This window comes from Bidens hawaiensis, unplaced genomic scaffold (genome assembly GCF_021521415.1).
Source record: "Bidens hawaiensis isolate Kalapana, Puna unplaced genomic scaffold, B.hawaiensis_p1.1 tig00017162_1, whole genome shotgun sequence".
Taxonomy (NCBI): Eukaryota; Viridiplantae; Streptophyta; class Magnoliopsida; order Asterales; family Asteraceae; genus Bidens; species Bidens hawaiensis.
Window position 1 is genome coordinate 93,769 of NW_027492597.1, and position 288,358 is coordinate 382,126.

A 288,358-nucleotide genomic window follows, 5' to 3' on the forward strand; every position below is an offset into this window, starting at 1 on the left:
TTCCATAACTCAAGATTGTATTGATTCAAGCCATTTCAAATGAGTTAATTTGGGTTGTGTTAAAAATTATATCTGTTGGTCTGGGTCAAAGATTTTAACTAAATGGGTCAAAATTGGTCATTGAAATTCCACATTGTTATTTTCGGGTCAAAATAGGTCGACAAGTTCAAAGAAATGGATTGATGTGGGTTAGTGTCATAAGGAAATGTGGCAGTTTCGGAGTGGCATTGATTTCCGCACGAGACAAGTTTATGCACGAAATGAGTTTTAGATTGGAACGGGTTCGGTTCAGGTTTCGAGCCAACACGAGTTTTCGCATGGGACAGTTCGGTCACTTTCTTGGTTTATTTATTTATTTTATGGAACAAGGTTACGGAGACATTTTAGTTTTTTTTGTTTTTTGATTTATGTTTTGAGTTGTGATTTTCTTTTATTGATTTTTTTGTTTATGATCTTCTTAATAGAAAACCCGTAAAAAAATCAAAAGAAATATGATAAAAAAAATCATAACTCAAAATATAAATAAAAAACTAAAATGTTTCCTCTGTTGTTCTCGTTAAAAAAAATCCGAAACCAGTTACGACCCAGACCAAAACAACCTCTTTTTTATTTGACCCGTTTTGTCCCTAACCCGTTCTGACCCAAACCCATTTGCCACCCCCTACTCTCCACGTTCGGGTATTGCGTGTTTTAATTTCATGGTCCTCGAAACGCCAACCAATTGTTTCTTGTTCAAGTGCCAAAGCACAATACCGAGGTGTTGCACATGCAGTGGCGGTAATCACTTGGTTACGTAACCTTTTGTTTGAGCTTCATTATCAGTTCGTAAGGCCACAATTGTCTATTGTGACAATGTCTTTAAGTGTACTTGTCTGAAAATCTGTTTCAACATCAGCGCACAAAGCACATTGAAATTGATATATAAACTTTGTCAGAGAAAATTTTTGTCTCAGCCACTTAAGGGTTATTCATGTTCTGTCATTGTTTCAATATGCAAATATATTTACAAAGGGCTTACCACGACGTCTCTATCAGAGATTTTATAACATTTCCGTCAAGGTTAGGTGTGACAGATTTCGAACCCAACCAGCTTAAGTGTGCGTTCTACTATTGCTCAAACAATCAAAAAAATATTAGCAATTATATATTTCACATTTGTATTATGATTATCTTGTATATCTTATCTATAACTAGTTTATATTTGTAATCATTTATAATTTCCCTTTATATATGGCTATGTGTGCAGTTTGCGTCATTTGGTGTCCAGTTGGTAAATAGTGGTTTTTTTTTTTTTTTAGAGGTGTAATGGTGTTGTAGCTCAATACACACACAAATACACACACATATTTTTGTAATAATAATAAACCAACAAACAAATCCGACAACAAAGACTTGCCCCCCCCCCTCACAAATCACCCCAATATCGCCTGGGTGGTGGGGGGGGGGATGTTCTCTTTTTTTGTCGCCCCTCAAATATCGCCCACTACTGATAGCCTAAAGGGTTGAGATATCTCTACTATATATAATACATGAGTTAGGGACCTCTTAAATTTTAAGAGATACCTAACTCATTGCAACAAGTACAAGTGTTGAAGCATTCATTTTTAAATTTTAAGGGCTAAATGTGTCTTTTCATCAACACAATCCTACGTAACAATTGATTTGGTATAATATAATTACACTATTTCCCCTTTACTTTTGCATTTTTTTTGTAAATTTAACCAGTATTTACATTTCAACCCCGTCATCTTTCTCCACATATTCCTCAAATCTATTTCTTTTACTCTTTCTTGTATATCCTTGAATATATTGTATTTTTTAAAAATATTCAAACATATGGTTGCAAAGTTCTTATTTTTATTTACAGTTTTATATAAATTTTATTTAAAATCGAGGTGCGGATTATAAAGTACAAGTTATAGTTGCATCAGTTTACAAGTATTTAAAGCAGAAAAGTTTTAACTTAAATTTATTTAATTTTGGCAGTTCTAATTTTAATATAATTACAGTATGTCCCCTTAACTTTAGGAAATATATGAATTATTTTCAACTTTGGTCATTTATCCATCCATATAATTGGCAAGTTTATTTTTTTTTTCATTCTATATGTTTAAATGTATTATATTAAAAAAACAAACTTATCATTGCGGCATGTTTATTTTTATTGACGTTTCGTTATAAATTTTTATTGGCGTTTCGTTTCGCGGATGATATTGTATATACATACCGGGTTGCTCACATTTAGGTATTGTGTGATGCGCAAACTGACACCTGTTACACGCTATTGTCACGTTAAACGCATACCAACGTCGGGTTACGCACATACCGAGGTTACGAGTGTACTAACATTGGTCGGGTACACCGCTGCATCGCGCGGGGACCTGGCTAGTTAATAATAATTGTCAAGACCTTTATGACATCATAACTTGCGTTGCATCCTTGACTAATTACATCCACACAGAAACAACGTGGCTCACAAGTTGATCTAACACGCGTGACAATATACAAAGAATCATAGAATCAATCATAGAGTTAAACAATTAGTATACAAAGAATCATAGATTTAATCACTATTAAACTTTTACAATTAAAATAGTTAACATACAAAGAATCATCATATGTATATATATTTATACCATGAAAAACAAAAAGAACTTTATAAATACATAAAACAACTTCCATTCATTCCCTCAGAGGCCAACTCAACCAGCAATGTATCCTTGTTCCGTGAATTTCCCAATATCTTCTTGCAATTCATTTTCTGACTCGTTCACTTCATTGTACACGAAGTATTTAGCAACCACGACGAAAAACAACAAGTTAACAAGGCTCAAGAGCGCGTAAAACAAATAATAATAATCCAACCGCGACTCATTTAAGTTGTCTAGAACCCAACCTTTGTGCCCATTCCTCTTTGTAACATCTGCCACAGTCGATAATATAAAACCACTCAAAAAATACCCGACACCGATTCCAGTCGTCCAATAAGCCGTCCCTAGACTCTTCATTCCTTCGGGCGCCTGATCATAGAAAAACTCGAGTTTTGCAACTTCTAAGAAGCTATCCGCAATCCCCATCAACGCGAATTGTGGGAGGAGAACGAAAATACTCAAAGGGACGGTTTGGTCATTTTCGAAAATACCATGATCTTTAGCGACACGAAGTCGTTTTCTTTCAACCATGCTAGCAATGACCATGATAATGACATGAAGAGCGAGCCCGATCGCCATTCGTTGTAGTAACATGATGCCTCTCGGGTTTTTGGTGTATTTTCGAATAGTAGGGACGAAGAAGCGGTCATAGAGTACAATGCTTATTAGTAGAAAGATTGTTACAAACACCGAAAGGCACGCGGGTGGGATGTCGAAATGTGGGCCCACGGAACGGACTAGTGTCACGCCTTGTTTGATGAAGAGTGTGTGGGTTTGAGCCAGAAGGGTGCTTGGTATGACCGTGGCTATTAAGATTGGAACCATTTTCACCATTTGCTTTGTTTGTTCGACTTGAGTCACTGGACACACTTTCCATTCGGAAACTGGTTCTTCGGTCCTCAGCGCGGCCCGGTCAAGAAGCCTGTTGTTGTATTCACATCATGAGTTATAAACTTATAATTTAATTTTGTGTTAAAAAATGCATGTGACCAACCCGACCCGACCTGAACATAATACTTTCAACACAAGTGAAAAAAAATTCCAGGTCTGTCACTGTAATTAAAAATTACAAATATGAAATATATTTACCTTAACGAAGATGAGTGGCCGATTATGTACTTCCCGGGCCCTGAATACTCGTGAACACTTAACTCATAAAGCTTTTTGGGATCATCTGGTACAACTTGATTCCAATTTCATGTTGCGGCAACTAGTACCTTAGCCATCTTAGAAATGGGCTCCCAGATGCTGCCTTATGGCGGTACATTGGTGTCCCAATAATAAAAACCACCATGGCCGCCACTAAGCCAGCAGTTGGGAGCCTGTATCCAATACCCCACCCAACGTTATCTTGTATGTATACCAAAAAAGTGCTTGAGAAAAGGGTACCAAGATAGATGCTAAACATCCACCAGTTAAAGAATGTGAGTTTTTGGGCTCGTTCTTTTGGGTCAAAGTCATCGAACTGGTCCGCACCCATTGTCGAGATGTTGGGTTTGGTCCCACCGGTTCCGACCGCGATAATGTACAATGCACAATAAAAGATAGCGGTCTGGAATGATGACGGTTGTTTATCGCAATCTAGGTAACTTACGGTTTTACCACACGATGGTGGTTTTAACCTGGGTACGGTAACTACAAGCGTCAATAAGCACATTCCCTATTTCCATAAACAAGAAAATAAAAGTTTAACTATAGATCATGATTATAGTAAGGGAAAATCAAGAAATATTTATTATGATAGCGGATATTAACAAAATAAGCTTGACTTTTTAAAATCACGAAAACAATCATTTATCGTTCACAAATGTTTGACTGATCAGATCCTTGACTAAAATCTTATGTTTCGGTGTGAAAACAAACATTTAATTTTAAATAAAAATTTATTTTATTTTTATCCGTGAGACCATTGGCGCGGAAAATTTAATATGTTGTGTCACGCATGAATCTATTACGCTAGGATAAATCTGATGCTCCGTAATGGTCTAATATGTTGCGTCATATTGAAATCCATTGCGTCAAAAACCACTCGTGACACCCTGGTTGATTGGCAGTTTTAAAAAGTCAAAGCTATTTTGTTAATTTTTTTAGTTAAGATAGACACTTTCGTGATTTTTTACTTATAATAATGATGCATATGTATCCAACTATTCATTTTGTCACCTTTATGATCAATAAATAGGTTATCTTACCACAAAGTAAATAATAGAAGCAATCATGAAAGTCCAATATCGCCCAAGATAGGTATCCGCAACATAAGCACCTAAAATAGGAGTGATCCACACGGTTCCTACCCAATTCGTAACACTATTCGACGATTTAACAGTTCCTTCCTTCATTTCTCGTGTCAAATACAACACGAGGTTTGTTGCTATACCATAGTACGCCATCCTTTCGCACACTTCATATCCTGAAAAACTTAGCACACGTGTTACATTTTAAAAATATTATGTCTTTTCATAGATAACAAGTATAATAACACTATATATATATATATATATATATATATATATATATATATATATATATATATATATTTATAAAAGCTACTCGCCTAACATAAAGTAACAAGCTTTCCATCTCCCGGTTTCCAGTCTCAACAGGGGTTTCCCTTTAAGATCAGTAGTCCGGTCTTGTGTAAAATTGTCTTGTACTCCAACTTCATGGTCTCCTTTTGAAGCCATGGCAACAAGATCAAGATTAGATGATATGAATATTGATGTAAATTGAGTGTTTATAAGCTCATACGATCATTGACTGCTATAGGAGTTTGAATTAAGATCCAATCTTTTGTTCAATCTTATGATATAATTGTGCAGCTAGTTGTCATTTTCAGACAATATTATGCTATATTTCGCCATTTTCATTGATCCCATTTAACGGCAATCGAGTATTTAATTATTTATACATTTGTCTTTATTATATTTGTATACAAAAATAGTCATGATTAACTAATTAAACATGCTACTACTTACTAGCTAGATAGGTAATTAAATTGTTCAAGGTAAAATCCATGATAACATTCAGGTGGAGTCCATGAGTACACCCACAAATGAATCACAATCAAACTTTTTTTCCTTTTCTTTTTAGTTTTTTATATTATTTAACTTTTAGTCACTCCATAACACGTTAGTTAGTTAATGTTTTCTGCTGCGTAACGCTTTAACTGGCACTCAAAGATTTGACCTAAAATGCATTTTGTTTTTCTTAAAAGGAAATTTTGTTTTTTTACCTTATGACAAAATCTAAATTGATTACTATATTCTAATGATCAGCAAATGGTACTGGGTACTGGTACTAAACCAGGTATTTTCGTTACCAATTCGGTACCCACTTTTTGAGGTTTTGGCATCGGTACAGTAAAATTTGATACGGACCAATATTTCACCAATTTTTTGTCTTTGGTACTTAGTATCTTATCGAACGTTTTCCATACCAATACACAATTTTGACACTTTTCGGTATCGATGATTTCGGTAACGATAACGAACTCATCCTTACTCTGTTCTAAACAATGAACGGTTAGAATCTTATCTAAATAACATTTAAGGGGTGTTTGGGATTGCTTATTTTCACTAACTTATAACTTATAAACTTTTTGAGAATTAATAAGGTGTTTGGGATTGCTTATGTTGTGAGAGGAAAAGTTCCATAAGTTACACTTTTGTAACTTATTAACTTAATGAAAAATTATAAGGAATCCCAAACACCCCTTAATGAAAAATAAGGAATCCCAAACACCCCTTATATACTTTTTTCATTCACTTGGCAATTAGCTAAGTCGTGCTTTTGTTTTGTCTTTTTGTACAGAACATGTTTAATTGTTTAAAGGCTTGGCGTAGAAGTTTAGAATACTTATATTTTGAATAAACGCATAGAACAATCATATTTAATTTAAGCATGTATTATCTATTTAAAGATCTTTGTTGAACCATTTAAACACAATTCATGATTTGTTTCAAATTAAACTCTACACATTAGCTTATGCGGGTCCATCTCCACCCTACGCTCTCTTATATAGAAAACTTGTAAGTTGTAACTAAATCAATTTTGTTGGTATCTATTTGTATTTACGCGTTTTGTTTGTTACACGCTTGGGATCTTGTTCAGTACCTAAGTAGGAATGGCAACGGGTCAGGTTCATACCAGATATTGGTGATCCTATGCTTATACTCAGGGCCGTCCCCGAGAATCCATAAGAATTTATGGGCTCGGGGCGAGTAAAAAAATGGGCACTTAAAAATATAAACTCAATAACATGTACCACAATAATTGCGATATCAATAAAAAAACAAAGTTATTGTACCAAAGAATACTTAAATGAATGGGAGTCTTTCCTAATATTTTTGATTAACAAAATGTATGACTCATAAAATGGACCTATCATGTTTGGCATTTCTAGGAAAAAAATTAAAGTGACATGTGTTAAGTTATAACTCAAACTCTAGTTGGCTTGCAACCAATTAGTAAAAATAGGGGTGGGAGGATAGATTCAGACATGTACATGCTGCTTGGAAGATGAAAACGCAACCAATTACACTAACTTCCTTTTGGTAGTTTATGCATGTTTGTTATTAATATATTAAGTGTGGAAATGTTTTATGGGCCTCAAAATATAATGGGCCTTGGGATGCAGCCCTCTCCGCCTCACCCTATGGGTCGGGCGTGCAATCACATGATTGTGTTGCCAAACTTATCAATTATTATATATAATAATATGAGAGAGAGAGAGAGACCCACATAGTTGAACAAACAAAGGTTTGCAAAAAGAGACTCCATGGGCGGGTGAAGAAGTGTAATTTGCTACACATTGGTGAGGTTAATTTGTTTGGGGCACGCAGGGTCGTCCCCGAGAATTCATAAGAATTTGTGGGTTTGAGGCGAGTAAAAAAGTGGGCCTTTAAAAATATAAACTCAATAGCATGTACAACAATAATTGAATATCAATAAAAAACAAAATTAGTGTACCAAAGAATACTTAAACGAATGGGAGTTTTTCCTAACATTTTTGATTAATAAAATGTAAGACTCATAAAATGGACCTATCATGTTTGGCACTTCTAGAAAAAAAATTAAAGTAACATGTGTTAAGTTATAACTCAAACTCTAGTTTTAGTGGGGCTGGGCTTACAACCAATTAGTAAAAATAGGGGTGGGAGGAGAGATTCAAACATGCACATGCTGCTTGGAAGATGAAAACGCAACCAGTTACACTAACTTCCTTGTGGTAGTTTATGCATGTTTGTTATTAATATATTAAGTGTGGAAATGTTTTATGGGCCTCAAAATATGATGAGCCTTGGGCTGCAGCCCTATCCGCCCCACCCCATGGGCCGGGCCTGCCCATACTCGTTTGTAAAACCGTGTCCCATACCCGACCCATTACCCGTCAAGTATTTGTTGGGTAATTACCCTCGGGTTAATGGGCATACCCGCATCGGGTTTACCCGTTAGGATTTTCAAGTACGTTTTTTTAACATTATAATTCTTTTATAACTTTTATTTATACAGTAATTATACAAATTAAAATATAATACACTCCATATATATAAGTGTTACAATAAATAAATAATATCATTACAATTTTTATATAACTTTTTATACTTATACTTCACAACCTACAAAATATAAAGAATTTTTCGGGTTTATGGTTCGGGTTAACGGGTATGGGTTGTCGGGTAATTAGACCAGGTAACATCCAATCCCAAACCTGGACCATACTTGCGAAAACTTTTAAATCTTAATTCCATACTCGGCCCATACATTGGGTTTTGGTATACCCGTCCCATTTGTTTCGGGTTTCAGGTATGCTCGTCAGGCTCGGGCTTTTTGCCATCCCCATTGGCGAAGTATAGTTGGGGCCCGGGGTGGGCCCGCCCCCCTGTTTTTTTGCGTAGTAGTGTAAATTTACCCGTTTTCGACCTAAATTTTATATACGTAGTGTAAGTTTAGCCTTTTCGACCGAAAATTTGAGCTCGACCCCCCCTCGTTTGTGAAATTTCGTATACATTTTGAGCCCCCCCATCCCTATACCCAATACCCAAGGGCGAACCCACATGAAAAGAAGGGGGCCCGTTGTGATTCATAGTTTATTCCCGATTTATTTAAACCCAAAAATCATGATAACGTATGAAAAGAAATCCTGAATTCACCAACGTTGCCATATCGGTATCATAAAAGTGTTAGTTATCAATCCAGTTGCTAATTTATTTAACAAGTAAAATATTGGAGATCATTTTCAAATGAGAACTTTGAAGATAAACTAAAAAAAAAAATGAAAGATCATTGCTCGCAATTAATTCTAGGAACAAAAAAAAAAGTATGGGATTTAAAAGTTGGATGATGAATTAATTATGTGGGTTTTAAGTGAGTTTTTTTTCCCGAAAAGAGTGTTTTGGGAAAAAATATTTACTAGAATGGTGTTCATTTAAAAGTATTTATCAATTTAGTGTTTTTAGCTTTTCTCATTTTTGATATACTTGGATAACCTCTAACTTTAATAAAGAAACTAGTTTTAATATTTTGTAAACAATTTTTTTATACACCTGCAATTTTGTTTTATTTAAAAGAAAACAAATTTTATTTTTAATTTGCACGTCTCACAATATTGAAAGAGTTTGTTCATTGTAATATTAAAGCATGTTTTTTTTTAATTTGCAAGTCTCGTAATTTGGAAGAATTTTCGTTATTAAAACGGTTTGTAAAAAAATAATACATATGTGTGGTTTTTTTCCTTCATATCATCTGGTAACTTTTATTATTTTTATAATTTCACTTTTTATATAACATTCATTTTGATTATAGTAAATATTAAATTCTACTTTGTTATAATTTCACTTTTTAGCAAACCCTTTTCTTATATACGTAAGTGCATTACTTTATATAATAAGATAAAAAGATATAACATTTTTAGACAATGGTAATATTTAAGTTTTAGCTTGATGAGGCTACACATGAAATTGTTGTTTGAATCACCATATTTGAATTCAACGGATAAAGAAAAATAAATTTGCCAATGGCAAACTTGATCGGATAAGAATTGTTCACGAGCTGGACAAGGGCTCAGGCTCAAGCTTAAAAACGAACCGACTTAACTCGACTCATTTATTTTAACATGTTGAAAAGTCAAGTTCAAACTCGACTTGTTGAAAGCGCAAGCTAGCTCGTGGCTCGTCAAGATGGGTCGTTAATTTTCTATTTACAATAATTATATCTAAAAGACAAAAAAAATGTACACGTAATATAAAATTTATAAACATAAGAATTTATATAAGGATAATATTTGTTCATTTTCTATTTTATAAAAATCAGATAAAAAATTTATGTGTTACATATGTTATTATACATATATTATGTTATTATTATATTAAAAACATGTTTATTTAATAGAAGAAAAAATAAGAACATAATTATTTAATTTAAAATAAAATCTTACTTTTAAAAATATTCAAATAGTTTGTTTTTACTAGACGAGTGCCCGCGCGATGCAGCGGGTCTTTGAACGCGGACTCTATTAATCACGTAACAATTATGAGTGTTCATGGTTCGGTTTAGAACCTTGAAACCGTTTAAACTGGTCATCGATTTGGTTTCCCGACTAGGTTGTTTACTTTCAATCTTTTTTTTTACTTCCTTTATCATTTCAAGTATCATATTTTGACTTAGTTGGAATTGATGATACGGTTATATTAATAATCATTTTAAGCAAATTTTATTATCTAAGCTTAAACTCTTAAACCAAACCAGAACCAGATCGTTAATAACAGCTTGGTTTCAATTTTTAATGGTTTAGTTTTCGTTTAAAAACAATCAAAACCGGCATTGAACACCCCTACATAACATATTAACTTTTTCAATTGAAAAAATTATAATAATATTATATACAAATTAAAGAGAATAAAATACTCGTTTCTATGGTACAATATTCTTATAAAAATATTAACGTATGAAAAACTTATTGTTGTTTAAAAATCCTGGATGAGAAGTTGGTTTAAAGTTGAAATTAAAAACATGACATGGTTAAAGATGAGGGGACAAAATTGTAAGTTGAGTGAATTGTGTTTAAAAGACAAGTCTACCCTTAATTATACATATACTTCATGATTTAAATGTTGTAAATTACTTAAAAGTGGGTGTCTTAATTTACCCTTATTTGATGTATTATATATAGTATAGATAGGCTATCCGATGACATTATGAGAGATAAATTCAAAAACACTAAATTAGTAAATATTTTTATATGAACACCATTCTAGTAAATACTTTTTCTCACAACGCTTTTTTAGAAAAAAACTCGGTTTTAAGTTTTAACTTCTAAAAGCTATTGGGCTTGGAACTGGGCTGTGCTGAATAAGAAAGAGGCAAAGAGCCACTCGGCAGTTACTTTTTTATGGCTGGGAGATTCGACAATTTTGAGTAGAGGTGCAAATTCCGGTTGAAGTTTAACTTATTAACACTAACCTATTGAAATTAACTGGTTTAGTTCCAAACATGTTCCTTTGTGAAAATCCTTAACCGGACCCTAACTTGTTCCTACTATACCGGTTAATAACCGGTTTCAGTTCAGTAAATGGGTTGCGATTTGCACCTATAGTTTAGAGGGGTGGAGTTTTCGCTACTTCGCTAGTGGTTGTGAAAAAAGTAAATTTAGGAAAAATTAAATTGTCAAGTATTAATAATGAGATTCATCTTGGTCCTTGGAAGTGTTGGTTTCTTTTATATGCATGGTTAATTAGTTCTTTTGACTTTGATGCTAATATGATTATTCGTCAGTTAAATATATATCCAAGTATTTAATTTTGTGTCATTGTTTTATTTGATGAATATGTTAATGCATGTAATTTCAGTTATGTTAATCAAACTACAGATAGCTTAATTAGGGAAAATGCAAATTGTAATAATTTATGTAATTTATTTGCAACATTTGTGATTTGTTAACCAATCAATATATGTTATTTATATCTATATCTATACTATATATAAAGGAGGAGTGAATGACCTCTTAAATTTTAAGAGGTCCAAATTAGTATGCAACTTGTACAACTTTGAATGCATATAATTTTAATTTTTTAAGGGCACTTTGGTATTTACACAATATTCACCAACCCGTTGTTTCATTTTCATTCTATACTTACAATAATTACCCTTCTATAGTTACAATAATTGTCCTTGAACTTTAGATAATTTTTGTAATATTTAAGAATAGTTACACATTCAACCACTTATCTTTATTCAAAAAATTGACAAATTGATTTATTTGTTTGTTTTTGTCTATATCTTTAAATATAATGTGTCTTTTTAAAAACCGAACCTACCATTACGACATGCTTATTTTTGTCGACGTTTTGATATAAAAATTTTTCAAAACGAATGTTTGGATTATAATGTACAAGTCAATAAAGCATTAAAGTACAACTTATTTATGCAAATATATAAAAACATTTTCATTCTCATTCTATATTTACAATAATTACCCTTAAACTTTAGATAACTTTTGTAATATTAAATAATTGTTACTCATTTAACCACTCATCTTTACAAAAATATGACAAATTTATTATTTTTTTGCTTCCCTTTATATCTTTAAATACATTATGTTTTTAAGAAACCGAACCTACCATTACGACATGCTTATTTTTTTCGACGTTTGGATATAAAAAAATTTCAAACCCGATGTGTAGATTATAATGTATAAGTCAATAATAAAACATTTTTGTACAACCCTATATACATGTATCAACCAAACCAATTAAACAATTAACGTAATAAACTTTTGTAAAATATTACACAATTAAAAAAACTAACATACGTATAAGTATTGTACAATATACCACCAGATGATTGATAAACTCATAAACAAGTATCACATTGAAAATTGTCGTCGTCGCAGCATTGCGCGGGTTTCATACTAGTGTATATCCATAATACATTCTCCTCATAAGACGCCCGAACATTAATTACCCAAACCTCATCCTCTTTCTAACTCTGCCGACCACTTCCAACTCCGATGGCCACTTCAATCAATCCGGCGACCACTTCAATTCTATCTTTCAGTGCCTCTCCATACGTTACAGCCTCATCAATTTCTCATTCAACAACCAATCAATTCTTCAATATATGATCGGTATCAATTGAATGCTTTCAATTATAATTCTCCCGGTAAACTCGTCTCTTCTCTACATGCAGGGTTGTTTCTACGGCTATAAGCCCCTCGAATGCAAATGTGTTGTTGATTATCATGCTTCTTTCCCAGTATCAGAGCTTATTCATTTGTTAGTTTTAGACTAATACCGCCTAATACTAAGTAAAAGACTGATAGTGTAGAAATGCACATTAGGTGTTTGATGTAAGGCATATGACAGTTCTTTTTTGCATTATGTTTTTCGTTTTTTTTTTCTAAATAGGAAAATGCTTTGTGACATTTTCATATGATTGTTTGTTTTTATTGTTTCTGCTTTGAGTTTTTGATTAATGTTTATTTTGACCTTGATTTTCATAGTGTATGAGAAGGTGGAAAGCAAGGGAAGAAGTATTTATAACGAGGTTAGTGCGTTTCTTGTTTCTGTTAGATGTTTTTTTGGCTCACTTTCTACAAGTTAGAGATTTAACATGCAAATTGGTTGAAATTAAATTAGTTGGAAAAGACATCTAATGTGTTGTTGAACCTATTGGCCTTGATTATTGTTCGTAAACGCTTATATTCATCCTTGAATTTTGCAACTGGGTCAAAACGCATGTGTCCTACCTTTTGTAAGGATCTGCATATGTGCATATTTTGATGATATTTAAGGATCTTGTAATATTTTTTTCTCTTTTATATTATCTAAGTGAATGGCTTCCACTCTACTCGATATGTACTGGTGCATTCATTTCACAGTTTTGTTAATTAGTTTCTGTTTTAGGTTGAGTTTTGTGTGTGTATTTTGTGATAGCTAATGGTTGATTGCAATTTTTATCTATCAAAGGTTGTGCAATGTCTGCGCTTTAAGTTTGTATTGTATGTGCGTGTTCAATGTGCTCCCTTTGTTAGTTTTGCGTTATACAAATTATTCGCAAAGTATATTTCAAGAGGAACATGCACGTGGACTAAGAGGGCAACGTATAGAATAATTTTTTGTGCTTGATACAAAAAAAATTGTATTACAAACACCACGTAAGGAAGGCACACCAATTATTACACAAAATGAATCCCCCTAATACCTACAAGCGTAATATTGCAGAAAGTATATAAGCAAAGCAAATTCATACATACATTACATACTTTGTCTTTGTAGTTTCAGGAACTGGAAGTGTACAGCTTTAAGATTTACATGCACATTACATCATCACATGGTTAAAGATGGGGCTATTAATACTATTATGATTTAAGATTATTTTTACATGTAATTATGTTAAAAAAAATTATTGAAAGCTAAATGAATATTTTTTTACAGATCAAAACGGGTTGGGTAAGGTTAGGTCGGTACGTCAAAACCTTTTGTCCAATCTTTTTTATGTATATATTTTGTAATTTTAATGTATTATAACATGTAGGAACAAGACACATATGGTGCTGGAAAGTTGCACACACATAATCTTGTCAATCCTGTTTTCTATGCTTTGAAAAATGAATTAAATTGCAAAAAACAAAAGCTCGAGACTAATCTTGAGTCTACCTTACATCAATTGCATGGATCGCGTGTAAAGTCGCAAAGAGTGATTGTTTGAGATATGTTTGCTTATGGCATTTTCTTAATATTTTATAGCTTGTGACATTTTCTTAAGCTTTAGCTAACAACTGTGAATTTAGAATGTGCTCAAAGCAAAGTTGTAAATTTGGTTTAACCTGTTTCAATAAACCCAAATTGTCACTACTTCATGTGAGGACTCATTAAGAATTCGTTTTAAAATTACATACCCTCTGCAAATCAGATTCTGGAAGAGTTTCGATCTTGAATTTAAGACAGGTTATTTAAGGTAAATAGTTTATTTATTTAGCAAAATGTTTTGATTAGTTCTAATCAAAACGTTCAGTGTATTAGCTTTTATGTTAGAGAGTCTTATACAGGTATCATTTATCGTCTTTTTATGTATTGTTTTATGATAAAACTGTTAAGTTTTTGAACAGGTAATCAGAATACCAACACTCGATGAAGGAGCACTGGATGCCCTCATCTCCATTGTCACTGGGCCACCCCGGTTCGGTTGACGCCTAACGTTAAACTTTCTTTGTTAATCCTAGCATCCGAAATAATTAAATGCCCACTTTTACGTACAAGTTTTAATGCACGGTGCACATGTGCAGATACATCTGCACCTTAATAGGGTGAATGTGTGTGAATACCACTTTTCTCATTAATATTTGTATCATCTTTGTTGTAGTGATATGCAGAAGATAACCAATAATACGTGGAACTTGGTGTTTGTTGGTCTCCTACCACAGTTTGACTCGCCAAGGCATGGCGAGTTGAAACAGTTAGACGACTTGGTCTGAATGTGATGATTGCTAGTCAAAAAGGCTGATGGCTTTGCAGGTGTTTTTTTTCCCTGGTAATTACATAAATTTAATTTTATTGATACTTTAATGATTTTGAACTGAAATTATAAATAGGGGTTAACGAAATCAGAGCACATGTATGAAATTGTGAGGAAGCTATGGGAGAGAACATACAGCTCAATATAGTTAAAAAGGAAACGGGTTGAGAGCATTTTTTAACGCATATAATTTTGTATCACTTTATTTAAAAAGTTAGGATATTTATTTAAAATTTGTATTTGTTTCATCATATTTACATAAGACACCTAAATGGATTAAAATTTTAGTGCAAAATGTTTTTTTTTTTTCGATCCTTTGATTTTGCCAAAGAAGTTTTTTACCTAACCCGTTTGACCTATGACCTGAGGTACTATTTTTTCCACCATTTTTGACTTATGAGGATGTTGTGGTTGCAGATGGAACAACTGAAGAAGATTAAGACATTCAACAGTCATGAAAGTTATCTATTAGACAACACTGAAAAATAGTATACAAAAGGTGTGTCTTTTGATATATATGCATCGTCTCTTTTTTTATTAATGTTAATAATCGTACATTCAAATCGTACACATATCTTCGTTTGTAACTTTATTAAATAAACATTTAAGACCTGCTCATTGTACGCATGCCGAGTTGACAGATTGCTTTCACTCTATTTTATTTATTTTATGCTAAGGAGACACATATCCTAAACTACTTATTTTATTGATTTAAAGCGTGATAAAACATTATTAAATTTAAGCACTTCATAAACATTGCAGCGACTCAAAAGATTGTTGATGGTTCATCAATGACAGGCTGGAGATGTGGAAGGGCTTCTTCTTTAAATATCATTCCCAACAGTACCATAGCTCTTAAGGTAAATAAAACCAAGTAAAAAGTGCCGATTATGGACCCTGTTGTATATTTTTGGACTCAATTTTGCAAGCATACTTTGATTTAATGTTTTAATTTGTTTATTTAGGTTGTTGGTAAAGTTTTGCCATTTTTTAAATGGAACGGCCTTCCATGTACCGACTGTGGATGTTTCATTTGGGTACACATGTAACAGAGATTGATGCAACATGTTATAGAGGCTGCTATAAAGCACCATACATCCAATTTTACCACCTTGGCAATGTGCGTAACTACTTTATTAAAGTTTCCTTCACGCTTTCCTTCATTTTGACAGTAAGCTTACTTCGGATTCATTATAACACTGGTTTCTGTTACTCGCTATCTGAGCAAAGACAGTACTATAATGACCCAGACCAATGCCACCAAACTCCCGCTACGAGCGATGCACATTTAAAGACACAAGGTTTTTGGGTGCAACGGATGTTGGTCTTCTTTACATATTAGTTGTGCTAGCTGTATGGTAATTAGTTTTGTATATGAAGAAGACATGGAAAGTAATGCTCGTGCTTTTAAGTTTGTATTCAAAAAAATATCCGATCATGTAATGCATTTTACGTACTCCGTAGCAACATGTGGAGGGTGATACTTTCAATTAGTTTTACTATAAATAAAGTTTATGGTATTATCTAGGTCAACAATATTTACTTGTATACTAAATGATAAATAAACATTTGTCACTTATCCAATTCTTTAATATGGTTTGACTGATCCACATGGTCCTATGGATATACCATATAACAAATATGTCATCGCTAACATCCTCAACAATGGATGGAATTAACGTATTAGGCATACACTCATACATATCATACAAACTACAATGGCTATTTTTGAATGGATAGTGTGAAATGTTTAAAACCAGGAATGTGTTGACTGGTAAAACACAACAAATATGAATCTAACATCAGATGGTATTTAGACAAAATGGTTAGCTTTTATTTAATCGATACAAAACGTAGACAATTAGTTAACTGTTATAGTAATAACCGCTTCTTATGAATCTAAATCGAATCCTCGTTGCATCACCGCAAACCAAACTCATACCGACCGAATACCGATTGCGTCACCGCCGCAACGCGCGGGCACACCTACTTACTAGTATAGTACAAACAGTAAGTAATCTAAAAACTGAAAATTATAAATTTGAGAAAATCTCTTTATATACAACATTTGTTGTTTTATCATAAGTATCTCATCCTCATCCAATATTAACATTAAAATTTTAGACAACATCTGCTAGCTATCATGTATATTGCAACATATAGTGTCCATAGGAAAAAAACTGGATATCGAAGAACAAACCAACCCTATAAAAAGATTATTCTTGGCTATTTTCTACTTTTTAATTTTCATATTTCTACTTGTTTGATCTTTAATCAAAATTTAGCTTTTACTTCCTGACTATTTTATAACTCAATATAACCCATGAATAAATAAGATGAATAAGATGTGATATTAGAATATTATAAGGAAAAATGACAATATTATAACCCATTTTTTAACGGCAAATTTTATAACTCATATGCTAAAGGTAAATTAGAAATAAATAATCTCACATTTTATGTATTAGCCGATAATAATCTCACCTTTAAAAATCACTACAATGGTCCAACCTTTCAACTATTTTTGTCTCAATGGTCCTCCGTTAAAAAACACTTAACGTTGTTAAGTTTTTGTTCGAAGTTTCAAGCCAATGTTTTAGAGCTTTTAATCGGAAGAAAGATACGAGTCGATTGATGTAAACTTTATCTCAAAACGATGATTCAAATGACTTGATTTTGTTAATTAGAAATTCAAACACCCTAATTGAAACATTGTTTCATCGTTTAGATCACCGTTTTGAGATATGTTTTACATCAATCGACTCGTATCCTTATTTCAATCAAAAGCCCTAAAACGTCGGTTTGAAACTCATAAAAAACTTAACGGTGTTAAGTATTTTTAAACAGACGACCATTGAAACAAAAATAGTTGTAAGGTTCGACCGTAGGTGATGATTTTTAAAGGTGAGATTATTATCGGTCAATACACCAAATGTGAGATTATTTATTTTCGATTTGCCTTTGCCAAAATGGTTTTGACTAATGACCATGGATAGTTATGATTAATAAGATGAGAGAATAAAAGATTAGGAGGGAAAATTATGCTACAATTGAATGTGAGATATGAGAGTATGATAATATAATATAGGGATTATTCTATAAAATAGTAACCAGGTGTTGAAATTGCTCCAATCAGGTAATTCATAAAATGTTTTGTTTCAATGAGGTCATTAAAGTTTCATTTATGCTCTAATTCTATATATTTTATCTGGATAGCAGGTTATATATGTCTTTGTTTAATTTTTAAATAGTTTTATACTGGAAAATATCTTTTTAAAATTGAAAAAATTAGTAAAAATTGAGAAAAAAAAAATAAAATTGCTAAAAATTGCAATATATATATTTGAAAATTTGCAAAAAAAAAATATTTTTTTTGCAAATTTCCACACACGCACCCACACACATATATATTTGAAAATTTTTCGCGATATAAATATTATTTTTCTCAACTTTTACTGATTTTTTCAATTTTTTTAAAAATATTTTGCAATGTCAAACTGTTTAGAAATAAAAAAAAAACATACATAACATGCTATCTAGGTAAAATATATATGATTAGAACACACATAAAACTATAGTGACATGATTGGAACATAATATTTTATAATTGACCTAATTTGAACAATTCCAAAACTTGATTACTATTTTATAGCATAATCCCGATAATATAAGATTTAGGTTTAGTACTTGCAAGAAACCATCTTAGAGCGAGAAATAGGATAAGTAATTCCAACCAATCAGATTTTTTATTTTCCTTTTTTGATTTAATTAAATGTAGGGGTATAAGTGTAAAGATCCAAAATTATTTTTATATAATAACTATTAATTTTTTTAAGTTTCAAATTTACAAAACTATTAATTTAACTCTTTGTTAATTTAAAATAAAATAAAATAATTAATCTTCATGACATGAATTCGATAATATATTATTATTATTATTATTATTATTGATTAATCTTCAAAACTCATTAATATCATTTTCTGTCCAGCATTCATAAATACATTCAAACAAATATGAAGGTTGGGGTTCAATATTCAACTAAATCGATTACCATATATGTTGATTCATACCTAAATTGATTACCAAATAATCACACTTAATTCGGTTATGCCCATATTTCTGCCTTGCCTAACTTGCCATGATTAATACCTAATTCGACAACATAATAATGCGATTATTAGGTTAAGTTTTCGATATCAGTTTCAATTTGGTATCGCCATTAGTTTCATTATTATATACAATTATTTATAAGATGAATCGGATTATTATCAACAGTTTTTGACTTTTAATAATTAAGGGATTCTTTTTTCTTAGTAATTCGTTATTTGTAGCTTGATTTACTTTCAATTTACATTTTTTGTTTAGTATCATTAGTATCAATTAGGTTGATTTTCTTTGATCCTCATAGAAAAAACTTTGGGGCGGGCAGGTGTTGCTCAATGAAGAAAGACCGTGGATCGTTGTGATATTTGATTCGATCCTGAAGGCGTTCGGGTTTTACCATTAGCGGGCCTTCGGACGGGTGGGTTTTCCTCATATTTGGAGATTACTTAGAGGCACTTAAGGACTCTGTACAGCTGGGTTAGGCCCGCTAACGGTGGCTTTTGACATTGGGTCGCCTTGTACGGAGTCCCTAGACAATTTTCTATTTATTGGTTGTTTAAAAAAAACTGCGTTAGAATTTGAAAGGTGCTTGACACTCTAAAATAAATCGGGTCCAAAATGAGGAGTGGGAATTCAAAAAAGGTAGTCTAATAAAATGCGTGTGGCAAAAACTAAAATGGTTTTAGGATTATTGTTATTTTAATTTTAATTGTTGTTACATTTATTTTATTTGTATTGTTATGTAATGGTTGGTCGTGTCTTCGGTTGGCGTATTGCTAGTGGTTTTGTTTGTTTTAATGAAATTCTCCTTTCTAAAAAGGTTATCACACATAAAACTTTCAATATAGTTAATGATAACAATTAAAGAGTTCTATAACAATGTGAATCATCATGCACCTTTAACATTAAATTTTCGAACGACATTAACAATACATTTTACATCAGTATTAACTTTTAAACAATAATGTGTGGCATTTAACCTTTCAATCAACCTAGTGAAAATTTTCACTTTTCACGGCGGGTTCAAAAACGTAAACACGAAACAAATCGTATTTTCCACTTTTCACGGCGGGTTCAAAACGTAAACACGGAACAAATAATTTTCGCACCTTTTACATCTGTATTAACCTATATGATAGTAAAAATAAACATGTATTGGTTGGTTGGTCGAATCAGAACAAAGTTTATATGTAAACATAGATAAAAATAAGTTAAAAACTAATTATAGAAACTAAAATAATTTTAAAAACTATGTAATAAAAATAATAATGTATTTAAAAACCATCTATTTAGTAAATATGTTTAAAAGATAATGAAAAAAAACTTAAAAAGGAAAATCAAAGAGGAGAAAGGAAAAAAAATATAATAATGAAAAAATCATTAAAACACCTAAGGGAAGGCTTTCTCCCATGAATGTATTTTTGATTTTTTAATGAATCCTAAATATTACCATCCTCCATTCCATAATGGAGAAGTATGTGTATAAGAAACAGTATATTGATAAAAAAATTTCGAAATCAAAAGAGCGATTGAGTTGAAAAAAGTAAAGGATTTCTAATCATCTTGTTATCCTATAATGAAAACAAAGGAAAAAAAAGATAGGATAGAGAATCTATTGAGAAGTTTATATGTATCCGAGGTATCTATTCGGTTTGTACTATAATACCTTGTTTTGACTGTATCGCACTATGTATCATTTATAACCCCCAAAATCCTCTACCCTTAATAAAAAAAATTTAATGGATAAATTCCAAAGCTATTTAGGGCTAGATAGATCTCATTACTTCTTATATCCACTTATCTTTCAGGAGTATATTGATGTTGGAAAATGCAGGTTATGCCAATAAATCGATTTTGTTGGAAAATGCAGGTTATGCCAATAAATCCAGTTTACTAATTGTGAAACGTTTAATCATTCGAATGTAACAGAATCATTTTATGCTTTGTGCTAATGATTCTAAACAGACTCCATTTTTGAGGCACAACAAGAGTTTTTATTCGCAAGTAATGTAAGAGGTTTCTTCAACTATTATGGAAATTCCGTTGTCTCTGCGATTAATATCTTCCCTAGAAAGGAAAGGGATAGTGAAATCCGATAATTTACGCGTGGGGGCACATAATTCTAACACCCATTATTTTGAGATGATGTATCATTAAAAATCTGAACGCATTGTTGTATTAGATAATGTACCACAAAACGATCTTAACTAAAAAAACGACCATGCGTCTGACTTCGACGATTACCTATGCCCAAGAGGCCATTTACTTTTGCGGCCACTAATTAATTGCACAACTAATATATCATTGCAACTAATTTGGAACTGTAATTTTTGTCGTAAAACTTGAGGCCGAATTTATGATTAAAGATTTTCTGCTACTGATTTTATTTTTGATATATATTTTTTTGATACTAAATTTTCAACTGAACAAATTAGTGTTCTTGCATCGGAAACTATTAGCAAAGACTGAAACCAAAAAAGCTCTTTAAGAGAAAATAAAGAACAAACTGAAACCGATAGTTAATTAATCAAATTCGATCATGAAAACAATAAATTGTTCTTCACTATTTCATTAATTAATCAAATTCGTTCATGAAAACAATAAATTGCTCTTCACTAAATGCGAATCGATCAAATGTGTAGTATATTTAGTTAATGAAAAAGACATCTTTTAATGGTTCGTTGAGGTAAATTTAAAATACAAAGGATAACAAAAATGAGAAAGGTGAGAAGTAATTAAGTACATTGATCTTAGATTTGAATAACTGGGATTAATTTAATAAATAAAAATTGATGAAAAGGGCATAAAGGTAATAACTCATTTTTGTTGACTTTCTCTCTCCACATGCAAGGCACATGTCAATTCCTTCATCATTTTAGAATGTCCATAACTTTTTCATACGACATTATTTTTTTTAAAAAAAATCACCATAATAATAAGCATTTTTTATCATTAATATGAGTATCATATTGTTATATAAAAATAAAAAAAATTAATGGGTTTTTTTATTGTGTTTTTTTTGCTGTTCATTGTGTCATTGTGTAATATGTTGTTTCCATTGTATTTTACGTTTCAAGTCATTGTATTATACGTATTCACCATTGCGTCTTACGTTTTAGGTCATTGTGTTATACGTATTTACCATTGCGTCTTACGTTATTGTGTTATACGTATTCACCATTGTGTTTTGTGTTTCAAGTTATTGTGTAACATGTATTAAGCATTGTGTTTTATGTATTAAATAAAAAGACACAATGGTGTGCGAAAAGACACAATGACGAAAAAAGACACAATGATAAGCGAAAAGACACAATGGTGTGCGAAAAGACACAGTGACGAAAAAAGACACAATGATAAGCGAAAAGACACAATGGTGTGCGAAACGACACAATGACGAAAAAAGACACAATGATAAGTGAGAAGACACAATGACGAAAAAAGACACAATGGTGTGCGAAAAGACACAATGACGAAAAAAGACACAATGATAAGCGAAAAGACACAGTGGTGTGCGAAAAGACACAATGGCGAAAAAAGACACAATGATAAGCGAAAAGACACAATGGTGTGAGAAAAGACACATTGATGTGCGAAAAGACACAATGACGAAAAAAGACACAATGATAAGCGAAAAGACACAATGGTGTGCGAAAAGACACAATGGCGAAAAAAGACACAATGATAAGCGAAAAGACACAATGGTGTGAGAAAAGACACATTGATGTGCGAAAAGACACAATGACGAAAAAAGACACAATGATAAGCGAAAAGACACAATGGTGTGCGAAAAGACACAATGACGAAAAAAGACACAATGATAAGCGAAAAGACACAATGGTGTACGAAAAGACACAATGACGAAAAAAGACAAAATGATAAGCGAAAAGACACAATGACGAAAAAAGACACAATGGTGCGAAAAGACACAATGACGTGATTTTTGTTTAAAATTTTATATAACAAAAATCATACTCATATTAAAGATAAAAAAACGCTTGTAATTATGATGATTTTTTTTTAAAAAAAATATCATACGAAAAAGTTATAAACGTTCTAAAATGATGGGGGTATTAACATGTGTCTTGCATGTGGAGAGAGAAAATGTGTACAATTACCTCTATACCCTTTTCCTTTTGGTCACCACTTGACACATATCAATTATTTATGGCTTCTCACACTTCTCATTTTTATTATCCTTTGTAGAATAACTTGACCCTAACTTTCTTTATACGAGGATAGAATATTAATGAAAATGAATTATATCCATTGTTAAATTTGTACATTTTTTAAAACATAGATCAAGCTTGAAATGGTAAAAAAAGAAAAACTTGATGATAATTTTTTTGATTAATATATTTTCCATTTCAGTTATTCCATCCTAAATATCAGTTACGCTCCTTGAGTTTTTTCCTCTTAATAATCGTAGAAACCAAAATGAGATCCATATTAATATTATCATTTCACCTATAACAATTATCACTTTTTATGTATATCCTCATATATTAAACCGCAGCAATTATTTGTGCCTCAAAAACTCACCCATATCACCGTCTTTCGGATCGTATACGACACCCTCATAATCTCAAATTTAATTTCTCGAGTAAGTTCTTCAAATCCTCGTGTGTTTCACGTTGATATTATAATCGTGCGTACGTACGTGCTATGTAACCGGTTAGATTAATTATTTATTTGTTTTTTAAGGATAGTACAGATTTACACATGTTTGTATAGATTTTCATCGTACGATTCACGTGTTATAGATCAACCTTTGCATGTTTAGGGTTTCGATTTTGATTCGGGTTTTGAGAAAATTATCAAAGGAATATTAATTACGTGTTCTTTTATTTTTTGAATTGTAAATTACACCCTTTTAATATGTCTAATTGTTTTTTTTAAGAAGAATTTAGTTTATAGGTGTTTCTGGTATTATAAATCTTTTCCAAAACTTGTAAGGTTCATACTTCATTGTCATGAGCTAACTCGATGAGTCGCGAAAAGATTTCAAGATTTGATGCCATGTGAGGACGATTGAAAATTCGAATATTTATTCTCTTTTTAGTTTATGCGAGCTGAGAAATTAAGAGGACTTGCTTGTTTTAAGCTCTATATACTCAACTTGAGATGTACTCATGAATGCTTCTTTAAGCTCTAGCTTGACTCGCTTTATTATTATTTGATTACTTAAAGAATTATAATGTCCATTTAATATAATGTATTATTTATTCTTTATTATAATAATTATATGTGATGATATTTATTTTCTAATTATATCATACGAGTAATATTATGTTTATATGTTAATATATTATTTGTATAAAAAATAACTATTTTAATATAAATAATTGACTCGTTTAAACTCATGAGTCTAATCAAGTTCGACCTATGAAACTTGGCCGTTCTTGTTTAGTTAATAACGAGTTGGTTGAAGCTTTTAACAAACCGATTTATAGTGACTTGCTAGTAGCTTTGCTCATTTACGCATCTATGTCTAATTAACGTATATGATAATAGAAATGCTTTCGTAAACGGATCAGATCAACTGGAATTTTTGTTTAAAACAGCATTTAATGATCAATTTATTCATTTGAACTCCATATATTTTCTACTTAAGGCTCTATATTTTGTCTGCATTCATACAGAAAAAATGTGTTTATATTTATGCGTTTAGTTTTTAAATAATGACTTTGTTTTTGTGTAAAAACAAGAGCTTGGTAGAATGAATCAACAAAACATATCGAAGACACCCGATCTCCTAGTGAAGCGTAAGCGCGGTCGTCCACGCAAAGACGAGAGCGCGCCAAGAAACGTAAAACAACACACTCAACCACCACTAGCCATGGCTGCACCACCACCGCCACCAGCAGCCACTATCTTTCCTGCTAACAACAACCTTACTAAGGTGGACCCCAACATGGTGGGGCAGGTGGTCACATGTGTAATAGATGGAGTCTTTGACAATGGCTACCTCCTCTCGGCCCTAGTGGGCCCCACCAACTCAATCCTCCGTGGCATTGTGTTTCAACACGGGCATGTTGTTCCTGTTACTCAAGTGAATGACGTGGCACCACATGTTGAGATGCGCACCCGAGGTGAATTTACCATTCCGCCCTCAAACCCGGTACAGATTTCTACTCCTGAGTTGGTTTGTGCAAAGCAGCCCGAGCAGCCCGTGACAATGGAAAATTACCAAAATACCCCTGCAATGGTGACAGGTGGAAGTAGCATGTCTCTACCTCAAGAAAGTTTAAGGTTGATTGATCAAGATGATGTTATGCAAGTTTTTGAGGTTTCTAAAGTGGTTGACGAACCGCAAGAGGCTAAAAACGAGCATGTGGGATCCGATCCAGCGGCTGCGAATAATCTACTTGAAAGAGAGAACATTATACGTAAGGATGTTGACCTTGAACCGGTGGTCAACGAGCAGCCTGCAAAAGAGCCCGAGGTTATACCTCCCGTAGACACCATTGTGGAAAGTCAACCATCAATGCAAGAAAGTCAAGAACAAACAGGTATGTAACATATGAATATTAAAAGTGATTGTTATTATTATTGTTATTGTTGTTGCAAAGCAGTTATAAATTTAATTTTGCAGGTGAAATGGGAGGCATTGGTGCTAATCAAGACCAGAATCGAGAAATAGGTGCCGATCTTTCCCTGAGCAATTTCCCTGAAATTTGAACGAACGGGCCGCATCAAGAACTGTCATTTTTTATATTTGTTTTGATAAGATTTTGTTAAGTACTTTTGATGTTCTTACATTGGGTTTATGAGTATGGATATTGCTAGTTTTGGTGTTTAAAAGAGTTTCTTGTATGTGCTCTGGTTTTTTGCCAGATTTTCTTGACAATGAACTGCTGTTTACTTTGTTTCGCTTGGTACAAAATATGCGAGTTAGTTAGATTAAAAGTTGGTAGACCGATTTTTTTTAATTTGCCATCCGTAAATTTAAGTGTTGTGGTTAACTATGTTTTTAATTTGCTTTATTAATTACTTTGATTTTATTATAGTATTTATTAACAAGATAGGTTTTTTTTTATTTGAACAGCTACTAGTAAATCACCTATTCCTGTCCCTCAACTACTAATCTACTAACAAATCACCTAATACCTGACCCTCGACCTCTTAGATAGAGGTGAGTCACAACATAGTTATTATAGTTAACTTTAAGAATTTAAACAATAAAACAAAATCATATCTAGTCTTTCAAACATTTCAATGAATTCAACCACAAAACCTCCAGAATAGCTTTATGTAAAAAAAAAATTGATCATCTTTATAATCAATCATATTGTCTTGTAGTCATGTATAAAGCATTAACTATCTACATAAAGTAAAAAATATAGTTAAAGAAGCCTTTGAAAGTCAGCCCAAGTGATCCGAACTTACGACGCTCTTGAACTGAAACTCTGTAACACCATCGTCGCAATAGGCAATGCATCAAATCTGCAAATGTACGAGTTCGCCTTTCCTCGCCCCAAGCAGTTCACAAACAACATAACCGAAATTTCAGAAGCTTCTATTGGGCCCACCAAGGAGGCCCAGCCTCATAGAAATGGTCACCATCATCCCATGAAATCTGACAAGCTTGCAGAGCAATAGCCAACCTTGGTTCTTTCCCATGTTGTGCAGCCCATTCTTCAGTGGCCCGTTCTCTATCTGCCTCACTTTCAAACTGCTTACTGTACTTCCCAAACGGGTTCAGCCCTGGACGAGCTAACTCCGCCATTACAGCTGGCATATACATCGAATCACCTACTAATGGCGCACCACACGCTGCCAGTTGAGCCCGAATCTGTGACCGTCCAAAGTTTGTAGTAAAAATAAATAAAAAAGAAAGGCCGAATGACGCAGCATATTTCATAAGGAAACTAGAGGTGTAAACGAGCTCGAGCTCATTTTGGGCTCTATGTCTAAAGTTCGAGGTCAGCTTGATAAAAGATTTTCGATCTATAGCTCGGCCCATTTATTATAAATTACATATTTAATTATTTTAATTATAAACACATATTTTTTCATATGTAACAAATAATATATTATTTGTGCTTGAGTTAAGTGTCATTTTAGTACCTGTGGTTTGTCTAACTACGCAACTTTAGTACACATTTTTTATTTTGTGCAAATGGCTACCTTAGTTTCAAAAAACTTGCACTTTTAGTACTTTTTTTAACCCCGTCAATTTTCATCCGTTAAGTCCAGGGTATTTGTGTGATTTCATTATTTAAATAAGGGGTATTTGAGTAATTTCATTATTATACTTTTGTTTTTGTTTTTCTTTTTCTTTTCTCCTTTTCTCTAACCCCTTTCCCCAAATTCATTCTCTTTAAAACCCTAATAACCCTAATTCCTACAAGTAAAAGAGACCGTAAATTCAAAAACTAATATAAAAGGAGAGAAAATTAATCAAACCAGTGATTCACCTGAATACCTTCGCCGTCTTCGTAAATTTTCATCCGTTTTCTTTTCCGGTGACTGGACATTCATCAGATTCCTTTTGCGGTGGATCGTCTCCGTCGTCGCTAGCGGCTACATATCTCCGATTGCACATTTTTTAGTGTGATTCTTTAGTGGAGAACATGGGTTGGGTTGTGAACTGGTGATTCACCTGTATACCATTTCCATGGGTTGGGTCCTCAAACTAATCAAGCGTCCATGAAAACGCGCCGGCGAGTGCGACGGCGTTGGCTCTCCGCAACGGCTCGTACTACGCCTCGAGATTTAATTGTTACATCATAAATGCATACATGAACGTTGACGGAATCTCGTTAAAGTATGGAGTTACTATTGTCGACGGAATGCATACAATAACGGAATCTCGTCGACGGAATCCAGTTAGGTTTTGTCGACGGAATCTCGCCGGAGGATACAATAGTAAAGTAACTTGCTTCATAGAATGTCGAAGCTCGTCCATCAATTTCTCGGCGTACGATACAATCTCGTATTTTATCGAACTCATCGGAATCTCGTTAACTATCGCGAGTAATTGATGAAGAGCACGTGCGATGCACGTGTCACCTTGGTAATCTACCATCTCCGGCGTTACCGTAACAACCAGAACTGAAATAAGAATCGGAATCGAAAGCAGAAGAGATGAGGCTGAGGAAGAACATGAAGGTTGTGATGATGTAATGCACGTCTTGATTATTATTTTGGTTCAATAATATAAAAAGGGAGAGAAAAATAAAAGAATAAATCAATTAATAAAAAAATTATGCAAATACCCCAGACTTAACGGATGAAAATTAACGGAGTTAAAAAAAAGTACTAAAAATGCAAGTTTTTTGAAACTAAGGTAGCCATTTGCACAAAATTCAAAATTGGTACTAAAGTTGCGTAGTTGAGCAAACCACAGGTACTAAAATGGCACTTAACTCTTTGTGCTTTTATCATAACTTTATGTATAATACTATTTATTATGTAATTTTATATAATCATATAAATATAACTCATCATATTCATATAAATAATATCTCGTTTAGGCTTGCAACCCTAGTCAAGCTCAGTATGTGACGCTCGAGCTCACGCCCGTTATTAATATAATATTCATTCTATGTAAGTATATATGTCATATAAAATAATATTTATCTTATTAATATATATAATATCTCGTTTAGGCTCGCAAGCCTAGTCAAGCTTGGAATGTGAAGTTTGGGCTCAAGCTCGTTTATTAAATGAGCACTATAACAGGCTCGGGCTCAAGCTCCTATATCAAACGAGCTCTAATTTAAGCCTGGACACTCGTTCAAGCTCGGCTAGTTTCGAGCTTTTAGCGATACGTTCTCAGTGGCCCAAGAGCAGCTCAGCTCGTTTATATCCCTATAGAAAACTTTCTATGACTAAATAATAAAAAGTATTAGCATAAAACAAGGCCAAAAGAAGGCCCTAAAATGTATCATTACCTGGTGCGTACGACCAGTCAACAGGTTGACTTTACACTCGTACGCAAACTCCTTATGAGGCCAATTAATATCCTCAATTCCATATTTCTCTTCAAGTAAAGCATTTGCATTCTAGAACCTCAAGTTGACACAAATTCCATCCCTTAATGAACTCTGCACAAGTCAACACAGGTCAGTATTCAAACATCTTCTTTTAAACAAATACTATTAACTTTTTTTTATAAAAGTACCTTCAGATGTTACTTTAGGTGACTTTCTAAATGGCCGCATATAATGTGTCATGACTCCACATGGCACGTGACCAGCAGCAAGTGCAAGATAAAGCTTCTTCACTTGTTTACCCTAATAATAAACAGTCACTTAAACGCATTTATAAAAAGTAGAAGCAAAAGTATAAACGCACAGCTACTAATAAACCCGTACCCTGATTTTTCTATGAAAAACTGAACAGTAATCTTTAGTTCTTGCTAACACAACACTACAAAACAAATGTCATAAAGTTTAGTCGTTAATAAATTATTAGTAGTAAACACTAACAAATAGACTGATTAAATTTTTACCAGCCTTCTGTGCAATTATCAATCTGATGAGTTGTCCTTAACGGAGTGGTTAATTCCAAAGCACGTGTGGCAAAAGTTACACATGTTTCTTCAATGTTGTCGGTAGTTCCACCTACCTAAGAAAAAGAGAAGTGACACAATAAAGAAACAGAAACCAGCTTTGACCCGAAACCCGTAACTGGACACACCCGTTTTGTTAGGCTTATCATAAGTCTATTAAGTCATAAGATAAGTATGTGCATGGGTCGGTTTGGGTTGGTTTTGGACTCAAACCGAACCTGAAACCCACTTTGACCCAACCTGTTTTGACCCGTAACCCAAGCCGCCCATTTTGTTAGGCTTATCATAAAATAAGCCTGTGCATGGGTCGGTTGGAAGCTTAAAACGAACTAAAAACCAAAAATTTGGTGTTTTGGCTTTTGAAAACCCTTTGGTTCCAGTACTTCCATTTGGGCTTGAAAATTTTGGGTAAAAAAAATGGCCCAGAATTTGACCTTGAAACTGTGTCTGATTTTTTTGTTGATGAATTGATTAGTAAACACTTGAGCCTAAAAGTTTTTGGCTACACCATTTTTAATCTTTTATAATTTACTTAACATTTAAAGTTACAAATTATAATCCATGAATTCAATAACAAGGGTCGTTTTTTTGGATTTTTCGGTTCGGTTTGGGTTTTTTGGTTCTCGATACATGCAAAACCGAAACCGAACCGTGAATTCGCATTCTGAAATAAACATAAAAACCAAAACTGTCGTTTTGAGTTGGGTTCAGGTATTTTAGTTACAAGTCAGTTATTTAGGTTTCATGCATACTCCTGAATAACATCAAAGGGGGAAAATGATTCACATACCGATGTGCCGGCTGGCTTGTTGAGAACCACGTAGGACTCCGTCACAGCAATTATTCTTGATTTACAGTCAATTACATAGCATCTGGTGAACAATTAATACATTAATTAAACTTAAAAACAATCAGTAAACACATGCATTACTTGTTTGTACCTTGGAAATCGTTTTGGACGAACATGTACCCTCACATGCGCCCCTGCTTCAACCAACTGATCGGGTTCAGTAACCCTGAATGTGTTCTGTGCCTCTCTTACAGTTTTCCCTTTGATTGAAGCTCGCTTTCGTAGAACTGATGGTTTAGTAAATTCTTTGTACAGTTTGATCTCGTCTGACGTGGCGGTTACAGGTGGCTTCGGGCATACGAGGGCATAGTGCACTGCTCCAAATTGAATAAGATCTGTAACATACCTTCAAATTTCAACCATGTTAATCGTATAAACGAACGGTTCATGAACATAAATGCACACAAACGAACGAACATACTTGAACATAGATGAACAAACGTAACCAAGTAAACACCAAATAAATTAAACATGAACATTAATCTGTCGGGCCTAAAAAAATTCAACTAAATATATAAACAGACTTAAACACGGGTAAACCAACGAACACAGATGAAGTCAAACGATCGAACACCAACAAGCTTAAATGAAAGAATAAGACATGTGTTCATATTTATTCGTTTAACTAAATGAACAAAACAAGTTTATTAAATAAACGAACATAACTTCCTGCCGAACAATTCACAAACTGTTCACTAACCACTTGATTCATTTAGAGGCCTAATCTTATGATAATTGGTTTCAACATAAACATTAGAACATTCATTGAGTGAGTAAAATCTACATAATTCTTTGTCTGCCAAATATGTATACACTATAATAAATAATGACAATGTTAATAAAACAGGTAAAGGAGCATATAAACTCACAAAGGTGGAAGATCCAAAGCTTTAGCAATGAAGTCAAGAATGGTGCCTTCTTCTTTAACAACTAAGTGTTCAATGTTCCTTGGTAGAGTATTTTCGGATGGGCACGGAAGCAAGCGACCATATTCCTCATGGCTAAAAAAACATGTATCAGTTACCAAAATTTCTTGTTAGGGTGTGTACGAACTACGAAACCGAAATAACCAAAATGTAACCAAATAAAAAAAAACAATTTTTCGATTCAATTTCGGTTTTGTTGTCTAAAAAAAAATAAAATAAACCGAACCGAAAAACCAATATTAAGTAATTTACAAGAAAATAATAATCTGTGTAGCACAACAATTATAGTTTCGAATGGATGATAATCAATTACTCATTGACTAATAAATGAATTAAAGAAAAGTAGTCCCACCATAAAATTTGAGGCTCAAATTCATATAATTGTTTTGAGTTTGAGACATCCAAAAACCAAGTATATATATATGGATTGGTTATATTAATATTATCTTATTGAAGGGGATAAGGGAGTACCGTACGGAAATGGGTGTGGAAATAATAAGTTGAGAAGCGGCTATGGTACTGTAGCGGTGGCGGTTGGTGGTGGTGGTGGTGGCGCCTTCAAAAGTTCGTCGTATTGCGACCAACTTCCGAAAACTGGGAAGCCTTAACAGTGATGATGAAGCAGCCATCTTCACGACGGAGGGAGTAGAGTACTGTATATACAGGATGTCAGGATTATTATTCGGGTGTATATATGTATATCTCCTTATTTGTCACCCGGGACTGATAATAATGCTCGGTTTTTACAAACGTTTGGGTTTTACCGAAACTTTTTTTTTAGCGGAATTCGCGTTGACTCATTGCCACATCACCCAAGACCGAGTGGAGTGTGTTGGGATTATTCCGGATGAATATTATATGAGGTCCGAGACTAGACCAAAAATTTTGTTACAACTTTGGATAACATGACAAAATAAATGTTTTAAAGCCTACAGAAATCGAGCCGTCAATATCACAACCGATTACATACACAGACCCATACTAATGTGATAGTGGCTCATAGTCAACGCACAAGGACACATATTGCAAGCCGGTGTAAAAAGGGGTTGAAGTGGGTAGGATTTTGTATATAGGGGTTAAAGTACGAAACTGTCCCTTCAATTGACGAATTTTTAAACGGAAAGATGCCGAAGAGACGCAATGTGATACCGCATGACAACCACAACGACGCAAACAGTTCATTTCTAAAAACACCTTGGCACAAGTGGTTCCCACCTCAAAACTACAAGAATGCAAACTACAATTTTATCTAGATTCTACTTTGGATGCCAAACACAAAAAGTTAGGAAACCATCATTACGAGGTTGTAGTAGATGAAAGGCCAAATCAAATAAAGAAAACCGCACGTTCATCTTGAAAAATGTCATATCCCTCCTTATTTAATAATATACAAAAAAGATATATGTAAATAATAAATAGAGTTAAGTGCCATTTTCATACCTATGTTTTATTTAATTACGCTATTTTAGTATCGTTTTCGAATTTCTTGCAAATGGCTGCTTCAGCTTTTTAAAACTTACGATTTTAGTACTTTTTTCCAACCCCGTTTATTTTTCCCGTTAAGTCAAGGGCATTTTAGTATTTTATTTATTCTTTTCCTTGTTTTAAACACCTTAACCTCCTTGTATCCATAAAACAAAGTCACCATCTCTCCTCTTTCTATCATCCCCAATAATAATTCTCCATATACAATAATAACATTAAACCATGAGCGTCCACCAATCCAATCTAACTCACTCCTTCATTATCCATGAATATCAAAGACAACTTATTCTTCATTTACGCACTCTTAATCTTCAACGTTTCCTATATTTCCACCACCGATTCTGGATGATACCTCAGATCCAACACAACTTTTAAACCAACTGAATCGAACACATCTCTCAATTAGGTAACTCGATGAGTTAGTCATGAACCTAACCGAATTGGTAAGCTCGATTATTATTATTATTGGGTTTTTGAGTGAAGTTTGGTAATTTTGCCTTTTCCGGTTATGAGGGTGACGGAGCGGCGATGGAGGTGGGTGAAGATGGTGGATGTAAGCGGTTGGTGCGGAGAGCAAGATTTGGGTGCGGCAGTGGCTAGGTGCTTATTCCGGCGAACAGAAGATAGGTGCGGCGGTGGTTAGGTGCATTTTTCCGGTGAGCATAAGGTTGCGTCTGTGATGGTTGGGTGCGTTTTTCCCGGCGAGCATGAGGTGGCGAGGATCAACAGAGGAGAAAGGCTTGATTGGGGATTTAGGGTTTGGATTGTTGATGTTCTCACTTGGGGTTTAAAAATAAATAAAAGAATAAAGAAAATAATAAAATTACCAAAATACCCTTGACTTAACGGAGAAAAATAGACGGTGTTAGAAAAAATACTAAAATCGCAAGTTTTAGAAGGTTGAAGTAGCCATTGCAATAAATTCAAAAACGGTATTAAAGTTGCGTAATTGAACAAACCACATGTATGAAAATGACACTTAACTCTATTAAATATTATGAGAACATCTCGAACAAAATAAATTTAGGCACCAAGACTCATTAAACCGTATAAAAAAATAGACCTTAAAACTTTGAAACGTGCATATGCATTATGTCTTGCTAACTCGCATGTTGCAGTACGTTAAAACGTGATATAACAAAATTTAAAACGAAACATAATACACTGTCATAGAAAACAATAATCAAATTGTAATGGTGAAGAACCCACTCACCCACCTAAACTTTAACAGTTAACATACTTAAAAACTATAACTTTCTTAATAATAGAATTTATCATGTAATATTGAACTAAAACATTGTGGGTTCTAAATTAATGAGTAAAATATGAGAGAAAAAAAAGATATTAGGCGCCAAAAAAAAGTTAATACCGAACTCTTTTTAGATATTAGCTATTTTAATTTAAATTTTTATAAAAATTCTAAAGGCATGTTGTTATTTTTTTAATCCAACTGGCCATTTGATATTCATATTCTATACAAAATGATCCAATTACAATAGAATTGTGAGTAAGTGACCAATAAGCTGCACTGTTATCCCATTTTGAATGACAAAATCGATCCTACTGAAAACAAACTTATAGTTCTTTGGCATAAAAACCGAACCTGTTGTTATTGATTTCTTTTGAAGGGAGGTAATGTATCAAGCCGTTCGTAAGCACCAACTTGATCTTCTTCATCAGAGACTCCTAATAAGGGGACTCTAGCGCGTTTGTTTCATAAAATTTATGGGAATTCAAAGGAACTGGAATTAAAATCCCATGATATGGCGTGTTCGTTTCGTTGGAATTTGAATCTTAATTCCATTTTGATGTGTTCTGTTCAAAGAATTGGAATTCAATTCATTCAAATTCTTTAAATAAAGGGATTCCAAATCCTTCCAAAATGTACGGAATTCAACTAAATTCATTGAAATTTTTTCTTGAATATTTTTTGATGGGTGTTTTATCTTAATATAAAACCCAAAAAAATTCAAAAATAAATAATAATAAATTTATAACGCAAAATATATATAAAAACAAAAAATTTAAATAAATTAAAATGTTTCCGTTGTTATCCTAGCTAAAAAAGCGATTTCAATTCATTTGTGGTGATAGATTACAATTTATTTGTGAAACGAATACATCAAGAAAGAAATTGAATTTCAATTCCTTCGAATTCCAGTTCCTTCCTAATCCTATTGGAATGTTCATATTCCATATTCAATTCTTTCCGATTTCAAATCCTCTGCAAATTCCAATTCAATTTCATTATGTGAAACAAATGTGTCCTAGAAGAATTCCTATGAATCAGAAAATAACTATTTTGTTTTATTGTTATAAACCACGTTTAGTGTATGTTTTTTCTTGATTTCCGTATATCTTTAAGTTTTGTTATCTGTTAAATATCACAAGATAAGAAACTTTCTAAAAATAGGTATAAACTTTTTTTTAGTTAAATCAGTATAAAAGAATTAAAAATATGTAAAGAGGATCAGCCTACTAGATATTTTATTTTTAAGGGGATTGTGAAATACTAATATGTAGCAGGACCTGACTACTTGATTAGTTTTTTGATGAAATAACATCTTTTCAAGTCTAGTTTGCATATATATTTTGAGGGTGGGCATTAACTTCCACCTTAATTTTCAAATTCAGGTATATCGGTCCTTGGTGTGATTGTGACAATATATAACACTTTTAGTAACTAACATTCAACAAACCTCTATTCGTGTCACATGCTCCTTCATTTAAATTATTATGATCTTTTCCTCAAACCTTTATTATATAAGTACCAACATTATTGTCACAAGAAATTAATTTAATCCATCGATCTATGATCTCTATATACCTGTCTTCAATGGCAGCTCAAATTACTTTGTCAGCAATTACTTCATTTACTCACAAAACTATTCCACAGCTCTTAAAACCTGGCCATTTTCATACAACTTTAGCACATGATCATACACATACGTGGACCGTTACTCCCTCAGATCGACTCAAATGGTGTTCTAAGCCTAATGAATCCCTACGCAAGTGCATGAGCATACTACCTCTGCAGGTACGTACTTATAATGTCGTTTTTGTTGATTTCACGAAAATCTGTAATGATTTGCATACCAAAGAATGCATCTCCTTGGCATTTTTTGACTGGAAAATTCCCAAAATGTCCTGTTAATGAGGAGAGATTCCATTTTTGTCTCCATAAATAAAAGTTTTCAGAAATATCCCTTATAAACACGTCTTTGACGACATGTTTGGTCTCAACGCTTCTTTCACGACCTGTTTGGCCGTCAAACGAGTCTTTCACGGCCTGTTAGCCTTCAACGTGTCTTTCACGACCTGATTGGCCTCTTAATTGTTTTTTTGTTTTTTATATTACATGATTATAATTAATTTTACTCGTATTTGTTTTATATGCACCAGCTTTTCCATTCATATTTTTTCAGTTTTCTGTTTTTATGTTTTAAAAATAAAACTCTTTGCAAATCTTCATTGCAGTGCATGCCCGAAGACACTGTTGTGAAGCACACAAAATTGGTAGAAAGTGTTCGGGAATTGATCAGCAATGATACTAATGATGTCAAATTCGATGATCTATTAACGGTCGATGTTCTTGAACGGCTAGGACTTGATTATCTCTACGAAGATGAGATCAATCAAATTCTTGAAAGGTGTTACCTTCAACTGATCAACAAAGATTTCCTTCAACATGGAAATCTCTATGAGGTCTCCCTATGTTTTCGAATCTTAAGGCAGAAAGGTTTTCGTGTGTCCGCAGGTTTCTAAGAACTCTTACTCCCAACATTTTTGTTTTTACCATCTTCCATTTATGAGTCACGTACTAATATAAGTTTTTCATTGTCACAGATATTTTTGAGCAAGGGAAAGAATGATAAGTTTGTGGATAATCTTAAATATGACATTAGAGGTTTGATGGAACTATATGAAGCTTCACATTTATGTATAGAGGAAGAAGACATACTCGACGAAGCTGCAACATTTAGCAGCCACATGCTGCAAAAAGCACTCAATTTTCTCGATGACAAAGAAGCCAAAATGGTTAGATATACACTTGAAAATCCAAACCGAAGAAACTTCACGAGCTTCAGTTTACATAACCCCCCCCCCCCCCCCAAAGAATCTGACGCCAAAATCTTGAAAGAATTAGCAGTGGTGGAAAGTAGGATGGTTAAGTCCATTCGCAGGACAGAAATAAATGAAATCTTAAGGTGCAATTCACAAGAAACTGGTAAAAAAAGTATCACTGAAGACAAATTACTGAGTGATCTCTGACGAAAGCAATTACATAAATATTTTTAGATTAAAGCAGGTCGTCAGTGATCACTCAGTAAATTCCATGATTAGCGTATTGCAAATGAGATTACTCGTAATAAAACTGCGAAGGGAAAACTACAAAAATGTCTCATTTTTAGAGAGAGATTCCAAATATGTTTCTCCAAAATTCAAATTCTCACTCTCTCCCTTTACTAACTCATCTTCGGCTCTACGTTAGAAAATTGAGACGACATGTTTTCTTAACTAGCCGTCTCCCCTCCATATTAGCTCATAACCCGTAGCCTCCCTGCCATGTTAGCTCAAAACACATCGTCTCCCCTCCATGTTAGCTCAAAACTCGTCGCCTCCCCACTCTGTTAGCTAAATAAAAATTCTACCTTATCTTTACTAAAAACATGGATCCAAAACTTAATTAAAAAATATTTAAATATTTTAAATTTTATTGGTTTTTAAGTTCTTGTATATTGGATTTTGGATACTAATATGATTTAGAAAACTCATGCATACCTTCAAATTATATTATGTGTGTCTTGCTTAGATATATTTTTTTAAATAACAAGATTTATTAGATTTAATTTTTTAGTTAACACAGTGGGGAGGCGACGAGTTTTGACCTAACATGGAGGGGAGACAATGGGTTTTGAGCTAGCATGGTGGGGAGGCGACGTGTTATGAGCTAATATGGAGGCGAGACGGCGAGTTAAGAAACATGTCGTCTCGATTTTCTAACATAGATCCGAAGACGAGTTAGTAAAAAGACAACGGACGAATTTGAATTTTAGAGGAACATATTTAAAATCTCTCTTTAAGAATAAAAATGAGACATTTTTGGAATTTTAGTAACTACTTTTATGGACAGATATTGGCTGATGGTGATGCTCCTTTCGATATTCTTTTAGCATGGCTTTGAAATAATAATAAAATATTCCCCTTGTGACAAGTGACAAGTCATCTTGGTCACCGTCGATGTTCTACTCATAGATTGATATTTGTTGGCGGGCTATCTTTAGTAGATCCAGGCACCCCAGCCACTCGAATAAGCTAGAAACACCTTCACACCATTAATACAGGCGGGGCCTGTTCACAGCTTTTGGGGTGCAAACGTTTTGACAAAACATGGCATGCGGGCGGAAGATCATGTTTTATTTGCTTATTTTTATTGCATGGACCAATCAAACACCAAAATCTCATATTTATTTTATAAAAATTAACTAAAAAATAAAACATAAAGTTATGTAGGTAAACATGTATATTTATGTCTGTATGTGTGTATGTATATGTGCATGGTACACAACTGCACACGTATATTTACATACTCTTGTTTTTCTATTGTAGGTGGTGGGAGGACCTAGGGTTGGGGCAAGAGTTAAATCTTGCAAGGAACCAACCTCTAAAGTGGTATATTGTGCCTATGGTTTCCTTATCAAATCCGACCTTGTCGCAGCAGAGAATCGATCTTACAAAAACCGTCTCTCTCATTTATATCATAGATGATATTTTTGATATCTATGGAAGCCTTAATGAACTTACTCTACTTACAGAAGCGGTCAACATGTACACAACAAACCATAACATCATTTCTAATTTTTTTATGTTTTACTTTTTAATATTTTCGATCATTAATACACACAAATATATATATAGAAACATGATCAAATACATTTTATTCTTAACATGAAAACAGTGAGAACCAATTTGTTGTTATGATTAGGTTTATTTTTATAGGTGTTTGCTGCTATTTTTTTGTTAGTATTTGCTAATTTTCGATTATGAGACGTTATAAGTATTTGCTTATTTATATTTTTTTGTTATTATTAGATGTTTTCTTTTGCTGTTATAAGTATTTGCTGGTATATGCTGTTATTATTTAGGTCTTGATTTTGATTCTTTTGTTGTAGTTTTTAGGTTCTTTTTTTGTTATTATAAGTCATTGTTTATGTAGATTGGCATTGTAGTTGGTATTGTTTCTTACGTTCACATTTTTAAATAAATTGGCATTATTTCCTACATACTCATGTTAAGATCAAAATGTACGTGAACCTTCCCCTATATATATATATATATATTTGCAGGTGGGATATTGGCCCTGTAAAGCAGCTTCCATACTATGATAAGTCATGCTTCAAAGCTTTATATGACACTACAAATGAGATTGCGCGCAGAGTTTATGACAAACATGGATTTAACCCCATAAAATCCTTACGAAAGTCGGTATGATATATACTGTTCATTGTGATATTAGATTTTAAGTAAATAATAAACAAGCACAAAGATAAACTCATTACGGATTTTAACCCACACCGGCCACTTTTGTGGGACGAACACCATACCACTTGCAAGTAATATTTTTATTATCCAATATATTATTACCTCTACACTTTCCAAAACAATTTTGCAGTGGGTGACATTGTTTGATGCCTTTTTGGTGGAAGCAAAATGGTTTGCATCTGGGCATATTCCAAAGCCGGAAGAATACTTGAAGAATGGGATGATCAGTTCGGGTGTACAAGTTTTCCTAGTTCACATGTTTTACCTCCTTGGTGATGGCGCCACCAAAGAAAAAGGGAACCTTATTGACAATGATCATGGCATTGTATCATCGGTTTCAAAAATTCTCCGTCTTACAGATGATTTGAAATCTGAACAGGTTAAAATGTTTACTCAAATTTTATGTTGACAATGTATTAGATCCTTTACGAATTGCGCTAAACATACCTTGTCCCTCCATTTTGATATGTTGCACTTCCCTTTCAACTTTTTACATCACTAATATTTACCCATATCCATACTAAAAGGGGCAAAACTTTTTGATTTTGTGTTTTCAAGAAGGGGTATGTTGAAAATCTAAATGGGTACGTTTAGCTAACCCCTTTACTAATTTGTGATATGTAACTGACTCGATATATGATCTTTCTAACAGGAAGAGAATCAAGACGACCATGATGGATCATATGTCAAGTGTCTCCTCATGGAACATGAGTATAGTACTATTAAAATTGCCCGGGAGCACGTCAGGAAGATGATTTCAGACACATGGAAGCGTTAAAACAAACAATGCCTCTCCCCTAACCCTTTTTCGGGAAATTTCTTGAAAGGCTCTATAAACTTTGCACGGCTGATTCCATCAATGTATGGTTACAAACACAACAATTCATTTGATCTGATAGAAGGCTATATCAAGTCTATCATGTGAGAGTCTGAGACAGTTTTATATACTAACTATTTTAGTTAATACAATGAAGTGGACATGTTATATATCTTGTACAATACAAAGCTTGTGTATGGGTAGAACTAAAAAGACTTAATTTTAAGATTTTTCACATTCTCCTAGTTTTCTTATGAACAAACTTGAGAGAATAAGAACAAAAAAAAAGGTAGAGTAAATATTGAAGATTCCGTTTTAAAAAGAAGCATGGTCGCCAAAACTTCAGATCGCGTTGCATCTTCGTTATAATATACTTGCCGAATCTACTAGTAATCAAACAACCATGTTAAGAACGATCAAGGCCATTATACACCCTTTATGATATAAAAAAGAAAAAAAAAAGTCATGCTTAAAAATCAAAAGTCAAAACGATTCCATCAACCAAAACCTCAAAAACCGAATCATTCACAAGCCCTATAACTTTCTAGGACTAATCCTTATTCGGAGCGTTCACCGTATTCAAAATACATAAAAGACAACAGTTATTGATCAAACCTATGAACTCTGACAAGGATGGATTTAATTTGTGGCCACAAAAACATCTTTTGCTGCAACTATAAGGAAGAGCCTCATTAACACCAAGATCGGGCTTCGGGTCATTTCATGGTGAACATAATCTGCCAGTATCTCTTCAATACCGTTATTTATATGCCAAAATAAAGCAAGATTTGGTAGGAAAGTTGAAAATACTGTCGAGCCCAGGCCTAGTTTTGCCGCCTGCAAACACCAAAAGAAAAGTAAATAAAATATATGGATTAATACAAATTTCTTTAGACGTTCTAGAGAAAATCATTTAGGAGGCCTTATGCATTAAGAATACACTTTGGAGATTTTCAACCTACCATATGACCCGTTTCTAAGCGTGTAAACGAGCCAAACGAACATGAACGGAGCATGTTAGTGTTCTTTCGTTTAACTTTAACCGGACATATGATCACACAAACAATCAAACAAAGGGGGTGTTCTTGTTTGTGTTTGTTCGTTAAGAAATGAATGAGTTCGTGTATGTTCACAAACGTAACTGAAAACAGATGAACATATCTGAGCTAAAACCAACAGAAAGTAAATGTTTTGGGCCTAAAATCTTATTAAAACTAGAATAAACTGTAATAAGCCTAAAGTTTAAATGAGTATATTAACGAAAGTAAATGAACAAACTTAAACAAACTTGAACTAAACAAACATAAATGAACAAACAAGACGTGTTCATGTTCGTTCATTTAGCTAACTAAACAACAGATTTTGTTCCTGTTCGTTCGTTTATTATATAACCAAACATGAACAAACTTCACGATGAACGATTCAATGAATGTTCGGTACGTTTACAAGCCTACACATTTCTTTCAAATAAATGGACTAGTTTCTGTCTTACCCCCTTTTGACCGGTTAGAGACAAAACATAAACATAATCAACACATTAATAAATAATCCGGTTGTATTTTCCATAGTAATCAAAAGCACCCGCTTTGGCTGCCTAAGCGCTAATTTCAGGCGAAGCGCAATTCCACCGACTTGCAACACTTTAGGCGCAATTATAGGAGGATCCTACGGATTTGATATTTTCTGAATAATATATTTAAACCATTTACAAAAAAATCATCGGATTAACAAAATTAACGATTAACGCCAATCTATCAAATATAGTGAACTAGTGATTGATCGATAATTAACTCTGCATAACAGAGGCTACCAGATGAGTCGAGGTTATTAGCAACAGTAACGGCAATCTATCAAATATAATTTTTTTAATTTAGATGCGCTTTTTTAGATCCACGCCTTTTTTACGCCTAGGCCCTCAGAGAGGCCTTTGCGCCTAACGCATTTGATAGCTATGGTATATTCACCCCTAATCAATGATTGATGCCAATGACTTGGTCCCACATGATTCTATTACATTGTCGTTAATAAAAGGTACTTCAGAAACATGACAAATTTTTAACGTGTTACCTAAATCTATATAGTTAGCCAAATCTTATCATGTTTTTACAATTTTAAATTGACAAGAGTATATTACAATTAAAAAAATTGTAGAAAATTAAGTTTCGTAGTTAAAAACAAAAGATTTAAACACGCACCTGTGGAGCCTTTACAATGGGAGTACTTAACACACTTCCAGCAACAGCACCCGAGGCAGTAAAATAAGCAGGGGCAGTGTGTGTCCTTTTGACCAAGGTGTTGACTGTCTTCTCTAATTTAGCAGGTTCTGTTTCAAGATAATCACATTATGGATGCCAGAACTTACAAAAAATTGATTGTATGTAATATTAAGCAAAAAGAATTTCATCATATGAACATAAAATAAAAAAAAAACGGTATTCAACATATATTGAATACTAAAAAACTTGCATGGTTTATAAATTATAATAAGTAGATTTAAGACGCTTGAAAAAGCATACCACGGTATGTAAAGAAAGATCTACTCCATGTTTGGGTTGGAAAATCTGTTTTAGGCGATGATACAACGTCCCTGTGACAAGAAAATTGTTGTAAATGAAACGTTGGGTTCAAATATTAGGTCAATAAGGGTGTGTTTGGATGGTGTTTCATCTTTTTTATTACAGCAGTATGATAATTATAAGCTAACTACAATAATATTTTTCATAAACTAGCAGTTAATAAAGTTTTCATCAACATTTATCTTTTCCATAAGATTAACAATGAGAACCATATGAAAAAGTATACAATAAAGGAGTGACGAAGAAGAACATAATTCTCTACCTCAAGGATTTTGAGTAAGCAGGAGGACCTGCAATTATTCAAGTCGTACATCATCTAGTGATTTATGTTAACAAATTCATGAATTTCAGTTTGGATAATGGATATTCTTGTTCAATATTAAACATACCTTGATGAAATCCGGCACCAGTTTTGACTTTCTTCCAATTTCCTAGCAGAATCACACATGATAGCAACAATTAATGTCACAATTCAACAAAAGTGAGAGCTAACAAGTGAACATGGTCAAACTTATTTGGAGAACACATTTAATCAAGTAATATGTTACTTTCTAATTTCTATTACCGTATGAAATGTCAAAACTTCACAGAACTTTATTATAATATGGCATACGTTAATCAAAAAAGAAATAACCGAACTACCTCAAGCATTGGGATACCAGCAACATATCCACGTGATGCAGATCCTGCTAATGCAGGTTGGGTCCTCTCTATTGATTGCGCAATGCCCTAATCAACAACTTCAACTTATTATAGTTTATCACGAATATATCAATTATGCACATAAGAATGGCAGTATACATGCATAAACATCTCTGTAGTCAATCTCGGCGATATCTCGTTTATCTGTCCTCATGTGAAATATTGGTCAGAATATCGGTACAGATCATATTGGCGATATTCCTGATATAGGTGTTTTAAGTCTTGATCAGTTCCTACTTGTTACAATTGTTAGTGTTTTGCAAGTTGCAAAAGGATAACTTGTTGATAGTAGGAGAGTATACGGAATTGTTAAGTGCTAAAGTGACATATATATAAAAGTTGTCATATTAGGTATAAATGTGCATCCAAACAAACACCTCTATAAAAACGAAAAATGAATGATGCAGAAGCAAGCATACATACATTATTGAGCAGAGACAAAGCTTTACGTCTGATGGTTGCACTCATCATTATATCCTTCAAATGAAATCCTGACTAATTAAACATGAAGCATCAACAACAACGAGGTCGAAAAAACAAACAGAATAAATCTAAAAAGAAGAGATGTCAGTTGATCTTATTTTGAATTCAGCATGTAGTAAAATTTAATTTAGGGCTTGTTTGTAACAACAACATTCAAAATTAAAATAAAAAGAGATAATGGTACCGATCTAACTAACAGATGAATCAATCAATCAATCAATCGGAGTTGAATAATAATAATGGTGAAAATATCGCCACGTCTCCTATTCATTTTTGTAATTTAATTTCTTTGTTTTGTGTCGCACTCATGTGACGTGATGTGATGTATTTTAAATTCGGAGGAAAATAAAAAAGGATGTTGACAAAACTACGCCATTCTAAATTAGTACCTTCGACATTGTGTAGTCATCACTCTTCATATCCAGACATTATGTGTCATGTGACGTTCAGTTAGAGTTATGGTTTTTTACAAAAACAGGTTGTAGTCATAACTCTTCACCCCCCGGCATTATTCACTTTTACACTTTTTGTTTTTTTTTTAATTTTTAATAAGAATAATCAAACAATAATAATATTTTATTAAATAAATATTACATGAAAATAAAATAAAAAACTATTCGTCGTTGTTGACGTTGTCGTCGTCTTTGCCCTCGTCTTCGCCCTCTTCGTCGTCGTCGTCTTTGTCGTCGTCGTCTTCATCGTCTTCGCCATCGTCGTCGTTATCTTCATCATCGTCTTCATTGTTGCCCTCGTTTTGATCATCGTTTTCACCAGGCAGAGGCCGATACATCCAAAGATGTTGGACCAAATCCTCCTTTAGTACGTTATGTATCTCTCTTGACCGCACGGAATCCGAGTTTTCCAGTCGTTGCTCCATACTTGCTGGAGTCCGTGGTGGATCCGGGTCCGGTATGAAAGTTGGACATATTGATCTTCCCTCATCCTCGATGATCATGTTATGCATTATGATACACGCATACATAGCACATCTCATTCTTTCTAAAGACCACAGACGACAATGATTTTTAACATAATGTCATCGTTGTTGAAGAACACCAAAACACCTCTCGATATCCTTTATCGCAGACTCTTGCACTTTCTTAAAATATTGTCTTTTTTCAACCATCGGGTCTCTGAATGTTTTAACGATTATCGCGAACTCTGGATATATTCCATCACCCAGATAGTACCCATGATGGTAGAAGGTATCGTTAGCCCAAAACGAAGCGACGTGAACGGTCCCAGATATGTAACTCTCCATCACAGGAGACTGCTCTAAGACGGTTATGTCATTGTTGGAACCGGGAACACCAAAGAATGCCGACCAAATCCAAAGGTCGTATGAAGCGATCGCATGAAGGCTCACCGTTGGTCCCTTTTGGTCACCTCGTGTGAATTGACCTCGCCATGCAGTTGGACAATTAGCCCATTCCCAATGTATGCAATCTACACTCCCTATCATGCCGGGGAAACCATACACCCTTGTATATGCCTCGTAAAGACGTTGTAGATCGTTAAAGTTGGGCTCTCTCAGATAGCGTGGTCCATATAGTTTCAATATTCCTATATTTTACAAAACTTTTATAAAATAAATGATCACAGTAAACAAGTGATAAAACTATTTAAAAAAAAAAACAAAACGTACTGTAACAAAGATACTCCAAGGTGTCCCGAGTTATTTTTTCGGCCATCTTTAAATACTCGTCGTTGATGTCGATCATGTTTCCGTAGGCTAGCACGCGTACGGCTGACGTAACCTTATGAATAGCCGTGAATCCTAGCGTCCCTCGAGCGTCAGGCTTTTGCTAAAAGTAATCAAACTCACGCTCCAAATCTTTGGTGATGGCATAAATAAATTTTTAGACATCCGAAAACGACGCCTAAAGGTCTTCGGGTTCTTGTATCTCGGCGAGTCGCAGAAGTCGGTTGTTGGCTTCGGTACGATCTCGTTCGATATTTGCTCTTTTTGAAACGGGGGGTGGAGAGCTAATTGTACTCGTAACGGAAGTCATGTACTTTGTCGCGAGCATAATCGCACTCGTAACCGCCTGATCCTCCTCCACGTCCTCGGCTTGTTGGTCGGGCCCGAAAAACTGTTTATATATAGATGGAGGATCCATATATAGTGAATTTTGTGTAAGGAATTATAGAGTTGTAGAGTTGAAAGAGAATTTTTATAAATTTGATGAGTTTTGATTAGGAATTATAGTTGGTTTAATATATAAAGAAATAATTTTATTTTTTTTATTCTCCAACGGTAACATGCAACGGTCATTTTTTGATATCTGTGCCCTTTTCTCGCGTTTTAGATACAACGCTATAAAAAAAACTCAAAACGCAGGGGGGGCGGGGTGGGGGCGGTGTACCCCCCCCCCCCCCCCCCGCGTTATCGTCCAAAAATGCTCCCCAAAACGCACACTACGGGTGGTCTTAGGTGTGGGAAAGCCTCACGGAACACACGGTTTGACAAGTAATCGATCGGTTCAATAGATTTAACTTTGAACCGTACTTGTTTCATACTTCTTTTCGTATAATTAGTTTTACAAGTAGAGTAATTATAATTGTTGTGTGATTAGAGTAATTATTATTGCTCTTACTAATGTTATGTTTTGATTGTGGCTTGTGACATTTATTATGTATTTATGTTTTATGATCCTACGTTTCTAACGTCTTTTTCATGTCCGTGTATTTTTTTTCCTGGAGCTGGGGTCTCCCTAAAACCAACATTTTTATAATTGGGAAAGATGTATGGTTCATCTAAATCATATTTTTTCCAAACCATACTACTACTTGTTTTCTAAGTGGGATTCTACTGGGTCTAGTAGTGTAATTACTATAGTTTAGAGGTAGCGTAATTGTATTATAGTAACTACTTTGTATAACTACAAGTGTAATTACTTTCGTTATAAGTAGTGTAAGGCAATGTGTATTGTGTAGTGGGGCGATACTGGGCTACAAACCACTACATCCTAAAATGAAAATCGTCATTTGCTGACGTGACGTCACGTGTTAAAAATCGTCCATCAATGTAGTCCTTCCACTACACATAGCCTAACTGCTTGTACAAGTAGAATAATTATCGCGGTAGTGTAACTACTCTAGTTATATGTAGCATAATTAACCACGCTTTGTTATTTACACCTCCGTAACCCTATTTTTTTTCCTTTGATTTGAACGATAGTTTTACTTATATATATTTAATCAAAACCCTCTAGCCAAAATATTGATACGAAGTTAAGGATACTTAGATAAACAATATGTTCATAATATAAAACTAATATAGGCAAAACTTATTTTATGTTTACTTTCACACAAATTCTATCAAAGTGGTGAGGGCACAAATCGGGTTACGGACTTAAACAAGTTTGATTTTGGTAAAAAATGATGAACCGTTTTATGTTCAAGCCAGACCGAGTTTCAAGTATAAAAATGTAACGGTTCAACTTGACAACCGAGCTTCTCAAACCAACATTCAGTTTTAAACCGGGACATGTTCATAATCGATATGAGTTTGAATTAAACCCGGTCCAGTTAACAAACTTTTACATGTTCACAACTACCAACCTTTAACACACTTTGATTATATGGCATCTGGGCCCTTGTAGTACAATGCCAGTCATGGTTAGGTAAGTAGGAAAAAAATATTCAATTTCCGAGCAACAACCATAAAGTGAAATTCGACAATTTATAGGTTGTTCAATTCAATTTTTATTCCGACAACAAATCATCCTCAAAACATGTCGATCGCTAAAAGAGGGCTTCAGCAGTACTTGCTACAGCTTCAACAGCATCCACTAAGAACAAAGGTGCAATCTTTTCTCGATCTACTTCATTTATGTTGATTTCAAGAACTGGGTTTTGCTTATTTTGGTGAATTAGAAACTGGGTTTGTTTCATTTGACGAATTCGAACTGTTTTTTCATGTTGATTTTGTGGTTTTTAGTTAAATCAAGAAATGGGTTTTGCTTATTTTGATGAAATAGAAACTGAGTTTGTTTCATTTGATGAAATCCAACGGTTTTCTCTATTGATTTTGTGGTTTTAGTTAAATCAAGAAATGGGTTTGCTTATTTTGGTGAATTAGAAACTGGGTTTGTTTCATTTGTTGAAATTGAACTGTTGTTCTTACTAATTTTGTGGTTTTAGTTAAATCAAGAAACGGGTTTTGTTTTTCTTGATTTATTATGAATTGGGTTATAATTTGTGCATATTTTAGGCTATAACTGCTGGAGTATTGTCCGCGATCAGTGATATTGTTTCTCAGAAGCTCACTGGCATCCAGAAACTGCAAATCCGTCGTCTTATTCTCAAAGTGGTATGATCTCATTATCTTTCATATTTGTTGACTTTTTGAAGTCAATCCGTTGACTATTAGTCATCAAGAATCTTGTATTAGAGTGATCTTAGTTTAAAGTGTATGGTTGTTTATGGATGAATGATTAATATTAAGAAAATATGCAGCTTTTTGGGTTTGCATATCTGGGACCATTTGGGCATTATTACCATATAATGTTGGATAAGTTGTTCAAGGGCAAAAAGGACTCGAAAACGGTTGCCAAGAAGGTATTATAGATTTATATCAATCTTTGAATATGGGTATCGATGGAAATTTAGAATCTTACAACCAAGTTATGTGATTGGGATTCATGGCTGGCGGTTTCATCTTGCAGGTGGTGGTTGAGCAGTTGACATCCGGTCCGTGGAACAACTTGATCTTTATGCTCTACTATGGGTTTGTTATTGAGGGTAAGGTCTTACAGCTTAGAGTAGTAATGGTTTGAATCTTTTGTTATTACGTGACACATGTCATGTTGTTTTGTCTACAAGAGAGATACTAAGCCATAAGTAATGTCCTACCTTAAATACCATCAATGCGAGTTGGGCGCACGAGCCTAATCAAGCTCCGTGTATGAAGCTCAGGCCCGTTTATTAAACTTGCCCTAGATCAAGCTTTAAGCGAATCTAGAGTAACTGACGAGTGGCTCAGTTCATGCACCCCTACTTGGGAAGTCTACGCTCTGGGAACCAATAATAAAGGCGAGAGCTCCTTGGGGACAATATTGTCTGTTAACTTGTTATTAATTGGTTAAAATCAAAGTGAATAAATTTAGACTCAAAATGTTAAGCGGGTGTTTGGACATGCGTTTTGAAACTGATTATCGGACTTAGAGAATAACTTGGGCGTTTGGTTATGTCAAATTATACGCAGGAAGGCCGTGGATCCAGGTGAAATCCAAAATCAAGAAGGAATACCCTACAGTACAGTATACAGGGTGGACGGTACTTCTCTACTTCCATATTTATTGTTACTTTTAAAATTTTGTAACAAGAGAGTGAAATTTATCAACCAATGTTCAGTTCTGGCCGGTAATCGGGTGGATAAACCACCGACACGTGCCACTGCAATTCCGTGTCATCCTCCAAAGCTTTGTCGCAATGTGCTGGTACGTGTTTTCAGTTTATACAATAGATTGTCGGGTCTATTTGGTTATGTTGTTTTATACCATTCTATGATGGTAGACTAGTGAGCTTAGGGGTGTAGCCGAGCCAAGCCTAAGCTCATTTAACTTAAGAGAGCTCGAGCTCTGCTCGTTCAGAGCTCTATTTCTAAAGCTCAACCCCGTGTCTTGAGCAGTTTCAAGCTCGAGATCGGATCGGACTTTGCTCGTTTATTATTTAATTATTTTATTTATCTTTATTTATAATTAATTTGATATATAAATCAAATATAAATTTTTACATATAACATAATATATATTATTTAATTATTTTATCATAATAAATTTTTTACATATAACATAATATATATTATTTAATTATTTTATCATAAATTTGTATATAGCATTTATAATATTGTGTTAATATATATTAACTAAAAATTATATGAATAATAGGCTTGTTTAGTCAAGCTTAAGCTCATTTATTAAAAGAGCTACAATATAAGTTTGGGCTCGGGCTCGTTTTAGCTCGGGTTGATTCAAGCTTTTAGCGAGCCAGGCTTGAGTAGTTCACGAGTGGCTTGGCTCGTTACACCCCTAGATGAGCCAAACTAGTTATATTTATTTTTTAATTTAATTTGTAGGGGTATATTCTTGAATTTAAGAGCAAGATCAATGACAATAACCAAAGGTTAAGCAAATTTAAAGGAATGTCTCTAATAACGTCTTCTGCTGCTGCCTCTGCTATTATGTTTAAATTGGCTTTGTTTTAGCTCATAAGTTATTAAAAATTTGTTTACCAATATTTTCTATCTTATTTTTATCTATTGGAATGCGCGAACAGCAAAACGGGGTTCCGTCCCATTATCTTGTATCTTGATTATTAAGCTGGTGTCGAATTAAAGCTATGTAATGTAACAGGGATTGTTCTGAATCAATGATATGGTTAGAATTATGCTAAATAGATTACTTGTGCATCTATATATGGCTCGGTCTGAGTGCAACACGTTCGATCATTTGCTTATGTTAGTGTATATGCGAGTAGGTCAAAACGTATGGTTAGTTTGTTTCCATTTTATTTAGGATTAGGTATACATCCGGTAAATTTGAAATGTGTCGTCATTAATGCTTGTATCCTAACATCATTTTGAACTGTTCCGTTAATGCTTGTATCCTAACATCGAGTCGTTTCTTGTCTTTTTTGCCGTATGCATGCTGGTCCAAAGCATCTTATGACCTTGAACATCATGGCGTCTTTGTATAATGTTGCATTTAATGTTGGTATTCAGCCTATAAACAAACTGAATTAACATGAATTAAGCATGTTTGTGTTCGTTCGTTGCTTGTTAAGAAAGTGAATGTGTGTGTGCCCGCTTATGTTCGTTTGTTAATGTTCTAAACGAACTGTTGGGCCATATCTTGAGGCTGAAGCGATCAAAAGTTGTTTTTGTAGTTGATCCGGATGTGTATTGTGTATCCGAGTCAACTTAACTCAGATATACAAGCTCACCCAAATATACATGTTTACATGTATACACCACTAAAGTTAACCCGGATGTGAAGTTCTCACGGATGAAGAATGTTTGAGCTTTAACTTCTTTATGGTGCTGTTATTAGACCACGACTATAAATAGATCAGTGTTAGGCAATTTGTAAATTGTAAGACGCCATTTTGAAATTGAGAACTAATAAAATAGTTCAATCAACAAAGTGACAAACACACAACCCTAATTCATGATGAATTCTTCATGTGGAAGCATCATTTGAAAGCAACAACTGATAATATAGTATCCAATGATGTGGAACTCATTTTGCTTTGGACCATACATTATGATGACGTTATTGATTGACAGTGGTGAAGTATTGGTACTTAAGAATCCTTCCAAATACTATGATTCTGATCACAATCATAAGAGGATGGAAGTTAATAAAAATGACATCATGCTCTTCAAAATTAAGTTTAGGAATAGTTATTTCACTATTCTACAGAAAAGAAATTGTGGAACAACTGGTTTGATTAACTAGAGGGCACTCTGTTGTGCTAGCTAGTCAACTAGAGGTCCAAACGTTCTTGTTCAACAATTCGACATCTAGGTAGTGTTTGATATGAAGTAATGATACACGGAATGGAATGGAATGGATCATTTTAAAGAAATGAAATAAAACATGTTTGGTTGTCATTAATAAATTGAATGAATCATTCATAAGAAATGCAATTCCTTCCAAATGTAACATTTTTCATTATTTAGTATGAGGTGCTTTTTTTTTCATTCCTTCAAGGAATGAAATGAAAAATGTTCAAAAGTTTCATTGTCATCGTTTTATTATAGTATAACTATTATTAAGTTATAATTATTATTATATTTTTATTATTATATCGTATTCAGTTATTACCGTTCCATTAATTGACAAAAATATTATGTGTGTTGTTTACTATTTAATAAACAAATAAATAAAGTTGTGATTTATTTCATTTATACGTAATAACCAAACAACACAAAGAAATAGTAATGATTCATTTCATTTTTTTTTTGTATTTCATTCCCCATATTTATTTCATTTCTTCGTATTAGAAGTAGATTTTAAGGTAGTTTGCATACAGCCACCATTAGAAAAAAAAAACTTATGATTATATGGACAAATCATAATCACACAACAAATTAGAATTAATTGAGAAATTTTAAAATATCGATTTTTATATATGCTAAAGACAAAATTATAGAAATTGTTCTTTATCTTTGCATCAAATTTCAGTGGTTGTCCTTTATCATTAAAATTAACATAATTTGTACTTTATGTTTCAAAATGTTACACCGTTTGTCCTTTAACGCTAACTCGGTTAGTTTTTCTCGTTAATTTTGATCATGTACAAAGCACATGAGCGTAATTAGTCATTTTACCTATTGGTTTAAAAAACTTTAACATATATATAATATGTAAATACACACACTCTCTCTATCTCTCTCTCTCTCTCTCTCTCCCCCTCTACCCACCACCGCTAAATCGGGTCAGTTCGAACACTATCAAGCCTAGCGCATCTCCAAAACAGTCTGATAATACACACCAAAATCACCGATGCAAACTCTAAAATCATCAAGTCACTCAAACACCTAAATTTCAGTGCCGCTAATGGTACCAAACGCAATTGTCACCCCAATTGACGCTAATCAAACCCTAGCCGACGACTGGATTCGTTCTAATGTCGTTCGATTTCATCCCAAAACCATGATCCGAATATACACACTCAATCCCAGACCCCAAGATCTGTCGATGCGTGCAAATGATATAAGCCTACTGATCCGTTCAAATGAGATTTGGGTATTAACTGGATGAGTTTATTTGTAGAAGAAGAAATCGTGCCTCTCTCCCGCTCTCTTTCTCTCATGTTTTTCTCTGTAACAACAAGCATCAAAATAACCCTATGAAATTAGGAACCTTAAATTGCAGGTGCCGAAGTCAGTGATGCTAGGTGTTAGACGGTGTGGATTGCTGAAGGTGATGGTGATTGTTACCGGAGATCCGGGTTGTGTCTGATGGTGTGAATAGAGGAAGAAGGGAGAGAGAGGGGTTTTTAGATTTAGGGAAAGATGAAGGAGTGGTGGTGGAAGAGAGGGTGATGGTGGCTGGTGGGAGGAAAGAGAGATAAGAGTGTGTGTACATATATATATATATATATATATATTATGTTTTTTATTGTGTTAGTTTAATAGGTAAAATGACCAATTTGTTCTCATGTGCATAACACATGACTAAAGTTAACGAGGAAAACTGAGTTAGGTTTAAAGGACAAACGATGAAACATCTTAAAACGTAAAGTATAAATTATGTTAATTTTAAAGATAAAGGACATCCACTGAAATTTGATGTAAAGATAAAATTTTGTCTATGCCAAAAATAATCAATTTGAATTTTTCCTTAACAATTTTTTATTAGAAATTAGAATCGATTCAAAATTTCAAAATAAAGACTTTTTGCATATGGTCACACAAATTATCAATATGAAAAAACAGAAAAGAAAAAAAAAAGAATAAACACATAAAAATCCATGTCATCAATCCACACTCTCAAACAACTTCAAATCAATCAACGGTTCAAAATCACCATCACAACTTCACACGGATCATTCATCCCCCCAAAATTCAAATCCTCCCTCCAAAAACCTCAACTATAAAACCACCTTAAAATCCCTCATCTCCACCTCACTCAAAACAAATTCAAATCTTATACACCCCAATCTCATTTCAAACATGTCTGGTCGTGGAAAGGGCGGAAAAGGCCTCGGCAAGGGCGGAGCAAAGCGACACCGCAAGGTCCTCCGCGACAACATTCAAGGAATCACAAAACCCGCAATCCGAAGGCTGGCGAGAAGAGGCGGGGTTAAGAGAATCAGCGGGCTGATTTACGAGGAAACCCGTGGCGTGTTGAAGATATTTTTGGAGAATGTGATTCGTGACGCGGTGACTTATACCGAGCACGCTCGTAGGAAAACGGTGACTGCTATGGATGTTGTGTACGCTCTCAAGAGACAAGGACGAACTCTTTATGGATTTGGAGGCTGATTATTTCATGGTGTTATTAGTTTGTTAATTAAGAATTGGATTGTTGAATTTGGATGTTTAATTGGATTCTACTATGTTTGTTGAAATGTTGGATTCGGTGGTTGTTGATTATGGCAAATTGTTTGTTATTATTGTCTTTGGGACAGATGTTTCGGTAATGCAGGCAAAAATTTGGTAAAGATTAGTGCCAACCAGTACTAGTACCGATCATGCTTTTCTTGAATACTTAGTGTTGGTATTAAAATGCTTGTTTTGGTTATGGTTCGATACTGGTATCATATATCATTTGCTCATTTGTAATGGCATAATATCTCCCTGTGTTATTTATTAGAGCTAATAGTAGTGTAATTGGCTGATACTCATTTGTAAACCATCAAATATTAGGTTTTAGACATACTGGTAAACTTGTAAAAGAAAAAAAATTAAAACAATAACGACTCTTACATAACTCTCAGTCTCTCACATAGTTATAAAATAAAAAACATGTAGTTTTTAAATAAAAAACACATATTTTGCTCCATGCTAGTTGTACAATCTACAAATAACATGAATGTTTTGAAGTATCAACCTTTAGAAGACGCCTTTAAAACTAGCATTTAAGAGTTATAAACTTATCTTTATTGTATATAATTTATGAGTGAGAGATTTTTTAATTTTTAAGAGGTACCAAACATATTGCTTTTAATACAAACTAGGGAATATCTCATAGAATAGCAACCAACTTTCAAAAGTGTTCTAATTAGGTCATTCATGCATATTTTTTTCAAATAAGGTCACTAAATCTTCAAATCGAGTCTCACCGATTTTTTTGTTTGTTAAGAAATAAATGGAGGATAAGATGTAGGGGTCGGAATTCGCAATATATGTAGTTATATTTTTAAAAAATTGAAAACGTTAATTATATTAAATTCAAAAATAAAAAATAAAATCCATGTCGCTATTCAACGTCAACATCAAAAAATAGATAAAATGATTTCCTATGTGAAACAAAAAATAAAAACGTTAAAAAACATGTTAAAACCTTTAATTTAATAAAATATGAAAGTTGGGTGACATAATTGGAACTCTTTTTAAAGTTGAGTGACCTAATTGGAACACTTTTAAAACTTGGTTACTTTTATATGAAATTTCCCATGCAAGCTATAATACATAAAATTAAGCATTTTAGGGGCAATTTAGTCTTTGATAATTTTGTCTTTTACCAAAATATGTTACGGTAATTACAAGTTTAATTCCTTAACTTTAATCACATTTTGTTAATATATATATTAGTTACATATATACCCCTTATTTTAAATCAATTACCCCGACGACGTTTAAACGTGTATAACCTTTTCATTCGCTAATATTTTTTTAAAAATAGTATACAATAAAAACGAGTATTATATTCTCTTTAATTTGAGTATGGTATTGCTATACCTTTTCATTTAAAATTACCATTAAAGACCGGCAAACGAATCGGGCGGGTTCGGGCGTTCGGGTCATGGGTCTAAAAGGGTAACGTTGGAATGATTCGATACAAAAAAGGTTAGTTTGGTTTAGGTCAGGACGGGTTTAGGTTGAAAGGGGTCAATGCATAACGAAAAAATTGAAATGAGACATTCATTGTTTAGCTAAAAGCAGTCCTCTGCCTTAAATAGCATCATAAAGCACAATAATACAAAAGGCCTCTTTAACTCACTATTGCAATAACATACCATGTGCTAGGGTTCCACAGAATATAAACTTAACCTACATAAAGTCTGATTTAACCAAACGCAACAGATAAATCATTATCTCCGGTTACTTTTAATATTATTTGCTGTAGAAACTTCACGAAAAACAATTGCTTCACACCAATGTTGCAAAAGTGGCTAGGCACTCGGTCGCTTGCGAAATTGTAAGCCTAGGCAGGGAGACCTCGGGGAGTATTGAGACATGACAATTATTAAAAAAAAAAACGAACTAATTTTCAAGTAATTTTATATATGCCAAATACCATAAGTATACTAATATTTATACCAAAATACGCTAATATCAATACAAATCAAAAGAATACATTTCAAAAGTTGATACTTATATTCTTTAGTAATAACTTAGACATAGAAATCGTTTAATTCTCGGGTGGGATCCGATACAAATAAAATTAACCTACTAAACATACAAATAACTATTATAATTACAGTTTTGAACTAGAGTAATTATGTTATTAAAAAAGTAAAATAATGTTATAATAATTGCTCTAGTTCAAAAATTATGTACTAATAATAAATACTAGTTTGTTAACTTTTCACGATAAAATCATTTGTATTTGATCCAAACATGTTGGTATCTCCGTGAAAATATATCGAAAATATGTGAAACTCTGACTTGAAGCAAGTTAACTGAGTTGAGCCGACTAGCTCCGAGTTGGACCAACTCCGAGTAATGTTGGCCGAGTTGAAGAAAATCGAAAACATGGCACAATCAGCAATCGGAATATCGAATTACAGATCAAAACTAATGAATACCCGATCACAATGCAACATAATATTAATTTTCATTCTCCAGTTACGAATATTATTATTATTTAATTAATTAATTTTCCTGCATTGAATGATCGCGGCGGCCGTAAGGAGAGAATCAGAGTATCCAGCAATCGAGGTATATATATACAGTTATGGTGTATGTATAGGTAGAGAGAGAAAGAGAGGGTTTCTTTCTCTCTCACTAGAACTTGTTCTCTCTGTAATTGTAAGTAATGAGTCTGTCTGTCTGTCTGTCTATCTTTGGTGGGCCTTTTTGCAGGGAGTTGTTACAGTAGGTGGGGGTGATCAACTGCTTCGCGGACCACTGATATATAGTGTGGTAAACTGGTAACACACGTGTCAGAGACTGCTCGGTTATTTGTTTAAAGTCACCGCCAATCGGGTTTGGAATGATGATATTTTTTCCAAACCATACTACTACTTGTTTTCTAAGTGGGATTCTACTGGGTCTAGTAGTGTAATTACTATAGTTTAGAGGTAGCGTAATTGTATTATAGTAACTACTTTGTATAACTACAAGTGTAATTACTTTCGTTATAAGTAGTGTAAGGCAATGTGTATTGTGTAGTGGGGCGATACTGGGCTACAAACCACTACATCCTAAAATGAAAATCGTCCTTTGCTGACGTGACGCCACGTGTTAAAAATCGTCCATCAATGTAGTCCTTGCACTACACATAGCCTAACTGCTTGTACAAGTAGAATAATTATCCCGGTAGTGTAACTACTCTAGTTATATGTAGCATAATTAACCACACTTTGTTATTTACACCTCCGTAACCCTATTTTTTTTCCTTTGATTTGAACGATAGTTTTACTTATATATATTTAATCAAAACCCTCTAGCCAAAATATTGATACGAAATTAAGGACACTTAGATAAACAATATGTTCATAATATAAAACTAATATAGGCAAAACTTATTTTATGTTTACTTTCACACAAATTCTATCAAAGTGGTGAGGGCACAAATCGGGTTACGGACTTGAAACAAGTTTGATTTTGGTAAAAAATGATGAACCGTTTTATGTTCAAGCCAGACCGGGTTTCAAGTATAAAAATGTAACGGTTCAACTTGACAACCGAGCTTCTCAAACCAACATTCAGTTTTAAACCGGGACATGTTCATAATCGATATGAGTTTGAATTAAACCCGGTCCAGTTAACAAACTTTTACATGTTCACAACTACCAACCTTTAACACACTTTGATTATATGGCATCTGGGCCCTTGTAGTACAATGCCAGTCATGGTTAGGTAAGTAGGAAAAAAATATTCAATTTCCGAGCAACAACCATAAAGTGAAATTCGACAATTTATAGGTTGTTCAATTCAATTTTTATTCCGACAACAAATCATCCTCAAAACATGTCGATCGCTAAAAGAGGGCTTCAGCAGTACTTGCTACAGCTTCAACAGCATCCACTAAGAACAAAGGTGCAATCTTTTCTCGATCTACTTCATTTATGTTGATTTCAAGAACTGGGTTTTGCTTATTTTGGTGAATTAGAAACTGGGTTTGTTTCATTTGACGAATTCGAACTGTTTTTTCATGTTGATTTTGTGGTTTTTAGTTAAATCAAGAAATGGGTTTTGCTTATTTTGATGAAATAGAAACTGAGTTTGTTTCATTTGATGAAATCCAACGGTTTTCTCTATTGATTTTGTGGTTTTAGTTAAATCAAGAAATGGGTTTGCTTATTTTGGTGAATTAGAAACTGGGTTTGTTTCATTTGTTGAAATTGAACTGTTGTTCTTACTAATTTTGTGGTTTTAGTTAAATCAAGAAACGGGTTTTGTTTTTCTTGATTTATTATGAATTGGGTTATAATTTGTGCATATTTTAGGCTATAACTGCTGGAGTATTGTCCGCGATCAGTGATATTGTTTCTCAGAAGCTCACTGGCATCCAGAAACTGCAAATCCGTCGTCTTATTCTCAAAGTGGTATGATCTCATTATCTTTCATATTTGTTTACTTTTTGAAGTCAATCCGTTGACTATTAGTCATCAAGAATCTTGTATTAGAGTGATCTTAGTTTAAAGTGTATGGTTGTTTATGGATGAATGATTAATATTAAGAAAATATGCAGCTTTTTGGGTTTGCATATCTGGGACCATTTGGGCATTATTACCATATAATGTTGGATAAGTTGTTCAAGGGCAAAAAGGACTCGAAAACGGTTGCCAAGAAGGTATTATAGATTTATATCAATCTTTGAATATGGGTATCGATGGAAATTTAGAATCTTACAACCAAGTTATGTGATTGGGATTCATGGCTGGCGGTTTCATCTTGCAGGTGGTGGTTGAGCAGTTGACATCCGGTCCGTGGAACAACTTGATCTTTATGCTCTACTATGGGTTTGTTATTGAGGGTAAGGTCTTACAGCTTAGAGTAGTAATGGTTTGAATCTTTTGTTATTACGTGACACATGTCATGTTGTTTTGTCTACAAGAGAGATACTAAGCCATAAGTAATGTCCTACCTTAAATACCATCAATGCGAGTTGGGCGCACGAGCCTAATCAAGCTCCGTGTATGAAGCTCAGGCCCGTTTATTAAACTTGCCCTAGATCAAGCTTTAAGCGAATCTAGAGTAAGTGAGTAACTGACGAGTGGCTCAGTTCATGCACCCCTACTTGGGAAGTCTACGCTCTGGGAACCAATAATAAAGGCGAGAGCTCCTTGGGGACAATATTGTCTGTTAACTTGTTATTAATTGGTTAAAATCAAAGTGAATAAATTTAGACTCAAAATGTTAAGCGGGTGTTTGGACATGCGTTTTGAAACTGATTATCGGACTTAGAGAATAACTTGGGCGTTTGGTTATGTCAAATTATACGCAGGAAGGCCGTGGATCCAGGTGAAATCCAAAATCAAGAAGGAATACCCTACAGTACAGTATACAGGGTGGACGGTACTTCTCTACTTCCATATTTATTGTTACTTTTAAAATTTTGTAACAAGAGAGTGAAATTTATCAACCAATGTTCAGTTCTGGCCGGTAATCGGGTGGATAAACCACCGACACGTGCCACTGCAATTCCGTGTCATCCTCCAAAGCTTTGTCGCAATGTGCTGGTACGTGTTTTCAGTTTATACAATAGATTGTCGGGTCTATTTGGTTATGTTGTTTTATACCATTCTATGATGGTAGACTAGTGAGCTTAGGGGTGTAGCCGAGCCAAGCCTAAGCTCATTTAACTTAAGAGAGCTCGAGCTCTGCTCGTTCAGAGCTCTATTTCTAAAGCTCAACCCCGTGTCTTGAGCAGTTTCAAGCTCGAGATCGGATCGGACTTTGCTCGTTTATTATTTAATTATTTTATTTATCTTTATTTATAATTAATTTGATATATAAATCAAATATAAATTTTTACATATAACATAATATATATTATTTAATTATTTTATCATAAATTTGTATATAGCATTTATAATATTGTGTTAATATATATTAACTAAAAATTATATGAATAATAGGCTTGTTTAGTCAAGCTTAAGCTCATTTATTAAAAGAGCTACAATATAAGTTTGGGCTCGGGCTCGTTTTAGCTCGGGTTGATTCAAGCTTTTAGCGAGCCAGGCTTGAGTAGTTCACGAGTGGCTTGGCTCGTTACACCCCTAGATGAGCCAAACTAGTTATATTTATTTTTTAATTTAATTTGTAGGGGTATATTCTTGAATTTAAGAGCAAGATCAATGACAATAACCAAAGGTTAAGCAAATTTAAAGGAATGTCTCTAATAACGTCTTCTGCTGCTGCCTCTGCTATTATGTTTAAATTGGCTTTGTTTTAGCTCATAAGTTATTAAAAATTTGTTTACCAATATTTTCTATCTTATTTTTATCTATTGGAATGCGCGAACAGCAAAACGGGGTTCCGTCCCATTATCTTGTATCTTGATTATTAAGCTGGTGTCGAATTAAAGCTATGTAATGTAACAGGGATTGTTCTGAATCAATGATATGGTTAGAATTATGCTAAATAGATTACTTGTGCATCTATATATGGCTCGGTCTGAGTGCAACACGTTCGATCATTTGCTTATGTTAGTGTATATGCGAGTAGGTCAAAACGTATGGTTAGTTTGTTTCCATTTTATTTAGGATTAGGTATACATCCGGTAAATTTGAAATGTGTCGTCATTAATGCTTGTATCCTAACATCATTTTGAACTGTTCCGTTAATGCTTGTATCCTAACATCGAGTCGTTTCTTGTCTTTTTTGCCGTATGCATGCTGGTCCAAAGCATCTTATGACCTTGAACATCATGGCGTCTTTGTATAATGTTGCATTTAATGTTGGTATTCAGCCTATAAACAAACTGAATTAACATGAATTAAGCATGTTTGTGTTCGTTCGTTGCTTGTTAAGAAAGTGAATGTGTGTGTGCCCGCTTATGTTCGTTTGTTAATGTTCTAAACGAACTGTTGGGCCATATCTTGAGGCTGAAGCGATCAAAAGTTGTTTTTGTAGTTGATCCGGATGTGTATTGTGTATCCGAGTCAACTTAACTCAGATATACAAGCTCACCCAAATATACATGTTTACATGTATACACCACTAAAGTTAACCCGGATGTGAAGTTCTCACGGATGAAGAATGTTTGAGCTTTAACTTCTTTATGGTGCTGTTATTAGACCACGACTATAAATAGATCAGTGTTAGGCAATTTGTAAATTGTAAGACGCCATTTTGAAATTGAGAACTAATAAAATAGTTCAATCAACAAAGTGACAAACACACAACCCTAATTCATGATGAATTCTTCATGTGGAAGCATCATTTGAAAGCAACAACTGATAATATAGTATCCAATGATGTGGAACTCATTTTGCTTTGGACCATACATTATGATGACGTTATTGATTGACAGTGGTGAAGTATTGGTACTTAAGAATCCTTCCAAATACTATGATTCTGATCACAATCATAAGAGGATGGAAGTTAATAAAAATGACATCATGCTCTTCAAAATTAAGTTTAGGAATAGTTATTTCACTATTCTACAGAAAAGAAATTGTGGAACAACTGGTTTGATTAACTAGAGGGCACTCTGTTGTGCTAGCTAGTCAACTAGAGGTCCAAACGTTCTTGTTCAACAATTCGACATCTAGGTAGTGTTTGATATGAAGTAATGATACACGGAATGGAATGGAATGGATCATTTTAAAGAAATGAAATAAAACATGTTTGGTTGTCATTAATAAATTGAATGAATCATTCATAAGAAATGCAATTCCTTCCAAATGTAACATTTTTCATTATTTAGTATGAGGTGCTTTTTTTTTCATTCCTTCAAGGAATGAAATGAAAAATGTTCAAAAGTTTCATTGTCATCGTTTTATTATAGTATAACTATTATTAAGTTATAATTATTATTATATTTTTATTATTATATCGTATTCAGTTATTACCGTTCCATTAATTGACAAAAATATTATGTGTGTTGTTTACTATTTAATAAACAAATAAATAAAGTTGTGATTTATTTCATTTATACGTAATAACCAAACAACACAAAGAAATAGTAATGATTCATTTCATTTTTTTTTTGTATTTCATTCCCCATATTTATTTCATTTCTTCGTATTAGAAGTAGATTTTAAGGTAGTTTGCATACAGCCACCATTAGAAAAAAAAAACTTATGATTATATGGACAAATCATAATCACACAACAAATTAGAATTAATTGAGAAATTTTAAAATATCGATTTTTATATATGCTAAAGACAAAATTATAGAAATTGTTCTTTATCTTTGCATCAAATTTCAGTGGTTGTCCTTTATCATTAAAATTAACATAATTTGTACTTTATGTTTCAAAATGTTACACCGTTTGTCCTTTAACGCTAACTCGGTTAGTTTTTCTCGTTAATTTTGATCATGTACAAAGCACATGAGCGTAATTAGTCATTTTACCTATTGGTTTAAAAAACTTTAACATATATATAATATGTAAATACACACACTCTCTCTATCTCTCTCTCTCTCTCTCTCTCTCCCCCTCTACCCACCACCAGCCACCACCGCTAAATCGGGTCAGTTCGAACACTATCAAGCCTAGCGCATCTCCAAAACAGTCTGATAATACACACCAAAATCACCGATGCAAACTCTAAAATCATCAAGTCACTCAAACACCTAAATTTCAGTGCCGCTAATGGTACCAAACGCAATTGTCACCCCAATTGACGCTAATCAAACCCTAGCCGACGACTGGATTCGTTCTAATGTCGTTCGATTTCATCCCAAAACCATGATCCGAATATACACACTCAATCCCAGACCCCAAGATCTGTCGATGCGTGCAAATGATATAAGCCTACTGATCCGTTCAAATGAGATTTGGGTATTAACTGGATGAGTTTATTTGTAGAAGAAGAAATCGTGCCTCTCTCCCGCTCTCTTTCTCTCATGTTTTTCTCTGTAACAACAAGCATCAAAATAACCCTATGAAATTAGGAACCTTAAATTGCAGGTGCCGAAGTCAGTGATGCTAGGTGTTAGACGGTGTGGATTGCTGAAGGTGATGGTGATTGTTACCGGAGATCCGGGTTGTGTCTGATGGTGTGAATAGAGGAAGAAGGGAGAGAGAGGGGTTTTTAGATTTAGGGAAAGATGAAGGAGTGGTGGTGGAAGAGAGGGTGATGGTGGCTGGTGGGAGGAAAGAGAGATAAGAGTGTGTGTACATATATATATATATATATATTATGTTTTTTATTGTGTTAGTTTAATAGGTAAAATGACCAATTTGTTCTCATGTGCATAACACATGACTAAAGTTAACGAGGAAAACTGAGTTAGGTTTAAAGGACAAACGATGAAACATCTTAAAACGTAAAGTATAAATTATGTTAATTTTAAAGATAAAGGACATCCACTGAAATTTGATGTAAAGATAAAATTTTGTCTATGCCAAAAATAATCAATTTGAATTTTTCCTTAACAATTTTTTATTAGAAATTAGAATCGATTCAAAATTTCAAAATAAAGACTTTTTGCATATGGTCACACAAATTATCAATATGAAAAAACAGAAAAGAAAAAAAAAAGAATAAACACATAAAAATCCATGTCATCAATCCACACTCTCAAACAACTTCAAATCAATCAACGGTTCAAAATCACCATCACAACTTCACACGGATCATTCATCCCCCCAAAATTCAAATCCTCCCTCCAAAAACCTCAACTATAAAACCACCTTAAAATCCCTCATCTCCACCTCACTCAAAACAAATTCAAATCTTATACACCCCAATCTCATTTCAAACATGTCTGGTCGTGGAAAGGGCGGAAAAGGCCTCGGCAAGGGCGGAGCAAAGCGACACCGCAAGGTCCTCCGCGACAACATTCAAGGAATCACAAAACCCGCAATCCGAAGGCTGGCGAGAAGAGGCGGGGTTAAGAGAATCAGCGGGCTGATTTACGAGGAAACCCGTGGCGTGTTGAAGATATTTTTGGAGAATGTGATTCGTGACGCGGTGACTTATACCGAGCACGCTCGTAGGAAAACGGTGACTGCTATGGATGTTGTGTACGCTCTCAAGAGACAAGGACGAACTCTTTATGGATTTGGAGGCTGATTATTTCATGGTGTTATTAGTTTGTTAATTAAGAATTGGATTGTTGAATTTGGATGTTTAATTGGATTCTACTATGTTTGTTGAAATGTTGGATTCGGTGGTTGTTGATTATGGCAAATTGTTTGTTATTATTGTCTTTGGGACAGATGTTTCGGTAATGCAGGCAAAAATTTGGTAAAGATTAGTGCCAACCAGTACTAGTACCGATCATGCTTTTCTTGAATACTTAGTGTTGGTATTAAAATGCTTGTTTTGGTTATGGTTCGATACTGGTATCATATATCATTTGCTCATTTGTAATGGCATAATATCTCCCTGTGTTATTTATTAGAGCTAATAGTAGTGTAATTGGCTGATACTCATTTGTAAACCATCAAATATTAGGTTTTAGACATACTGGTAAACTTGTAAAAGAAAAAAAATTAAAACAATAACGACTCTTACATAACTCTCAGTCTCTCACATAGTTATAAAATAAAAAACATGTAGTTTTTAAATAAAAAACACATATTTTGCTCCATGCTAGTTGTACAATCTACAAATAACATGAATGTTTTGAAGTATCAACCTTTAGAAGACGCCTTTAAAACTAGCATTTAAGAGTTATAAACTTATCTTTATTGTATATAATTTATGAGTGAGAGATTTTTTAATTTTTAAGAGGTACCAAACCTATTGCTTTTAATACAAACTAGGGAATATCTCATAGAATAGCAACCAACTTTCAAAAGTGTTCTAATTAGGTCATTCATGCATATTTTTTTCAAATAGGGTCACTAAATCTTCAAATCGAGTCTCACCGATTTTTTTGTTTGTTAAGAAATAAATGGAGGATAAGATGTAGGGGTCGGAATTCGCAATATATGTAGTTATATTTTTAAAAAATTGAAAACGTTAATTATATTAAATTCAAAAATAAAAAATAAAATCCATGTCGCTATTCAACGTCAACATCAAAAAATAGATAAAATGATTTCCTATGTGAAACAAAAAATAAAAACGTTAAAAAACATGTTAAAACCTTTAATTTAATAAAATATGAAAGTTGGGTGACATAATTGGAACTCTTTTTAAAGTTGAGTGACCTAATTGGAACACTTTTAAAACTTGGTTACTTTTATATGAAATTTCCCATGCAAGCTATAATACATAAAATTAAGCATTTTAGGGGCAATTTAGTCTTTGATAATTTTGTCTTTTACCAAAATATGTTACGGTAATTTCAAGTTTTATTCCTTAACTTTAATCACATTTTGTTAATATATATATTAGTTACATATATACCCCTTATTTTAAATCAATTACCCCGACGACGTTTAAACGTGTATAACCTTTTCATTCGCTAATATTTTTTTAAAAATAGTATACAATAAAAACGAGTATTATATTCTCTTTAATTTGAGTATGGTATTGCTATACCTTTTCATTTAAAATTACCATTAAAGACCGGCAAACGAATCGGGCGGGTTCGGGCGTTCGGGTCATGGGTCTAAAAGGGTAACGTTGGAATGATTCGATACAAAAAAGGTTAGTTTGGTTTAGGTCAGGACGGGTTTAGGTTGAAAGGGGTCAATGCATAACGAAAAAATTGAAATGAGACATTCATTGTTTAGCTAAAAGCAGTCCTCTGCCTTAAATAGCATCATAAAGCACAATAATACAAAAGGCCTCTTTAACTCACTATTGCAATAACATACCATGTGCTAGGGTTCCACAGAATATAAACTTAACCTACATAAAGTCTGATTTAACCAAACGCAACAGATAAATCATTATCTCCGGTTACTTTTAATATTATTTGCTGTAGAAACTTCACGAAAAACAATTGCTTCACACCAATGTTGCAAAAGTGGCTAGGCACTCGGTCGCTTGCGAAATTGTAAGCCTAGGCAGGGAGACCTCGGGGAGTATTGAGACATGACAATTATTAAAAAAAAAAACGAACTAATTTTCAAGTAATTTTATATATGCCAAATACCATAAGTATACTAATATTTATACCAAAATACGCTAATATCAATACAAATCAAAAGAATACATTTCAAAAGTTGATACTTATATTCTTTAGTAATAACTTAGACATAGAAATCGTTTAATTCTCGGGTGGGATCCGATACAAATAAAATTAACCTACTAAACATACAAATAACTATTATAATTACAGTTTTGAACTAGAGTAATTATGTTATTAAAAAAGTAAAATAATGTTATAATAATTGCTCTAGTTCAAAAATTATGTACTAATAATAAATACTAGTTTGTTAACTTTTCACGATAAAATCATTTGTATTTGATCCAAACATGTTGGTACCTCCGTGAAAATATATCGAAAATATGTGAAACTCTGACTTGAAGCAAGTTAACTGAGTTGAGCCGACTAGCTCCGAGTTGGACCAACTCCGAGTAATGTTGGCCGAGTTGAAGAAAATCGAAAACATGGCACAATCAGCAATCGGAATATCGAATTACAGATCAAAACTAATGAATACCCGATCACAATGCAACATAATATTAATTTTCATTCTCCAGTTACGAATATTATTATTATTTAATTAATTAATTTTCCTGCATTGAATGATCGCGGCGGCCGTAAGGAGAGAATCAGAGTATCCAGCAATCGAGGTATATATATACAGTTATGGTGTATGTATAGGTAGAGAGAGAAAGAGAGGGTTTCTTTCTCTCTCACTAGAACTTGTTCTCTCTGTAATTGTAAGTAATGAGTCTGTCTGTCTGTCTGTCTGTCTATCTTTGGTGGGCCTTTTTGCAGGGAGTTGTTACAGTAGGTGGGGGTGATCAACTGCTTCGCGGACCACTGATATATAGTGTGGTAAACTGGTAACACACGTGTCAGAGACTGCTCGGTTATTTGTTTAAAGTCACCGCCAATCGGGTTTGGAATGATGATATTTTTTCCAAACCATACTACTACTTGTTTTCTAAGTGGGATTCTACTGGGTCTAGTAGTGTAATTACTATAGTTTAGAGGTAGCGTAATTGTATTATAGTAACTACTTTGTATAACTACAAGTGTAATTACTTTCGTTATAAGTAGTGTAAGGCAATGTGTATTGTGTAGTGGGGCGATACTGGGCTACAAACCACTACATCCTAAAATGAAAATCGTCCTTTGCTGACGTGACGCCACGTGTTAAAAATCGTCCATCAATGTAGTCCTTCCACTACACATAGCCTAACTGCTTGTACAAGTAGAATAATTATCCCGGTAGTGTAACTACTCTAGTTATATGTAGCATAATTAACCACACTTTGTTATTTACACCTCCGTAACCCTATTTTTTTTCCTTTGATTTGAACGATAGTTTTACTTATATATATTTAATCAAAACCCTCTAGCCAAAATATTGATACGAAATTAAGGACACTTAGATAAACAATATGTTCATAATATAAAACTAATATAGGCAAAACTTATTTTATGTTTACTTTCACACAAATTCTATCAAAGTGGTGAGGGCACAAATCGGGTTACGGACTTGAAACAAGTTTGATTTTGGTAAAAAATGATGAACCGTTTTATGTTCAAGCCAGACCGGGTTTCAAGTATAAAAATGTAACGGTTCAACTTGACAACCGAGCTTCTCAAACCAACATTCAGTTTTAAACCGGGACATGTTCATAATCGATATGAGTTTGAATTAAACCCGGTCCAGTTAACAAACTTTTACATGTTCACAACTACCAACCTTTAACACACTTTGATTATATGGCATCTGGGCCCTTGTAGTACAATGCCAGTCATGGTTAGGTAAGTAGGAAAAAAATATTCAATTTCCGAGCAACAACCATAAAGTGAAATTCGACAATTTATAGGTTGTTCAATTCAATTTTTATTCCGACAACAAATCATCCTCAAAACATGTCGATCGCTAAAAGAGGGCTTCAGCAGTACTTGCTACAGCTTCAACAGCATCCACTAAGAACAAAGGTGCAATCTTTTCTCGATCTACTTCATTTATGTTGATTTCAAGAACTGGGTTTTGCTTATTTTGGTGAATTAGAAACTGGGTTTGTTTCATTTGACGAATTCGAACTGTTTTTTCATGTTGATTTTGTGGTTTTTAGTTAAATCAAGAAATGGGTTTTGCTTATTTTGATGAAATAGAAACTGAGTTTGTTTCATTTGATGAAATCCAACGGTTTTCTCTATTGATTTTGTGGTTTTAGTTAAATCAAGAAATGGGTTTGCTTATTTTGGTGAATTAGAAACTGGGTTTGTTTCATTTGTTGAAATTGAACTGTTGTTCTTACTAATTTTGTGGTTTTAGTTAAATCAAGAAACGGGTTTTGTTTTTCTTGATTTATTATGAATTGGGTTATAATTTGTGCATATTTTAGGCTATAACTGCTGGAGTATTGTCCGCGATCAGTGATATTGTTTCTCAGAAGCTCACTGGCATCCAGAAACTGCAAATCCGTCGTCTTATTCTCAAAGTGGTATGATCTCATTATCTTTCATATTTGTTGACTTTTTGAAGTCAATCCGTTGACTATTAGTCATCAAGAATCTTGTATTAGAGTGATCTTAGTTTAAAGTGTATGGTTGTTTATGGATGAATGATTAATATTAAGAAAATATGCAGCTTTTTGGGTTTGCATATCTGGGACCATTTGGGCATTATTACCATATAATGTTGGATAAGTTGTTCAAGGGCAAAAAGGACTCGAAAACGGTTGCCAAGAAGGTATTATAGATTTATATCAATCTTTGAATATGGGTATCGATGGAAATTTAGAATCTTACAACCAAGTTATGTGATTGGGATTCATGGCTGGCGGTTTCATCTTGCAGGTGGTGGTTGAGCAGTTGACATCCGGTCCGTGGAACAACTTGATCTTTATGCTCTACTATGGGTTTGTTATTGAGGGTAAGGTCTTACAGCTTAGAGTAGTAATGGTTTGAATCTTTTGTTATTACGTGACACATGTCATGTTGTTTTGTCTACAAGAGAGATACTAAGCCATAAGTAATGTCCTACCTTAAATACCATCAATGCGAGTTGGGCGCACGAGCCTAATCAAGCTCCGTGTATGAAGCTCAGGCCCGTTTATTAAACTTGCCCTAGATCAAGCTTTAAGCGAATCTAGAGTAACTGACGAGTGGCTCAGTTCATGCACCCCTACTTGGGAAGTCTACGCTCTGGGAACCAATAATAAAGGCGAGAGCTCCTTGGGGACAATATTGTCTGTTAACTTGTTATTAATTGGTTAAAATCAAAGTGAATAAATTTAGACTCAAAATGTTAAGCGGGTGTTTGGACATGCGTTTTGAAACTGATTATCGGACTTAGAGAATAACTTGGGCGTTTGGTTATGTCAAATTATACGCAGGAAGGCCGTGGATCCAGGTGAAATCCAAAATCAAGAAGGAATACCCTACAGTACAGTATACAGGGTGGACGGTACTTCTCTACTTCCATATTTATTGTTACTTTTAAAATTTTGTAACAAGAGAGTGAAATTTATCAACCAATGTTCAGTTCTGGCCGGTAATCGGGTGGATAAACCACCGACACGTGCCACTGCAATTCCGTGTCATCCTCCAAAGCTTTGTCGCAATGTGCTGGTACGTGTTTTCAGTTTATACAATAGATTGTCGGGTCTATTTGGTTATGTTGTTTTATACCATTCTATGATGGTAGACTAGTGAGCTTAGGGGTGTAGCCGAGCCAAGCCTAAGCTCATTTAACTTAAGAGAGCTCGAGCTCTGCTCGTTCAGAGCTCTATTTCTAAAGCTCAACCCCGTGTCTTGAGCAGTTTCAAGCTCGAGATCGGATCGGACTTTGCTCGTTTATTATTTAATTATTTTATTTATCTTTATTTATAATTAATTTGATATATAAATCAAATATAAATTTTTACATATAACATAATATATATTATTTAATTATTTTATCATAAATTTGTATATAGCATTTATAATATTGTGTTAATATATATTAACTAAAAATTATATGAATAATAGGCTTGTTTAGTCAAGCTTAAGCTCATTTATTAAAAGAGCTACAATATAAGTTTGGGCTCGGGCTCGTTTTAGCTCGGGTTGATTCAAGCTTTTAGCGAGCCAGGCTTGAGTAGTTCACGAGTGGCTTGGCTCGTTACACCCCTAGATGAGCCAAACTAGTTATATTTATTTTTTAATTTAATTTGTAGGGGTATATTCTTGAATTTAAGAGCAAGATCAATGACAATAACCAAAGGTTAAGCAAATTTAAAGGAATGTCTCTAATAACGTCTTCTGCTGCTGCCTCTGCTATTATGTTTAAATTGGCTTTGTTTTAGCTCATAAGTTATTAAAAATTTGTTTACCAATATTTTCTATCTTATTTTTATCTATTGGAATGCGCGAACAGCAAAACGGGGTTCCGTCCCATTATCTTGTATCTTGATTATTAAGCTGGTGTCGAATTAAAGCTATGTAATGTAACAGGGATTGTTCTGAATCAATGATATGGTTAGAATTATGCTAAATAGATTACTTGTGCATCTATATATGGCTCGGTCTGAGTGCAACACGTTCGATCATTTGCTTATGTTAGTGTATATGCGAGTAGGTCAAAACGTATGGTTAGTTTGTTTCCATTTTATTTAGGATTAGGTATACATCCGGTAAATTTGAAATGTGTCGTCATTAATGCTTGTATCCTAACATCATTTTGAACTGTTCCGTTAATGCTTGTATCCTAACATCGAGTCGTTTCTTGTCTTTTTTGCCGTATGCATGCTGGTCCAAAGCATCTTATGACCTTGAACATCATGGCGTCTTTGTATAATGTTGCATTTAATGTTGGTATTCAGCCTATAAACAAACTGAATTAACATGAATTAAGCATGTTTGTGTTCGTTCGTTGCTTGTTAAGAAAGTGAATGTGTGTGTGCCCGCTTATGTTCGTTTGTTAATGTTCTAAACGAACTGTTGGGCCATATCTTGAGGCTGAAGCGATCAAAAGTTGTTTTTGTAGTTGATCCGGATGTGTATTGTGTATCCGAGTCAACTTAACTCAGATATACAAGCTCACCCAAATATACATGTTTACATGTATACACCACTAAAGTTAACCCGGATGTGAAGTTCTCACGGATGAAGAATGTTTGAGCTTTAACTTCTTTATGGTGCTGTTATTAGACCACGACTATAAATAGATCAGTGTTAGGCAATTTGTAAATTGTAAGACGCCATTTTGAAATTGAGAACTAATAAAATAGTTCAATCAACAAAGTGACAAACACACAACCCTAATTCATGATGAATTCTTCATGTGGAAGCATCATTTGAAAGCAACAACTGATAATATAGTATCCAATGATGTGGAACTCATTTTGCTTTGGACCATACATTATGATGACGTTATTGATTGACAGTGGTGAAGTATTGGTACTTAAGAATCCTTCCAAATACTATGATTCTGATCACAATCATAAGAGGATGGAAGTTAATAAAAATGACATCATGCTCTTCAAAATTAAGTTTAGGAATAGTTATTTCACTATTCTACAGAAAAGAAATTGTGGAACAACTGGTTTGATTAACTAGAGGGCACTCTGTTGTGCTAGCTAGTCAACTAGAGGTCCAAACGTTCTTGTTCAACAATTCGACATCTAGGTAGTGTTTGATATGAAGTAATGATACACGGAATGGAATGGAATGGATCATTTTAAAGAAATGAAATAAAACATGTTTGGTTGTCATTAATAAATTGAATGAATCATTCATAAGAAATGCAATTCCTTCCAAATGTAACATTTTTCATTATTTAGTATGAGGTGCTTTTTTTTTCATTCCTTCAAGGAATGAAATGAAAAATGTTCAAAAGTTTCATTGTCATCGTTTTATTATAGTATAACTATTATTAAGTTATAATTATTATTATATTTTTATTATTATATCGTATTCAGTTATTACCGTTCCATTAATTGACAAAAATATTATGTGTGTTGTTTACTATTTAATAAACAAATAAATAAAGTTGTGATTTATTTCATTTATACGTAATAACCAAACAACACAAAGAAATAGTAATGATTCATTTCATTTTTTTTTTGTATTTCATTCCCCATATTTATTTCATTTCTTCGTATTAGAAGTAGATTTTAAGGTAGTTTGCATACAGCCACCATTAGAAAAAAAAAACTTATGATTATATGGACAAATCATAATCACACAACAAATTAGAATTAATTGAGAAATTTTAAAATATCGATTTTTATATATGCTAAAGACAAAATTATAGAAATTGTTCTTTATCTTTGCATCAAATTTCAGTGGTTGTCCTTTATCATTAAAATTAACATAATTTGTACTTTATGTTTCAAAATGTTACACCGTTTGTCCTTTAACGCTAACTCGGTTAGTTTTTCTCGTTAATTTTGATCATGTACAAAGCACATGAGCGTAATTAGTCATTTTACCTATTGGTTTAAAAAACTTTAACATATATATAATATGTAAATACACACACTCTCTCTATCTCTCTCTCTCTCTCTCTCTCTCCCCCTCTACCCACCACCAGCCACCACCGCTAAATCGGGTCAGTTCGAACACTATCAAGCCTAGCGCATCTCCAAAACAGTCTGATAATACACACCAAAATCACCGATGCAAACTCTAAAATCATCAAGTCACTCAAACACCTAAATTTCAGTGCCGCTAATGGTACCAAACGCAATTGTCACCCCAATTGACGCTAATCAAACCCTAGCCGACGACTGGATTCGTTCTAATGTCGTTCGATTTCATCCCAAAACCATGATCCGAATATACACACTCAATCCCAGACCCCAAGATCTGTCGATGCGTGCAAATGATATAAGCCTACTGATCCGTTCAAATGAGATTTGGGTATTAACTGGATGAGTTTATTTGTAGAAGAAGAAATCGTGCCTCTCTCCCGCTCTCTTTCTCTCATGTTTTTCTCTGTAACAACAAGCATCAAAATAACCCTATGAAATTAGGAACCTTAAATTGCAGGTGCCGAAGTCAGTGATGCTAGGTGTTAGACGGTGTGGATTGCTGAAGGTGATGGTGATTGTTACCGGAGATCCGGGTTGTGTCTGATGGTGTGAATAGAGGAAGAAGGGAGAGAGAGGGGTTTTTAGATTTAGGGAAAGATGAAGGAGTGGTGGTGGAAGAGAGGGTGATGGTGGCTGGTGGGAGGAAAGAGAGATAAGAGTGTGTGTACATATATATATATATATATATATATGTTTTTTATTGTGTTAGTTTAATAGGTAAAATGACCAATTTGTTCTCATGTGCATAACACATGACTAAAGTTAACGAGGAAAACTGAGTTAGGTTTAAAGGACAAACGATGAAACATCTTAAAACGTAAAGTATAAATTATGTTAATTTTAAAGATAAAGGACATCCACTGAAATTTGATGTAAAGATAAAATTTTGTCTATGCCAAAAATAATCAATTTGAATTTTTCCTTAACAATTTTTTATTAGAAATTAGAATCGATTCAAAATTTCAAAATAAAGACTTTTTGCATATGGTCACACAAATTATCAATATGAAAAAACAGAAAAGAAAAAAAAAAGAATAAACACATAAAAATCCATGTCATCAATCCACACTCTCAAACAACTTCAAATCAATCAACGGTTCAAAATCACCATCACAACTTCACACGGATCATTCATCCCCCCAAAATTCAAATCCTCCCTCCAAAAACCTCAACTATAAAACCACCTTAAAATCCCTCATCTCCACCTCACTCAAAACAAATTCAAATCTTATACACCCCAATCTCATTTCAAACATGTCTGGTCGTGGAAAGGGCGGAAAAGGCCTCGGCAAGGGCGGAGCAAAGCGACACCGCAAGGTCCTCCGCGACAACATTCAAGGAATCACAAAACCCGCAATCCGAAGGCTGGCGAGAAGAGGCGGGGTTAAGAGAATCAGCGGGCTGATTTACGAGGAAACCCGTGGCGTGTTGAAGATATTTTTGGAGAATGTGATTCGTGACGCGGTGACTTATACCGAGCACGCTCGTAGGAAAACGGTGACTGCTATGGATGTTGTGTACGCTCTCAAGAGACAAGGACGAACTCTTTATGGATTTGGAGGCTGATTATTTCATGGTGTTATTAGTTTGTTAATTAAGAATTGGATTGTTGAATTTGGATGTTTAATTGGATTCTACTATGTTTGTTGAAATGTTGGATTCGGTGGTTGTTGATTATGGCAAATTGTTTGTTATTATTGTCTTTGGGACAGATGTTTCGGTAATGCAGGCAAAAATTTGGTAAAGATTAGTGCCAACCAGTACTAGTACCGATCATGCTTTTCTTGAATACTTAGTGTTGGTATTAAAATGCTTGTTTTGGTTATGGTTCGATACTGGTATCATATATCATTTGCTCATTTGTAATGGCATAATATCTCCCTGTGTTATTTATTAGAGCTAATAGTAGTGTAATTGGCTGATACTCATTTGTAAACCATCAAATATTAGGTTTTAGACATACTGGTAAACTTGTAAAAGAAAAAAAATTAAAACAATAACGACTCTTACATAACTCTCAGTCTCTCACATAGTTATAAAATAAAAAACATGTAGTTTTTAAATAAAAAACACATATTTTGCTCCATGCTAGTTGTACAATCTACAAATAACATGAATGTTTTGAAGTATCAACCTTTAGAAGACGCCTTTAAAACTAGCATTTAAGAGTTATAAACTTATCTTTATTGTATATAATTTATGAGTGAGAGATTTTTTAATTTTTAAGAGGTACCAAACCTATTGCTTTTAATACAAACTAGGGAATATCTCATAGAATAGCAACCAACTTTCAAAAGTGTTCTAATTAGGTCATTCATGCATATTTTTTTCAAATAGGGTCACTAAATCTTCAAATCGAGTCTCACCGATTTTTTTGTTTGTTAAGAAATAAATGGAGGATAAGATGTAGGGGTCGGAATTCGCAATATATGTAGTTATATTTTTAAAAAATTGAAAACGTTAATTATATTAAATTCAAAAATAAAAAATAAAATCCATGTCGCTATTCAACGTCAACATCAAAAAATAGATAAAATGATTTCCTATGTGAAACAAAAAATAAAAACGTTAAAAAACATGTTAAAACCTTTAATTTAATAAAATATGAAAGTTGGGTGACATAATTGGAACTCTTTTTAAAGTTGAGTGACCTAATTGGAACACTTTTAAAACTTGGTTACTTTTATATGAAATTTCCCATGCAAGCTATAATACATAAAATTAAGCATTTTAGGGGCAATTTAGTCTTTGATAATTTTGTCTTTTACCAAAATATGTTACGGTAATTACAAGTTTAATTCCTTAACTTTAATCACATTTTGTTAATATATATATTAGTTACATATATACCCCTTATTTTAAATCAATTACCCCGACGACGTTTAAACGTGTATAACCTTTTCATTCGCTAATATTTTTTTAAAAATAGTATACAATAAAAACGAGTATTATATTCTCTTTAATTTGAGTATGGTATTGCTATACCTTTTCATTTAAAATTACCATTAAAGACCGGCAAACGAATCGGGCGGGTTCGGGCGTTCGGGTCATGGGTCTAAAAGGGTAACGTTGGAATGATTCGATACAAAAAAGGTTAGTTTGGTTTAGGTCAGGACGGGTTTAGGTTGAAAGGGGTCAATGCATAACGAAAAAATTGAAATGAGACATTCATTGTTTAGCTAAAAGCAGTCCTCTGCCTTAAATAGCATCATAAAGCACAATAATACAAAAGGCCTCTTTAACTCACTATTGCAATAACATACCATGTGCTAGGGTTCCACAGAATATAAACTTAACCTACATAAAGTCTGATTTAACCAAACGCAACAGATAAATCATTATCTCCGGTTACTTTTAATATTATTTGCTGTAGAAACTTCACGAAAAACAATTGCTTCACACCAATGTTGCAAAAGTGGCTAGGCACTCGGTCGCTTGCGAAATTGTAAGCCTAGGCAGGGAGACCTCGGGGAGTATTGAGACATGACAATTATTAAAAAAAAAAACGAACTAATTTTCAAGTAATTTTATATATGCCAAATACCATAAGTATACTAATATTTATACCAAAATACGCTAATATCAATACAAATCAAAAGAATACATTTCAAAAGTTGATACTTATATTCTTTAGTAATAACTTAGACATAGAAATCGTTTAATTCTCGGGTGGGATCCGATACAAATAAAATTAACCTACTAAACATACAAATAACTATTATAATTACAGTTTTGAACTAGAGTAATTATGTTATTAAAAAAGTAAAATAATGTTATAATAATTGCTCTAGTTCAAAAATTATGTACTAATAATAAATACTAGTTTGTTAACTTTTCACGATAAAATCATTTGTATTTGATCCAAACATGTTGGTACCTCCGTGAAAATATATCGAAAATATGTGAAACTCTGACTTGAAGCAAGTTAACTGAGTTGAGCCGACTAGCTCCGAGTTGGACCAACTCCGAGTAATGTTGGCCGAGTTGAAGAAAATCGAAAACATGGCACAATCAGCAATCGGAATATCGAATTACAGATCAAAACTAATGAATACCCGATCACAATGCAACATAATATTAATTTTCATTCTCCAGTTACGAATATTATTATTATTTAATTAATTAATTTTCCTGCATTGAATGATCGCGGCGGCCGTAAGGAGAGAATCAGAGTATCCAGCAATCGAGGTATATATATACAGTTATGGTGTATGTATAGGTAGAGAGAGAAAGAGAGGGTTTCTTTCTCTCTCACTAGAACTTGTTCTCTCTGTAATTGTAAGTAATGAGTCTGTCTGTCTGTCTGTCTGTCTATCTTTGGTGGGCCTTTTTGCAGGGAGTTGTTACAGTAGGTGGGGGTGATCAACTGCTTCGCGGACCATTGATATATAGTGTGGTAAACTGGTAACACACGTGTCAGAGACTGCTCGGTTATTTGTTTAAAGTCACCGCCAATCGGGTTTGGAATGATGATATTTTTTCCAAACCATACTACTACTTGTTTTCTAAGTGGGATTCTACTGGGTCTAGTAGTGTAATTACTATAGTTTAGAGGTAGCGTAATTGTATTATAGTAACTACTTTGTATAACTACAAGTGTAATTACTTTCGTTATAAGTAGTGTAAGGCAATGTGTATTGTGTAGTGGGGCGATACTGGGCTACAAACCACTACATCCTAAAATGAAAATCGTCCTTTGCTGACGTGACGCCACGTGTTAAAAATCGTCCATCAATGTAGTCCTTCCACTACACATAGCCTAACTGCTTGTACAAGTAGAATAATTATCCCGGTAGTGTAACTACTCTAGTTATATGTAGCATAATTAACCACACTTTGTTATTTACACCTCCGTAACCCTATTTTTTTTCCTTTGATTTGAACGATAGTTTTACTTATATATATTTAATCAAAACCCTCTAGCCAAAATATTGATACGAAATTAAGGACACTTAGATAAACAATATGTTCATAATATAAAACTAATATAGGCAAAACTTATTTTATGTTTACTTTCACACAAATTCTATCAAAGTGGTGAGGGCACAAATCGGGTTACGGACTTGAAACAAGTTTGATTTTGGTAAAAAATGATGAACCGTTTTATGTTCAAGCCAGACCGGGTTTCAAGTATAAAAATGTAACGGTTCAACTTGACAACCGAGCTTCTCAAACCAACATTCAGTTTTAAACCGGGACATGTTCATAATCGATATGAGTTTGAATTAAACCCGGTCCAGTTAACAAACTTTTACATGTTCACAACTACCAACCTTTAACACACTTTGATTATATGGCATCTGGGCCCTTGTAGTACAATGCCAGTCATGGTTAGGTAAGTAGGAAAAAAATATTCAATTTCCGAGCAACAACCATAAAGTGAAATTCGACAATTTATAGGTTGTTCAATTCAATTTTTATTCCGACAACAAATCATCCTCAAAACATGTCGATCGCTAAAAGAGGGCTTCAGCAGTACTTGCTACAGCTTCAACAGCATCCACTAAGAACAAAGGTGCAATCTTTTCTCGATCTACTTCATTTATGTTGATTTCAAGAACTGGGTTTTGCTTATTTTGGTGAATTAGAAACTGGGTTTGTTTCATTTGACGAATTCGAACTGTTTTTTCATGTTGATTTTGTGGTTTTTAGTTAAATCAAGAAATGGGTTTTGCTTATTTTGATGAAATAGAAACTGAGTTTGTTTCATTTGATGAAATCCAACGGTTTTCTCTATTGATTTTGTGGTTTTAGTTAAATCAAGAAATGGGTTTGCTTATTTTGGTGAATTAGAAACTGGGTTTGTTTCATTTGTTGAAATTGAACTGTTGTTCTTACTAATTTTGTGGTTTTAGTTAAATCAAGAAACGGGTTTTGTTTTTCTTGATTTATTATGAATTGGGTTATAATTTGTGCATATTTTAGGCTATAACTGCTGGAGTATTGTCCGCGATCAGTGATATTGTTTCTCAGAAGCTCACTGGCATCCAGAAACTGCAAATCCGTCGTCTTATTCTCAAAGTGGTATGATCTCATTATCTTTCATATTTGTTGACTTTTTGAAGTCAATCCGTTGACTATTAGTCATCAAGAATCTTGTATTAGAGTGATCTTAGTTTAAAGTGTATGGTTGTTTATGGATGAATGATTAATATTAAGAAAATATGCAGCTTTTTGGGTTTGCATATCTGGGACCATTTGGGCATTATTACCATATAATGTTGGATAAGTTGTTCAAGGGCAAAAAGGACTCGAAAACGGTTGCCAAGAAGGTATTATAGATTTATATCAATCTTTGAATATGGGTATCGATGGAAATTTAGAATCTTACAACCAAGTTATGTGATTGGGATTCATGGCTGGCGGTTTCATCTTGCAGGTGGTGGTTGAGCAGTTGACATCCGGTCCGTGGAACAACTTGATCTTTATGCTCTACTATGGGTTTGTTATTGAGGGTAAGGTCTTACAGCTTAGAGTAGTAATGGTTTGAATCTTTTGTTATTACGTGACACATGTCATGTTGTTTTGTCTACAAGAGAGATACTAAGCCATAAGTAATGTCCTACCTTAAATACCATCAATGCGAGTTGGGCGCACGAGCCTAATCAAGCTCCGTGTATGAAGCTCAGGCCCGTTTATTAAACTTGCCCTAGATCAAGCTTTAAGCGAATCTAGAGTAAGTGAGTAACTGACGAGTGGCTCAGTTCATGCACCCCTACTTGGGAAGTCTACGCTCTGGGAACCAATAATAAAGGCGAGAGCTCCTTGGGGACAATATTGTCTGTTAACTTGTTATTAATTGGTTAAAATCAAAGTGAATAAATTTAGACTCAAAATGTTAAGCGGGTGTTTGGACATGCGTTTTGAAACTGATTATCGGACTTAGAGAATAACTTGGGCGTTTGGTTATGTCAAATTATACGCAGGAAGGCCGTGGATCCAGGTGAAATCCAAAATCAAGAAGGAATACCCTACAGTACAGTATACAGGGTGGACGGTACTTCTCTACTTCCATATTTATTGTTACTTTTAAAATTTTGTAACAAGAGAGTGAAATTTATCAACCAATGTTCAGTTCTGGCCGGTAATCGGGTGGATAAACCACCGACACGTGCCACTGCAATTCCGTGTCATCCTCCAAAGCTTTGTCGCAATGTGCTGGTACGTGTTTTCAGTTTATACAATAGATTGTCGGGTCTATTTGGTTATGTTGTTTTATACCATTCTATGATGGTAGACTAGTGAGCTTAGGGGTGTAGCCGAGCCAAGCCTAAGCTCATTTAACTTAAGAGAGCTCGAGCTCTGCTCGTTCAGAGCTCTATTTCTAAAGCTCAACCCCGTGTCTTGAGCAGTTTCAAGCTCGAGATCGGATCGGACTTTGCTCGTTTATTATTTAATTATTTTATTTATCTTTATTTATAATTAATTTGATATATAAATCAAATATAAATTTTTACATATAACATAATATATATTATTTAATTATTTTATCATAAATTTGTATATAGCATTTATAATATTGTGTTAATATATATTAACTAAAAATTATATGAATAATAGGCTTGTTTAGTCAAGCTTAAGCTCATTTATTAAAAGAGCTACAATATAAGTTTGGGCTCGGGCTCGTTTTAGCTCGGGTTGATTCAAGCTTTTAGCGAGCCAGGCTTGAGTAGTTCACGAGTGGCTTGGCTCGTTACACCCCTAGATGAGCCAAACTAGTTATATTTATTTTTTAATTTAATTTGTAGGGGTATATTCTTGAATTTAAGAGCAAGATCAATGACAATAACCAAAGGTTAAGCAAATTTAAAGGAATGTCTCTAATAACGTCTTCTGCTGCTGCCTCTGCTATTATGTTTAAATTGGCTTTGTTTTAGCTCATAAGTTATTAAAAATTTGTTTACCAATATTTTCTATCTTATTTTTATCTATTGGAATGCGCGAACAGCAAAACGGGGTTCCGTCCCATTATCTTGTATCTTGATTATTAAGCTGGTGTCGAATTAAAGCTATGTAATGTAACAGGGATTGTTCTGAATCAATGATATGGTTAGAATTATGCTAAATAGATTACTTGTGCATCTATATATGGCTCGGTCTGAGTGCAACACGTTCGATCATTTGCTTATGTTAGTGTATATGCGAGTAGGTCAAAACGTATGGTTAGTTTGTTTCCATTTTATTTAGGATTAGGTATACATCCGGTAAATTTGAAATGTGTCGTCATTAATGCTTGTATCCTAACATCATTTTGAACTGTTCCGTTAATGCTTGTATCCTAACATCGAGTCGTTTCTTGTCTTTTTTGCCGTATGCATGCTGGTCCAAAGCATCTTATGACCTTGAACATCATGGCGTCTTTGTATAATGTTGCATTTAATGTTGGTATTCAGCCTATAAACAAACTGAATTAACATGAATTAAGCATGTTTGTGTTCGTTCGTTGCTTGTTAAGAAAGTGAATGTGTGTGTGCCCGCTTATGTTCGTTTGTTAATGTTCTAAACGAACTGTTGGGCCATATCTTGAGGCTGAAGCGATCAAAAGTTGTTTTTGTAGTTGATCCGGATGTGTATTGTGTATCCGAGTCAACTTAACTCAGATATACAAGCTCACCCAAATATACATGTTTACATGTATACACCACTAAAGTTAACCCGGATGTGAAGTTCTCACGGATGAAGAATGTTTGAGCTTTAACTTCTTTATGGTGCTGTTATTAGACCACGACTATAAATAGATCAGTGTTAGGCAATTTGTAAATTGTAAGACGCCATTTTGAAATTGAGAACTAATAAAATAGTTCAATCAACAAAGTGACAAACACACAACCCTAATTCATGATGAATTCTTCATGTGGAAGCATCATTTGAAAGCAACAACTGATAATATAGTATCCAATGATGTGGAACTCATTTTGCTTTGGACCATACATTATGATGACGTTATTGATTGACAGTGGTGAAGTATTGGTACTTAAGAATCCTTCCAAATACTATGATTCTGATCACAATCATAAGAGGATGGAAGTTAATAAAAATGACATCATGCTCTTCAAAATTAAGTTTAGGAATAGTTATTTCACTATTCTACAGAAAAGAAATTGTGGAACAACTGGTTTGATTAACTAGAGGGCACTCTGTTGTGCTAGCTAGTCAACTAGAGGTCCAAACGTTCTTGTTCAACAATTCGACATCTAGGTAGTGTTTGATATGAAGTAATGATACACGGAATGGAATGGAATGGATCATTTTAAAGAAATGAAATAAAACATGTTTGGTTGTCATTAATAAATTGAATGAATCATTCATAAGAAATGCAATTCCTTCCAAATGTAACATTTTTCATTATTTAGTATGAGGTGCTTTTTTTTTCATTCCTTCAAGGAATGAAATGAAAAATGTTCAAAAGTTTCATTGTCATCGTTTTATTATAGTATAACTATTATTAAGTTATAATTATTATTATATTTTTATTATTATATCGTATTCAGTTATTACCGTTCCATTAATTGACAAAAATATTATGTGTGTTGTTTACTATTTAATAAACAAATAAATAAAGTTGTGATTTATTTCATTTATACGTAATAACCAAACAACACAAAGAAATAGTAATGATTCATTTCATTTTTTTTTTGTATTTCATTCCCCATATTTATTTCATTTCTTCGTATTAGAAGTAGATTTTAAGGTAGTTTGCATACAGCCACCATTAGAAAAAAAAAACTTATGATTATATGGACAAATCATAATCACACAACAAATTAGAATTAATTGAGAAATTTTAAAATATCGATTTTTATATATGCTAAAGACAAAATTATAGAAATTGTTCTTTATCTTTGCATCAAATTTCAGTGGTTGTCCTTTATCATTAAAATTAACATAATTTGTACTTTATGTTTCAAAATGTTACACCGTTTGTCCTTTAACGCTAACTCGGTTAGTTTTTCTCGTTAATTTTGATCATGTACAAAGCACATGAGCGTAATTAGTCATTTTACCTATTGGTTTAAAAAACTTTAACATATATATAATATGTAAATACACACACTCTCTCTATCTCTCTCTCTCTCTCTCTCTCTCCCCTCTACCCACCACCAGCCACCACCGCTAAATCGGGTCAGTTCGAACACTATCAAGCCTAGCGCATCTCCAAAACAGTCTGATAATACACACCAAAATCACCGATGCAAACTCTAAAATCATCAAGTCACTCAAACACCTAAATTTCAGTGCCGCTAATGGTACCAAACGCAATTGTCACCCCAATTGACGCTAATCAAACCCTAGCCGACGACTGGATTCGTTCTAATGTCGTTCGATTTCATCCCAAAACCATGATCCGAATATACACACTCAATCCCAGACCCCAAGATCTGTCGATGCGTGCAAATGATATAAGCCTACTGATCCGTTCAAATGAGATTTGGGTATTAACTGGATGAGTTTATTTGTAGAAGAAGAAATCGTGCCTCTCTCCCGCTCTCTTTCTCTCATGTTTTTCTCTGTAACAACAAGCATCAAAATAACCCTATGAAATTAGGAACCTTAAATTGCAGGTGCCGAAGTCAGTGATGCTAGGTGTTAGACGGTGTGGATTGCTGAAGGTGATGGTGATTGTTACCGGAGATCCGGGTTGTGTCTGATGGTGTGAATAGAGGAGAGAGAGGGGTTTTTAGATTTAGGGAAAGATGAAGGAGTGGTGGTGGAAGAGAGGGTGATGGTGGCTGGTGGGAGGAAAGAGAGATAAGAGTGTGTGTACATATATATATATATATATATATATATGTTTTTTATTGTGTTAGTTTAATAGGTAAAATGACCAATTTGTTCTCATGTGCATAACACATGACTAAAGTTAACGAGGAAAACTGAGTTAGGTTTAAAGGACAAACGATGAAACATCTTAAAACGTAAAGTATAAATTATGTTAATTTTAAAGATAAAGGACATCCACTGAAATTTGATGTAAAGATAAAATTTTGTCTATGCCAAAAATAATCAATTTGAATTTTTCCTTAACAATTTTTTATTAGAAATTAGAATCGATTCAAAATTTCAAAATAAAGACTTTTTGCATATGGTCACACAAATTATCAATATGAAAAAACAGAAAAGAAAAAAAAAAGAATAAACACATAAAAATCCATGTCATCAATCCACACTCTCAAACAACTTCAAATCAATCAACGGTTCAAAATCACCATCACAACTTCACACGGATCATTCATCCCCCCAAAATTCAAATCCTCCCTCCAAAAACCTCAACTATAAAACCACCTTAAAATCCCTCATCTCCACCTCACTCAAAACAAATTCAAATCTTATACACCCCAATCTCATTTCAAACATGTCTGGTCGTGGAAAGGGCGGAAAAGGCCTCGGCAAGGGCGGAGCAAAGCGACACCGCAAGGTCCTCCGCGACAACATTCAAGGAATCACAAAACCCGCAATCCGAAGGCTGGCGAGAAGAGGCGGGGTTAAGAGAATCAGCGGGCTGATTTACGAGGAAACCCGTGGCGTGTTGAAGATATTTTTGGAGAATGTGATTCGTGACGCGGTGACTTATACCGAGCACGCTCGTAGGAAAACGGTGACTGCTATGGATGTTGTGTACGCTCTCAAGAGACAAGGACGAACTCTTTATGGATTTGGAGGCTGATTATTTCATGGTGTTATTAGTTTGTTAATTAAGAATTGGATTGTTGAATTTGGATGTTTAATTGGATTCTACTATGTTTGTTGAAATGTTGGATTCGGTGGTTGTTGATTATGGCAAATTGTTTGTTATTATTGTCTTTGGGACAGATGTTTCGGTAATGCAGGCAAAAATTTGGTAAAGATTAGTGCCAACCAGTACTAGTACCGATCATGCTTTTCTTGAATACTTAGTGTTGGTATTAAAATGCTTGTTTTGGTTATGGTTCGATACTGGTATCATATATCATTTGCTCATTTGTAATGGCATAATATCTCCCTGTGTTATTTATTAGAGCTAATAGTAGTGTAATTGGCTGATACTCATTTGTAAACCATCAAATATTAGGTTTTAGACATACTGGTAAACTTGTAAAAGAAAAAAAATTAAAACAATAACGACTCTTACATAACTCTCAGTCTCTCACATAGTTATAAAATAAAAAACATGTAGTTTTTAAATAAAAAACACATATTTTGCTCCATGCTAGTTGTACAATCTACAAATAACATGAATGTTTTGAAGTATCAACCTTTAGAAGACGCCTTTAAAACTAGCATTTAAGAGTTATAAACTTATCTTTATTGTATATAATTTATGAGTGAGAGATTTTTTAATTTTTAAGAGGTACCAAACCTATTGCTTTTAATACAAACTAGGGAATATCTCATAGAATAGCAACCAACTTTCAAAAGTGTTCTAATTAGGTCATTCATGCATATTTTTTTCAAATAGGGTCACTAAATCTTCAAATCGAGTCTCACCGATTTTTTTTGTTTGTTAAGAAATAAATGGAGGATAAGATGTAGGGGTCGGAATTCGCAATATATGTAGTTATATTTTTAAAAAATTGAAAACGTTAATTATATTAAATTCAAAAATAAAAAATAAAATCCATGTCGCTATTCAACGTCAACATCAAAAAATAGATAAAATGATTTCCTATGTGAAACAAAAAATAAAAACGTTAAAAAACATGTTAAAACCTTTAATTTAATAAAATATGAAAGTTGGGTGACATAATTGGAACTCTTTTTAAAGTTGAGTGACCTAATTGGAACACTTTTAAAACTTGGTTACTTTTATATGAAATTTCCCATGCAAGCTATAATACATAAAATTAAGCATTTTAGGGGCAATTTAGTCTTTGATAATTTTGTCTTTTACCAAAATATGTTACGGTAATTACAAGTTTAATTCCTTAACTTTAATCACATTTTGTTAATATATATATTAGTTACATATATACCCCTTATTTTAAATCAATTACCCCGACGACGTTTAAACGTGTATAACCTTTTCATTCGCTAATATTTTTTTAAAAATAGTATACAATAAAAACGAGTATTATATTCTCTTTAATTTGAGTATGGTATTGCTATACCTTTTCATTTAAAATTACCATTAAAGACCGGCAAACGAATCGGGCGGGTTCGGGCGTTCGGGTCATGGGTCTAAAAGGGTAACGTTGGAATGATTCGATACAAAAAAGGTTAGTTTGGTTTAGGTCAGGACGGGTTTAGGTTGAAAGGGGTCAATGCATAACGAAAAAATTGAAATGAGACATTCATTGTTTAGCTAAAAGCAGTCCTCTGCCTTAAATAGCATCATAAAGCACAATAATACAAAAGGCCTCTTTAACTCACTATTGCAATAACATACCATGTGCTAGGGTTCCACAGAATATAAACTTAACCTACATAAAGTCTGATTTAACCAAACGCAACAGATAAATCATTATCTCCGGTTACTTTTAATATTATTTGCTGTAGAAACTTCACGAAAAACAATTGCTTCACACCAATGTTGCAAAAGTGGCTAGGCACTCGGTCGCTTGCGAAATTGTAAGCCTAGGCAGGGAGACCTCGGGGAGTATTGAGACATGACAATTATTAAAAAAAAAAACGAACTAATTTTCAAGTAATTTTATATATGCCAAATACCATAAGTATACTAATATTTATACCAAAATACGCTAATATCAATACAAATCAAAAGAATACATTTCAAAAGTTGATACTTATATTCTTTAGTAATAACTTAGACATAGAAATCGTTTAATTCTCGGGTGGGATCCGATACAAATAAAATTAACCTACTAAACATACAAATAACTATTATAATTACAGTTTTGAACTAGAGTAATTATGTTATTAAAAAAGTAAAATAATGTTATAATAATTGCTCTAGTTCAAAAATTATGTACTAATAATAAATACTAGTTTGTTAACTTTTCACGATAAAATCATTTGTATTTGATCCAAACATGTTGGTATCTCCGTGAAAATATATCGAAAATATGTGAAACTCTGACTTGAAGCAAGTTAACTGAGTTGAGCCGACTAGCTCCGAGTTGGACCAACTCCGAGTAATGTTGGCCGAGTTGAAGAAAATCGAAAACATGGCACAATCAGCAATCGGAATATCGAATTACAGATCAAAACTAATGAATACCCGATCACAATGCAACATAATATTAATTTTCATTCTCCAGTTACGAATATTATTATTATTTAATTAATTAATTTTCCTGCATTGAATGATCGCGGCGGCCGTAAGGAGAGAATCAGAGTATCCAGCAATCGAGGTATATATATACAGTTATGGTGTATGTATAGGTAGAGAGAGAAAGAGAGGGTTTCTTTCTCTCTCACTAGAACTTGTTCTCTCTGTAATTGTAAGTAATGAGTCTGTCTGTCTGTCTGTCTATCTTTGGTGGGCCTTTTTGCAGGGAGTTGTTACAGTAGGTGGGGGTGATCAACTGCTTCGCGGACCACTGATATATAGTGTGGTAAACTGGTAACACACGTGTCAGAGACTGCTCGGTTATTTGTTTAAAGTCACCGCCAATCGGTTTTGGAATGATGATATTTTTTCCAAACCATACTACTACTTGTTTTCTAAGTGGGATTCTACTGGGTCTAGTAGTGTAATTACTATAGTTTAGAGGTAGCGTAATTGTATTATAGTAACTACTTTGTATAACTACAAGTGTAATTACTTTCGTTATAAGTAGTGTAAGGCAATGTGTATTGTGTAGTGGGGCGATACTGGGCTACAAACCACTACATCCTAAAATGAAAATCGTCCTTTGCTGACGTGACGCCACGTGTTAAAAATCGTCCATCAATGTAGTCCTTGCACTACACATAGCCTAACTGCTTGTACAAGTAGAATAATTATCCCGGTAGTGTAACTACTCTAGTTATATGTAGCATAATTAACCACACTTTGTTATTTACACCTCCGTAACCCTATTTTTTTTCCTTTGATTTGAACGATAGTTTTACTTATATATATTTAATCAAAACCCTCTAGCCAAAATATTGATACGAAATTAAGGACACTTAGATAAACAATATGTTCATAATATAAAACTAATATAGGCAAAACTTATTTTATGTTTACTTTCACACAAATTCTATCAAAGTGGTGAGGGCACAAATCGGGTTACGGACTTGAAATAAGTTTGATTTTGGTAAAAAATGATGAACCGTTTTATGTTCAAGCCAGACCGGGTTTCAAGTATAAAAATGTAACGGTTCAACTTGACAACCGAGCTTCTCAAACCAACATTCAGTTTTAAACCGGGACATGTTCATAATCGATATGAGTTTGAATTAAACCCGGTCCAGTTAACAAACTTTTACATGTTCACAACTACCAACCTTTAACACACTTTGATTATATGGCATCTGGGCCCTTGTAGTACAATGCCAGTCATGGTTAGGTAAGTAGGAAAAAAATATTCAATTTCCGAGCAACAACCATAAAGTGAAATTCGACAATTTATAGGTTGTTCAATTCAATTTTTATTCCGACAACAAATCATCCTCAAAACATGTCGATCGCTAAAAGAGGGCTTCAGCAGTACTTGCTACAGCTTCAACAGCATCCACTAAGAACAAAGGTGCAATCTTTTCTCGATCTACTTCATTTATGTTGATTTCAAGAACTGGGTTTTGCTTATTTTGGTGAATTAGAAACTGGGTTTGTTTCATTTGACGAATTCGAACTGTTTTTTCATGTTGATTTTGTGGTTTTTAGTTAAATCAAGAAATGGGTTTTGCTTATTTTGATGAAATAGAAACTGAGTTTGTTTCATTTGATGAAATCCAACGGTTTTCTCTATTGATTTTGTGGTTTTAGTTAAATCAAGAAATGGGTTTGCTTATTTTGGTGAATTAGAAACTGGGTTTGTTTCATTTGTTGAAATTGAACTGTTGTTCTTACTAATTTTGTGGTTTTAGTTAAATCAAGAAACGGGTTTTGTTTTTCTTGATTTATTATGAATTGGGTTATAATTTGTGCATATTTTAGGCTATAACTGCTGGAGTATTGTCCGCGATCAGTGATATTGTTTCTCAGAAGCTCACTGGCATCCAGAAACTGTTAGGAACAAAGCGGCGCGCGGAAGCGAAACAGCACACACATGCACAACGATAAACACACATAAACGAAAATATAAACGACACAAGAATTTAACGTGGTTCGGTCCCCGCGAGGGGACCTACGTCCACGGGCTGCAACTAGGTTTTCTTATTAGCTCAGAACCAAGATTACAATTACATGATGGGATATATATAATAAACAAGATTAGGGTTAAACATAATTAGGAGCCAAAACCGGGCCTTCTAATAAAACCGGCCCAAAGGCCTTCATAACCCAACAATCTCCCACTTGAAGGCCTTGCGATAAATTCCAGCCTGCCATCCAAGTAAATATAACAATCTCATTCATCCAGTAACTCTAGTAATCTTCAGTAATAGAAATCAACCAAGCCTCCAGTTCCAAGAACAAGCTAAAACTTCAACAAAAGAAGTTCTCCAAGCCTCCAGTTCTCTAGGAACAAACTAAGATTTCTACCAATCCACACCAGTTGCAGCGCCCCTTCCCATCAGTTACCTGAAAGGCCCATTGAAGCTCCCGAGAGCTCCAATCCGGTCATCACAGACCCAGCCATGACAAAACCCGCCAATGGCTCATCCTCAATCTTAACCGGCCCTCACTTACTCACACTACCGGCTCCAAAGACTTCCAGAGGATAATCACTCTCCAAAAATCAGCAGACTATACCAGGAGAGATTTTCACATTCGGATTTCCCAGTCTTCCGAACTCAACGTCCCTTTGGAAACAAACCTAGAACACACCGCGTGCTCCCACTGTTACCAAAACCCCGAACATGTTCAGACCTCCGAATACGCTCAAGCTAACATCACTGTGGCTCCAGGCTTCATGTCTGCAAACTGAAACCCCTTAGCTCTACCCGATTCAGCGAGCCAAGACCTTATAACTCGGAAGTTGGTTCACTTCTTCCGACGATACAGAGACCGTATCTTCCAAAAGTCTTTAACTAAAAGATTCAACAAATGCTTCATTGAAGTGAGTAACAAGAAATAAAGCAAACTAGAATCTTGAACCCAAGAGTCTTCACCGCCTTCACTGAGTCTCAATGCATCAACCCCAGATACATTCTCAAAAGCAGAATTCCAAACCTTTCGACATCGACCCTTAAAATGTCTCACCTTTACGCAACCTACCAAGTCGACTATGCCCAGCTCCCACTGTTTCTGTTATCCCAACCCATGCCACACCAACACTCCATGAGATGAACCCCACTCGTACTATCCCGGCAAATAACTTTACCCAACACGAGATTATGAACCTCTCAAATGGTGTACCACTGATCACCACCAAACAAGATATAACTTCACAATTCCAAACGAACAAGAAGTAATAATCACAGTTTCGAACCAGCTAACAGGCAAACAGTTATAACAACAGTAGAACTTTCATGAAATCAAGCGGTACCAAGGGTTCTATGACCGTACACACGATCAGTTAACTCAAACCCTAACCGAAAGATCATCCAAACGAGCAATAGTTAACATGACTTGCCACTAACCTCATTTTTTTTTTTTTCACTTATGCCGTCACCAGCACACCCGCTGGTTCCATTTTCTCCAAGTTTATCCATCACCAGTACTCAGACTAATCTCTTGCAAACAAATCTGAACCCGAACCTAAATGGTCTTCACAAAACCCGGTTCCCTGAAGCCGAGCAACCTCCAAAGAAAAACCCTAAAACCCGAAACACCCGACCCGGTGCTTCACCTGCAACGCCCGAGTGAAACCTGCAACTCCAAGAAGTCCAAAACAGGAATTCTAATTGCAAAATCACCCGGAAAACCGTCCCAAACAGCCCTGAAAAACAGCCCCGAACAGCCCTGTTAACCAGAAAAACGAAGATCTCTGACAATACTGTTCACCGCCGGAATCACTGTTCACGGCCGGAAACACTGTTCATGCGGATACTGTTCACCGCGGCACTGTAGCGGCGGCACTGTAGCAGCCCTTCTCAAACCAGCCTCTTCTACCTTTTTTTTTTTTTTTTCGATCGATACCCGTGCAAAACCGTGTGTAAACAACGAGCCAAAGCTCTGATGCCACTTGTTAGGAACAAAGCGGCGCGCGGAAGCGAAACAGCACACACATGCACAACGATAAACACACATAAACGAAAATATAAACGACACAAGAATTTAACGTGGTTCGGTCCCCGCGAGGGGACCTACGTCCACGGGCTGCAACTAGGTTTTCTTATTAGCTCAGAACCAAGATTACAATTACATGATGGGATATATATAATAAACAAGATTAGGGTTAAACATAATTAGGAGCCAAAACCGGGCCTTCTAATAAAACCGGCCCAAAGGCCTTCATAACCCAACAGAAACTGCAAATCCGTCGTCTTATTCTCAAAGTGGTATGATCTCATTATCTTTCATATTTGTTGACTTTTTGAAGTCAATCCGTTGACTATTAGTCATCAAGAATCTTGTATTAGAGTGATCTTAGTTTAAAGTGTATGGTTGTTTATGGATGAATGATTAATATTAAGAAAATATGCAGCTTTTTGGGTTTGCATATCTGGGACCATTTGGGCATTATTACCATATAATGTTGGATAAGTTGTTCAAGGGCAAAAAGGACTCGAAAACGGTTGCCAAGAAGGTATTATAGATTTATATCAATCTTTGAATATGGGTATCGATGGAAATTTAGAATCTTACAACCAAGTTATGTGATTGGGATTCATGGCTGGCGGTTTCATCTTGCAGGTGGTGGTTGAGCAGTTGACATCCGGTCCGTGGAACAACTTGATCTTTATGCTCTACTATGGGTTTGTTATTGAGGGTAAGGTCTTACAGCTTAGAGTAGTAATGGTTTGAATCTTTTGTTATTACGTGACACATGTCATGTTGTTTTGTCTACAAGAGAGATACTAAGCCATAAGTAATGTCCTACCTTAAATACCATCAATGCGAGTTGGGCGCACGAGCCTAATCAAGCTCCGTGTATGAAGCTCAGGCCCGTTTATTAAACTTGCCCTAGATCAAGCTTTAAGCGAATCTAGAGTGAGTAACTGACGAGTGGCTCAGTTCATGCACCCCTACTTGGGAAGTCTACGCTCTGGGAACCAATAATAAAGGCGAGAGCTCCTTGGGGACAATATTGTCTGTTAACTTGTTATTAATTGGTTAAAATCAAAGTGAATAAATTTAGACTCAAAATGTTAAGCGGGTGTTTGGACATGCGTTTTGAAACTGATTATCGGACTTAGAGAATAACTTGGGCGTTTGGTTATGTCAAATTATACGCAGGAAGGCCGTGGATCCAGGTGAAATCCAAAATCAAGAAGGAATACCCTACAGTACAGTATACAGGGTGGACGGTACTTCTCTACTTCCATATTTATTGTTACTTTTAAAATTTTGTAACAAGAGAGTGAAATTTATCAACCAATGTTCAGTTCTGGCCGGTAATCGGGTGGATAAACCACCGACACGTGCCACTGCAATTCCGTGTCATCCTCCAAAGCTTTGTCGCAATGTGCTGGTACGTGTTTTCAGTTTATACAATAGATTGTCGGGTCTATTTGGTTATGTTGTTTTATACCATTCTATGATGGTAGACTAGTGAGCTTAGGGGTGTAGCCGAGCCAAGCCTAAGCTCATTTAACTTAAGAGAGCTCGAGCTCTGCTCGTTCAGAGCTCTATTTCTAAAGCTCAACCCCGTGTCTTGAGCAGTTTCAAGCTCGAGATCGGATCGGACTTTGCTCGTTTATTATTTAATTATTTTATTTATCTTTATTTATAATTAATTTGATATATAAATCAAATATAAATTTTTACATATAACATAATATATATTATTTAATTATTTTATCATAAATTTGTATATAGCATTTATAATATTGTGTTAATATATATTAACTAAAAATTATATGAATAATAGGCTTGTTTAGTCAAGCTTAAGCTCATTTATTAAAAGAGCTACAATATAAGTTTGGGCTCGGGCTCGTTTTAGCTCGGGTTGATTCAAGCTTTTAGCGAGCCAGGCTTGAGTAGTTCACGAGTGGCTTGGCTCGTTACACCCCTAGATGAGCCAAACTAGTTATATTTATTTTTTAATTTAATTTGTAGGGGTATATTCTTGAATTTAAGAGCAAGATCAATGACAATAACCAAAGGTTAAGCAAATTTAAAGGAATGTCTCTAATAACGTCTTCTGCTGCTGCCTCTGCTATTATGTTTAAATTGGCTTTGTTTTAGCTCATAAGTTATTAAAAATTTGTTTACCAATATTTTCTATCTTATTTTTATCTATTGGAATGCGCGAACAGCAAAACGGGGTTCCGTCCCATTATCTTGTATCTTGATTATTAAGCTGGTGTCGAATTAAAGCTATGTAATGTAACAGGGATTGTTCTGAATCAATGATATGGTTAGAATTATGCTAAATAGATTACTTGTGCATCTATATATGGCTCGGTCTGAGTGCAACACGTTCGATCATTTGCTTATGTTAGTGTATATGCGAGTAGGTCAAAACGTATGGTTAGTTTGTTTCCATTTTATTTAGGATTAGGTATACATCCGGTAAATTTGAAATGTGTCGTCATTAATGCTTGTATCCTAACATCATTTTGAACTGTTCCGTTAATGCTTGTATCCTAACATCGAGTCGTTTCTTGTCTTTTTTGCCGTATGCATGCTGGTCCAAAGCATCTTATGACCTTGAACATCATGGCGTCTTTGTATAATGTTGCATTTAATGTTGGTATTCAGCCTATAAACAAACTGAATTAACATGAATTAAGCATGTTTGTGTTCGTTCGTTGCTTGTTAAGAAAGTGAATGTGTGTGTGCCCGCTTATGTTCGTTTGTTAATGTTCTAAACGAACTGTTGGGCCATATCTTGAGGCTGAAGCGATCAAAAGTTGTTTTTGTAGTTGATCCGGATGTGTATTGTGTATCCGAGTCAACTTAACTCAGATATACAAGCTCACCCAAATATACATGTTTACATGTATACACCACTAAAGTTAACCCGGATGTGAAGTTCTCACGGATGAAGAATGTTTGAGCTTTAACTTCTTTATGGTGCTGTTATTAGACCACGACTATAAATAGATCAGTGTTAGGCAATTTGTAAATTGTAAGACGCCATTTTGAAATTGAGAACTAATAAAATAGTTCAATCAACAAAGTGACAAACACACAACCCTAATTCATGATGAATTCTTCATGTGGAAGCATCATTTGAAAGCAACAACTGATAATATAGTATCCAATGATGTGGAACTCATTTTGCTTTGGACCATACATTATGATGACGTTATTGATTGACAGTGGTGAAGTATTGGTACTTAAGAATCCTTCCAAATACTATGATTCTGATCACAATCATAAGAGGATGGAAGTTAATAAAAATGACATCATGCTCTTCAAAATTAAGTTTAGGAATAGTTATTTCACTATTCTACAGAAAAGAAATTGTGGAACAACTGGTTTGATTAACTAGAGGGCACTCTGTTGTGCTAGCTAGTCAACTAGAGGTCCAAACGTTCTTGTTCAACAATTCGACATCTAGGTAGTGTTTGATATGAAGTAATGATACACGGAATGGAATGGAATGGATCATTTTAAAGAAATGAAATAAAACATGTTTGGTTGTCATTAATAAATTGAATGAATCATTCATAAGAAATGCAATTCCTTCCAAATGTAACATTTTTCATTATTTAGTATGAGGTGCTTTTTTTTTCATTCCTTCAAGGAATGAAATGAAAAATGTTCAAAAGTTTCATTGTCATCGTTTTATTATAGTATAACTATTATTAAGTTATAATTATTATTATATTTTTATTATTATATCGTATTCAGTTATTACCGTTCCATTAATTGACAAAAATATTATGTGTGTTGTTTACTATTTAATAAACAAATAAATAAAGTTGTGATTTATTTCATTTATACGTAATAACCAAACAACACAAAGAAATAGTAATGATTCATTTCATTTTTTTTTTGTATTTCATTCCCCATATTTATTTCATTTCTTCGTATTAGAAGTAGATTTTAAGGTAGTTTGCATACAGCCACCATTAGAAAAAAAAAACTTATGATTATATGGACAAATCATAATCACACAACAAATTAGAATTAATTGAGAAATTTTAAAATATCGATTTTTATATATGCTAAAGACAAAATTATAGAAATTGTTCTTTATCTTTGCATCAAATTTCAGTGGTTGTCCTTTATCATTAAAATTAACATAATTTGTACTTTATGTTTCAAAATGTTACACCGTTTGTCCTTTAACGCTAACTCGGTTAGTTTTTCTCGTTAATTTTGATCATGTACAAAGCACATGAGCGTAATTAGTCATTTTACCTATTGGTTTAAAAAACTTTAACATATATATAATATGTAAATACACACACTCTCTCTATCTCTCTCTCTCTCTCTCTCTCCCCCTCTACCCACCACCGCTAAATCGGGTCAGTTCGAACACTATCAAGCCTAGCGCATCTCCAAAACAGTCTGATAATACACACCAAAATCACCGATGCAAACTCTAAAATCATCAAGTCACTCAAACACCTAAATTTCAGTGCCGCTAATGGTACCAAACGCAATTGTCACCCCAATTGACGCTAATCAAACCCTAGCCGACGACTGGATTCGTTCTAATGTCGTTCGATTTCATCCCAAAACCATGATCCGAATATACACACTCAATCCCAGACCCCAAGATCTGTCGATGCGTGCAAATGATATAAGCCTACTGATCCGTTCAAATGAGATTTGGGTATTAACTGGATGAGTTTATTTGTAGAAGAAGAAATCGTGCCTCTCTCCCGCTCTCTTTCTCTCATGTTTTTCTCTGTAACAACAAGCATCAAAATAACCCTATGAAATTAGGAACCTTAAATTGCAGGTGCCGAAGTCAGTGATGCTAGGTGTTAGACGGTGTGGATTGCTGAAGGTGATGGTGATTGTTACCGGAGATCCGGGTTGTGTCTGATGGTGTGAATAGAGGAAGAAGGGAGAGAGAGGGGTTTTTAGATTTAGGGAAAGATGAAGGAGTGGTGGTGGAAGAGAGGGTGATGGTGGCTGGTGGGAGGAAAGAGAGATAAGAGTGTGTGTACATATATATATATATATATATATATGTTTTTTATTGTGTTAGTTTAATAGGTAAAATGACCAATTTGTTCTCATGTGCATAACACATGACTAAAGTTAACGAGGAAAACTGAGTTAGGTTTAAAGGACAAACGATGAAACATCTTAAAACGTAAAGTATAAATTATGTTAATTTTAAAGATAAAGGACATCCACTGAAATTTGATGTAAAGATAAAATTTTGTCTATGCCAAAAATAATCAATTTGAATTTTTCCTTAACAATTTTTTATTAGAAATTAGAATCGATTCAAAATTTCAAAATAAAGACTTTTTGCATATGGTCACACAAATTATCAATATGAAAAAACAGAAAAGAAAAAAAAAAGAATAAACACATAAAAATCCATGTCATCAATCCACACTCTCAAACAACTTCAAATCAATCAACGGTTCAAAATCACCATCACAACTTCACACGGATCATTCATCCCCCCAAAATTCAAATCCTCCCTCCAAAAACCTCAACTATAAAACCACCTTAAAATCCCTCATCTCCACCTCACTCAAAACAAATTCAAATCTTATACACCCCAATCTCATTTCAAACATGTCTGGTCGTGGAAAGGGCGGAAAAGGCCTCGGCAAGGGCGGAGCAAAGCGACACCGCAAGGTCCTCCGCGACAACATTCAAGGAATCACAAAACCCGCAATCCGAAGGCTGGCGAGAAGAGGCGGGGTTAAGAGAATCAGCGGGCTGATTTACGAGGAAACCCGTGGCGTGTTGAAGATATTTTTGGAGAATGTGATTCGTGACGCGGTGACTTATACCGAGCACGCTCGTAGGAAAACGGTGACTGCTATGGATGTTGTGTACGCTCTCAAGAGACAAGGACGAACTCTTTATGGATTTGGAGGCTGATTATTTCATGGTGTTATTAGTTTGTTAATTAAGAATTGGATTGTTGAATTTGGATGTTTAATTGGATTCTACTATGTTTGTTGAAATGTTGGATTCGGTGGTTGTTGATTATGGCAAATTGTTTGTTATTATTGTCTTTGGGACAGATGTTTCGGTAATGCAGGCAAAAATTTGGTAAAGATTAGTGCCAACCAGTACTAGTACCGATCATGCTTTTCTTGAATACTTAGTGTTGGTATTAAAATGCTTGTTTTGGTTATGGTTCGATACTGGTATCATATATCATTTGCTCATTTGTAATGGCATAATATCTCCCTGTGTTATTTATTAGAGCTAATAGTAGTGTAATTGGCTGATACTCATTTGTAAACCATCAAATATTAGGTTTTAGACATACTGGTAAACTTGTAAAAGAAAAAAAATTAAAACAATAACGACTCTTACATAACTCTCAGTCTCTCACATAGTTATAAAATAAAAAACATGTAGTTTTTAAATAAAAAACACATATTTTGCTCCATGCTAGTTGTACAATCTACAAATAACATGAATGTTTTGAAGTATCAACCTTTAGAAGACGCCTTTAAAACTAGCATTTAAGAGTTATAAACTTATCTTTATTGTATATAATTTATGAGTGAGAGATTTTTTAATTTTTAAGAGGTACCAAACCTATTGCTTTTAATACAAACTAGGGAATATCTCATAGAATAGCAACCAACTTTCAAAAGTGTTCTAATTAGGTCATTCATGCATATTTTTTTCAAATAGGGTCACTAAATCTTCAAATCGAGTCTCACCGATTTTTTTGTTTGTTAAGAAATAAATGGAGGGTAAGATGTAGGGGTCGGAATTCGCAATATATGTAGTTATATTTTTAAAAAATTGAAAACGTTAATTATATTAAATTCAAAAATAAAAAATAAAATCCATGTCGCTATTCAACGTCAACATCAAAAAATAGATAAAATGATTTCCTATGTGAAACAAAAAATAAAAACGTTAAAAAACATGTTAAAACCTTTAATTTAATAAAATATGAAAGTTGGGTGACATAATTGGAACTCTTTTTAAAGTTGAGTGACCTAATTGGAACACTTTTAAAACTTGGTTACTTTTATATGAAATTTCCCATGCAAGCTATAATACATAAAATTAAGCATTTTAGGGGCAATTTAGTCTTTGATAATTTTGTCTTTTACCAAAATATGTTACGGTAATTACAAGTTTAATTCCTTAACTTTAATCACATTTTGTTAATATATATATTAGTTACATATATACCCCTTATTTTAAATCAATTACCCCGACGACGTTTAAACGTGTATAACCTTTTCATTCGCTAATATTTTTTTAAAAATAGTATACAATAAAAACGAGTATTATATTCTCTTTAATTTGAGTATGGTATTGCTATACCTTTTCATTTAAAATTACCATTAAAGACCGGCAAACGAATCGGGCGGGTTCGGGCGTTCGGGTCATGGGTCTAAAAGGGTAACGTTGGAATGATTCGATACAAAAAAGGTTAGTTTGGTTTAGGTCAGGACGGGTTTAGGTTGAAAGGGGTCAATGCATAACGAAAAAATTGAAATGAGACATTCATTGTTTAGCTAAAAGCAGTCCTCTGCCTTAAATAGCATCATAAAGCACAATAATACAAAAGGCCTCTTTAACTCACTATTGCAATAACATACCATGTGCTAGGGTTCCACAGAATATAAACTTAACCTACATAAAGTCTGATTTAACCAAACGCAACAGATAAATCATTATCTCCGGTTACTTTTAATATTATTTGCTGTAGAAACTTCACGAAAAACAATTGCTTCACACCAATGTTGCAAAAGTGGCTAGGCACTCGGTCGCTTGCGAAATTGTAAGCCTAGGCAGGGAGACCTCGGGGAGTATTGAGACATGACAATTATTAAAAAAAAAAACGAACTAATTTTCAAGTAATTTTATATATGCCAGATACCATAAGTATACTAATATTTATACCAAAATACGCTAATATCAATACAAATCAAAAGAATACATTTCAAAAGTTGATACTTATATTCTTTAGTAATAACTTAGACATAGAAATCGTTTAATTCTCGGGTGGGATCCGATACAAATAAAATTAACCTACTAAACATACAAATAACTATTATAATTACAGTTTTGAACTAGAGTAATTATGTTATTAAAAAAGTAAAATAATGTTATAATAATTGCTCTAGTTCAAAAATTATGTACTAATAATAAATACTAGTTTGTTAACTTTTCACGATAAAATCATTTGTATTTGATCCAAACATGTTGGTATCTCCGTGAAAATATATCGAAAATATGTGAAACTCTGACTTGAAGCAAGTTAACTGAGTTGAGCCGACTAGCTCCGAGTTGGACCAACTCCGAGTAATGTTGGCCGAGTTGAAGAAAATCGAAAACATGGCACAATCAGCAATCGGAATATCGAATTACAGATCAAAACTAATGAATACCCGATCACAATGCAACATAATATTAATTTTCATTCTCCAGTTACGAATATTATTATTATTTAATTAATTAATTTTCCTGCATTGAATGATCGCGGCGGCCGTAAGGAGAGAATCAGAGTATCCAGCAATCGAGGTATATATATACAGTTATGGTGTATGTATAGGTAGAGAGAGAAAGAGAGGGTTTCTTTCTCTCTCACTAGAACTTGTTCTCTCTGTAATTGTAAGTAATGAGTCTGTCTGTCTGTCTGTCTATCTTTGGTGGGCCTTTTTGCAGGGAGTTGTTACAGTAGGTGGGGGTGATCAACTGCTTCGCGGACCACTGATATATAGTGTGGTAAACTGGTAACACACGTGTCAGAGACTGCTCGGTTATTTGTTTAAAGTCACCGCCAATCGGGTTTGGAATGATGATATTTTTTCCAAACCATACTACTACTTGTTTTCTAAGTGGGATTCTACTGGGTCTAGTAGTGTAATTACTATAGTTTAGAGGTAGCGTAATTGTATTATAGTAACTACTTTGTATAACTACAAGTGTAATTACTTTCGTTATAAGTAGTGTAAGGCAATGTGTATTGTGTAGTGGGGCGATACTGGGCTACAAACCACTACATCCTAAAATGAAAATCGTCCTTTGCTGACGTGACGCCACGTGTTAAAAATCGTCCATCAATGTAGTCCTTCCACTACACATAGCCTAACTGCTTGTACAAGTAGAATAATTATCCCGGTAGTGTAACTACTCTAGTTATATGTAGCATAATTAACCACACTTTGTTATTTACACCTCCGTAACCCTATTTTTTTTCCTTTGATTTGAACGATAGTTTTACTTATATATATTTAATCAAAACCCTCTAGCCAAAATATTGATACGAAATTAAGGACACTTAGATAAACAATATGTTCATAATATAAAACTAATATAGGCAAAACTTATTTTATGTTTACTTTCACACAAATTCTATCAAAGTGGTGAGGGCACAAATCGGGTTACGGACTTGAAACAAGTTTGATTTTGGTAAAAAATGATGAACCGTTTTATGTTCAAGCCAGACCGGGTTTCAAGTATAAAAATGTAACGGTTCAACTTGACAACCGAGCTTCTCAAACCAACATTCAGTTTTAAACCGGGACATGTTCATAATCGATATTGGCTGATGGTGATGCTCCTTTCGATATTCTTTTAGCATGGCTTTGAAATAATAATAAAATATTCCCCTTGTGACAAGTGACAAGTCATCTTGGTCACCGTCGATGTTCTACTCATAGATTGATATTTGTTGGCGGGCTATCTTTAGTAGATCCAGGCACCCCAGCCACTCGAATAAGCTAGAAACACCTTCACACCATTAATACTGGCGGGGCCTGTTCACAGCTTTTGGGGTGCAAACGTTTTGACAAAACATGGCATGCGGGCGGAAGATCATGTTTTATTTGCTTATTTTTATTGCATGGACCAATCAAACACCAAAATCTCATATTTATTTTATAAAAATTAACTAAAAAATAAAACATAAAGTTATGTAGGTAAACATGTATATTTATGTCTGTATGTGTGTATGTATATGTGCATGGTACACAACTGCACACGTATATTTACATACTCTTGTTTTTCTATTGTAGGTGGTGGGAGGACCTAGGGTTGGGGCAAGAGTTAAATCTTGCAAGGAACCAACCTCTAAAGTGGTATATTGTGCCTATGGTTTCCTTATCAAATCCGACCTTGTCGCAGCAGAGAATCGATCTTACAAAAACCGTCTCTCTCATTTATATCATAGATGATATTTTTGATATCTATGGAAGCCTTAATGAACTTACTCTACTTACAGAAGCGGTCAACATGTACACAACAAACCATAACATCATTTCTAATTTTTTTATGTTTTACTTTTTAATATTTTCGATCATTAATACACACAAATATATATATAGAAACATGATCAAATACATTTTATTCTTAACATGAAAACAGTGAGAACCAATTTGTTGTTATGATTAGGTTTATTTTTATAGGTGTTTGCTGCTATTTTTTTGTTAGTATTTGCTAATTTTCGATTATGAGACGTTATAAGTATTTGCTTATTTATATTTTTTTGTTATTATTAGATGTTTTCTTTTGCTGTTATAAGTATTTGCTGGTATATGCTGTTATTATTTAGGTCTTGATTTTGATTCTTTTGTTGTAGTTTTTAGGTTCTTTTTTTGTTATTATAAGTCATTGTTTATGTAGATTGGCATTGTAGTTGGTATTGTTTCTTACGTTCACATTTTTAAATAAATTGGCATTATTTCCTACATACTCATGTTAAGATCAAAATGTACGTGAACCTTCCCCTATATATATATATATATATTTGCAGGTGGGATATTGGCCCTGTAAAGCAGCTTCCATACTATGATAAGTCATGCTTCAAAGCTTTATATGACACTACAAATGAGATTGCGCGCAGAGTTTATGACAAACATGGATTTAACCCCATAAAATCCTTACGAAAGTCGGTATGATATATACTGTTCATTGTGATATTAGATTTTAAGTAAATAATAAACAAGCACAAAGATAAACTCATTACGGATTTTAACCCACACCGGCCACTTTTGTGGGACGAACACCATACCACTTGCAAGTAATATTTTTATTATCCAATATATTATTACCTCTACACTTTCCAAAACAATTTTGCAGTGGGTGACATTGTTTGATGCCTTTTTGGTGGAAGCAAAATGGTTTGCATCTGGGCATATTCCAAAGCCGGAAGAATACTTGAAGAATGGGATGATCAGTTCGGGTGTACAAGTTTTCCTAGTTCACATGTTTTACCTCCTTGGTGATGGCGCCACCAAAGAAAAAGGGAACCTTATTGACAATGATCATGGCATTGTATCATCGGTTTCAAAAATTCTCCGTCTTACAGATGATTTGAAATCTGAACAGGTTAAAATGTTTACTCAAATTTTATGTTGACAATGTATTAGATCCTTTACGAATTGCGCTAAACATACCTTGTCCCTCCATTTTGATATGTTGCACTTCCCTTTCAACTTTTTACATCACTAATATTTACCCATATCCATACTAAAAGGGGCAAAACTTTTTGATTTTGTGTTTTCAAGAAGGGGTATGTTGAAAATCTAAATGGGTACGTTTAGCTAACCCCTTTACTAATTTGTGATATGTAACTGACTCGATATATGATCTTTCTAACAGGAAGAGAATCAAGACGACCATGATGGATCATATGTCAAGTGTCTCCTCATGGAACATGAGTATAGTACTATTAAAATTGCCCGGGAGCACGTCAGGAAGATGATTTCAGACACATGGAAGCGTTAAAACAAACAATGCCTCTCCCCTAACCCTTTTTCGGGAAATTTCTTGAAAGGCTCTATAAACTTTGCACGGCTGATTCCATCAATGTATGGTTACAAACACAACAATTCATTTGATCTGATAGAAGGCTATATCAAGTCTATCATGTGAGAGTCTGAGACAGTTTTATATACTAACTATTTTAGTTAATACAATGAAGTGGACATGTTATATATCTTGTACAATACAAAGCTTGTGTATGGGTAGAACTAAAAAGACTTAATTTTAAGATTTTTCACATTCTCCTAGTTTTCTTATGAACAAACTTGAGAGAATAAGAACAAAAAAAAAGGTAGAGTAAATATTGAAGATTCCGTTTTAAAAAGAAGCATGGTCGCCAAAACTTCAGATCGCGTTGCATCTTCGTTATAATATACTTGCCGAATCTACTAGTAATCAAACAACCATGTTAAGAACGATCAAGGCCATTATACACCCTTTATGATATAAAAAAGAAAAAAAAAAGTCATGCTTAAAAATCAAAAGTCAAAACGATTCCATCAACCAAAACCTCAAAAACCGAATCATTCACAAGCCCTATAACTTTCTAGGACTAATCCTTATTCGGAGCGTTCACCGTATTCAAAATACATAAAAGACAACAGTTATTGATCAAACCTATGAACTCTGACAAGGATGGATTTAATTTGTGGCCACAAAAACATCTTTTGCTGCAACTATAAGGAAGAGCCTCATTAACACCAAGATCAGGCTTCGGGTCATTTCATGGTGAACATAATCTGCCAGTATCTCTTCAATACCGTTATTTATATGCCAAAATAAAGCAAGATTTGGTAGGAAAGTTGAAAATACTGTCGAGCCCAGGCCTAGTTTTGCCGCCTGCAAACACCAAAAGAAAAGTAAATAAAATATATGGATTAATACAAATTTCTTTAGACGTTCTAGAGAAAATCATTTAGGAGGCCTTATGCATTAAGAATACACTTTGGAGATTTTCAACCTACCATATGACCCGTTTCTAAGCGTGTAAACGAGCCAAACGAACATGAACGGAGCATGTTAGTGTTCTTTCGTTTAACTTTAACCGGACATATGATCACACAAACAATCAAACAAAGGGGGTGTTCTTGTTTGTGTTTGTTCGTTAAGAAATGAATGAGTTCGTGTATGTTCACAAACGTAACTGAAAACAGATGAACATATCTGAGCTAAAACCAACAGAAAGTAAATGTTTTGGGCCTAAAATCTTATTAAAACTAGAATAAACTGTAATAAGCCTAAAGTTTAAATGAGTATATTAACGAAAGTAAATGAACAAACTTAAACAAACTTGAACTAAACAAACATAAATGAACAAACAAGACGTGTTCATGTTCGTTCATTTAGCTAACTAAACAACAGATTTTGTTCCTGTTCGTTCGTTTATTATATAACCAAACATGAACAAACTTCACGATGAACGATTCAATGAATGTTCGGTACGTTTACAAGCCTACACATTTCTTTCAAATAAATGGACTAGTTTCTGTCTTACCCCCTTTTGACCGGTTAGAGACAAAACATAAACATAATCAACACATTAATAAATAATCCGGTTGTATTTTCCATAGTAATCAAAAGCACCCGCTTTGGCTGCCTAAGCGCTAATTTCAGGCGAAGCGCAATTCCACCGACTTGCAACACTTTAGGCGCAATTATAGGAGGATCCTACGGATTTGATATTTTCTGAATAATATATTTAAACCATTTACAAAAAAATCATCGGATTAACAAAATTAACGATTAACGCCAATCTATCAAATATAGTGAACTAGTGATTGATCGATAATTAACTCTGCATAACAGAGGCTACCAGATGAGTCGAGGTTATTAGCAACAGTAACGGCAATCTATCAAATATAATTTTTTTAATTTAGATGCGCTTTTTTAGATCCACGCCTTTTTTACGCCTAGGCCCTCAGAGAGGCCTTTGCGCCTAACGCATTTGATAGCTATGGTATATTCACCCCTAATCAATGATTGATGCCAATGACTTGGTCCCACATGATTCTATTACATTGTCGTTAATAAAAGGTACTTCAGAAACATGACAAATTTTTAACGTGTTACCTAAATCTATATAGTTAGCCAAATCTTATCATGTTTTTACAATTTTAAATTGACAAGAGTATATTACAATTAAAAAAATTGTAGAAAATTAAGTTTCGTAGTTAAAAACAAAAGATTTAAACACGCACCTGTGGAGCCTTTACAATGGGAGTACTTAACACACTTCCAGCAACAGCACCCGAGGCAGTAAAATAAGCAGGGGCAGTGTGTGTCCTTTTGACCAAGGTGTTGACTGTCTTCTCTAATTTAGCAGGTTCTGTTTCAAGATAATCACATTATGGATGCCAGAACTTACAAAAAATTGATTGTATGTAATATTAAGCAAAAAGAATTTCATCATATGAACATAAAATAAAAAAAAAACGGTATTCAACATATATTGAATACTAAAAAACTTGCATGGTTTATAAATTATAATAAGTAGATTTAAGACGCTTGAAAAAGCATACCACGGTATGTAAAGAAAGATCTACTCCATGTTTGGGTTGGAAAATCTGTTTTAGGCGATGATACAACGTCCCTGTGACAAGAAAATTGTTGTAAATGAAACGTTGGGTTCAAATATTAGGTCAATAAGGGTGTGTTTGGATGGTGTTTCATCTTTTTTATTACAGCAGTATGATAATTATAAGCTAACTACAATAATATTTTTCATAAACTAGCAGTTAATAAAGTTTTCATCAACATTTATCTTTTCCATAAGATTAACAATGAGAACCATATGAAAAAGTATACAATAAAGGAGTGACGAAGAAGAACATAATTCTCTACCTCAAGGATTTTGAGTAAGCAGGAGGACCTGCAATTATTCAAGTCGTACATCATCTAGTGATTTATGTTAACAAATTCATGAATTTCAGTTTGGATAATGGATATTCTTGTTCAATATTAAACATACCTTGATGAAATCCGGCACCAGTTTTGACTTTCTTCCAATTTCCTAGCAGAATCACACATGATAGCAACAATTAATGTCACAATTCAACAAAAGTGAGAGCTAACAAGTGAACATGGTCAAACTTATTTGGAGAACACATTTAATCAAGTAATATGTTACTTTCTAATTTCTATTACCGTATGAAATGTCAAAACTTCACAGAACTTTATTATAATATGGCATACGTTAATCAAAAAAGAAATAACCGAACTACCTCAAGCATTGGGATACCAGCAACATATCCACGTGATGCAGATCCTGCTAATGCAGGTTGGGTCCTCTCTATTGATTGCGCAATGCCCTAATCAACAACTTCAACTTATTATAGTTTATCACGAATATATCAATTATGCACATAAGAATGGCAGTATACATGCATAAACATCTCTGTAGTCAATCTCGGCGATATCTCGTTTATCTGTCCTCATGTGAAATATTGGTCAGAATATCGGTACAGATCATATTGGCGATATTCCTGATATAGGTGTTTTAAGTCTTGATCAGTTCCTACTTGTTACAATTGTTAGTGTTTTGCAAGTTGCAAAAGGATAACTTGTTGATAGTAGGAGAGTATACGGAATTGTTAAGTGCTAAAGTGACATATATATAAAAGTTGTCATATTAGGTATAAATGTGCATCCAAACAAACACCTCTATAAAAACGAAAAATGAATGATGCAGAAGCAAGCATACATACATTATTGAGCAGAGACAAAGCTTTACGTCTGATGGTTGCACTCATCATTATATCCTTCAAATGAAATCCTGACTAATTAAACATGAAGCATCAACAACAACGAGGTCGAAAAAACAAACAGAATAAATCTAAAAAGAAGAGATGTCAGTTGATCTTATTTTGAATTCAGCATGTAGTAAAATTTAATTTAGGGCTTGTTTGTAACAACAACATTCAAAATTAAAATAAAAAGAGATAATGGTACCGATCTAACTAACAGATGAATCAATCAATCAATCAATCGGAGTTGAATAATAATAATGGTGAAAATATCGCCACGTCTCCTATTCATTTTTGTAATTTAATTTCTTTGTTTTGTGTCGCACTCATGTGACGTGATGTGATGTATTTTAAATTCGGAGGAAAATAAAAAAGGATGTTGACAAAACTACGCCATTCTAAATTAGTACCTTCGACATTGTGTAGTCATCACTCTTCATATCCAGACATTATGTGTCATGTGACGTTCAGTTAGAGTTATGGTTTTTTACAAAAACAGGTTGTAGTCATAACTCTTCACCCCCCGGCATTATTCACTTTTACACTTTTTGTTTTTTTTTTAATTTTTAATAAGAATAATCAAACAATAATAATATTTTATTAAATAAATATTACATGAAAATAAAATAAAAAACTATTCGTCGTTGTTGACGTTGTCGTCGTCTTTGCCCTCGTCTTCGCCCTCTTCGTCGTCGTCGTCTTTGTCGTCGTCGTCTTCATCGTCTTCGCCATCGTCGTCGTTATCTTCATCATCGTCTTCATTGTTGCCCTCGTTTTGATCATCGTTTTCACCAGGCAGAGGCCGATACATCCAAAGATGTTGGACCAAATCCTCCTTTAGTACGTTATGTATCTCTCTTGACCGCACGGAATCCGAGTTTTCCAGTCGTTGCTCCATACTTGCTGGAGTCCGTGGTGGATCCGGGTCCGGTATGAAAGTTGGACATATTGATCTTCCCTCATCCTCGATGATCATGTTATGCATTATGATACACGCATACATAGCACATCTCATTCTTTCTAAAGACCACAGACGACAATGATTTTTAACATAATGTCATCGTTGTTGAAGAACACCAAAACACCTCTCGATATCCTTTATCGCAGACTCTTGCACTTTCTTAAAATATTGTCTTTTTTCAACCATCGGGTCTCTGAATGTTTTAACGATTATCGCGAACTCTGGATATATTCCATCACCCAGATAGTACCCATGATGGTAGAAGGTATCGTTAGCCCAAAACGAAGCGACGTGAACGGTCCCAGATATGTAACTCTCCATCACAGGAGACTGCTCTAAGACGGTTATGTCATTGTTGGAACCGGGAACACCAAAGAATGCCGACCAAATCCAAAGGTCGTATGAAGCGATCGCATGAAGGCTCACCGTTGGTCCCTTTTGGTCACCTCGTGTGAATTGACCTCGCCATGCAGTTGGACAATTAGCCCATTCCCAATGTATGCAATCTACACTCCCTATCATGCCGGGGAAACCATACACCCTTGTATATGCCTCGTAAAGACGTTGTAGATCGTTAAAGTTGGGCTCTCTCAGATAACGTGGTCCATATAGTTTCAATATTCCTATATTTTACAAAACTTTTATAAAATAAATGATCACAGTAAACAAGTGATAAAACTATTTAAAAAAAAAAACAAAACGTACTGTAACAAAGATACTCCAAGGTGTCCCGAGTTATTTTTTCGGCCATCTTTAAATACTCGTCGTTGATGTCGATCATGTTTCCGTAGGCTAGCACGCGTACGGCTGACGTAACCTTATGAATAGCCGTGAATCCTAGCGTCCCTCGAGCGTCAGGCTTTTGCTAAAAGTAATCAAACTCACGCTCCAAATCTTTGGTGATGGCATAAATAAATTTTTAGACATCCGAAAACGACGCCTAAAGGTCTTCGGGTTCTTGTATCTCGGCGAGTCGCAGAAGTCGGTTGTTGGCTTCGGTACGATCTCGTTCGATATTTGCTCTTTTTGAAACGGGGGGTGGAGAGCTAATTGTACTCGTAACGGAAGTCATGTACTTTGTCGCGAGCATAATCGCACTCGTAACCGCCTGATCCTCCTCCACGTCCTCGGCTTGTTGGTCGGGCCCGAAAAACTGTTTATATATAGATGGAGGATCCATATATAGTGAATTTTGTGTAAGGAATTATAGAGTTGTAGAGTTGAAAGAGAATTTTTATAAATTTGATGAGTTTTGATTAGGAATTATAGTTGGTTTAATATATAAAGAAATAATTTTATTTTTTTTATTCTCCAACGGTAACATGCAACGGTCATTTTTTGATATCTGTGCCCTTTTCTCGCGTTTTAGATACAACGCTATAAAAAAAACTCAAAACGCAGGGGGGGCGGGGTGGGGGCGGTGTACCCCCCCCCCCCCCCCCCCCGCGTTATCCTCCAAAAATGCTCCCCAAAACGCACACTACGGGTGGTCTTAGGTGTGGGAAAGCCTCACGGAACACACGGTTTGACAAGTAATCGATCGGTTCAATAGATTTAACTTTGAACCGTACTTGTTTCATACTTCTTTTCGTATAATTAGTTTTACAAGTAGAGTAATTATAATTGTTGTGTGATTAGAGTAATTATTATTGCTCTTACTAATGTTATGTTTTGATTGTGGCTTGTGACATTTATTATGTATTTATGTTTTATGATCCTACGTTTCTAACGTCTTTTTCATGTCCGTGTATTTTTTTTCCTGGAGCTGGGGTCTCCCTAAAACCAACATTTTTATAATTGGGAAAGATGTATGGTTCATCTAAATCATATTTTTTCCAAACCATACTACTACTTGTTTTCTAAGTGGGATTCTACTGGGTCTAGTAGTGTAATTACTATAGTTTAGAGGTAGCGTAATTGTATTATAGTAACTACTTTGTATAACTACAAGTGTAATTACTTTCGTTATAAGTAGTGTAAGGCAATGTGTATTGTGTAGTGGGGCGATACTGGGCTACAAACCACTACATCCTAAAATGAAAATCGTCATTTGCTGACGTGACGTCACGTGTTAAAAATCGTCCATCAATGTAGTCCTTCCACTACACATAGCCTAACTGCTTGTACAAGTAGAATAATTATCGCGGTAGTGTAACTACTCTAGTTATATGTAGCATAATTAACCACGCTTTGTTATTTACACCTCCGTAACCCTATTTTTTTTCCTTTGATTTGAACGATAGTTTTACTTATATATATTTAATCAAAACCCTCTAGCCAAAATATTGATACGAAGTTAAGGATACTTAGATAAACAATATGTTCATAATATAAAACTAATATAGGCAAAACTTATTTTATGTTTACTTTCACACAAATTCTATCAAAGTGGTGAGGGCACAAATCGGGTTACGGACTTAAACAAGTTTGATTTTGGTAAAAAATGATGAACCGTTTTATGTTCAAGCCAGACCGGGTTTCAAGTATAAAAATGTAACGGTTCAACTTGACAACCGAGCTTCTCAAACCAACATTCAGTTTTAAACCGGGACATGTTCATAATCGATATGAGTTTGAATTAAACCCGGTCCAGTTAACAAACTTTTACATGTTCACAACTACCAACCTTTAACACACTTTGATTATATGGCATCTGGGCCCTTGTAGTACAATGCCAGTCATGGTTAGGTAAGTAGGAAAAAAATATTCAATTTCCGAGCAACAACCATAAAGTGAAATTCGACAATTTATAGGTTGTTCAATTCAATTTTTATTCCGACAACAAATCATCCTCAAAACATGTCGATCGCTAAAAGAGGGCTTCAGCAGTACTTGCTACAGCTTCAACAGCATCCACTAAGAACAAAGGTGCAATCTTTTCTCGATCTACTTCATTTATGTTGATTTCAAGAACTGGGTTTTGCTTATTTTGGTGAATTAGAAACTGGGTTTGTTTCATTTGACGAATTCGAACTGTTTTTTCATGTTGATTTTGTGGTTTTTAGTTAAATCAAGAAATGGGTTTTGCTTATTTTGATGAAATAGAAACTGAGTTTGTTTCATTTGATGAAATCCAACGGTTTTCTCTATTGATTTTGTGGTTTTAGTTAAATCAAGAAATGGGTTTGCTTATTTTGGTGAATTAGAAACTGGGTTTGTTTCATTTGTTGAAATTGAACTGTTGTTCTTACTAATTTTGTGGTTTTAGTTAAATCAAGAAACGGGTTTTGTTTTTCTTGATTTATTATGAATTGGGTTATAATTTGTGCATATTTTAGGCTATAACTGCTGGAGTATTGTCCGCGATCAGTGATATTGTTTCTCAGAAGCTCACTGGCATCCAGAAACTGCAAATCCGTCGTCTTATTCTCAAAGTGGTATGATCTCATTATCTTTCATATTTGTTGACTTTTTGAAGTCAATCCGTTGACTATTAGTCATCAAGAATCTTGTATTAGAGTGATCTTAGTTTAAAGTGTATGGTTGTTTATGGATGAATGATTAATATTAAGAAAATATGCAGCTTTTTGGGTTTGCATATCTGGGACCATTTGGGCATTATTACCATATAATGTTGGATAAGTTGTTCAAGGGCAAAAAGGACTCGAAAACGGTTGCCAAGAAGGTATTATAGATTTATATCAATCTTTGAATATGGGTATCGATGGAAATTTAGAATCTTACAACCAAGCTATGTGATTGGGATTCATGGCTGGCGGTTTCATCTTGCAGGTGGTGGTTGAGCAGTTGACATCCGGTCCGTGGAACAACTTGATCTTTATGCTCTACTATGGGTTTGTTATTGAGGGTAAGGTCTTACAGCTTAGAGTAGTAATGGTTTGAATCTTTTGTTATTACGTGACACATGTCATGTTGTTTTGTCTACAAGAGAGATACTAAGCCATAAGTAATGTCCTACCTTAAATACCATCAATGCGAGTTGGGCGCACGAGCCTAATCAAGCTCCGTGTATGAAGCTCAGGCCCGTTTATTAAACTTGCCCTAGATCAAGCTTTAAGCGAATCTAGAGTGAGTAACTGACGAGTGGCTCAGTTCATGCACCCCTACTTGGGAAGTCTACGCTCTGGGAACCAATAATAAAGGCGAGAGCTCCTTGGGGACAATATTGTCTGTTAACTTGTTATTAATTGGTTAAAATCAAAGTGAATAAATTTAGACTCAAAATGTTAAGCGGGTGTTTGGACATGCGTTTTGAAACTGATTATCGGACTTAGAGAATAACTTGGGCGTTTGGTTATGTCAAATTATACGCAGGAAGGCCGTGGATCCAGGTGAAATCCAAAATCAAGAAGGAATACCCTACAGTACAGTATACAGGGTGGACGGTACTTCTCTACTTCCATATTTATTGTTACTTTTAAAATTTTGTAACAAGAGAGTGAAATTTATCAACCAATGTTCAGTTCTGGCCGGTAATCGGGTGGATAAACCACCGACACGTGCCACTGCAATTCCGTGTCATCCTCCAAAGCTTTGTCGCAATGTGCTGGTACGTGTTTTCAGTTTATACAATAGATTGTCGGGTCTATTTGGTTATGTTGTTTTATACCATTCTATGATGGTAGACTAGTGAGCTTAGGGGTGTAGCCGAGCCAAGCCTAAGCTCATTTAACTTAAGAGAGCTCGAGCTCTGCTCGTTCAGAGCTCTATTTCTAAAGCTCAACCCCGTGTCTTGAGCAGTTTCAAGCTCGAGATCGGATCGGACTTTGCTCGTTTATTATTTAATTATTTTATTTATCTTTATTTATAATTAATTTGATATATAAATCAAATATAAATTTTTACATATAACATAATATATATTATTTAATTATTTTATCATAATAAATTTTTTACATATAACATAATATATATTATTTAATTATTTTATCATAAATTTGTATATAGCATTTATAATATTGTGTTAATATATATTAACTAAAAATTATATGAATAATAGGCTTGTTTAGTCAAGCTTAAGCTCATTTATTAAAAGAGCTACAATATAAGTTTGGGCTCGGGCTCGTTTTAGCTCGGGTTGATTCAAGCTTTTAGCGAGCCAGGCTTGAGTAGTTCACGAGTGGCTTGGCTCGTTACACCCCTAGATGAGCCAAACTAGTTATATTTATTTTTTAATTTAATTTGTAGGGGTATATTCTTGAATTTAAGAGCAAGATCAATGACAATAACCAAAGGTTAAGCAAATTTAAAGGAATGTCTCTAATAACGTCTTCTGCTGCTGCCTCTGCTATTATGTTTAAATTGGCTTTGTTTTAGCTCATAAGTTATTAAAAATTTGTTTACCAATATTTTCTATCTTATTTTTATCTATTGGAATGCGCGAACAGCAAAACGGGGTTCCGTCCCATTATCTTGTATCTTGATTATTAAGCTGGTGTCGAATTAAAGCTATGTAATGTAACAGGGATTGTTCTGAATCAATGATATGGTTAGAATTATGCTAAATAGATTACTTGTGCATCTATATATGGCTCGGTCTGAGTGCAACACGTTCGATCATTTGCTTATGTTAGTGTATATGCGAGTAGGTCAAAACGTATGGTTAGTTTGTTTCCATTTTATTTAGGATTAGGTATACATCCGGTAAATTTGAAATGTGTCGTCATTAATGCTTGTATCCTAACATCATTTTGAACTGTTCCGTTAATGCTTGTATCCTAACATCGAGTCGTTTCTTGTCTTTTTTGCCGTATGCATGCTGGTCCAAAGCATCTTATGACCTTGAACATCATGGCGTCTTTGTATAATGTTGCATTTAATGTTGGTATTCAGCCTATAAACAAACTGAATTAACATGAATTAAGCATGTTTGTGTTCGTTCGTTGCTTGTTAAGAAAGTGAATGTGTGTGTGCCCGCTTATGTTCGTTTGTTAATGTTCTAAACGAACTGTTGGGCCATATCTTGAGGCTGAAGCGATCAAAAGTTGTTTTTGTAGTTGATCCGGATGTGTATTGTGTATCCGAGTCAACTTAACTCAGATATACAAGCTCACCCAAATATACATGTTTACATGTATACACCACTAAAGTTAACCCGGATGTGAAGTTCTCACGGATGAAGAATGTTTGAGCTTTAACTTCTTTATGGTGCTGTTATTAGACCACGACTATAAATAGATCAGTGTTAGGCAATTTGTAAATTGTAAGACGCCATTTTGAAATTGAGAACTAATAAAATAGTTCAATCAACAAAGTGACAAACACACAACCCTAATTCATGATGAATTCTTCATGTGGAAGCATCATTTGAAAGCAACAACTGATAATATAGTATCCAATGATGTGGAACTCATTTTGCTTTGGACCATACATTATGATGACGTTATTGATTGACAGTGGTGAAGTATTGGTACTTAAGAATCCTTCCAAATACTATGATTCTGATCACAATCATAAGAGGATGGAAGTTAATAAAAATGACATCATGCTCTTCAAAATTAAGTTTAGGAATAGTTATTTCACTATTCTACAGAAAAGAAATTGTGGAACAACTGGTTTGATTAACTAGAGGGCACTCTGTTGTGCTAGCTAGTCAACTAGAGGTCCAAACGTTCTTGTTCAACAATTCGACATCTAGGTAGTGTTTGATATGAAGTAATGATACACGGAATGGAATGGAATGGATCATTTTAAAGAAATGAAATAAAACATGTTTGGTTGTCATTAATAAATTGAATGAATCATTCATAAGAAATGCAATTCCTTCCAAATGTAACATTTTTCATTATTTAGTATGAGGTGCTTTTTTTTTCATTCCTTCAAGGAATGAAATGAAAAATGTTCAAAAGTTTCATTGTCATCGTTTTATTATAGTATAACTATTATTAAGTTATAATTATTATTATATTTTTATTATTATATCGTATTCAGTTATTACCGTTCCATTAATTGACAAAAATATTATGTGTGTTGTTTACTATTTAATAAACAAATAAATAAAGTTGTGATTTATTTCATTTATACGTAATAACCAAACAACACAAAGAAATAGTAATGATTCATTTCATTTTTTTTTTGTATTTCATTCCCCATATTTATTTCATTTCTTCGTATTAGAAGTAGATTTTAAGGTAGTTTGCATACAGCCACCATTAGAAAAAAAAACTTATGATTATATGGACAAATCATAATCACACAACAAATTAGAATTAATTGAGAAATTTTAAAATATCGATTTTTATATATGCTAAAGACAAAATTATAGAAATTGTTCTTTATCTTTGCATCAAATTTCAGTGGTTGTCCTTTATCATTAAAATTAACATAATTTGTACTTTATGTTTCAAAATGTTACACCGTTTGTCCTTTAACGCTAACTCGGTTAGTTTTTCTCGTTAATTTTGATCATGTACAAAGCACATGAGCGTAATTAGTCATTTTACCTATTGGTTTAAAAAACTTTAACATATATATAATATGTAAATACACACACTCTCTCTATCTCTCTCTCTCTCTCTCTCTCTCCCCCTCTACCCACCACCAGCCACCACCGCTAAATCGGGTCAGTTCGAACACTATCAAGCCTAGCGCATCTCCAAAACAGTCTGATAATACACACCAAAATCACCGATGCAAACTCTAAAATCATCAAGTCACTCAAACACCTAAATTTCAGTGCCGCTAATGGTACCAAACGCAATTGTCACCCCAATTGACGCTAATCAAACCCTAGCCGACGACTGGATTCGTTCTAATGTCGTTCGATTTCATCCCAAAACCATGATCCGAATATACACACTCAATCCCAGACCCCAAGATCTGTCGATGCGTGCAAATGATATAAGCCTACTGATCCGTTCAAATGAGATTTGGGTATTAACTGGATGAGTTTATTTGTAGAAGAAGAAATCGTGCCTCTCTCCCGCTCTCTTTCTCTCATGTTTTTCTCTGTAACAACAAGCATCAAAATAACCCTATGAAATTAGGAACCTTAAATTGCAGGTGCCGAAGTCAGTGATGCTAGGTGTTAGACGGTGTGGATTGCTGAAGGTGATGGTGATTGTTACCGGAGATCCGGGTTGTGTCTGATGGTGTGAATAGAGGAAGAAGGGAGAGAGAGGGGTTTTTAGATTTAGGGAAAGATGAAGGAGTGGTGGTGGAAGAGAGGGTGATGGTGGCTGGTGGGAGGAAAGAGAGATAAGAGTGTGTGTACATATATATATATATATATATATATTATGTTTTTTATTGTGTTAGTTTAATAGGTAAAATGACCAATTTGTTCTCATGTGCATAACACATGACTAAAGTTAACGAGGAAAACTGAGTTAGGTTTAAAGGACAAACGATGAAACATCTTAAAACGTAAAGTATAAATTATGTTAATTTTAAAGATAAAGGACATCCACTGAAATTTGATGTAAAGATAAAATTTTGTCTATGCCAAAAATAATCAATTTGAATTTTTCCTTAACAATTTTTTATTAGAAATTAGAATCGATTCAAAATTTCAAAATAAAGACTTTTTGCATATGGTCACACAAATTATCAATATGAAAAAACAGAAAAGAAAAAAAAAAGAATAAACACATAAAAATCCATGTCATCAATCCACACTCTCAAACAACTTCAAATCAATCAACGGTTCAAAATCACCATCACAACTTCACACGGATCATTCATCCCCCCAAAATTCAAATCCTCCCTCCAAAAACCTCAACTATAAAACCACCTTAAAATCCCTCATCTCCACCTCACTCAAAACAAATTCAAATCTTATACACCCCAATCTCATTTCAAACATGTCTGGTCGTGGAAAGGGCGGAAAAGGCCTCGGCAAGGGCGGAGCAAAGCGACACCGCAAGGTCCTCCGCGACAACATTCAAGGAATCACAAAACCCGCAATCCGAAGGCTGGCGAGAAGAGGCGGGGTTAAGAGAATCAGCGGGCTGATTTACGAGGAAACCCGTGGCGTGTTGAAGATATTTTTGGAGAATGTGATTCGTGACGCGGTGACTTATACCGAGCACGCTCGTAGGAAAACGGTGACTGCTATGGATGTTGTGTACGCTCTCAAGAGACAAGGACGAACTCTTTATGGATTTGGAGGCTGATTATTTCATGGTGTTATTAGTTTGTTAATTAAGAATTGGATTGTTGAATTTGGATGTTTAATTGGATTCTACTATGTTTGTTGAAATGTTGGATTCGGTGGTTGTTGATTATGGCAAATTGTTTGTTATTATTGTCTTTGGGACAGATGTTTCGGTAATGCAGGCAAAAATTTGGTAAAGATTAGTGCCAACCAGTACTAGTACCGATCATGCTTTTCTTGAATACTTAGTGTTGGTATTAAAATGCTTGTTTTGGTTATGGTTCGATACTGGTATCATATATCATTTGCTCATTTGTAATGGCATAATATCTCCCTGTGTTATTTATTAGAGCTAATAGTAGTGTAATTGGCTGATACTCATTTGTAAACCATCAAATATTAGGTTTTAGACATACTGGTAAACTTGTAAAAGAAAAAAAATTAAAACAATAACGACTCTTACATAACTCTCAGTCTCTCACATAGTTATAAAATAAAAAACATGTAGTTTTTAAATAAAAAACACATATTTTGCTCCATGCTAGTTGTACAATCTACAAATAACATGAATGTTTTGAAGTATCAACCTTTAGAAGACGCCTTTAAAACTAGCATTTAAGAGTTATAAACTTATCTTTATTGTATATAATTTATGAGTGAGAGATTTTTTAATTTTTAAGAGGTACCAAACCTATTGCTTTTAATACAAACTAGGGAATATCTCATAGAATAGCAACCAACTTTCAAAAGTGTTCTAATTAGGTCATTCATGCATATTTTTTTCAAATAGGGTCACTAAATCTTCAAATCGAGTCTCACCGATTTTTTTGTTTGTTAAGAAATAAATGGAGGATAAGATGTAGGGGTCGGAATTCGCAATATATGTAGTTATATTTTTAAAAAATTGAAAACGTTAATTATATTAAATTCAAAAATAAAAAATAAAATCCATGTCGCTATTCAACGTCAACATCAAAAAATAGATAAAATGATTTCCTATGTGAAACAAAAAATAAAAACGTTAAAAAACATGTTAAAACCTTTAATTTAATAAAATATGAAAGTTGGGTGACATAATTGGAACTCTTTTTAAAGTTGAGTGACCTAATTGGAACACTTTTAAAACTTGGTTACTTTTATATGAAATTTCCCATGCAAGCTATAATACATAAAATTAAGCATTTTAGGGGCAATTTAGTCTTTGATAATTTTGTCTTTTACCAAAATATGTTACGGTAATTACAAGTTTAATTCCTTAACTTTAATCACATTTTGTTAATATATATATTAGTTACATATATACCCCTTATTTTAAATCAATTACCCCGACGACGTTTAAACGTGTATAACCTTTTCATTCGCTAATATTTTTTTAAAAATAGTATACAATAAAAACGAGTATTATATTCTCTTTAATTTGAGTATGGTATTGCTATACCTTTTCATTTAAAATTACCATTAAAGACCGGCAAACGAATCGGGCGGGTTCGGGCGTTCGGGTCATGGGTCTAAAAGGGTAACGTTGGAATGATTCGATACAAAAAAGGTTAGTTTGGTTTAGGTCAGGACGGGTTTAGGTTGAAAGGGGTCAATGCATAACGAAAAAATTGAAATGAGACATTCATTGTTTAGCTAAAAGCAGTCCTCTGCCTTAAATAGCATCATAAAGCACAATAATACAAAAGGCCTCTTTAACTCACTATTGCAATAACATACCATGTGCTAGGGTTCCACAGAATATAAACTTAACCTACATAAAGTCTGATTTAACCAAACGCAACAGATAAATCATTATCTCCGGTTACTTTTAATATTATTTGCTGTAGAAACTTCACGAAAAACAATTGCTTCACACCAATGTTGCAAAAGTGGCTAGGCACTCGGTCGCTTGCGAAATTGTAAGCCTAGGCAGGGAGACCTCGGGGAGTATTGAGACATGACAATTATTAAAAAAAAAAACGAACTAATTTTCAAGTAATTTTATATATGCCAAATACCATAAGTATACTAATATTTATACCAAAATACGCTAATATCAATACAAATCAAAAGAATACATTTCAAAAGTTGATACTTATATTCTTTAGTAATAACTTAGACATAGAAATCGTTTAATTCTCGGGTGGGATCCGATACAAATAAAATTAACCTACTAAACATACAAATAACTATTATAATTACAGTTTTGAACTAGAGTAATTATGTTATTAAAAAAGTAAAATAATGTTATAATAATTGCTCTAGTTCAAAAATTATGTACTAATAATAAATACTAGTTTGTTAACTTTTCACGATAAAATCATTTGTATTTGATCCAAACATGTTGGTATCTCCGTGAAAATATATCGAAAATATGTGAAACTCTGACTTGAAGCAAGTTAACTGAGTTGAGCCGACTAGCTCCGAGTTGGACCAACTCCGAGTAATGTTGGCCGAGTTGAAGAAAATCGAAAACATGGCACAATCAGCAATCGGAATATCGAATTACAGATCAAAACTAATGAATACCCGATCACAATGCAACATAATATTAATTTTCATTCTCCAGTTACGAATATTATTATTATTTAATTAATTAATTTTCCTGCATTGAATGATCGCGGCGGCCGTAAGGAGAGAATCAGAGTATCCAGCAATCGAGGTATATATATACAGTTATGGTGTATGTATAGGTAGAGAGAGAAAGAGAGGGTTTCTTTCTCTCTCACTAGAACTTGTTCTCTCTGTAATTGTAAGTAATGAGTCTGTCTGTCTGTCTGTCTATCTTTGGTGGGCCTTTTTGCAGGGAGTTGTTACAGTAGGTGGGGGTGATCAACTGCTTCGCGGACCACTGATATATAGTGTGGTAAACTGGTAACACACGTGTCAGAGACTGCTCGGTTATTTGTTTAAAGTCACCGCCAATCGGGTTTGGAATGATGATATTTTTTCCAAACCATACTACTACTTGTTTTCTAAGTGGGATTCTACTGGGTCTAGTAGTGTAATTACTATAGTTTAGAGGTAGCGTAATTGTATTATAGTAACTACTTTGTATAACTACAAGTGTAATTACTTTCGTTATAAGTAGTGTAAGGCAATGTGTATTGTGTAGTGGGGCGATACTGGGCTACAAACCACTACATCCTAAAATGAAAATCGTCCTTTGCTGACGTGACGCCACGTGTTAAAAATCGTCCATCAATGTAGTCCTTGCACTACACATAGCCTAACTGCTTGTACAAGTAGAATAATTATCCCGGTAGTGTAACTACTCTAGTTATATGTAGCATAATTAACCACACTTTGTTATTTACACCTCCGTAACCCTATTTTTTTTCCTTTGATTTGAACGATAGTTTTACTTATATATATTTAATCAAAACCCTCTAGCCAAAATATTGATACGAAATTAAGGACACTTAGATAAACAATATGTTCATAATATAAAACTAATATAGGCAAAACTTATTTTATGTTTACTTTCACACAAATTCTATCAAAGTGGTGAGGGCACAAATCGGGTTACGGACTTGAAACAAGTTTGATTTTGGTAAAAAATGATGAACCGTTTTATGTTCAAGCCAGACCGGGTTTCAAGTATAAAAATGTAACGGTTCAACTTGACAACCGAGCTTCTCAAACCAACATTCAGTTTTAAACCGGGACATGTTCATAATCGATATGAGTTTGAATTAAACCCGGTCCAGTTAACAAACTTTTACATGTTCACAACTACCAACCTTTAACACACTTTGATTATATGGCATCTGGGCCCTTGTAGTACAATGCCAGTCATGGTTAGGTAAGTAGGAAAAAAATATTCAATTTCCGAGCAACAACCATAAAGTGAAATTCGACAATTTATAGGTTGTTCAATTCAATTTTTATTCCGACAACAAATCATCCTCAAAACATGTCGATCGCTAAAAGAGGGCTTCAGCAGTACTTGCTACAGCTTCAACAGCATCCACTAAGAACAAAGGTGCAATCTTTTCTCGATCTACTTCATTTATGTTGATTTCAAGAACTGGGTTTTGCTTATTTTGGTGAATTAGAAACTGGGTTTGTTTCATTTGACGAATTCGAACTGTTTTTTCATGTTGATTTTGTGGTTTTTAGTTAAATCAAGAAATGGGTTTTGCTTATTTTGATGAAATAGAAACTGAGTTTGTTTCATTTGATGAAATCCAACGGTTTTCTCTATTGATTTTGTGGTTTTAGTTAAATCAAGAAATGGGTTTGCTTATTTTGGTGAATTAGAAACTGGGTTTGTTTCATTTGTTGAAATTGAACTGTTGTTCTTACTAATTTTGTGGTTTTAGTTAAATCAAGAAACGGGTTTTGTTTTTCTTGATTTATTATGAATTGGGTTATAATTTGTGCATATTTTAGGCTATAACTGCTGGAGTATTGTCCGCGATCAGTGATATTGTTTCTCAGAAGCTCACTGGCATCCAGAAACTGCAAATCCGTCGTCTTATTCTCAAAGTGGTATGATCTCATTATCTTTCATATTTGTTGACTTTTTGAAGTCAATCCGTTGACTATTAGTCATCAAGAATCTTGTATTAGAGTGATCTTAGTTTAAAGTGTATGGTTGTTTATGGATGAATGATTAATATTAAGAAAATATGCAGCTTTTTGGGTTTGCATATCTGGGACCATTTGGGCATTATTACCATATAATGTTGGATAAGTTGTTCAAGGGCAAAAAGGACTCGAAAACGGTTGCCAAGAAGGTATTATAGATTTATATCAATCTTTGAATATGGGTATCGATGGAAATTTAGAATCTTACAACCAAGTTATGTGATTGGGATTCATGGCTGGCGGTTTCATCTTGCAGGTGGTGGTTGAGCAGTTGACATCCGGTCCGTGGAACAACTTGATCTTTATGCTCTACTATGGGTTTGTTATTGAGGGTAAGGTCTTACAGCTTAGAGTAGTAATGGTTTGAATCTTTTGTTATTACGTGACACATGTCATGTTGTTTTGTCTACAAGAGAGATACTAAGCCATAAGTAATGTCCTACCTTAAATACCATCAATGCGAGTTGGGCGCACGAGCCTAATCAAGCTCCGTGTATGAAGCTCAGGCCCGTTTATTAAACTTGCCCTAGATCAAGCTTTAAGCGAATCTAGAGTGAGTAACTGACGAGTGGCTCAGTTCATGCACCCCTACTTGGGAAGTCTACGCTCTGGGAACCAATAATAAAGGCGAGAGCTCCTTGGGGACAATATTGTCTGTTAACTTGTTATTAATTGGTTAAAATCAAAGTGAATAAATTTAGACTCAAAATGTTAAGCGGGTGTTTGGACATGCGTTTTGAAACTGATTATCGGACTTAGAGAATAACTTGGGCGTTTGGTTATGTCAAATTATACGCAGGAAGGCCGTGGATCCAGGTGAAATCCAAAATCAAGAAGGAATACCCTACAGTACAGTATACAGGGTGGACGGTACTTCTCTACTTCCATATTTATTGTTACTTTTAAAATTTTGTAACAAGAGAGTGAAATTTATCAACCAATGTTCAGTTCTGGCCGGTAATCGGGTGGATAAACCACCGACACGTGCCACTGCAATTCCGTGTCATCCTCCAAAGCTTTGTCGCAATGTGCTGGTACGTGTTTTCAGTTTATACAATAGATTGTCGGGTCTATTTGGTTATGTTGTTTTATACCATTCTATGATGGTAGACTAGTGAGCTTAGGGGTGTAGCCGAGCCAAGCCTAAGCTCATTTAACTTAAGAGAGCTCGAGCTCTGCTCGTTCAGAGCTCTATTTCTAAAGCTCAACCCCGTGTCTTGAGCAGTTTCAAGCTCGAGATCGGATCGGACTTTGCTCGTTTATTATTTAATTATTTTATTTATCTTTATTTATAATTAATTTGATATATAAATCAAATATAAATTTTTACATATAACATAATATATATTATTTAATTATTTTATCATAAATTTGTATATAGCATTTATAATATTGTGTTAATATATATTAACTAAAAATTATATGAATAATAGGCTTGTTTAGTCAAGCTTAAGCTCATTTATTAAAAGAGCTACAATATAAGTTTGGGCTCGGGCTCGTTTTAGCTCGGGTTGATTCAAGCTTTTAGCGAGCCAGGCTTGAGTAGTTCACGAGTGGCTTGGCTCGTTACACCCCTAGATGAGCCAAACTAGTTATATTTATTTTTTAATTTAATTTGTAGGGGTATATTCTTGAATTTAAGAGCAAGATCAATGACAATAACCAAAGGTTAAGCAAATTTAAAGGAATGTCTCTAATAACGTCTTCTGCTGCTGCCTCTGCTATTATGTTTAAATTGGCTTTGTTTTAGCTCATAAGTTATTAAAAATTTGTTTACCAATATTTTCTATCTTATTTTTATCTATTGGAATGCGCGAACAGCAAAACGGGGTTCCGTCCCATTATCTTGTATCTTGATTATTAAGCTGGTGTCGAATTAAAGCTATGTAATGTAACAGGGATTGTTCTGAATCAATGATATGGTTAGAATTATGCTAAATAGATTACTTGTGCATCTATATATGGCTCGGTCTGAGTGCAACACGTTCGATCATTTGCTTATGTTAGTGTATATGCGAGTAGGTCAAAACGTATGGTTAGTTTGTTTCCATTTTATTTAGGATTAGGTATACATCCGGTAAATTTGAAATGTGTCGTCATTAATGCTTGTATCCTAACATCATTTTGAACTGTTCCGTTAATGCTTGTATCCTAACATCGAGTCGTTTCTTGTCTTTTTTGCCGTATGCATGCTGGTCCAAAGCATCTTATGACCTTGAACATCATGGCGTCTTTGTATAATGTTGCATTTAATGTTGGTATTCAGCCTATAAACAAACTGAATTAACATGAATTAAGCATGTTTGTGTTCGTTCGTTGCTTGTTAAGAAAGTGAATGTGTGTGTGCCCGCTTATGTTCGTTTGTTAATGTTCTAAACGAACTGTTGGGCCATATCTTGAGGCTGAAGCGATCAAAAGTTGTTTTTGTAGTTGATCCGGATGTGTATTGTGTATCCGAGTCAACTTAACTCAGATATACAAGCTCACCCAAATATACATGTTTACATGTATACACCACTAAAGTTAACCCGGATGTGAAGTTCTCACGGATGAAGAATGATTGAGCTTTAACTTCTTTATGGTGCTGTTATTAGACCACGACTATAAATAGATCAGTGTTAGGCAATTTGTAAATTGTAAGACGCCATTTTGAAATTGAGAACTAATAAAATAGTTCAATCAACAAAGTGACAAACACACAACCCTAATTCATGATGAATTCTTCATGTGGAAGCATCATTTGAAAGCAACAACTGATAATATAGTATCCAATGATGTGGAACTCATTTTGCTTTGGACCATACATTATGATGACGTTATTGATTGACAGTGGTGAAGTATTGGTACTTAAGAATCCTTCCAAATACTATGATTCTGATCACAATCATAAGAGGATGGAAGTTAATAAAAATGACATCATGCTCTTCAAAATTAAGTTTAGGAATAGTTATTTCACTATTCTACAGAAAAGAAATTGTGGAACAACTGGTTTGATTAACTAGAGGGCACTCTGTTGTGCTAGCTAGTCAACTAGAGGTCCAAACGTTCTTGTTCAACAATTCGACATCTAGGTAGTGTTTGATATGAAGTAATGATACACGGAATGGAATGGAATGGATCATTTTAAAGAAATGAAATAAAACATGTTTGGTTGTCATTAATAAATTGAATGAATCATTCATAAGAAATGCAATTCCTTCCAAATGTAACATTTTTCATTATTTAGTATGAGGTGCTTTTTTTTTCATTCCTTCAAGGAATGAAATGAAAAATGTTCAAAAGTTTCATTGTCATCGTTTTATTATAGTATAACTATTATTAAGTTATAATTATTATTATATTTTTATTATTATATCGTATTCAGTTATTACCGTTCCATTAATTGACAAAAATATTATGTGTGTTGTTTACTATTTAATAAACAAATAAATAAAGTTGTGATTTATTTCATTTATACGTAATAACCAAACAACACAAAGAAATAGTAATGATTCATTTCATTTTTTTTTTGTATTTCATTCCCCATATTTATTTCATTTCTTCGTATTAGAAGTAGATTTTAAGGTAGTTTGCATACAGCCACCATTAGAAAAAAAAAACTTATGATTATATGGACAAATCATAATCACACAACAAATTAGAATTAATTGAGAAATTTTAAAATATCGATTTTTATATATGCTAAAGACAAAATTATAGAAATTGTTCTTTATCTTTGCATCAAATTTCAGTGGTTGTCCTTTATCATTAAAATTAACATAATTTGTACTTTATGTTTCAAAATGTTACACCGTTTGTCCTTTAACGCTAACTCGGTTAGTTTTTCTCGTTAATTTTGATCATGTACAAAGCACATGAGCGTAATTAGTCATTTTACCTATTGGTTTAAAAAACTTTAACATATATATAATATGTAAATACACACACTCTCTCTATCTCTCTCTCTCTCTCTCTCTCCCCCTCTACCCACCACCGCTAAATCGGGTCAGTTCGAACACTATCAAGCCTAGCGCATCTCCAAAACAGTCTGATAATACACACCAAAATCACCGATGCAAACTCTAAAATCATCAAGTCACTCAAACACCTAAATTTCAGTGCCGCTAATGGTACCAAACGCAATTGTCACCCCAATTGACGCTAATCAAACCCTAGCCGACGACTGGATTCGTTCTAATGTCGTTCGATTTCATCCCAAAACCATGATCCGAATATACACACTCAATCCCAGACCCCAAGATCTGTCGATGCGTGCAAATGATATAAGCCTACTGATCCGTTCAAATGAGATTTGGGTATTAACTGGATGAGTTTATTTGTAGAAGAAGAAATCGTGCCTCTCTCCCGCTCTCTTTCTCTCATGTTTTTCTCTGTAACAACAAGCATCAAAATAACCCTATGAAATTAGGAACCTTAAATTGCAGGTGCCGAAGTCAGTGATGCTAGGTGTTAGACGGTGTGGATTGCTGAAGGTGATGGTGATTGTTACCGGAGATCCGGGTTGTGTCTGATGGTGTGAATAGAGGAGAGAGAGGGGTTTTTAGATTTAGGGAAAGATGAAGGAGTGGTGGTGGAAGAGAGGGTGATGGTGGCTGGTGGGAGGAAAGAGAGATAAGAGTGTGTGTACATATATATATATATATATATATTATGTTTTTTATTGTGTTAGTTTAATAGGTAAAATGACCAATTTGTTCTCATGTGCATAACACATGACTAAAGTTAACGAGGAAAACTGAGTTAGGTTTAAAGGACAAACGATGAAACATCTTAAAACGTAAAGTATAAATTATGTTAATTTTAAAGATAAAGGACATCCACTGAAATTTGATGTAAAGATAAAATTTTGTCTATGCCAAAAATAATCAATTTGAATTTTTCCTTAACAATTTTTTATTAGAAATTAGAATCGATTCAAAATTTCAAAATAAAGACTTTTTGCATATGGTCACACAAATTATCAATATGAAAAAACAGAAAAGAAAAAAAAAAGAATAAACACATAAAAATCCATGTCATCAATCCACACTCTCAAACAACTTCAAATCAATCAACGGTTCAAAATCACCATCACAACTTCACACGGATCATTCATCCCCCCAAAATTCAAATCCTCCCTCCAAAAACCTCAACTATAAAACCACCTTAAAATCCCTCATCTCCACCTCACTCAAAACAAATTCAAATCTTATACACCCCAATCTCATTTCAAACATGTCTGGTCGTGGAAAGGGCGGAAAAGGCCTCGGCAAGGGCGGAGCAAAGCGACACCGCAAGGTCCTCCGCGACAACATTCAAGGAATCACAAAACCCGCAATCCGAAGGCTGGCGAGAAGAGGCGGGGTTAAGAGAATCAGCGGGCTGATTTACGAGGAAACCCGTGGCGTGTTGAAGATATTTTTGGAGAATGTGATTCGTGACGCGGTGACTTATACCGAGCACGCTCGTAGGAAAACGGTGACTGCTATGGATGTTGTGTACGCTCTCAAGAGACAAGGACGAACTCTTTATGGATTTGGAGGCTGATTATTTCATGGTGTTATTAGTTTGTTAATTAAGAATTGGATTGTTGAATTTGGATGTTTAATTGGATTCTACTATGTTTGTTGAAATGTTGGATTCGGTGGTTGTTGATTATGGCAAATTGTTTGTTATTATTGTCTTTGGGACAGATGTTTCGGTAATGCAGGCAAAAATTTGGTAAAGATTAGTGCCAACCAGTACTAGTACCGATCATGCTTTTCTTGAATACTTAGTGTTGGTATTAAAATGCTTGTTTTGGTTATGGTTCGATACTGGTATCATATATCATTTGCTCATTTGTAATGGCATAATATCTCCCTGTGTTATTTATTAGAGCTAATAGTAGTGTAATTGGCTGATACTCATTTGTAAACCATCAAATATTAGGTTTTAGACATACTGGTAAACTTGTAAAAGAAAAAAAATTAAAACAATAACGACTCTTACATAACTCTCAGTCTCTCACATAGTTATAAAATAAAAAACATGTAGTTTTTAAATAAAAAACACATATTTTGCTCCATGCTAGTTGTACAATCTACAAATAACATGAATGTTTTGAAGTATCAACCTTTAGAAGACGCCTTTAAAACTAGCATTTAAGAGTTATAAACTTATCTTTATTGTATATAATTTATGAGTGAGAGATTTTTTAATTTTTAAGAGGTACCAAACCTATTGCTTTTAATACAAACTAGGGAATATCTCATAGAATAGCAACCAACTTTCAAAAGTGTTCTAATTAGGTCATTCATGCATATTTTTTTCAAATAGGGTCACTAAATCTTCAAATCGAGTCTCACCGATTTTTTTGTTTGTTAAGAAATAAATGGAGGATAAGATGTAGGGGTCGGAATTCGCAATATATGTAGTTATATTTTTAAAAAATTGAAAACGTTAATTATATTAAATTCAAAAATAAAAAATAAAATCCATGTCGCTATTCAACGTCAACATCAAAAAATAGATAAAATGATTTCCTATGTGAAACAAAAAATAAAAACGTTAAAAAACATGTTAAAACCTTTAATTTAATAAAATATGAAAGTTGGGTGACATAATTGGAACTCTTTTTAAAGTTGAGTGACCTAATTGGAACACTTTTAAAACTTGGTTACTTTTATATGAAATTTCCCATGCAAGCTATAATACATAAAATTAAGCATTTTAGGGGCAATTTAGTCTTTGATAATTTTGTCTTTTACCAAAATATGTTACGGTAATTACAAGTTTAATTCCTTAACTTTAATCACATTTTGTTAATATATATATTAGTTACATATATACCCCTTATTTTAAATCAATTACCCCGACGACGTTTAAACGTGTATAACCTTTTCATTCGCTAATATTTTTTTAAAAATAGTATACAATAAAAACGAGTATTATATTCTCTTTAATTTGAGTATGGTATTGCTATACCTTTTCATTTAAAATTACCATTAAAGACCGGCAAACGAATCGGGCGGGTTCGGGCGTTCGGGTCATGGGTCTAAAAGGGTAACGTTGGAATGATTCGATACAAAAAAGGTTAGTTTGGTTTAGGTCAGGACGGGTTTAGGTTGAAAGGGGTCAATGCATAACGAAAAAATTGAAATGAGACATTCATTGTTTAGCTAAAAGCAGTCCTCTGCCTTAAATAGCATCATAAAGCACAATAATACAAAAGGCCTCTTTAACTCACTATTGCAATAACAAACCATGTGCTAGGGTTCCACAGAATATAAACTTAACCTACATAAAGTCTGATTTAACCAAACGCAACAGATAAATCATTATCTCCGGTTACTTTTAATATTATTTGCTGTAGAAACTTCACGAAAAACAATTGCTTCACACCAATGTTGCAAAAGTGGCTAGGCACTCGGTCGCTTGCGAAATTGTAAGCCTAGGCAGGGAGACCTCGGGGAGTATTGAGACATGACAATTATTAAAAAAAAAAACGAACTAATTTTCAAGTAATTTCATATATGCCAAATACCATAAGTATACTAATATTTATACCAAAATACGCTAATATCAATACAAATCAAAAGAATACATTTCAAAAGTTGATACTTATATTCTTTAGTAATAACTTAGACATAGAAATCGTTTAATTCTCGGGTGGGATCCGATACAAATAAAATTAACCTACTAAACATACAAATAACTATTATAATTACAGTTTTGAACTAGAGTAATTATGTTATTAAAAAAGTAAAATAATGTTATAATAATTGCTCTAGTTCAAAAATTATGTACTAATAATAAATACTAGTTTGTTAACTTTTCACGATAAAATCATTTGTATTTGATCCAAACATGTTGGTACCTCCGTGAAAATATATCGAAAATATGTGAAACTCTGACTTGAAGCAAGTTAACTGAGTTGAGCCGACTAGCTCCGAGTTGGACCAACTCCGAGTAATGTTGGCCGAGTTGAAGAAAATCGAAAACATGGCACAATCAGCAATCGGAATATCGAATTACAGATCAAAACTAATGAATACCCGATCACAATGCAACATAATATTAATTTTCATTCTCCAGTTACGAATATTATTATTATTTAATTAATTAATTTTCCTGCATTGAATGATCGCGGCGGCCGTAAGGAGAGAATCAGAGTATCCAGCAATCGAGGTATATATATACAGTTATGGTGTATGTATAGGTAGAGAGAGAAAGAGAGGGTTTCTTTCTCTCTCACTAGAACTTGTTCTCTCTGTAATTGTAAGTAATGAGTCTGTCTGTCTGTCTGTCTGTCTATCTTTGGTGGGCCTTTTTGCAGGGAGTTGTTACAGTAGGTGGGGGTGATCAACTGCTTCGCGGACCACTGATATATAGTGTGGTAAACTGGTAACACACGTGTCAGAGACTGCTCGGTTATTTGTTTAAAGTCACCGCCAATCGGGTTTGGAATGATGATATTTTTTCCAAACCATACTACTACTTGTTTTCTAAGTGGGATTCTACTGGGTCTAGTAGTGTAATTACTATAGTTTAGAGGTAGCGTAATTGTATCATAGTAACTACTTTGTATAACTACAAGTGTAATTACTTTCGTTATAAGTAGTGTAAGGCAATGTGTATTGTGTAGTGGGGCGATACTGGGCTACAAACCACTACATCCTAAAATGAAAATCGTCCTTTGCTGACGTGACGCCACGTGTTAAAAATCGTCCATCAATGTAGTCCTTCCACTACACATAGCCTAACTGCTTGTACAAGTAGAATAATTATCCCGGTAGTGTAACTACTCTAGTTATATGTAGCATAATTAACCACACTTTGTTATTTACACCTCCGTAACCCTATTTTTTTTCCTTTGATTTGAACGATAGTTTTACTTATATATATTTAATCAAAACCCTCTAGCCAAAATATTGATACGAAATTAAGGACACTTAGATAAACAATATGTTCATAATATAAAACTAATATAGGCAAAACTTATTTTATGTTTACTTTCACACAAATTCTATCAAAGTGGTGAGGGCACAAATCGGGTTACGGACTTGAAACAAGTTTGATTTTGGTAAAAAATGATGAACCGTTTTATGTTCAAGCCAGACCGGGTTTCAAGTATAAAAATGTAACGGTTCAACTTGACAATCGAGCTTCTCAAACCAACATTCAGTTTTAAACCGGGACATGTTCATAATCGATATGAGTTTGAATTAAACCCGGTCCAGTTAACAAACTTTTACATGTTCACAACTACCAACCTTTAACACACTTTGATTATATGGCATCTGGGCCCTTGTAGTACAATGCCAGTCATGGTTAGGTAAGTAGGAAAAAAATATTCAATTTCCGAGCAACAACCATAAAGTGAAATTCGACAATTTATAGGTTGTTCAATTCAATTTTTATTCCGACAACAAATCATCCTCAAAACATGTCGATCGCTAAAAGAGGGCTTCAGCAGTACTTGCTACAGCTTCAACAGCATCCACTAAGAACAAAGGTGCAATCTTTTCTCGATCTACTTCATTTATGTTGATTTCAAGAACTGGGTTTTGCTTATTTTGGTGAATTAGAAACTGGGTTTGTTTCATTTGACGAATTCGAACTGTTTTTTCATGTTGATTTTGTGGTTTTTAGTTAAATCAAGAAATGGGTTTTGCTTATTTTGATGAAATAGAAACTGAGTTTGTTTCATTTGATGAAATCCAACGGTTTTCTCTATTGATTTTGTGGTTTTAGTTAAATCAAGAAATGGGTTTGCTTATTTTGGTGAATTAGAAACTGGGTTTGTTTCATTTGTTGAAATTGAACTGTTGTTCTTACTAATTTTGTGGTTTTAGTTAAATCAAGAAACGGGTTTTGTTTTTCTTGATTTATTATGAATTGGGTTATAATTTGTGCATATTTTAGGCTATAACTGCTGGAGTATTGTCCGCGATCAGTGATATTGTTTCTCAGAAGCTCACTGGCATCCAGAAACTGCAAATCCGTCGTCTTATTCTCAAAGTGGTATGATCTCATTATCTTTCATATTTGTTGACTTTTTGAAGTCAATCCGTTGACTATTAGTCATCAAGAATCTTGTATTAGAGTGATCTTAGTTTAAAGTGTATGGTTGTTTATGGATGAATGATTAATATTAAGAAAATATGCAGCTTTTTGGGTTTGCATATCTGGGACCATTTGGGCATTATTACCATATAATGTTGGATAAGTTGTTCAAGGGCAAAAAGGACTCGAAAACGGTTGCCAAGAAGGTATTATAGATTTATATCAATCTTTGAATATGGGTATCGATGGAAATTTAGAATCTTACAACCAAGTTATGTGATTGGGATTCATGGCTGGCGGTTTCATCTTGCAGGTGGTGGTTGAGCAGTTGACATCCGGTCCGTGGAACAACTTGATCTTTATGCTCTACTATGGGTTTGTTATTGAGGGTAAGGTCTTACAGCTTAGAGTAGTAATGGTTTGAATCTTTTGTTATTACGTGACACATGTCATGTTGTTTTGTCTACAAGAGAGATACTAAGCCATAAGTAATGTCCTACCTTAAATACCATCAATGCGAGTTGGGCGCACGAGCCTAATCAAGCTCCGTGTATGAAGCTCAGGCCCGTTTATTAAACTTGCCCTAGATCAAGCTTTAAGCGAATCTAGAGTAAGTGAGTAACTGACGAGTGGCTCAGTTCATGCACCCCTACTTGGGAAGTCTACGCTCTGGGAACCAATAATAAAGGCGAGAGCTCCTTGGGGACAATATTGTCTGTTAACTTGTTATTAATTGGTTAAAATCAAAGTGAATAAATTTAGACTCAAAATGTTAAGCGGGTGTTTGGACATGCGTTTTGAAACTGATTATCGGACTTAGAGAATAACTTGGGCGTTTGGTTATGTCAAATTATACGCAGGAAGGCCGTGGATCCAGGTGAAATCCAAAATCAAGAAGGAATACCCTACAGTACAGTATACAGGGTGGACGGTACTTCTCTACTTCCATATTTATTGTTACTTTTAAAATTTTGTAACAAGAGAGTGAAATTTATCAACCAATGTTCAGTTCTGGCCGGTAATCGGGTGGATAAACCACCGACACGTGCCACTGCAATTCCGTGTCATCCTCCAAAGCTTTGTCGCAATGTGCTGGTACGTGTTTTCAGTTTATACAATAGATTGTCGGGTCTATTTGGTTATGTTGTTTTATACCATTCTATGATGGTAGACTAGTGAGCTTAGGGGTGTAGCTGAGCCAAGCCTAAGCTCATTTAACTTAAGAGAGCTCGAGCTCTGCTCGTTCAGAGCTCTATTTCTAAAGCTCAACCCCGTGTCTTGAGCAGTTTCAAGCTCGAGATCGGATCGGACTTTGCTCGTTTATTATTTAATTATTTTATTTATCTTTATTTATAATTAATTTGATATATAAATCAAATATAAATTTTTACATATAACATAATATATATTATTTAATTATTTTATCATAAATTTGTATATAGCATTTATAATATTGTGTTAATATATATTAACTAAAAATTATATGAATAATAGGCTTGTTTAGTCAAGCTTAAGCTCATTTATTAAAAGAGCTACAATATAAGTTTGGGCTCGGGCTCGTTTTAGCTCGGGTTGATTCAAGCTTTTAGCGAGCCAGGCTTGAGTAGTTCACGAGTGGCTTGGCTCGTTACACCCCTAGATGAGCCAAACTAGTTATATTTATTTTTTAATTTAATTTGTAGGGGTATATTCTTGAATTTAAGAGCAAGATCAATGACAATAACCAAAGGTTAAGCAAATTTAAAGGAATGTCTCTAATAACGTCTTCTGCTGCTGCCTCTGCTATTATGTTTAAATTGGCTTTGTTTTAGCTCATAAGTTATTAAAAATTTGTTTACCAATATTTTCTATCTTATTTTTATCTATTGGAATGCGCGAACAGCAAAACGGGGTTCCGTCCCATTATCTTGTATCTTGATTATTAAGCTGGTGTCGAATTAAAGCTATGTAATGTAACAGGGATTGTTCTGAATCAATGATATGGTTAGAATTATGCTAAATAGATTACTTGTGCATCTATATATGGCTCGGTCTGAGTGCAACACGTTCGATCATTTGCTTATGTTAGTGTATATGCGAGTAGGTCAAAACGTATGGTTAGTTTGTTTCCATTTTATTTAGGATTAGGTATACATCCGGTAAATTTGAAATGTGTCGTCATTAATGCTTGTATCCTAACATCATTTTGAACTGTTCCGTTAATGCTTGTATCCTAACATCGAGTCGTTTCTTGTCTTTTTTGCCGTATGCATGCTGGTCCAAAGCATCTTATGACCTTGAACATCATGGCGTCTTTGTATAATGTTGCATTTAATGTTGGTATTCAGCCTATAAACAAACTGAATTAACATGAATTAAGCATGTTTGTGTTCGTTCGTTGCTTGTTAAGAAAGTGAATGTGTGTGTGCCCGCTTATGTTCGTTTGTTAATGTTCTAAACGAACTGTTGGGCCATATCTTGAGGCTGAAGCGATCAAAAGTTGTTTTTGTAGTTGATCCGGATGTGTATTGTGTATCCGAGTCAACTTAACTCAGATATACAAGCTCACCCAAATATACATGTTTACATGTATACACCACTAAAGTTAACCCGGATGTGAAGTTCTCACGGATGAAGAATGTTTGAGCTTTAACTTCTTTATGGTGCTGTTATTAGACCACGACTATAAATAGATCAGTGTTAGGCAATTTGTAAATTGTAAGACGCCATTTTGAAATTGAGAACTAATAAAATAGTTCAATCAACAAAGTGACAAACACACAACCCTAATTCATGATGAATTCTTCATGTGGAAGCATCATTTGAAAGCAACAACTGATAATATAGTATCCAATGATGTGGAACTCATTTTGCTTTGGACCATACATTATGATGACGTTATTGATTGACAGTGGTGAAGTATTGGTACTTAAGAATCCTTCCAAATACTATGATTCTGATCACAATCATAAGAGGATGGAAGTTAATAAAAATGACATCATGCTCTTCAAAATTAAGTTTAGGAATAGTTATTTCACTATTCTACAGAAAAGAAATTGTGGAACAACTGGTTTGATTAACTAGAGGGCACTCTGTTGTGCTAGCTAGTCAACTAGAGGTCCAAACGTTCTTGTTCAACAATTCGACATCTAGGTAGTGTTTGATATGAAGTAATGATACACGGAATGGAATGGAATGGATCATTTTAAAGAAATGAAATAAAACATGTTTGGTTGTCATTAATAAATTGAATGAATCATTCATAAGAAATGCAATTCCTTCCAAATGTAACATTTTTCATTATTTAGTATGAGGTGCTTTTTTTTTCATTCCTTCAAGGAATGAAATGAAAAATGTTCAAAAGTTTCATTGTCATCGTTTTATTATAGTATAACTATTATTAAGTTATAATTATTATTATATTTTTATTATTATATCGTATTCAGTTATTACCGTTCCATTAATTGACAAAAATATTATGTGTGTTGTTTACTATTTAATAAACAAATAAATAAAGTTGTGATTTATTTCATTTATACGTAATAACCAAACAACACAAAGAAATAGTAATGATTCATTTCATTTTTTTTTTGTATTTCATTCCCCATATTTATTTCATTTCTTCGTATTAGAAGTAGATTTTAAGGTAGTTTGCATACAGCCACCATTAGAAAAAAAAACTTATGATTATATGGACAAATCATAATCACACAACAAATTAGAATTAATTGAGAAATTTTAAAATATCGATTTTTATATATGCTAAAGACAAAATTATAGAAATTGTTCTTTATCTTTGCATCAAATTTCAGTGGTTGTCCTTTATCATTAAAATTAACATAATTTGTACTTTATGTTTCAAAATGTTACACCGTTTGTCCTTTAACGCTAACTCGGTTAGTTTTTCTCGTTAATTTTGATCATGTACAAAGCACATGAGCGTAATTAGTCATTTTACCTATTGGTTTAAAAAACTTTAACATATATATAATATGTAAATACACACACTCTCTCTATCTCTCTCTCTCTCTCTCTCTCCCCCTCTACCCACCACCGCTAAATCGGGTCAGTTCGAACACTATCAAGCCTAGCGCATCTCCAAAACAGTCTGATAATACACACCAAAATCACCGATGCAAACTCTAAAATCATCAAGTCACTCAAACACCTAAATTTCAGTGCCGCTAATGGTACCAAACGCAATTGTCACCCCAATTGACGCTAATCAAACCCTAGCCGACGACTGGATTCGTTCTAATGTCGTTCGATTTCATCCCAAAACCATGATCCGAATATACACACTCAATCCCAGACCCCAAGATCTGTCGATGCGTGCAAATGATATAAGCCTACTGATCCGTTCAAATGAGATTTGGGTATTAACTGGATGAGTTTATTTGTAGAAGAAGAAATCGTGCCTCTCTCCCGCTCTCTTTCTCTCATGTTTTTCTCTGTAACAACAAGCATCAAAATAACCCTATGAAATTAGGAACCTTAAATTGCAGGTGCCGAAGTCAGTGATGCTAGGTGTTAGACGGTGTGGATTGCTGAAGGTGATGGTGATTGTTACCGGAGATCCGGGTTGTGTCTGATGGTGTGAATAGAGGAGAGAGAGGGGTTTTTAGATTTAGGGAAAGATGAAGGAGTGGTGGTGGAAGAGAGGGTGATGGTGGCTGGTGGGAGGAAAGAGAGATAAGAGTGTGTGTACATATATATATATATATATATTATGTTTTTTATTGTGTTAGTTTAATAGGTAAAATGACCAATTTGTTCTCATGTGCATAACACATGACTAAAGTTAACGAGGAAAACTGAGTTAGGTTTAAAGGACAAACGATGAAACATCTTAAAACGTAAAGTATAAATTATGTTAATTTTAAAGATAAAGGACATCCACTGAAATTTGATGTAAAGATAAAATTTTGTCTATGCCAAAAATAATCAATTTGAATTTTTCCTTAACAATTTTTTATTAGAAATTAGAATCGATTCAAAATTTCAAAATAAAGACTTTTTGCATATGGTCACACAAATTATCAATATGAAAAAACAGAAAAGAAAAAAAAAAGAATAAACACATAAAAATCCATGTCATCAATCCACACTCTCAAACAACTTCAAATCAATCAACGGTTCAAAATCACCATCACAACTTCACACGGATCATTCATCCCCCCAAAATTCAAATCCTCCCTCCAAAAACCTCAACTATAAAACCACCTTAAAATCCCTCATCTCCACCTCACCTCACTCAAAACAAATTCAAATCTTATACACCCCAATCTCATTTCAAACATGTCTGGTCGTGGAAAGGGCGGAAAAGGCCTCGGCAAGGGCGGAGCAAAGCGACACCGCAAGGTCCTCCGCGACAACATTCAAGGAATCACAAAACCCGCAATCCGAAGGCTGGCGAGAAGAGGCGGGGTTAAGAGAATCAGCGGGCTGATTTACGAGGAAACCCGTGGCGTGTTGAAGATATTTTTGGAGAATGTGATTCGTGACGCGGTGACTTATACCGAGCACGCTCGTAGGAAAACGGTGACTGCTATGGATGTTGTGTACGCTCTCAAGAGACAAGGACGAACTCTTTATGGATTTGGAGGCTGATTATTTCATGGTGTTATTAGTTTGTTAATTAAGAATTGGATTGTTGAATTTGGATGTTTAATTGGATTCTACTATGTTTGTTGAAATGTTGGATTCGGTGGTTGTTGATTATGGCAAATTGTTTGTTATTATTGTCTTTGGGACAGATGTTTCGGTAATGCAGGCAAAAATTTGGTAAAGATTAGTGCCAACCAGTACTAGTACCGATCATGCTTTTCTTGAATACTTAGTGTTGGTATTAAAATGCTTGTTTTGGTTATGGTTCGATACTGGTATCATATATCATTTGCTCATTTGTAATGGCATAATATCTCCCTGTGTTATTTATTAGAGCTAATAGTAGTGTAATTGGCTGATACTCATTTGTAAACCATCAAATATTAGGTTTTAGACATACTGGTAAACTTGTAAAAGAAAAAAAATTAAAACAATAACGACTCTTACATAACTCTCAGTCTCTCACATAGTTATAAAATAAAAAACATGTAGTTTTTAAATAAAAAACACATATTTTGCTCCATGCTAGTTGTACAATCTACAAATAACATGAATGTTTTGAAGTATCAACCTTTAGAAGACGCCTTTAAAACTAGCATTTAAGAGTTATAAACTTATCTTTATTGTATATAATTTATGAGTGAGAGATTTTTTAATTTTTAAGAGGTACCAAACCTATTGCTTTTAATACAAACTAGGGAATATCTCATAGAATAGCAACCAACTTTCAAAAGTGTTCTAATTAGGTCATTCATGCATATTTTTTTCAAATAGGGTCACTAAATCTTCAAATCGAGTCTCACCGATTTTTTTGTTTGTTAAGAAATAAATGGAGGATAAGATGTAGGGGTCGGAATTCGCAATATATGTAGTTATATTTTTAAAAAATTGAAAACGTTAATTATATTAAATTCAAAAATAAAAAATAAAATCCATGTCGCTATTCAACGTCAACATCAAAAAATAGATAAAATGATTTCCTATGTGAAACAAAAAATAAAAACGTTAAAAAACATGTTAAAACCTTTAATTTAATAAAATATGAAAGTTGGGTGACATAATTGGAACTCTTTTTAAAGTTGAGTGACCTAATTGGAACACTTTTAAAACTTGGTTACTTTTATATGAAATTTCCCATGCAAGCTATAATACATAAAATTAAGCATTTTAGGGGCAATTTAGTCTTTGATAATTTTGTCTTTTACCAAAATATGTTACGGTAATTACAAGTTTAATTCCTTAACTTTAATCACATTTTGTTAATATATATATTAGTTACATATATACCCCTTATTTTAAATCAATTACCCCGACGACGTTTAAACGTGTATAACCTTTTCATTCGCTAATATTTTTTTAAAAATAGTATACAATAAAAACGAGTATTATATTCTCTTTAATTTGAGTATGGTATTGCTATACCTTTTCATTTAAAATTACCATTAAAGACCGGCAAACGAATCGGGCGGGTTCGGGCGTTCGGGTCATGGGTCTAAAAGGGTAACGTTGGAATGATTCGATACAAAAAAGGTTAGTTTGGTTTAGGTCAGGACGGGTTTAGGTTGAAAGGGGTCAATGCATAACGAAAAAATTGAAATGAGACATTCATTGTTTAGCTAAAAGCAGTCCTCTGCCTTAAATAGCATCATAAAGCACAATAATACAAAAGGCCTCTTTAACTCACTATTGCAATAACATACCATGTGCTAGGGTTCCACAGAATATAAACTTAACCTACATAAAGTCTGATTTAACCAAACGCAACAGATAAATCATTATCTCCGGTTACTTTTAATATTATTTGCTGTAGAAACTTCACGAAAAACAATTGCTTCACACCAATGTTGCAAAAGTGGCTAGGCACTCGGTCGCTTGCGAAATTGTAAGCCTAGGCAGGGAGACCTCGGGGAGTATTGAGACATGACAATTATTAAAAAAAAAAACGAACTAATTTTCAAGTAATTTTATATATGCCAAATACCATAAGTATACTAATATTTATACCAAAATACGCTAATATCAATACAAATCAAAAGAATACATTTCAAAAGTTGATACTTATATTCTTTAGTAATAACTTAGACATAGAAATCGTTTAATTCTCGGGTGGGATCCGATACAAATAAAATTAACCTACTAAACATACAAATAACTATTATAATTACAGTTTTGAACTAGAGTAATTATGTTATTAAAAAAGTAAAATAATGTTATAATAATTGCTCTAGTTCAAAAATTATGTACTAATAATAAATACTAGTTTGTTAACTTTTCACGATAAAATCATTTGTATTTGATCCAAACATGTTGGTATCTCCGTGAAAATATATCGAAAATATGTGAAACTCTGACTTGAAGCAAGTTAACTGAGTTGAGCCGACTAGCTCCGAGTTGGACCAACTCCGAGTAATGTTGGCCGAGTTGAAGAAAATCGAAAACATGGCACAATCAGCAATCGGAATATCGAATTACAGATCAAAACTAATGAATACCCGATCACAATGCAACATAATATTAATTTTCATTCTCCAGTTACGAATATTATTATTATTTAATTAATTAATTTTCCTGCATTGAATGATCGCGGCGGCCGTAAGGAGAGAATCAGAGTATCCAGCAATCGAGGTATATATATACAGTTATGGTGTATGTATAGGTAGAGAGAGAAAGAGAGGGTTTCTTTCTCTCTCACTAGAACTTGTTCTCTCTGTAATTGTAAGTAATGAGTCTGTCTGTCTGTCTGTCTATCTTTGGTGGGCCTTTTTGCAGGGAGTTGTTACAGTAGGTGGGGGTGATCAACTGCTTCGCGGACCACTGATATATAGTGTGGTAAACTGGTAACACACGTGTCAGAGACTGCTCGGTTATTTGTTTAAAGTCACCGCCAATCGGGTTTGGAATGATGATATTTTTTCCAAACCATACTACTACTTGTTTTCTAAGTGGGATTCTACTGGGTCTAGTAGTGTAATTACTATAGTTTAGAGGTAGCGTAATTGTATTATAGTAACTACTTTGTATAACTACAAGTGTAATTACTTTCGTTATAAGTAGTGTAAGGCAATGTGTATTGTGTAGTGGGGCGATACTGGGCTACAAACCACTACATCCTAAAATGAAAATCGTCCTTTGCTGACGTGACGCCACGTGTTAAAAATCGTCCATCAATGTAGTCCTTGCACTACACATAGCCTAACTGCTTGTACAAGTAGAATAATTATCCCGGTAGTGTAACTACTCTAGTTATATGTAGCATAATTAACCACACTTTGTTATTTACACCTCCGTAACCCTATTTTTTTTCCTTTGATTTGAACGATAGTTTTACTTATATATATTTAATCAAAACCCTCTAGCCAAAATATTGATACGAAATTAAGGACACTTAGATAAACAATATGTTCATAATATAAAACTAATATAGGCAAAACTTATTTTATGTTTACTTTCACACAAATTCTATCAAAGTGGTGAGGGCACAAATCGGGTTACGGACTTGAAACAAGTTTGATTTTGGTAAAAAATGATGAACCGTTTTATGTTCAAGCCAGACCGGGTTTCAAGTATAAAAATGTAACGGTTCAACTTGACAACCGAGCTTCTCAAACCAACATTCAGTTTTAAACCGGGACATGTTCATAATCGATATGAGTTTGAATTAAACCCGGTCCAGTTAACAAACTTTTACATGTTCACAACTACCAACCTTTAACACACTTTGATTATATGGCATCTGGGCCCTTGTAGTACAATGCCAGTCATGGTTAGGTAAGTAGGAAAAAAATATTCAATTTCCGAGCAACAACCATAAAGTGAAATTCGACAATTTATAGGTTGTTCAATTCAATTTTTATTCCGACAACAAATCATCCTCAAAACATGTCGATCGCTAAAAGAGGGCTTCAGCAGTACTTGCTACAGCTTCAACAGCATCCACTAAGAACAAAGGTGCAATCTTTTCTCGATCTACTTCATTTATGTTGATTTCAAGAACTGGGTTTTGCTTATTTTGGTGAATTAGAAACTGGGTTTGTTTCATTTGACGAATTCGAACTGTTTTTTCATGTTGATTTTGTGGTTTTTAGTTAAATCAAGAAATGGGTTTTGCTTATTTTGATGAAATAGAAACTGAGTTTGTTTCATTTGATGAAATCCAACGGTTTTCTCTATTGATTTTGTGGTTTTAGTTAAATCAAGAAATGGGTTTGCTTATTTTGGTGAATTAGAAACTGGGTTTGTTTCATTTGTTGAAATTGAACTGTTGTTCTTACTAATTTTGTGGTTTTAGTTAAATCAAGAAACGGGTTTTGTTTTTCTTGATTTATTATGAATTGGGTTATAATTTGTGCATATTTTAGGCTATAACTGCTGGAGTATTGTCCGCGATCAGTGATATTGTTTCTCAGAAGCTCACTGGCATCCAGAAACTGCAAATCCGTCGTCTTATTCTCAAAGTGGTATGATCTCATTATCTTTCATATTTGTTGACTTTTTGAAGTCAATCCGTTGACTATTAGTCATCAAGAATCTTGTATTAGAGTGATCTTAGTTTAAAGTGTATGGTTGTTTATGGATGAATGATTAATATTAAGAAAATATGCAGCTTTTTGGGTTTGCATATCTGGGACCATTTGGGCATTATTACCATATAATGTTGGATAAGTTGTTCAAGGGCAAAAAGGACTCGAAAACGGTTGCCAAGAAGGTATTATAGATTTATATCAATCTTTGAATATGGGTATCGATGGAAATTTAGAATCTTACAACCAAGTTATGTGATTGGGATTCATGGCTGGCGGTTTCATCTTGCAGGTGGTGGTTGAGCAGTTGACATCCGGTCCGTGGAACAACTTGATCTTTATGCTCTACTATGGGTTTGTTATTGAGGGTAAGGTCTTACAGCTTAGAGTAGTAATGGTTTGAATCTTTTGTTATTACGTGACACATGTCATGTTGTTTTGTCTACAAGAGAGATACTAAGCCATAAGTAATGTCCTACCTTAAATACCATCAATGCGAGTTGGGCGCACGAGCCTAATCAAGCTCCGTGTATGAAGCTCAGGCCCGTTTATTAAACTTGCCCTAGATCAAGCTTTAAGCGAATCTAGAGTGAGTAACTGACGAGTGGCTCAGTTCATGCACCCCTACTTGGGAAGTCTACGCTCTGGGAACCAATAATAAAGGCGAGAGCTCCTTGGGGACAATATTGTCTGTTAACTTGTTATTAATTGGTTAAAATCAAAGTGAATAAATTTAGACTCAAAATGTTAAGCGGGTGTTTGGACATGCGTTTTGAAACTGATTATCGGACTTAGAGAATAACTTGGGCGTTTGGTTATGTCAAATTATACGCAGGAAGGCCGTGGATCCAGGTGAAATCCAAAATCAAGAAGGAATACCCTACAGTACAGTATACAGGGTGGACGGTACTTCTCTACTTCCATATTTATTGTTACTTTTAAAATTTTGTAACAAGAGAGTGAAATTTATCAACCAATGTTCAGTTCTGGCCGGTAATCGGGTGGATAAACCACCGACACGTGCCACTGCAATTCCGTGTCATCCTCCAAAGCTTTGTCGCAATGTGCTGGTACGTGTTTTCAGTTTATACAATAGATTGTCGGGTCTATTTGGTTATGTTGTTTTATACCATTCTATGATGGTAGACTAGTGAGCTTAGGGGTGTAGCCGAGCCAAGCCTAAGCTCATTTAACTTAAGAGAGCTCGAGCTCTGCTCGTTCAGAGCTCTATTTCTAAAGCTCAACCCCGTGTCTTGAGCAGTTTCAAGCTCGAGATCGGATCGGACTTTGCTCGTTTATTATTTAATTATTTTATTTATCTTTATTTATAATTAATTTGATATATAAATCAAATATAAATTTTTACATATAACATAATATATATTATTTAATTATTTTATCATAAATTTGTATATAGCATTTATAATATTGTGTTAATATATATTAACTAAAAATTATATGAATAATAGGCTTGTTTAGTCAAGCTTAAGCTCATTTATTAAAAGAGCTACAATATAAGTTTGGGCTCGGGCTCGTTTTAGCTCGGGTTGATTCAAGCTTTTAGCGAGCCAGGCTTGAGTAGTTCACGAGTGGCTTGGCTCGTTACACCCCTAGATGAGCCAAACTAGTTATATTTATTTTTTAATTTAATTTGTAGGGGTATATTCTTGAATTTAAGAGCAAGATCAATGACAATAACCAAAGGTTAAGCAAATTTAAAGGAATGTCTCTAATAACGTCTTCTGCTGCTGCCTCTGCTATTATGTTTAAATTGGCTTTGTTTTAGCTCATAAGTTATTAAAAATTTGTTTACCAATATTTTCTATCTTATTTTTATCTATTGGAATGCGCGAACAGCAAAACGGGGTTCCGTCCCATTATCTTGTATCTTGATTATTAAGCTGGTGTCGAATTAAAGCTATGTAATGTAACAGGGATTGTTCTGAATCAATGATATGGTTAGAATTATGCTAAATAGATTACTTGTGCATCTATATATGGCTCGGTCTGAGTGCAACACGTTCGATCATTTGCTTATGTTAGTGTATATGCGAGTAGGTCAAAACGTATGGTTAGTTTGTTTCCATTTTATTTAGGATTAGGTATACATCCGGTAAATTTGAAATGTGTCGTCATTAATGCTTGTATCCTAACATCATTTTGAACTGTTCCGTTAATGCTTGTATCCTAACATCGAGTCGTTTCTTGTCTTTTTTGCCGTATGCATGCTGGTCCAAAGCATCTTATGACCTTGAACATCATGGCGTCTTTGTATAATGTTGCATTTAATGTTGGTATTCAGCCTATAAACAAACTGAATTAACATGAATTAAGCATGTTTGTGTTCGTTCGTTGCTTGTTAAGAAAGTGAATGTGTGTGTGCCCGCTTATGTTCGTTTGTTAATGTTCTAAACGAACTGTTGGGCCATATCTTGAGGCTGAAGCGATCAAAAGTTGTTTTTGTAGTTGATCCGGATGTGTATTGTGTATCCGAGTCAACTTAACTCAGATATACAAGCTCACCCAAATATACATGTTTACATGTATACACCACTAAAGTTAACCCGGATGTGAAGTTCTCACGGATGAAGAATGTTTGAGCTTTAACTTCTTTATGGTGCTGTTATTAGACCACGACTATAAATAGATCAGTGTTAGGCAATTTGTAAATTGTAAGACGCCATTTTGAAATTGAGAACTAATAAAATAGTTCAATCAACAAAGTGACAAACACACAACCCTAATTCATGATGAATTCTTCATGTGGAAGCATCATTTGAAAGCAACAACTGATAATATAGTATCCAATGATGTGGAACTCATTTTGCTTTGGACCATACATTATGATGACGTTATTGATTGACAGTGGTGAAGTATTGGTACTTAAGAATCCTTCCAAATACTATGATTCTGATCACAATCATAAGAGGATGGAAGTTAATAAAAATGACATCATGCTCTTCAAAATTAAGTTTAGGAATAGTTATTTCACTATTCTACAGAAAAGAAATTGTGGAACAACTGGTTTGATTAACTAGAGGGCACTCTGTTGTGCTAGCTAGTCAACTAGAGGTCCAAACGTTCTTGTTCAACAATTCGACATCTAGGTAGTGTTTGATATGAAGTAATGATACACGGAATGGAATGGAATGGATCATTTTAAAGAAATGAAATAAAACATGTTTGGTTGTCATTAATAAATTGAATGAATCATTCATAAGAAATGCAATTCCTTCCAAATGTAACATTTTTCATTATTTAGTATGAGGTGCTTTTTTTTTCATTCCTTCAAGGAATGAAATGAAAAATGTTCAAAAGTTTCATTGTCATCGTTTTATTATAGTATAACTATTATTAAGTTATAATTATTATTATATTTTTATTATTATATCGTATTCAGTTATTACCGTTCCATTAATTGACAAAAATATTATGTGTGTTGTTTACTATTTAATAAACAAATAAATAAAGTTGTGATTTATTTCATTTATACGTAATAACCAAACAACACAAAGAAATAGTAATGATTCATTTCATTTTTTTTTTGTATTTCATTCCCCATATTTATTTCATTTCTTCGTATTAGAAGTAGATTTTAAGGTAGTTTGCATACAGCCACCATTAGAAAAAAAAAACTTATGATTATATGGACAAATCATAATCACACAACAAATTAGAATTAATTGAGAAATTTTAAAATATCGATTTTTATATATGCTAAAGACAAAATTATAGAAATTGTTCTTTATCTTTGCATCAAATTTCAGTGGTTGTCCTTTATCATTAAAATTAACATAATTTGTACTTTATGTTTCAAAATGTTACACCGTTTGTCCTTTAACGCTAACTCGGTTAGTTTTTCTCGTTAATTTTGATCATGTACAAAGCACATGAGCGTAATTAGTCATTTTACCTATTGGTTTAAAAAACTTTAACATATATATAATATGTAAATACACACACTCTCTCTATCTCTCTCTCTCTCTCTCTCTCCCCCTCTACCCACCACCGCTAAATCGGGTCAGTTCGAACACTATCAAGCCTAGCGCATCTCCAAAACAGTCTGATAATACACACCAAAATCACCGATGCAAACTCTAAAATCATCAAGTCACTCAAACACCTAAATTTCAGTGCCGCTAATGGTACCAAACGCAATTGTCACCCCAATTGACGCTAATCAAACCCTAGCCGACGACTGGATTCGTTCTAATGTCGTTCGATTTCATCCCAAAACCATGATCCGAATATACACACTCAATCCCAGACCCCAAGATCTGTCGATGCGTGCAAATGATATAAGCCTACTGATCCGTTCAAATGAGATTTGGGTATTAACTGGATGAGTTTATTTGTAGAAGAAGAAATCGTGCCTCTCTCCCGCTCTCTTTCTCTCATGTTTTTCTCTGTAACAACAAGCATCAAAATAACCCTATGAAATTAGGAACCTTAAATTGCAGGTGCCGAAGTCAGTGATGCTAGGTGTTAGACGGTGTGGATTGCTGAAGGTGATGGTGATTGTTACCGGAGATCCGGGTTGTGTCTGATGGTGTGAATAGAGGAAGAAGGGAGAGAGAGGGGTTTTTAGATTTAGGGAAAGATGAAGGAGTGGTGGTGGAAGAGAGGGTGATGGTGGCTGGTGGGAGGAAAGAGAGATAAGAGTGTGTGTACATATATATATATATATATATATATGTTTTTTATTGTGTTAGTTTAATAGGTAAAATGACCAATTTGTTCTCATGTGCATAACACATGACTAAAGTTAACGAGGAAAACTGAGTTAGGTTTAAAGGACAAACGATGAAACATCTTAAAACGTAAAGTATAAATTATGTTAATTTTAAAGATAAAGGACATCCACTGAAATTTGATGTAAAGATAAAATTTTGTCTATGCCAAAAATAATCAATTTGAATTTTTCCTTAACAATTTTTTATTAGAAATTAGAATCGATTCAAAATTTCAAAATAAAGACTTTTTGCATATGGTCACACAAATTATCAATATGAAAAAACAGAAAAGAAAAAAAAAAGAATAAACACATAAAAATCCATGTCATCAATCCACACTCTCAAACAACTTCAAATCAATCAACGGTTCAAAATCACCATCACAACTTCACACGGATCATTCATCCCCCCAAAATTCAAATCCTCCCTCCAAAAACCTCAACTATAAAACCACCTTAAAATCCCTCATCTCCACCTCACTCAAAACAAATTCAAATCTTATACACCCCAATCTCATTTCAAACATGTCTGGTCGTGGAAAGGGCGGAAAAGGCCTCGGCAAGGGCGGAGCAAAGCGACACCGCAAGGTCCTCCGCGACAACATTCAAGGAATCACAAAACCCGCAATCCGAAGGCTGGCGAGAAGAGGCGGGGTTAAGAGAATCAGCGGGCTGATTTACGAGGAAACCCGTGGCGTGTTGAAGATATTTTTGGAGAATGTGATTCGTGACGCGGTGACTTATACCGAGCACGCTCGTAGGAAAACGGTGACTGCTATGGATGTTGTGTACGCTCTCAAGAGACAAGGACGAACTCTTTATGGATTTGGAGGCTGATTATTTCATGGTGTTATTAGTTTGTTAATTAAGAATTGGATTGTTGAATTTGGATGTTTAATTGGATTCTACTATGTTTGTTGAAATGTTGGATTCGGTGGTTGTTGATTATGGCAAATTGTTTGTTATTATTGTCTTTGGGACAGATGTTTCGGTAATGCAGGCAAAAATTTGGTAAAGATTAGTGCCAACCAGTACTAGTACCGATCATGCTTTTCTTGAATACTTAGTGTTGGTATTAAAATGCTTGTTTTGGTTATGGTTCGATACTGGTATCATATATCATTTGCTCATTTGTAATGGCATAATATCTCCCTGTGTTATTTATTAGAGCTAATAGTAGTGTAATTGGCTGATACTCATTTGTAAACCATCAAATATTAGGTTTTAGACATACTGGTAAACTTGTAAAAGAAAAAAAATTAAAACAATAACGACTCTTACATAACTCTCAGTCTCTCACATAGTTATAAAATAAAAAACATGTAGTTTTTAAATAAAAAACACATATTTTGCTCCATGCTAGTTGTACAATCTACAAATAACATGAATGTTTTGAAGTATCAACCTTTAGAAGACGCCTTTAAAACTAGCATTTAAGAGTTATAAACTTATCTTTATTGTATATAATTTATGAGTGAGAGATTTTTTAATTTTTAAGAGGTACCAAACCTATTGCTTTTAATACAAACTAGGGAATATCTCATAGAATAGCAACCAACTTTCAAAAGTGTTCTAATTAGGTCATTCATGCATATTTTTTTCAAATAGGGTCACTAAATCTTCAAATCGAGTCTCACCGATTTTTTTGTTTGTTAAGAAATAAATGGAGGATAAGATGTAGGGGTCGGAATTCGCAATATATGTAGTTATATTTTTAAAAAATTGAAAACGTTAATTATATTAAATTCAAAAATAAAAAATAAAATCCATGTCGCTATTCAACGTCAACATCAAAAAATAGATAAAATGATTTCCTATGTGAAACAAAAAATAAAAACGTTAAAAAACATGTTAAAACCTTTAATTTAATAAAATATGAAAGTTGGGTGACATAATTGGAACTCTTTTTAAAGTTGAGTGACCTAATTGGAACACTTTTAAAACTTGGTTACTTTTATATGAAATTTCCCATGCAAGCTATAATACATAAAATTAAGCATTTTAGGGGCAATTTAGTCTTTGATAATTTTGTCTTTTACCAAAATATGTTACGGTAATTACAAGTTTAATTCCTTAACTTTAATCACATTTTGTTAATATATATATTAGTTACATATATACCCCTTATTTTAAATCAATTACCCCGACGACGTTTAAACGTGTATAACCTTTTCATTCGCTAATATTTTTTTAAAAATAGTATACAATAAAAACGAGTATTATATTCTCTTTAATTTGAGTATGGTATTGCTATACCTTTTCATTTAAAATTACCATTAAAGACCGGCAAACGAATCGGGCGGGTTCGGGCGTTCGGGTCATGGGTCTAAAAGGGTAACGTTGGAATGATTCGATACAAAAAAGGTTAGTTTGGTTTAGGTCAGGACGGGTTTAGGTTGAAAGGGGTCAATGCATAACGAAAAAATTGAAATGAGACATTCATTGTTTAGCTAAAAGCAGTCCTCTGCCTTAAATAGCATCATAAAGCACAATAATACAAAAGGCCTCTTTAACTCACTATTGCAATAACATACCATGTGCTAGGGTTCCACAGAATATAAACTTAACCTACATAAAGTCTGATTTAACCAAACGCAACAGATAAATCATTATCTCCGGTTACTTTTAATATTATTTGCTGTAGAAACTTCACGAAAAACAATTGCTTCACACCAATGTTGCAAAAGTGGCTAGGCACTCGGTCGCTTGCGAAATTGTAAGCCTAGGCAGGGAGACCTCGGGGAGTATTGAGACATGACAATTATTAAAAAAAAAAACGAACTAATTTTCAAGTAATTTTATATATGCCAAATACCATAAGTATACTAATATTTATACCAAAATACGCTAATATCAATACAAATCAAAAGAATACATTTCAAAAGTTGATACTTATATTCTTTAGTAATAACTTAGACATAGAAATCGTTTAATTCTCGGGTGGGATCCGATACAAATAAAATTAACCTACTAAACATACAAATAACTATTATAATTACAGTTTTGAACTAGAGTAATTATGTTATTAAAAAAGTAAAATAATGTTATAATAATTGCTCTAGTTCAAAAATTATGTACTAATAATAAATACTAGTTTGTTAACTTTTCACGATAAAATCATTTGTATTTGATCCAAACATGTTGGTATCTCCGTGAAAATATATCGAAAATATGTGAAACTCTGACTTGAAGCAAGTTAACTGAGTTGAGCCGACTAGCTCCGAGTTGGACCAACTCCGAGTAATGTTGGCCGAGTTGAAGAAAATCGAAAACATGGCACAATCAGCAATCGGAATATCGAATTACAGATCAAAACTAATGAATACCCGATCACAATGCAACATAATATTAATTTTCATTCTCCAGTTACGAATATTATTATTATTTAATTAATTAATTTTCCTGCATTGAATGATCGCGGCGGCCGTAAGGAGAGAATCAGAGTATCCAGCAATCGAGGTATATATATACAGTTATGGTGTATGTATAGGTAGAGAGAGAAAGAGAGGGTTTCTTTCTCTCTCACTAGAACTTGTTCTCTCTGTAATTGTAAGTAATGAGTCTGTCTGTCTGTCTGTCTATCTTTGGTGGGCCTTTTTGCAGGGAGTTGTTACAGTAGGTGGGGGTGATCAACTGCTTCGCGGACCACTGATATATAGTGTGGTAAACTGGTAACACACGTGTCAGAGACTGCTCGGTTATTTGTTTAAAGTCACCGCCAATCGGGTTTGGAATGATGATATTTTTTCCAAACCATACTACTACTTGTTTTCTAAGTGGGATTCTACTGGGTCTAGTAGTGTAATTACTATAGTTTAGAGGTAGCGTAATTGTATTATAGTAACTACTTTGTATAACTACAAGTGTAATTACTTTCGTTATAAGTAGTGTAAGGCAATGTGTATTGTGTAGTGGGGCGATACTGGGCTACAAACCACTACATCCTAAAATGAAAATCGTCCTTTGCTGACGTGACGCCACGTGTTAAAAATCGTCCATCAATGTAGTCCTTCCACTACACATAGCCTAACTGCTTGTACAAGTAGAATAATTATCCCGGTAGTGTAACTACTCTAGTTATATGTAGCATAATTAACCACACTTTGTTATTTACACCTCCGTAACCCTATTTTTTTTCCTTTGATTTGAACGATAGTTTTACTTATATATATTTAATCAAAACCCTCTAGCCAAAATATTGATACGAAATTAAGGACACTTAGATAAACAATATGTTCATAATATAAAACTAATATAGGCAAAACTTATTTTATGTTTACTTTCACACAAATTCTATCAAAGTGGTGAGGGCACAAATCGGGTTACGGACTTGAAACAAGTTTGATTTTGGTAAAAAATGATGAACCGTTTTATGTTCAAGCCAGACCGGGTTTCAAGTATAAAAATGTAACGGTTCAACTTGACAACCGAGCTTCTCAAACCAACATTCAGTTTTAAACCGGGACATGTTCATAATCGATATTGGCTGATGGTGATGCTCCTTTCGATATTCTTTTAGCATGGCTTTGAAATAATAATAAAATATTCCCCTTGTGACAAGTGACAAGTCATCTTGGTCACCGTCGATGTTCTACTCATAGATTGATATTTGTTGGCGGGCTATCTTTAGTAGATCCAGGCACCCCAGCCACTCGAATAAGCTAGAAACACCTTCACACCATTAATACTGGCGGGGCCTGTTCACAGCTTTTGGGGTGCAAACGTTTTGACAAAACATGGCATGCGGGCGGAAGATCATGTTTTATTTGCTTATTTTTATTGCATGGACCAATCAAACACCAAAATCTCATATTTATTTTATAAAAATTAACTAAAAAATAAAACATAAAGTTATGTAGGTAAACATGTATATTTATGTCTGTATGTGTGTATGTATATGTGCATGGTACACAACTGCACACGTATATTTACATACTCTTGTTTTTCTATTGTAGGTGGTGGGAGGACCTAGGGTTGGGGCAAGAGTTAAATCTTGCAAGGAACCAACCTCTAAAGTGGTATATTGTGCCTATGGTTTCCTTATCAAATCCGACCTTGTCGCAGCAGAGAATCGATCTTACAAAAACCGTCTCTCTCATTTATATCATAGATGATATTTTTGATATCTATGGAAGCCTTAATGAACTTACTCTACTTACAGAAGCGGTCAACATGTACACAACAAACCATAACATCATTTCTAATTTTTTTATGTTTTACTTTTTAATATTTTCGATCATTAATACACACAAATATATATATAGAAACATGATCAAATACATTTTATTCTTAACATGAAAACAGTGAGAACCAATTTGTTGTTATGATTAGGTTTATTTTTATAGGTGTTTGCTGCTATTTTTTTGTTAGTATTTGCTAATTTTCGATTATGAGACGTTATAAGTATTTGCTTATTTATATTTTTTTGTTATTATTAGATGTTTTCTTTTGCTGTTATAAGTATTTGCTGGTATATGCTGTTATTATTTAGGTCTTGATTTTGATTCTTTTGTTGTAGTTTTTAGGTTCTTTTTTTGTTATTATAAGTCATTGTTTATGTAGATTGGCATTGTAGTTGGTATTGTTTCTTACGTTCACATTTTTAAATAAATTGGCATTATTTCCTACATACTCATGTTAAGATCAAAATGTACGTGAACCTTCCCCTATATATATATATATATATTTGCAGGTGGGATATTGGCCCTGTAAAGCAGCTTCCATACTATGATAAGTCATGCTTCAAAGCTTTATATGACACTACAAATGAGATTGCGCGCAGAGTTTATGACAAACATGGATTTAACCCCATAAAATCCTTACGAAAGTCGGTATGATATATACTGTTCATTGTGATATTAGATTTTAAGTAAATAATAAACAAGCACAAAGATAAACTCATTACGGATTTTAACCCACACCGGCCACTTTTGTGGGACGAACACCATACCACTTGCAAGTAATATTTTTATTATCCAATATATTATTACCTCTACACTTTCCAAAACAATTTTGCAGTGGGTGACATTGTTTGATGCCTTTTTGGTGGAAGCAAAATGGTTTGCATCTGGGCATATTCCAAAGCCGGAAGAATACTTGAAGAATGGGATGATCAGTTCGGGTGTACAAGTTTTCCTAGTTCACATGTTTTACCTCCTTGGTGATGGCGCCACCAAAGAAAAAGGGAACCTTATTGACAATGATCATGGCATTGTATCATCGGTTTCAAAAATTCTCCGTCTTACAGATGATTTGAAATCTGAACAGGTTAAAATGTTTACTCAAATTTTATGTTGACAATGTATTAGATCCTTTACGAATTGCGCTAAACATACCTTGTCCCTCCATTTTGATATGTTGCACTTCCCTTTCAACTTTTTACATCACTAATATTTACCCATATCCATACTAAAAGGGGCAAAACTTTTTGATTTTGTGTTTTCAAGAAGGGGTATGTTGAAAATCTAAATGGGTACGTTTAGCTAACCCCTTTACTAATTTGTGATATGTAACTGACTCGATATATGATCTTTCTAACAGGAAGAGAATCAAGACGACCATGATGGATCATATGTCAAGTGTCTCCTCATGGAACATGAGTATAGTACTATTAAAATTGCCCGGGAGCACGTCAGGAAGATGATTTCAGACACATGGAAGCGTTAAAACAAACAATGCCTCTCCCCTAACCCTTTTTCGGGAAATTTCTTGAAAGGCTCTATAAACTTTGCACGGCTGATTCCATCAATGTATGGTTACAAACACAACAATTCATTTGATCTGATAGAAGGCTATATCAAGTCTATCATGTGAGAGTCTGAGACAGTTTTATATACTAACTATTTTAGTTAATACAATGAAGTGGACATGTTATATATCTTGTACAATACAAAGCTTGTGTATGGGTAGAACTAAAAAGACTTAATTTTAAGATTTTTCACATTCTCCTAGTTTTCTTATGAACAAACTTGAGAGAATAAGAACAAAAAAAAAGGTAGAGTAAATATTGAAGATTCCGTTTTAAAAAGAAGCATGGTCGCCAAAACTTCAGATCGCGTTGCATCTTCGTTATAATATACTTGCCGAATCTACTAGTAATCAAACAACCATGTTAAGAACGATCAAGGCCATTATACACCCTTTATGATATAAAAAAGAAAAAAAAAAGTCATGCTTAAAAATCAAAAGTCAAAACGATTCCATCAACCAAAACCTCAAAAACCGAATCATTCACAAGCCCTATAACTTTCTAGGACTAATCCTTATTCGGAGCGTTCACCGTATTCAAAATACATAAAAGACAACAGTTATTGATCAAACCTATGAACTCTGACAAGGATGGATTTAATTTGTGGCCACAAAAACATCTTTTGCTGCAACTATAAGGAAGAGCCTCATTAACACCAAGATCAGGCTTCGGGTCATTTCATGGTGAACATAATCTGCCAGTATCTCTTCAATACCGTTATTTATATGCCAAAATAAAGCAAGATTTGGTAGGAAAGTTGAAAATACTGTCGAGCCCAGGCCTAGTTTTGCCGCCTGCAAACACCAAAAGAAAAGTAAATAAAATATATGGATTAATACAAATTTCTTTAGACGTTCTAGAGAAAATCATTTAGGAGGCCTTATGCATTAAGAATACACTTTGGAGATTTTCAACCTACCATATGACCCGTTTCTAAGCGTGTAAACGAGCCAAACGAACATGAACGGAGCATGTTAGTGTTCTTTCGTTTAACTTTAACCGGACATATGATCACACAAACAATCAAACAAAGGGGGTGTTCTTGTTTGTGTTTGTTCGTTAAGAAATGAATGAGTTCGTGTATGTTCACAAACGTAACTGAAAACAGATGAACATATCTGAGCTAAAACCAACAGAAAGTAAATGTTTTGGGCCTAAAATCTTATTAAAACTAGAATAAACTGTAATAAGCCTAAAGTTTAAATGAGTATATTAACGAAAGTAAATGAACAAACTTAAACAAACTTGAACTAAACAAACATAAATGAACAAACAAGACGTGTTCATGTTCGTTCATTTAGCTAACTAAACAACAGATTTTGTTCCTGTTCGTTCGTTTATTATATAACCAAACATGAACAAACTTCACGATGAACGATTCAATGAATGTTCGGTACGTTTACAAGCCTACACATTTCTTTCAAATAAATGGACTAGTTTCTGTCTTACCCCCTTTTGACCGGTTAGAGACAAAACATAAACATAATCAACACATTAATAAATAATCCGGTTGTATTTTCCATAGTAATCAAAAGCACCCGCTTTGGCTGCCTAAGCGCTAATTTCAGGCGAAGCGCAATTCCACCGACTTGCAACACTTTAGGCGCAATTATAGGAGGATCCTACGGATTTGATATTTTCTGAATAATATATTTAAACCATTTACAAAAAAATCATCGGATTAACAAAATTAACGATTAACGCCAATCTATCAAATATAGTGAACTAGTGATTGATCGATAATTAACTCTGCATAACAGAGGCTACCAGATGAGTCGAGGTTATTAGCAACAGTAACGGCAATCTATCAAATATAATTTTTTTAATTTAGATGCGCTTTTTTAGATCCACGCCTTTTTTACGCCTAGGCCCTCAGAGAGGCCTTTGCGCCTAACGCATTTGATAGCTATGGTATATTCACCCCTAATCAATGATTGATGCCAATGACTTGGTCCCACATGATTCTATTACATTGTCGTTAATAAAAGGTACTTCAGAAACATGACAAATTTTTAACGTGTTACCTAAATCTATATAGTTAGCCAAATCTTATCATGTTTTTACAATTTTAAATTGACAAGAGTATATTACAATTAAAAAAATTGTAGAAAATTAAGTTTCGTAGTTAAAAACAAAAGATTTAAACACGCACCTGTGGAGCCTTTACAATGGGAGTACTTAACACACTTCCAGCAACAGCACCCGAGGCAGTAAAATAAGCAGGGGCAGTGTGTGTCCTTTTGACCAAGGTGTTGACTGTCTTCTCTAATTTAGCAGGTTCTGTTTCAAGATAATCACATTATGGATGCCAGAACTTACAAAAAATTGATTGTATGTAATATTAAGCAAAAAGAATTTCATCATATGAACATAAAATAAAAAAAAAACGGTATTCAACATATATTGAATACTAAAAAACTTGCATGGTTTATAAATTATAATAAGTAGATTTAAGACGCTTGAAAAAGCATACCACGGTATGTAAAGAAAGATCTACTCCATGTTTGGGTTGGAAAATCTGTTTTAGGCGATGATACAACGTCCCTGTGACAAGAAAATTGTTGTAAATGAAACGTTGGGTTCAAATATTAGGTCAATAAGGGTGTGTTTGGATGGTGTTTCATCTTTTTTATTACAGCAGTATGATAATTATAAGCTAACTACAATAATATTTTTCATAAACTAGCAGTTAATAAAGTTTTCATCAACATTTATCTTTTCCATAAGATTAACAATGAGAACCATATGAAAAAGTATACAATAAAGGAGTGACGAAGAAGAACATAATTCTCTACCTCAAGGATTTTGAGTAAGCAGGAGGACCTGCAATTATTCAAGTCGTACATCATCTAGTGATTTATGTTAACAAATTCATGAATTTCAGTTTGGATAATGGATATTCTTGTTCAATATTAAACATACCTTGATGAAATCCGGCACCAGTTTTGACTTTCTTCCAATTTCCTAGCAGAATCACACATGATAGCAACAATTAATGTCACAATTCAACAAAAGTGAGAGCTAACAAGTGAACATGGTCAAACTTATTTGGAGAACACATTTAATCAAGTAATATGTTACTTTCTAATTTCTATTACCGTATGAAATGTCAAAACTTCACAGAACTTTATTATAATATGGCATACGTTAATCAAAAAAGAAATAACCGAACTACCTCAAGCATTGGGATACCAGCAACATATCCACGTGATGCAGATCCTGCTAATGCAGGTTGGGTCCTCTCTATTGATTGCGCAATGCCCTAATCAACAACTTCAACTTATTATAGTTTATCACGAATATATCAATTATGCACATAAGAATGGCAGTATACATGCATAAACATCTCTGTAGTCAATCTCGGCGATATCTCGTTTATCTGTCCTCATGTGAAATATTGGTCAGAATATCGGTACAGATCATATTGGCGATATTCCTGATATAGGTGTTTTAAGTCTTGATCAGTTCCTACTTGTTACAATTGTTAGTGTTTTGCAAGTTGCAAAAGGATAACTTGTTGATAGTAGGAGAGTATACGGAATTGTTAAGTGCTAAAGTGACATATATATAAAAGTTGTCATATTAGGTATAAATGTGCATCCAAACAAACACCTCTATAAAAACGAAAAATGAATGATGCAGAAGCAAGCATACATACATTATTGAGCAGAGACAAAGCTTTACGTCTGATGGTTGCACTCATCATTATATCCTTCAAATGAAATCCTGACTAATTAAACATGAAGCATCAACAACAACGAGGTCGAAAAAACAAACAGAATAAATCTAAAAAGAAGAGATGTCAGTTGATCTTATTTTGAATTCAGCATGTAGTAAAATTTAATTTAGGGCTTGTTTGTAACAACAACATTCAAAATTAAAATAAAAAGAGATAATGGTACCGATCTAACTAACAGATGAATCAATCAATCAATCAATCGGAGTTGAATAATAATAATGGTGAAAATATCGCCACGTCTCCTATTCATTTTTGTAATTTAATTTCTTTGTTTTGTGTCGCACTCATGTGACGTGATGTGATGTATTTTAAATTCGGAGGAAAATAAAAAAGGATGTTGACAAAACTACGCCATTCTAAATTAGTACCTTCGACATTGTGTAGTCATCACTCTTCATATCCAGACATTATGTGTCATGTGACGTTCAGTTAGAGTTATGGTTTTTTACAAAAACAGGTTGTAGTCATAACTCTTCACCCCCCGGCATTATTCACTTTTACACTTTTTGTTTTTTTTTTAATTTTTAATAAGAATAATCAAACAATAATAATATTTTATTAAATAAATATTACATGAAAATAAAATAAAAAACTATTCGTCGTTGTTGACGTTGTCGTCGTCTTTGCCCTCGTCTTCGCCCTCTTCGTCGTCGTCGTCTTTGTCGTCGTCGTCTTCATCGTCTTCGCCATCGTCGTCGTTATCTTCATCATCGTCTTCATTGTTGCCCTCGTTTTGATCATCGTTTTCACCAGGCAGAGGCCGATACATCCAAAGATGTTGGACCAAATCCTCCTTTAGTACGTTATGTATCTCTCTTGACCGCACGGAATCCGAGTTTTCCAGTCGTTGCTCCATACTTGCTGGAGTCCGTGGTGGATCCGGGTCCGGTATGAAAGTTGGACATATTGATCTTCCCTCATCCTCGATGATCATGTTATGCATTATGATACACGCATACATAGCACATCTCATTCTTTCTAAAGACCACAGACGACAATGATTTTTAACATAATGTCATCGTTGTTGAAGAACACCAAAACACCTCTCGATATCCTTTATCGCAGACTCTTGCACTTTCTTAAAATATTGTCTTTTTTCAACCATCGGGTCTCTGAATGTTTTAACGATTATCGCGAACTCTGGATATATTCCATCACCCAGATAGTACCCATGATGGTAGAAGGTATCGTTAGCCCAAAACGAAGCGACGTGAACGGTCCCAGATATGTAACTCTCCATCACAGGAGACTGCTCTAAGACGGTTATGTCATTGTTGGAACCGGGAACACCAAAGAATGCCGACCAAATCCAAAGGTCGTATGAAGCGATCGCATGAAGGCTCACCGTTGGTCCCTTTTGGTCACCTCGTGTGAATTGACCTCGCCATGCAGTTGGACAATTAGCCCATTCCCAATGTATGCAATCTACACTCCCTATCATGCCGGGGAAACCATACACCCTTGTATATGCCTCGTAAAGACGTTGTAGATCGTTAAAGTTGGGCTCTCTCAGATAACGTGGTCCATATAGTTTCAATATTCCTATATTTTACAAAACTTTTATAAAATAAATGATCACAGTAAACAAGTGATAAAACTATTTAAAAAAAAAAAACAAAACGTACTGTAACAAAGATACTCCAAGGTGTCCCGAGTTATTTTTTCGGCCATCTTTAAATACTCGTCGTTGATGTCGATCATGTTTCCGTAGGCTAGCACGCGTACGGCTGACGTAACCTTATGAATAGCCGTGAATCCTAGCGTCCCTCGAGCGTCAGGCTTTTGCTAAAAGTAATCAAACTCACGCTCCAAATCTTTGGTGATGGCATAAATAAATTTTTAGACATCCGAAAACGACGCCTAAAGGTCTTCGGGTTCTTGTATCTCGGCGAGTCGCAGAAGTCGGTTGTTGGCTTCGGTACGATCTCGTTCGATATTTGCTCTTTTTGAAACGGGGGGTGGAGAGCTAATTGTACTCGTAACGGAAGTCATGTACTTTGTCGCGAGCATAATCGCACTCGTAACCGCCTGATCCTCCTCCACGTCCTCGGCTTGTTGGTCGGGCCCGAAAAACTGTTTATATATAGATGGAGGATCCATATATAGTGAATTTTGTGTAAGGAATTATAGAGTTGTAGAGTTGAAAGAGAATTTTTATAAATTTGATGAGTTTTGATTAGGAATTATAGTTGGTTTAATATATAAAGAAATAATTTTATTTTTTTTATTCTCCAACGGTAACATGCAACGGTCATTTTTTGATATCTGTGCCCTTTTCTCGCGTTTTAGATACAACGCTATAAAAAAAACTCAAAACGCAGGGGGGGCGGGGTGGGGGCGGTGTACCCCCCCCCCCCCCCCGCGTTATCCTCCAAAAATGCTCCCCAAAACGCACACTACGGGTGGTCTTAGGTGTGGGAAAGCCTCACGGAACACACGGTTTGACAAGTAATCGATCGGTTCAATAGATTTAACTTTGAACCGTACTTGTTTCATACTTCTTTTCGTATAATTAGTTTTACAAGTAGAGTAATTATAATTGTTGTGTGATTAGAGTAATTATTATTGCTCTTACTAATGTTATGTTTTGATTGTGGCTTGTGACATTTATTATGTATTTATGTTTTATGATCCTACGTTTCTAACGTCTTTTTCATGTCCGTGTATTTTTTTTCCTGGAGCTGGGGTCTCCCTAAAACCAACATTTTTATAATTGGGAAAGATGTATGGTTCATCTAAATCATATTTTTTCCAAACCATACTACTACTTGTTTTCTAAGTGGGATTCTACTGGGTCTAGTAGTGTAATTACTATAGTTTAGAGGTAGCGTAATTGTATTATAGTAACTACTTTGTATAACTACAAGTGTAATTACTTTCGTTATAAGTAGTGTAAGGCAATGTGTATTGTGTAGTGGGGCGATACTGGGCTACAAACCACTACATCCTAAAATGAAAATCGTCATTTGCTGACGTGACGTCACGTGTTAAAAATCGTCCATCAATGTAGTCCTTCCACTACACATAGCCTAACTGCTTGTACAAGTAGAATAATTATCCCGGTAGTGTAACTACTCTAGTTATATGTAGCATAATTAACCACGCTTTGTTATTTACACCTCCGTAACCCTATTTTTTTTCCTTTGATTTGAACGATAGTTTTACTTATATATATTTAATCAAAACCCTCTAGCCAAAATATTGATACGAAGTTAAGGACACTTAGATAAACAATATGTTCATAATATAAAACTAATATAGGCAAAACTTATTTTATGTTTACTTTCACACAAATTCTATCAAAGTGGTGAGGGCACAAATCGGGTTACGGACTTAAACAAGTTTGATTTTGGTAAAAAATGATGAACCGTTTTATGTTCAAGCCAGACCGGGTTTCAAGTATAAAAATGTAACGGTTCAACTTGACAACCGAGCTTCTCAAACCAACATTCAGTTTTAAACCGGGACATGTTCATAATCGATATGAGTTTGAATTAAACCCGGTCCAGTTAACAAACTTTTACATGTTCACAACTACCAACCTTTAACACACTTTGATTATATGGCATCTGGGCCCTTGTAGTACAATGCCAGTCATGGTTAGGTAAGTAGGAAAAAAATATTCAATTTCCGAGCAACAACCATAAAGTGAAATTCGACAATTTATAGGTTGTTCAATTCAATTTTTATTCCGACAACAAATCATCCTCAAAACATGTCGATCGCTAAAAGAGGGCTTCAGCAGTACTTGCTACAGCTTCAACAGCATCCACTAAGAACAAAGGTGCAATCTTTTCTCGATCTACTTCATTTATGTTGATTTCAAGAACTGGGTTTTGCTTATTTTGGTGAATTAGAAACTGGGTTTGTTTCATTTGACGAATTCGAACTGTTTTTTCATGTTGATTTTGTGGTTTTTAGTTAAATCAAGAAATGGGTTTTGCTTATTTTGATGAAATAGAAACTGAGTTTGTTTCATTTGATGAAATCCAACGGTTTTCTCTATTGATTTTGTGGTTTTAGTTAAATCAAGAAATGGGTTTGCTTATTTTGGTGAATTAGAAACTGGGTTTGTTTCATTTGTTGAAATTGAACTGTTGTTCTTACTAATTTTGTGGTTTTAGTTAAATCAAGAAACGGGTTTTGTTTTTCTTGATTTATTATGAATTGGGTTATAATTTGTGCATATTTTAGGCTATAACTGCTGGAGTATTGTCCGCGATCAGTGATATTGTTTCTCAGAAGCTCACTGGCATCCAGAAACTGCAAATCCGTCGTCTTATTCTCAAAGTGGTATGATCTCATTATCTTTCATATTTGTTGACTTTTTGAAGTCAATCCGTTGACTATTAGTCATCAAGAATCTTGTATTAGAGTGATCTTAGTTTAAAGTGTATGGTTGTTTATGGATGAATGATTAATATTAAGAAAATATGCAGCTTTTTGGGTTTGCATATCTGGGACCATTTGGGCATTATTACCATATAATGTTGGATAAGTTGTTCAAGGGCAAAAAGGACTCGAAAACGGTTGCCAAGAAGGTATTATAGATTTATATCAATCTTTGAATATGGGTATCGATGGAAATTTAGAATCTTACAACCAAGTTATGTGATTGGGATTCATGGCTGGCGGTTTCATCTTGCAGGTGGTGGTTGAGCAGTTGACATCCGGTCCGTGGAACAACTTGATCTTTATGCTCTACTATGGGTTTGTTATTGAGGGTAAGGTCTTACAGCTTAGAGTAGTAATGGTTTGAATCTTTTGTTATTACGTGACACATGTCATGTTGTTTTGTCTACAAGAGAGATACTAAGCCATAAGTAATGTCCTACCTTAAATACCATCAATGCGAGTTGGGCGCACGAGCCTAATCAAGCTCCGTGTATGAAGCTCAGGCCCGTTTATTAAACTTGCCCTAGATCAAGCTTTAAGCGAATCTAGAGTGAGTAACTGACGAGTGGCTCAGTTCATGCACCCCTACTTGGGAAGTCTACGCTCTGGGAACCAATAATAAAGGCGAGAGCTCCTTGGGGACAATATTGTCTGTTAACTTGTTATTAATTGGTTAAAATCAAAGTGAATAAATTTAGACTCAAAATGTTAAGCGGGTGTTTGGACATGCGTTTTGAAACTGATTATCGGACTTAGAGAATAACTTGGGCGTTTGGTTATGTCAAATTATACGCAGGAAGGCCGTGGATCCAGGTGAAATCCAAAATCAAGAAGGAATACCCTACAGTACAGTATACAGGGTGGACGGTACTTCTCTACTTCCATATTTATTGTTACTTTTAAAATTTTGTAACAAGAGAGTGAAATTTATCAACCAATGTTCAGTTCTGGCCGGTAATCGGGTGGATAAACCACCGACACGTGCCACTGCAATTCCGTGTCATCCTCCAAAGCTTTGTCGCAATGTGCTGGTACGTGTTTTCAGTTTATACAATAGATTGTCGGGTCTATTTGGTTATGTTGTTTTATACCATTCTATGATGGTAGACTAGTGAGCTTAGGGGTGTAGCCGAGCCAAGCCTAAGCTCATTTAACTTAAGAGAGCTCGAGCTCTGCTCGTTCAGAGCTCTATTTCTAAAGCTCAACCCCGTGTCTTGAGCAGTTTCAAGCTCGAGATCGGATCGGACTTTGCTCGTTTATTATTTAATTATTTTATTTATCTTTATTTATAATTAATTTGATATATAAATCAAATATAAATTTTTACATATAACATAATATATATTATTTAATTATTTTATCATAAATTTGTATATAGCATTTATAATATTGTGTTAATATATATTAACTAAAAATTATATGAATAATAGGCTTGTTTAGTCAAGCTTAAGCTCATTTATTAAAAGAGCTACAATATAAGTTTGGGCTCGGGCTCGTTTTAGCTCGGGTTGATTCAAGCTTTTAGCGAGCCAGGCTTGAGTAGTTCACGAGTGGCTTGGCTCGTTACACCCCTAGATGAGCCAAACTAGTTATATTTATTTTTTAATTTAATTTGTAGGGGTATATTCTTGAATTTAAGAGCAAGATCAATGACAATAACCAAAGGTTAAGCAAATTTAAAGGAATGTCTCTAATAACGTCTTCTGCTGCTGCCTCTGCTATTATGTTTAAATTGGCTTTGTTTTAGCTCATAAGTTATTAAAAATTTGTTTACCAATATTTTCTATCTTATTTTTATCTATTGGAATGCGCGAACAGCAAAACGGGGTTCCGTCCCATTATCTTGTATCTTGATTATTAAGCTGGTGTCGAATTAAAGCTATGTAATGTAACAGGGATTGTTCTGAATCAATGATATGGTTAGAATTATGCTAAATAGATTACTTGTGCATCTATATATGGCTCGGTCTGAGTGCAACACGTTCGATCATTTGCTTATGTTAGTGTATATGCGAGTAGGTCAAAACGTATGGTTAGTTTGTTTCCATTTTATTTAGGATTAGGTATACATCCGGTAAATTTGAAATGTGTCGTCATTAATGCTTGTATCCTAACATCATTTTGAACTGTTCCGTTAATGCTTGTATCCTAACATCGAGTCGTTTCTTGTCTTTTTTGCCGTATGCATGCTGGTCCAAAGCATCTTATGACCTTGAACATCATGGCGTCTTTGTATAATGTTGCATTTAATGTTGGTATTCAGCCTATAAACAAACTGAATTAACATGAATTAAGCATGTTTGTGTTCGTTCGTTGCTTGTTAAGAAAGTGAATGTGTGTGTGCCCGCTTATGTTCGTTTGTTAATGTTCTAAACGAACTGTTGGGCCATATCTTGAGGCTGAAGCGATCAAAAGTTGTTTTTGTAGTTGATCCGGATGTGTATTGTGTATCCGAGTCAACTTAACTCAGATATACAAGCTCACCCAAATATACATGTTTACATGTATACACCACTAAAGTTAACCCGGATGTGAAGTTCTCACGGATGAAGAATGTTTGAGCTTTAACTTCTTTATGGTGCTGTTATTAGACCACGACTATAAATAGATCAGTGTTAGGCAATTTGTAAATTGTAAGACGCCATTTTGAAATTGAGAACTAATAAAATAGTTCAATCAACAAAGTGACAAACACACAACCCTAATTCATGATGAATTCTTCATGTGGAAGCATCATTTGAAAGCAACAACTGATAATATAGTATCCAATGATGTGGAACTCATTTTGCTTTGGACCATACATTATGATGACGTTATTGATTGACAGTGGTGAAGTATTGGTACTTAAGAATCCTTCCAAATACTATGATTCTGATCACAATCATAAGAGGATGGAAGTTAATAAAAATGACATCATGCTCTTCAAAATTAAGTTTAGGAATAGTTATTTCACTATTCTACAGAAAAGAAATTGTGGAACAACTGGTTTGATTAACTAGAGGGCACTCTGTTGTGCTAGCTAGTCAACTAGAGGTCCAAACGTTCTTGTTCAACAATTCGACATCTAGGTAGTGTTTGATATGAAGTAATGATACACGGAATGGAATGGAATGGATCATTTTAAAGAAATGAAATAAAACATGTTTGGTTGTCATTAATAAATTGAATGAATCATTCATAAGAAATGCAATTCCTTCCAAATGTAACATTTTTCATTATTTAGTATGAGGTGCTTTTTTTTTCATTCCTTCAAGGAATGAAATGAAAAATGTTCAAAAGTTTCATTGTCATCGTTTTATTATAGTATAACTATTATTAAGTTATAATTATTATTATATTTTTATTATTATATCGTATTCAGTTATTACCGTTCCATTAATTGACAAAAATATTATGTGTGTTGTTTACTATTTAATAAACAAATAAATAAAGTTGTGATTTATTTCATTTATACGTAATAACCAAACAACACAAAGAAATAGTAATGATTCATTTCATTTTTTTTTTGTATTTCATTCCCCATATTTATTTCATTTCTTCGTATTAGAAGTAGATTTTAAGGTAGTTTGCATACAGCCACCATTAGAAAAAAAAAACTTATGATTATATGGACAAATCATAATCACACAACAAATTAGAATTAATTGAGAAATTTTAAAATATCGATTTTTATATATGCTAAAGACAAAATTATAGAAATTGTTCTTTATCTTTGCATCAAATTTCAGTGGTTGTCCTTTATCATTAAAATTAACATAATTTGTACTTTATGTTTCAAAATGTTACACCGTTTGTCCTTTAACGCTAACTCGGTTAGTTTTTCTCGTTAATTTTGATCATGTACAAAGCACATGAGCGTAATTAGTCATTTTACCTATTGGTTTAAAAAACTTTAACATATATATAATATGTAAATACACACACTCTCTCTATCTCTCTCTCTCTCTCTCTCTCCCCCTCTACCCACCACCGCTAAATCGGGTCAGTTCGAACACTATCAAGCCTAGCGCATCTCCAAAACAGTCTGATAATACACACCAAAATCACCGATGCAAACTCTAAAATCATCAAGTCACTCAAACACCTAAATTTCAGTGCCGCTAATGGTACCAAACGCAATTGTCACCCCAATTGACGCTAATCAAACCCTAGCCGACGACTGGATTCGTTCTAATGTCGTTCGATTTCATCCCAAAACCATGATCCGAATATACACACTCAATCCCAGACCCCAAGATCTGTCGATGCGTGCAAATGATATAAGCCTACTGATCCGTTCAAATGAGATTTGGGTATTAACTGGATGAGTTTATTTGTAGAAGAAGAAATCGTGCCTCTCTCCCGCTCTCTTTCTCTCATGTTTTTCTCTGTAACAACAAGCATCAAAATAACCCTATGAAATTAGGAACCTTAAATTGCAGGTGCCGAAGTCAGTGATGCTAGGTGTTAGACGGTGTGGATTGCTGAAGGTGATGGTGATTGTTACCGGAGATCCGGGTTGTGTCTGATGGTGTGAATAGAGGAGAGAGAGGGGTTTTTAGATTTAGGGAAAGATGAAGGAGTGGTGGTGGAAGAGAGGGTGATGGTGGCTGGTGGGAGGAAAGAGAGATAAGAGTGTGTGTACATATATATATATATATATATATTATGTTTTTTATTGTGTTAGTTTAATAGGTAAAATGACCAATTTGTTCTCATGTGCATAACACATGACTAAAGTTAACGAGGAAAACTGAGTTAGGTTTAAAGGACAAACGATGAAACATCTTAAAACGTAAAGTATAAATTATGTTAATTTTAAAGATAAAGGACATCCACTGAAATTTGATGTAAAGATAAAATTTTGTCTATGCCAAAAATAATCAATTTGAATTTTTCCTTAACAATTTTTTATTAGAAATTAGAATCGATTCAAAATTTCAAAATAAAGACTTTTTGCATATGGTCACACAAATTATCAATATGAAAAAACAGAAAAGAAAAAAAAAAGAATAAACACATAAAAATCCATGTCATCAATCCACACTCTCAAACAACTTCAAATCAATCAACGGTTCAAAATCACCATCACAACTTCACACGGATCATTCATCCCCCCAAAATTCAAATCCTCCCTCCAAAAACCTCAACTATAAAACCACCTTAAAATCCCTCATCTCCACCTCACCTCACTCAAAACAAATTCAAATCTTATACACCCCAATCTCATTTCAAACATGTCTGGTCGTGGAAAGGGCGGAAAAGGCCTCGGCAAGGGCGGAGCAAAGCGACACCGCAAGGTCCTCCGCGACAACATTCAAGGAATCACAAAACCCGCAATCCGAAGGCTGGCGAGAAGAGGCGGGGTTAAGAGAATCAGCGGGCTGATTTACGAGGAAACCCGTGGCGTTTTGAAGATATTTTTGGAGAATGTGATTCGTGACGCGGTGACTTATACCGAGCACGCTCGTAGGAAAACGGTGACTGCTATGGATGTTGTGTACGCTCTCAAGAGACAAGGACGAACTCTTTATGGATTTGGAGGCTGATTATTTCATGGTGTTATTAGTTTGTTAATTAAGAATTGGATTGTTGAATTTGGATGTTTAATTGGATTCTACTATGTTTGTTGAAATGTTGGATTCGGTGGTTGTTGATTATGGCAAATTGTTTGTTATTATTGTCTTTGGGACAGATGTTTCGGTAATGCAGGCAAAAATTTGGTAAAGATTAGTGCCAACCAGTACTAGTACCGATCATGCTTTTCTTGAATACTTAGTGTTGGTATTAAAATGCTTGTTTTGGTTATGGTTCGATACTGGTATCATATATCATTTGCTCATTTGTAATGGCATAATATCTCCCTGTGTTATTTATTAGAGCTAATAGTAGTGTAATTGGCTGATACTCATTTGTAAACCATCAAATATTAGGTTTTAGACATACTGGTAAACTTGTAAAAGAAAAAAAATTAAAACAATAACGACTCTTACATAACTCTCAGTCTCTCACATAGTTATAAAATAAAAAACATGTAGTTTTTAAATAAAAAACACATATTTTGCTCCATGCTAGTTGTACAATCTACAAATAACATGAATGTTTTGAAGTATCAACCTTTAGAAGACGCCTTTAAAACTAGCATTTAAGAGTTATAAACTTATCTTTATTGTATATAATTTATGAGTGAGAGATTTTTTAATTTTTAAGAGGTACCAAACCTATTGCTTTTAATACAAACTAGGGAATATCTCATAGAATAGCAACCAACTTTCAAAAGTGTTCTAATTAGGTCATTCATGCATATTTTTTTCAAATAGGGTCACTAAATCTTCAAATCGAGTCTCACCGATTTTTTTGTTTGTTAAGAAATAAATGGAGGATAAGATGTAGGGGTCGGAATTCGCAATATATGTAGTTATATTTTTAAAAAATTGAAAACGTTAATTATATTAAATTCAAAAATAAAAAATAAAATCCATGTCGCTATTCAACGTCAACATCAAAAAATAGATAAAATGATTTCCTATGTGAAACAAAAAATAAAAACGTTAAAAAACATGTTAAAACCTTTAATTTAATAAAATATGAAAGTTGGGTGACATAATTGGAACTCTTTTTAAATTTGAGTGACCTAATTGGAACACTTTTAAAACTTGGTTACTTTTATATGAAATTTCCCATGCAAGCTATAATACATAAAATTAAGCATTTTAGGGGCAATTTAGTCTTTGATAATTTTGTCTTTTACCAAAATATGTTACGGTAATTACAAGTTTAATTCCTTAACTTTAATCACATTTTGTTAATATATATATTAGTTATATATATACCCCTTATTTTAAATCAATTACCCCGACGACGTTTAAACGTGTATAACTTTTTCATTCGCTAATATTTTTTTAAAAATAGTATACAATAAAAACGAGTATTATATTCTCTTTAATTTGAGTATGGTATTGCTATACCTTTTCATTTAAAATTACCATTAAAGACCGGCAAACGAATCGGGCGGGTTCGGGCGTTCGGGTCATGGGTCTAAAAGGGTAACTTTGGAATGATTCGATACAAAAAAGGTTAGTTTGGTTTAGGTCGGGACGGGTTTGGGTTGAAAGGGGTCAAGGCATAACGAATTTCGGGTTATAACAATGTCAAACGAAATGGGTTGCTGGCTAAGACGAGTTCAATGTAGCGTTACGTACGCACCGACACCTAATTGCGCGCGTAAAGGCGTTGTGTGACATGCTTACTAACACCGGCTAAGATTCCAATGCCGCTTTACGAACACACTATCTTCGGGTTACGTGCATACTGTTGTGAAGTCACGTACATACAATAAAAGTAACACCGGTTACGCATTCGATGACATGTTTGCGTGCATACCTCGCCGCATCGCGCGGGCACACAACTAGCAAATAAATGATAATAGAGATTAAGTTTGTTTTAAATTATGATGATTAATACGACGGTGCCAAGTACAAAAAAGTTATAGGTTTTATCAGATAGTATAGTTTTGATATTTATAAAATGTTTCAAAATGTATGTTCTATGAAAATGTTAAAAGTAATTCTTTAAATTTAAATTTTATTGAACTAGTAGGGTCAATGAGCTTTAGCTCAACTGATATTTAAGAAGAGGTAAAGATTTGAGCTGTAAACCTCAGGGCCTCGAGTTTGAATTGAAGACAAAATGAGGTTTACTGGGCCTTTGGGCGTCATGTTTACTCCAAAACAAGAAATGATGGACTTGGATTACCCAACATCATGACATCAACTTTTACCATTGGTTTAGAGCATTCTCAATCCATGTTCTATCCTTATCTATATAATTAAGTTAAAAATAATTACAATTTCTCTCATATTTTCAATTAAATAATCATTTTATATTTTAATCATTATTTTTCTCTCTCCTTCACTTCCAACAATTTTCTAGAAAATATAAAAAAAATTATATGGTATGAAAGGTGAAACTTTAAATTTAACTTTTTCGTAACATATTCTCTCTCATTTACTCACAATCACATCCTATAATTTACAAAATATTTTCACATATTTTTAGAGGGTTATTACATATAATAGTAACAAAGTTTTAAAAGTGTTTTAATTATACAATTCAACATTAAAAAGTGTTCCAGTTAAGTTACTTAACTTTTATATTTAATAAATTAAATATTTTAATATGTTTTTTTATGGTATAAAAACATTGATTTGTATACAATTCAACAAAATATTCGATATTTTTATGGTACGAGTTGTGAATACTTTTACCTAAAATAACATACTATATTCATTAGTCGGTCAAAAAAAGTAAGAAAACAGTGAACCAATAGGAAAGCAACATCGTGAGCACTCTTTACCATGAAAGTTATTGGATTCTATTTACGGGAACTGCAAAGGTCATGCCCCACCATCAAAACGAGGGCATTTTCGTAAATTTGTTTTATGTAGAAAACCCTAGATCTTTACCCTTTCACATTATAAATAGTCACAATCCAATGGAGGCAACAACAATAGAGAGAAAAAAGAAATTCAATATCGTTTGAGATCATCAAATTTGGGTCTTAATTTGAGGAAGAAATGAAAATTGATTTCAAATTGGAGATTACACAATTGTGAAGAAAGGTTTGTTATATTTATCTTTTGATGTTTATTTTGAATTTGTTTTTAGTGATATTGATTTTGATACTCTCATTTACATGGGATGATCAAATTTAGTACCGGTTTCAAAATCGGTAACGTCAGTATCGAATCGGTACCAAAGTTTTGAGTTTCGAGATTAGTACGGTACCGGTATTTCCCAAATTTTTATATTCAATACTATACTGAACTGAATATTTTGGTAACAATACCGATACCAAGAATTTATGTTTTTCAAGATCGGTACCAAGCTCATCTCTACCTCTCTCTCTCTCTATAAAAGTTGTTATTAAGTGTGTGTGAATCGATTTCGATTCAAAAATAAAAATCATAATTGATTTGTTATGACGGTTTTGGTTAACCTGTTTTGAAGGTTAAGTCTTTTATGGGTTGGTTAACTCGAAACAATATAATTAGTAATTATTTTGTCTTGATTGTTTCGCTTGAAATTTTTTGACCATGAAATAATTTGATATCACATATTGGTATATCTATAGAGTATAATAGTGCATTAGTGAAGAATCTTTTAAATTTTAAATTTAAGAGTTACAATTACTATCGCATGTAACGCAAACAATTTTGTAAATCTAGGGGTAATATAGTCTTTGCTAGGGATGAGCTCGGGATGGTACCAGTTTTGACTGGTATCGATCCAAAATTTGGAAATATTTGGTACCGGTACCGAAATGTTCGGTTGCGTATCAATACGATATCAGTGTTTCGTGCAAAATTCGGGAAATTCCGGTACTATACGAAACCGGACCATTACCGAAAACTCAAAACTCGGTACCGATTTGGTAGCGGTGCCAATTGGTACAAGTACCAAAAACGCTTATCCCAGCTCATTGTGATGATGTACTTTAAAGTTTTAACAATTTAGATTAAAAAATACTTATAATAATAGTCCTAAACTTAAGAGTAACTTTTATTAACTTATTAAAATTAAAAAGTGACGCATTTACCTCTTATTTAAACCAACTACCTCACTAAGTTTTAGCGACCATATCCTTTTTACATGTTAATATGTTTTTTACAAAAATTTACACCATAAAACAAACATTTTATTTCTTTAATTTGAGTATTATATTGCTATACATTTTAAAATTTAAAAGTAATATGTTTCCTAACAACCAATTAGGACCGCAAGAAGTCAGGTATGCTTGGGTCATGTGTGACGTGTCAGACCAAGTTACATGTTCATCAACAATGGTTACACGCCCAACGCCGCATTACACATATACTATAGTTGGGTTGCATGCATACTATTGTGAGGTCATCGCTTACACGTACAATGTCGTGTTTGCGCATGTACCTCACCTCGTCGCGCAGGTTGTCAACTAGTATTTGAATTATACATGGATTTTAAAAATACATCAAATTTATAATAATAAAGAAATACATGTGATGTAACACCCCAACCCGGAACAGGCTAACGTGTTACTATTACAGATATCAAATCAACACCACAATCCAAATACAACAAAAATTAATGCAACCTACGTCATATTATTAAACTAAATGAATTAACTTTTAGAAGCTTGAACTTCATTTTTATCTCTCATCACTAAATTCCCCGAATCCCGGATTACCTGAAAACAAAATAAGAAAAACAAAACAAGAAAACACGGCTGAGCCAAAAATTGCCCAGTAACGGAAAGAACAATAGTATAGGTAAGGACAGACGTAAGAGAATAAATATACGAACTTCAATTCAAACTCGAAACCAACCCTTTTTACCGAAACATATACTTAACAAAATTCGGATGTATGATCCGACACTTGGCCAGAACATGGTCAAACGCATGCGGAAATATATCAGAACTATAACAAAAACACCCAGAGCCAGAAACTATAACTTGTAACATATAATGTGTGACGTGTAACATATAACGTGTAACATTTAACTGAACTATAATTAAATGCGAAACATAATCCGATACACGATCGGGACGTAATCTGAATATACTCAAATTTAACCAAATGCGTATACACATATCAAAACGGACCAGAAATATAGCGAAACAAAATATAATTACTAAAATACACGACGATGATGTTAAAATAAAAAGGTCGTGTAATACGGAAGCACCCAGAGCCTAAACAGAGGGGTACACAGCTAGCTAGTCCATGCACCAAGGAGACGGTGTGGGTGGCGTGCACACATTGTTCCATCTCAAACAGAAGTCAGGAGTCAGGAGTCAGGAGTCGGAGCTAAGATCGATCTATACGCCTCTAAGTGGCCAAGGTACTACATGAGTACTTTCAGAGACGCCGTGAACTTTGATTACGCACTGTCACGATAAGTGCCATGTCAGGAGTCAGGAGTCAGGAGTCGGAGCTAAGATCGATCTATACGCCTCTAAGTGGCCAAGGTACTACATGAGTACTTTCAGAGACGCCGTGAACTTTGATTACGCACTGTCACGATAAGTGCCATGTCGTTGACGCCCCAACGACAAGTCAGAAATGCTCGGGTAACAGAGTACTGAACTAAAGTCGTATAACTAAAATATATTATATAAAATAACTGAACTCAAAATATAACCGACGCGTAACGAAAATCCGTACTACAAAGTAACGGAATAGAGTCAATACTAAAAGTGAACAAAAACAGAAACCGTACTACGAAGTAACAAGAAATAGAATCCGTACTACGAAGGAACAAAATATAATACTATGAGTAACAAAAACGGAAACCGTACTACCAAGTAACAGAATATAATTAATACTAAGAGTAACAAAAACAGAAACCGTACTACCAAGTAACAGAATATAATTAATACTAAGAGTAACAAAAACAGAAACCGTACTACGAAGTAACGGAATATTAATAATGCTAAAAGGAAACAAAGACGGAAACCGAACTACGAAGTAACAGAATATAATTTATACTATGAGTGACAGAAACCAGAATCCGTACTACGAAGTAACGGAATATAATTAATACTATGAGTGAAGGAAACCAGAAACCGTACTACAAACTAACGGACTATAATTAATACTAAAAATAGCAAAAACAGGAAACCGTACCTTAACTTAGCAAGCAAAGCAAAACCGAACGAGTCGTCCTTAACACGTACTAGATCCTACATTTTAAATATACTTTTGAATTAAATTATAGAACTTAACGTTGTTGTTTTAACAACCTTTCCGGCGACGGTGGTTTTATTAATCATCTTACTTAACGTAGTCGATAATACTATTATCCGAACCATCTTATATGAGTATTATTCTTTTGTTTATTATAGTACTAGTAACTTTTACTAAAGACACAAATAAAGGATGCATGGAGTGTCACCCAGAACCCGATTGAATAATATTACAAAAAGAATTTTGATAACCTAATAATAAAGAGTTCTTGTACCATATAAACATGTACGTGTATTCTTATCACCACCCTTTTAACAGTAAGGTTAAGTTAACATGATAAAAGTGGGTATTAATTAGCAGAAAACAAAATATGTAAGGTGACAAAATCAGCAAGATGTCTTATGTTTTTTTTTTAACAAAACCGAATTTAAATCACATTCTAGTCGCCGGAAACAAACCAGAATTCGAGGACTAAAACGATCAACATGAACAGGAACTGTTACCTCAAAATTCGAACAGCAGATAATGAGGAAGCAGCGGTGGTTCACCTTCGTAGTCACGTGACGATAACTGTCTCCACTAAAACAGGGAGGTCAATGGTTGTCTTCGGCAGCAGCGGTGGCGGCGGTGGTTGGCGATAACAATAGTCGGCGATAGTTGAAAAGAACCGAACCAACGGTGAGATAGCAGCAGCTGTGGTTAACTACAGCGGTGACAGAAAGCGGCGAGGAGGGTGGCGAAGGTCGCCGTTTTCCGGCGACGAGTTGCAGGTCGGCGGTAAGGGTGTATACGGCAGAGAGATCCAGAGATTTAAGGTTTTGTTATCCTAGAGTCTTATCGCGTTTGTGTATATATATATTAAACGAGTTATAAGCGTGATCAAATTCCTAAATAAGTTAGTTGTTTGTTGCTCAAGTTTTCGCTTGAATGTTACAAGTTGTAAACTTGCTCAAACTCAAATTCTTAAATTTCATATTTTATTCAAAACACTCATCCGTTGATGTTATTATTATTATTATTAATTATACCATTTACAGTTTAAAATAATATTTATATTAAAATTATGGTTATTCGTTTGTTATCTAATACAAAAGTTTGGGTTATTATAATTATACTCCCCTAAAAAAAAAAATTTCGTCCTCGAAATTGTAAGACGGTGACACATACTTTCGGATATCACGGAAACGAAACAAACTTAAAACTTTCATAAATTCAGACATGACAATTGCAAAGTCTTGGAAACAAATATTAGGACATATAAAACAGAATTCATATGAAATCAAAACCATCCAAACTGAAATAGCTGACTCGTTGCCATGATGATATTGAACGAAACTATGGGTAACCTAAAACTTGTATCGGATAATACTAGTTCTTATAAACGGAAATCAAAAATTTCATTTGAACACAGAATTACATATAACATAGTGGATAACTAATAACTAAAATAAATAAATTTTGATGAGCTAAAGCCTATGACTAAATTGTGTAACTAATAACCAAAACGAAAGACAGATAACTGAAACATGTGACTTATAAGTGGAAATAAAAAGTGATAACTAATGGAATACAAAAAAAAAAATAAAATAAATCAAGACTTAAAACGTAAATTTTCAAAAACATATTTTGAATATTAACATGCATTTCTACACTGATATAAAAATAAATAAATATATAATAAAAGACACGTAACACTAGCAGATAATAGCGAAAACTTAAGACAATGTCGTATCTAAATATTAGAGGAACATTAAGCTGCAAAATGGATTTTAGTAGCACACATACATACCTGTAAATTCATGGTTACGTTCGCGACCATAATCATCAATTTACCTTACGAGTGTGTCCTAACGGTCCTTCCATTACACATCTTAAAGACTAAACTTATATAAAAAAAAAAATGACGTGTTGATATACTAAAAAAAATGATGTCAAAGTCTTGACATAAATGATACGAAACACGACCCAAATATGCTAAACTTCAAACATACCAAACATAAGAGTCTTCTAACATGACAGATAAACAGAGTGTGAAACTTAACAAAATCCAAATTCGCACGAAATCAAACCCAAATAAACTGAAATACGGGGTACTAAAATGAAAACAAATACGGATAATCAAAACGGTTCATGGCTTCAATTTCCCCAGAACTAATCTTTTTGCGCAGGTCTAGCGTTTTCTCCATTATTAGCTCTAGGGTCCCGCTGAGGGCAGTCTTTGATCATGTGTCCTGCATCTCCGCATCTAAAACAACGACCTTCAGCTCGACGACAAGCACCTCCATGACGTTTCCCACACGTGCCACACAGAGGAGTATTTCGGTTTTGTTGATTAAGTGGTTGAGCTCTGGTGGGGTTATGATGTTGTTGCATATTATTCTGTGCGGTCCTAGGATTCTGATTTTGATTTCCCCCATTTCGTGGCTGATTGTTGAAATTCCCATCAGTACGCTGTCTACGGTCTCGGGGTACAAGGGACTGTTCGGTTCCAACCTGAGAAGAAGGTTGACCCTGATTATTTTCTCTTGGCCGCTTACGACTTTCATCAAAAGACTTCTGGCGGTGTTTCTTATCATTATCAAGGTTCTTAACCGCATCAACTATCTCATTTATGTCATTAAAACGGAGGTTCAAGATAAACTTCCTATCTTGGTCACAAATGGCCCACTTGAAATGGTTGGTCTGTTGTTCTTGCGTGCCTACAGTTGGGCCAAGAAAACTAACCAATCGACTGAAACGATTTTTAAACTCAACGATGGGCTCATCATTAGCCTGAATAATTGAAGAATATTCTCTCAAATATTCACTGCGATCAGCATTAGTGAAATACTGTTGGTAAAACAAAGTACGGAATTCATTCCAAGGAAGTGTAGCAGCATAATTGTCTCCACCACGTGCAGCTTTCAGTGTCTTCCACCATCTGTGAGCGTCATCTTCGAGCTTGTAAGTAGCTAACCGAACCTTAAACACATCTTCAACACCTAGCACTTCAAACAATTTCTCGATGTGCGCGATCCAGTTTTCAGCTTCTACTGGAGAACTAGCAGTGCTAAAGGATTTTGGCTTTTGCTTTTGAAAATGCTCAAGCCAGACATGAATACCAACAGGGGGATTGTTGCCTCCAGCGTTGTTGCCACCGGCGTTGTTCCCACCGGCATTGTTGCCACCGGCATTATTTTGCTGCAACTGTTGTATGATGTTAGGGACTATTTCCGCAATAGCTGCATTGACGGCGTTAGTAACAAGGGTCGCAAGAGGAGGGTCGTTTCCAGCATCATTCTCGTTTTGGCGATTCACACGTCTTCTAGGAGGCATCTGGAAGTAAGGTAGCGTATGAGCTGAAAGATAAAGATTTACGGAATACGCGGAGAACGAAAAGAGGAATCCTAACCCGACGTCTACCCATTAACTCACATGATTAATTATTTATTGTATAAGTTTTCTAAAGGAAAGAGCCTGAGCTCTGATACCATAACTGTAAAACCCCAACCCGGAACAGGCTAACGTGTTACTATTACAGATATCAAATCAACGCCACAATCCAAATACAACAAAAATTAATGCAACCTACGTCATATTATTAAACAAAATGAATTAACTTTTAGAAGCTTGAACATCATTTTTATCTCTCATCACTAAATTCCCCGAATCCCGGATTACCTGAAAACAAAATAAGAAAAACAAAACAAGAAAACACGGCTGAGCCAAAAATTGCCCAGTAACGGAAAGAACAATAGTATAGGTAAGGACAGACGTAAGAGAATAAATATACGAACTTCAATTCAAACTCGAAACCAACCCTTTTTACCGAAACATATACTTAACAAAATTCGGATGTATGATCCGACACTTGGCCAGAACATGGTCAAACGCATGCGGAAATATATCAGAACTATAACAAAAACACCCAGAGCCAGAAACATATAACTTGTAACATATAATGTGTGACGTGTAACATATAACGTGTAACATTTAACTGAACTATAATTAAATGCGAAACATAATCCGATACACGATCGGGACGTAATCTGAATATACTCAAATTTAACCAAATGCGTATACACATATCAAAACGGACCAGAAATATAGCGAAACAAAATATAATTACTAAAATACACGACGATGATGTTAAAATAAAAAGGTCGTGTAATACGGAAGCACCCAGAGCCTAAACAGAGGGGTACACAGCTAGCTAGTCCATGCACCAAGGAGACGGTGTGGGTGGCGTGCACACATTGTTCCATCTCAAACAGAAGTCAGGAGTCAGGAGTCAGGAGTCGGAGCTAAGATCGATCTATACGCCTCTAAGTGGCCAAGGTACTACATGAGTACTTTCAGAGACGCCGTGAACTTTGATTACGCACTGTCACGATAAGTGCCATGTCAGGAGTCAGGAGTCAGGAGTCGGAGCTAAGATCGATCTATACGCCTCTAAGTGGCCAAGGTACTACATGAGTACTTTCAGAGACGCCGTGAACTTTGATTACGCACTGTCACGATAAGTGCCATGTCGTTGACGCCCCAACGACAAGTCAGAAATGCTCGGGTAACAGAGTACTGAACTAAAGTCGTATAACTAAAATATATTATATAAAATAACTGAACTCAAAATATAACCGACGCGTAACGAAAATCCGTACTACAAAGTAACGGAATAGAGTCAATACTAAAAGTGAACAAAAACAGAAACCGTACTACGAAGTAACAAGAAATAGAATCCGTACTACGAAGGAACAAAATATAATACTATGAGTAACAAAAAAGGAAACCGTACTACCAAGTAACAGAATATAATTAATACTAAGAGTAACAAAAACAGAAACCGTACTACCAAGTAACAGAATATAATTAATACTAAGAGTAACAAAAACAGAAACCGTACTACGAAGTAACGGAATATTAATAATACTAAAAGGAAACAAAGACGGAAACCGTACTACGAAGTAACAGAATATAATTTATACTATGAGTGACAGAAACCAGAATCCGTACTACGAAGTAACAGAATATAATTAATACTATGAGTGAAGGAAACCAGAAACCGTACTACGAAGTAACGGAATATAATTAATACTATGAGTGAAGGAAACCAGAAACCGTACTACAAACTAACGGACTATAATTAATACTAAAAATAGCAAAAACAGGAAACCGTACCTTAACTTAGCAAGCAAAGCAAAACCGAACGAGTCGTCCTTAACGCGTACTAGATCCTACATTTTAAATATACTTTTGAATTAAATTATAGAACTTAACGTTGTTGTTTTAACAACCTTTCCGGCGACGGTGGTTTTATTAATCATCTTACTTAACGTAGTCGATAATACTATTATCCGAACCATCTTATATGAGTATTATTCTTTTGTTTATTATAGTACTAGTAACTTTTACTAAAGACACAAATGAAGGATGCATGGAGTGTCACCCAGAACCCGATTGAATAATATTACAAAAAGAATTTTGATAACCTAATAATAAAGAGTTCTTGTACCATATAAACATGTACGTGTATTCTTATCACCACCCTTTTAACAGTAAGGTTAAGTTAACATGATAAAAGTGGGTATTAATTAGCAGAAAACAAAATATGTAAGGTGACAAAATCAGCAAGATGTCTTATGTTTTTTTTAACAAAACCGAATTTAAATCACATTCTAGTCGCCGGAAACAAACCAGAATTCCGGGACTAAAACGATCAACATGAACAGGAACTGTTACCTCAAAATTCGAACAGCAGATAATGAGGAAGCAGCGGTGGTTCACCTTCGTAGTCACGTGACGATAACTGTCTCCACTAAAACAGAGAGGTCAATGGTTGTCTTCGGCAGCAGCGGTGGCGGCGGTGGTTGGCGATAACAATAGTCGGCGATAGTTGAAAAGAACCGAACCAACGGTGAGATAGCAGCAGCTGTGGTTAACTACAGCGGTGACAGAAAGCGGCGAGGAGGGTGGCGAAGGTCGCCGTTTTCCGGCGACGAGTTGCAGGTCGGCGGTAAGGGTGTATACGGCAGAGAGATCCAGAGATTTAAGGTTTTGTTATCCTGGAGTCTTATCGCGTTTGTGTATATATATATTAAACGAGTTATAAGCGTGATCAAATTCCTAAATAAGTTAGTTGTTTGTTGCTCAAGTTTTCGCTGGAATGTTACAAGTTGTAAACTTGCTCAAACTCAAATTCTTAAATTTCATATTTTATTCAAAACACTCATCCGTTGATGTTATTATTATTATTAATTATACCATTTACAGTTTAAAATAATATTTATATTAAAATTATGGTTATTCGTTTGTTATCTAATACAAAAGTTTGGGTTATTATATGTGATCAGTTCGGTTTTGGTGGACATGAAAACCTTCTTAACCGTTGTCGATTATCAAATATTCATTTAATCTTTTGATTTTTTATACGGTTTCATCTGATTATTTGGTTATGTTTTAGTTAATTTGGTGTTACGCACACCCTTAGGTGTTATGTTAAATTTTAAAACTAAAGGGTCTCTAGCGCAGGGGCGGCCCTACAGTATTATCAGCTAAAGCTAGGGTTTGAGGCCCCCGAGAAAATAAGGCTTCCGTTTAAAACGTTTAAATATTTGTATATATACCGAAATGCTTATTAAAAACATACAATTGATATTTATAGCAGTGGCTTGGTGGTTAAATTGCATGCGTTCCACTTCATAAAACCTTTTTCATTACTCACATTCGATTGTTCTAAGAAGCCTTCTTTTTTTATCTTTTTTTTTTCCAATTCTAGGTGTTTCTTATTTTCTATTCATTTTGCAGTTGTTTATTTCCACGAGAAAGTTGGATGCTTTTAAATTAATATTTAATGCTTCTTTTTGATTATATTATACATAAATCAAACGCTTTTATTAAAACAAAATTGAAAATTTGTAATTTCATATACCAAAACACGGAAAAGCTTGGTAATTTGAAAATTAGAAATTGTAAATTGTCATTTCGTCTCTCTAGCTTCCGGTAAAGGCCTCGTATTTTTTCTTTGCTTTAGGCCTCTAAAATGGTTGGGCCATCTCTGCTCTAGCGGTGCCAAGCTGTGTAAAATAGAGTTTATATGAGGGTTTGAATCGTATGATGGACAATGATTTAGACTTAAGAGTTGTTTTAGAGGGTGTTTGTTAGCCATCCAAAAAGAAAAGGTAAATAGAGTAGAGATTATATATGGGTAATTTCACCTACTGTTTTAGAGACGTCGAAAATATATTATAAATTAAACTATGATTAAGAGTTAACATGTCGGGTTCAGGTTAACCCGTCCCATTTAGAATTACTATCCAAAATTGAAATCCAATGTCTCATTTTCTGTTCCACAAGTTGTAACTAAAACATAAATCTCGTAAAGTTGAGAATGCTAGAACTAAGTCAAGTCCTTGTAGAGTCGGTTAACTCCCCAAAATCAATGACAGCTTGGTGCATCCCGTATATGATCATCTTCTTTACCTGCAACACAAACCAGATTAGGGTTACAACTGTTGTTTCTACTTTCTACTAGTCGAACAAAGCAGGCCCAGCAAACAATTTTATACTTAACTAGTTAAATGTTTTGACTGTGATAACGATAACTTAAATATAGTCGTGAATTGTATGTTACCTCTAGTTTATCTTCTTTGGCTTTGTGATTAACTGGCAGCTTACGAAACTCCTCTGTGAGTCGGATGCATTGTTGTATGTTTTCTGGCGAAACAAAATCTACAGCTACTTTGGTGCATGACTGCAAATAAGAAGCACACGTTACAACTTTGTGATAATTTGTGTGTATATACACTACACACAAAGATGCATCATGATGTTAAAACTTAAAACAATATTTTAACTTTACTGTTACTGAAGAGGTAGGTCCCAGCAGAGCCCAGTTGGACCAGCAAGACTCACCTTGAAGAGGGACGTCTGCGCAAAGACCAACTGGATCCGCAGGACCCACCATGCTCAAAGAGATGAAGACCTTACGCGTAGTACGCCAGCTGTTACCGCAGGAAAAGCCTCCCAGTGGTAAAGTACCCCGCCTGTTCCCGCAGCTGCGGATACAAGCCATGAGGGAAGGCTACCCGCACTAATAGTAAGGCTACACGCACAAAGCACTAACTCTTAATAATTCAGTAATGTCACCTGAAGAAGGAATGAGCAAGGCGGGAATACTCCCGCCCAAATGAGCCAGTCCGTACGCTTCTGAAAGATCTTTTGTACTATACCTGCCAAGGTAATGACAAAATAGACAAGATCTGACCAAAGCAGCCCATGAACCAATCACAGGGTGACAGCTCACCGACAACAGTACGAGGAGGAGCACGCTCTAGTACAAAATGTCACTATCAGCCGCTGCCTACCCACCAACCCTCATCATGGCACGTACATAGCCTGTAGTTGGTGGAAAAGGAATAGTACACAGCCGGCCATGTCACTATCAGCCGCTGCCTACCCACCAACCACCAGCATGGCACGTACGTAGCCCACCGTTGGTGGAAAAGGAATATTATACAGCTGGCTGTACATGCTTGAAAACCTACTTTCGGCTATAAATACTCAAACACCTTGGAACGGTATCATCATCTTATATTATCTTATATCATCTGATATTATCTTATCTTCTCTAGCTATTTCTCTTAATATACACTTATATTCAGAGCAATCTAGTCTGATTCTCACGCCGGAGGGTGGTCACAAGGAGGTCCCCCCCTTCTCAGTGACGAGCTCACGGTGTCTGTTTTGCAGGTCATCAGAAGAATAACCATCTTTGCCGGACCTAACCCTCGTGGGAAACATCTACTTAACCCTAAGATTATCCGTAATCTGCCGGGGTCACTTAGTGTTTCTTCATTGGCGCCATCCGTGCATAAAAGCTAGAACTAATTTTCAGTTTTTTCAAAACCTCTGGAAAGATGGTTAAGGTTACTCCGATGCCAAGGCCAACGAGTGACCAAGAAACTCCGGTAACCACAACCCCAGCTACTGGGGGGAACACCGGCGAGTACACAATTTTTACGAACACTACCCCGGTTACCCAAGCCGGGGCAAGTGCAGTAAACAATCCTCCCCTGGGATTCATTGATACCCAGTTAGAGAAACAACAAACGAGGCTCCCCCGCCAAACACTTGATCAAGTTAAAGCGTGGGCAGAAGCACGTCAGAAAGAATTCCAAGCTGAGTTGGATGAACGTTTACGTTCACTCCAACAGGCTAATGACGAGTTCGGAAACACTCGACAACAGCTCAACGTGAGTAATGAGTGCGAGTATGATGAAGATTGGGAAGAATCTGACAGTGACGCAAACCCGCGCCATAGGGCGAAAGGGAAGCGTAAACAAGCAGATTTCCACAGAAGAAATTTTGGAGAAACTTTTAAACCAAAAAACGCGGGTGGAAACCCACGTGACTTCTCTAAAACCTTCAGACCAACTGTTGCAAATGCGGGAACGTCCAAATTTGCAAGGGACATTGCGGAAGCAATTGCCCCGAAAAGTGCCAAACAAATGTCCAACATAGGCACATATGATGGTATATCTGACCCAGACGATCATTTGAACAGATTCATAGCGGGGGCAACCGTCAGCAATTGGACGGAACCCACGTGGTGTTACATGTTCCAAATGACGCTTGTTGGGGCAGCCAGAGCGTGGTTTGACCGTCTACTGGTCCACCACATCTACGATTGGGCAGACTTCCAGCAGAAGTTCAGCCAACACTTCAGTCAACAAAGAAAGTATACCGAAGAGCAATGGACGATCCTCAACTGCATCCGAGAGGAAGATGAGTCTTTACTAGACTTCATCACGCGCTTCAATTCAAAGAAGCTAAGTCTGGGCACTATTAGCGAAGATCTTGTTCGCGCTGCTTTTATCCAGGGCGCGGAAGACCCAGAGCTCATCCGCACCTTGACGGGTAAAGATGGCATGCCATCCACGTGGGATGTCATCATGACAGCAGCTAAACGCTTCGCGGAAACGGAAAAGCAACTGGGTAGAGATCTTCCCAGATCACAAACCTCTACACTCAGAAAACAAGAGAAAACAACGTCCTTACCGCCCGACAAAACAAAAAAAGGAAGCTTGGTATTTGGCATTCAAGGGTAAACTTTGACACCTCATCCGGCTCGCACCCTCGGTTAGGCGGAAAGGATAACATGCAGTTGTCGAACCGGAACTCCAGATGGACGCCACTCACCAAAAGCGTCACCGAGATATTTGCCACCGAGAGGCTCCCATGGCCAGAGGCTCCAATAATCCGACAGCGTCTAAACGCTGATCAAAGCAAATCCTGTGACTTCCACAGGACAAAAGGCCACACCACGGAGGAATGCGTATCCTTGAAGGACGTCGTCGAAGCATTTTTCAGAGATGGGAAACTCACACACCTCGTGGCGTAATGGACGCTAAGCATGCTAATGCGTGTAGAACTCCAGTTGGGGAAAACACGAATGAAACTGCAGCTTCAATGTTGGAGACTACATACTGCGTAAACAACGAGATTCCGAACCAGGCGCATATCGGCTCGAAAGGCTCGATGGCACCCCCATCCCAAGAACATGGAAGGGAGCTCAATTACACAGGCTGCATGTAGATCAATTCCAAACTTGTAAAAAAAGGCCTAGAGCCACTTCTAATGGAATTGATTCTCCTTATCACATTGACGCTGATGGTCTTACATTTATACTTATGATCTGACCACACTGATATGCCGGTATTCAGCGCATAAATAAGTGGGGAAGTAAGTCGTTGCGTGTGGAAGGCGGCAAAACCCGCATAAACACAAAAAACGGTAAAAATTTCTAAGAAAAAGATGAGGAAAACCTTCACGCAGGTCAGTTATAGGTGAAGTTTGGTCATCCCACTGAATGAAAGTGACGGTCCTACCCGCACAATCATGATAGAGGAAACTGAACACTAACCTATTGACAACCATGCGTCGAAAGGTTAACTTATTCAAAACACTTAGAAAATTTCTAAAAAGATGAGGAAAATCTTCACGCAGGTCAGTTATAGGTGAAGTTTGGTCATCCCACTAAATGAAAGTGACGGTCCTACCCGCACAATCATGATAGAGGAAACTGAACACTAACCTATTGACAACCACGCGTCGAAAGGTTAACTTATTCAAAACACTTGGAAAATTGCTAAGTTAAACTAAAGTATGCATGAGCGAATCATATATTGTTTATGAGGCAAAACAAGTGCCAAATTAAACTATAATATGCATGAGCAAGTCATATAACGTTTATAAAGCAAGTCATTAAGTGAAAGTGACGGTCATACCCGCACAAACATTTATATTTCATAAAAAAGTCAAACATTACAAGAATGGCCAGGTATCTACCCGCCTTCAAAAATGTAAATCTATCCCAACGGTGGGAAGGGATCTCAAGGTTCAAACTTCAGGACCACTCCCTCCAAACCCACTTGAACCCGCACCATCAGTTGGCTGTGGCGGTTCAAGGAAAGCCTTGAGAATAGTTAGCCCATCATCAGCAGCAGCAATTTCGTTCACCTTCTCCACCACCGGATGCGGGAAGACAGCATACTGGTTCACTGCTTGGTCGTAAGCAGCTTCAGTGTCCACGTCATAAAGAGGGAAGTTAGAAGGCGGGATGCCCTTCTCAACAAACCCCAGACCAAGCAGGAAACCAGCCTTTTCCCCATCCTCATGGGAAGCGTTGAGGGCTGCGCTCATGGCATCGTCATAAGATGTGTTCGTGAATATCCGATGTACAACCTACAAAAAAAAAATATATGTATCAAAAACTTTTCTAAGTATAAAGAAAAGTGTAAAGATATTATGAAGCTACGCATACCTGCGACAACGCTTCTCGTAGAAGCCATTCCTTGGTGATCAGAGCTTCCTGGAGGGCAGCTTGAGCTTGGTCACGGGCGCGTTCGGCTTCATTTTTGTTAAGGTTGGCAAGCAACACTTCCTTAGCAGCAGCCTCTTCAACGCCCTTCAGCTTACGCTCAGTGCGGTCAAGCATACCCTTCTGGTCCAGGAGCTCTTGGAGTTTCTTGGCATCTTCTAAAGCCAAAGCATCATGAGTCTGCTGAAGCCTCTCTAGTTTGGGTTTAAGCTCCTCATTCTCGGCGCGCAGAGGCTCAGCAATGGCTTCAGCTTTGGTGGCCCTCTCGGTCGCGTTCCGCGCAGTTTCCTTAGCCAACCTAAGCTGTTCGTTAACAGCTTGGGTAGCCTTGAAACGGGCCAGAAGGTCCTTGAAGGCTTTCTCCTTCTCTGCAGTAATGGCGGCAAGCCTCTTATTCTTCTCCCGGATTGCTCGCGCCTAAGCCACTTCCAGGCTACGCGCCGTCTTTAACTTGTCGTTTTCACGACAAAGCAACTCGACGCGCGGCTGCATCCGGGCAAGGAGGATTCGGAGCTCATTCGTTAGCCTACCCTCTTGGTAGCTAGACATGACCTCCCGCAACGCACCGCTTGGGGCTGCGTGACGCGCCCAATCGACGCAATCCACAGCCGTTCGAAGGGTTGTTCCCCAGCGGATGTTCCACCGTGGAACATACACCTCACTGGAATCCGAAACTGCAAAAACAAAAAACGGTTAGGAAAAAATGATAAAAAAAAAGATAATAGGCCAAAATAACCCTACGCACCTGTAGGGTCGACAACAGGCCGGTAGCCGCCAAACCCATCACCCGAACCTAAGGGATATCCATCCAAGAGGTCAGGAAGATGGGAAGGAAAGAGAACGATTTCAGGAGAATGCTCGACGAAAAAGTTAGAGTATTCGCCGGAAATCGCTTAGAAGAAGAAGGAAGTGAAAATGTGAGTTGAGATGCATCCTCTCCTCCCTTTATATACTCATCGCAATGAATGCGATGAATTTAATGCGGAGGAGAGAGGAAAGCGCTGGAGCAATGAGAAGATGACACGTGAAAAGCAAGCTGGCAACAGCTGTCGACAGGACGCGTGCCGTAAAACTCGCGCCCACGCGCCTGAAAAAGCGTCTGGAATGACCATATACTGTCACGTCGCCATAACTTCCTGCACGTCCTGAAACAGTCAGAAGAAACCGTCGGAAGACGCTAACGTCCCTTCAACAGTTTGGACTGTTCTTATCCTTTCACCAACTCTTCGAATTTAAAAAAGGTTCAAAAAGATTCAAAGATTCAAAAATAAGAGGGAATATACCCCCTTACCTTGGAAAGCGAGAAACCATAAGACGAGTGCGGGTACAGTGTCAAGGCGAAACCCTTCACATACTTAGCACTTGCAGGGAATCAAAGCTAACAAGATACCTTGGGAAACAAGAAACCGTAACACAAGTGCGGGTACAGTGTCAAGGCGAAACCCTTCACATACTTAGCACTTGCAGGGAATTGAAGCCAAGAAGGATCTTATGGACCGTGCTTGCGGAAAGGGAAATAACACCTCCGCATAGCGGAAACGTTGAGAATTAGCTTGTTTGAAACTTCAAGGCGGAATTGGTGGTTTAACATAACTGATCACTATGTCCAAAACTACCAAAACCTCGTGAAGAATCTATGCAAGTGAAACTCAACGCTCTCGACGTGCGAAGGGGTTAAACACCTACCCGCATCATAACCAAAGATCAGGCAGAAAAGTCAGGAATTTCTGCGAGTGACATTAGGAAAACCGCGGGAAGAATCCCCACGGAAAACCATAAAACTAAAAACCCTTTTCAAAACCCCTTGCTTAAGTCCAAAAGTTCACCTCACTTATTAACAATTCATGAGAAGAACAATGGACTGGGGGGACTTGAAGAGGTAGGTCCCAGCAGAGCCCAGTTGGACCCGCAAGACTCACCTTGAAGAGGGACGTCTGCGCAAAGACCAACTGGATCCGCAGGACCCACCATGCTCAGAGAGATGAAGACCTTACGCGTAGTACGCCAGCTGTTCCCGCAGGAAAAGCCTCCCAGTGGTAAAGTACCCCGCCTGTTCCCGCAGCTGCGGATACAAGCCATGAGGGAAGGCTACCCGCACTAATAGTAAGGCTACACGCACAAGGCACTAACTCTTAATAATTCAGTAATGTCACCTGAAGAAGGAATGAGCAAGGCGGGAATACTCCCGCCCAAATGAGCCAGTCCGTACGCTTTTGGAAGATCTTTTGTACTATACCTGCCAAGGTATGGACAAAATAGACAAGATCTGACCAAAGCAGCCCATGAACCAATCACAGGGTGACAGTTCACCGACAACAGTACGAGGAGGAGCACGCTCTAGTACAAAATGTACTATCAGCCGCTGCCTACCCACCAATCCTCATCATGGCACGTACATAGCCTGTAGTTGGTGGAAAAGGAATAGTACAAGCCGGCCATGTCACTATCAGCCGCTGCCTACCCACCAACCACCAGCATGGCACGTACGTAGCCCACAGTTGGTGGAAAAGGAATATTATACAGCTGGCTGTACCTGCTTGGAAACCTACCTTCGGCTATAAATACTTCAGCACCTTGGAACGGTATCATCATCTTATATTATCTTATATCATCTGATATTATCTTATCTTCTCTAGCTATTTCTCTTAATATACACTTATATTCAGAGCAATCTAGTCTGATTCTCACGCCGGAGGGTGGTCACAAGGAGGTCCCCCCTTCTCAGTGACGAGCTCACGGTGTCTGTTTTGCAGGTTATCAGAAGAATAACCATGTTTGCCGAACCTAACCCTCGTGGGAAACATCTACTTAACCCTAAGATTATCCATAATCTGCCGGGGTCACTTAGTGTTTCTTCAGTTACCAACTTCAATGATTGAATTAAAACATATCACAGTATGGTTACCAATGTTGAACGATTACCAAGAACAAACTATTCGTCAAAATTTGGGTTTAAAACTTTCAGCCTTATTATTTTTTTTTGGTTTAAATGATTGATTTAATAATTACACGTTTTAAAGTTAAGATTTTTGTACTACATTATTTATTAATTTCTAAGAGCATTCCCAGCTCGTTCCCTACCAGATATCCATGTATATCATATAAATACACTAAAAATCACTGTATTTTCTCTCTCATGTTTAATTAAATAATACATTTTTATATCTTTATCATTTATCTTCTCTCTCTTTCACTCACAACCACTTTTATAAAATATTATACGGTATGAACAGTGAAACCCCAAATTTAGTTTTCCCATATAACATTTCCTCTCTCATCTACTCACAACAACTCATAACCATACCATATAATTTACAAAACCCCATCACACAAATATAAAAAATAGGCTGAGAATGCAACAATTTGCCTAAAACTGGTTGGGCTTCTTTTAAGTTTCAATTTCACCAATTATACGATACAACTATGCCCATTATTTATCATTTAAATTACTTTTTCATTAATAATGTAATTTTTTTATAATCGGAAGTAGCTTCTCTATACCTACGGGGTAGAGGTAAGGTTGTTACATGTTACCCTTTTCAGACTCTACCATAGTTTTCCTATTAGTGGGATATACCGAGTATTAGGATGATGATGATGATGATGATGATGATGAACAACTTTTTATAGCAAAGCTAAATGCTATAGTGCATAATGCAAGTGTCGATACCATGACAATCCAAACAATTTCGACTATACAAAATCGGTACACTGACATTATCGGAACAAATAATCATTTGTATGCATTTCAATTGATGTTAAACAAGTGTCAATATCCATTTGGCATATTGTAACTTTATATTTTGGGTTTTCTCTTTTGGTTGCTATAACGAGTGTTAATACGTAAACAAACCCAATAGTTACCCATCGAATTCTTGCCGCATCACTCTGAGGGGTCATATCAAAAGATTTTTGATTTTAAATTAGACATATTCTCAAGTTTTTAATAACATTATTAGGATTTTGAATCAGTCAATTGCTTAACGGACAAGTTTGTCGATTTAGTTGCACAAGGCTCAATAGGTGCGTTTGTGGTGAAATAAAAATTCACAATTTCGAATGACCATGACCAATGACTAAAAACGAAATTATATTAGATTTATCATAATGTTAAACCGTCAAAACCAAACTATGATGCAAGATCTCGACTAGCAACATTAGTTGACTTAGTCGGATTCAACAGTTTACAAACAAATTGATTTCGAGGGAGCCTTGGGGTCAAAGCTTTTAGAGCGAAAGCACAAAATAAGGATATGCATGAAACTGAAAAAACCAAACGTATGGTTTGGGGGGCAACTAAAATCGAAAAAACAAGATTGAAATGAATTTATAAACTTATATTTCAAATTCAATTCTTAAATTAACTCAAATTTATAATAAACAATTCATTATTAATTAACGAAAATTGAAAAGACCAAAATCAAATGACTTTCAAAATCCAAAAGAGTGAAACACAGTGTTTGATACACAAGAAAGATGTGTCGAAAGTGTGAGGGAATGAGAATTAGGGTTTGGTTTATCCATAAAATGGAATCAATGATTACACGAGGAATCTCATCCAAAAAACAATTCATTCACACTTTTTTTTCTTCATTTCACTCTTCTTTCTTAACACCACAACCTAGCCATCACCGCCACCGCTATTGCCACCATCGTCCTTATTGAAAAGGAGGTTGATTTACTAACGATCTTTATGCAAACAAAATTGTTGCATCTCTTTTTTCATTACACTACTTAAAGCATAAAAGATACAAAACGAAGAATATATACTTGACAAGGAAATTTGATATACAATTGAATTGAGTTTTCAATGTTACACTACAATAAAGAAACAAAAAAACCTTTAAAATCAAGATGAGATTTATGGTTTTCGATGAGCCTTGCTTGCACACTCCCATTGGTCGTTGTATGAATCTAATAATGGGGATATTTGTCCATCATCACTCGACCAAAACATACCTTTGTTTTAAAGGCATGTGGAGCTTTGATGGTTTAATTTGTTTAAATTCTGGTCAAGTGCATAAGGCGTCGCATTAGAGCACATCCCCCATTACATTTTTAATGTTAGCAACTCGATGTTAGACCGAGGGGGAATCACATGTACTTCATGAAATTGTAACTAGGGGTGTTCTTCAGGTTTTATTTTTATTTTTTGGTTTGGTTGAGGCTGCTCATGTTTTTGGCTTGGAAAAAGGTGACTATAGCCTACCCATATAAAGTTCGTGTTGATCGGGATCTCGTTAGTTTGGGACGAGTTTAGTTTTCGGGTTTATTTGTTAAATGAAAAAAAAATCACAAAGTATCATCAAAATTCAAATATCAATAGACAATATTATATGGGGTTTGAATAAAATACAAATGAAATTAAGGTGTTAATTGTGATAGTCAATTAGAGTAATTATATATACAAGTAAATGTAATTACTCTATGGTGTAATTACATAATTACTTTACATGTATATATAAATACTCTACTTGGTTCTCACAATTAACACGTTAATTTCATTTGTGCGTTAACTTTCCCTATTTTATAAGATAATGTTCAACCTCTCAAAACATAACATTTCAAATACTTAAGACACCAAACGAGAACTCGGGTATAAGAAATTAAGGCAATAAATGCTCGGTTTTTTGGGTTGGGTTTGTTTGGGTATTTGGTTCAAAAAAAGTGGCTCGACGAACGACATTTAAGGTTCAGGTCCAATTGTTACCCGCCTACTACATCCATTGTTGTAGAAAGTGCTAGTTGCTAATCAGAATTAAATGAGATTAACCAGGATTAGGATTAACTGCGTCTAGTCGGGAATTTTACAACTGTGATTGCTACGACACAAACTCGTTGTCACATCATGCACATCATACGCTTGTGATGCGCGGTATCGTTTTTGTACTTAAATAGCCATGAGACATACTATTATAGTAAAGGAAATGAATGGACGTCGAAAAGCAATGGATTGCTTGGTGAGGGTGGTCGAATTGTAATGCCTATCTCACACCACACAACCATGGTTCAAGACAAACCTCATGTTCATGCAACTTCTTTCTTTCACAAAGGAATGAGGGCGAAGCCTTTATAGGTTTGGTATTTGTCGGTATCAGTACTATTGAAGGTACCAAAAACACCCAAACCTTAATGGTACCAAAACCAAAGACCTGAAACCGATGGTGTTAGGTCAGTGTCGGTTTGGTGACAATACCAGTTCTCGACACAAAATTGCTCATCCATGCTTTCACATGGCGTTCATTCTCATTGTTTCACACTTACAAGTGTTACTCATATTCTTTGTTTTTATACTAGCTAGGTGACCACGTGGGCGCTCACGCCACTAGTAACCTTGAATACACGCAAGCAAATGTCTTGATCAAGTGTAGGTGAGGCGAGCATCTTGGTCCAAAAGTAAGGGAGATGCTATACGTTAAGAAGATCCTAAAGCTTGAAACTATGTTTTAGATGGAGAAAATAAGACAGGTGCTTGATTAGGGTTCGATAGTTAGAAATAAATGAATTATGGATTGGTTGGCCTGATAACTTTTCTTCATGAAAAAAAGGAAACGTGTAGTTATGTAAAATATTATTAAAAATATAATGGAGGGGCAACGCAACAATTAGTTACGTGGAATAATTCTCCACTTGTTATTTTAGTTAGTTTGGACTTTGGACCTCTATCTTCATTCCGATAAATTAACTTCTCTCTTTTTCTTAAAACGATTTTATTGTGTTTAGGCTACCACACTACTCAAATTGGTGTTGTCTTGACCAAATCCACGTTGCCTTCAGAGTTTGGTTTAGGCCTTTTCCCCAAGTAATCATACCAACAGCTACCGCTTAACAGTTGTTGTATCATGGCATGAGTAGAACTTTTTAGCGTTACACACAGTGGGGCGAAACCCCAGGTTGACTTGGGATTCGAACTAACAACCTCACAATGTCTAGTTCAAATCATTCATTGTCATAATCAACTAAAAATGACACGAGTTTGGATTGAACTTGAGTCTCCACTGAAAAACCCAAACCTTCCTATCACTATACTACAAACAGTAGATATTAGAAATTACATATTTTATAAATTAATTGAATATTACAAATTGCATGTCATCATTATATCTAAACTTTGTTTAAATTACAGTCTCATTTTCCATATCTATCTCTATCTCATTCACAAACAACAATTATTCTATAACATATACAAAAATTAAGCAAACGGTGTATAGTGAATAGTGACTATCCATAAAACTTTAGAGACTAGAGATATAAAGATGAGAGCATTCACATCCCTTCCAACACCTATCACCTTATAATTTAACTAACACTGCATTCTTAAGTTTTTTATTTAAGGGTTTGAAAATAAAAAGATAAAACAAACTTTCTTTTCTCATTCTTGAGTTTTTTTATTAAAAGAAAAGAAAAAGAATGGAAAGAAACCTTAGGACTTTTTTCCTTCAAAACTTTCCTGCCAAATATGGCATAATTGTGAAGGAAAGTTTATAGTCCGTTACAATATTACTAATTTATCCTATTTCAATTCTTTTTTCTATGTTGCTATAAGGACATAATTGTAACTAACAAATTTTTTTCTATTTTTTCCTTCCGATCTAACTCAAGAATGTATTAACATTTTTTTTTTATTTTAACTTGGAACACATATCACTTGAAGATTTATTCCTAACATAAATTTGTTATGTTACCGCTCAAATAATTTATCTATTTTTAATTAAAAAATTATAAATTATTTATGTCATTGTAATCTAAACATATCAATTCATCATTTAATCAAATAATTAATGATCTATATTAAATATGCGGGTATTTATGTAAATATAATCAAAATATTTATATATTTAATGAAATCAGGTCTACTATTTTTATTATATCAATTTATATACACTTTTGATTGTAGGAGATGAATGTTGTAAAATTTAATGAACAATATTTATAGATATAAGATGATAAATACAGAAAATAAATTATGAACGAATAACAATTTTATTTTCACATATTCTTTTAACATATATGGATCAATGGAGTTTCAATCAATCTCTTTCGAAACTATAATATAAAAGAGTGCGTTATTCATGCTTTTTATATATGATGTTCTTTTGTTATGTCATTGTAATGAAATATCTTATCTTTTGTTAGAATTCACTATTTTATTAAAATATAGTTACAACTTATAAAATCATAGGTGCAATTTTTTTTGTGATTATAAAGATATTGCGTAAGAAAAACACCCACATCCCATTCATCATAATTATCTAATTTATATAATCTCATGTATCATACGGGTTCTAAAGCTAGTATATATATATATATATATATATATATATATATATATATATATATATACACCCACATCCCATTCATCATAATTATCTCTATATCTATTTATTTATCATTTCTCTTTCTGTTTATATATTACTCTCAACCACTTATTTTATTTTTTTCTCTTTCCTACACTTTTACATAGTTCTAGAAAAGGATGAATAGTTTTATATAGATTTACGATTACTCTCCACAACTATACATTTTAGAGAGGAAAGGCCAATGGAGGAGAGAGATTCCTAATTTAGGCAAAAAATTTTGAAAATTCCAATAATGATCCATCGACCTATGAGATTTCAATGCCAAATCTATCTCCGCCATGACATTTGGGTTCGTGCCAAATCTATGAGTTTTCAAGCCAAATCCGTCTAACCCGTGAAATTTTCAAGCCAAATCCGTCTAGCCCATATGATTTCAAGCAAAATCCGATTGACCCGTGAATTTTGATACCAAAACTGTTTCCTTGAAAACCATCTTCTCCGTGAGATTTGGAAAAAGTTTGAATTCACCTCCATCCACCATTGATTCACCACCACCTCTTTTCTTTGATTCACCACCACCACCACCTTCTTTGAAATGTTTACGCTATCTCCAATCACCGTCGCATTCACCATCTCCGACCACCATCGTATTCACCACCCAACATCACCATATCTGGCCACCGTCGCCTTCACCATCCAACATCAGCATATCCTGCCACCGTTGTCTTCGTGTGAGCCTCCCTTTCGTGGTGAATCAACTCCGTCGTCTTCCAACATCAACATATCTGCATTCGTCGTCTTCTCCGGTTTCCGGCAAGTGGCGGTGGTAGTGAATCAATAGTTCTGTCGTATTCTCCGGTTTCTGGAGAGTGGCGGTGGCGTGAATCAATGGTTCCGTTGTCTTCTCTGTTTTCCGGCAAGTGACGATGGTGGTGGTGGTGAATCAATGGTGGAATGAGGTGGATCTAATTTTTTTCAAAAACTCACAGAGGAGACTATTTTGGCTTGAAATCTCACGGGTCAAACGGATTTCCTTTGAAATCTCACGGGCGGGGGTCAACATCTTTACACGTGTCACTATTCCATTGGGGGACGAAAATCATCAGTGGTAAACCAAATGTCACGGCGGAGATGGATTTCGACAGCTTATTTTGGGAAGTTTAAAACTTTTTGGCCTATTTTGAGACACTCTCTCCTCAAATGGTCTATTTTGAGAATTTAAGTTTAGGGTTTTTATGAAGTATGTGAAGACCTAAAATATAACACATAATGCTTATTTAACTAGATTTAACCTTAACCCTTAACACACTATCTAATGACACCATCTCTCCTTAGGCTTTTTAGAAAACATTGTCTTCTTATTCTAACTCCACCATAGAGATAGATACTCATCTCTATATTTTTTTCATTCTCATTGCTTGAGGTACAAACCGAAACGCTTAAGATGCGATATTTAAATAGATATTTGATTAGTGAATCTCGATATAAAGATATACCGTAGGAAAATCTCTAAATTTAGAGATGGAGATGAAGATTCAAATGGAGAAGAAAAACAAGATAAATTTCTAAAATACAAAGATGGAGAACAAAACGAAAACTCTGATGTGAGTGATCTTATAAACTATTATTTTTAAGTATAGTTATTACATTGCGTCGTTGAGAAAAATATAGTATAAGAAAATTTTTATTACATTTATACAATAGTGCTAAATTGTTAATTTTCTAAGTTTGTCATATTTATACAATAGTATTGATTTATTGTGTCCACAAGCACATTTTTACATGGATACAAATCATGTCATGTCAGTGTGTTGAAATTAATAAACCCAAAGATAACTCATTTATTTAAAACAAAATCTTAAAAATTTTGTCCTTTAACCATAGACAATTTATCAACCGGGTTCTTTAAAAAATTTACTTTCACTCTCTTTCATTTAAATGACGTTGTCTCGTTTTTTGCACTTTTGACTAACGGCCATCCAAAAAGGGAGTTAAGCCCCCTTCGCATGTGCTAGCCACATGAGAGCAAAATAGTAATTATATTATAATAACAATAATAATAATAAATCTAGCAAAATTATAAGACTAATGAACCCCATTTTTTTATTTTAAAATGATCTGGGTGCCCATGGGCGTTGCAGGTATGCGGTGACGCGAAGAGAGGGGGGGGGGAGAGAACCTTAGATCGATGGGTGTTCCTGGTCACATTTTTTTGGTGGGTTTCGCAGGTGTGCAGGATTTTCAGATGGGTGTAAGTCTCGATTTTCACATTTGGAAGGTGGTCGGTGGTGGCTGGTTCACGTTAGGGATTCCGAGTTGGGGTTAGGAACTTAGGGTTTCGTGTAGGAAGATGGTGCCAACGTGATGGCGATGGTTGTCGGCGGAGACGGTGGTAGATGTTGCCAACATGATGGCGGTGGCTGCAGACCATTTGAAAACTAACGGTAGTGGTGGTGGCTGGTTTTAATAAGATCTAAATTTATGAGGTTGCCTCATGTCTAGCACATAGCACATGCCAGGATTTGGCGGAGAAAATGAATGATTTGTTAGTTAAAAGGACAAGGAAAAACAATTTGCCATTTAAAGGACAGAGTGAAAGTGAACTTTTTAAAAGAGTCGATCCATAAATTGGTTATGTACTAATTTTAAAAGAGGAACGCTTACCTTGAGATTTCGCACTTGATGTGGACATCCAGCGGGAATAAAAACCGCCTCTCCCAAACTTTGTTCAAATGTCCAAGGTTCAATACCTAAAGTACACACAACTACCCAATTACTTAATTTTTATAAATTTACATGACAGAAACTAAATTAACAAGTACTAACTACTAACCATATTCCTTTTTTAGCTTCTTTTTATGTTCCTCCGTCAAGTAAAATGCTTGATCATGAATCGGGTGATAAACCTACAAAAAACCCATAAACCCTAAAGAAGTTTCCCAAAAAAAATTCAAACTCTAGTAGTATATATTACCTGCTCAACAGGACAACAATATGTATGTCTAAATTCTTTGGAGTGCTTCAATAAATATTCTTGTAACTTTGTTGTGTCTTCTCTTCGGAAGATGTCCCAAAGAGCACTAGCTGTACCCTCAGCAACATCAAAATCATGTGAAATGTCACTAGGTTGACTCTGTTTGACTGCCTCCTTATTTATGCTTGAAACATTATTATATTCTTCACTCCTTCCCCAAGATCCAGCAACACATTCATAGAGTGAACCCTCTTTTTCTCTTACATCCTGAGACCGGTGCCGTCTCTTTAACTCTTGGATTGCCATCTTTTGATCGGTACTTACAGATACTTCAGCTGTGTGAGTCAATATGTTCACCTGCACGTCACAATAATTAATTAACAAAAAAAGCTAGGGACAAATTCTTTATTTTGTGCCATATTCTTTTTCGACCCAGAAAACTTAGTTCAACTAATCAGGCCCAATATTCCATTATTTGTGCTATTTTCTTTTTCGGCCCCAAACTTCAAGCCCTAATAGCGAACCCATCGTAAGACACCAATAAGCTAAAACCAAACCACTTTCAAAAACTAAAAAAAAAAAAACAAATTTTCTGTTTTCGGTTCAGTTTGAGCCTAAATCCGACCAACCCAACCCATGTCAAAGTGTGTAATTACGAATGAGAAAAAAATATAAAAGCATACCGCGTCTGCCATATCACAATGAAGTTTAGTCACAGAATCCCCTCTTCCAAGCTCTTCAGCCATTCCATATGCAATATACGTCTTTGGACCCAAATCAGGTTTTATGACAGCTGGCGGTAACTTTACAGCAAGATTGAGAAAACCCGTTCTAGGATCAGTGCATACTTGAAAAGGTAATGCACTGATAAACTCATCACAATGGCGCGGTAGAAGATCCTCGAACTTATCAGATGGTGGCCAATCCTTTAGTTTTAGCATCTCGGGCCACGAGTTCAAATATTGTCTTCCTTCTGCATAACCTTTAAAAAATTTCCGAGTACTAATTTCAACCTGCAAAATAACAATTAACAAGCAATTTGTATATATTAATATTGCAAATTACACTTCAAATAAAGTAAAATAGAAAACCAAATTAGATTGTTCTATATTATTACAAGGATAGGCTAAATGTTCAGGAGGTTGTACGCATTAAAAATAGACGTTGGGCAGCTGTCAACGTATTTGACCTATTAAACTTATAGGGTTTTAATTTTTTATTTTCATTAATATAACAATTTAATATATAGTGCAACCCACTTATTTTAGCCCAAATGTAGAAGAACGAATTAATTATTAACTAACACATAAATTTAGACTCATCTTCATAATTTTGCCCATATATGTTTGGCCCAAAATTGCGAAAGCGAAAAAACCAAAGCCAAACCAAACCCAAACCAAAACGACCAAAACCGAACGGTTTCAAACATTCAAAAACCAAAATATCAGTTTTTGTTTGGTTTGAGCCTAATATCAACCCGTTTATCATTTTCCAGCTAACTTACATACGCTTATAATTATTTAAATATATTTTTTATACTTGTAATTTTAATTAGTAACGCAATATACACCATTTAGTTAACTTAAGGCTCGAGCTTGAATAAGCTCAGTTCGATCGAGCTTTTAGCGAGCCGATTTTGAGTAGCTCACAACCAGCTGCCTGTAAGTCTGTAACTACTCGTACGAGAAGCTTGAATTACCTCACAACCAGCCAAGCAATCGATTGCCTTCACTTGTGACATCTTTGAACTCACATTGGGATCCACGTGTTCACATAAGGCACGCCACATAACCGTGGGCTCCCAGCTCAAACCACGTGTCTGATCTAGAACCCTCCTTACAATTATGGGTTCACCTTTAGCCAAATGATGTCTAAACCGAATAAGCTCCTCACCACTAACAACTTCTTTTGAAGAAGGATAATATAAGCAGTTATCCTCTGAATCTTTTCTATTGGATGCTTCAATATACATCTTCCCACCAGTCGTAAACAAGCTCGTCATAATATCCGGTTGTTCAATTTTAAACTTATTCAATAGAAACTCGGCTTTTGATTCCAAATTTGAAAGCCAGTCATTTTGTAAGATGTGTCTGAGCTCCAATAAACAATTGCCGCATCCGCCCATCTCTTTTGGTGCACAAGATAAGCTTCCATCATCATTAGCCACCCATCTAGTTTCAGAATCACTGGGGCAACTTAAACTTTTTACATGAAAAGAATTTTGTAGCGGGTCTGGATCTGGGTCTGGGTCGCCCCCGTGAATATAATCGAAACCTCTGTATGAGTACCCAAAGTTGACTTTTGTTTGACCATGAAGACCTGTGTTTCGTATCTCGTGACAGCAACTAAGGCATAGCTCGTATGAACATTTTGGACAGCTTCTATGAAGATCAATGATTGATGTTGAACACTGGTTGCTGTGAAACCACACAAAATTATAGTAGTTGAAAATGATATACTCGATTATTTTATAACTTAATAACATTATTTATGAAAAATTTACCAAAAGACGCGTTCATCGGTGAAACATTTAGTCTGTTGTACTATAACTGAAGATTCTGATACCCCTGCAAATAAACGAACACGTTAAAGCTGCAAAATTATTTATATTGCATAGAAAAGGGTTATAAAGGTTTTTTTTTTTAATTTGATTACCGCGAACGCGCGCTTCGACTGCTATCTCGTCTTTCTGTTCTTCACAAATTTGCTTTAGAAATGGGAGGAGTGATTGGATAACATAGTGAAGATGCTGTAACTTTTCATCGCTGGTGAGATCTATGCTTGGCATCTGTTGTTTGGAAAGTGTCATAATGAGATGGCCATAACATATTTAACATGATGTTTAGTGACATGTTAATGTTTGCAGAAAAATCAAACCTTTAAATTTGAGTGTAAGCACAAGTTGCAATTGCAATTTCCACGACAATAAGGGCATAACTTTGCAACTTCTTCTTCTGATAATTGAGGATACCTGTCAATATCATGTGACATTAGCAATGAGAATTTGGAAAAGGTAAAACTCTGAAAGAAGGGATGTTAGTATAGGAGTTACCATTGTCTGATGCACTGGATACAGTATACTTTCTTAGCACATTTTTTGCATGGAACAACAAACTTTCTATCGTTTCTTTTACATTGATGACACTTCGAATCCTCGTTTCCATTTTTCTGATCCTATTAGATTATAGTGGTGAATATAAGGGGAAAACTATAAAAATGTAAGAGGATCAAAGAGAGAATCTTTACCTTGATGTTGATAACAGTACTAGATATTCCACCTGATGAAGCAGAACTACAATCGCCTGTGATGTTATTTATTCTTTTCATTATTGTATCGTTTGAACTACTGCTTCTACTAGAATTAAACTTCACAAAAGACATTTGACTTTTCTTTTCTATACAGTCAATATCCTTTTCCACTCTCTTGCCTTTGATGCTTCGTTTTGTCTTAACATTATTCATTGCTGATGAAAATACATTTGCATCATCATCATCATCATCTTCATCGATGTTATATTCAGTATCATACTCGTTTACTTCATCTTCATCATCATCATCTACCCATACACCATAGAACATACCATTTTTTACAAGTTGGTTTTTGTTAGAAACAAAACGACGCCTTCTTGATACCCGTGCATCATGTTGGCTGCTGCTAACATCACTCTGTTTGCTCTTATTGCTGTCTGTGAGTTCCTCTTCCTGATTGTTGGTTGTTGAACATTGTTTTTTGTTTAAAGATTCTTCCTTGCTTGAATCAGCATGTTTTCCTTTATATTTTGAAGCCTTCGATCTTCTACATGATGATTCATCTTCAACTTCATCTTCATCGTCATCTTCTTCCTCATTATAATCCTCATCAGAGTCACCATCGTCATTTTCAACTTTCACAGATGTTTTCTTGCTTAAGGAGCATTTTGATTTATTATATAACCCTTTGATTCCACGAGTTGTCACTGTCTTGATTACTTTATTGGTTTTTGGTGTGTTTTCCTCCTCAAAATCGCTAGAAATACATATTTTAGGCGGACTGCTGGGACTACTAACCATTTCTTTCTGCCTAGAAGTTTTTGCCCTTTTCATTTTTGACCCCTGGTCAACCCCTTTTCGAAAATCCATAACCTTTCTCTTTGTTTCAAGTTCAGAAACACTGGTTGAGGCTTTATTCCACACATTTATTTCGTTAGTAGCAACTGTAGCATATCTACTTATTTGACTTTCCTTCTGAAACATAACCTCCACCTTCATTCTTCACTGCCAACACACAAAATAGGTAGATAAATTCAGCAAAACAGCAAGACGTGCAAAGTCATATATCAAATCATGTAGCATTTTTACATCATTCAAAACTGAACTCGATTAAATTATACCGAACGAATGCCATAATTTTGCTACAATCTGCTACTACTCGATTCAAAGAATCACAAAAATTGTACAACATGCTATCCCTGTCATCAATGAGTCATTTTGACTATATAAAACAGTGAGTCAAACACTGTTGAATCAACTAACCAGAAATCTAAAATTCGAAGAAACTTATTATGTATTTATGTATATGCACCATTGTTATTATTAATATCTGCATGTATACAGTATAGGCAACACTATATAAAACAATCACAAATAATTGACTTTCTATAAACTAAGGTTCAACAAAGACATCCCTTTCAAATATTAATCAAATAAACAATTGCTCTATAACTACAACAGAGTCAACAAATCAATATTCAATCATCACATGCATATAAACCCTAATTGAGCTTGCACACACACCTTAAACATCCAAATTCTTCAACTACATGCACCGTCTAGACGAATGCGTTTGTATAAAACTGCTCGCATTTACGTACAATCGAGATAAAAAACAGAACGAGTAACAGCTTAATCTGAAATAAACGAAACTGAAAGCAATAACTACGAATTACTCACCGAATTTGTGAGATCGAGTATGTTTGAGCGGACGGAATCACGTGAATTGGTACTATCGATTGAATAGACTTTGCAGCGATCGGATGGTATTGCAGGTGGAATTAGGTCAAAGTATAAAAGAGGAATTACACATTTTCCGATCGAATTCTTCGATGTATTTATGGAGGTTGAGAGACAAGTATAAAATATAAAGATACCATGAGATTTTCTATTTTTTTAAGGCTACATAAATAGACCACGCTATCTATAAATTGCTTACTTATTATTTTATTTTTTCATTTTTGTTATATGAGACTCATCCTTATCTTTAACTTTTTATCAAAGAAACATAACGGAGTATTTTTTTTTCTCTTTAAATTTGTTTACATTTCAATAACTCTCACATCCAACTCTTCATCTTTATCTTTGTCTTACTTGTAAACATTTATTTGATTAATTTTTCATTATTTTATGCATTCATAAATCATAACAAAATATAAAGGATTGAATATGAGAACATTTACATTGAAGTATTTATGTATATATAAGAGAAAAAATATAGAAGAGAAAATTAAAACATCACATTTGATTCTCTTTAATGAACAAAATGTTATCAAAAACTAAATTACATCTTTGTATTATTCTCTCGTTTATATTTTGTTTTAAATGTGTAAAAAAGATAAAGATAAAAAAATAATTGTTCGTGATTAAGGTATAGGGATGGCAGTGAAATCCGAACCCGATGGGAATACCCGATACCCGACATAATTGGGACGGGTCTTACCCGTCCCATTAGAGTATATTGTTGTATTTTCAAAACCCGACAGAAACCCGATGGGATTTGAGTTGGACATACCTGACGGGTATTTTTAATAAACTAATGGGTATTACCTGAAACTCGCGGGTATACCCGATACCCGATGGGTATTTACCCGATAAATACCCGACGGGTCTGGGACGGGGTTTTATAATCGGGTCCGGGTCTGGGAATACCTAGACCTATCCCAAACCCGACCCATTGCCATCCCTATTAAGGTAGAGAACTAGAGATAATGGGTTGGATATTGAATGTTTTTGAAAAATAAACAAAATTTAAAGAAAGCAAATTGTAGTTTTTGGTTAAATTAAGAGACAGAGATAGAGACTCCAATGTGAATACTCTTTGACTATAAATACATTGATGTACTTTAGGTTTCTATTAAATTTTTTATATTATATACAATAGAATGTAGCGGTGTTTTAGTTATTTTATATTATATATGAAAAACATGTATAGTATATAGGTTTTTGTTTTTTACTTTATTTTCATTTTTCGTATTTGACCATATAGTATTTAGTTCTTCCGTATTTGACCATATAGTATTTAGTTCATGTATTAATCTTACTAGCTTTTGAACCCATGTATTACATGAGATTTGTTAATATGTAAATTAATACAATGAATTATCTAAAACAAATAATTTCTTCAAGACTTTTAAGGGTAAACCAAAAAAACATGATTATGTTAAAAACACATTACAAATATTTATTTGTATTAAACATTTGACATGTTATTGATAACTTCGATTAAAGGTTGCTCACCACTTGGCCTAAACATATTTTGACTTGAACCGTTTTTACCAATACCAAAAGGTTGCCAGTTTCAACGTAAACCCATTTTGACTACAACCAAATTCATTTTTTTTAAGTTGGCCAGATTTGACCTAATTAATTGACTCATTCGGTAGAAAATACATCGGAAGTTCTTTCTTTTTATGCTATACGAACATCCAAAATCCCTTTACCTAATATAATATGCATACCTTATGCCATAATATCCTATATAAAGTCACAAACCTAATTAAACATGAAAAGTCACAATTGCAACATGTTATGTAAAGACTCTAATCTCTATAATTGTTTTGTGGTAACAAACTCGCCATCTCTAATGGTTTATACACAAAAGGTGATACATTTGATTCAAACATAACACAAATTACCCCTTCTAAATAGATTATTAATTAAACATTTAAACCCACAAAACATGCATCAATTACTTAATATCTTCATGTTATTTATAAGCTCAAAACAACATTCACAAATCAATCATTTACAACCATAATAAACTCAAATCTCAATGTTTTACTTAAGATTTCATAATCATCTAAAAATATCCTATCATCCTTGACAACATTGATATGCTTAATAAAATTGATTTAATAGTAATGTCATAAAGTCTATGATAACGGATGTCCACATATTATCCCTTGACAACATTGATACATGTAATCTCAAATAGTGTTTTACAAATTGTAAGATTAAAAATATTGTATTAATTCAACGAAATTTAAAGTACACACAAAATTAAATATCTATTTAAACATGGTCACTAATAATTATATGATAATGGTTCGTAAATCATTATTTAACTAATTTAATAATTAAATATTTGTTTTTAAACTATTATGGATATTCAATAGTTTGTTAACAGTTTATATGTTTTATAAATAATCATGGTGAAACTTTCTATATTTAATAGTAAAATTAGTTGTAATGAGTTGGTAAAAAATGTAGTTTAAATTACATTAAATGTATTTTTATATCGGTTATAACTAATGGGTCATGCTAATTAAATTCATGACCCATGGATAACATGAATTAAGGAGAGTAGAGATTATAAAACATAAGGAAAATTAAAACCTAGATTGAATGTGGTTATGACACATCATCTTCATTATTTTTGTTTATTAGTATAGGTAGATAGGTAGATGACGTCCTATAGACTCCAGTTCACACATTTAGTCGTGACATGCTAAAATAAGTCCGCTAAAAAGGGGGGCTCAAAATGGCTCAATGACAAATACTAAGGAGATTGCTTAAATCAGTTATATCAAGTTTCATCATTAGTTTGAGCATATGGCACGATCTCACTATATTACAAAAACCCTCACATTTTAAACATAGTTCTTTCAACATTTATGGAGTTTTGTGTGTTCCAACTACATTATACTCTTATGTGTGTCATAATTCATCCAAACCATCAGTTATATTTCATCAAGAACCTGTGATAAGTTCATAAACTTGGGTTTTAGATTAGAATGACTTAAGTGTTCTTATTTAGCTGTATGTGGACTAATAAATCCATTCCTTATTTTAGAAACTATACCGCCAATCAACTTTTGTCTTTTGACATACGATTTTCCAAACCATCATACGTGCATTGGTGGGCGTGTCATTCTTTACTTGCAACGAATTTGATGACCATAAGCAACATGCATAAACTAGTTTAAGTGTTTAAGCATATTCATTAAACAAGAACTTTAATCACCATATAACAAACACATTTAACATTCAATAATTGGATTGTGACTACTTTAAATCACTTTTGAGCATGTAATTTGATATCATGTGTTCACTCATTGATCAAGTCACCATTGTGATTCAGTATCTCTATTAGGATCACAAACGCCATTGCGATTTAATCAAATTCAGTTTAATATTTACATGGAACGCACACATAGAGGTGTACAAATCGGGTTTTTCAAATACCCGTGTTCGGGTTTGACCGGGTATTGGAAAATCTGGTATTGGCAAAACAAGGGTCTAGGTATTGTCTCTAAAAACCATACACTATGTATCGGGTTCGGGTCGGGTTAGAACGGGTATTCTAAAACCGTGTATTTGAATACCTTATTTCCGGGTATTGAAAAAACCCTATTTTTGGGTTTTTTCTGGCTTTTTTTCAAATATATATTGGATTATTTAAGGGTTACACCTTTTAGGATTATTTTTTCGGGTATTTTTTTGGGTAATATCGGGTATTTGAAAATCCGGTTTCGGGTATTTGTAAAACCCGGTTCGGGTATGGAACCGGTTCGGGTTTTCGGATATTACCGGGTACAATCGGGTCCGGTTCCAAGTACTAGTTTTGGTACTGAAATGCATACCCTATCCATACCCTACGGGTAGGGTCGGGTATGAGTTCGAGTATTAAAAACCCAGGTAAAAAAAACTGATTCCGAGTATTTTTATCGGGTTCGGTTCCGGGTTCGGGTTTTTTTGCACCTCTACCTCTACGCACACATAATATATTAGTTATGTAATTACACTCACATTCTTCATTGAAGTTGCTGATAGTTGACATTCTTCATTAAGATACACATTTTAGTTCAAAACTTTATAAAATTATAACGTATGGATTATGGGTCCTTTGAACTCATAGTTGACCCTTAGTCAATATGTAAGTATGTAACACACATTTAAATCGTTTGAACTTGTTTATCCATACTTTACTTATGTTTGGTTTTTAAGTCACATGTCACCCTTTATTGACCTGTTTACTTGTTTCATTCATCAAGTTTTCCCAACAATGGTATTATCCACACTTAAATGTTAAATCACGGGATAACTCATTTTAGCACATCGTTACACGCGGCAAGCTGTTTTTTCATATAATTCCCATGTATCAAGTTCAATATGAAGGTCTAGATTCACTAACTTTAAGTCTTTAACACATAAATCGTCAATCAAAAATTGTTTACCAAAGCATAATTCTTTTTAAGCTTGAACTTCATATAACTGGCATAAAGCTTTTGTTTAAAGTTTAATTTACATAATTATTTCGAGCATATAACCTCGTCTCACTATATTACCCAAAACTCCCCAAACTGTAACATAGTTCTTTAAGACCCTCCGCGATGGGGCGTCGTGGAGGGCTACCTTGGGGCGCGGAGGGCGTGACACACCATAGCGGGGCGCGGTGCTGCCCAACGTTGGAACGGCCGGCGCGCTTGGGATTGTTTTGGTGCCCCCCCTTCAACGACTACATCCCCTTCTTCATCAGTCACCAACCACCATGTTCTGATGCCGTGTTTCTATCTGGCCACCGCGTTGAACCGCCGGAGATGATGACATTGTTTTGTTAATGTGTATGTTTTATAAAAAAAATAAAAAATAAAAAATTAAAGGGCTTCGAAGCCCGCTCACCATAGAGGAGCATCTTTGGGGTAGGGCTTTGGTGCCCCCCCCCCCCCTCAACGGCTACATCCCCTTCTTCATCAGTCACCAACCACCATGTTCTGATGCCGTGTTTCTATCTGGCCACCGCGTCTCCGACGGAGTACAACGAAAAGTTCCGGCGACCGATGAAAAACTGGGTGGAGTTGAAGTCCGGTGCCAGAGGAGAGTGCGTCGGAGGAGAACTGGGTGGAGTTGAAGTCCGGGAGAGTAATTTGGAGAAGATGGGGTTGGAGAAGAAGAAGTCTTGGAGGCTGCTGGTGGTTGTGGTGGTGGGTTTGAAGGTGGGGAGGCGTTGGACGGAGGTGCGTTGAACCGCCGGAGATGATGACATTGTTTTGTTAATGTGTATGTTTTATAAACAAAATAAAAAATAAAAAATTAAAGTGGCTTCGAAGCCCGCGCACCATAGAGGAACATCTTTGGGGTAGAGCTTTGAAGCCCCCTAGCGCCCACGTAGCGCTGACGTGACACTGAAGCCCCTCACCATAGAGGATGGTCTAATAATTATCAACTTCCGTATGCCCTAACTACATTATAGCCTTACGTGAGTCATTATTCATTTAAATCATCAACTGTATTTCACCAACAACCTATAATAGGTTCATAAACTTTGGATTTAGAATGGCTTGCATGTTTTATTATTTGCCTGTAAATAGATGAATAATTTATATCGTTGGTTTTTATACAATACTAAGAATCAATATGCGATCTTCTCCACCTGATCACCATGGTCTTTCATAATATCATATTTTCACTATTCACCCGCGTAACAAGTCTCATTTGAACCCCAAACTTAATAGATGATAAACATAATATTCATCAACATGACACATAAACTATCTTAGTTCGAATCATATAACTAAAACGAATTCATGTTTTTCTTTTTTCCATGTGATTCCATAGTAAAAAGTTGTATAAACATTGCCGTGGAGGGCATTTAGTTAAGAACTAGTGGTATGTTGAGAACCACATAATTCACTTGTACATAGTGCTTTAAATATGATACACAAACGGTTGTGTAACACCCCATTCTTCTCTTCAGCCACTTTAATTATCTTCAATGCATTTTGTAGGAACAAGTTACGCGTCATATGTAGAGATGCACAAACTAGTTTAAAACCTAAAACCGGTTTGGTTCGGTCAACAAAAGTCAAAACCAGTTCATGATCGTTTCGGCTTGGGTTGAAACCAATGTTCTTGATCGGTTTCGGTGGTGAGAATTGCAAACCGATTCTAAACATATGGTTGTTTGCGCCACGTTCACCTGAGCCCGTTATAGTCCGCTAGCCATCTTCACTTTTTGACTATCGTGTCCACTAGCCGGCTCGCGTCAGCTGCTGAAGCCATCCCGTCGTGGTGTGCACCAACCAGGTCGCTCGCCTAGTTCACCCACGGATGTGTTGGATGCTCATAACATAGAGTCTAATTGGTTTCAAACCAGTTCGGTTTTGATTCCATTTTCAGGTTTTGTTTCCCACCTATAGTCGCACGTTTCCTAGAAATATATTTGTTTGTATACGGAAAACCCAACAAGAAACATGACACATTGAAAGTTATCTCTAGGGCTATAATAATTCTATAAATAACCAATTTCATTTTCATCAGTCTACCATACCTCACTAACTTACACCTACACAACAATGCCCCTAAATCGTTGATCTAACGCCTCAAATCCATCCAACAATAATAATCTATCTATCTGCTTTCAATTTAACAGATCTCTGATTGCAATGGCGAAAACCAGACCAGGCAAGCGAGACTTGGACTCCTACACCATCAGAGGCACCAATAAAGTCGTCAGAGGTACTACACACACGATGAACCTTTATTATTGCTCTAATTTGTTTATTCTGCTTCAGATTTGGTTTCTAGATTTCGAAATCGACTGTTTTAGGATCTAGGGTTTAGATTATACAAAAGCCCTAATTTATGTCAGATTTCGTAAATACTCTGAGCATCACTGCATGCATTTACATCTATTCTGGATTGTTTGCTTGCTGTCCTTGGTTATATGTTTGTGTGTGTAAAGTTAGGGTTGGAACTGTTTAAAAGGTGAAATGGTATATGTCGTATCAGAGAGAATGTATTATTTAGGGTTTATTGTTATGTTATTACCATTATCAGAAGATATCTTTAGTTAGGGTTTACTGTTATGTTATTACTATAATTAGAAGATATGATTTGATTAGTTTCCTTTATAATCTCTCTATTTGATATTAGAGTTTTAGGGTTATTATTGCCTTATCTAATAGTTTGTGTATGTGAAGTTCATTTTCAACTGTTTAAAGGCTCATTGTATTTGTTTGGGTTAGAGAGAATATATCAGTCAGGATTTGTTGTTATATCATTATGATAATAATGTTACATGATTTGATTAGTTTCCTATGTAAAGAGAGTTTTCATTCTTGTATATGATATTAGAGCTCTAGGGTTCTTGTCTTCTTTCTCTTTTTACCCCTCTCTAAAAGTATGTGTGTAAAGTTCATTTTGGAAAAGGGTTGAATAGGATCATTAATGCATACAGACACACACATCCTAGCAATGTTGTGCATTCAGATGAATGGACTGGGGACTCCTGCATTCATGACTAGTTGTGTTAGGCTGCTCTAGATAATCTATTTTTAGTGTGAATTCATATAACTTGGTCTATTATACCCTAGTGCAAGTGATTTCTTTGATACAATTCATCAAAAACTAGATGCATCTACATAGAATCTAGTATGCACATGCATAAATGTTAAAGAGGTAAATGATAACCAACTTTGATATTATCTTAATTTGAGTAATTGTCTTTATTTTCACCCTTAAAAATCCAGAGACGTTCAAAAACTTTAACAAGAACACTAAAGCATTCCATAATTTTGATTTTGGGTAATCGTCCTTGTTATCACTATAAATTGACATTTTTTAAAGTTGGCTAAATTTTTATATGTTAAAATAAAACTAGTTATCCAAAACATAATTAAAGTTTGTTACCTATTTAATATTTATTTGAATTATCTCTAAAAGAATTTGTTATGCTCAAAACTTGAATGATAATCTTGGATCCACACTATTTCACTTTCATTTATGAGAAACATTCATTATTGTTCATAAACATGTGATGTGCATCACATAGTTATCAGTTAGCACGGTTCATTAGTGTTTTCTTCTATACATCTTTATTTACATTATTATACAATAACGTTATGTTTTCATATGGTTTTGAAGTTGGAGATTCTGTGTTGATGAGATCATCCGAGAACGAAAAATCCCCATACGTGGCTCGTGTCGAGAGTATTGAGGCTGACGTTAAGGGAAATGTGAAGGTCCGAGTTAGATGGTATTACCGTCCCGAAGAATCAATCGGAGGAAGAAGACAATTTCATGGAATAAAAGAGCTATTTTTATCCGATCATTATGATACTCAAAGTGCTCATACAATTGAAGACAAATGTATTGTTCATACTTTCAAGAATTACACCAAGCTTGAAGACGTGGGACCCGAGGACTACTTTTGTCGGTTTGAGTATAAGGCTGCAACCGGAGGGTTCACTCCTGACCGTGTTGCTGTGTATGCTTTGACTTTTGTTGACTGATATAAGTTCTTTTATGGTGTGTGACTTTTGATTATTGTTTCATAAATTCTGATTTGATTTTGAAGGTATTGCAAGTGTGAGATGCCGTATAACCCTGATGACTTGATGGTACAATGTGAAGCTTGCAAAGACTGGTATGTAAATTGCATTTCAAAAATCAATGTTTAGTTTTCAACTTAAAACTCCAAGCCGTTGGTGAGCTTAGAGGAGCTTGAGCCTAAAAATCAGCTTGCTTAATACATGAGCTTGAGCCCAAGCTTCATTTATTAAGTTTGAGCTGGCTCTCAAGCCTAAACGAGCCAATTTATGTAGTTTTTATTTAATATATCAAATATGCGTTCATATAATAAATTAATTATCAATATACAGAAAATAATGATGCAAATAATTAAATAAGGCATATTATGTTATATACAAAAGCTATAATTAAAAATTATATAAAAAGTAATTATAAATGTTTAAAAAATAGTTTAATAAATAATACATGAGTCAAGCCCGAGCTGAGCTCGATCCTGAAAAATAATAAATTAATTATTATCGGCTCTGTGTGCCTCATGCTTTTTAAAACCAACTATTTTCAACAACTGTTTTTGTGTTTATGGATATACTAGTTTCAAGCAATTCTGGGATGAATTTTACCGTAGCATAATAGTTTGATTGGACTTTTGATTTGCAGGTATCATCCTGCTTGTTTAAACATGACTATCGAACAAGCAAAGCAGCTAGACAGCTTTATGTGTCATGAGTGTTTATCGTTAGATGGTAAGAGACCTCATAGTAAGAGTTCTGCATCTGCCCCAGCCAATGGCAAGGTATGATAGTATTTTCGATTATTATAGTTCAAACCGAGACCAATTTATTGTATAGTTTCGTGGTTTTTTGTCAAATATGTGGGGGGTGATAAGATGATGTTGTTTTTCAGGTGGAAAACAAACGCCAAAAGAGGTGAATATGTTTAAGGTGCTTGAAGATGGTTGTACCATGTGTTATGGGTGTTGTACAGTACGGATTATCTTGCTCACGCCCTAGCTAAAATAATCTTGTAGTTTTAACTTTATTGAAGTGTGTCTTTAACTCATCGCCTCGTAATTTGAGAATTCTTATGTTTCAACTTCAAAGTATGGTGGTTTTGAATCTTAGGACATGATGATAAGAATACGAAAGTATTTAGGTCTAAGGTGAGGCAATGTAACCTACTTATTAAAACAGCCTTTCAATGAAATCTTAGTGGTAAAAGTGGTAACGTTTGTCAAAAACTCATAACATGCCAAAAATATACACATTTGATTAAGATGATTAGTGTCAAAAGTTTATATACCAAATTAAAAATATCATATGTATTTTTATTTTATTCGTGTATAAAATATCAAACCTCTAACTTGTACGTAATAAAAATGTGCAACTAGATCATGAATTCTCAATCCAATATCGGTGGCTTTGTTATTTTGTTATTTGTAGGATTTGTTTCTCTGACTTGGACGTAATAAAAATTTGTGTAAGATCATGAATTCTCAATCCAATACCAATGGCTTTGTTATTTATAGGATTTGATGAGTACAATTGCTGTGTTTGTGGTAAATGAATTGATTGGCAGTAATCAAGTTGTAAACATAAGGTTTAAAGAGGCAAAGGCAAGTCAACTTGAACATAACAAGTTAACCAGACTACTATAGGTTCAAATGATAAAAAAATGGTTATTGCTAATAACTGGTTACAGATCTTAACCAGCTTTTGAGTGGAAAAAACACTAACCGTTGTAGCAAGCTAGATTTGGTTAACGACTGGTTAACATTATTGAAATTAACCAGTTTTGTTGTTCATATGTTCAAATCTTAGATTGACCCCTAACAAACAGCTAATATCGGTTATAATCCGGTTTCTCTTTTACCAATTAGTTTTGGTTTCGGATTGATTTTGATTCGGTTAACTAGCTAGGATTTGCACCTCTACATTTGACTAAACAAATCAGTTCAAACACCAATATGTTCCGAGATCAAGTCTTTGTGAAATAAAATTAAGTTTGAATATATACTCCTTTACAGTTTTACTAACCTAAACTAAATAAACGTGACGTATAAATAATAATTTAAATTACAATTAATAAGTTATCATAAATCCTGAGACGACCCTAATCCGAATCTGATAGTTAATAATTAAAATGGCAATTCAACACAAGAGCTCCGATCAGCCATGGATCCTTGAGGCATCGACGTTCGTGACGCTTGTCTTGATCGCAATTCACGTCCTTGCATTGGTACCTCGTCAATTTTAAACTTTTTTCGTTCATTGGATCCAATTAGATCACTAATTTCTTGAAGGTTTTTTTTCCATTGAAGGTTTTTGCGATTTATAAATTAGCGACGGCGAAACAGCCACAGGGAAAACCAGAGAAATTGAAGAAAGTTAATTAGGGATTTCATGTATGCAGTAAGTATTATTATTATTATTGAATAAGCAACCACAAATTTCAATTACTGTTGTTTTTTCATATGTTTTTCATTGGGCATGTATGGTGTTCGATGAAATGCCTCATAGAAACATTTTGGGTTTTAGTATAATTCTGTTATGATTCTTAGCTTGATTATTCTTCACTCTAACCTGTTTGATGAGCGTTTCGTACTGTCGTGTTCGAGTTAACAATCAAACGGTTTGTTTTCGGTTGAACCATTTTGTTATCCATACTGACCTGGCAATCTGTTTAACTCGCTTTAATTAAACATGTCGACCTTTTACACTCGATTAACACATTTACAAATTTATTACTCCTCAGCACTCGTTTGAAACATATAGATAAATAAGTTAGCCGGTCATGTTTGAGTTACGCATTTAGTCTCTCCAGTTTCAGTTATGCTTCCAATTATAAGCTTTCGTTAATCAATCGAAAACGACAACTCGAAGAGTTATTACATTGATAATTTGCGGTATTTGATGTTTCTCTTCAACCGCAAATCTCAAGATTTGCGTTTCGAAATTCTAAAACTCAAGTGCTTCAAATTACCTGGTCATTTATGAGATGTTTGTCAAATCTCATAAACACTGGTTATTTTGTATTCTATTATTCAATCTCATATTTTACTTGATTGAAATGCTTTGTGGTTTTGTGAGTTTGACAGTAACTTCTGGCATAAACTTTGCCAAGGTTTGTTGAAGGGCCTCTAAGATCTGCACTTAAATGTCTACACTAATTAGGTACATGTTGTCTACACTGACCAGCATGAAGTTTATGTTTATCGAATCCGGCAAATGCACTTATTGTATAAGTCGAACAACTCATATACTAGACCAAGTGAAAGACAACTAAGCTGTTCAACAAATGATTAAATTTACAATGATGGTGTTTGAACTTGGCTTATATATCGACTACGTGTGATCACAAAGGACATGCCGCCTAATGGTATTATTGTATCAAAGTGTAAGAAAATACGTCTCCTGACTCTCCTTATGAGACTGAGAGTTCAAGTCTAATTGTAGACAAATGAATGAATGATGTAATATGAAGATAAAAGTATGTGCTCTTCAAATGTTTCATACAACTTATTTGGGTTGAAGCTGCCAGCAACTCATTGGTGATCAAGGTTTGCATGGTGCATATGCGTGAGGGAAACAATATTGGCTTCTAAAAATATACTCTTTCTAAGATCATACCTAAATGTTGTTTCATTGCAACAACCTACGGATAATTTCTTGTTTCTTTGTTCCTAAAACAACCGGGTGTGATTTAAATGTTGCTTTTCGAAGCCCCTCCACCGTGACACGTCAGCGTCACGTAAGCACCGGAGGGCATCGAAGCCCGCCCCACTATGGTTTAATGCCCCATCCGCGCCCCTATATATATATATATGCATATGTATATGTGTGTGAGAGGGGGACCCACAATCACCATGCATCGTGCCCATCGTTTGGACGACCCTTGGGTCCGCGCCCCACCACCAAGGGCGTCCCTTGGTGGTGTTCCGCGCCCAAGGGCGCCCGGCACATTACCTGACCACGCCCCATAGCAGGTGGTCTTAAAACACTTCGAATCAATTTCCCCATATATATTCTTACAACAATATATAGCTTGACACCTTGACTCTTAAAAATCACATTTATAAAGACCCATCATTATTAGAAGAACGATCAATTTTGTAAAGTCTTTAATTCAGAATTTCCAATAAAAAAATCACTTTTATAAAAAAATATCATTTTATAAATATGAGTCACATTATTTTATGTGAAGCCGTAAGAATTATATAAACCATAATTCACATGGATGACCCGTATAAAGTTGACCTAGGGGCATAAAATATCCCCACCTAGATTCCACTATAGAATAAATAAAATTTAAACCAACAAAATATATGATGAAAAATAAACTCAAAAATAGCACGAAACAAATCATTTGCATAGTTATCACTGTGTTTCAACTTTAGTGGATTTGAAAATATACTGCCCTCCGTTTTGACTCCATTGAATCGTATCATATATATGAGGAAAAAGTGCTCTCATGTTATTACACCTGTAATGGTTTCGTAACTTTCGTGAGAGGGGGTGTGCCCCTGATACCAGTAACGAATCTAGAAGAAAAAAGTTAAAAAGTAGCGCAAGTTATAAATTTTTGTTCAGTGGTAGCCGGTACATAAAAAGAAAAATAAAAAAAATTACACTAAAATATCATTCACCGACAATAGAGGTGAAAAAACCGGGTATTTTCAAGAACCGGAACCGGTGTTTCGGGTATGGTCAACAAAAGTCAAAATTGTATCGGATAGGAATCGCTTCCGGGTATAGTCGGGTATTTGACCAGGTTTTTCGGCCTTTTTTCGGGTTTCGGGTAGGATAGGGTCGGGTTTTGACTCGGAATTTTCAGTTTCGCGTACGGCTCCGGGGAGACACCCGATACCAGTTCGTACGCGCGGGTCAGGTACGGTAGGAACTGGTTACGGGTATTTTGTGCACCTCTAGGCGACATAATATCAACGTTTGAATATCATTTTCAAAACTTGAGGGTAACTCTTGTAACTTCTGTTATAGATAAAATTATAATTAGCAATTAGTAGTATCCATTTCTCACCTTCACTCCACAAATCACAAAAGCTCATCAATGGCGGAACAGAGAGAACCACTGATTACAACAATCAACAAGTCAAAGTCAAACTACTGGATCATCAACACTCTGGAATCCACAACCTTCTCATGGATCTTCATCGGCCAATCCAATCCCAATTCAAACCCTTGGAAATCAGCTATTTCGTGGCTAATCTTCTTCATCTTTACAATCGGAGTTCCGATACTGTCACATATTGTATACCAATGCAATGATTGTGATGACGACCATCGCCGGCCGTTCGATTTGATCGTGCAGCTGTCGTTATCGGTTTGTGCAACTCTTTCGTTTCTTAATTTGTCAACGTTTGCTCGGAAGTACGGTCTCCGGCGGTTTCTGTTTCTCGATAAGTTGCCGGATGTTAGCGTTAAAGTCCGGGATGGATATTCCGATCAGCTTCATGTAAGTTTCCTATTAAAATCATTTTATTTAATTGCGGCTCATTTTATTACTTTTATCATAATATCAATATATAATAATAGTATATTAATAATAAAAAAAAAGAGATTACTCTATATAATATAGAGTGTTAATCAAGTTTTAAAATTGTTTTAATTAAGTAATTAAAGTTTTTTTTTGTCTAATTATATATATTTTACCTGAATAATAGGTTATGTAGTTTTTTTTTAATTTTTAAATAGTTTAACATTATAAAAACTGTTTTTAAAATGAGAAAAATAATTTTTAAATTGTGAAAAATTGCAAAAGAAAAAAATCTTTTTTTTTGCAAGTTGTAGTTTTTTTTTCACAATTCAATTTTTTTTTCTCTATTTTTACTAAATTTGTCACTTTTAAAAAAAAATTTCAATGTCAAACTATTTTAAAAAAACCCTACATAACTTGTTATTCATGAAAAATATATAGAATTAGAATAAAAAAGAAACTTTAGTTACCTGATTGAAACAAAAGATTTTATGGGTGACATAATTAAACAAATTTCAAAATCTGATTACGATTCTATATGAATAATCCAAAAAGAAAAATACTAAAATAAAATTATTTAGACTTGTGAGCTAGCTAACTTTATCTCGATATGTGAAGTTTGACTTGAGCTTGTTTGTTAAACGAGCCTTAATAAAGCTCGAACTTAGGCTCAATTAAGCTCGGCTCAAATCGAGGTTTTAGCAAACTAGTTTCTAGTATGTCACGAACAGTTTGGCTCATTTACTCCATTAGGCGTCACCCTAACTCAACCTAAACATGACTTGTGTAACCTATTTGTTTAAACGAGTTAAATAAAAATATAAATAGGTTGGTGAGTTGTAAGTGATTTGTAATGAAGCTGTAAACATGTTATTTATATAATAAATAGGTTAAACCAGTTGTAAACAGGGTGCGTTCGTGTTAAAAGGGTCGTAACGTGTTGGAACTTGGAAGGTAGGTTGGGTGAGGTGAACGTTGACCGGTGGGATTAAGCCATCTGTTTCTCCTTTTATTTAATGAGCCACTTGCGTTACCTCAAACGAACCAAATTAGTACACGATGAGGATGCTATCAAATATAAAATGTTGGAATATTTCTTTTTCAAATCAAAGTTTAAAACAGACCAGTCAGATTTATTTAATTAAAGAAATAAGGAGGATTCTATTAACTTTTTTGTTAAAGTTGTTCTTTATAATTTTTTTTTAAATATGTTATTTCTTTATTTTTTTAAACATTTTTTTTTAGAATTTCTCTTTTTTAAACAGCTTAACGTTTCAACCAGCGGTGCTTGCCCCAATGACCAGGAATATGATGGATGAACCGGATGTCTTGGGTTCGAATCCTGATTCCGACCGGATTTTACCAGAGCATTAAAACCTGTCGTGCCTTCGGGCGGGGTGAGCCAACTGGGTTTTACCGGGAACGCCAAGCCAAACTCGGATGCCAACGTGGATCCCGATCATGTCAACATAGTTGGCTTGAGTGGGGTAGCGGGGCGTGACGCGTTCGCACAGTGAAATAGCTTAACTGTGAAAGTCACTGTTCGAAAAAAAAACAGCTTAACGTTTCATAACAATAATTTAAAAAATGATTGATTTGGGTCACCTAAATGTTGCCATCTATATGATATAAGTTGGAAATCAGGCTAAAAAACACGAGCATGGAATTTGATCTCAACTAAGATCGACACTTTCTGTTTATTCAACACAAAGTACATAGTTCTAATCTATTTATATTAATATATTTCTAAACATATTAGGACTCAAAACTCCTAACTTCTAGACTAGATAAACTTGCAAATTGATTAATAAATTTGATTAAACCAAATTAGCATACTAATAAATTGATCATATCTCTTGACTCTTACCAATTAGGATTAACTTTCAATTGACTACATGACTGTTTATAAATGGATCATATCTCTTAGCAATTTGATCAAACTATTTAGTTCGGGTAAAATAAGTTATTGACTACATGACTGTTTATATATGCAGAGATCAATGAAGCTACTGTGTTCATTCATTATTCCATGTTTTCTTGCTGACTGTGTTTACAAGATCTGGTGGTTCAGTTCTGTTGGAAATCAAATACCTTACATTTCCAATATTTACATAAGCCACACATTAGCTTGTGCTCTGCTTTTGTCCTCTTGGTTATACAGAACATCACTCTTCTTTCTTGTGTGTGTGCTGTTCAAGTTAACATGCGGGTTACAAATACTTAGGTTTCAGGATTTTGCTAAAGTGTTCGAGAGACAAGCCGATGTGGGGTCTATCTTGAAAGAACACCTTGCCATTAGAAGAACTCTTCGTGTTATTAGCCGCAGGTTTCGTGTGTTTATTTTGTCGACTTTGGTTCTTGTTACCGCCAGTCAGTTTGCTTCCCTGCTTGTTACAACTAAGTCCGGGTCGCTTGTTAATGTTTCCACTGCCGGAGAACTTGCGGTATGTTTATTTATTTATCTGAATATTTGTGGTTAGTTAGAGCTGGCAAAACATAAACACGTTTAATAAGCGTGTTACATGATACGACACATTTAACATGATTATTGACATGACTCAGCTAACACGGTTAATAAATATAGGACGTAAGTAATATGATAAAATAAAAGTTACAAAAAGTTATAATGCAAAAAATGTATAATGAACTACCTTAACTATTTTTCTTTTGAACAGCATAAATTACATTAGTTGGTATCATTTTGAATAATGGGTCTTAAACGTGTCATGTTGACCTGTTAATCCATTTAACACGATTATTTAAACGTGTTATTCGTGTCATATACAGGTTAAGTGGGTTTAACCCTTTTTTTTTAACAACGGGTTTAACCCATTTAGACACATTTTTATTTGTGCCGGCCCGTTTATGACCGAATACGTTTCACTCAAACCCTAGCCCGTTTAACTTTGTGTTGAGTCATGTTGTATTAACAGGTCGTTTCATAATTTGTCAACTATAAATTTAAAGTTATTATTGATGTGTTTATTACTCTACCTATATCGGAACCAAATGGGCAACATTCAAAAGTTTTGATCATAATGTAAACAAATTGAATGGCCCGGCCGGGCTGATCAAACAGGTTGAAAGTCAACTTGGTTCCATCCAAAAGGCATAATCCTTGTACACTGTTTTAATTTTTAACTTCAATTAACATCATCATCATAATAAGTTTGGGTTTTGACTTTTGATTATGTTGCAGCTTTGCTCATTGACCCTTGTGAGTGGTTTATGTATATGCTTACGCAGCGCTGCAAAGATTACACACAAAGCTCAATCTGTGACGAGTTTGGGAGCCAAATGGCACACGTGTGCCACCATTGACTCGTTTGAGAATGTGGGTCCCGCCGAGGAGACCCCCGTGGCTAGCGCTAATAACCATTTCAATGCACATATGGATTCAGACATGGATGAAGGAGAGGAAGATGAGTTGGACAATACGAAACTGGTTCCGGTTTTTAAGGACACAATATCATACCAGAAGAGACAAGCTTTAGGTGAGAAACTCGGCTCGTTTATTATTATTTAACAAATTTTTATATACATTCATAGTTGTTTATATTTATAATTTTATATATTATAGTTATATATTATTATTTTTATTATGTAATATATATATTTATATTAAATTTAAAATATTATATTCATATAAATAATAGGCAAGCGGGCCTACATGAGCTCGGTATATGAAGCTGTGGCTCGGGATCGTTTACTAAACTAGCTTATTTTTAGGCTCAAGCTCGTTTAAACCCGACCTTATTCGAGCTTTTAGTGAGCTGATCTCTAATAGCTCACGAGTAGGGGTGTAAACGAGCCAAGCGAGCTCGATCTCGGCTTGGTTCGAGCTCTCTTTCTAAAGCTCGAACATGGCTCATGTTAGTTTTTCAAGCTCGAGCTCGGTCTTGGCTCGTTTATGTAATAATTTATTTATACATTATAATTATTTTTGTATATATATACTATAGTTTTTAAATTTTTATAAATAACATAATATATATTATATAGTCTTTTATCATAATTTTATACATATGTGTTAAATATATTAAACAAATATATGTTAAATATATATAATAGCCTCATTTAGGCTCGCAAGCCGGCTCAAGCTCGGGTTAACAAGCTTATTTTTAGGCTCGAGCTCGTTTTTGCTTGGCTTTATTCGAGCTTTTAGCGAGCCTATCTTGAGTAGCTCGAATCATTTACGACCCAATCCACTTGAGGCTCGACTTGTTTAAACAGTGAAGTCAAGAAGTCTACACAGTGCCAAGCTCAAGCCCAACTGAATTATGAAACTTGAAGCTACTCAAGATGGAAGTGCATAAAACCTCCTAAATGGCTATATAAGAAAAACAAAAGTTGGGCTCTTTTTTTCAGCCATCTAGTTCTAATAACGTTCAGTAAATTTTAGTAGTTGATAAAAAAACATTTTCACGTCGAAACAACCCAATCCGACCTGACCTGTTATCCCACCTGACTGTTATGTGTTTTTTTTGGTTTCGTGCAGCGACTTATTTTGAGAACAGCAGATCTGGGATCGCTGTGTTTGGATTCATGTTGGACAGAATGTCACTGCGCATGATCTTCGCGGTTGAAATGTCACTCACTCTTTGGTTGCTTAAGAAAACAATCAATTTCTCTTAAACAGTGTTTCTACGGTTCTATCTAAAATGCTAAGTTATCGCCACGGTCGCGGAATAATTGAAATTTTGATATATTGTCTGCTTGGCCTCCTGTTTATGGTACACATTGGCATGCTACAATATGTCAAGTAACCGAAGTTGTCATCTTGTATTTAAGATTTCGCCTTGTTGCCATGTGGACTATGGGATCGTGCTTGGTGTTCTAGGATTAGAGAGATCTGAGGTGTCGTGTAGGAATACTAATGCTAGAGTTTTGTATTTATTAATTGTTTTGCGTATTTGTTTGTATACTTGTATTTACATATATTTTCTCTTTGTAAATGTCAGCCTACCAATTAGACATGTCATGGTATGAGTCGTGTGACATATTGAGTGATAAGAAATCAAGTCCATCCCGTCAAATATAACCATAAGAGATCGATTAAGAGGGGACATAGTGGAGTCGGGAAAAACATGGGAAACAAAAAGTGTTGAGTGGGAAAAACCACTCCGGTTTTCCCACTCCAGATCTCACCGAAAATTGGAGAAAAATTCATGTTTATTCCCTACTTCATTTTTCTAACTTTTGACCATTTAAGAATGCTCACATTAACGTTAAAAAATAATAAGTTAAACAAAGTATTTGAATCCTAAATAATATAACTCAATTTAGTATATTTTTTCTACACATTTCTACTCACTTAACTCTGTATTCTCCCCTTCAATCTATATTCTTTAATAAAAAACTACAAGTTTTGTCGCTTGGCACTCTCACATTAAATCTCACACTTTTTAACAAATTTATAATAGTAATAAAATAATAGTTACCATTCTCAAAAGTTACGCTTCAAAATTTGTTAATTTAATTTTTACTTCCTATTTTTTTTCAAACATTTGATATTTATAATTATATTTTACTTTAAAATTGTTTTAATAACTATTGTATAGCGACTGTATTAATAATAGTGTTTAACGGGTTTATTGTTTCTTGTATACTGATTATTTATTAAATATTGTATTTTCAAGAACTACTCGTGTGATACACGAGTCTCAAACTAGTACAATTAATATTCAATGGATATCAATTCAACATAATTTCTAACCATAAATCCAAACAACCTTGTGAACCAAAAAGACAATGTTAACCAAGTGAGCTTACACAATGGTTAATGTAAATCGTGGATGATCGAGGAAGCAACATTGGTGATGGTGTGGGTAGACACCGTCAATGCTCCAAATAATGGTCACAATCTTCTATCCTGGTTATATATCAGTAACAATTTTCATACTTGTATGGGCCAGAATAGGTATCGTTCCATTGATAAGAAGTTGGCTAAACGGATGTTGATGCACCACAAAGCCGGAAAGTTTAACATGATATATCGATGCACCATAATGAATCAACCTATTGACTAGACCGAAAAAACAAGTTGTGAATCCACATAAATAACAGAGAAATCTAAAAATCCGTACAATGAACATCCGTTTTATTAAATTCCGTTCTTTTCGATTTGAAACCGAACCGATGTAAAATTTTGTTTCGGTTCAGTTAGACAATTTAAGTCTCTTGGGTTTTGGGTTTCCTAATTTGACAAAGAAATAATAGGTCCGTCCAAAAGTATTACTGTTAGTATGTCAGTTATCTTAGTAGTTATTAGTACCCAACGTTTACAATAATGTTGTAGGAACGTGTTGAATGCGAACAGAAAATTGTTAGACGTCGTCATCATGATAAAATATTAAACTGGGTCTCTCAATAATAACGATTCAATTAGTTGATTACAAGCCCTAATTTGACCAGAAACTGAAGAAGCACGTACTTGATCACCAGTACAATGGACTAATCAAAGATCGGTAGACGATTCGAAGGCAAAGTAACAATCGTTACAGCTTCAACTCAAGGTATCGGTTTCAGTATCGCTCACCGCCTCGGTTTAGAAGGCGCCTCCGTCGTCATCTCCTCTCGCCGTCAGGTTATTCAATTTCCACTCCACTCACCTCTTGTAATAATATGAATTGAACTTCAATTTCTAAAGCTAATTGAAGTTAATTAATGTTTCTGAACGTAATTCTTATATGCTTCTTTGCTTGCTTGTGTATATGCGTTGAAATGAAACTCAATTGTTTGTGTTTTTGTCTGATCTACAATTACAAACACAATCTGTTTTTACCCGTTGAAATTAGGGGTGTAAACGAGCGGAGTTTCGAGCTCTTTTTCTAAAGCTCGAGCTTGGATCGTTTATTATTTATTACTTAGTTTATATACACTTTTAATTATATTTATATATTTTGAGAAAAATCGTATACATGCCTAAGCTCCAGTTAAGCTCGTGTGCAGTAACTTAAACGAGCCAAAGCCCAGCTTGAGCTCGGCTATGCGGTGTGAAGCTAATACATAGACGTTGAAAAGAGTTAAAACGAAAAAATACACTAGGCTCGTTAAGAATCAACGAGCCTAAATTATCTTATCATACAAGCTCGAGCTTGGGCTCGATAAGTAAAGGAGATTTATTTGAGGCTCTGGCTGGGCTCGTTTGCAGTTGCACCCTTGGTTGAAATGAAGCTCAGTTTGTTTCTGATTCGAAAACAGAAATTTAGGGTTACATGTTCGGCTAGTTTGTTTTTCTGAATGTGAATGGAATGTAATTCTGATCTGTTTCTTTGTTTACTTTTTATACGAGTCGAAATGATCGAATTGATGTTGAAGATGAAATTTTATTTTGTTTTAGAAAAATGTTGATGAGGCAGTGGAGAAGCTTAAGGAATAAGGAATTGAAGTGTTTGGGTTAGTATGTCATGTTTCTAATGCGCAACAGAGGAAGAATCTCATTGATCAGACTGTTCAGGTGAGGATGAACTTTGAACTGTATGTGATTGTGCTTTTTCTGAGGTTTGCTAAATTCGGGGAAGAATCATGTGTTGTTTTCAGCTGTTTAAACGAGTTCATGTGTGTTTCTTGATATGATGTATCCCTGGTATCATTTTTCCATTTGATTATGATCATAGGATTTCTGTAATTATCTATATGTTTCAAATGATATTGAATTTAGGGGTTTGGATTTAGTCTAAACCGGTCCGGGTCAGTTTCAGGTTGACCTGTGGCCACGCTTAGCTTAATGGGTCGTTTTTGACTCAGCCTAATGGATCTGCGGTTGACCTTTTTAACCCGTTTATTTATATAAACTTTTAGAAATGTGATTTTTTTTAAGCTAAATGAGTATTTTGTGTTTAAGTTTAAAAGATAAAAGAGATATAAGCATCAGCTTTATGGTTTAAACGTGATTATTATTTTATACATTTGTATTTTTGTTATAAATTTTTAATCCTAGTGTGTTAATATTAATATGCGAAAAATTTAGAATAATTTGTTTTAGGGTTAAACGGTGCGTGTCTGTGTCATTCCGTGAAAACTCATGTTGCGTTTGGGTTTATGACACGATTTTGAGTTCGTTTCGTGTTCGGGTTTGACCTGCCAATCCGTGAACACGACCCATTTAACACCCTACTTAAAATTTGAATGCACCAATAACTTATTGGTTATGGTTGATCATGTAGCTTTTTTCTGTGCCTATTGTTGTAGAAATACGGGAAAATAGATGTAGTAGTGTCAAATGCTGCTGCTAATCCCTCAGTTGACCCGATTCTTAAAATGCAAGAATCTGCACTTGACAAGCTTTGGGAGATCAATGTTAAAACCTCTATACTGCTTCTTCAGGTAAGCCTTGTTATTATTATAAAATATTAATCTTTAAAATCAAGAAATATGAGTCAGTAATCTTGCAATCTGGATTCTTAAACAGGATGCATCCCTGCACTTGTCAAAAGGTTCATCAATTGTTTTCATTTCCTCTATCAGCGCTTTCCAACCCCCAGCTGGCTTGGCGATGTATGGCGTCACAAAGACTGCTCTTCTCGGTCTTACCAAGGTACCAATGCACGTTATTTACCATCTTCCATGATAAATCGAGTCAAAAAATAAAATATATAATTTTAGTTTCTTTTATTTTGGTGCTCGTCTAGGCTCTTGCAACTGAGTTGGCCCCACATACTCGTGTGAACTGTGTCGCTCCTGGATTTGTACCTACACACTTTGCTTCATACATTACCAACAACAAGACCATTGTAAGTGTCTTTGTTCCTTGAATAATATACTTGCAAAATTTTCATGTTTGAACTTTAACAAAATGTCTAAAATACCCTTGTAGAGGAAGTCTCTGGAAGATCAGACATCGCTCAAAAGGCTTGGGACGACAGAAGACATGGCCACAGCCACTGCCTTCTTGGCTTCTGATGATGCTTCGTATATAACCGGTGAGACAATTGTAGTTGCCGGAGGAACACCTTCAAGGTTATAGATGTCTTTTGGGTCGCCTTTGACTTCAAAGTCCAGAGATTTTAATTTCTCGTGGTTGTTTTTATTAAGGTTTCTCCTGGCTTCTATTCTACATAAGCAGTACTGAATAATTATCGTTAAATTGACATTTCTACTTATAATCTATAATCTATATACCATCACTTTAATAGTTATGGATCTATGCTAATTGGTTGTTTGCATTAGGGTTTCTCATCGGCTTCTATTCTACATAAATAAACTGATAAAACGTCGCTTATTGACATTTTTTACTTATAATCTCTATACTAATTGGTTGTTTGTATTAGGGTTTAAGGTTTAGAGTTTCTCTTGGCTTCTAATTTACATGGTCAATATTAAATAAAATATTGTGTATTGACATTTTTACTAGTAATCTCTATACCATCACTCTAAATCTCTAATACTTATGGATGTATGCTAAGGACTAGTTTTACCACAAATATGGGCATTAAGACATTTGTAATCCGTATTTTGGACACACGCACACAATTATAACGTCAATAGTTTGTAAGCATCCATACTATTTATGACACCCAACCACCATCTGTGGATACTAGCATACAACTTAAAATATATGGCAGTATTTAAAACCAACGCAATGGACATAGAAGCTTAATAATACTTCGATCATAAATTCTCAAAATTTTAAAATGTGTATAACAAAATGATGTATATATTATTATAAAGTAAATACAGATCTTGTTATTTATTAATGGTTAGAAATGATTTTATTACGTGTTCCGGTCGATTTTGTAAAAAAAAAAGAAAAGAAACTATGTGTAATATTCATGACAATCTTAAGAAAATTGATAGGTTACAAAGTATAACTGTATAAGTGCAAAATTTATGATGAACTTGGGAATAACTTTTACCTGATTCCTAAGAAGACTTAAAGAACTGATTTGGGCTTGAAATAGACTAAAACATGGACTTACTGATTTGGGCTTGAAATCTGTTTTAGACCTTGTGTTGGTGAATTAAGATACAAAAATAAACATTAAAAAAAAAAACTATTTTCAATGATAAGTTATCATAAGTAATAAGCTATTTTTGGCTAGGCCTTCTCCTTTTTGTGTAATAAAAGATACCTCTAAAAAGTACTATGATGATTATTATTATTTATATTTTGAACATCAAATTTCTTAGTTCCTTTCCTGGATTTACACCCAAAAGTATTTAGAAGACTTTGCATTTGCCATTACAACACCAATTTACCTCGGGATACCTAATAAGATGATTAATTGTGGAGTTTGAAATTGTTTGCAATTTGGTCAAAAGATATCATAAAACGTTCAAACACTTTCATAACTATATGTTGGCCCAACCTAGTGGGCGTTTGGTACCCATTGTGCAACTCTGAAGTTCCATTTTCAACTTTCAAGAGTCTTTAAAAAGTCATTCTTACAACTTATATATTCTAAATTAATATGGTTATACACATAACTCTAACTACATTTTCAACAATATTAAGACTTCATACTATTGAAACTTAATCCAGGGCATTTTGACCCATTAACAACATAAATATTAGCAACTTCTTGTCAACCAAATAGGTTAATTATCAATATCTTAATCAACAATTTGAGAGTAACACATCAAGATCTTTAACCCGTTACAACATACTAGCACTAGCATTGTGGAAACTTGTGACTCTCATTAAATCATTCACTAGTGTTTTATAACATTAAACTTCAAACTTGAATCATCATTCAACCATCCGATTCATATTTAACATTTATCACATTATAATCTTGTGACTTTTATCAACCGCCACTAGTGTATATGTTCAAAAACTACATGATCACATTAACCACCTTGTGAATCATGTTTACAACGCGGGTCACATGCAACCATGTGACTCTTAGTCTTTTAGGGATTTTAAGTCAACGTTTATTCAAACTTCATCTTTTATTCTATCATCTCTTCAACACATAAGTATTTTAGTCTAAACTCAACACTTTGGTAACACATGATGATATTTATATATTATTACTACATATAACTTCATAAACTAGAGTACGAAAATTACTCACAAATCTTGAAAATTCGAAGTTTTGAATGGCTTACCTTTTGTAATTCCTAGATTGAGGAGGAACGCGGGCTTAAGCCCTTGATTTAAAATTTTGAATTCGTTAACTAATCGAACCCTACTTCTTTGATTTTTTCTACTGGTCGATTCTTACCACCACCAACACACATTATGTACATTTCCTTGAATCCGCTAGAGTTGATTTATTTTTCCTAGCCACCAATGCTTGAGTGGTGACTATTATTGTTTGAAAATAACATCCGTGGTAAACAATGGTCCCAACTGCCACCGGCATACAATAAGTACCGGTACACCATGACATGACACAACCTCATTAAGATATGATACATATACATCAAACATTGCTAATGACAATATAAGGCTGAAACATCAAGCACGGCACCTTTTTTATAGGTGTTGGCAAGTCACTACAATATAACAAAATCAACCAACATTACTAACTACTCTAATAGATATAAACACTTAAAATCATCATATTATCAAAAGGTACTGACATAAGATGAAAGGAGAAAAATACTGTTAAGAGAAAGTTTCCAAAAGACAACCATTTCAACACTAAACTTCCAAACACTTACAATTAAGGAACTCTAAAGCAAATACTCTAAATCTAAAAAAGAAGTTTGACTTGGATTCATTCCATACGGTTTTAGTTTACTCGAAATCTTCAAAATCACTAGGCAAAGTCAATACCCGAACCTATAACCTTCGAAAGACGGTTAAAAATGCATTCTCATGTTGTCACCATATGCCAAAGGATTTGTTTTAGGTGCGTTCTTGACTTCTTCCATTAGCTTCGAAAGATAAGAGTAAACATTGCCTGCTTATATCCCCTTCATCTAGTCCTGATTTATACTACAAAACACACAAACTAAAGCAAAGAGTATAAGAAAAAAAATCCAGCATATTGTAATCAATATAGATCTTCAAAAGGCGTTGAAATTAAAAATATGCAATTCAAAACGGGGCTAGCGGCACAACTTGTTGTCTGTTTGCCTTCCATTTCAATGTAAACACTACTTTAATGAATGATTAAAGTCGTTCAAATATTCAGTAATGAAAAGTTTGTTTATTTACGAAGTATCTAAAATACTACTTAATTTTAAAATGACTTTTCTTAACTTAAAAATGTTGTAAATTTTTTGGATAATTTACTTGTTTTATTCACAGTACCTTTCTGTCATGATAAAACAATTTAGCCACACCATTCACATAAGAATTTGATGGAAAGCATAGTGTCTTACCATGTAAAACAACGATAACAATGGCTACGCATTCTCCGGAGTCACTGCGGCTTTGATCCTTTCAACAGTGCACTTAATAAGACTATTAACCGTCGCAACCGAACCTAGAGATAGTTTTGCTGTAGGAACCGAATCAACCAGAATCTGAAACGCAACAGTCAGTAAAGATCCACCCGTTCCAACCTCTACAATCCTTCCACCTTGATGTTTTCCTGGTCCATCAGGAAGTATAGCAAAACCAGATGGTAGTAAAGCCACGTAGTCAGGGTCGCCGCCATTTAACACCACGTTCATTGCTGCAATATCCACTGGAGCGTAGATAACATAAGAACCCGTTGAAATGCTTGAACTCTCTTGAAGGATAAGCATGTTTCCCTGGCTCGAATTCGAACTCTAGAACACGATATAAATAAAAATCAACAGTATAGTACATTATAGGGACACATATTCGGACCATTTTATTATTTAAATGGAATTTAATCTTACGTTTACTCGTAGAAGTGAGACGCAGTTGCCTGGATCCTGACCATTGGCGATATGTGCCATTTCTTGAACCAGTCCACCATTAGAAAGAATGTCCCACTGCATTTATGTGTGCAACATAGAACCGATTAATAAGAGATGGTTATTTATTCGTTTGTGGATGTGAACACAAAATTATTATAGGAACATATATTTTGAGATTTGTGAAATAAAACTATTTATATTTGATGTTTATTGTTACCTCACTCCTCGAGTTTTCATCACGAAGAAAGTCAAAAACTCGTTTTGGTGGAACAGGAATCCAAAACGATGTGGCAGCACTTAGCACGATACCAGGAGGCCTGCCCGGATCATCCACGCTCTTTCTAGTCATAACACGGACATCATCTGCTCCACTACCCGATAAGGTTGTCCATGCGTGAGTAGTCGAAGCTCCAACTCCGCTACAAAAACTCAAAACCATTCTCTCGGAGAGTTTCAACATACTCTTTCGTCCTTCAAGAGTTGTTATAACTGTCCAAACATTAATAATCATTATCACGCTCATAGATCAAATACAAATGTATTTGTACCGTGTTAATTCAAGTCTTAATTAAGAAAATGAGAAAAAAAAACTAGAAATAACATATTACATGTGATAATTTCGGTCCATTTACTTATAAATTGGTCTATTTAAATGGGTCAAAAGGGTGAAACAAAATATTAGCTGAAAATGAAACATTTTAAATGGCTAGTTCTACAAGTTAAAGGTTTATAAATCGTTTTAATACAACAATTACGTTACAATCAAAATAATATCAATCTTATAATTATATTTGAGATGGCAACTATATAAAAAAATTGGACTTTTGGACTAATTAATGGATTTTAACTGCTCTATGTATTAATACAATTTTTACCTCCATGATCACCTGCAGGAATATTATTAGCCATTGCACTTGCAAGCCTTTCACATTGCCTATCAAGTGTTGCGACCCATCGTCTTGCCCCAAATGCTAAACCAGAGTTCACTAGCAACCGATAAATATCATGAACGGCTCTATCATCAACTTCGACATGTTCAACCCACGTAACCTTACATAAAGAAAACCAAAACAAGGACTCTAAATGTTAGATGCTTTTCTTTGTCATATTCAGTAACATAGCCATATAAAATAGTTAACGAAAGTTTTTAAATGTTTTTGCCTAAAATTAAATGTTTTAACAGAATTCCCCACAGTAAATATGTATTTAGTATCTATTAATTAAACACTTTGGCATGTCCTTCTAGTAAAAATCAACACAATATAGAACTTGGAATAATGTTCACCTTTGAGTACCCATTGGGAAGTTCTTGAATTAAACAACCAGATGGCCTTCTTCTAGATCTTGAAATCGCGGAAGAGCGTAAGTTGTCCAAAGATACATCGACGACAGCCCAGGTCCCGTCGGGGTGTTGTTTACAGTACCTAACAAAATAGTATTCTCTGGTTGGGACAAATGGTGAAGGAACTTGATACTCGGCTGTCATCTGTAAAATACGCATCGAGTTAACTATGCTTTCTTAAATACACTCCCTTTTAAACATATATCTTTATTTTTTCTAATCTCCTATGCAATAATTTTATTTTACTTAATTTTTCTATTCTTAGACTTGAGATATAAACAAATAATAGCTTTTACCACTTGTAAGGCTCCATTGTAGTTTCCAGCCACTCCAGTTGAAAGCACTTCTAGAGTCATTGCTCTTGAAACAATCCCGGCAAACACATTCGACCATTGATTCTGCAAAATCATGATCAGATGTAAAAGTTTATATAACCTAACTCAATTCACATGAATCAAAATTTCAACACAAGTAGTCTTTTCCCATACCACATCCATTAAAATCTCCACAATATTGATATGACTCATGATGACAACTATGGATTCCCTTGAAGCTTCTGATCTCAACTGCTTTGGTCCAATGCCTCTTGGAAAGGTTTGTGAGTATTCTTCTTCATTTAAGGTCTCCGATGAGTTATCAGAGCTTCCAAACCACAAAGGCTCACCAGACTGGGCCATTCTAAGCAGCTCTTCCATCGCTGCAACAGCTAGTTCGACTATAACTGGCTTGTCAGCCTCACTGGGACCTGAAACTGACCGGAGAAGGCTGCTGGTCCCAAACACATCGTCTACCATTGCAGGTTGTGAACTAAAACTGGCTATTGGTAGGTCAAGAGAGCGTGTTGGTCCGTTGTGTGAGAGATTCGGGTAAGATAGTAATGGCTTGCCAACATATTTTGCTGCTATTGCTGATATCCTATCAATCTGTTGAAATCATAAGAAACAAAATCACCTTTTTAGACCACTATAGTTGGATTTTCATTTTAAATAGACCAGCATTTTGAAGAAACAGTAAAAGAAATTATATTATTGAGAATAATTACTACTTAACACATGCCCTTTTTCCTTTGCTTATAAATTCTTGTTCAAGTGAGGGTATAAACATATAAACATATATGACACACTCCTCGGTGCATAAAAAAGCCCGCATTTAGATTGTAGAGACAATACAAGAAATTTACAATAGCATTTTTAGAAGCAAAAATCAACGATTTAAAAGGCTGATTACTTGTTTCCAGAAACAACAAACTAAAAAACCTTCAGATTTACGGATTTAAAGGTTTGCAAAATTTACTTCTTCGCGAAGACGAGCATTTTCGATTCTAAGTTGTTGTTCGTCAAATGACATCTCCCCAAGGGCCGCAGGGCCACCACAATTGGGACAAGTAGCATTGGTCAAGGCTTCTTTGTATCGTAGGTTATCCATTCGTAGCTTTTCATTTTCATTCCTCAATTGTGAGTTCTCGTTGCGTTCATGTTGAGCCTAAATTAACAAACAAAATGCACAACTTAAGCAGCTAGTTAAGTTTAATATTCTTGAAACACATAGTTAACATTGTACAAGACTGTAACCAGCCAACAGCCTTGAGTTCAAATGATCATAAAAGAGCCTCTTAAACTACTAGTCTGTGAGCTCAATACTATAGTTATAACTTTAATTAAAAAATTGTTTAAATGTTCATCTGTTATTGGAAATAATAAGCTTAGGAGAGGCTAAACCAATTAAAATCAATTATACATTTTAAATTTACCAATCTGATCATTAAAGAGTATCACCAAATTGATTGTGTATTAATTGGCTCATAGTATAGAACACAAAACTTTACCAAGCACGTGAAAATAAAGCTAGTTTAAGACAAAAATTTCTCTAAGTTTACAAATTAAATGGACAAGCAATCGCCCGGTGTGTACCTTCATTTGAGTTCTTTTGTTTTGAAACCAAAACTTGACTTGCAAAGGCTCTAAAGTTAATCTTCTTCCAAGTTCCTTTCTTTGTTTATCATCTGGATGTGGACATTCTTTGAAAAATCTACATTCAACAGAGTACATGTACATAAAAGTTAACCTCAAAACCATAAAAACCATTATGGGTTAAACAAAACTACCAGAAAATGGAATTGATCTAATAAACTTACGACTCAAGTTCTTGTATTTGATGTTGGGTGTGACGATGGAAACGTTTCTTCTTGTTGGGACGTTGATTGGGATCTTGGTCATCGCCGGAGGGAGCTTCCATTATATCGGTGCCGGATTTGCTTTCATAGTCTTCATCTCTAAGCATATCAAGCTCATGCTCTGAGCTCTTGTGGCTCATATCAAAAAGAGGATGGTGACTCTCAAACATGTTGGGTTGGAACATTTTCCTTAACTCTTTACACTCCTAATAAATAATGGCTTTAATTACTTGATGTTTGTTATTCAAAATAATCCACAAGTAAAATACTAAATGACAAATTTTTAATTTTGAATTCCAAAAATGTAAAGAAGACTGAAACTATAATTATAATAATAATAATTCTCCTTTGAATATAAACTTAATAAAGTGAAAGAGTCCAAAAAACTACTTTAATCTTACATATATTTAAAATCAATAAATAATAATTTTATCAAACTAGTAACTGTTTGGGAAAAAAACAATTTATTAAAGTTTTACAAAAGAATAATAACAATAAAAGTAATAATAATAACAATAATAAGAACCACAAATTAGCATGTAATTCAATATAAATCAAAGATAAACTTGTAATAAACAATTAATTATGAGAATAAATATACGAATAACTAAAAGCGTGAACTTGAAATTGAAAGATCAGTCAAATGAAACATTTAATAGAGAAAACGAAAGAAAATCATATTTTGTCTTGTATTGATGATGGTATTTGAGCATAGGTATTAGACATTAATTTTCATATTAAATATACTTATAACATGTATTAAATTAGTTATTTTAATATTAAAGAGAAAGAAGACATAAGAAATAAGGTTTGGGTTATCGATAATTTACAGACGTAGTAAACGATAATTTATTGGAGGTCAACAAATCTCTATCTTCTTTGAAAAAAGAAGTCAACTTTAAAAGCATAAAAGCTTAAGCATATATAACTCATCTTCCTCCACAGACAACAAAGATTATAAAAGAAGTTTGCCGTTTAAAAAAAAATACTTTAGATGTTTAAAGAACTAAAAAACTGTCACCACTTTATATATATTTATGAATGTAAAAAATAAAAAAGTTAATCAGATTATTGAAATAAAATTACAAACCGCCATATGGGTAGTGAAATTTTATAACTATTTTCCTGAAATCCGATCTGGTCTCAACAAAAATTTATTTTTAAAGACAATTTATAAATAAAACTGTAACTGCAAATGAGTTTCTTTTAACTTTATGATTGTGGTTTGTAAATACAAACATGAAAATTAACAAAGATAAACTCATACTTAATCACCAAGAAATTCTTTATTGCGGGATAAATAAAATTGAATGAATCAAAATTTTTTGTTTTGATCTTAAACAACATAAGAAACATCATAGTATATATATCGAGAAATTAGATATACATGTGTTTATACATATTCAGAAACCCTAGCAAACCACTAACTTTTCTCTCTCTAAAAAGACTTTTTTTTATGGATTTGCTCCTGGTTTATTTTTTGGTAAACAAAAATCAAATCACTTAATAAATTGGAAAGTGTAAAGAAACATAAATCAGAATTTTTTGGCTTTGTAACATATGGAATTTGAAAGACTTCTTTTGTTCCATAATAAAAATAAAAATTTCAAGAAGCCTTGGAAAGAAAGAAATCTTTAAAGTCTTATCAATTTCATAGAATAATAAACCCAACACAATTGAGAAGGGTTGTATGGTAACTTACTGATATATATTTAGTCTTGGTTTGGCTGGTTTTTTAAGATCAAAAGATTCAGGCAAAAGAATCAACTGGAAAATACTTCTAGGAGAGTAAAATTGTGGTTTTCATGCTTGTTAATTTCCATTGAAGCTACCTGTATTTTTCTTGTGAATAGAATTTAAGAAGAATGAAGAGAGAGAGAGAGAGACAAGGGAAAGGAACAGGTGGAGAATTGAAGAGATGAGAGGGGGAGATAGAGAGGAGTAAATGCAGTGTATAGAAAGGATGCAATTGCATTTATGGGGAGAGAGAGAGAGAGAGAGACTTATTGCAAGCTGGTGTTCAGACTTTGTATGATCTCTTCAAACACACCGTGTGTAATGTGTATAACCAAAAATTTTTTATGGGTGTAAATCGTGTTAGGTTGGCAAGTTAAGTATTGAATCGTTCAATCCGAACATTAGCCGTTTTTTACTGGTGCCAAAAACGTTAATCCTAACCCACACACGCTAAAACATGGTATGTTTGACCCATTTATATAAGCGGTGTCAAACCGCTTGACATATAATAATCGTGTATGTGTTGGTTGTTTGATAGTCTCTTAATGATTCTATTATAATGCTACCTCTGAACTAATCAGAGGTAGAATGCGTTTTGTTTACTTAAAATGCACATTTTAATGGTTTATGGAGTCTCTTAATGAGTAAGTTTTAAAAACATGTTGACTGATTAAGAGAGGACCTCTTAGTTGGTCATGTTTCTTAATACCTCATCACAAAAGGTTGCAAAATAGCCATTGAATCGATTGGGTTGGAAAAAATAGGTTAAACATGTCATAAATGGGTTTAGGGCCGGCTCTAGGGGCTGGCTAGTCAACGCCCCCCGGCCTGACATCCTCGCTAGGCCCGAAATTTAAAAAAAATAAAAAAAATATGTTCTTTTTTATGAAAAAACAATATATATAACACCTTGTTTGGTCTAGTGGCAAATGAGTATGATTCTCAACAAAAATATTGTGGGTTCTAATCTCGTTTGATACATGTTATATTTTTCGCCTTCGGCATAAAAATAAATTTAGTAATTTTCGGAGACGGCCCTGAATGAGTTAGTGGATGAACATGGTTAAGTAAATTGGTTGATGAGACGACATGTTTACCTAAGCAAATTAAATATGCCCACACAAACTTTACCTGATTAATTAAGGTCAATCTAAAACGACCTGTTGTTTAAACGAGTTAGTTATGTTGACCCAAAACTTGTTTTATTTTCGCATTATAATTTATGTTCATGTTGTGTGTCATAATTTTTCACGCACAGAAAATATTTATGTAATGGCATCTCTCTCCTTTAAATGCATTTTTTTCTAGTTGTTTTAAGTAATTGTTGCTTTAAGCTATAAGTAGCGCGCTTTTACCACTACCTAAAGTCGATTTTTTCAAGTGTTATTGTACGTATGTATATATCAATGTATGTCGACCATTTTTACAAGCATGTTGAGTTGTTTTGGCAAGAAAGAAAAAAAAGAAATCGTAGGTATAATTGTTGGGTTTTCGAGAGAAAATCGTCTAGCTTAAGGAGTGTGATCGCTGAGATCAAGGCTTTAAGCTATTTGTGGGTAAAAAAATCGGTCTAAATGGCCAGATATAACGTGAGAAAGGTAATGTGCGTTTAATGTATAATCATATTTACGAGTGTAATCGGGTGGAACTTGGGGGGGGGGGGGGGTATGTAGTTGTAATTTATTTATTGTTTGGGTGGTCTTGGTGTTCACTAGTATCTTGCTAGTGCTTTGAATAAAATTTTGTTGATTGTTCAAAAAAAATAATTTACATGGTTATAGTGGTAAATAATTTGTAATTAATGAGGATAATTAGAGTTAATATGGATAATTAGTGTTAATATATATATATATATATATATATATATATATATGGAATGGTTCAAGAGAGAAATGATATTATTGCAAAAAATGCGAGAAATAAATATGGACCACTATTTTTGGTTTAAGTTTTAAATGCTTAAAGCTAAATAAAGAAATTATTAATCATTCTTTTTCTTCAATTAATATAACTAATTTAAACCATAATACTAGTCTACTTATTTAATATAACTAATTAATTATTATAATTGAAAATTATTAATAACTCATTTATTTTTATAACTTATTTTTTTGTCTTGAATTTTTATCCTACACAAGTATAATTTATTCATATATTAAAATTTCTTTATGTCCAAAACTAATTTCTTCAAACTCAATATATTAATATCCATCAACACATACTTATATTATAATGAATAATACCAAAAAACTATTTTACATGTGTTTGCATTAGATATTAACAAAAAACATACAACATATACAAAAACGTATAATCTACGCTTGTTCTGAGAATAAGACAACATATAACCTACATACGAAAAACATATAACCTACACACAAAATTCATCATCAATAAAATACACACGCACAAGAAAACATATAACCTACACACAAAATTTTATCTTACACAAATATATTTTATTCATACATTAATTTATTTTATTCAAAACCAATTTCTTCGAACTCAACATATAAATATTAATCAACACGTAGTTACATTGTGATGAATAATACAAAAAACTATCTTACACATGTTTGCATCAAATGTCAATAAAAAATATACAACCTACACAAAAACATATAACTTACACTTGTTCTAAGAATAAGAAAACATATAACCTACATACGAAAAACATATAACCTACGCATGTGTAGGATATGTGTATCTTTGTGTAGTTTATATAATTGTTGATGTCGAATTACACATGTAAGTTGTATGCTTTTTGTATGTTGTACGTTTTTATTGCTCAAAACAAGTGTAAGTTATATAACTTTGTGTAGGTTGTATATTTATTGTTTACATTTAATGGACATATTTGTATGATATTTTTTATTATTATTCATGACAATAATTTTTATAGGCATACCAATTGAAAAAAAATATATTGTGTTTTGATATTTAGTGTTAAAAAAACGTAAATATATGTTAATAAATTGAGTGGAAATTATTTTTTTAATATAAAGAAATAGGATTATATGAATAAATTGTATTTATGTTGAATAAAATGAAGAATGTGTAAATAAAAAATAAAACTAAAGTAGTGTTTTTATATTTTTAATTATTATAGTTAAATTAGTTAGATATTAATTAGAGAGAGATTTATTATGGTTTTATTAGTTGTATTAATTGGAGGGAGAGAGTGCATTTATTGTTACATTTACATTTTTTATTTATTTTTAAATATTTAAAACCTAAAATAAAACTAGTGGTTCATATTAATTTCTCGCATTTCTCGTACTAATATTATTACATCTTGAACTTATATATATATATATATATATATATATATATTTAATAAAATATAATAAGCATATTATTACATATTCAACCTCATATTACATTTTAATATTGTGGAACTTGTTTAATATATAACTATACTAGCTTTTATTCTCTGTATTACGGGGAGTTTTACATTACTCGTTTATAATATTTATATATTTTTGAGATTTTAATTTTATTTATTATATAAAAGTTAATAATATGCTTAGTATTTGATGATCAAAGGGTTTTACAGATAAATGAGATGTTATAACTCGTTTTAAAAGTTATTTGGTTTTGATAAGACCCATGACCCGCTTATTTTTTTACTATTAAATTGTTTTTTAGTTATAAATTTTTAGAAATTAATATATATATATATTTAAAGAAATTATATATTAATTTTTAGTATATATATCTCTATTTTATAGGATTTTCATATAACACATTTGGTGAGATTAATTCTTAATTTAATAAAATGTTATAACTCGTTTAAGAAATATCCGAGTTTGGAGAGACCCAAACCCGTGAATTCGGGTCAAATGCATGAGAAACTTTCATTCACAAATAATGCAATCTGGTGGATTGAGATAATGTAGAAAGCAACCAGAGAACTTTTAAAGCTTTCGTTTATATATATATATTATAGATAGTATATGATTATTTTTGTTTTTTTTAAATGACATGTTGATTAGGCAAAAATTGATGAGAAAACATTCCGAGTATACAAATGTTGATCATATAATATAACATGGGATATTAGATTTTGATCATTTTAATTTTGACTTCTTAGTCGATATTGATTCCAACTTAAAAAATTCATTTTAACTTACAAACTATTTTTATCCACCGAGTCTTTTCTAATTAAGGTATAACCAAGTTAGTTTTTGATGGATGTGGATGCTGACATGGCACATACATTTGTTATCTGATGAGGTGACTAGACTGCTTACGTGGCACTCTCATCACCATCGTCGCCACTTCCACCACCACCGTCGTTGCCGCCATCTCCACCACCACCATCACCAAATCCCACCATATCAACCCCTAATCCTTAATATTCTATTTATTATCTATGCATAAAAGAAGGTTTGGTATGAAAACAATGAAGAAAAAGAGCCAAAAAGGTTGGAGGTTTCGGGGATGGTAGTGGAGGCTGTGGTGGCGACAAGCGGTGGTGGAGGGTGGTAGTGGTGGTGATTGCTAATGGTGGTTGTGGTGGTAATATGTATGATGGTGGTGGTGAAGGTGGAAGTGGAGGTAGAGGTGATGTTGTGATGAAAGTGCCACATAGGCCACCTTATCAAATTTCTTATGTTGCCATGTCAACATCGAAGTCATCAAAAAACTAACTGGGTTATACCCCATTTAGAAAATGCTCGGTGGAGGAAAATAGTTTCTAAGTTTGAACTGTGACGGTGAATTTCTTAAGTTAGGATTAATATCGGTCAACGAGTCAAAGTTATGATTAATATCGGCCCATCAATGAGTCAAAGTTATGATTATTAAAATCCAATATCCCTATAACTTGGTATGAACTTAAACTTTTTTTAAGCGACGAATCTCTATCATTTGAAAGACTTGAACTCAAAACCAACTAACCCTTGGTATATTAAAGGTTTTGCCTTTGCTATCAACCACCGATCCATTGTGGTATGAACTTATATATAGTTACAGTAGCTTGAAAATTAATTTGTGTTTCACCTAACTATATATATTTTACACGTACGGCAAGTCGGCAACAAAGATAATTGGTATTGAAGAATAGATAGATTAGTTGCGTAAATTTAAAAATGTGATTTTAATTCGAGTGATTGTTGGTGTAACAATAAAGAGGTGTTGAGACTCGTAATTGTCTACATACCTTCTCGTCTGCTGTTATTGAACTCCCACCGTCGAGTGAAGGAAAAATAAAATCCAAAAGAAAATATATTATTATTATTATTCAAAGAGAGAAGATTTAATTTATTTTGTTCATATTATTCTTTTATTAGAATAAGAAACAATGTAGTAAATCTCTTATATTTGTTAAACAAGAAATTTACTTGGACACATGATATTTATTTCTTCTTCGTAATCACCCCTTGAGATCAACCGTAGCACCTTAATGTCCTTTGAGTTTACCTTAATTTTACACTCCCTCTCAATACCGATTCTTTTCATTCCCATGCTTGAACAAAACTTGATAAACCTCTGTCAATAGAGGCACTTCTTTAACACGCCCGTTAATTGTTCATGATATCTATATCGATGTAGATCACACTGATTTTTTCAACACTTCTCCCTTACAAAGTGGTTGTGTACTTCAATGAGTTGTATCGGGGACTTGGTGTGAAAAATAAAGCTAGACCTTCTAGCCAACCTTTTAATTCAGTTCATCAAAGAACCATACTAACTAAACTAATTCTTTGGTTGCCAACGTTGATGCTCGATACTCAACTTCGATTACTAACAATAAAAACAGTGGGTTGTCTCTTACTACACCATGACACCACACTTTCTCCAACAAAGAAGACATAACGTGTCGGCCTCCGTTCATTATAATCGATCACCCCCATAATGCCCATCATAGGTGCCTTTTGAGTTCAACCTTCGACTCCCTCTTTAACTCAACTCCTATCCCAATTGTGTTTTTAACGTACCGTAGCCCCCGTCGTGCTGCAAAACTGATTACCTAGATATAAAGATTGTTAGCCGTCTTGATTGCGCCTTAAATTAATTATTAACATAAGTAAATTGCAATAATAGCAGGTTTAGAAAAGTTATATATAGTTTTAATAACATATCATAGTAATTATATGTTGACAGTCATTTAAATATTGACGTTTCTATAAAATCTTGTTAAAGGTTTCATAAAATAACGTTACAACTAATGTTGGGCTAACTTAATTTGAAGAAACACACGCATCATATACAGGAAATCTCATGTTCAAATATAGGTAACTAGATTTAGAGTCTGTGTAACACACAAGATGATCTAAATACTTACGTTACAAATAAGACAATACACCTACCCGATAATATTAAACGAATAGATTTAAATAGATAGATTATATATTAACCGAAAAATAAATGGATCGATTTAAATTATATATTTATAATTTATAAATTTATATGACAATGTAAAAATAAACCAATCGAAAATGGATTTATTTTTTAAAAAAATGGATCATTTTTTTTAATGATTACAAAATTACTTTGTAAAATGAAAGCATATAAGAGTTTTTTTTATTTACAATCTCCAACAATATGTATAGTATAATATGGTAATGATAGCATTTAAAACTATATTTTCATTAATCTTTACAAAACACGGTTTGTTGTTGATTTTTGGATTTCGCGAAGTATGTTGTGAAATATATTCTAACAAAGTATAAGAGTATAATATGTAAACGTTTATTAAAATAAAAGTGTATAGATATAATATAAATAATTTTTAAAGAAAAGTGAATAATTTAATCATTTTATAGATATAATACAAATAGAGTGGAAAAGGAAAATGAATAATTATTGATCTATGACATATATTAGTTTTGGAGGGAACAAAATTGTAAGGATTAACCACAAAGTGATTACTTTATTAGAATAGGTAGATGGAGTATATCATTGATGCAAATTATAAGAAAAACATTTGCCGCTAAAATAATTGATGTTACAAACAAATTAAGATAATGATATAAATGAGAAAAAAAAAAGTTATAGAAATAAAATGGCCAGATATTGGATGAAAATTTATGATTAGAGTTAAAACATTAATCCTTGTTTGAGAAATGTAGTATTTAATCATGTTATTAAAATTAAATAAATAAATACAAATATTAAATTATAACATTAACAACAGTAATATTTGTTGATTAAAAAAAAGTATTATGAGGTATATATTTATGTAGCTAGGCGTTGCATCATTGGTTTTTGCTCATTTTCAATCCACCTTACCATGAGGAAATGGTTTAATCTTGCTTAACCTCTCTTCTCAGTTTAATTATAAAATAATTTTTAAATTAGTGTGTGTGAGTGTAAAGTATTTTAAAGTCCGTCAACACTTTAATTACACCTCACCTTTAACGCCTTTTAACCATGAGAGAAATGGTGTTTCGCTCGTTAATCTTTACCAAATCAACGTCAACACCCTGGACGCCAAGGGTCTAAGCCATGAGATATGCTCTAACTCCTTTCAACTCCTCATTCACCACATTACACACTTTTCTCTCTTTCACTCCACCCCACTTCAAGAAAATGGGCTAACCCCTATAACTCAACCTCACACATTTTCCTTTATTTTAACATTAAACAATTAATTTAAATACAATAATTAATAATAATATTTGTATTTCGTTAATTTTTAGTTAAGTGACTGAGAAAAAAACAGAAAATGAAATCTCTTATAGCAGAAGCATACATATCAAAATCTCAAAATCTTGGGGGTAATATTTATAAACATAAAAATGGATACAACGATTTCTTAATAAAAAAGTCTCCATGTGCAGGTATATTAACATCTTGGGGGTCAAATAATTCAGCGGCTCTTTTTTTTTAATACTAAACTTCTTTAATCTTCTTGTTGCCTATGAAACTTGACCTAAGACCTCTTTATTCATAAACTTAACTGTTTTAAAGATTTTGTCTTTGTCAATGGACCACCACCTAGGGCTGTCAATTTATGACACGAACCTGTTAACACGACACCACACAGGTTTTAACAGGTTTGGGTTTGAGCTTAACATGTTTCGTGTCTTAAACATGTCGACCTGTTTAAGACATGTTAAAATTCGTGTCCTAACAGGTTAAAGACCTGTTAACATGTTAGTAACATGTGTAGATTTTTAATTTAAACATAATATATAAATATACTCTCCTAAAGTCCTAAACCTAAAGTCATACTTATATACGGCATTTCACTTATGTCTGTTAGGACCCACTATTATATTTTTTTAATGGATGTTATGATTTGGTTATATGGTTTTTTGTTTCAAGTATGTCATGGATTTGTGTTTTTTTGTTTCAAATATGCTATGTATTTTGTAATAACTAAGAATTTTATGCTTGTTTTGAAAATTTTGTTTTCATTACACATGTATTATTTATTGTATGTTTAAACATGTCTCTTAACAGGTTAACCTGTTACTAAACAGGTTCGTGTTCGTGTTTGGAAAAAAATGACACGATTAGTTATCGTGTCGTGTTCGTGTTTAATACAACAGGTCATCGTGTTTTATCGTGTTGTGTCCGACATGTTATGACAGCCCTACCACCACCCCATGTCTAGTTTTAAGCCCCTTTTAACACGTTAACAGCTTAACTCATGTCTAGTTTAACGCAAGTAACGCGCGCGCGGGGGGGGGGGGGGGTGTATTTAACGCCTTTCACAACTCCTACTGAGAGGCGTTAGGTGTACGTTAAAAAGGGCTCGTTAAATTAATATGCCAATCTGTAACCTGGTTGAATTAAATATGGGTTACATACTTGACACTAAAAATGTATAAATTTAATGAATTAAATAAACAAGAGTTTAGTTATCAGTATATATTCACTACAAGAAATCAGAATTTCACACGAAAAGTAATCAGATTAGGAGTAATTTAAAGAATTAGACTTATTTAATAAACTATAAAACAAATTTTGTTATGTGAAAGAAATCATTGGTAATAAAATGAAAATTAAAGATAAAAGGTTTATTTATAAGAATAAATATATTTATTTTGTTTAGAATAAAACGGTTTCGAATAAAAAGAATATAACCAACATGATTTAGTACTTTGAAGCGTCTTCATTTGGCTAGTCGATTCCTTCTAGCTGGTTAAACTAGTGAGCCGAATCTGTAGTTGGATCAAGTTCTCAAAATTTATATATATTTTTTTCATTCCAAAGTATCACTTATTTACATATACTATTTTAGCTTTCATACTTTTGTTAAGATAGCAAATCCAAAAAAAATAAATAAAAATAAAGTGGCCTGTAGCCCAATAATTCAATTCAAGCCCACGACTTCGAATCCTGTAAGGTGGTAATGCTTAACCAACAAGTTAACCCATTAAATCAGTTAATTGGGCTCACTGTCTCTTTTAGTAATCCAACCGACGCATTTTAAACACACAGCCCAATCAGGCACTCACTAATTCACTACTGATTGTGTTTAATTTAAAATACAACAAGCTATAAGTTAAAAATATAGTTCAAAAAGTAAAAATTAATAAATAATTGTAATTAAATTCGTTACAGTTGTTAGCATTATTTAGCAAATAAAAAATAATTTGAACATTGTCTATATATAAATGCAAGTTATAACTGTAATACTTATAAAGTAATCTTTTTATGTTATAAAAATACATATATTTTTCTTGGTAAATATTTACATTTTTTTTAAATTATCATCGCATTAAAAGATTTATTTATTACATAAATGTGATGAGATATTTATTTAATTAGCTGAATTATAGAAAGTATTTGATAAATGTTGAAATGTTTTGGCTATTAGGCTTGTTTCACAACAATAAATATGATTGATTGATTGCGTTATTGTTGTATGCATGTCCAATATGTATGTAATTGTATAGGTTGTACCTTTTTGACACCGGGACAACTATGTGAAGGTTAATATATTTTTTTGAATGGCGGATTTATATACATAAAATAGTGACAGGGATTTGTGAGATTCAATAACGTATGGATAATTTGATTAGAGACGAGATACACTTTTAGATCAAAGTATTTCAGTAGCTCACCTGAAAATTCAATCGGATACATATCAGAAATTGCTAAGAACTTATTATGATGATCGGGAGAATATTAGAAATAGAGATATCGAGTGTGACCAAAACAACGTTGAAGAGTTATTATGGGATTAGAGTTAAGAAACTATATATCTTGTGCAATTATCCTAATTAAACTCAAATTTAGTTAAAATTGTATTTCGTTTTATTCTATAATTTTACATGTGACAGTTCGACATAGTGGCTTTGTCCCTTGAACCTTATCTGGGGCTGCTACTAAGGGTGGCAAACCCAACCCAAATGGGTTGTTTTGGGTCAAGATGGATAAACTTTAAAAGTAAAATGGGTTAGGATGGATCATAAAAATTCTACAAGTGGGTCAGGATAGGTTGGAAATATATAAGTGAGTTTCATTTATAGGTTAAAATGGGTCAAAACAAAATATCAAAGTTATCCAAAATTTATCTATTTCAAAATACCCAAACTATCATGTGCGAAACAAAACTCATCCGAAACCCAAAAAACGATCAAAACGAAACAAAAACCCCGAACTGACTAAAACGAAACAAAAACGAAACTGAACCGAAATAGAAAAACGACCAAAACGAAAAAAAACGAAATGAAACCGCAAAACTGACCAAATCGAAACAAAAAAACGAAATGAAACCGAAAAGCTAACCAAAACTAAACAAAAACACCGAATGTAAGGCCCCGTTACCGGTAGCCTTACTTTTGTGTTGGATTTACTCATAAACGCAGTTCTAAACATCAGAGTTAAATAAAACTTTACGCGAAATATAAAACTTTCATATAACTTTACATGTCAAATCATAAACATGTCTTAAAACATTCCTTGTCTTTCAACATTAAAACATTAAACATAAAACAACTTGCGTCTTCATATGCCAGACTCTTATTCTCCTGCCATGTGTCACCGCTCAAGCCAGCTGTCTCATCCTACTCATCTGCGTGCATACTAAAAGTCAGCTACGCTGAGTGAGTTCTAATTAATCATACATCATACAATACATTCACTTACCGTCAATCATGCATCCGAAGATACATAATAATTACTCTACTAATTTACTAATTTTCATACATACATACATACTTTATTACTTTTATACTTTATATTTACTGTCCATTCTATCTCAGATATTATTAGGGTCTGATCCCTTCATTTTCTATCTCAGATATTATTAGGGTCTGATCCCTCTTTCCTTTGTCTATCTCAGATATTATTAGGGTCTGATCCCTTTCTTGTCTATCTCAGATATTATTAGGGTCTGATCCCTTTTTACTTCTCTATCTCAGATATTATTACGGGTCTGATCCCGTCTTCTCTATCTCAGATATTATTAGGGTCTGATCCCTCTTTCTTCTTCTTCGTTCATACTATCTTTACATACTCATACATATACTTTCTTTAATCATTTTTACATACTCATGTATCGTTCATATATTTATATCATACACATTCATCTTTCATATACATACCTCCCTTGTCAATACGTGCAATATCCGAAGATCGTTCACGTATCGACAAGCTTTCATTCACAATCATAACATAATATCTATCACATAAATCATACATGGCATACACTTGCCATAAGGTAAGTGTATTAACTATCAAATCGAGTATGCACACAGCCCCGAAAACATAACAAGGAAATGGGGCTAAAAACTCACCTGAATGCAATTCCTTTCTCCGTTTATCGTAATTCCTTTCTTTAACTGTGCTCTGCTAACTGTATATAGGTTACACGTATCAATACTCGTCTAATTGTATCAGATTATCCTAACTTAGTGTTAAGCGAACTTATCGGCTAAGCGAACTTAGGTACGGCGAAGTTATATGGTGGCGTACTTATATAACCAGCGAACTTATGTATCCAGCGAAGTTAACTAGGAAGCGAACATATAGGACGAACTTAGCTGATGGCGAACTTAAGCCATGCGAAGTTAGGCTTTGCGAAGTTAAGCCTTGGCGAACCTGGCCTTAGGCGAGGTTAACCTTGGCAGCGAACTTGGCCTTAGGCGAAGTTATCCAGCTGCAGCCTACTGTTCGTCCCCAAACCCCATAATCATCATCGCTCAACGTGAAATCCTTGGGTATGCCATCTAACCATACCCGCGATCATTCTCATGGTCGTTTTGGATATTATTAGACCCGAAAAACGTACAAAGTTTGGACCTTTAAGTTCGAAACGTTCAATACAAGATCTACGGTTTATCTTAACCGAACCGTTTATGTTTGCAGGTTCATTAGGTTCGTTTCAGCAATAAGTTACAACTTTACATTTCGTTTATATCCGATCTATTATAGACTCAAGTTTCAAGACTAATCGTTTATAAAGACGTTAACTTTAAAGGCAAGCGGCTTACCTCGATACGTTCTTCGGTCTCGGTTAGCTTGCTTAAGGGCTCTAGATCTTGTATCTATCTTGAATCACGTGTGCTTGCTCGGATCTCACCTCTCTTTCTCTCGGCCGAAATATGGTGTAGTGTATGTGTGTGTTTTGAGTGTGTAGAGATTTGGATGGAAGAAATGAGGATTTTGGGTTTAAGGATGGTTTAGGGGGTATTTATATCCCCTAAAGCCCATGGAGCTAAGGCCCATGACCCTTTAATCCATCTTATTTAACCCAAGTCCATGACATATTTTTATTTAATATCAATTAATTATTTAGGCCCAATAACCAAACACGACTTCTTTTATTAAATACGAAAATTTTAGGATGTTACATATCATACATACTACACTATACTTGCCTTAACAATACGTGCAATACCCGAAGGTCATTCACGTACTGTCAAGCATAGATACATAACTATCACAATCGTCATTAAGACACACACTTATCATTTAAGGTAAGTGTATTAACATTCACATCGAGTATGCACACAGCCCCAAAAACATAACAAGGAAATGGGGCTAGAAACTCACCTGAATGCGGTTACGTTCACCGTTAATATTTATTCCTTTCTTCAGTTGGGCACGGCTAACTGTATAATAATCACATGCATCAATCAACTATCACTTCTCATAATGTATTTCTATCTTATGTAACCCACAACGAACGGGGGTCCGGGGGCAGCGCCCCTGGCAGCGAGGTTCTAGGGGCGGCAGCCCCTAGCGGGGTCCAAGGGGCAGAGCCCCTGGCTGGGGTTAAGCTGCCAGGTCAGTTTGGAAAAATTTTATTTACATTAACTGTCTTAACACATTTTCCATTAACATTTTAAGTTATCATCTAAGTTGGGCTTATTTACTAAGCCTAAGATAATGGGCTTAACATTTATGGATTTAGTTAATTCAAGCCCAACTGTTCACTATCTGGGCCCAACTGTCCATCTGGGCCCAACTGGATTCAGGCCCAAAACCCAACCGAGAACTGGCCAGTCGAGAACCCAGCTCATGACCGAGAACCCATCCTGACCGAGAACTCAGGCTTTGACCGAGATCTCGTGTTAACCGAAATCTCATGTTTGGCCGAGAACATGGGTTGACCGAGAACCCTTGGTTACCGAGAACCCTCGTTGATCGAGTTCTCACGTTGACCGGGAACCCATACTGGAGGCTCAGGTCATCAAGAATCCCTTGTCTGATGCATACAGCTCATATTTTCATCCTTTAAACCCATTCTAGGCTTAAATAACTGTTAACAATATAACTACAACTCTAACCACATATTTCCATTTTTCATTAATCGTTTAACACCCAACAGTAGTCCTTCATCAAGATCCAGCCCATTTTAGGCATAAAGTTTGCACCTTTAGGCATAAAACGTCCTTTAAGCTAGATCTAGGGTTTATCCATGAGCCGTATATATACATTAAGTCCATTTTAAATCCTTAAGTTTGCATTTTTATGAAATATCTAAACCCGATCTACTCTAGGGTTAAGTTTCCTAGCAAACCGTTTTAAAAAACGTAACCTTTATTGTAAAGAACGTACCTTTTTGATGTTTCTAGGTTACGGTTAGCTTGATACGTGGTCTTGGACTTGTTATCTTGCTAGTATGATCAAAGGTCCAACGTTGCTATGACTGGTTTAAGGTTTGGAAGGTGGCCGGCGGCTATGGGAGGTGTTTATGGCTTAAGTGTGTGTTTTGTGGTGTAAAATGGATAAGATGGATGGAAATGGAAAGATTTAGGGTTTAAGGGGGTATTTATACCCCCTTAAGCCCATGGAACTAAGACCTATCTTTCCTTTTTGGTCCATGATTACTTCCTTTAATTAGCCTACTTATCTTTTCCCTTTTACCATTTTACTATTTACTTATTAACTCAAGTAACTTTTTCGTCATAACGAGTCAATATACAATATTATTTATTATTCGAAATTTTGGGATGTTACACCGAATCGACCAAACCGAAACAAAACTGAATCGAAATAGAAAATCGACCAAAACGAAACAAAAAAACTGATATGAAAGCGAAAATTTGACCAAAACGAAACAAAAAAAAGTGAAATGCAACTGAAATGCGGACCAAAACAAAACAAAAACACCGAACCGACCAAAACGAAATAAAAACACCGAATCGACCGAAACAAAACAAAAAAACCAAAAGGAAACTGAACCAAAATAGAAAAATGACCAAAACGAAACAAAAGAAAAAAACCGAAATGCAACTGAAACTTGACCAAAACAAAACAAAAACACTGAACCGATCAAAGCGAAACAAACAAACCGAAACGAAACTGAACCGAAATAGAAAACGACTGAAACGAAACAAAAAAAACGAATTTAAACTGAAAAACTGACCAAAAGGAAACATAAAAAAACTAAATGCAATTTAAAAACCGGACCAAAACGAATCAAAAACACCGAACCGACAAACGAAACAAAAAAACTGAAACGAAACTAAACCGAAATAGAAAAACAACCAAAATGATACAAAAAAAACCGATATGAAACCGAAAAACTAACCAAAACGAAACAAAAAAAAGCGAAATGCAATCAAAAAGCTTACCAAAACGAAACAAAAAAACTAAAACGTAGCTGACCAAAATAAAACAAATGAATCGAAACGAAACAAAAAAAAAAACGAAATGAAACCGAAAAACTAACTAAAACAAAACAACACTGAAACCGAAAAAACCGAGAAATCGAAACCGAAATCATTGAAACCGAGCAGATACCGAAACAGACCAAAATAAAAAAAAAACAAAACAAAACCGAATAAAAGAAAACACCGAAAAACTCGAAATTGAACCGGAACAAAAAGTTTTTTTTTTATTATTAACGAGGAGTATGGGGGAAACATTTTAGTTATTTTACATTTTGCGTTTTTTATTTATATTTTCGTTTATTATTTTTTAAATAGTTTTTTTGAATATTTTTTTGAGGGTTTTTAAAACCTTTTGTATGTCAACCTTCACTTGGGTCAATATGAGTTAGTTTTATCCATCTTGACACATATCCATTCTAACTCTCTATTTTAAAAAACTATCCTGACCCATACCCATCCTGACCCATCACCCAAATCCAACCCAACTCACTCCTATTGCCACCTCTAGCTGCTACTATCTCAAATGAAGGAACCTTTATAAAACACACTATATCTGTCATTTCAAATAGAGGAACCACTAAAGTAATAATGATATCACACAATCACATCTTATAGAGCATATTGCCTGACTATGCACTGTTCAAGACACGACAAATGACGGATCTTGTGTGTTTCATAGTGGTTCTAACATTTGAAATGACGGAACACAAAGGAATTCTCTAACGCACCTGACCAAAACTGACATAATCTGCAACTATTTAAAATCTGTCATTTCAAACGACAGATCATCTAGAAACCAAAACATCTTCATCTCTCTACTAGGAACAACATAACCATAAATTTGCCTATTTCAAAAGTAATTGTACTTTTCATTAAAACTTATGCCTACTTAAGAAGAAACCGAATACATTTTGATTCCAATGTATATATATACAACCATTAAGAACACACATCATTGTTTTTATCTCCATGACAACATCCTTTGTCCAAGAAAAACTTTCCTAGCATTGTAACCATCACAATCTTTGCCTCTTTCCTTGCATGTTCTGATTACACGATGATCTCAAATCCCACATATATACACCACATGATTATCGACAGCGAAAAAGAAAAATAAACATAGGTTGATCATGGCTAAATCTCGAAGACCCTTGATGATATGTTGTGTTGTGACTGCTGTTCTTTTAATAATCATCATAGTGACTTCAATCACCCTCTACTTCACTCTTTTCAAGCCCAAACAACCCAAAATCACCACTCAAAGTGTCACACTCGAATCGTTCTCAACAAATGTTTTCGATATTACTGATACAAATGTCACGTTAGGGATTAGTCTCATGATTAACAATCCTAATTATGGTGGATTTACGTATGAAAATAGTACGAGTTATGTGACTTATCGTGGAGATGTAGTGGCTGTTGCCCCTGTGATGGCAGATACAATCCCTGCTCGGGGACAACACAGTGTTGGCACAAACGTTTTGGTGATCGGTAAGAGTTTGGTTACAAATCCAAACTTTTTGATGGATCTTGCATCTAATACTTTGAATTTTACTTCAACAACAAAACTAAAAGGGAAAGCAATAGTTTTGAAAGTGATCAAAAAGAAGGCTACAACTTATAGTTCTTGTGATGTTTCTCTTCACATTATTGGAAAAAATGCAACTTCAGATTGCAAATCAGAAGTTAAGTTTTATACCTGAGTTTTGTAAATATTGTAGTTTCTTGGATCGAGTTTAAAATGAGAATTATTATTTAAATAGATACGGGAGATCCCTTTTTAAGCCTTTGAATGTACTTGAATATCGGATTACAATTGGTCTTCTGGTCCATTGTCATGTGGATAATGATTAAGACTTGAGATCTTAAGGTCTCAAGCTCAAAACTTGGTTCAATGGGATTTTCCTGTAGAGATGGGTTTCCTCCTTAATGGTGTTCCTAGGTGAGTCCTATCTAGAACGTCAAAATCAGTATGAATGATCTCCCATTTTAGAAAGGCACGCTCGGGTATTATAGGCTATTCCAAACGTTGTTTGAAAAAAAAAAGCTCGAATATCAGATGATCATCTCTCTTACATCTTTTTCACTTAATAGACGGCGACCATTAAAAAGGTTGGTTTCAAATAAGAAGTATGAATTTGCTAGAAAGGCTAGGAAGGGGACATTCGGTCGAACACTTTATCTCAAAACCCACTTATATCTTTGCCCATCCCCTACAGCCACCATCGTTTCTCCATCCACCGCCACCACCACAACTGCCACCCACCGCCACCACATCGACGGAAAAGTCACCGGAAAAAGACGCTTGAAAAGACGTCTGAAAATTGTAACAGGAGAAGGGTCTCCATAAAACGGTCACCGTCTCCATCAATTGTGTTTTTAGCATTGAAACACTACGTAAAAAATAAAAAGGAGAAAACACAAATGTATAACACAGTTTGATAAAACACAATTTTGGTAAAACAAAATTTTGTGAAACATAATTTTGATAAAACACAATTTGTAAAAACCCACTATTTTTTAATAGTTTTTAAATAGCAATATACTACTCATATTAAATATCTAAATAGCAATATAGTACTCGTATTTGCAAGTTCACGCCACTAGCCGGTAATGCCATGTCACTTTACAAGCTAAATTAACTTTCATCTTCACCTGCATTAGTTTTTCAGGCTTCATTTTGTTAAGCCTTTAGGTTTCATCATGTCCAGCCTTCAGCCTATGTACAAGGTGAAGGCCGGAGGCTGAAATGTTAAAGGCCAAACTGAAGGTTAAAGTGGGAGAAGATGAAGGCTAATAAAGGTGTGATGGCAATATCAACTAGTGATGGACTTTGCAAGCTAATTTAGCATATAACATGATATAGGTCTCATAGTCAAAGCATATACGTGACGAATTGCATGAGTTCAGTGCATTGGTTGCCAACTAAGCTTTTAGCCTACAAGTTTGATTTTGGTTAATCTAATTGGCTAGTTTCAAAAACGTCTAAAGAACGTGTAACACTAGGTGGGTGAGGTAGGCAGAGGTTGTTCAGGGAATGTAATAAAACAAAATTTATTAAATATCCGTCACTTGGCTGCAGTAATTTGAATTACTAAAATATAATTTTAGTTTTAATTTGGAAAAACAGAATTTAGAAAGTATCACAGATTTAAAGATTAAGAGCATTCTCATTCGTCCGTATCCTCATATCGATAATTACACTAAAAATCACTATATTTCTCTCTCATGTTCAATTAAATAATAATTTTTATACATTTATCATTACAGTTTTTTCTCTCATCTACTCATAACCAAATCAACAAATATTAAAAAATAAATAGGGGCAAACAAAATTTCCCCAAATTTATAAAAAATCACTATTTTTACTCTCCACCCTATAATTTACGCTCACAACCGCTCATCACACCCTATAATTTACAAATTCCTCTCACATAATTTTTGGGATGGGTTAAGAATGCAAAAAAGAATGAAAACCGTTTATAATTTTAGAAGTACTAATAACTTTAGAGCATTCCCATTCCATTCTCCAAATAATGTGAGGGGAGTCCCTATTTTTTAGAGATGGTTAAAAGTTGTTATGAGAGGAGGAGAGAGAAAATGTTACTGTTTATAGTTAAATTTGGAGAAACACACTGTTCATTTCTAATTTTTTAATGTTTTTGAAAGTGGTTGTGAGTGAAAGAGAGATAAAATGTAAAGATAAAAGTATAAAAAAGTATTATTTAATTAAAAATGAAAGAGAAAATATGATGTTTTTAGTGTAATTATAGAGATGGAGATAGAGAATGGAACGAGAATGCTCTTATATCTTGATACTAACCCGTTCCATTTTAATATCCACGTGTCAAATAGCTAATGGAACCATATGAAACCTAATCCAAGTTGTCCAAACCTCATTGGTCAGAAGCATATCCAGATTATCCATTAAAAAAAAGGTAAAGGTGTTAAACCCATCCATCACATATTATTATTATTATTATTATTATTATTATTATTATTATTATCATTTGTCATCAGCAGTAACACAACCGAACAATGGCTCAATCTGTGTCGTCAATGGCCGGCCTCAAACTCAACAGCTCGACACGATTGACCCCAATTGCGAATGGTCGAGTCGGTGTAGCTCGCACTGGGCTTGTTGTTCGAGCCTCACAGGGACAGGTTGATCAAAGTGAGACTAGCCGTCGAGCTGTGTTGGGACTCATTGCCACTGGGCTAGCCTCAGGTTCTTTTGTTCAGGCTGTGCTTGCCGATGCTAAACCGATCAAGCTAGGCCCACCTCCGCCACCCTCTGGTGGACTCCGTAAGTCTCGAATACTATTTCAGTTAATATATTGATATGTAGGGTTTGAATTAAATACAAATTAAATTAACCTGCTAGATGTGAAAATAAAGTAAGTGTATTTATATACTATAGTGTAGTTTAATTACAATATAGTGTAATTACACTAGAATGTAATTACACTACTTGTAAATTTAATTATTCTCACAGTTAGCACATTAATTTAATTTGTACTTTAATTTTCCCCTTGATAAATATATGATAATTTAGAAACATGACACGGAAATAATATGATTTTAAGCTAAGATAACTACTATGTTTTGAAAACTAAAAGCATGTAGCGTTAATTCGGGTTATCTTATTAATTAAGTAATCAAGTGGGTCGTGTTTGGGTTTCTTCTTTAAACCGTTTGGTTAAATGGGTTGACCCGTCAACCTGTATAATGAAATAGGTTGACCCATTAACCCGTTTCACGTTATTTACAACCCACTAATCCAGTTAACACGTTTACAACTTGTTTCTTACCAGCAATTGGTTTGGCATGTTTAAATAAACAAGTTAAACGGGTCATGTTTGGGTTGACTTATTTAACCCATTTAGCTAATTAAGTCGATTCGTCAACCTATTTAATCAAACAAGTTGATCACTAATCCGTTTAACTCGTTTATGTACATCTCTGAAGAGGTAGGTCCCAGCAGAGCCCAGTTGGACCCGCAAGACTCACCTTGAAGAGGAACGTCTGCGCAGAAACCAACTGGATCCGCAGGACCAACCATGCTCAGAGACGTGACGTCCTTACGCGCAGTACGCAAGCTGGTCCCGCAGGAAATGCCTCCCAATGGTGAAGGACTCCGCCTGTCCCCGCAGCCTCGGATACAAGCCATCAGGGAAGGCCACCCGCGCAGCAAGGCTACACGCACAAGGCACTTAGCTCTCAATCACTCAGTGTCACCTGAAGGAATGAGCGAAGCCGGGAACAATCCCGCACAAGGGCGGGAGGGGGAATACTCCCGCCCAAGTAAGCCAGTCCGTACGATACGGGAAGATCTTCTGTACTGTACCTGACGAGGTATGGGAAAAAGATCTGACTAAAGATACGACAGCTTATTGACAACAGTATGGCGAGCAGCATGCTCCTGTACTGTGTCACTATTAGCCGCTGCCTACTCACCAACTACTGCTATACCACGTGCGTAGTCGGCAGTTGGTGGAAAAGGAATAGTACACAGCAGACCTGGTCACTATCAGCCGCTGCCTACCCACCAACTACCAGCAGGGCACGTGCGTAGGCCACTGTTGGTGGAACAGGAACACTGTTGCAGCCGGCCACACCTCCTTGGAAACCTACCTTCGGCTATAAATACCACAAATGGTATGACCATCTCATCTTATCATATTATCATCATATTATACCTGATATCTGCTCTAGCAATATCTTAATATACATTTATATTTAAAGAGCAATCTAGTCTGATTCTCACGCCGGAGGGTGGTCACAAGGAGGAACCCCCCCCTTCTCAGTGACAAGCTCACGGTGTCTGTTTTGCAGGTTATCAGAAGAACCATCTTCTCAGGGTCTAACCCCTCGTGGGAAACAGCTATCTAACCCCCAGGTTACCAGTAACCTGCCCGGGGTCCGGTTAGTGTTTCTTCATTGGCGCCATCCGTGCATAAAGCTAGAACTTTATTTTTCTCCAGTTTTTTCAAACTTCTAAGATGGTTAAAGAAACTCCGGTAACCACAACCCCAGCTACTGGGGGGAATACCGGCAACACAGTTTTTACAAACATTACCCCGGCTACCCAAGCCGGGGCAAGTGAAGTAAATTTTACGAACACTACCCCAGCTACCCAAGCTGGGGCAAGTGCAGTAAATAATCGCTCACTGGGATTCACCGATACCCAGTTAGAGAAACGAACAAGACTCCCCCGCCAAACACTCGATGAAGTTAAGGCATGGGCGGAGGCACGTCAGAGGGAATTCCAAGCTGAGTTGGACGAACGCTTGCGTTCCGTCCAACAGGCTGACGAATTCTAAGATTACTTGGACGACTCGGAGGAATCCGACTCCGACGCGAACCCTCGCCATAGGGCAAAAGGGAAGCGTAAGGAAACGGACTTTCAACCGAGAAGGCATTTTGGACAAGCCTTCAAACCAAAAAGCACAGGTGGAAGTCCACGAGACTTCTCCAAAACATTCAGACCAAACGTTGCAAATGCGGGAACGTCCAAATTTGCAAGGGACATTGCGGAAGCAATCGCCCCAAAAAGTGCCAAACAAATGTCCAGCATAGGCACATATGATGGTATATCCAACCCAGATGATCATTTGAACAGATTCATAGCGGGGGCAACCGTCAGTAGTTGGACGGAACCCACGTGGTGTTACATGTTCCAAATGACGCTTGTCGGGGCTGCTAGAGCATGGTTCGACCGTCTACCGGTCAACCACATCTACGACTGGCCTGACTTCCAACAGAAGTTTAGCCAACACTTCAGCCAGCAAAGAAAGTATACCGAGGAGCAATGGACAATCCTCAAGTGCATTCGAGAAAAAGATGAATCTTTGCTAGACTTCATCACTCGCTTCAACTCGAAGAAGCTAAGTCTGGGTAACATTAGCGAAGATCTTGTTCGCGCTGCTTTTATTCAGGGCGCGAACGACCCAGAGCTCATCCGCACCTTAACGGGTAAAAATGGCATGCCATCCACATGGGATGCCATCATGACAGCAGCAAAACGCTTTGCGGAAACGGAGAAGCAACTGGGTAGAGATCTCCCACAGAGCACAAACCTCTACACCCAGAAAACAAGGGAAGACAACGTCCTTACCGCCCGATTAAACAAAAAGCGAAAGCTAGGCATTTGGCAGTCAAGGTTAAACTTTGACACCTCATCCGGCTTGCAAAATCGGTTAGGCGGAAGGGATAACGTACAGCTAAATAAGAACTCCAGATGGACGCCGCTCACCAAAAGCGTCACCGAGGAGCTCCCATGGCCAAAGCCTCAAATAATCCGACATCGTCACAATGCTGATCGGAGCAAATACTGTGACTTTCACAGGACAAAAGGCCACAACACCGAAGAATGCATAGACGTAAAGGACATGGTCGAAGCATTTGTCAGAGATGGGACGCTCGCGCACCTCGTGGCGCAATGAACGCTGAGCAGGCTGATGCGTGTAGAACCCCAGCTGGGGAAAACACGAATAAAATTCCAGCTTCAATGTGGAGACTACATGCTGCGTAAAGAACGAGATCCCGAACCAGGTGCGTATCGGCTCGATGGCACTCCCATCCCAACAACATGGAAGGGAGCTCATTTACACAGTTTGCATGTAAATCAATTCCAAATTTGTAAAGAAAAGGCCAAGAGCCACTTCTAATGGAAATGATTCTCCTTAAAACATCGACGCTGATGATTTTACATTTATACTTTATGAACTATCAACACTAATGCCGGTTTTCACCGCATACATAAGTGTGAGTCGTTGCGTGGGGAAGGCGGCAAAACCCGCATAAACCCAAAAAAACGACAAACCTTCACGCAGGTCAGTTGAAGGGGAAAAGTTCAGTCATCCCACTAAATGAAAGTGCCGGTCTATCCGCATGAATCATGAAAAAGGGAACTGAACACTAACTTATTGACAACCGCGCATCGAACGGTTAATTTATTCAACACGGATATGCCGGTTTTCACCGCATAAATACGTGGAAAGTCGTTGCGTGGGGAAGGCGGCAAAACCCGCATAAACCCAAAAAACGACAAACCTTCACGCAGGTCAGTTGAAGGGGAAAAGTTCAGTTATCCCATTAAATGAAAGTGCCGGTCTATCCGCATGAATCATGAGAGGAAACTGAACACTAACCTATTAACAACCGCGCGTGGAACGGTTATTCAAAACAGAATTTCTAAAAAGGATGAGGAAAACCTACACGCAGGTCAGATATGGGTAAAGTTTGGCCATCCTACTAAGTGCAAGTGACGGTCCTACCCGCACAATCACGAAAGAGGAAGCAAAACTTCACACCTATCATCTACCACGTTCAAAGGTTAACTTATCCTCAAAAGATGAGGAAAACCTACACGCAGGTCAGAGAGTAAAGTTTAGCCATCCTACTAAGTGCAAGTGACGGTCCTACCCGCACAATCACGAAAGAGGAAGCAAAACTTCACACCTATTATCTACCACGTTCAAAGGTTAACTTATCCTCAAAAGGATGAGGAAAACCTACACGCAGGTCAGATATAGGTAAAGTTTAGCCATCATACTAAGTGCAAGTGACGGTCCTACCCGCACAATCACGAAAGAGGAAGCAAAACTTCACACCTATCTACCACGTTCAAAGGTTAACTTATTCTAAACACTTAGAAAATTGCTAATTTAAACTAAAGTATGCAAGTCATACAACGTTTACAAAGCAAGGAACCCAACGAAAGTAGCGGTCTTACCCGCACAAAGATTTATATTTCATAAATATTCATTACAAGAATGGCCGGGTAACTACCCGCCTACAAGAAAATAAATCTATACAAGCTAAATCTATCCTAGCAGTGGGAAGGGATCTTCAGGATCAGGCTTCAGGGCCACTTCCACTTGGACCAGCACCGTCAGTAGAGCGTGGCAGTTCAAGGAAAGCTTTAAGGATAGCTAGCCCATCATCAGCAGCAGCAACTTCATTCACCTTCTCCACCACTGGATGCGGGAAGACGGCGTATTGATTCACTGCTTGGTCGTAAACAGCTTCAGTATCAACATTGTACAAAGGGAAGTTGGAAGGCGGGATGCCTTTCTCAACGAACCCTAGACCAAGCAGGAAGCCGACCTTTTCCCCATCCTCGTGAGAAGCGTTGAGGGCTGCGCTCATAGCATCATCATAAGAGGTCTCAGCAAAGACCCGATGCACAACCTACAAAAGAAAATATACAAGTGTCAAAAACCTTTTCTATTTACAAAGAAAAGCGTAAAGACAAGAAAAGATTACCTGAGACAACGCTTCTCGAAGAAGCCATTCCTTGGCAACCAGGGCTTCTTGGAGGGCAGCTTGAGCTTCGTTAAGGGCGCGATCGGCTTCACTCTTGTTGAGGTTGGCAAGCAACACTTCTTTTGCCGCAGCCTCTTCGACGCCCTTTAGCTTACGCTCAGCATGGTCAAGCACCCCCCTCTGGTCCAGGATTTCTTGGAGCTTTTTGGCGTCTTCCATCGCCAAGGCATCATGAGCCTGCTGGAGAGCCTCTAATTTGGCTTTAAGCTCCTCATTCTCCACGCGTAGAGGCTCAGCAACAGCTTCAGCCTTGGTAACCCTCTCGGTTGCGTTCCTTGCAGTTTCCTTAGCCAGCCGAAGCTGTTCATTAACAGCTTGGGCAGCCTTGGAACGGGCCTCAAGTCGAGCCTGAACTTCAACCTCGAGGGCCTTGAAGGCCTTCTCCTTATCCGCAGCCACTGCGGTAAGTTTTTGGTTCTCCTCCCGGACAGCCCGCGCCTGAGCTACTTCCTTAACGCGAGCTGCTTTTAACTTGTCGTTTTCACGACAAAGCAGCTCGACGCGCGGCTGCATCCGGGCCAGGAGAACCCGAAGCTCATTGCTAAGCCTACCCTCCTGGTAGCTAGCCATGGCTTCCCCCAACGCACCACTAGGAGCAGCGTGACGAGCCCACTCCACGCACTCCACAGGGGTGCGAAGGGTTGTTCCTCGGCGAATGTTCCATCGTGGAACATACACTTCATTGGAATCCGACATTGCAAAAAACATAAAACAGTTAGGAAAAGATGATAAAAATATATATAAATGGGCCAAAAGAACCCTACGCACCTGTAGGGTCAATAACAGGCCGATAGCCGCCGAACCCATCACCTGAACCCAAGGGAAATCCATCCAAGAGGTCAGGCAGATGGGAAGGTGGCAAAGATTGGCGAGAAGCCCCATGCGTACCTGATGGATCGGCCGTCTTGGCCGATGACGGGGGCATGGTAGCAGCCGCCGCGGATTCCGCAGCAAAAGTAACCGCCGGCTCGGTGAAAGATGCTGTAAAAATAGCACTCACAGCCGGCGGTGACGTCATCACAGCTGGAACAGTCGGCTCAAAGGAGTGAGCAACTGAACCAGCGGAAGCAGGCGCAGGCGCATGGGTCGACGCCTCAGGTAGGCTGACCAAGCCTATCGTCATTGGCGGGGAGGTACCACTCTGCGCTCCACCCTGGAATGCGTCAACATCCACGCTTGCACAAAGAAGATAAGTGTTAAATGATATTAAGCTATGAAGTTAAAAGATAAGTTTGTACTTACGGGTTTTCTTGAGCCTAAAGGTACGGAGAGGCGGGGACGGACCCGATGGAGCCGGCCTCTTTGCGCCGGTCACCGTCGTCTTCTTTGGCTCTCCGGAGGTGACAGTCGCAACCTCCGGAGCGGTGGTCTTATCACCACCGGGATTCCCCGCCACCTCTTCGCTCTCGGTCTCCGAATCAGACCGAGGCGCTGGATCGGCAGTGGAGGCCTTCTCCTTCCCCTTCCCGCCGGCAGCCTTCTTCTTCCGCACCAACGGAGGACCATCTGCGGATTCCTCATCAGAACATACGATTAAAGGAATTCCAGCAGAGGTTTCAACATTGAGGGGTCGAGGGTCGAATAGCGCCTTACCTGGCCGACGGGCGCTAAGGATCTCATGGCCTAGCGGATAGACCTCCACGAACCGATCCGCCGTTTGTGCTAGGATGGGCAACTCGTTCTCGTCTAGAGCGCGAGTACCCATCCGAGCGGGACCGTCAGCCTCCCGCGGGTTCAGGAGCGACTGCAAGTCGTTCCCCTCTGAAATAAACAGGAAAGAAGTTAGTAGAAATTCAAAATCAACAAAAAGAAACAAAGCATACCGTAAGGAACAGAGTTCGAACCGTATTCGAGGACGATCGGAATCTTGCGCGCATCAGCCTCCTTCCACACCCGGCTCATCCCCAGCATCACCATCCCGGACTCCGCAAACCGGTAAACCGGAGATTGGACCCGAGATATCTTCGCAAACCATTCCGCCTCCTGGTAGCTGGAGGCGTGAAGGCTGGGAAGTGCTTGCCCGTTCTTGAATTTCATGGCAATGGGGATGGCTCGAGCGGATATGAAGAAGAACTCCCGCTTCCACGAGCGAAGACTGCGCTCGGTCGCGCAGATCTTTAAACCCTTAATCCGGGTTGTCAACGTGTACCACCCCTGGATGCACCTCCAAGTATAGAAGGTCATCAGGCGGTCGACATAGGGCTCGATGCCCAAAATCCGGCACACCCACTCGAAGTGGCGAATCTTGGCGATCGCCATGGGGTGCAACTCGGTCAAATGAACACCGTGCCTCTCAAGGACACGGTAAACAAACTTTGTCAATGGGAACCTAAGATTCCCATAAACAAAGAATGCAGCATAAACCCCGATCTTGCCTCTGGGGGCATCATACACCGTCTGATGGGGTTCAGGAAACTCAGGCTCGAGAGACTCGAGCATGAACTTCTTGACGACGTACCGATACAGATCGCCAGGCAGAGCACACTGGCAATCGCCAGCAGTACTCTTGTCATCGACTGTAGATTCGAGATCACGAGACATCTTGTAAAAGAAGAAGAAAACGATTTCGGGAGAATGCTTGCCTGAAAAGGTGAGTATTCGCCGGAAATCGCAAAGAAGATGAAGAGAAGAGTGAAAGTGTGGATTACAAAGAACCCTCTCCCCCTTTATATACTAATCGCAATTAATGCGATGAAATTAATGCGGAAGAGAGAGAAAACGAAGGTGCAATGAAACTATGACACGTGGCAAAAAGCAAGCTGGCAACAGCTGTTGACAGGACGCATACCATTAATTTCGCGGCCACGCGCCCGAAAAATCGCGCCCACGCGCCTGAAAAAGCGTCTGGAATGACCATGTACTGTCACGTCACCATAACTTCCTGCACGATCTGACACAGTCAGAAGAAACCGTCGCACGACGTTTCAGAGTTTTGGACTGTTCTTCTTTCCACCAACTCTTCGAATTTCAAAATTCAAAATTCAAAAAGATCAAAAAGTAGGCGGGAAAATACCCCTTACCTTGGCAACCAAGTAACCGTAAGACGGCTGCGGGTACAGTGTTAAGGCAAAACCCTTCACATACCTAGCACCCGCAGGGAATTGAAGCCAAGTAAACCTTGGCAAACAAGTAACCGTAAGACGGATGCGGGTACAGTGTTAAGGCAAAACCCTTCACATACCTAGCACCCGCAGGGAATTGAAGCCAAGAAAACCTTGGCAAACAAGTAACCGTAAGACGGATGCGGGTACAGTGTTAAGGCAAAACCCTTCACATACCTAGCACCCGCAGGGAATTGAAGCCAAGTATACCTCGGCAACCAAGTAACTATAAGCCGGGTGCGGGTACAGTGTAAAGGCAAAACCCTTCACATACCTAGCACCCGCAGGGAATTGACGCCAGGAATACCTTGGAAGTAAAGTAACCGTAAGACGAGCGCGGGTACAGTGTTAAGGCAAAACCCTTCACATACCTAGCGCTCCGCTGGGAATTGAAACCAAGAAGGATCTTCTGGGCAATGCTTGCGGAAACGGAAATAACATCCCCGCATAGCGGGAACGTCGAGAACTACGTTGTTTGAAGCTCCAGGATGGAATTGGTGGTTTTAACATAATTGATCACTATGTTCAAAACCACCAAAACCTCACGGAGAATCCACACAAGTGGGACTCAACGCTCCTGATTTGCGAGGAGGTTACAGCCTACCCGCATCATACCCAAAGACCAAGCAGGAAACTCGGGAATTTCTGCAAGTGACAAGGACTTCCGCGGGAGGAATCCCCATGGAAAACCTTAAAAAACCCTTTTCAAAAACCCTTTGCTTAAGTCCAAAAGTTCACCTCACTTTATTAAACACTCATGAGATGAACATTGGACTGAGGGGACTTGAAGAGGTAGGTCCCAGCAGAGCCCAGTTGGACCCCCAAGACTCACCTTGAAGAGGAACGTCTGCGCAGAAACCAACTGGATCCGCAGGACCAACCATGCTCAGAGACTTGACGTCCTTACGCGCAGTACGCAAGCTGGTCCCGCAGGAAATGCCTCCCAATGGTGAAGGACTCCGCCTGTCCCCGCAGCCTCGGATACAAGCCATCAGGGAAGGCCACCCGCGCAGCAAGGCTACACGCACAAGGCACTTAGCTCTCAATCACTCAGTGTCACCTGAAGGAATGAGCGAAGCCGGGAACAATCCCGCACAAGGGCGGGAGGGGGAATACTCCCGCCCAAGTAAGCCAGTCCGTACGATACGGGAAGATCTTCTGTACTGTACCTGACGAGGTATGGGAAAAAGATCTGACTAAAGATACGACAGCTTATTGACAACAGTATGGCGAGCAGCATGCTCCTGTACTGTGTCACTATTAGCCGCTGCCTACTCACCAACTACTGCTATACCACGTGCGTAGCCGGCAGTTGGTGGAAAAGGAATAGTACACAGCAGGCCTGGTCACTATCAGCCGCTGCCTACCCACCAACTACCAGCAGGGCACATGCGTAGGCCACTGTTGGTGGAACAGGAACACTGTTGCAGCTGGCCACACCTCCTTGGAAACCTACCTTCGGCTATAAATACCACAAATGGTATGACCATCTCATCTTATCATATTATCATCATATTATACCTGATATCTGCTCTAGCAATCTCTTAATATACATTTACATTTAAAGAGCAACCTAGTCTGATTCTCACGTCGGAGGGTGGTCACAAGGAGGAACCCCCCCCTTCTCAGTGACAAGCTCACGGTGTCTGTTTTGCAGGTTATCAGAAGAACCATCTTCTCAGGGTCTAACCCCTCGTGGGAAACAGCTATCTAACCCCCAGGTTACCAGTAACCTGCCCGGGGTCCGGTTAGTGTTTCTTCAATCTCGTTAACTCAATTAACATATTCACAACTTGATTATTACCCGCCAAATTGGTTAAAGGAGTCGTGATAGAGTCACATTCTTAAGTTGTGCGGGTTAGGGGTGATTTGTTTTTTTTTTTCCCACGAATAAGACAATCCATTAACCCAACACGATTAACGATGGTGAAAATATGTGTATTGGCAGCGGGAACCCTAAACTCGGATGAAGCAAGGGACCTTGACTTGCCATTGAAGAACCGGTTCTACCTCCAACCGTTGCCACCATCAGAAGCGGCAGCACGTGCAAAAGAATCATCAAAGGAAATGCTAAACGTTAAAGAGTTCATTGACAAAAAGGCATGGCCATATGTCCAAAATGATCTTCGTTTGAAGTCGGAATACCTCCGGTTTGATCTCAACACGGTGATTGCATCAAAACCGAAGGACGAAAAGAAACAACTCAAGGATCTCACCGGGAAGCTGTTCCAAGACTTGGCCGATGTAGGGTTTTTAATTAACTATTCATTATAAATTAACACCACCAAATTTATGTTTATTGGTCTGACCTTTTTTCTAATTTGTTTGGATCAGTTGGACTATGCGGCAAAGATTAAAAGCTCGGCTGATGCTGCAAAGAGTTATGCAGCGGCTGTATCGAGTCTTAATGATGTTCTTTCGAAGCTCGGTTAAACTGAAGTTTGTTTGTTAATGTCATGAATATATGTTGTTATTTCTTTGGTTGAAGATGGTTTTATTGGAGTTTATATTATGTGAATTAAAGCTAATAAATCGCAAAAGTAAAAAATGTATGTTTGAGTAGGGTTCTAATGATCCAAACAAGCTGATTATCGTGTCAAATCATTCAAAAACTCGATTAATTTAGATAGCTAGTGTAAGTCGGGTACTTATTGGGTATAGACCATATAGTCTAAATCGTTGTATTGTCCCAATAACTAATGCATGAGTAATTTATCGTTCCAAGCTTAAAACGTCAAACGAATTGGGATGTTAAAGCATTGATACAAGCTTAAACGGTCTTAGGCGTTGGTCAATGTCGACATACAATTAAGGTGATGCGTATGTTGCAGCATTTGAGAAGTCATTAAGAATAAGTTTTTGGCATTTGGTCATTGGTCAACGCCCAACTGGAGATGGTCAACGCCTAACATGTTTAGGGTAATAAATTTTTTGATGGTTTTCTTAGTTGATTTTGGTTATTTGTGAACCATTGCAAGTTTGCAGCTCTTCTTTAATGGCTACACCTTTTGGGGTTTTTGGAGTATAAACAGATGTGTAAGACATTCATTTTCACACATCTGTTTTTTTATTTTTCACAAAGTCACAAAATGCAAGGCTTGATCATGAGAGAATTTTCTTGGTATGTTGCCTAGCTTAAGAGGGTCTTGTGGCAAGATACAAGTTGTAAGTACTTCAAAAACCATTTAATTCGTGCTGCTACATTTTATTGTTTCGTCTCTTACTTATGTGCATTTAATATAATCGTGCTACACTGCTACTACATTTTATTGTTCCGTCTCTTACTTATGTGAAAAGTAATGTGTAAAGATGATTGTATTGATTGTGAAGAATGTTGTAGTACACGACTAGGTTTCCATGACCATAGGGGTAACTATAGGGTCCTACTAGGGACAACCTCTATATGTCCCGTATATGGCTATACGTGGCTGTATACGCCCCGTACGTATAGAGCTATACGGGGGCCTATACCGGGCGTTTAGGGGGATGTTTGGTGTTATGAACCGACCCAAGCCCGTTCAAGCGGCCCAAATCAAACGGCCAAAACATGTTAAACGTTCCAAGTTATAAGCAAAGTCACAAGGGAGTCCATACATGATTGAACTTATGGTGAATTGGTTCTAGTCTCCCATCTCCATTCTCTCTGTATTTTCATCTTCTTTCTATTGGATCCTAATTGCTTCTTGTAATTTCTAATTACAATTGAATGATTAATTGATTTGAGTGTTATCAATTAAATTATTTGGTTAAAGCCACTTTGTATTGAGAAGTAATCACTTGTCTCTAGAAAATCCCTAATTACACACTATATATTTACAAAATTTACTCTTTAATTAGTATATCCAAATTACAATGTGTCTAATCTTCCTCGCAAGTTAAGGTTAGAGAGTGACCTACAGTTTTTGGAACGTAAAAATAGAAATTATTGTGTGTTTTTAAGCAGCTAATATTGTACTTCTAAATCCATCTAGCACGCTTACGCCGCACCTAGGGTGGGGCTGGGTGGTCGACGGCCCCCGGACCGACACCCCGCTTGGCCCGATTTTTTTTAAATGTATATGTATTTTTATGAAAAACGATATGTATATTTAATGTTTAAGCTCAATTACATAACAACTAGTTTGCATTAGTGGTAAATGTATGACTTCCAATCAAAAGGTTGTTGGTTCTAATGTCATTTGGGACATGTTTAAGCCTATTTTGATATAAAAGTTTTTACACAACCCAAATCATAACAAAGCAGACCCATTTATAAATTGAATTGTTTAAACCCAAAAAAAATACTCATTTTACTTAAGGTCTAAAAAAAATTCGTCTCTGACCCAATTTTTTTTTTTCACTTCTCGGAGCTGACCGTGTAAGCTTATTGTAGGATCTGAACCATCAACTTAGAGAGAGAGAGAGAGAGAGAGAGAGAGAGAGAGAGACTACTATACCACCAGATATCATGGGCCAAATGCCATTTGGTAGGAATCATTGTGTTGCTGATAATGGCTTTATGAAGATGAGTGTGATTTGATAGTAGATATATATTGCACTCGTATTTTTTCTTGAGCAACCTTTTCTCCAACAAAATGAAAATTTTAATATGCAATGTTAATGCGTGAAAGACTAGATTAGCAATGAGGTAGGTCACAAAAGAGAGTTGGCGTAGAAGTTGTGTCTCTCTTTTTATTTGACGATGTTATAGATGAAAAAATGAGGATGAGACTTAACATGACTTGATAGAAAACCACACTAATTTAACCGGTTGAATTTTCTTTGAGATTCAAAGTGGTCCCGTCCACAAACCACATGAATGCAAATTGAATTTCTCTCAAATATGCATTATATACCCCCCTCCCGCGGTACCATTAAAAAGTGTTAATATTTTTTTTATTTGTTCCATTAGGGGGGGGGGGGGGGCGTGATAAGCCACCCATCACGCGTGATGGGTAATTGAACACCGCCGCCGGTCCTTTCTTCAAGCGTGATGGGTATGGTTGCGTGATGGTCATCACGCAAGTGATGGGTTTGAGTGATGGAACTCTCTCTCTCACACAAAAACCTATATGTATATATATGCACCCCAAATACACTCCTCTCACTCACACAAAAACCTATATGTATATATACCAAAACCTATCACACCACACCACACCACACCACACCACACCACCCCTCCCCTTCTAAAATCCATCAAATGTGATAGATTTGGAGCTAGTGACGTGGCACACCACCATTGGGTGGTGTGTGTGAGGAAAATGGAACCCCCCCTCTCTCTTACAAACGTTTACTTTCAATTGTATTAGTCAATTTTCAAGTTTGCCCTCAACACACACAACTAGCATTAATGAACAATATTGATTGATCCAACTTCAAGGACATTTTTGTCATTTAATAAGCAAGAAAAAAACAATCATTCAATCTAACTTGAAATTTGTGTTTTATAAACCATAACATTTAAAAGAGAACACAGAGAGTAATTACTAAATAATATTAAGATAATAAAAAAGAATATTTTTTCCTACCTTTAAGCATTAAGAGTGTGAATCTAAAAAGATAAAATCATCTACTCCATTAACCATAGACGTCACGCAACATCGTTTAAAAAGTAATAACTTTTCTATAACGTGTAACAGAATTTTCTCATAACTTTCAAAAATCATAAACAAACAGTATAAAGACAAAAGCAACTCATCATGACCATAACAGAAAACCCAAAACAACATAAAACATCCATATGTAACCAAACATCCCTTCATCTCTCAAATCCTCGTAAATTCCCACATTCTCTGTCCTGCCACCACAAACAAAACATCAAGTTCCACCGCAGCCCGCTGAAAAACCCGTAAAAACAAAAGGTTGGTATTCGACAAGATCATAATCGAGTCACGGGTTTTGGTTTCTTTCGATCTTGTGATTGACAACAAGTTGTCTAAATTTCATGAAACCTTAACCTTCATAATTTTCCGTGAATAGGGTTGACTTTATGCTTGATTGAAATTAATAGTCATTATGCTTTTGGTTTTAATCTGTTTACAGATCAAACAAACAGAGGAAGGTGCACCGGTTGGATAAATGTGTAAAGTTTGACTTCAATGGAGTCAACGGATTTGGGGTATTTATGGACTTGTGAAAAGGGTGCTCAGAAAATATCTGTTTGTGATGAAAATTTGGACATGAAATCTGATAGCTTTCAAGTGGTGGACATGGAAGCTTTCTCACATCTTACTAACAAAGATGCTACATTTAATTCAAGATTAAACGTAAGCTTCGATTCGCTTTTTTTTTTCTTCATGCTGTGTTCTTTGTGCGTGTATAAGCACCAAATGCTTTTGGCCTAGCAGTATCTGGTTGTGTAAATATGAAAAGTCCCTACCCAAGAGGTTAAGGGCTCAAGTTCCACGATAAAGATCACGTAAAATTAGGAGTAAGTTTAAACAAAAATATGTGTTTCAACTAAACGAACCGTTTTAATTAACCGGTCCAACTAATCAAAAATGATTCAGTTTAGTTTGACTTACCTCAAAATCATAATTAGCGGTTTGGTTTTAACTTTTTTTAATAAGCGCAATAAAATTTATATTTGTAAATTGTAACAACTAAATCTTCTTCTTTTTTTTATTTTTAATTTAATTTTTTGTTATTTGAAATGTGCTATGCCTCTTGGTTCTTTTACCAAAATATGTTTTTTTGTTAAATAATTTTATATGTCTAATTATTAGTTGCCAAGGAGTTTATCCAGAAAAGAAGATAAGAAGGTGAGTAATCCTAGCGTTGACAATGAGAGAGATGCTATCTTTTCACCTAAAGGTAACCACTTTTTTCTCCTTAATTTATATTAAATTCCTATTATTATGATATATAACAAAACAATTATCAATCTAATTAATCATAAAACATATTTGTTTAAATTACATTTAAATAACAAAAAGAGTTGTATTTATTTTCATAATAACATCCAAGAGATAGTGAGGAAAACGCATGTTTTTTAATTAATTTTATTTTATTAGAAGTTATATTTATTAAACAAGTGGTTATGGATTTAAGTCGTTGGCTCTTTGCACAGATATTTTTTCATTTAAAACGTATTATGCATTATGCAATATTATAAGATGGATCATCAAGGTAAGGCTTTTTGAGTTAGGTTAACTACTAAAAATAATGTTTTGTGAGTAGATAAACAATTAACCAATACCTAACTCTAACAAAGTATACGTGTCGTATAGAATCGGATAATGACAAAGGAACATCACGTTATATGTTAAGATACTATATCAAAACCATTTAATAGATTAAAATACAAAATTGAAAAAAAGAGAGAGAAATTGAGTAAGTTTTTTTCGGATGACTTATTTACAGATTAACATAACTATCTAAATAAACCTTTCACATTATATCGACTTCTTTACATACTAACAAACTTATTGAAATAAAACCTATTCATGTTACATTAACTTATTTTAATTTCAACACGATCACTCTAATATGCTCGATTTTTTTTAAATTATATATACATACATGTAATTTTTGTGAAAATATATTTATTCTTAATTTTTAACCTCAATTACTCAATCTAAATCTTAATAAAGCCATTTTTATAATTTTTTTACACAACCCAAACATAACTCAGTAAGCCAATTTAAATTTATTTTTCTAAGCCAAAAAAAAAACACTTTTTACTTATGACCCACATATTATCGCCTCAAACCCAAAAGCTTTTTTTTTTAACAATTCTCGAGTACAGCCCTGCCGACATGACGAAACAACTTTTTCCTCTTAAAATGTTGAATGAGTTCTTTATAATAAATTAATTATTTTTCATCATTTCTTTAATCTTTAAGAGATGATAAAACAGTTTTTCCTCCTTTTTATATGTATATTAAATCAAACGAAATTTCTTAGTAAATATATATCATCAATTTAATTAAATAAAGTTCAACCCAATCAAACAAAATTATTCCTTTCTGTTCCTATCCGTATGATCTCAATTGCACATGCAACTTGAATTATTTGATACGTTTGCGGTGGAAAAGTTGGTTTCTTTTTTTATTTAATTTCCATTTCTATAATGTTAAAATTTCGTCAACTCCATTTATCTATTTTATATTATTGTCGGGATACTGATACCGAAATCCATAGGTAATCCGGAGTCACAAAGCCACCACCAAATTACAATAATTACTACCGTCACCGCTGCCATCACCACAAATGACACCAGGACACAGATGAAAAGCATAAACATGGGCATGGCTAAAAGATCAAGTAGTTTTAAACAAACATCGATCATCAACCCTCGAAGAATATTGTTCTTCTTTGCCACATTGTAAGAGAACAATCCTCATCGATCATGCACTATATTTCTTTTAAATTGCTTCAAATAAATAATTGTACATTTTACTTTTAAAATATATTTTTATTATATAAAATTCAGAAAACGGAGAAAATAAATGTTATCAAAAAGTCATTTCTCAACGAGGACTTTTATCAAATTAGCATAATTAATTAAACCGGGTCATTCATTTATTCAATTTGATTCGCTATTTATTTATACTTTTTGATCAGTTACTCAACCCATTTGACACGCCCGACGCCCATTTTGGGTTAACTAACACTTGATGTGTACTCACTTTTAACAGGTCAAGCATGGGAACCATCCTACTGATATACTTCACTCTCTCCTTGGCCAAACGCAATAATGACCACCACTTGCTCGATTAGTTGCGAAAATTTTTACAAAAAAGAGTGCTTTAAATCTTTACATACACATGTGAAAAATCTAACATGCTTAGATTTCTTTAATGGTTGCAACCTTTTGCCTTTTCATTTCCTATATACGATGCTGTAAATATGGATTTATCCCCTTTCATTAATTGTTAAATTTAAGAAAGTAATGTTATTTATACCCTTTTCTTGATATTATTTAATCATGTTGTGGTCCAAAACTTTTATTAGTATGAAATTGTGACATTTTAGTTGAGCTTTGAGATTCTTTGTAGTCTTAATAATTGTTACAACCATCAAAAGTGAGAACACATAAGTTCAAAGTTTATAATGCAAAATGGATACATTATATGTTTAGCAAAGCCATGGTTATACAAATTATGTTATATATACTTTGTTGCACTTACTATTTTAAAACTAATTAAGTAAATGCGACAAGGAATTTTCATCCATATAGGGTTTCAAGATGACAAATTTTAGAGTTTTAATATTGTGATGAATGTATATATTCCGATGAGAATAGGCTATATTTATAGTGGTTTAAAAAATTAAAAAATCTTTATAAGATAGAGTTTTAATATTGTGATGAGTTTTAATATTCCGATGAGAGTATAATAAAGACTAAGTACTTGTTCAAAAGATCGTTTCAATTTTCAAAATATACGATAGAGCCGGTACTGTTATTCTTTTGAAGAAGCCCAAATAAATACTCAAACAAGACCAGAATTAGAAGCCCAAACCCTAGGAAAGGCCCAAACATATCACACATTCACACCATCACACACAGAAAATGCAACTTAAGGAACTTTGAAACCGAATCAAACTTTCAAATTTCGTATTTCTTTTAAAAAAATCTTCTTTTTTTATGGTTTTATTTATGCGTTTGGTTAGGTAATTGGCCATTTTACGGTTTTATTTATGCGACCGGTTAGGTCATTGGTCGTTTTAGGGGTTACACTTAGACGTGAAATGTAGTACTTATAGGTTTGGTTGGGTAGGCCAGTAACACCGAATGGAAAAAGCGACAGTGAACATTGGGTGAGAGTCTCATGACCGTTATATGTATCATTTAAAAAAAAGAGTTTAAATTGATAAATTTGTTTTAACACTATAAATGAACCCGTCTTTCTTCAAACTGTTACACCAAAGCTACACTCTCTTCTACTGGATTCTTAGGGTTTGTCTGGTTCGAAGAATCCTCTAGAATTAGGATGGAATTGGAATTAATTTCTTTAAAATTTAATATTTAAGTGACACATGATGGAATTGTAATTTGTATATATTCCACCATTCATTTGAATGTAATTATTCATTACCTTAACGAAATTTCAACTTTTCAATATTTGTCAATTACCAAAAATATCATATATTACCACATTCATCCTCTATTTATCTAATTTCATTTTTTAATTCACCAACCAAACACCATTTTATTTGTTGCTGGAATTAAATTCAATTCCATCAAGTTCTAATTCCGTACAAGATTTTAATTCCTTACAGAATAATTCTACGAACCATTACAGTTTTCTACGGTTCAAATCCAGCTCGTCCCCATACACTCACATTGATTCAAGCAAAAAAATCATAGGTTGGATCAAGCAAAAAAGTCTCTAAACCGAGAGGAGGTTCTAGTGAAAATAAAACACAAACACTGTATTCATTATAATCAATATAACTCATACTATCCTCTCGTACTAAACATGCGTAATAAAATTGCACCGGGTCAACTCACCTATTCCACACAAACTCACGCGACAATGTGACCAACGAAAATGGGAGAAATAGTTAAGTTGTGAGAATAACCTTGTAATTTCTTGATTTAAGTTGTTTTTTATTTTTATTTATTATTTTGAATTAATGAAATTTATTATTTTTTTATGTGATTTGGTTTTATTTTAGAAAACATAAAAAATAAATCCGGCCGGTTCTTTTTGCGAGTGCCCCTACCAATTTGGGGTATTTCTTCATGGATTTGCTTAAAATGAGGTGACTGGTCTTAATTGGTTTTGTAGTTTGGTACCACTCCATGGATTTGAGAATTTCTTCACTAGACAGGTGTTCGCGTGATGTGGTGGGAAAACAAAAATCATAGTTAGGGATGGCAAAAATCCCCGAATCCGACGGGGAAACCCGAAAACCGGCTTATTTCGGGTCGGGTCGGGTTTTGTTTTTTCGGTTTCGGGTCGGGTTTCGGAGATTGTTTCGGGGATTGTTTCGGGTTCGGGTTCGGGTTCGGGTTCAGGTACCCCCGCCCCGACCCGCCCCGATATAATATATAAATATAAATATAAATAATATATATATATATATATATATTAAAAACCTAAACCTACTCAATCTCAATCTTTCATCCAGACTACCACCGCAGCCACACCATCCACTCAAATACTCAATCGCCGATTCGCCGTCTGCAGACTCCGCCACATCCAGACTCCGCCACCGAGGAAAGCCTAACAAGGAACTGAAGGAAGGAAAGTGACTGATTAGGTTACCTACATCCAGACTCCGCCACCGCCAGTCCGCCCCCGATTCACTCAATCGCCGTCTGCACCACCATCACCATCCACTCAATCAGTCAATCGCCGTCTGCACTGCACCACCGGACCTGATTTCCCAATTTCGGGTCGGGTCGGATCGGTTTCGGGTTTTCGGGTTCGGGGACGGGGCGGGTCGGGGGGGTACAAAAAACCAAACGGGGAATCCCCGAATTAAACCCGACGGGTAATGGGGCGGGTACGGGGATGGTTTTTGGTTTCGGGTTCGGGTTCGGGTTAAGCAAAACCCGCCCCAAACCCGCCCCGTTGCCATTCCTAATCATAGTTATAATGTAACAATTATGGATGTTTAAGGTTTATTTTTAACCTTGAAAACGTTTAACCAATCATCACTTTTGGTCAGCTGGTTTCTAAATGTTCAAACCATAGCAAACGGTTTGGTTTACGGTTTACATCGAAAATCGACCATATAAAAACAGACTGAATGGTAAACTTATTATTGAAGCTCAACGCGTGAAACCAAACCATTAGTAATGATTTAGTTTAAATTTTCAACGGTTCAGTTTCGGTTTTCAATGACAAAAAGTTGAACTAACGGTTTGGCTCACTATTTAACTTAGAAACCGTTAATCGAGTTGTGAACGCCAATACGTAACATGCTAATTTTAATTGAGAAAAACTGTAAAAATACCATACCCAAATTAAAGACAATAAAATGCACATTTTATTGTGCAATTTGTTTTAAAAAATATATTAATATATGAAAAAGTTACGACCATTAGAAAATCGTTAGTGGGAGTTGGTCTACAATTAAATTAAAAAAGTATATATAGTTAAAGATGAATGTCCAAAACTGTAACTATTTTTTAAATTTACAAAAGATGATTAAAGTTGATGGAGCAATGTTGTAATTATTTATAGACGTATTTTCTAATGGACAAATTTGTCCTTATCTTACATGATATATAAGGTGTAACTATACATTATAAATTGTAAATTATTTAGAAATGATGTGTCTTAATTTGCACATGACTCATGCATTATATATATAGTATAGATGTGTTCTTGGCATCTTTAGTAAAAAATTGGCAAAAACAATATATTTGAGACTCAAACTATTGATTTAAAAACTTCGAGTAAATTGCCACCCCTGATCAAATTTGTTGTGGAATTTAGCAAAATTAAACGCATTTAAAGTAAAAATTAAATAGTAAAAGTCACTTACTACGAACATTTAAATTACATTAAGAAGCATACATTTGGTTGAATTTCCTAAGGAGCATGATTTGTTCTTTTTGGTGACAAAACCTACTTAAGAGGAGTTAAACATTACGGCTTCATGGAGATATATTAAAAAACAAAAAAAGCTAATAAAATTATAACGAAAACAAAAGAAATTAAAAGTAACCAAAATCTAAATCTAAAAATCCCTAAAATCGTTTGAACATTTAAAAACTTGGATAAATATGAAATTTAAAATCTTACGAATAAAATAAAAAGATAGAATAACCAAATCCTAAATTGTTGTTAATGAAATAAACTAAAATCATCTTAAAAATTAAATTTTTTGAAAGAAAGATATACATAATATATGTTGAAACGGTGACCAAATATAATGTACATCAAATTGAAGAAACATGATCAAATACATTTTACTCTTAACATGAAAACGGTGAGAACTAATTTGTTGTTATTATTAGGTTTATTTTTATAGGTGTTTGTTGTTATTTATTATTCGTATTTGCTAATTTTCGATTATGAGACGTTATAAGTATTTGCTGATTTATATTTTGTTGTTATTATTAGATGTTTTCTTTTGCTGTTATAAGTATTTGTTGGTATTTGCTGTTATTATTTTGTTCTTGATTTTGATTCTTTTATTGTAATTTTTAGGTTCTTTTCTTTGTTATTATAAATTATTGTTTATGTAGATTGATACTGTAGTTGGTATTGTTTCTTACGTTATTATTTTTGAATAAATTGGTATTATTTCCTACGTTCTCATGTTAACAACATGATTAAAATGTACATGAAACTTCACCTCAAATTGAATACTTGATAAAAAGATAAAACTAAATCTTCCTTCCTGAATCCTGACTACCCGTCTAAGACTCTTCCTACCCTTGCCTATAAATACACCCGAATTCCAGTCAGTATTATTCTACAAGAACCCTAATAATCCATCTATAATATTATTGGTTTTGTTTGTACAATGCAGATCACCGCTAAAACAATGACTGGAAAGGAAATTATTCTGGAAGTCGAGAGCTCGGACTCCATCGAAAACCGTTAAGGCAAAGATCCAAGATAAGGAAGGAGTTCCTGTGGACCAGCAACGCCTTGTCTTCGCTGGGAAACAGCTTGAAGATGGCAGAACACTTTCTGACTACAACATCCAGAAAGATTCTACCCTCCTCCTTGTCCTTCGTCTCCGCGGTGGGTCGTTTTAAAGATTTCGTGATTCTGAATGTGGTGGATTGTGGTTTCATTACTTTCTTATGGTTTTCTTTTCTCATGAATTGAACAGTTGTTTTGTGATTTGAATATTTAGTTCTGGTTTTTGTGTTCATGCCAAATAGTTATTAAATAATGTTCTCTTTAACATGTGTTTGGTTCGTATATATTCTCTACCCAAAAAGTGGCAAAGAGTAGTTGCCTTTGTTTCTACTATCAAGTATGAGCGTGTTGCTCATTGTCCAAATATTGTTGGATCATACAATTGTATTCATGCATTCTCATGGTATTGGTGTGATTAGTTACTTTAGGTTTTCTTAAACTGATGGATTATCATAACTCTTAAGATGTTCTTGGTGTTCAAACTCAATTAACCTATTATTTCTTACTATTTAGTTTTGTTTCATCACTATCACGTTAATTCAAATATATGTCTAGCGAAAATCCTACGAACAAATCGGTTAAGTCATGGCTGTCACTAGATGAGATTATTCAGCTAGATTTTGTCGGTTATTATACCACGTACCGCTAGAAATGATTTTCTCTGTGAAATAAATTGAATATAAAGAATATGTCTTTATGCCTAAATCATCCTAACTAATACTATTCCTCGAATGACCTCTTTTTGCGCTACTTGACCTTCCATAACTGTAATCTCCGAAATTAATGCAATACTTCATTATACATTCGACAAAGTCAACACATTACCCCTAAAAAGTATTTCAAACCCCGAAACTTAAAACTACAAAATTATGAAAATTATTCAATAACTTATTCAATAACTTTTTATTACTTTCAAGCATATTATGTAAACGAGTGATTGTATTTGCGACCACAACTACATTAGGCGTCGCTATATTTGTTACCGTTTTGCAACCGTCTTGTGCCCGCTCTTTGTTTTTTCTTTTTTTTAATAAGTTTGTTAGGTTAGCAACCGAATTAGCAACCGAAACAATTTTGGTAGTTATATCTATGGTCTTTTGCGGTGAACATAACTTTCCATTTTTTTTCTCAGTTTTAAAAAATGGCGGCTATATTTGCGACCGAGCAATTTTGGTCAGTAATTTTACAACCGTTTTTGAGGCCACATCATTTTCTTTCTTTTATTGTTGTTTTACAACCAAAACAATTTCGGTCGATAAACTTGCGACCGATTAACGACCAAAATAATTCGGTTGCTAATTTTGCGACTGATTTTATTATCGTTGCTAATTTTGCAACCTAACAAATTTGGTCGGTAGATCTACGAATGCTGTTTTATTATGTTTTTATTTTATTTTTTAGAACTAGAGACAGTATAAACAATTTTGGTTGCTATATATGCAACCTAACGATCTCAATCGGTTATTTTGTGACTGATTTTGTTTGATCGCTAACTTTGCGACCATTCTAGTTGGTCGCAATTTTTGGTCGCTTTTGCTCATTTATGTAGTAGTGGATCGTACTGTCCCAGCTGAGTAGTTTTCTTGGGAATTCTTCATATACATATTTACCTCTTTTACTTTGTTTACTCATATATAAGAGGATAGTGCGATAACATCCAGTTTTCTAGTTAGAATCATGTATATTACACTAGTTGAATAATATGATAGATTACGGTTGTTTTTTTTTCTAACTTACTTTTTTGTATCAAGTAACGCAAAAATGGTTTAATTTTTGTGCCAATGCCAAGTTTGAATAGATCTTTCCAACTCCTTACGTTGTGAATTCAAATCTCCTAGGCTGGGACACCAGAATATTAAGTTGTTGCCATTAAAAAAATATGTTTCTTATGTAGAAAGTTCTATAAACATGACAACACCAATATGTTGCAGGCAACATATATATGAACTTCGGACCTAGATATTATGGTACAAGTTAAAAGTGCACACCAAGATAAATACACATGCATAACGTACGCTAACGTCCACCCAATGTAGTCATAGTTACTTCATTAGCTGTAGTTGAATCACTAGTTGATGTATCAAACTTCTTTGTATAACTTTCCTTGCAAAAACCTGGTTCCTTTGGTTCGGGTAGGTCAATGTTCTCATAACTTAATATGGCATATACTGTAGACATTTTTGGCCTATCTTCCGGATATTGTTGCACACACAAAAGAGCAACATGAACACATCTTATAATGTGATTACCATAAGACGGATCTTGTACAACAGGGTCGAGTATCTCCAATGGTTGTCTTCTGTTCCAAAGCATCCATGCCTGAGCCAAACATTCTAGCAACACTTAGCAAGCTCAATAAAAAAGCAAATGCATATGTCTCAACATTTGTATGATCATCAATGGATCCAAACATTATAACAAGGAATCAAGGATATACAGTACTAAGCAACACATCGATAATTCAAGTATATATTAATAAGGTTGCGATTAATTTTAATGTCTTACTTTTTATTTCATGCATTATAAATAACTTTTGTTGTTTGCGTGTATATACCATGAGGAATGAACCGATTGGGCTTGTTTGGTCGATTGTTGGACCGTTTGATTTAGTTTGGTGTATTGAACCAGCTTTAGGAGCAACTCAGAATGGAATAGTCAATGTAAATAGATTAGTTGTGTAGAGAACTTACATGTCCTAGGAGGTTAAGATCATGATCAGGATGGTGAAATGCCCAGTTCTTGTAGCCGCTTATAATTTCCAGCACAATAACACCAAAGCTATAAACATCTGATTTCACAGAATAATGACCATTCATTGCATATTCTGGAGACATGTAGCCGCTGCATCAATAGAAAGAGATACACAACATAAATCTGGCAGCAATTGGCTCCGATTAGAAAGATTTAACCTTGTTAACCAGAGTACAACACCAGATCGACTGGTTGCAATTTTTACATAGAGGTGATATAGATTAAAGGGAAAATCATAAAAATAACCAAATCAGGCATCACCTAATAACTAAGGAGGCCAAGATTTAGCCCCTGCTTTTAATCGTCGACTAAAATTTAGTCTACACTTTACATGTATATTAATTTGATTGGTTGTTTTTGTGGACGCCATTGTACTTTTCAAGGTTTTTTTTTATTCCAGATAAAGTCTAACATCCTTAGCCTGGTAAGCTTATTTGGCATTGCATTATTGGTTGGTTTGGATACGTCTAATTTTAAGGGCTTAAAGTCCTTGCCTTTATTAGCAAAAAGGTGGGAAATAATGTCTATTTTGGTAATTCTCCCTAAATTAAATTATTTAAATAGATGATTTGATTAATTAACATCTATATTCTAGCTCCAGAGTAAAGTGCAATAGAGCCAAATGAAATTGATCATTAGAAAGGTAGCTTACTAGGTTCCTATGATTCTCTTTGTCATTTCTTGTATTTGATCTGTTCCAAATATATGAGCAATGCCAAAGTTTGAAATTTTTGGATTCAGTTCGCTATCTAGTAAGATGTTACTAGTTTTGAGATCTCTGTGGATGATTCGCAACCTTGAATCTTGATGAAGATAAAGTAAACCTCGTGCGATACCCTTAATGATGTGGTATCGCTTTCTCCATGTAAGTTGTTTTCGTGTAGGTTTATCTGTTTGTGCAAAGAACCAAGTTAAGAAAAAAGAATATGTAGGTCATTATCATGAAAATCGAATACTTAATAAACGAATAATGCGATTGATTTATTGATGCACATGATGACAGGACAGGTGATAGAAGCACCCAGCACGCCTTCACAAGATCACACAAGATGCATACTTCTTGGTCCATGACACTAAATGATTTCTACTTACTGAAATATTGATATTCAAAATCAAACTTAACATCATATTTTAGGGGGAGGGAGAGGTATGTACCATAAATGAAGTTGTTTAAGCTTTTATTGGGCAAATACTCGTAGATTAACATTGTTTCTTCCCCTTCAATGAAGCAACCTTTGAGCTTAACAAGGTTTTGATGCTGCAACTTTGCAATCAAAATAATTTCATTCTTTAATTCTTCAACACCGTGTATCGACTTTTCTACAAGCCTTTTAACTGCTATCTCTTGTCCATTCGCCAATACACCCTGCATCATAAGAAAGTGATCCACAAAAAATAATTAGCACTATAGCAGCCACTTGCTCAAGTTCATATGATAAAACACAATTCTTTACATGGTATTCCCTCCATCCCATTAAAGTGACAACATTTCTTTTTTTATTTGTCACATTACAAATGTCAACTTTCAAAATTTATTAGCTAATTTCCAAGTTTACCCTTAAACACACACAACTAACATTAATAATATTGATGGACCCAATTTCCAAGGGCATTATTGTCATTTGGTAAGCAAAAAAAAAACAATAATTTAATCTACCTTAAACTTTGTGTTTTTCAAACTAAGACACTTTGACCAGGACAGAGGGATTAATACTTAGAAGGAACAAAATTAGCCAATTTATATAGCAGGGGAAGGTTCATCAAGGACCCACAAATAACTGAAGAACAAAAAGAACTCTGTTGAGCGGTCAGATCACTTTGATCATGAATTGGATGAGAAAGAGGGATGGTCATAATTTATGTAGGGAAAGATAGATATGAGAAGTAAGAGTCAAAGTGTGGTTACTTTTGTTCTCCAAATGTTTGCCGCTCTATGACGAATTGAATCTCCCTCTGTTAGAGTTGCTACATTTTAGAACTATCATTTACCACTCATCAAATAGATGAATATAGATTATTTAGTTATAAAGTAACTGGTTAAATTTAGTAGTGACATTCATTGAACCTCTTTAACTCTTTTATTCAACAGTTCTACAAACAAATGCTTCGTGAAGAATTACCCTATAGACAGAACCGAAACCGCCTTGTCCAATCTTGTTTCTTTCTGAAAAGTCGTTACAGGCAAGAAAAATCGTTTCAAGATCATAAAGAGGTAATTGAAATCCAGAGTCTTGATCATCTTCGACATATCGAAAACTCCCACTTTGTTGAGCTGTCACACAGTTACACTATAAGCAGATGCAAGTCTATGAATAGTGAAATAAAAGAAAATTAAACACTGATATTATCTGCTTGAAATAAAGAGCCTGTAGTGTTTATTATTTTGAAGAGAGCAAAAAGAAAAGTGTTATTGTAGACTATCCTCAAAACAAATCATAGTAATTAGTCAGTTAGAAAGTTTTGGTTTCAACAAAATGTAACTATAGCTATATATGCTAACAGAGTGGATTGCAATAGTACCTTTAGAGCTCCGCACTATTTTGTCATGTCTTCTATGCCGGACTATCCTACCAAGGTACCATATGACACCACCGGATAGAAGTAGTACGACAATAATGCTTATTACACTCACGATTTTTACTGTTGCGCGTTTCCTCTTAGCATTAGCAATAGACTCTTAACAAATTCAATAAACCAAAATTTAAAATGACATGTAAAGCTTTGAAAAATGCAAGAATGCAGAATCCAGAATTATATGTGAATAAAAAAAGTAAAGATAACATACGTAATTCAGCGTGCGCCATTCGAATGAAAATCTGCTGATCCCCGCCATCGGGAAAGTTCTTCAAATCAACCAAATCACCAATCCAAACCACACATTTGCTGCCATTCCCGTAAACATCAACATTAGCATAAGCCATACAACTACAATTTTTCAAACATTGGGCTTCACATACATGATTAGTGTAATTTCCCCAAACAATCGGATTATCAGGCAACTTCAAGGCGCCATATTTCACAAATCCATCACCATGACCACAGTTCAGTTCATGTTTCCTCCTACATCCACCTGAATAACTAAACAAACCCCAATCCCGCGGTGAATCAGGAGTAAATCCACTCAAACACTTGCAACTACTTAATGAATAGCAGATCCCATAATGCCCACAACTTGCATAGTTATCACAAGGATCACTGTCGAATGTTACCAACAGGTTCCATTCTTTACTGATGTTAACTTTCCATGTATAATACTGAATTAAACCCATATGTGAAATCACAAGTCTAGATAAAATTGACTCATCCAAGATCTCATATTTAAAGTAGACCTCTTCAGAGTTGTAAACAAACATAGTTTTTAACAAGGGATTCGCTGCTGTAGTGCTGCCACTAAATGAGCTCCCATCAAACGGACCCCATCTGAACAATTTTCGTGAACCACTTCGTAAAACCAACTGCGGTGCTTCTGGTGGATCCAGGCTAAACAAGTACTCACCTTCCGAGGGATCATCGCTGCTATTCCAGGACCGAATGATCCTTTGCAATCCGACATCCAACTTCCAACCCAACTTTATATCTGGCAAAAGTGTATCAGTTGGAAAATCAAAGCTTTCCCAGAAGATGGTTTTGTTTCTTCCGTCATCTCTAATCACAAGATTACCTGTATCTAATAGCTTCAGAACTGGAGTTAAACCACTCGCGACGGGTATGAAACGATGAAACGATGAAGAATTATCTTTATTCATTAATCATGTAGACAATCGAGAGAATACTAACAACTTTTTTATATTCTTATAATTATCTTTATTTGTATAAGACTCATAGATGCTGGTGTAAGTGAATAATGAACAACTTTATTTTTTATTTTAATCGACATCATTAATACTCCATTATGTTTCTCTGACAACAAATCTGTGAAAAAATGTGAAAATTTAGCGATTGATCGGTCATCTTGTTGTTTATATGAGATTTGATATTGAACTTATTTGAATGTCAGTGAGATATAACAATGTTATTACTTTTGATTCGTATTTGTTCATTTTAATTAGTTTATTATAAAGAAATATATATATAAATATTATTAAGTTTGAAAATAAATTTTTTTATTTTAAAATGTACGAGTCTATAGGCTTATGCAGTATAGGCTTATGCAACTCCTATACCACTCGTGTAGACCTATGCTAACCATTCTATACTACTTGTATAAGCATATATTACTCGGATCCGATATACCACTCGCAATGGGTCATACGACTCGTATAAAAAATGGCCAACGACGTACAAATCTGACACTCTGGTATGTTGTCAGGTACGAAAAATACATACAAGTCATATACAAGTATACACCTCTTTAGTAACTGGGAATAACCATATGAGCCTGATACATATATATCAAATTAATCAACCATGCATGAGTCTTCTAGTTCACATGCCAAAGAGTCACATCCGCGGCCTGCAAAGCCAGACCAACCCGGTTCTAGTAGCTAAAGACTCATCGGCTCAGTTGCGGATGAAAATTTTACGCATTAAAGAATCCCGCCAGTCATTAAAGGATAGAATAGTTTACCAAAGTGACAGCAACATATTTGTCATGCATTAACTCTATTTGACGTTTTCCATTTGTCTTATTTTTGGTCCATATATTCTGCAAAAAATAACTCAAAGATTCAACTAGGAGTTATCCTAGTTTGAAACTAACAGCGCTTTTTCATGGAACCGGAGCCTCAATTTACCAACTCCTGTTTGAATGTGTTAAAAGTCATTATATTATTTAAAATATGTGTTTGGATCCTTTTGTTAAAAAATAATAATACTAATAATAAAATATGACAATTGGGTGTTTTGTTTGGATTAATCAAGCTATTTTACATTTACCAAGTAACAAACTATAATAAATGATATGGGGCTCAGGGGCTTATATTTTTACTCTATTTGGTTTATTGTGCTTGCTTTTGATTGATCACCGAAAGAATCTTTTTTGTTTCATTATAGTCATTAAAAGTTGCTTGTCTGGGTTATTTTCGTTCAATATTGGTACAGATATAGGTGGTAAAAACGGGTTGCTCCGTTGCTGTACAGGTTGATTTGAGTCACGTCAAGTTAGTCTACGTGTCAAAATCAGTCACATTAAACAATTCAAAGTGTCAAAATGGTCGACTTAAAGTAGTCAACAGTTCAAATTGTGTACCTAATTTAGTCAAATGGTCAAAAGATAACTATTACGGAGTATAAAACTTCTTAACTTAAAAAAAGAAGATATAAACAGATTAGCGCACTAACGACCATTTTAACACGAGGGTGGGGCAAGCCGGATATTTTTTCTTTCTAAAACGACTCATTTAACCAGAGAGGGTGGGGATAGGGTGGATGATGTTTTATTTTTATTTTTTATATTTTCCTTTTTCTAAAACAACTAATTTTAACCTAGGGGGTAGGTAAACGATTAAATTTAACCCATTGGTGGAGTAGGGAGTAGGATAGGGTGGGGGTGGTGGGTGCGGGTGGGGGGTAATTTTAACCCGATGGAGGGGTTGTGGTAGGGTGAATATTTTTTTTAAATGTCGACACATTTTAACACGGCGTTGGGTTGAGGTGGATGATATTTTTTTCTAAAGCGACTCTCGACTCATTTTAATGTAACATCCCGTTTTTCGGGTCTCGGTTAATAAACTAAAGCATGAGTTAGTATGAGTTGGGCTAGTGTTGGGCTAAATGGAATTAGGTTATGGACTTGGGTTATGAAGGAAAAAGGAAAAGATCATGGGCTTAAGCCCATGATCCATAATTATATAAACCAGTAATACCAATTTAATTTCATTTCACACATATTTCATACACCTCCCAAAACACACACTTAAGCTCTCTCTCTCTCTCTCTCTAGCCGAAACATAGAAGGAAAACCGATCCCGATCCAAGGTAATGATAGTGTATGAGCTTAAACCCGTAGATATAGTCACGAAACGACGAGCCGACACCATTAAACCGTTTAAGTCACGAGATCCGGATCGAATCGGGTATAAACCGAACCTACGATGAGTTTAGGGATCACCCTAGCTCAGATCTGGATCGAACGGGGCGAAAAACGGAGAAAAACGAGTTAAAACTCGTTTTTCTGGCGAATCCGCGGTTTTCCGGCGGCGGCGGAGGAAAAGTGTGTACGAGGTTAAGGGATGTCAGGGAATGTTCTGACATTCCCTGACCTAACCCTAATTCGTTAACGGAAAGTTAACGAATTAGAGGTAATTCGTTAGCGGAGAAGATAGCGAATTAGCTCATCCAATTCGCTACGTCAGTTAGCGAATTAGGCTAACCAACTGGGATAGCGAACTGGTTAACGAATTAAGTCAGGTTCAGATGACGAATCAGATGCTAATCAGATGACGAATCAGTTAACGAAACAGATCAAAAGATAACGAATTGGTTAACGAATTAGGCTTAATTCGTTATAAGAAATGAGTTAGCGAATTAGATGATAATTTAAAACCCTAATGGAAAATGTGTTAAGACTGTTAAAATCCTAACTTAAAATCCTAGAACCCCGCTGCCAGGGGCGCTGCTCCGGACTCCCGTTCGTTGAGGGTATTAATTAAACTAGAAAGACGATATGTGTAGTGATAGTTTATTGATACGTATAATTATTATTATACAGTTAGTCGTGCATAGCTCAAGAAGGGAATAACGATTAACGGTGAACGTAACCGAGTTCAGGTGAGTTTCTAGCCCCACTTCCTTGTTATGTTTTCGGGGCTGTGTGCATACTCGACGTGATAGTCAATACACTTACCTTAAGTGGTAAGTGTATGTCTTGTATGATTTATGATTGATAATTGCTTGACGGTGCGTGAACGATCTTCGGATATTGCATGTACCGTCAGCTGGTAGTTAATGATATGATTGATATGTGTGATGTATGAATGAGGTAAGTATGAATAATGTATGTATGATATGTTGATGGTGCTTGAACACTCTTCGGAGATTGCACGTACTGTCAAGGAAAGTAAATAAGAACAGGTATGGAAGAAAGGGTGACCGGACCCTAATAATATCCGAGGATGGAGGGTACCAGACCCTATTAATATCCGAGGATGAAGGGAGACCGTACCCTAATAATATCTGAGGATGAAGGGAGATCGGACCCTAATAATATCCGAGGATGAAGGGAGACCGGACCCTAATAATATCCGAGGATGGAGGGTACTGGACCCTAATAATCTATTTATACATCTTGAATCCCTTGTAAAGTTTTGTTTATTTAATGCTTTGAGTTCGGTTTAGTTCATGTTTCGTTCATCTTTTATTAACTAAAGTTTTGAGTCAAGTTTTATATATTTATCGTGTTTTAACTCTTTTGATGTCTTGCATGTTAAACTTAATTCTTTCTATCTTTTCATGCGAAGTTTATATTCGTTTTGTTCATCATTGGTTACGTGATTGTTTCACTTAGATTTTTTATTTGTTGTCATGTAGATGATGGCTTGGAGAAGCAAGGGAAACAAGTTCTAGAAGATTCTAAGTGTTACTTGGAGTTCAAGAAAGATCAATCAAAGATTGGGCAAAGATTTAACAAGAAATAATAAAAAAATCCGAAATCCACCCATGGAGGGCGCCGCGCTAAGGCTAGGGGCCAAGGCTGCCACCGGGCGCCTAGGCCTTCTGGGCTGCCAAATTTTGCAAGCCAAGCCCATTATGCGTTCTATATATACATCTTTATAACCAATCCGATTCGAAGTTTTTGGCAGCCGATTTCAAGAGGTTTTCCAAGGATTTGAAGGTGATTTGAAGCAAGGAACTAAGGAGGATCGAGAGAGCTTTCATCCGGGTGTTCAAGGATCAATTGCAAAGGGTTTTATCGCTCTAACTTTCGTTCCTTGTTCATTATTTGTCATGTCTTTCCTCTTTGTTTTTAAGACTTGTTTAGGATTGTTTTTAATAATGATTCTAGGCTAGACTTCATGTCTACCTAGGTTTGATGAACATGTTTGATGCATGATTCTTGCTTTGGACTAATGTTTTGATTATGGTTTCGTTATTTTAATAGTAAAAGACTTGATTTTTCTTTCATGATGCGTATAAGTATTTATTATCTTGATTGATTATTAATTATTGCTTCACATGGATCTTGCTTTTTATTGATTGTGTTCTTTAGATATTAGGGTTCATGTTTAATCATTACTTGGTGTTTTGATTATTATGGTTGAATAGGCCTATTAGATCATAAAAGCATGTTAATCGTTGATTAGGATTTTAAATGCTTTGCTAAATTCCAAAAGCTGTAAGGTGAGGAGTTATTCATGTGTCTTGGTCAATTGCATGCTAGGATAGATAGTGACAATATTCTTGCTTATTGTGTTGATCCATGTTCATGATGTCATGTTAGTTTATCAAGTTATCTAGGGTTTAGTGTTTCGTGAGATTGCTTGCTTTAGATACTATTAATTAACCCTATTTAATAACCGTAAGGAAGTCAATATAACTGATTGCTTAATAATCTAATATTCATTCTTTGGGATTTCGTTTGATTCAGTCAATGGTCCTTAGGGTTTGTTAGATGAATAAGTTTAGAAATCAGTTTCCATAATCATGTTATTTGTCCATTGCTTGATGATTGTTGATTCATGGGATTCTTACCTAGGTAGATTCCTTCTCGGATTGGTTTCGATCTCGTGATTAATTGCTTGTTTTCTCGTTTACTTGTTTATTTAATTTCGTAGCTTAATCTTAGTTTAAAAAACCCCTTAAAACATCTATAATAAATAGTCGTGTCGTAAGTCGAGTCTAATTAGTTAATTAACGTAATTTATAGAGTCATGTGAGTTCGATATTCCGGACTTACTTAGCTTTAGTACAATTGATCGGTTCACTTGTCGGTGTTTTGTGTAGTTGAGTCTTAAGTCTAGTTTTTATTACTTATTTAGTGTAGTTAATATTTAATTGTCTGTTTCTAGCACATCAAACCCATTTTAACCTGGTCTTATTTTGCTTAGATTTCGTTATGACCCGAACCCATTTTGACTTGAACCGGTTCTGACCTGTAATCCGAACTTGCTCGACCTAATAAGCTGATACAGACGTAAACTATATATTTGTAATTTCTTATTCATTTACGTTATGATGTGAAATTTTCGTTGAAACTGAAACCGAGTCGTTTTATTTATATTTCGACACTTGTTTGTCTTCAAAACCAAGCCTTATAATTTCTTATTTATATTTCAACGTGAATTTGTTTTCGAAACCTGACAATTTTATTTGCATTTCAACATGAATTTTTATTTGCAATCAAGCCATATAAATAATACAATCTCCGCCGCAACGTGCATACTAAATACACAGTTGTATTTATTTATTTTACTTAACATTTCAATATAAATTTTATTAAAAATAGAGTTGCTATCAAAAAAAGGTATTTTTTAATATCAGATCAACATGTTTTACTGAGTACTAATACCGAACAAAAAAATATGGTACATGCATTAATTCTATAGTTTTTGGTTTCTATACCATTTTTCTGTATTATTGCACTACCGGTGCCGAAGTGTTGCACCTTCATAACAAGTACGCTATTCAATGTAATTTTTTTCAGTTTCTGTATGGTACCGATCTCATAGCTGTATTCAGAACAACGTATATTGCATCAGTATAATATAATTACGCACTTCGACTGTTTATAGATGATGAAAAATATATACTTTGTTTCTTTCGTATTTAAACTATGCATTTACTAAATTTGGACTGAGCGACGCCATAATGGTTTCAGCCTCAGACGGGCCAACCACACCCATCGCCATCAGCAAAGTCACCGATTGAACAACGGGCAAGGCTTCAGACGAGTCACCCACACTCGTCATCATAGGCGAACAAACCGCCGCCGCGCTAGCCGCCAAGGATACACCGGCTAGCACCACAACTTCGGTTTGTCCCTTCTGCTCCGGGAGCGCCTTCTGCGCCTATGTATATAGCAAACAAGAGTAAGACCAAGTAAAATGCAAGAGGTGGACTTAGCTTAAATACCTAGAGACTTAACCTGACCACTTAGCTTCACGAACTCGCCAAATCGGGGCTTATTGAAGAGAAGAACCTCCTTCTCTTCCTTGTCATCGTCCACTACCGTGAACCCCGCGTGGTGTGGGACAGTGAACGCTCCAGCATTCACGACGGAACCAATCGAGGAACCATGGGACACCATGGTATCCACAACAGTTCCAGGCTGAAAGACTGAAGGCAACACAATGCCTTCAACAACTTGGCTACTGGCGGTTGTGAGTAAATTTGTGTCCACGACAGTCCCGGACTTATCCAGAATTGTCGCGGACGACATAGCGGCTGACCAAATGGCACATTTGAGATGACAATATCATCGTCATCCTCCTCCTCTAGGGGCCTCTTCTTAGCGCCCTTCGAGGAGGCGACCATCTTTCGGCCACCGCCTTGTGACTCCTTCCCTTCGCATTCAGGAAGGCGCACAACATGAGATCTTTTACCTGTAAAATATGAATACATGCATCATTATGTTATATGGTTCAGGTAATAATGATATGACATCAGAATAACTCACACTATTTTGGGTTAGCAAAGCTGGGAGGTGGTGGCGGCCGAGGTGGCAGTGCTTGGTTCATAGGAAGGGGAAAAACAAAGTTATAAATCGTCCTGGCTAGGATCGACTCCTCCTGAGGTCCCAGCTCCTGCCGGTAAAGGATCTTCACATCCTCAGGCAAAGGTTGCAGCAACAGCAACAGATCCTCCACCTCTGCAATACCGAAATAACTGTAAAAAAACAAAAACACAAATAAACATGAGAAGTGCTTATCATATTGACCACCATTCTGGATATAAGGCACCATCATGGGATCGCCCTTGATGCGACTCATCCCAAAGAGCACCAGCGCACGGTAGGAATACGGACGGAGCGGAGTAAGGCTATCTTTCAAAACATTGTACTAGTCCGCACTGGAATACGGAACTAGTTTAGGTTCCAGAAGCTTTTTGCCCTTAGCAAAGTGCATCGCATGAGGAACCAGGCGCTCGGTAACGTAGAAGAAGATACTCTTCCACAGGTGTAGGCTATTGGGCGCGTCAAGAGCGATGACTTTGGCGCTAGAACATGTAAACAAATTATACCAGCCCTGAGAGTTGTGCCACTGGTAGAAAGCCACTAACTTGTCATCCGAAAGGGTTATACCCAGGCAATGACAAGTAAACTCGAAATGACGGAGGGCGCGCCATTCCGAGAGGATGTACCTAGGTCAGATCCAGAAGTTTCCAAGCATAAAAAACTACTTATAATGGGTGATAGGCAACCGGAATTGCCAAGCATAAAAAACTCCTTATAATGGTAATCTTGCCGGCAGGAGCTTGCATCACCGTTTTGCCTTGAGCCGGCAACTCCGGCTAAAAAATCTGGTCAATACATAAATCCTTGACCACCTCGTCAAAGTCAGAGCGCAACATTCGAAACCCAGCAAACACCATTCTAAAGGTTCGTCAGAGCAAAGGAAAGTATTAGATTAAAAGGGAGAAAATTGAAATGAAGATGAATAGGAAAAGAATGAAGGCAAGCATATCCTTTTATACCCATCGCAATTAATGTCGGGGAGTAAAATCGAGGCAGATAAGACAGCTAAACCAATGGGAGTGATGCACGTAAAAAACAAGGCAGAATAATGTGTTACCGCTGGGCGCGTCACCGGGATTCTCGCCCACGCGCCTGACACAGACGAAAAAACTACCTGCAAGGCGTAACCGTGGTCAAACATGTCACATCTCACGCGCTCTTATCCTGACATTCATCAAATTCACCTCCCTCCGCCAAGGACACGTTTAATTTCAAACATAACCACAACACTTGATAAAAATCATCAATACGATTATGGCGGAAAAAGGTTCCGCCTAAGGAAGGTTCACAATAACCTCCCGCC

The 288,358-nt window shown here is 34.9% G+C and overlaps 29 protein-coding genes, 3 long non-coding RNA genes and 4 pseudogenes across 40 annotated transcripts; 29 read left to right on the forward strand and 7 right to left on the reverse strand.

The window, feature by feature from the left end:
• Positions 1-2,702: 2,702 nt before the first annotated feature.
• On the reverse strand, positions 2,703-5,373 carry LOC143553248 (protein NRT1/ PTR FAMILY 5.2-like; annotated as a pseudogene). The gene is made up of 4 exons (XR_013138799.1): positions 5,206-5,373; positions 4,844-5,061; positions 3,741-4,311; positions 2,703-3,573 (listed from the first exon to the last, which is right to left on the reverse strand). The product of XR_013138799.1 is annotated as a protein NRT1/ PTR FAMILY 5.2-like (transcript).
• Positions 5,374-26,523: 21,150 nt separating this feature from the next.
• LOC143553249 (RNA pseudouridine synthase 6, chloroplastic-like) lies at positions 26,524-32,190 on the reverse strand (annotated as a pseudogene). Its single transcript, XR_013138800.1, has 9 exons — positions 32,033-32,190; positions 31,505-31,636; positions 30,727-30,981; positions 30,576-30,657; positions 29,726-29,841; positions 29,589-29,643; positions 29,396-29,507; positions 29,166-29,318; positions 26,524-27,061 (listed from the first exon to the last, which is right to left on the reverse strand). The product of XR_013138800.1 is annotated as an RNA pseudouridine synthase 6, chloroplastic-like (transcript).
• Positions 32,191-35,882: 3,692 nt separating this feature from the next.
• Positions 35,883-40,514, forward strand: LOC143553250 ((3S,6E)-nerolidol synthase 1-like; annotated as a pseudogene). The gene is made up of 7 exons (XR_013138801.1): positions 35,883-36,083; positions 36,524-36,834; positions 36,904-37,254; positions 38,657-38,875; positions 39,394-39,532; positions 39,720-39,968; positions 40,242-40,514. The product of XR_013138801.1 is annotated as a (3S,6E)-nerolidol synthase 1-like (transcript).
• A 7,243-nt stretch (positions 40,515-47,757) lies between these two features.
• LOC143553290 (peroxisomal membrane protein PMP22-like) lies at positions 47,758-50,560 on the forward strand. Its single transcript, XM_077043311.1, has 7 exons — positions 47,758-47,973; positions 48,384-48,482; positions 48,629-48,730; positions 48,838-48,913; positions 49,377-49,447; positions 49,526-49,611; positions 50,250-50,560. Exons 1-7 carry the CDS (start codon positions 47,905-47,907, stop codon positions 50,299-50,301), a joined length of 555 nt encoding a protein of 184 aa, XP_076899426.1. The 5' UTR covers positions 47,758-47,904; the 3' UTR covers positions 50,302-50,560.
• A 3,257-nt stretch (positions 50,561-53,817) lies between these two features.
• Positions 53,818-54,253, forward strand: LOC143553251 (histone H4). Its single transcript, XM_077043280.1, has one exon. The coding sequence runs from the start codon at positions 53,853-53,855 to the stop codon at positions 54,162-54,164; it is 312 nt and encodes a 103-aa protein (XP_076899395.1). The 5' UTR covers positions 53,818-53,852; the 3' UTR covers positions 54,165-54,253.
• A 3,640-nt stretch (positions 54,254-57,893) lies between these two features.
• On the forward strand, positions 57,894-60,653 carry LOC143553289 (peroxisomal membrane protein PMP22-like). Its single transcript, XM_077043310.1, has 7 exons — positions 57,894-58,109; positions 58,520-58,618; positions 58,765-58,866; positions 58,974-59,049; positions 59,521-59,591; positions 59,670-59,755; positions 60,343-60,653. Exons 1-7 carry the CDS (start codon positions 58,041-58,043, stop codon positions 60,392-60,394), a joined length of 555 nt encoding a protein of 184 aa, XP_076899425.1. The 5' UTR covers positions 57,894-58,040; the 3' UTR covers positions 60,395-60,653.
• A 3,265-nt stretch (positions 60,654-63,918) lies between these two features.
• LOC143553252 (histone H4) lies at positions 63,919-64,354 on the forward strand. The gene has a single exon (XM_077043281.1). It carries the CDS (start codon positions 63,954-63,956, stop codon positions 64,263-64,265), a length of 312 nt encoding a protein of 103 aa, XP_076899396.1. The 5' UTR covers positions 63,919-63,953; the 3' UTR covers positions 64,266-64,354.
• A 3,644-nt stretch (positions 64,355-67,998) lies between these two features.
• Positions 67,999-70,750, forward strand: LOC143553253 (peroxisomal membrane protein PMP22-like). The gene is made up of 7 exons (XM_077043282.1): positions 67,999-68,214; positions 68,625-68,723; positions 68,870-68,971; positions 69,079-69,154; positions 69,618-69,688; positions 69,767-69,852; positions 70,440-70,750. The coding sequence occupies exons 1-7, from the start codon at positions 68,146-68,148 to the stop codon at positions 70,489-70,491; spliced, it is 555 nt and encodes a 184-aa protein (XP_076899397.1). The 5' UTR covers positions 67,999-68,145; the 3' UTR covers positions 70,492-70,750.
• Positions 70,751-74,016: 3,266 nt separating this feature from the next.
• On the forward strand, positions 74,017-74,452 carry LOC143553254 (histone H4). Its single transcript, XM_077043283.1, has one exon. The coding sequence runs from the start codon at positions 74,052-74,054 to the stop codon at positions 74,361-74,363; it is 312 nt and encodes a 103-aa protein (XP_076899398.1). The 5' UTR covers positions 74,017-74,051; the 3' UTR covers positions 74,364-74,452.
• Positions 74,453-78,096: 3,644 nt separating this feature from the next.
• Positions 78,097-80,856, forward strand: LOC143553255 (peroxisomal membrane protein PMP22-like). The gene is made up of 7 exons (XM_077043284.1): positions 78,097-78,312; positions 78,723-78,821; positions 78,968-79,069; positions 79,177-79,252; positions 79,724-79,794; positions 79,873-79,958; positions 80,546-80,856. Exons 1-7 carry the CDS (start codon positions 78,244-78,246, stop codon positions 80,595-80,597), a joined length of 555 nt encoding a protein of 184 aa, XP_076899399.1. The 5' UTR covers positions 78,097-78,243; the 3' UTR covers positions 80,598-80,856.
• Positions 80,857-84,150: 3,294 nt separating this feature from the next.
• LOC143553274 (histone H4) lies at positions 84,151-84,462 on the forward strand. Its single transcript, XM_077043297.1, has one exon. It carries the CDS (start codon positions 84,151-84,153, stop codon positions 84,460-84,462), a length of 312 nt encoding a protein of 103 aa, XP_076899412.1.
• A 3,737-nt stretch (positions 84,463-88,199) lies between these two features.
• LOC143553256 (peroxisomal membrane protein PMP22-like) lies at positions 88,200-93,296 on the forward strand. The gene is made up of 8 exons (XM_077043285.1): positions 88,200-88,408; positions 88,819-88,880; positions 91,229-91,265; positions 91,412-91,513; positions 91,621-91,696; positions 92,164-92,234; positions 92,313-92,398; positions 92,986-93,296. The coding sequence occupies exons 1-8, from the start codon at positions 88,340-88,342 to the stop codon at positions 93,035-93,037; spliced, it is 555 nt and encodes a 184-aa protein (XP_076899400.1). The 5' UTR covers positions 88,200-88,339; the 3' UTR covers positions 93,038-93,296.
• Positions 93,297-96,585: 3,289 nt separating this feature from the next.
• Positions 96,586-96,897, forward strand: LOC143553275 (histone H4). Its single transcript, XM_077043298.1, has one exon. It carries the CDS (start codon positions 96,586-96,588, stop codon positions 96,895-96,897), a length of 312 nt encoding a protein of 103 aa, XP_076899413.1.
• Positions 96,898-100,641: 3,744 nt separating this feature from the next.
• Positions 100,642-102,873, forward strand: LOC143553258 (putative terpene synthase 13; annotated as a pseudogene).
• A 142-nt stretch (positions 102,874-103,015) lies between these two features.
• Positions 103,016-105,395, reverse strand: LOC143553259 (uncharacterized). The gene is made up of 3 exons (XR_013138802.1): positions 105,282-105,395; positions 104,961-105,088; positions 103,016-103,602 (listed from the first exon to the last, which is right to left on the reverse strand). It is a non-coding gene; the product is annotated as an uncharacterized LOC143553259 (long non-coding RNA).
• A 4,723-nt stretch (positions 105,396-110,118) lies between these two features.
• LOC143553260 (peroxisomal membrane protein PMP22-like) lies at positions 110,119-112,925 on the forward strand. The gene is made up of 7 exons (XM_077043286.1): positions 110,119-110,334; positions 110,745-110,843; positions 110,990-111,091; positions 111,199-111,274; positions 111,742-111,812; positions 111,891-111,976; positions 112,615-112,925. The coding sequence occupies exons 1-7, from the start codon at positions 110,266-110,268 to the stop codon at positions 112,664-112,666; spliced, it is 555 nt and encodes a 184-aa protein (XP_076899401.1). The 5' UTR covers positions 110,119-110,265; the 3' UTR covers positions 112,667-112,925.
• Positions 112,926-116,228: 3,303 nt separating this feature from the next.
• LOC143553276 (histone H4) lies at positions 116,229-116,540 on the forward strand. The gene has a single exon (XM_077043299.1). The coding sequence runs from the start codon at positions 116,229-116,231 to the stop codon at positions 116,538-116,540; it is 312 nt and encodes a 103-aa protein (XP_076899414.1).
• Positions 116,541-120,269: 3,729 nt separating this feature from the next.
• On the forward strand, positions 120,270-123,025 carry LOC143553261 (peroxisomal membrane protein PMP22-like). The gene is made up of 7 exons (XM_077043288.1): positions 120,270-120,485; positions 120,896-120,994; positions 121,141-121,242; positions 121,350-121,425; positions 121,893-121,963; positions 122,042-122,127; positions 122,715-123,025. Exons 1-7 carry the CDS (start codon positions 120,417-120,419, stop codon positions 122,764-122,766), a joined length of 555 nt encoding a protein of 184 aa, XP_076899403.1. The 5' UTR covers positions 120,270-120,416; the 3' UTR covers positions 122,767-123,025.
• A 3,282-nt stretch (positions 123,026-126,307) lies between these two features.
• LOC143553277 (histone H4) lies at positions 126,308-126,619 on the forward strand. The gene has a single exon (XM_077043300.1). The coding sequence runs from the start codon at positions 126,308-126,310 to the stop codon at positions 126,617-126,619; it is 312 nt and encodes a 103-aa protein (XP_076899415.1).
• A 3,735-nt stretch (positions 126,620-130,354) lies between these two features.
• LOC143553262 (peroxisomal membrane protein PMP22-like) lies at positions 130,355-133,112 on the forward strand. Its single transcript, XM_077043289.1, has 7 exons — positions 130,355-130,568; positions 130,979-131,077; positions 131,224-131,325; positions 131,433-131,508; positions 131,980-132,050; positions 132,129-132,214; positions 132,802-133,112. The coding sequence occupies exons 1-7, from the start codon at positions 130,500-130,502 to the stop codon at positions 132,851-132,853; spliced, it is 555 nt and encodes a 184-aa protein (XP_076899404.1). The 5' UTR covers positions 130,355-130,499; the 3' UTR covers positions 132,854-133,112.
• A 3,284-nt stretch (positions 133,113-136,396) lies between these two features.
• On the forward strand, positions 136,397-136,708 carry LOC143553278 (histone H4). Its single transcript, XM_077043301.1, has one exon. The coding sequence runs from the start codon at positions 136,397-136,399 to the stop codon at positions 136,706-136,708; it is 312 nt and encodes a 103-aa protein (XP_076899416.1).
• Positions 136,709-140,437: 3,729 nt separating this feature from the next.
• Positions 140,438-143,193, forward strand: LOC143553263 (peroxisomal membrane protein PMP22-like). The gene is made up of 7 exons (XM_077043290.1): positions 140,438-140,653; positions 141,064-141,162; positions 141,309-141,410; positions 141,518-141,593; positions 142,061-142,131; positions 142,210-142,295; positions 142,883-143,193. The coding sequence occupies exons 1-7, from the start codon at positions 140,585-140,587 to the stop codon at positions 142,932-142,934; spliced, it is 555 nt and encodes a 184-aa protein (XP_076899405.1). The 5' UTR covers positions 140,438-140,584; the 3' UTR covers positions 142,935-143,193.
• Positions 143,194-146,482: 3,289 nt separating this feature from the next.
• On the forward strand, positions 146,483-146,794 carry LOC143553279 (histone H4). The gene has a single exon (XM_077043302.1). The coding sequence runs from the start codon at positions 146,483-146,485 to the stop codon at positions 146,792-146,794; it is 312 nt and encodes a 103-aa protein (XP_076899417.1).
• Positions 146,795-152,912: 6,118 nt separating this feature from the next.
• On the reverse strand, positions 152,913-155,292 carry LOC143553264 (uncharacterized). Its single transcript, XR_013138803.1, has 3 exons — positions 155,179-155,292; positions 154,858-154,985; positions 152,913-153,499 (listed from the first exon to the last, which is right to left on the reverse strand). It is a non-coding gene; the product is annotated as an uncharacterized LOC143553264 (long non-coding RNA).
• A 4,720-nt stretch (positions 155,293-160,012) lies between these two features.
• Positions 160,013-162,768, forward strand: LOC143553265 (peroxisomal membrane protein PMP22-like). The gene is made up of 7 exons (XM_077043291.1): positions 160,013-160,228; positions 160,639-160,737; positions 160,884-160,985; positions 161,093-161,168; positions 161,636-161,706; positions 161,785-161,870; positions 162,458-162,768. The coding sequence occupies exons 1-7, from the start codon at positions 160,160-160,162 to the stop codon at positions 162,507-162,509; spliced, it is 555 nt and encodes a 184-aa protein (XP_076899406.1). The 5' UTR covers positions 160,013-160,159; the 3' UTR covers positions 162,510-162,768.
• A 3,287-nt stretch (positions 162,769-166,055) lies between these two features.
• LOC143553281 (histone H4) lies at positions 166,056-166,367 on the forward strand. Its single transcript, XM_077043303.1, has one exon. It carries the CDS (start codon positions 166,056-166,058, stop codon positions 166,365-166,367), a length of 312 nt encoding a protein of 103 aa, XP_076899418.1.
• A 13,498-nt stretch (positions 166,368-179,865) lies between these two features.
• On the reverse strand, positions 179,866-200,772 carry LOC143553291 (lysine-specific demethylase JMJ26-like). Of its 3 annotated transcripts, none has more exons than XM_077043313.1 (13): positions 200,605-200,772; positions 198,922-199,929; positions 198,728-198,849; positions 198,553-198,646; positions 198,331-198,463; positions 198,179-198,242; positions 197,375-198,092; positions 196,359-196,688; positions 195,676-196,032; positions 195,535-195,607; positions 195,366-195,451; positions 180,154-180,273; positions 179,866-180,002 (listed from the first exon to the last, which is right to left on the reverse strand). In XM_077043313.1, exons 2-13 carry the CDS (start codon positions 199,921-199,923, stop codon positions 179,925-179,927), a joined length of 3,177 nt encoding a protein of 1,058 aa, XP_076899428.1. In that variant the 5' UTR covers positions 199,924-199,929; positions 200,605-200,772; the 3' UTR covers positions 179,866-179,924. The 3 variants fall into 3 exon arrangements, with proteins under 3 accessions (XP_076899428.1, XP_076899429.1, XP_076899427.1); XM_077043314.1 differs by lacking the exon at positions 200,605-200,772 and adding an exon at positions 200,449-200,469; XM_077043312.1 differs by lacking the exon at positions 200,605-200,772 and having other exon boundaries at positions 198,922-200,072.
• A 6,443-nt stretch (positions 200,773-207,215) lies between these two features.
• On the forward strand, positions 207,216-210,289 carry LOC143553266 (chromatin remodeling protein EBS-like). Its single transcript, XM_077043292.1, has 5 exons — positions 207,216-207,384; positions 208,792-209,134; positions 209,225-209,293; positions 209,836-209,971; positions 210,082-210,289. The coding sequence occupies exons 1-5, from the start codon at positions 207,312-207,314 to the stop codon at positions 210,106-210,108; spliced, it is 648 nt and encodes a 215-aa protein (XP_076899407.1). The 5' UTR covers positions 207,216-207,311; the 3' UTR covers positions 210,109-210,289.
• A 984-nt stretch (positions 210,290-211,273) lies between these two features.
• On the forward strand, positions 211,274-211,734 carry LOC143553267 (uncharacterized). The gene is made up of 2 exons (XR_013138804.1): positions 211,274-211,413; positions 211,496-211,734. It is a non-coding gene; the product is annotated as an uncharacterized LOC143553267 (long non-coding RNA).
• Positions 211,735-214,472: 2,738 nt separating this feature from the next.
• On the forward strand, positions 214,473-219,341 carry LOC143553268 (uncharacterized). The gene is made up of 4 exons (XM_077043293.1): positions 214,473-214,647; positions 216,663-217,112; positions 217,868-218,162; positions 219,167-219,341. Exons 2-4 carry the CDS (start codon positions 216,669-216,671, stop codon positions 219,301-219,303), a joined length of 876 nt encoding a protein of 291 aa, XP_076899408.1. The 5' UTR covers positions 214,473-214,647; positions 216,663-216,668; the 3' UTR covers positions 219,304-219,341.
• Positions 219,342-221,064: 1,723 nt separating this feature from the next.
• Positions 221,065-223,802, forward strand: LOC143553270 (tropinone reductase-like 3). The gene is made up of 6 exons (XM_077043294.1): positions 221,065-221,254; positions 222,011-222,127; positions 222,862-222,996; positions 223,082-223,207; positions 223,302-223,403; positions 223,487-223,802. The coding sequence occupies exons 3-6, from the start codon at positions 222,931-222,933 to the stop codon at positions 223,634-223,636; spliced, it is 444 nt and encodes a 147-aa protein (XP_076899409.1). The 5' UTR covers positions 221,065-221,254; positions 222,011-222,127; positions 222,862-222,930; the 3' UTR covers positions 223,637-223,802.
• Positions 223,803-226,143: 2,341 nt separating this feature from the next.
• On the reverse strand, positions 226,144-233,088 carry LOC143553293 (homeobox-leucine zipper protein MERISTEM L1-like). 4 transcript variants are annotated; one of them, XM_077043317.1, is made up of 12 exons: positions 232,669-233,088; positions 230,928-231,172; positions 230,704-230,821; positions 230,087-230,275; positions 229,282-229,716; positions 229,090-229,191; positions 228,737-228,937; positions 228,327-228,501; positions 227,669-227,940; positions 227,437-227,526; positions 226,945-227,337; positions 226,144-226,571 (listed from the first exon to the last, which is right to left on the reverse strand). In XM_077043317.1, exons 2-11 carry the CDS (start codon positions 231,149-231,151, stop codon positions 226,969-226,971), a joined length of 2,175 nt encoding a protein of 724 aa, XP_076899432.1. In that variant the 5' UTR covers positions 231,152-231,172; positions 232,669-233,088; the 3' UTR covers positions 226,144-226,571; positions 226,945-226,968. The 4 variants fall into 4 exon arrangements, with proteins under 4 accessions (XP_076899432.1, XP_076899431.1, XP_076899434.1 ...); XM_077043316.1 differs by having other exon boundaries at positions 226,144-226,555; positions 227,431-227,526; XM_077043319.1 differs by having other exon boundaries at positions 226,145-226,571; positions 227,431-227,526; positions 228,339-228,501; positions 232,669-233,087.
• Positions 233,089-248,856: 15,768 nt separating this feature from the next.
• LOC143553282 (uncharacterized) lies at positions 248,857-249,429 on the forward strand. Its single transcript, XM_077043304.1, has one exon. The coding sequence runs from the start codon at positions 248,857-248,859 to the stop codon at positions 249,427-249,429; it is 573 nt and encodes a 190-aa protein (XP_076899419.1).
• Positions 249,430-251,715: 2,286 nt separating this feature from the next.
• On the forward strand, positions 251,716-262,716 carry LOC143553294 (oxygen-evolving enhancer protein 3-2, chloroplastic-like). The gene is made up of 3 exons (XM_077043320.1): positions 251,716-252,032; positions 262,106-262,401; positions 262,492-262,716. The coding sequence occupies exons 1-3, from the start codon at positions 251,765-251,767 to the stop codon at positions 262,588-262,590; spliced, it is 663 nt and encodes a 220-aa protein (XP_076899435.1). The 5' UTR covers positions 251,716-251,764; the 3' UTR covers positions 262,591-262,716.
• Positions 262,717-265,729: 3,013 nt separating this feature from the next.
• LOC143553271 (uncharacterized) lies at positions 265,730-269,250 on the forward strand. The gene is made up of 5 exons (XM_077043295.1): positions 265,730-266,000; positions 266,182-266,405; positions 266,865-266,952; positions 268,282-268,465; positions 268,779-269,250. The coding sequence occupies exons 2-5, from the start codon at positions 266,238-266,240 to the stop codon at positions 268,858-268,860; spliced, it is 522 nt and encodes a 173-aa protein (XP_076899410.1). The 5' UTR covers positions 265,730-266,000; positions 266,182-266,237; the 3' UTR covers positions 268,861-269,250.
• Positions 269,251-275,218: 5,968 nt separating this feature from the next.
• LOC143553283 (receptor-like serine/threonine-protein kinase SD1-8) lies at positions 275,219-280,192 on the reverse strand. The gene is made up of 7 exons (XM_077043305.1): positions 279,232-280,192; positions 278,967-279,122; positions 278,567-278,718; positions 277,602-277,812; positions 277,099-277,336; positions 276,386-276,536; positions 275,219-276,014 (listed from the first exon to the last, which is right to left on the reverse strand). The coding sequence occupies exons 1-7, from the start codon at positions 280,190-280,192 to the stop codon at positions 275,712-275,714; spliced, it is 2,172 nt and encodes a 723-aa protein (XP_076899420.1). The 3' UTR covers positions 275,219-275,711.
• Positions 280,193-288,358: the final 8,166 nt, after the last annotated feature.

Bases quoted from the DNA above. Each gene is read 5' to 3' on its own strand.
- LOC143553290 (XM_077043311.1), top strand. From the start codon at position 47,905: ATGTCGATCGCTAAAAGAGGGCTTCAGCAGTACTTGCTACAGCTTCAA. The intron at 47,974-48,383 runs GTGCAATCTTTT...TGCATATTTTAG, and splicing joins AGCATCCACTAAGAACAAAG to GCTATAACTGCTGGAGTATT. The intron at 48,914-49,376 runs GTAAGGTCTTAC...AATTATACGCAG, and splicing joins CTATGGGTTTGTTATTGAGG to GAAGGCCGTGGATCCAGGTG.
- LOC143553251 (XM_077043280.1), top strand. From the start codon at position 53,853: ATGTCTGGTCGTGGAAAGGGCGGAAAAGGCCTCGGCAAGGGCGGAGCA.
- LOC143553289 (XM_077043310.1), top strand. From the start codon at position 58,041: ATGTCGATCGCTAAAAGAGGGCTTCAGCAGTACTTGCTACAGCTTCAA. The intron at 58,619-58,764 runs GTATGATCTCAT...GAAAATATGCAG, and splicing joins GTCGTCTTATTCTCAAAGTG to CTTTTTGGGTTTGCATATCT. The intron at 59,050-59,520 runs GTAAGGTCTTAC...AATTATACGCAG, and splicing joins CTATGGGTTTGTTATTGAGG to GAAGGCCGTGGATCCAGGTG.
- LOC143553252 (XM_077043281.1), top strand. From the start codon at position 63,954: ATGTCTGGTCGTGGAAAGGGCGGAAAAGGCCTCGGCAAGGGCGGAGCA.
- LOC143553253 (XM_077043282.1), top strand. From the start codon at position 68,146: ATGTCGATCGCTAAAAGAGGGCTTCAGCAGTACTTGCTACAGCTTCAA. The intron at 68,724-68,869 runs GTATGATCTCAT...GAAAATATGCAG, and splicing joins GTCGTCTTATTCTCAAAGTG to CTTTTTGGGTTTGCATATCT. The intron at 69,155-69,617 runs GTAAGGTCTTAC...AATTATACGCAG, and splicing joins CTATGGGTTTGTTATTGAGG to GAAGGCCGTGGATCCAGGTG.
- LOC143553254 (XM_077043283.1), top strand. From the start codon at position 74,052: ATGTCTGGTCGTGGAAAGGGCGGAAAAGGCCTCGGCAAGGGCGGAGCA.
- LOC143553255 (XM_077043284.1), top strand. From the start codon at position 78,244: ATGTCGATCGCTAAAAGAGGGCTTCAGCAGTACTTGCTACAGCTTCAA. The intron at 78,822-78,967 runs GTATGATCTCAT...GAAAATATGCAG, and splicing joins GTCGTCTTATTCTCAAAGTG to CTTTTTGGGTTTGCATATCT. The intron at 79,253-79,723 runs GTAAGGTCTTAC...AATTATACGCAG, and splicing joins CTATGGGTTTGTTATTGAGG to GAAGGCCGTGGATCCAGGTG.
- LOC143553274 (XM_077043297.1), top strand. From the start codon at position 84,151: ATGTCTGGTCGTGGAAAGGGCGGAAAAGGCCTCGGCAAGGGCGGAGCA.
- LOC143553256 (XM_077043285.1), top strand. From the start codon at position 88,340: ATGTCGATCGCTAAAAGAGGGCTTCAGCAGTACTTGCTACAGCTTCAA. The intron at 88,409-88,818 runs GTGCAATCTTTT...TGCATATTTTAG, and splicing joins AGCATCCACTAAGAACAAAG to GCTATAACTGCTGGAGTATT. The intron at 92,235-92,312 runs GTACTTCTCTAC...ACCAATGTTCAG, and splicing joins TACAGTATACAGGGTGGACG to TTCTGGCCGGTAATCGGGTG.
- LOC143553275 (XM_077043298.1), top strand. From the start codon at position 96,586: ATGTCTGGTCGTGGAAAGGGCGGAAAAGGCCTCGGCAAGGGCGGAGCA.
- LOC143553260 (XM_077043286.1), top strand. From the start codon at position 110,266: ATGTCGATCGCTAAAAGAGGGCTTCAGCAGTACTTGCTACAGCTTCAA. The intron at 110,844-110,989 runs GTATGATCTCAT...GAAAATATGCAG, and splicing joins GTCGTCTTATTCTCAAAGTG to CTTTTTGGGTTTGCATATCT. The intron at 111,977-112,614 runs GTACGTGTTTTC...TTTAATTTGTAG, and splicing joins AGCTTTGTCGCAATGTGCTG to GGGTATATTCTTGAATTTAA.
- LOC143553276 (XM_077043299.1), top strand. From the start codon at position 116,229: ATGTCTGGTCGTGGAAAGGGCGGAAAAGGCCTCGGCAAGGGCGGAGCA.
- LOC143553261 (XM_077043288.1), top strand. From the start codon at position 120,417: ATGTCGATCGCTAAAAGAGGGCTTCAGCAGTACTTGCTACAGCTTCAA. The intron at 120,995-121,140 runs GTATGATCTCAT...GAAAATATGCAG, and splicing joins GTCGTCTTATTCTCAAAGTG to CTTTTTGGGTTTGCATATCT. The intron at 122,128-122,714 runs GTACGTGTTTTC...TTTAATTTGTAG, and splicing joins AGCTTTGTCGCAATGTGCTG to GGGTATATTCTTGAATTTAA.
- LOC143553277 (XM_077043300.1), top strand. From the start codon at position 126,308: ATGTCTGGTCGTGGAAAGGGCGGAAAAGGCCTCGGCAAGGGCGGAGCA.
- LOC143553262 (XM_077043289.1), top strand. From the start codon at position 130,500: ATGTCGATCGCTAAAAGAGGGCTTCAGCAGTACTTGCTACAGCTTCAA. The intron at 130,569-130,978 runs GTGCAATCTTTT...TGCATATTTTAG, and splicing joins AGCATCCACTAAGAACAAAG to GCTATAACTGCTGGAGTATT. The intron at 131,078-131,223 runs GTATGATCTCAT...GAAAATATGCAG, and splicing joins GTCGTCTTATTCTCAAAGTG to CTTTTTGGGTTTGCATATCT.
- LOC143553278 (XM_077043301.1), top strand. From the start codon at position 136,397: ATGTCTGGTCGTGGAAAGGGCGGAAAAGGCCTCGGCAAGGGCGGAGCA.
- LOC143553263 (XM_077043290.1), top strand. From the start codon at position 140,585: ATGTCGATCGCTAAAAGAGGGCTTCAGCAGTACTTGCTACAGCTTCAA. The intron at 141,411-141,517 runs GTATTATAGATT...TTCATCTTGCAG, and splicing joins CGAAAACGGTTGCCAAGAAG to GTGGTGGTTGAGCAGTTGAC. The intron at 142,296-142,882 runs GTACGTGTTTTC...TTTAATTTGTAG, and splicing joins AGCTTTGTCGCAATGTGCTG to GGGTATATTCTTGAATTTAA.
- LOC143553279 (XM_077043302.1), top strand. From the start codon at position 146,483: ATGTCTGGTCGTGGAAAGGGCGGAAAAGGCCTCGGCAAGGGCGGAGCA.
- LOC143553265 (XM_077043291.1), top strand. From the start codon at position 160,160: ATGTCGATCGCTAAAAGAGGGCTTCAGCAGTACTTGCTACAGCTTCAA. The intron at 160,986-161,092 runs GTATTATAGATT...TTCATCTTGCAG, and splicing joins CGAAAACGGTTGCCAAGAAG to GTGGTGGTTGAGCAGTTGAC. The intron at 161,871-162,457 runs GTACGTGTTTTC...TTTAATTTGTAG, and splicing joins AGCTTTGTCGCAATGTGCTG to GGGTATATTCTTGAATTTAA.
- LOC143553281 (XM_077043303.1), top strand. From the start codon at position 166,056: ATGTCTGGTCGTGGAAAGGGCGGAAAAGGCCTCGGCAAGGGCGGAGCA.
- LOC143553291 (XM_077043313.1), bottom strand. From the start codon at position 199,923: ATGAAGGTGGAGGTTATGTTTCAGAAGGAAAGTCAAATAAGTAGATAT. The intron at 198,850-198,921 runs GTAAAGATTCTC...ATAATCTAATAG, and splicing joins GTACTGTTATCAACATCAAG to GATCAGAAAAATGGAAACGA. The intron at 196,033-196,358 runs GTATGCTTTTAT...TGTGACGTGCAG, and splicing joins ATTGTGATATGGCAGACGCG to GTGAACATATTGACTCACAC.
- LOC143553266 (XM_077043292.1), top strand. From the start codon at position 207,312: ATGGCGAAAACCAGACCAGGCAAGCGAGACTTGGACTCCTACACCATC. The intron at 209,135-209,224 runs GTATGCTTTGAC...TTGATTTTGAAG, and splicing joins ACTCCTGACCGTGTTGCTGT to GTATTGCAAGTGTGAGATGC. The intron at 209,294-209,835 runs GTATGTAAATTG...TTTGATTTGCAG, and splicing joins TGTGAAGCTTGCAAAGACTG to GTATCATCCTGCTTGTTTAA.
- LOC143553268 (XM_077043293.1), top strand. From the start codon at position 216,669: ATGAAGCTACTGTGTTCATTCATTATTCCATGTTTTCTTGCTGACTGT. The intron at 217,113-217,867 runs GTATGTTTATTT...ATTATGTTGCAG, and splicing joins CCACTGCCGGAGAACTTGCG to CTTTGCTCATTGACCCTTGT. The intron at 218,163-219,166 runs GTGAGAAACTCG...GGTTTCGTGCAG, and splicing joins CCAGAAGAGACAAGCTTTAG to CGACTTATTTTGAGAACAGC.
- LOC143553270 (XM_077043294.1), top strand. From the start codon at position 222,931: ATGCAAGAATCTGCACTTGACAAGCTTTGGGAGATCAATGTTAAAACC. The intron at 222,997-223,081 runs GTAAGCCTTGTT...ATTCTTAAACAG, and splicing joins CCTCTATACTGCTTCTTCAG to GATGCATCCCTGCACTTGTC. The intron at 223,404-223,486 runs GTAAGTGTCTTT...ATACCCTTGTAG, and splicing joins TTACCAACAACAAGACCATT to AGGAAGTCTCTGGAAGATCA.
- LOC143553293 (XM_077043316.1), bottom strand. From the start codon at position 231,151: ATGTTCCAACCCAACATGTTTGAGAGTCACCATCCTCTTTTTGATATG. The intron at 229,717-230,086 runs GTAAATTTTGCA...TGATTTCAACAG, and splicing joins ATGCTCGTCTTCGCGAAGAA to ATTGATAGGATATCAGCAAT. The intron at 227,941-228,326 runs GTAAAAATTGTA...ATGTTTGGACAG, and splicing joins TCCTGCAGGTGATCATGGAG to TTATAACAACTCTTGAAGGA.
- LOC143553282 (XM_077043304.1), top strand. From the start codon at position 248,857: ATGGCTAAATCTCGAAGACCCTTGATGATATGTTGTGTTGTGACTGCT.
- LOC143553294 (XM_077043320.1), top strand. From the start codon at position 251,765: ATGGCTCAATCTGTGTCGTCAATGGCCGGCCTCAAACTCAACAGCTCG. The intron at 252,033-262,105 runs GTAAGTCTCGAA...GTGTATTGGCAG, and splicing joins GCCACCCTCTGGTGGACTCC to CGGGAACCCTAAACTCGGAT. The intron at 262,402-262,491 runs GTAGGGTTTTTA...TGTTTGGATCAG, and splicing joins TGTTCCAAGACTTGGCCGAT to TTGGACTATGCGGCAAAGAT.
- LOC143553271 (XM_077043295.1), top strand. From the start codon at position 266,238: ATGGAGTCAACGGATTTGGGGTATTTATGGACTTGTGAAAAGGGTGCT. The intron at 266,406-266,864 runs GTAAGCTTCGAT...TCTAATTATTAG, and splicing joins CATTTAATTCAAGATTAAAC to TTGCCAAGGAGTTTATCCAG. The intron at 266,953-268,281 runs GTAACCACTTTT...CGAAATCCATAG, and splicing joins TGCTATCTTTTCACCTAAAG to GTAATCCGGAGTCACAAAGC.
- LOC143553283 (XM_077043305.1), bottom strand. From the start codon at position 280,192: ATGAATAAAGATAATTCTTCATCGTTTCATCGTTTCATACCCGTCGCG. The intron at 279,123-279,231 runs GTATGTTATCTT...GAATTTGTTAAG, and splicing joins AATGGCGCACGCTGAATTAC to AGTCTATTGCTAATGCTAAG. The intron at 276,537-277,098 runs GTAAGCTACCTT...CTATTGATGCAG, and splicing joins AAGAGAATCATAGGAACCTA to CGGCTACATGTCTCCAGAAT.